Source organism: Hylobates moloch, unplaced genomic scaffold (genome assembly GCF_009828535.3).
Source record: "Hylobates moloch isolate HMO894 unplaced genomic scaffold, HMol_V3 SCAFFOLD_1, whole genome shotgun sequence".
Taxonomy (NCBI): Eukaryota; Metazoa; Chordata; class Mammalia; order Primates; family Hylobatidae; genus Hylobates; species Hylobates moloch.
In genome coordinates, this window is record NW_026652276.1 from 4584565 (window position 1) to 4872922 (window position 288358).

The window sequence follows — 288358 nt, forward strand, 5'->3', positions numbered from 1 at the left end:
CGCACACACACACATATCCATATATATCCATCCATCCTGTTGATTCTGTTTCTCTGGAGAACCCTGACTGATACAGCCATATAATTGGAATAATACAGTATGTAGTATTTTCAGGCTGGCTTCTTTTAATTAGCAATATGCATTTAAGGTTCCTCCATGTTTTTTCATGGCTTAACAGCTTGATTCTTTTCACCATTGAATAATATTTTATGTGTGCTGCACAATGTTTATAGATGCACCATTTTTAGTAATCAGAATTCTTTGGAATGTTCTATGTAGGCCACCACATCATCTGTGGATAAACTAGAAAACTGAAGATGTTTTTATACCTTCCTTTTTGACCAGATGCATTTTGTTTCTTTTACCTGTCTTATTACACTGGCTAGAACCTCTAGAATGATGTTGATTCCAGAGTGGAAGACTTGATAGAAAATTACAGGATATAACTGTGGCCATGATGTAGGCTGTTTCCCATGTTATGACACCTCCTCTTCAATTAATGACCTTCAGTTTTAGAACTGGTGAGAAGCGAGGACTTCCCATTAGATAACTCAGTCATATTTTTCTCACTGGTGCAGAATTTTTCTAGTTACAGATACCATCTATTTTATCCACAGGGAACACTTTATAACTTAGCCATGACTGCTAATTCTCTACTGTACAAAACATATCACCATACTGATCCTACAGCCTATTATGGTAATTATTATGGTAACTGCTGCCCTTGATCTTGAGGGTTTAGTGTTGCTATCTGGCCTCAGTCACACTGGGATTCTCTCATTCCTATAGAAATCAGGTCAGGGAGTCTATTATGTCAATGGAAGGCTCACCTTTCATCCTCTCTTGCAGAGGATGCTGTGACAGAGGCTTCAAGGATGCTGATGCTCAATTCCTTGTTAAGTGTCCTTTGAGTCCAAGAGGAAATAGTCAATATGGGTGGCTTCTACATAACAACACCTACTTCTTTATCCCCATCTCTCTAAGCATTTGGATCCCTTCACACTAAGCTGCAGAAGTTCTGACATTCTGACCTCATTGAATGTAGGTCACCATTAAAACCAAGTTTCAGTCAATGAACAAAGCCAACTAGTAAAGCCATTCCAGCTGTGAAAGCTAGAATATTAAATTCTGAATCTTGTAAAAGTGTTCCCATATTGGCAAGTTCAGCTTGATCCAGTCATATTTCATCCTTGTTCTGATACCCTTTAAATCTTCATGTTCCTTGGGGTTCTGCCAATACAAATGATTGCAATGATTTTGGTGCCCAAGTCATTTTCTTCTACTGAAGACCTTGTAATTGTCCCTGGGCTATGCTGGTTATGAGTCATAGGCCTGAAGGCAATGAGAGGTAATGAGGACGGGCCCTGAGGAGCGTGGGTGTTTCAATAACCTCCACAAGTGACATGATCACAGATTCTTTAAATAAGGGAAGGATAATCTTCTCAGACATGAGGAAAGGTCTCATTCTCGTGAGAAGGAAAACTCAAGGGCATTTGGGTGTTCAAGGCCCCATATTAATCTAAGTCTATCCAGTAGCCCCATTCCAAGTCTCCATGCCCAACTTCTTTCAAATATTAGTAAGTGCCTTTTCCTTAATACAGGAAACTTACCACTTCTGTGCTACCAGCTTGGTTGGAATTCTGCAACTGGATTAGATTTTACAACTAAATTTCAGCTCTGTCTGTCATATGGACACATAAGAATAAGTACCTCTCTTAAGTCTACCAGAGAATACTGACTCTCTGTACATGCTTGAGCTGAGAGTTGAAAGCCCTGAGCATATCATTTTCGTCTTCAAAGATCTTTAGCTCAGTGAGAAGCACCATTCTATTTCCTCATTGAAGGCTGCAAGTAACTGGAGAACCTAGAGGCCTCTAGGTTTCTAGAATTGGAAATATGTCCTCTGGCATTTCAGGGAGTTAGTAATCCATGCCTTACACCCAACTATGGCAGGCATCAGGGCGACCACTTAAATGGAGAGGCAACCTCATTATCCCCTCAGCATATTGTCAAGGCAATGCTGATAGATTAGCTGGTAAATATCAGGGAAACCCACCCCCAATATTTCAACATAGGTTCTTCTATTTTCCAAAAGTGTCAGCCAGCTGAGAAATAAAGAGGAAGAGTACAAAGAGAGGAATTTTACAGTTGGGCCGCCGGGGGTGACATCACATATCAGTAGGACTGTGATGCCCACCTGAGCCTCAAACCAGCAAGTATTTTATTAAGGGTTTCAAAAGGGGAGGGGGTGTAAGAACAGGGAGTAGATCATAGGCTTCAAAGGACCAAAAGGAGAACTACTGATAAGGGTCTATGTTCAGCGGTGCACTTATTGTCTTGATAAACATCTTAAACAGAAAACAAGGTTCAAGAGCAGAGAACTGGTCTGACCACAAATTTACCAGGGAGGAGTTTTTCCCCACCCTAATATGCCTGAGGGTACTGCAGGAAACCAGGGCATATCTCAGTCCTTATCTCAACCGCATAAGATAGACACTCCCAGAGCAGCCATTTATAGACCTTCCCCCAGGAATACATTCCTTTCCCAGGGTATTAATATTAATATTCCTTGCTAGGAAAAGAATTTAGTGATATCTTCCCTACTTGCATGTCCGTTTATAGGCTCTCTGCAAGAAGAAAAATATGGCTCTTTTTGCCCAACCCCACAGGCAGTCGGACCTTATGGTTGTCTTCCCTTGTTCCCTAAAAATCGCTGTTATTCTGTTCTTTTTCAAGGTGCACTGATGTCATATTGTTCAAACGCACATGTTTTACAATCAATTTGTACAGTTACAAGTGGTCCTGAGGTGACATACATCCTCAGCTTGCAAAGAAAACAGGATTAAGAGATTAAAATAAAGACAGCCATAAGAAATTATAAAAGTATTATTTGGGAACTGATAAACGTCCATATTAAAATGAAATCTTCACAATTTATGTTCCTCTGCCACGGCTCCAGCCAGTCCCTCCATTCGGGGTCTCTGACTTCCCGTAACAGGTAAAGAAACAATGAGACATTTTAGGTTCAGATAATTTATTGCTTACATAGACAGAAAAAAAAAAAAAGTCCAGAGTAGCAAAAACTAGCCACCTTTCTGGTCTCACAGGATGACATCAAAGCGTTGGAGAGTCATTGGTGCCTTGTTGCTGAGGGCCTTATTCCACACTGCAGCTAAGTGTTTTATAGGCTACGACTGTTCCCTAAAGGTGGGGGTTGGGAATGGAGTGGGGTGGGGGTACAGGCAGAGAGCCTCAAACTTCATCAGAACAAGGGAGACAATGAGAGGCTGTGTCATGAGTCAGGAATGGTCTGGTAGCAGCTCCTTCCCAGCCTCCCATAGTTGTGCTCTAGTAGGATCACAGGATGCTCTGCCAAGCCTCATGTCAACTCTGAAGCCTTGCCTTCATGGCTGATGTGGAGATGCCCAAGGTCACCAGGACCACACTGGAGCCATTGCCCTGTACATATTTGTCAATCCATTTCTGCTGAAAGCTTTTCTACTGATTGCCCTTTGGAACCAAATATGTCCATTCGTATAATTCTACAGTCTTCTGCCTTCTAGCCCAGCAACAGGCTCCTTTATCGCTGCATCCAGGCCAATTTGAAGCAACCAAACCCAGGACACTGAGTGCATGGTGGAAGAACTGCTGGGCTCCTCTTGCTATGAGAAATACTTGTATGCTTTTCCAGTCAGGCTTCTTTTATTACAGAAACTCATACTTAATCATCTAGGTGGCTACTTTTAGAGCTAAGCTTGCCTGTTATGAACAAGCTTTCTTGCTAAGAATGTAGAACCCCTCCTGAACTCTCTCATTCATCCTTGGCTACTGGCTTGGTAGGGGCCTTACCCGTGGGGGCGTTTTGCTAAACTATGAGTTCCCATATAGCTACCCCATCTTTTAGGTAGGGAAGCTTCCCACACAGTTCCCCCATCTTTTCAGAGAATAGTGGCAAGGAGTGCTATAAATTATCTGTATGACATTACCAATTCACCCACAGTACACACTCATGGCAGCTCATGGAAGTGAGTAGTGAGCATGAAAGTTATTATAGGCTATTGCCTTGACTTCTGCTGCATGTGATGTTTCATCCTGGTCCTAGGCTCCTGACTCTACACTTGAAAGCTGATGCCAATTCTTGAAGATTCCCTGTGTCTTTCCAGATCTCCTGTTTCCTGCATAATTATTCTTGATCCATTCATTTTGAGGCCTTTCCTTCCATCAGTGAGTATTAACCGACAGAGTCCCCAACCCCTGGGACCATCACGCCTGTTGGGCATGGCTTTGTTCCAGGCAGGCAAGGAAAAAGTTATATAAAAAGTAGCTCTGATGGAGAAGTAGTGGAAAGCAGGTGGAAAATTAAGCAGAATCCCTAATCCTGATGAAAATGTTTAGGCAGATGACCCCTTACTCTAGTTCACATTGGTCTTCTGCAGAACCAGCAGTTAACCAGCCCATTTTTGAGGAGGGGAGTAGGATGGAGGTCCTCTTTTAGCATCAATTTTACCCTCAGTTATTTGACAGTCACTTTTTACACTTGATATCCTCATTACCTTGTTGGCCATTAATTTCTCAAACACTGAAAACTAGATTCACTCCACCAAAACTGTTCCTTTCAAGACTACTGAAGATTCACTTAGGCAAGTTCAATGGACTTCTCCATCTTCATCCTATCAGAACTTTTCACTATATTTGACTCTGTTGCTATTCCTTCCTCTGGGAACTTTTCTCAGACCTAAGTATCCAGCATATCATACTTTTTTGTCATCTGATTCTTTTCTCCTTATGAACAATGCTAAGTAAGATGCAGGGTTGGCCCACATACATAAAAAAGAGTGCTGGCGTGGGGAAGCCCAATCTATTATCTTGATGCTTGGAGTAGAGAATGAAGTGTGGGAGCCATGATTCAGAGGAGGAGCTGAATGAAGGAGGAAAAATAGTTATCAAACTAGAAGTATACAGCTAGGAGGAGGTGGTAAGGCATGAGATAAAGTGAATGGGGATGGCTGGGTGTGGTCAGTGAGATGTGCTCTCTGGGTAGTTCCAGTGATATCATACCATGTGCCTCTAATTCTACATCCCCTGACCACTCCTCTTACACTGCTTTGGGCAGAAAGGGACAACCCCGTCCTTGCTATATCATTTTGTGCTTGGATGGGAGAGGTATATGTTCATCTTCCTGGTCTTAGGGGTGTCGATATCTTTGTAAAAATCTAGGTTATTATAACCTCTCAGATTCTGGGCTGCTTTGGTCTCATATATCCTGCTCCCTACCTGAACTAAAGCCCTATAATCTGGGAAACTGGGGTACACAGAGCACGTCCTGGGCCACCAGCACAGGCAGCAGAGCCATTTTATGTACCAGGTGGGGTGTGGGTGACCTGAAAGGCCAGATGCTCAATTTCTATAGAAGGATGTTTCCCTTCCTCCTAGAGTAGGAATTCCTCAGGCAATTCATCCTGCAGCTTCCTTCTGATAACTTCTGAGCACAGAAGGCAAGGTATTTCCTTCTAGGTTCTGCATGAAGAAGCCAAGTCCATGGGTGTGATGGGCTGCCAAATTCTTCCCCTGCCCATCATCCACACTGCAGTTTTGTTGTTGTTGTTGTTGTTGTTGTTTGAGATAGAGTCTTGCTCTGTCACCCAGGCTGGAGTGCAGTGGTGCAATCTCGGTTCACTGCAAGCTCTGCCTCCTGGGTTCATGCCATTCTCCTGCCTCAGCCTCCTGAGTAGCTGGGACTACAGGCGCCCACCACCACACCCGGCTAATTTTTTTTTTTGTTTTTAGTAGAGAGGGGGTTTTACCATGTTAGCCAAGATGGTCTCGACCTCCTGACCTCGTGATCCGCCTGCCTCCGTCTCCCAAAGTGCTAGGATTACAGGCGTGAGCCACCACGCCCGGCCCACACTTCTGTTTTTAAGTGTTTGGCAACCTCTGGGAGGAAGGCACAGGCAAACAAGCTACTAAGTCAGCAATCTTGTGGGGAGTATAAGAACGAGGTTACTGGCTTGCAGGAAGGGGGTCCTGCCACATTGCTTCTCTATCAGCCTTGAAACCAAAAATGCTGCTCATCTGGGTTGCTCAAAGACCTACTATAACTTAGCATCTCCATGAAAAGCCGTAAGAGTAGGAGTTAGGACTGTTCTTTTCCCTGCCAGGGCTATAGTGGTGGCAACTGGGGAAAATTGTTTCCTGATATTTGGAGGAAGAGATGCTGGTGTCGGGGCAGTGGAAGACCTGCCTAGGCTTCCAAAGGACTCAGCACCATGGTGGGCCACACCCTGCAAGGTTCACAGCTTGATCCTCATGCAATAAGAGTTCAGCTTCGGAACTCTGGTTGATATTTTTAGACAATGCAAAAAGCTTGTTTCTCTTCAAACTTTGAAATACTAATTTCAGCATTCATCAGTGGATCTTGCCTGCAACACATCCTATCATGTTGTTCTAATGGTGATTATATATTTCCTTCATTCCTTATACATTTACCAACTGGAAATCTTTAAGACTGGTCCCCAATTAATTAATTAATTTATTTATTAATTTATTAAATTATTTATATCAGCATAGACCCATGGATATAATTATTGCTATTACTCTTAATATTTGCTCAAATTGTTCCAGTTTCGCCCATTGGGGGTTCTTTCAGGTTGGCGTCTGTGCCCAGTGGACCTGCCCCTGTCCCTTTTTGATCCATTTCTTACGTCTGTCATCTTATCAGCTCTAGGTTCATCAACCAGTCCTGGAATCAACCACTTTCCCGGGATCATTTTGTTGGAGAACGGTATTTAGAACTCAAGATCTGGGTGCTAGATATGCTCATTGGCCCTGTTGTGCCACTGCTTTTAGTCTCTTCCCATTCAGTTCAAAGTTAGGGAATGTATGTTTGTGCACACATTCATGCATAAACACACATCTATATTTATTTTGCCTATCTATCTTCATCAGCACCATTGTCCCTCTATACTTATCTATCCATTAAAAATCCATGAGTTCATACTGATGCCTCCAATTCCAATAGAATAGCCGAAAGATGATTCTAGCTGTCACCTCTTTGTATTCGTAACTAATTTCTCTGACAGTAAGACATGTGGCTCCCTTTTTCTGTACTATATTTACATATTTATTCCTTACACATAAGATGGTTTCAGAGTGGTGACCCATTCTCTTGTGAAAAACAAATGTACTAACTACTCTATTTGTGTGTAGTTTTTTGTTCTTAGTCTTAATAAATTTTTTTGGCATTATCTAGGTTAGTTCTTTTCTTCCTCATCCCTTCCAGTGTGGTTATACTATTTATTTATAATAAAGTTAGGTACATTTACTTTTTCTCTGTGTGTATTCCATTTTTGGGTCCCCGAACATTGTAGCTGATTTTAGAAAAATGTATATACGTTAAAATTCACTTTGTGGTGTCCATTTTTATAGGTTTTGACAAATGCGTGGAGTCATGTATTCACCATGCTAGCCCTTTATCCCAGGGCTATATTAACTCTCCTGCTTTCTGTGACAAAAAAGTAAGCAGGGGCTTTGATCATCTTGTCAACCCATAGTATGATACACTAGTCCCTTATATGAGTCATAATGTTAATTCCAGTTGGTGGGCAGAAAATGACAAGTACTCTGGATGCCTTCATAAGACACATTTGTACCAGATAGTGGAAGATAAAACCTACAAAGATTCAGGAGTCTGTCACATTGATGACATTTTAAGGGGGTCACTAGTCTAGGACATGCTGTCATCTCTTCCCAATAAAAAATTATTGTATTGTATCTACCACCATCAAAGAGGCAAAAAGCTGTGTTGTTCTCTTTGGAATTGAAAGCCATTTACACTGTACTGAACACTGCCTTGACCTATGTACTGAGTGACCTGCAAGGCTGCCAGTTTGGAGTAAAGCCCAGAACTAGAGTGGGCTCTGCCGCATGTTCACAGGTCAGGCTGCCCTACCCTTCAGGCTGTCTGACCCGGCAGATCCAAAGCTTGTGGTGGAAAAGAATGTGGAATTGTGGTTGTTACAAGCCCAATCGGTGAGTTGCAGTGTCGACCACTTGGAGTCCTGGAACAAAGCTGTGCCTTCTGTGGCTCACAGGTATTCCCCATTTGAAGAGAAGTTCCTGGCATGCTACTGGGCCTTAGTAGGGCCAGAGCATCTGGTCTTCGGGTATTAAGTGACTGTGGACAAACCACCCATTATGAAGTGGGAAGTGTTAGACTCACCAAGTCATCAGATTCAGTGAATGCTGTAGCAATCCATTGGATGATGGCAAGGGTACATATGGGAGCAGGTCCAGAAGGCACCAAAATGTAAGAAGAAGTGGTCCAGATGTTTCTCAGTTAACTTTCATCCATCTCCCTGTGCCGGGACCTAACTTTCATCAGGTCCTAATCACCTGATGCATAAAAAAAAAAAAATAACTCAGGCTTGCTTCTAAGATGGGTTGACTAGAAATGTTGGGGGAGCCACAGATGGACTGTTTTCACATGGTGGCCACAATCAGGGTGCCCCTAAAGAATAACAGTTGAAGGAAATCATCCCAGTGGGTGAACTGCAGTAGACTTGGTCTGTCACTTGTCCTCTGACAACTCTGCCATTCTAGACTTTACTGAATGCCTGTTTACTGACATGCAATCCTACAAACCATGGCTTTGGACCAGAAGATCTATTTTATGAATCTGCTGGTCTTACCATATATCACATCACCAGGGAACATCTGGCATACCAGAATTATGCACCTATTAAAGGACCAAGTCTTCTACTTATCTAGGGGTGTTGTACCCTGGAATGCAACATATGGAGTAAGCTCACAGCTGATGCATGGGTTCCCCATTTGCTACAATATTTAGGCTTGTGCAACAAGGAGTTGAAGTAGAATTGCCTCTGGTCCTGTAGCTTCCAGTAATCCACTGTGGAATTTATGCTTCTCATTCTTATAACATCAGACACTGCTGAAACACAGGCCCCAGTTCCCTGGGATAGAACTTCCTCCAGGGACATGGTGTTCACTGATTCAGAGCCTACAAGTACAGCTTGTTCATTTCGGTCTTGCCATGCCTACAGATTCACAGTCAAGTAAGGAGGGGTAACTGAGTCTGTCATCAGGATCTAGAGGTGTTCCTGGGGTGGAGCCTACAGAATTCCCTGGAACATCTCTTAGTGATTCTAAACCAGTGGTGACAGTAACAGGCAACTGCAGCAATCATGGCCTGAATAAAGAAAGACAGCCAAGCACTGAGACCCATCAAGGGGGAAGGTTTAGGTCTTCTAAGGTTTAGGTCTAGGCAAGCAACCTAGGCCAGCTGAAATGTTAGCTGAAATAGAGGGGTGGATCTGGAAAGGATGGTGAAGGAATGAGGTGAAGAGGAACAACAGAGGCCTCTGGGTCCTCTGGTTGTAGCAGTGGGGACTGTGCCTTCTTCCACTAACCCAGTGTGTCGAGTCTTTGGAAGACTTTGGCTCAGCTACCACCTTGAAGCTTTTGTCTTGGTGGAATCGGATGTAGTGTGAGGCAGGAGTGGATCTGAGGAGTGCAAAGGGTCCATGTATCATATACCTCCAGGCCCCCTCCCCGCACCTTCCTGGCTTCCCTTAGATTGTAGTTCTGATGATGGGAAGCTCTGTGGGGGCTTCCAGTTACATTTGCTGACATCTCTGGCCTCAGGCATGAGCTTGCCTCCTTCACTTTCTGCCCCGGAGCCTCTCTGTTGCTGTGGACCTGGCAGGTCCCCACTTGACAAACATATAGGGGCATCTAGAAGTGTGGGGGTGGTAATGCCCCCGGGGGCACCCAATGTAGTATGGGGGCTCATAGTAAATGTGTTTCCTTTGGGTTCTCAGGAGGCCAATTCTGGGGGCATTCTGCAGGCTCCTCCTAGGTCCGGGTGGGACTGAGCTCCTGTTGCCCACAACAACTTTATAGTGCACTTTTCATAATGGACTATTGGTCCATTATGGGCTTTTCCTCCTTCCTTTACTCTCCCTGATCCCGTACTTCTATTCTCTGGGATTACATTTTAAATAAAATACCTGCACACAAGTCCTTGGCTAAAACTCTGCTTTCATGGCAGTGGAGTGGAAAGAAATCCAGGCTCAGACAACCTCTTTTCCAAGATAGGTTAATAAGCCACCCATGTAATGTTGCCAGAAAGGACAGTAGCAATGGTGCCGCCAAGGTTGCATTGGAGATGGATTAATAGGACCAGGCACTGGGAATGCTTTCTTGAATCTCTTGCTCACTTCTATTCAATGTGTCCCCTGGTGAACATATTAGTCCCACAACTAGTATCAATCAAGTGACTCCTGGCACACTAGACTCAATCTCTCTCTTGATCTCCAGCATGCACCTCCCGCCTACCTGACATATGCATTTAGGCATGTTCATGGCCAAAACTAATGTGTTGCCCTCCACACTTGTCTCTCCCTACATGTCTCCATTGCTGTTGGTGTTGCCACACTTAGCCTCATGATGTGGGGAGATCCTTGATTTCTTCTTCTCCTTCCTGACGACAATAATCAATTCTAGCTCTTAAAGTTCTCTACAACCCATTCCCGTCTTTAATTCCACTTGTGCTTGTCCCAGTCCAGACCTGCCCCATCTTTCTTTCTTTCTTTTTTTTTTGGAAATGGAATCTCACTCTGTCACCCAGGTTGGAGTGCAGTGGTGCAATCTCAGCTCACTGAAACCTCCACCTCCTGAGTTCTAGCAATTCTCCTGCCTCAGCCTCCTGAGTAACTGGGATTACAGGTGCACACCATCATGCCTGGATAATTTTTGTATTTTTAGTAGAGATGGGGTTTCACCATGTTGATCAGGATGGTCTCAAACTCCTGACCTCATGATCCCCCCTCCTCGGCCCATCTTTCTTAGTGCGTAACAGTTATTTCCACAATGTGCCTGCCTGGGGCATCCTCTCCTTCCTTCTCTTGTCACACTCACTCTCCATTATTACCCAAATTATTGTTCTAAAACATTTCATTCATTCATTCATTCATTCATTCATTCATTCAACAAATATGTGTTGGTTTTCCATCTCCTCCAACAGCAGCAAAAAGAGATAAAATCTAAACTCTTTGGCTTAGTTTTCCAGAAGGTTCCAAAGCTGACTCATGTCTGTTCCTTTGGCACTTGTTTCCAACCTTCCATGCTGTGACTCCCTTGAGCCATGTGGTGACAACTGGGCCTTTCTGTTTTCCAAGTGCCAGTATTTGGGTCAGTAACCCCAAGTGAGAGAGAAGGAAGATGTTTCCTGACCCAGTGCTATTCTTAGACATAGAATGAAAGGCTTCAGTGGCACTGAAACTTGGTAGACACTTGAAAAAAAAAAAAAAAAAACTTTGACTCGGATGGAGAGTTGGGACTGAGCCTTGCAACTTAAAATAGAAGTATCTGGAGAGGCAGAGGGGAGCGAGGTGTCCTCCAGCTCTCCGGGACAGTTTGTAATGGTATTATCCTGTGGCCGGCAGAAAGCATCTGGGCTGTCACAAGACCCCAAGCCCACAACCCTCTGGCAAGGGAGGCATATTCTGGAAGACTCACATCATGGTCCTTCCTCCATCTGTTGACTTCTTCGGGATTTGAACCCTGGAGCACTCGGCGGTCTGTCCCATCATCTTGTTCCAACATTGCCTTTGTGTTTCCTGTCCTGGAGTCAGGACTCTGGCCGCCTTCCTGGCTGTGCTCCTCACTTGGTTGGAGTTTCAGTCATTTGCTCATCTGTGCTGCTCTGGTGTCTGGCTCTGCATCTGCTCCCTGCTCTTGCTCTCAGTTTTCCCAGCGTATGTGTTGATAGCCCAGATAGACCCACCCTGTAACAGGGCCAGAAATGGCAGCCTTGGCAACCCATAGTATGATACATTAGTCCCTTATAAGAGTCATAACGTTAATTCCAATTGGTGGGCAGAAAACGACAAGTGCTCTGGATGCCTTCATAAGACACATTCGTACCAGATAGTGGAAGATAAAACCTACAGAGTCAGGAGTCTGTCGAACTGATGACATTTTAAGGGGGTCACTAGTCTAGGGCATGCTGTAATCTCTTCCCAGTAAAAAATTGTTGTATCTCACACCCCCTACCACCATCAAAGAGGCAAAAGCTGTGTTGTTCTCTTTGGAATTTGAAAGCCATTTACACTGTGCTGAACACTGTCTTGATCTATGTACTGAGTGGCGGCACTACGGACAAGAGAAGTCTCTTCCCAGCTGAGACAGCCTGAGCAGGGGAAGAGCTGGGAAGGGCTGGGGGTATGGAGTGGGGGTTGGGGCACCCACAGGAAGATGACAACATGAACCTGAGTGAAGGGCAGAGAAGGGTCAAGGCTGTAGAAGACCCAAGAGCAGGTCACATGGCCAAGGTCAGAGCTGAAAGCTCCATGGGTCTTGGCCAGGACAGCTTGTGACACCTGACTGCTAAATGACCTGAATGTTACCCATGAGACTGCAACACTGTGGGGGCAGACAGCAGTGGACTGGGGACAAAAAGCTGGGGTTTTATTGTGATCATGTTAGCAGTAAGTCCAGCAACTTCCCTCTCCCAAACACTAGGGCATCCTATAGTGGACAGCTGGTATTTGGTCACCTAAGAACCTTTGGGGTTTCATTTTGGGGCATCACTTCTTCCACATAGGACCTGATTCATCTCTGAGTGGACCCCTAGGTGACTCTACTGATTATCTCCTACTATCTAAGCCATTGGAACTTCCCTGATTACTCCTCTAAGCCTGATTTTTCAGCTATCTTCCAATTCCGTGAGCCACCTCTATTTTTCCAATAAACTCCTTTTAGGGTTGAGGTAGTCAGAGTCTATTTCTGTTGCTTGTAACCAAATAATCCAAAATGATGAAGACTCCTCTGCCTCTGATCCTTTGGAATCACAATTATCAGGGTGGCATGAGTTTGGAAGGGAGACGGGACAGAAAGGTTCTTTGCCTGGAAGATGCTCCTGGAGATAGAGGCTGATGAGGCTGAGCTCCACCTTCCCTGTGTCCCATCCCGCACTACACCTGGCTGTCACCTGTCTCTAGTTAGGCTCATGTTTCCATGTCTTTTAGGGAGACTGCTGTATCTCCAGAATGATGGTTTTAGGTGTTCTTGGGCCATTTGATTCCTTGGTGGTACCTCTGGGGTTATTTGGGGACAGTGGCTGGGGACTGATTAGGTCACCATGCCTCTCTGCCACTTAATCAAAATTGTTCCTCCTCTATCTGTTTTATATATTTTCTTTATAAAATTTTATTTGAAAAATTATATTTTCTCACTGAAAGTTTAAAAGTCACTACTTTGAAGAACTCTTGAGAGTCTTCCCAGATGGAAACTCACAGGATGTCTAGTTCTACTTTGTCACCATCACTGGCTCTCCATGGCTGACAACTCTCCATAGGCATCTTCTGTGGGCATGGATATTATTTTCTGAAAAATTGGATCCAAGATCTCAATTATATTGGCCATGTACCACCATATGTTCAAGCATGACTCAACTAATGGATAAAGTTAATAAAGTTAAAATGTTTGCAAAGTTATTGCCAAGGGAGTCAAGGAAAAGGAATCACTTCTGGAAGGATATGCAGAGCAAGCTCGGGGAAGTCCAGCACCCAAAGCTGCTGGGTGGTGCGTGTCACCCAGAACAACTCACATGAGCCCAGGGTGCCTGAACTCCCACCAATGACAGCAGCACAGTGGGGCTGCCCTAGCCTCTGCAGTTGCAGCAGCAGGCACAAAAATGGCAGTGATTCTGGAGAGGCCAAGATAGGGTGGCAGAGAGAGGAGATGAACAGGCTTTTCAGGCATGTTGAGGCTGCGGGGATCGAGAACCTCAATGATAACCAGAGGAAGTGGGGAGTGGAGAAGTTGATTTTGGAATTGCCAGTGCAAGGCGAGATGAGAAGAGGTGAGCCATGTAGGACCAACAAATGCAAAAAATGAGAAAGAAGATTAAACCATAGTTTAATGGCTTTGGGATAGTGATTAAGCAAGGTTCCAGATTAGTGATCTGTAAATACTACAAATAATAGATGTCTTTTTTTTTTTTCACTTATCTTTTTGTACCAGGCACTACATCTGACACCTTACAGCCGTGATCTTATTCCATTCTTGAAAAAATAACAACTGCCACACACACAAAATACAGGTGACATTAACTCTACCTACAGATTTATTTAAAAAAAAAAAATACAGGCCGGGTGGCGTGGCTCACACCGGTAATCCCAGCACTTTGGGAGGCCAAGGTGGGTGGATCACGAGGCCAGGAGATCGAGACCATCCTAGCTAACACGGTGCAACACTGTCTCTACTAAAAAATACAAAAAAAAATTAGCCAGGTGTGGTGGCAGGCACCTGTAGTTCCAGCTACTCGGGAGGCTGAGGCAGGAGAACGGCGTGAACCCAGGAGGCGGAGCTTGCAGTGAGCCGAGATCACACCATTGCACTCCGGCCTGGGCAACAGAGCGAGACTCCATCTCAAAAAAAAAAAAAAAAAAAAAAACACAACCTGGCAACATTCAGTGACTTGCCGAAGGTCACCTTGCTAGTAAGTGGCAAAATCTGATTAGATTCTGATCTTGCTGATTCAAAGGATCTTACATTTTTACCTTCATGATGAAAATGAAAATTTTAACATTATATAGTGTATTAAAAATTGTTTTTAAGTACTTTTAAAATGTATTAAAAATCCTTCTCATCTAAAGAAAATTACAAATAGCTGTAAATACTAGGCAAGCAAGTGAAGTTTCTGCACAAATTATACAAACGATATGTAAAACTTCCAACAAATTGCATTCATCTCATATATTAACTTCCAAAAAATTGAAAAAATCCCTATTTTAACAGCTCTCAAATCTTTTACCTTCTCTTCCTCCTACCTGCCACCACTATATTGGGTACCATCTTCATCTTTGGCCTAGATCACTTGAATGGCCCTCTAATTAGCCTTCCTGCATGATCCTGACCCCAATACTCCTTGCATCCATAGACAAAGTCATCTTTGAGGAATACTCTACTTAGAGCCCTCCAGAGGTTTCCCCTCGCTCACCAAATAAGTGCTCAAGGTTCTTCACACTTGGGTTCTTGTTCACTTCACCAAAGTCTTTTTCCTCATACTCCTCTCCAATCTCTCTCTTCTCTCCGCTTAGCCATTAGCCCACTAGGGCTGGGCTACTTTGAATTCTTAAAAACACCTACCTTCACTTGCCTCTAGCCCTTGGAATCTGCTGTCTCACTTCCCACCATACTCCCTCCTTTTCTCCTGCCTCTTCCCAGGAGTGGTCCTATTCATCCTTCAGGTCTCAGTGGAGAAGCCCCTTTTCAGTTCCCTAGATTAGGATATTACAAAACCTGAAAGCACTCTGTGCTTCTCCTTCATAGCATTTATACTTGTAATGATTTATTTGATTATTTTCCCAGCTGTCTCCAAGCCTACCATGATGCTTTGCACATAGGAGGACTTAATAAATATTTGGAAGGAATGCATACTCGCTGGTTACAACACTGTATTGACCTGTCTTAGCCTAAGTTCTTTAGAAAAGAAAACCTGAGACAAACACTATTGATCAACGCTTTCATTGGGAATTATGATCCCAAGAGCAAAGCTAAGGAATAGGGAAAGCATTTCAGCAAAGAAGGGCGAGTCAACGCAAGCTATGCTGGCTGCTGTGATGGGAGGTTGTGTGTTTAACACCACGATGTCTTCTGAGAAGCCACAGAAAGTGTGACTCAGAGTCAGTGCTGTGGCGTGGGGTGGTAGGAAACGTTTATTAATTGGTTCCTTTCTCCCATTGTTTAAAGAGCTTTCAAGTGGAGCATTAACTATCCTGCACAGCTGAGTCATGTATATGTGGGCACCAAGGGGTTTCTGTGGCATCCCATGCCCTGGCATTATCAGAAGCCACAGGCTGGTAGCCAAGAGATGTGTGAGCAGATCTGAACAAGGCACTGTCAGGGTGCACTCAGATGAAGGCTGCACTTGGATGAAGCTGATTAGCCCCACACAAAGCTGCCATCACTTGGTTTCTGGAATCGGAGATGGGTGTGTAAGTGGTGTCTGACAGTCCACCATCTAGATCACTCATACCATCTGATGCCCAATATTATATCTGGTTCCAGTTCTAAACATGTTATCTCATTGATTATGAGAATAATATGTCCTCACTCCTCCTTGGAGATGGGGAGAACTAGTGCAATCTGAGACATAGTGCACTCAAATATGCTGGCCACACCCAATCTCTGTTGACTTAACCCAAGAGGGTTACTGGTATAATGTGTGGTGAGTGAAGCTGCAGATGAGTAAGACCGAACTGATATTCATATCTCCTTTTTCTTTTCCTCAGTTTACATTTTCCTACCTTTCAAACACACTTTGATGGGTCTGGGTTGCTTGCCTGGTCGAGGGACTTAAACTTGTAACCCTGAGGGGTCTGAGCCCTTGTCAAGCAATGGTAGCTGCAATGATCCTTTCACAGTGATTTCTAAGGAATCCTGGAAGCATCAAGGTACACGCAAGTATAGTGCCCAGTTTCCAGACACATCAACCCCTGCCTCCGTTGCATGGAATGGTGCTTCTCTAAGTATGGTCTACAGACTTCTGGGGGTTTTCCCGAACAGCCTTTCATGGTTCTGCAAGGTCAAAATTATTTTCACAATAACATTAAGAAAATATCCCATGCAAAAGAATTTCAAATAATTTATGTAGATAGTTCATCCTCCAGGAGGTGGGGCATAACTCTCCACCCATTAAATGTTGGCTGCACATGGTGACTTCTTTTCAAAGGGTGCAGCATGGAAAAGGGAGAAGATAAGTTTTCACTGTAGAAACCTGACAAACACATTGATCACCTGGCAAACATCTGTCAGTTGACCAAAGTCAACATCAACAATAACAAGTCAGGGTGAGGCCAGGCACAGTGGCTTATGCCTATAATCCTAGCACTTTGGGAGGCCGAGCAGGTGGATCACCTGAGGTCAGGAGTTTGTGGCCAGCCTGGCCAACATGGTGAAACCTCGTCTCTAATAAACATACAAAAATTAGCCGGCTGTGGTTGTGCACGCCTATAATCCCAGCTACTCGTGAGGCTGAGACAGGAGAATCACGTGAACCCAGGAGGTGAGGTTGCAGTGAGCCAAAATCACGCCACTGCACCCCAGCTAGGGCAACAAGAGCAAAACTCCACGTCAAAAAAAAAAAAAAAAAGAAGTTAGGTTGATAGTGTGTACCCTTAATATGATGCAGTGAGAACGGCACTTCTCTTCTGTGGTGTTTCTTCCCCAAAACCCACAAACCCAGTCTAATTCAGAGAAAACATCAACAAGCCCCGATGAAAGAACATTCTACAAGATACCTGACCAATGTTCCTCCACATTGTCAAGGTCACCAAAATCAAGGAAGGTCTGAGAAATGGACAGCCAAGATAACCCTAAGGAAACGTGACAAGGAAGTATCATATGATATCCTTGATGGGATCCTGAAACAGAAAAAGGACATTGGGTGAAACTAAGCAAATCTGAATAAAGCATGGACTTCAGCTAATGCTAATGGTTGTGACCAAAGTACCATACTAATAGAAGATGTTAATCATCAGGGAAATGGAGTGTGGGGTTCATGAAAACTCTGTATGATCTTTGCAATGTTTCTGTAAATCTAGGCTGCAGTTAATACTACTGTAATGCACACTTGAAATTTGTTAAGAAAAGGGTGGGTGGTGGCGAGGGATAAAAGACTACACATTGGGTACAGCGTACATTGTACACTTCGTACAATGCTTGGGTGATGGGTGCACCAAAATCTCAGAAATCACCACTAAAGAACTTATCCATGTAACCAAACACCACCTGTTCTCCAAAAACCTATTGAAATAAAAAAATTAAAAAGTGATTTAAAAAGTGGATCTTGGCCGGGCACGGTGGCTCACGCTTGTAATCCCAGCACTTTGGGAGGCCGAGGCGGGCGGATCACGAGGTCAGGAGATTGAGACCACGGTGAAACTCCGTCTCTACTAAAAATACAAAAAATTAGCCGGGCATGGTGGCGGGCGCCTGTAGTCCCAGCTACTCCGAGAGGCTGAGGCAGGAGAATGGCGTGAACCCGGGAGGCGGAGCTTGCAGTGAGCCGAGATTGAGCCACTGCACTCCAGCCTGGGCGACAGAGCGAGACTCCGTCTCAAAAAAAAAAAAAAAAAAAAAGTGGATCTTAAATGTACTCAGCAAGCACACGCAAATGGTAGCTACGTGAGGTGATGTGTGTGTCAATTAGCTTGATTGTAGTCATTGTATCACAAAGTGTACACATATCAAATCATCACATTATACATCCACCTTAAATTTATATAATTTTTTGTCAATTATACATCAAAAATTAACAAATATTCCAGAATAAAAAACTTACTTAAAAACTCCACTAAGACATTTTTGCCTTCTCTACTGTGTTGACATTTTCCCTAAGGGTGCAAAAACCACGGTTCCAGCACCTTGGCGGGAACCCAGGCAGTGACATCAAATTCTGCCAGGACACCTGAGCTCTCCATTGCCACAGCAGTATTTATAAAATCAATAAAATAAATGATTTTATTAAATTTTAACTTTTAAGGACCTGTCCTTTTAATATTCTGGGTGCCAAGATGGGGAGAACACATATGAGACCTCCGTACACCAACTACAAGGGTTATCCCAAAGAAGAGCTCTCATGCATTGTTTGTGTTGTGAGCTGAGCTAGTCTCTTTTTTCATAGAACACCAATACCAATTTTCCTTTTTTTTTTTTTTAGATGGAGTCTCCCTCTGTCGCCCAGGCTGGAATGCATTGGTGTGATCTTGACTCACTGCAACCTCCGCCTCCTGGGTTCAAGCGATTCTCCTGCCTCAGCCTCCCAAGTAGCTGGGATTACAGGCATGTGCCACCATGCCTGGCTACCTTTTGTGTTTTTAGTAGAGATAGGTTTTCGCTGTGTTGGCCAGGCTGGTCTTGAACTCCTGACCTCAAATGATCGCCTGACTCTGCTTCCCAAAGTGCTGGGATTACATGTATGAGCCACCGTGCCAGGCCTAGAACACCATTTTTACTTGAAAGAATAACTGAAAGACAAATTATGGTTGTTCAGACTTAGGTATTTGGCAGAGTTGCTAAAAGAATTAATGGTGTGGGCCTGTCACTTCAAGGAAGACAACTGACCATGAAAATTCGAACTTTCAAGCACAAATTAGAACTTTATACAATGGTCACTAACTCAAGTGGCACCCTGGAGCCCTGAATGAATCTTTGTTGACTGGCACATTTACTTGTAGGACTTATTTTCAACGTCTTAATGTTCCATGTTTTCCTAACTAATAATTATCATATTATTCACATCTAAGTGAATTTTTAAAACCACAATTTATGTACATTTTCTATTCCTAGTCTCCAGGTCTAGTGGAGTCTGTTTGCCTGGGTTTGGTGAAAGCAGAAAATAATTTTGTTGTAGGGCAGGGTGAAAAAAACAGAGTCTGTCCTCATAGCCTGGAGGGTGTGGAGACTGTCACCGTCCTTCCTGACTGAGGGGAGTTTGATGCATAAATGAAAGATGCCATGAACATGAACACACGCATGCATGTACCTTTGTAACTGAATGATTTATTTTCCTTTGGGTGTATACCCAGTAACGGGATTGCTGGGTCAAATGGTATTTCTGGTTCCAGATAAGTGGGAGCTGAGCAATGAGAACATATGGACACAGGGAGGGGAACAACACAGTGGGCCTGCTGGTGGGTGGTGGCAGGGAGGGAGAGCATTAGGAAAAATAGCTAATGCATGCTGGGCTTAATACCTAGGTGATGGGTTAACAGGTGCAGCAAACCACCTTGGCACACGTTTACCTATGTAACAAACCTGCACATCCTGCACATGTACCCAGGAACTTAAAATAAAAATACAAATTTTTTATAAAAGAAAGATGCTAGATGGGCTCAGTGATTAAGATGAGGGATTTCTTAGGCAGAGTCTGAGATGGGGGGTCTTGTGGAAATGATCTATTTTTTTAAATTATACTTTAAGTTTTAGGGTACATGTGCACAACGTGCAGGTTAGTTACATATGTAAACATGTGCCATGCTGGTGTGCTGCACCCATTAACTCGTCATTTAGCATTAGGTATGTCTCCTAATGCTGTCCCTCCCCCCTCGCCCCACCCCACAACAGGCCCTGGTGTGTGATGTTCCCCTTCCTGTGTCCATGTGTTCTCATTGTTCAATTCCCACCTATGAGTGAGAACATGCGGTGTTTGGTTTTTTGTCCTTGTGATAGTCGACTATTGTAGGACCTGTGGGCAGAAAGGGAGTGAAGGAAGCCAGGAAGGCTGGAGAAGGGTGGAGCCAGGCAGGTTCTTGGCTGGGGTCCAGCTTCTGCCTGATCCCAGGGGAAGCTGGGGAGTGTGAATTGCACCACGAAGTTGGTCCCACTGTGAGGGAGGGGGCCTGGGCTTTTGTCCTAGTCAGGCTTGGCCCTTGGCTGCCTGGTGTGTGGGAGAGTAATCTTCTGGGCCCAGAAGCTGTTACTGTCCCAGGGGAACTTCTCTGGAAACAGGCAGCTGTGAGCCCTCAGCAGCCAAGGCTCACAGACCTAGAGGATGGGGCACCAGCCCAGAGATCTGGGCAGGGAACAGAGAGTATCCACCACAAGGTTTCAGCAGTCCCTGTTTTCTCTGAACAAAAGCCCACAACCCCAGAAGCCAGGATGACTTGGGGCCACCCATGACACATAAGACCAACACATTCTTCTTAGGGGAATTCCTGCAGGGACTAGTTGAGGTCCTGGCTGCAATTCAAGAATGACTTGCATCTTGGAGCTCCTTCATGAGGCCAGCCCTTGGGACCAAGAGTTCCTTTCTACCCTTGCCACTTCAAAGCCATCCTGGAAGAGTGCATGTGCATGTGTGTGTGCATGCGAGGTGCGTGGATGCAGGTGTGCACATGCATCAGATAGGCACATGGATGGCTTCTAGTCAAATAAAAAAATCCACACGACTGCATGGAGCTTCTCTGCTCCCTTTTGGCTGGCTAGACGTGATCATGGATTTTTATGTAAAATACAATTAGTTTTATATATTGTTGCACAGTTTGGACCTATTAGAAAAGACCATTAAGACTAAAAATGGAACCAGAGGAAAAAGGGGACTGACAGCAGACAAATCTCCTAACATAATTCCCTCCGCATAAGGTAATCTAGAAGGGTATGGAGGGAAATGTTAGGCAGGGGCCACTAGAAGGCAAAGGGATTTGTCTGCCTGGACATCTAAGTTTAAGAAAGCATTGCTTAAGGGTGCGCTGGTGACAGCAGCTGCTGTACAAATGCAGCCATCCACCCCGGGTCAGTTTGCTTTTTGATTGATAACTTGAGAGCAGACTCAACACATCTGGACCATACACATCTGGAAAGAGAGTTGCCAAATTAAACATGCACTAACTTCACACTGTCTCCCAGATTGTTTAGTTTTGGGGAAACTGAGGAAGCAGTGGGAAATGGAGGCCCCAGCAGCTTTGTCTGAGCAGTTTGTTTTCCACTGAAAATCCAGGTCCCCAAAGAGGTTTCCAGGTATTTCAGTTTTGAGAACCGTAATATTGGAATACGATTGTTTTGGTGAAACCAACCTGACCGTAAATGAACTTTGCTTTCAAAGTTATTTCATGCCAAGATTCTTATTGTCTAGAGGGTAACGGCATGTAGAATGTTTAATCAATATGTAGTCAAGCCAATCGGTTTCTCATCAGACAAAAATGCTGTGGTAATATTCTGTCTCTGTGATCTATTATTTTTCTTTACCCAATAAGATAAAAAATCTTTTTTCTTCATGAGCAAAGTGGTCATTTCCCCAAGCACGTTATAAACAGGAAATGCACCATCTGCAGTCACTTTTTCTCCCTTCAGTCCGCAAACCACCTGCATTCTAAACTCACCAGGCTGCACTCTGAGACACTGCCACGCTTGCTAAGGGAAAGTTTGGCTTTCCACGGGGATGTTTTGTGAAGAGATGACAGCGAGCTCCCAAAGATGCCAATTTCAATACTGAAGAGAAAAAGAAACCATGATCTTTTAAAAGAAACAATATAAATTTCACTAGGTACCAACCTTTCAACTGAATAAAATTAGTAAAATTGATCTCCATAGCTAACATTTACAAACACTGTGCTAAGCAAGTTACTCAAGTTAACTGAGTTCACCTTTACAAGCTCCTATGAGTTAAGTCTGCTTGTTATTCTCCTTTTTGAGATGAGAACCAGAGGCACAGAAGAGGTCATTCAAGCCAGAAGTGGCAGAGCTGAGATTTGAACCCAGACAGGCCGAGTCCAGCAATGACCTATGTTTCTATTAGGCTCCTAGAGTCAGGGGCACTGGCCCTTACATGCAGAGAAGGGTGTGGGTCCTGGGTTCTCCAGGTAGGCAGACCATCTCCCCAGCCACTCTCTGGCTGTGTGTTGTGTAGGGCAGCACATTTGGAGGCTCACGGGACACAGAGACTCACAGAACAGAGCCTGGGAAGTGGAACAGCCTTCAGACACGAGAGAGCGCGACCGCCTGCGGGAGGGTCGCCACTTCCCCGTCTGAGCAGAGCTTGGGTGGATCAGGTGGGGAAAGGGAGGGTCGTTATTCCCCATGTACTAGGAAGCCTGGTTGAGAGGACATGTAGCTTAGGGAGAGCCTGTGCTAGAGGAACAGGGGTGGCCGAGGGCCCCAACCCAGGTTCCGCCCCGCTACCAGCTGTGTGACCTGGGACAAAGCAGTTATCTTCTTTGGTCTTTGTTTTCTTCCTCTATAACAGGAGAGGTTTGGTGGACAGAATCAGATGTAGACATAAGTACAGGTGAAGATAGGCCAACATGCAAAGACTCATCTAGTCTAGATGATAAAACCCACTTTGTTACGGATTTGAGAAGGAAGGATTGCACCATGTATAGTGCTGGCAACTACTGAAGTATCTGGAAATGAGTTAATTCGGTCCTCGCCTTATATCAAACACTATAGTCAACTCTAAATGTGTTAAAGAGCTACATGCTAAACAAAGAAAGAAAATAAATCCCTAAGAAACAACAAGAATTATAAGTAAATGTTAATTTCAGAATGGGAAAGGACTTTATTCATAAAAGCAAAAAAAAAAAGAAATTACAAAAGGGAACGATTTAAGTAATGCCTAAATGAAAAATTTAACCCAATAGAAATTTAGGGGAAATATTTATTGAAAAGGTTTTTAATGTCTCTTGACTATCTTTTAAATGGTTGCTAAGTTGACAGTAGCTTCAGCTGTCTTCTTATTAATTCTATTTGTAGCTCTTTGCTAAAGCATGAGGTTAAACCTCTTCAAGTGTTTGTTCATGCCCTTTACCTATTTTTTAATTGGTATATTTATCTTTTTTTAATTTAAAAATTCTTTGTATATTAAGGAAATTAATCATTTATCTATTATATACTGCAAAGAATTTTCCGTTAGTATATTGCTGTTGATTTAAAGTGTGAAAGTGTAGTTTAAAAAAATGTTCTTTTTTGCTAAATAATATGTATTTGAATCCACCTTTTTTCCTTTATACTTTTTGGTTTTGAAATCACTCTACTTCAGTATTATTAAAGGTTTCACCAGAAATGATTCCTCATAATTTTATGATTTTGTATTTTGCTTTTAAATATTTTACCCATCTGGAATTAATTTTGATTCTAAGAGTGAGCCAAAGATCTGGCTTTATTTTTTTTTACAAAAGTCCCCAAAATATTTATTGAATAATTTTTCTCTCCTCATTTGAAAAGATACTTTTTATCATAAATTACGTCGTGACATACATATTTCTATTTCTTGACTCTCATTCTATTACGTTGATCTGCCCATCTATTTCAGGGTCAGTTTTATACTACTTAACTATCATTTGATAATGCACTTGAGTATTTGATAGGATAAATCTGATTTAAATGAGTCTCCTTTTTCCCCACCCCAGAGTTTTCTTAACTCTTCTATGTCTCTTCTTGTCATTCTAACATGCTAAATTCCTACTGGAATTTTTATTGCATTACTTGGAACTTGTGGATATATTTAGAGATTGCTAATATTAATAATAGAGACTTCTCTGCAAAAACAAGGGACACATTTTATTTTACACTTTACAGAATTAAAAAAAATTAAAATGGTAAACGCACACGAGTTAAAAAGTCAAACACCACTACAATATTTAGCAGTCCTTGAATGTACTTACATATTTTATAATGGTATTCATACTACCATGTCTATTGTCTTCTTACTTGTGGTAAGTGAGTGAGGAGTGAATTATTTCAATAGATTCAGGGAAAACTTTTTTTTTTTTTTTTTTGAGATGGAGTCGTGCTCTGTCGCCCAGGCTGGAGTGCAGTGGCGTGATCTCCGCTCACTGCAAGCTCCACCTCCCGGGTTCACGCCATTCTCCTGCCTCTGCTTCCCGAGTAGCTGGGACTACAGGCGCCCACCACAACGCCTGGCTAATTTTTTGTATTTTTAGTAGAGGCGGGGTTTCACCGTGTTAGCCAGGATGGTCTTGATCTCCTGACCTCGTGATGCCCCCACCTCTGCCTCCCAAAGTGCTGGGATTACAGGCGTGAGCCACCGCACCCGGCCTGGGAAAACTTTTAATAAAATTCAGCACTCACTTATGATAAAACTCATCAAGTGAGCAACAGAAGGAGACTTTTGCAATTTCTTAAAGGGCATCTAAGAGAAATCTAGTTTAGCTAGACTGACCCTCTATCATCCAAAAACGAGAGACAGAGGACTCAAATTACTAAAATCCGTGCTGAAGTGGGGAACATTACTACTGACCTCAGAGAAATTTAAAAAGTGTATAAGGGAATCCTATACAAAATAGTATGCCAACACGTTAAATGACCTAGATGAAATGAACTGATTCCTCAAAAGATACAAACTGCCAAAACTAAATGGAGAAGAAATTTTAAAAACCTGAATATATCTATAACAAGTAAAGAGATTGAATTGGCAATCCAAAATTTTCCCACAAAGAAAGTCCCAAGACGAGGTGGCCTCACTAGTGAATCCTCTCAAACGTTTAAAAAATTAACACCAATTCTTCACAAACTCTTCCAAAAAAATAGAATGTAATGGGTCATTACCCAATTCCTTCTATAAAGTCTGTGTTAATTGAAACCAGATGCAAATATCACAAGAAAGGAAAACTACAGACCAAAATTCCTTAAAAATATTGATGCTAATGTCCTAAAATCTAAAGCCAACACATATACAAAGTGTTCTACGCCATGACCAAGTGGGATTTATTCCAGAAATAGAATGCTGGCTTAACATGTAACATGTCCACATGGGCCAGCTTTACATCTCTATTTCTTTGCTGAGACTTTGAGTTTCTTTGGTGAGACCTTGGAGTTTCACATTTGTTTCACATATGTTTGTAATCTCTCTTTGAGACATTTTACTGATGGCTGCTTTAAAATCTTTGTCAGATAATTCTAGTCTCTGCTATTTTGGTGTTGGAACCTATTGTTGCTTTTTAATCGGTTTAAGATCTTCCTGGTTCTCTGAGAAATTTTTGATTGAAACCTAAACATTTTGGGCATTTTCTTTGAGACGGTAAATCTTCTTTAAATTTTCTGTTTGAGCAAGTTCCTCTGACACTGCTCTGGCAGAGGCAGTGGGTGAGGCCGCCTCATTCCTGCCAGGTGAGGGGTAGGACAGGTTCCCCACTGAGCCTCTTTTCATTCCTGAGGGCGGGGGTCCTCTTTTCTGATAGGCGGAGGTGGGAGTTCTAGCTTCCTGTTGTATCTCCACTAAAACCTCCCTGACTGGGAGAAGAGGTAATGGGGCCACCCCTCACCTCCCTTTGTCAGTGGAGGCCATGTGCACTCAAGCAGTAACCAGCAGAAGTCAGCATTACCTCTGGGTGGGGTTGAAAGTTCTGCCTCTCCACCAGGTCTCCCTGGACACCACTCCAGCAGGGGAGGGAATGGGCACTGCGTTATTGCCAGTGGTGGCGGGAAACCCAGTTCCCCGTTTGGGCTTCTCTGCCACCACTGCATGGGAGACCAAGGTCCTCCTTACAGCCTGGCAAGCCAGGGCAGAAGCCTAGGTTCCTGACTCAGATTTTGCTGGCACCATCCGGAGAAGGACCACAGGTCTTTGTTCCTGATATTTGGCTACTGAAGAGCAGTTATTTACTACAAGCTTTCAGTTTTCCCCCCTTTCCTTTGGCTAGAGAAAGCAGGCTGTTTGGAGGGCTCTTTCTGCCTGTGTCCATTAGAGTTTCTAGCTTGCAGCTTCTCTGGCACCAAGTTGGATATGTGAAACAAAAAGAAAACCCAGGGAAATCAGTGCCACACAGCTCTAAAGTCCCCGGCCAATCTGCAGCCTTCTGTCCACTGTTTGAAGTCTTCTTATATTCAGTTTACATCCAACACCCAGGGATTTAGTTGGACTTAGAGGAACAGAGAGAAGCACGAAGGGAGAAAAGGCTTCCCCCCTTGGGTTTTAATTGAGCATTTCATATGATTGCATTTTATCTCCTCTTGTGATTAATCATTTATACTTCTTTTTACAACTTTTTAGTAGTTGCCCTTGGGTTTACTATATATATATTTAAATAATCCATGGCCACCTTTAAGTAACACCATACCACTTCATGTGAATGCAGTAACTTGTAGCCAAGCATCTCCAATTTTGACTATTGTTGTCTCTTACCCACTGACATGGTTTGGCTGTGCCCCGACCCAAATCTCACCTTGAATTTTAATAATCCCCACACGGACCTGGTGGGAGGTAATTGAATAATGGGGGTGGGTCTTTCCTGTGCTGTTCTCATGATAGTGAATAAGTCTCATGAGATCTGAGGGTTTTATAAAGGGAAGTTCCCCTATGCAAGCTCTCTTGCCTGCCACCATGTAAAACATGACTTTGTTCCTCCTTCACCTTCTGCCATGATTGCGAGGTCTTCCCAGCCATGTGGAACTGTGAGTCAATTAAAGGGCTTTCCTTTATAAATTACCCAGTCTCGGGTATGTGTTTATTAGCAGCATGAGAACAGACTAATACCCCCACATTATAAAAACCAGATACATTGCTATGATTATAACTTTAAACAAATAATTATCTTTTTAATCAATTAAGAATAAGAATAGGAAAGCTCAAGATTTTATTTTAGATTCATTTATTTTTTTCTCCAACACTCTTCCTTTCCTTATATAGTTCCAACTTTCTGATCAAGGTTTAACATTTCTTGCAGGGCAGGTCTGCAGGCCACTAATTTTCTCAGTTTTTGTTTGTCTGAGAAAGTCTTTATTTTCCCTTAATTTTTGAAGGATAATTTTGCTGGGCATAAAGTTCTAGGTTGGGCTATTTCTTTCTTTCAGTACTTTCAAGATTTCCTAAGTATAGCGTCCCAGATGGGCCAGAAGTAGAATTGCCAAGTCATAGGGTCTGCCCATCAACGCTGACCTGCATTGCCAAATTGCACACGAAAAGGTTTTATCAATCTGCACTTCAGCCAACAATATGCAGTCATGCCTCACTCAAGGATGACAATATGTTCTGCAAAACGTGTTGTTAGGCGATTTTGTCATTGGGTGAACATCATAGAGTGTACTTACACAAACCTAGATGGTACAGTCTATTACACACCTCGGCTCTATGGTATAGCCTCTTGCTCCTAGGCTACAAAAGTGCATGGCATGTTAGTGTGCTGAACACGGCAGGCAACTGTGGTACAATGATGAGTATGTGTGTATCTAAACATAACTAAATGTAGAAAATGTACAGTAAAAATATGGTATAAAAGATTTAAAAAAATGGTACACCTGTATAGGGCACTTACCATGAATGAAGCTTGTAGGATTGGAGGTTGCTCTGGGTAAGTCAGTGAGTCCTAGGACATAAATGTATCTATACTACTGTAGACTTTGTAGGCACTGTACCCTTAGGCTACGCTCAGTTTATTACAATTTTTTTTCTTTCTTCAATAATAAATTAACCTTAGCTTTCTGTAACTTTTGGCTTCATAAACATTTTTGTTTTTTGTTTTTGTTTTTGAGACGGAGTCTTGCTATGTTACCCAGGTTAGACTGGCACAATCTTGGCTCACTGCAACCTCCGTCTCCCAGGTTCAAGTGATTCTCTTGCCTCAGCCTCCCAAGTAGCTGGGATTATAAGCATCTGCCACCACACCCTGCTAATTTTTTTATTTTTAGTAGAGATGGGGTTTCACCATGTTGGCCAGGCCAGTCTCGAACTCCTGACCTCGTGATCTGCCCACCTTGGCCTCCCAAAGTTCTGGATTACACGCATGAGCCGCCACACCTGGCATTCACGAACTTTTTAACTTTGTTTTAAGATTTTTGGCTCTTTTCTAATAACACCTAGTTTAAAACGTAAACACGTTTATAGCTATGTAAAAGTATTTTTTCTTTATGCTCCTATTCTATAACTTTTTCTCTATTTAAACATTTTTATTTTATTTTTACTTTTAAAACGGTTTTTTGTCAAAAACGAAGCCACAAACACACACATTAGCCTAGGCTTACACAGGATCAGGGTCATCCATATCACTGTCTTCCACCTCCACCTCTTGTTCCATTGGAAGGTCTTCAGGGCAGTAACATGCATGGAGCTGTCATCTCCTATGATGACAATGCCTTCTTCTGGATACCTCCTGAAGGGCCCATTGAGGCTGTTTTACAGTAACTTTTTTTATAAGTAGAAAAAGAACACTCTAAAACAACAATAAAACATACAATATAGTAAATACTGGGCTGTAGGATTTTTGAGCTCCATTATAATCCTGTAAGACCACTATTGTATATGTGGCCTTTTGTTCAGCAAAATTGTGTCATTTGGTGCAAGACTGCGCATAAGTTCTACTCCCGCACACATCACAAAACCTTGTTCAGGACTATTAGTTTCTGCCATCTGATGGGGTGCAATTGTGCCTCATGGACGTCATTAGCATTTCCTCAATTAATAGGAAGTTTATCCAAATTTCCTTTTCTCATGAATTGCCTACTCACCTCCTGAGGTCATTTTGGATTGCTTAACTTTTTCTGGTTGATATGTAAGAATTTTTATACGTTTTTGCATATCAACCTTTTGTCAGTTATTTACACTACAAATACCTTTTTCCAATCTGTAACTTGCCTTTTCTCTTCACTTTGGTACAATGTTGTACCAATTGCATATTGTACTATTGTTATACAATGTTTTGCATTTTCATGAAGTCTAATTTTTCAGTTTTTCCCTAATGGTTTGTGTTTTAGATCTCATTTAAGAAATTATTTTCTTTTTCATGTTATTCATTATGTCTTTCTGTCATTACTAATTTAATCAGCTTTGGGGTGGTAATTTAGTTATCATTTTGCTAAATCTTGAGTTTAATGCTTAATTTATTTTATTTTATTTTTTTACTTTTAGCAAAAGTTGTTTAGGATAATTTTATTTTTTGTTTCCATGTAACAGGGCTTTCTTTCTTCTCCTACTTAGATTACTACATTGATTTTATTGCTTTATAGTCAGAAAATCTGGTCTGTGTTTTTCATATCTTTCTCTAAGCCCTCACCTAAATCATGGGATCACAGCATTTTCTACCGCCCACATGGTAGAAGAGGCAAAGTTATAACAGCACATGTGTGTGTGCTTGCATGGAGAGAGAGAATGGTGGATGCCAGACCCTAAGAGGAGTCACATGCAACTTACAGTGTCTGCTGTGTGGTGCAGAAGAGGCTCACGTAGGCGTTCACAGTGACCCTGCCCACTCCAGAAGCAACTCAATCTGTGCCTGGAATTCAGCTGACTGGTTAGCAAGTCACCCCTCAACATTCTCTCCCCATGTATTTATTTTCTGTTTTCCTAGCGCAGTACAATCCAGCTTTGCCCCTGAGAGGCTCTGCACGGGAGAAAACAGGGCACTAATTGATGGCCATGTCTACTCTCTTCAGCAGGGAGCTCACTCTCAATTTCCCTCCACAGCTGGTTTGTTGGTCAGTCTCGCTGACCTATGGTAAAGTCAAAATAACCATAAGGCCTGAAATAGAAAATGGCCCACATTTCCATCATGCGGACCTTCCTTAATTATTAAAGTTCCCTAGAGACATTATAGTCTCAATCTTCCCTCCCCACTGGGAAATGAATGTCCTCCCAGAAAATCTCAGAGGAATTAACGTCCCCCCGCCCCAACCAATGGCCTCTCCTGGATCACAACCCGCTGTGGCCTGTGCAGTGTCTCTTGCTCCTCCACAGGCCAGGAGGCTCCGAGTCAGCCGTGCAGAGCGGGAGGGGTGGAGATGACAGGAGCGGCATAGATGACAGGAGCGGCCTTGAGTCATGCGTTGTGTTAATGCTGTCTCTAGGATACTGTATTTTCCCAAGGTCCTGAACCTCACAGAGTGATCTATATCCTGTTGCTTAATACATATTTATTGAAAATTAATGATGATAAGCAGCTGCTTCCTATGTCTGCCAAGTGATACATTTTCATAAATCTCTTCTATTTTGAAAAGCTGTTGATTCATCCGTGAGACCTCCAAGTGTAAGATAATGGAGCTAAGGTTTCTTGGTGCTGTAAAACCCTTATGTTCAAACCTCCCCTGCTCCTCCGGTGTCACTCTGCCATGGCACAGCCCCAGGCTGCACTTCCAGCTCACACAGACCCTTGGTCAACAGTGAAGCCTCTCTGAAGACTTTATTTTCTTGAAAGAAGACAGGAGAGGATTACACTGCAGCCCTCAAAGCAAAAATATCAGCAAATATCTCCCTGCAGCATCGCTGTCCTTTCCCCAAGTGCCACATTGCACTCTTCTTTACTCCTCTTCCAAACACACATACACCATACATACCTTACACACACATATCACACACACATCACACACAAACCTTACGCACATGCCACACACGTATCACACATACATCACACATACCACACATACCTTACACACACGCCACACAATATTACACACACATCACACACACCACCCATACACACATGCCACATATGTTACACATCACACCCACATACCTAATACATATCACACACACATGACACATACCTTACACACATGCCACATACACATTACGCACACATGCCAGACACACAGCACACAGACTACACATACCACACATAACATACACACACACCACACACATGCCACACACGCAGCACACAACGCACAGGCACACGTGCATATGCACACAGGTTCTCCTAGCATTTGAGGTATCTAGTCCAAGATTCTTCCCCCAGCTCCCGAACCCCATCCTCTCTGCTTCAACCTCACTCAGGAGAACAAAATGTTGGTAGCCATTAGGTCTGTGATCAATGCAATGGAATCACATCTTCGTTGAGGACCAGGTCCTAATTATCTCACAAAAATCCATGAGTAGAGTATATTGTATCTGTAAGCCTCGATGTGTCATTAAACATGGAAATCACACACAGTGCAGTGAGATGTCACATGGGGATTGAGCCCGAATGAGGGAACAACGGCTTGGTGGCTCCTGTTCCACTCTTGGGAGCATAAAACAAAACCGTGCTCTGACCACCTTGGGCACATGTTGTCAGGACCTCCTAAGGCTGTGTCACAGGCACGTGTCCTCAACCTTGGCAAAATAAACTTTCAAAATTAACCGAGACCTGTCTCAGATTTTCGGGGTTCACAGTAGCAAGGAAGTGGGGTCTGAGAGATGCCCCCATTAGACATAAAGACCTAAGGATTTGTCCTGGGAAGGGGTGTTGCCCAGAGCTGGCAGCCCCATGTCCCTGCTGCTGCATCACAATGGCAGTGCTCCCATGCCCAAAGCTGAATGCGAGTGTGAATGACAAAAAACAATCCCCATGACCTCCCTGGCTCCCTGACAAGCCCTGCTCCTCTTCTTGGATGCAGCCAGGCTCGCTCCAGCTCAGCGGCTTTGTACTGTCTGTTCTCTCAGCCAACAGTGCTCTTCCCTCAGCTGTACTTGCAGGACGAGCTCCCTCCCTTCCTCCGTGTCCTTACCCTTCCCCTCCAGCCTTTTGTATCTCCCTTCCCTACCTTACTATCCTTCCTTTACACTTAGGATGTAATTAAAAGTAAATTAATGACTTCTTCCATTCCTTGTCTGTCTCAACCCCTAGAATGGGGAAGCAAGAGTTTTTGTCTGTTTTGTTCACAGCTATAACCCCAGAACCAAGAACAGTGCCTGACACACAGTCAGCACTCGGTAAATGCTGAATGAATGAATGAGTACCAACTCTGGAGCCTAATCATGGACGGAGTGTGAACCAGAGAAAGGGTCATGCTGGTGGCAGTGGACACTCAATTGGAGCTGTCAGTGGATAGCATCTTCTCACAGTGATCATACTTGCATGATGATGGATGACTAGATGCCATGTATCTTTCCCACTGGGTGTTGGGGCTCACGCTTGAAGCCTCTTTGACTGTGTTCCAGGATAATTAGAGGAGGGACGGGCATGGCAAGTATGCAGTAGGAAAGATAATGTTCTAAGCAATTACCTGGACACATAAAGGAAATAAGATCATGTGTGTGTTTTGAGAAAGTGGAGTGGGTTATGCTAGTTTATTACTCTCTCCTTATGTAGTATTATGCTCAGCTCAATACCTTATACATGGAACTCTTTCCTAATGGAGAATGACTGATTCAGAATGTTCAGTGTGGAAATAATTCCTTGCTTTTACCATGCGTGAAAACGAATAGCCTTGTATTTCCTTTACTCATCAGCATTTGGATCTGATTTCACTGACATGCTACAGATTTTAATCAGCACGCGATTCAAATTGCATCTTCTGTGCCCACAGATCAAGATTCCTGACTTGGGGCTGTTGTTGACTAACTCCCCCAGTTGACCCTGAACCGGGTGTCAATGTTTCCTAGAATGTAGGTCATCGTTCTTTCTTAACTTGGTCTTAGGTGCTATCCCTGCAAAGAATCTCTCTTTTCACTGCTCTTCTGTGTCCAGGTCAGGACTGCCTGCCTTTTTATTGTTATCCTATTCTATACATATGTTCTCCCCTACCCAGAGGTTATAGTTGTATTGCTTCTTCTAAAAGAAAATGGACTGTTTTTAACGACATAGTCTAGGTCAGAGGAAAGAGGGTCAGAAGTGGTGGTGAGGATGATTTACCTTTTTCTGGAAGGAATTATCTTAAAAACCTTCCTGGCATTAGGAAAAAGAGCTAATGAATGCTGGGCTAAATACCTAGGTGATGGGTTGATTGGTGCAGCAAACCACCACGGCACACGTTTACCTTTGTAACAAACCTGCACATCCTGCACATGTACCCCAGAACTTAAAACAAAAATTAAAAAAAAAAACATTCCTGGGGCTTACTCTCCTGTGCGCCCCATCAAAGAGCGCCCCCACCCAGCTCTGTATTTCTCCTGAGGGGGTGCACTGAGAAATTCCCTCCAGGTCAGCACCAACCTTGGGGCAAACGATTCTGGCCTCTATGATCCGTCTTTGGGAATTCCTTCCTTTGCCTGGAGTGTTTCGCCCACATGAGGCCCAGTCCCTCCTGGGCTGTCTATGCTTTGAGTACACTGATTCCTCAATTGCTCCCACGGGAGGTGTCCGTGAGTTTCCTGCATGAAGGGCACAGAACACTCTGGAGGAGGCAGGTGAGGGCCTTCTCTAGGGAAGATGGGGACACGAGAGAGGCTGGGGCTGGGGCCAGCCCACCGTCCTGAGAACCTGAAGGCGGAAGACTCTGCTCGCTTCCCTCCTCGCCAGCTCAGCCACGGGGCCTCCAGAAAAACGAGAGACAGACCATCCCCAGGCTGAAGACTAAGATTTTTCCAGTCCCATAAAGGGGAAAATACAATCAAAAGCCGCAGATGACATTAGGTTTGGCGCATGTGTGTGACCACTAATCAAAGCCATGTGCAGTGCGAATACGACTTAAAAAAGCAAAACAATCTCCAATTTGTTTGCAAAGATGCAAGGCAATGTTGATGCTTACTGAGATGGCTAAGGGGACCAGGGACCTTCAGAGTCTGTGGTGGGGAGAACCCTGCTGCGTGCATACACGTATTTTATTGGCCTTGTCGGCATATGTTTGCAATTTTCAGAGATCATTTCCTCTTTCTTTCAGGGGGATATTTTTTTTTCGTAAGAACTGCCTGTGATGTTTCTCTGCCATGAATCATGTCTATATCCTAGCAAAGGATAAAAACCAAAGCCACTAGAGCAGAGTCTTTGGATTTTTCTGAATATGGAAAGCAGCCATGCATTACATTGAAGCATATTCCAACGTCAGGGAACAGAGCACTGCTTCCTGTCCATGTCACCGCAAATTCCGTGCTGAGTGTTACTGTGCCAAAGGACATGTTAGGATGCCACAATGGTTCTCATCTGGTCCATGATACTCATAGGCTGATGTAGTACACTAGAAAAGGAGGGCTCTTTCCAAGTTACAGAACTTATTTTGCAATATTTCCTGGGAAAGAATTCTGCTGCAAGTTTTAATCAATGTCAGAAATGCTGTAACTACATTAAAGCAAACTGTACATGAAGCAGTGTGTGTCTGTGTGGTAGGGAAGAATTCTGTCAAAAATAAGATATGTTCCATATAGTACTGTGAAAATCCAAAATGCACCAGCAGCCCCTGAACCAGATGTTTCCTGGGAATGTCAGTGCAGTGGGGGAAACCCTGCTGTCCAAATCTCTGCTTCTTCCTGCCTCCTCTTCCACAGTCTCATCAAGAGTGTCTCTAACTGAGCGTGCACATGGTCCCTCATGTGACAATACATTATTAGAATGGTTAGTGGAATAATACATATCGGTTGCATGCAATGGGGTAGATGAAACATCTCCTATTGTGTCAAAAAAGAGTCCAGAGAAGAGGGATTATTTGCAGCTTTATAAGGAGCAGTTTCACAATCAATTTGCATGGATTTTTATGTCACTTTTATCTGGACTGAGGGGCTGGTCACTCCAGCCACATGGTGAGCACTGGTCTGGTTCATGCATCATAATCACAACACCACGAAGCTAATCGGTGAAAGTGACACTGTTTGGCAGTGACCCTGCCCATTTCACAACCTCGTTCCTCCGCTTCAGTTCCCAGGCTCAGAGGAAACCATCCCATTGTACTCTTGGACTATAAAGAGCACACTCTAATATGAGTGTGCATACAACTCTTGACAAAAAAGAAACAGGATTTGACATGCTGCTTTGTAGCCCTTTCTATTCAGTGGAATATTCTGCAGACAGCTCTCCAGGTGCAAGGTGTGCCTCCACATCAGCATGTGTGTCGCCTGCCTGCCCTCCCATCGCCCAGCTGCACTGCTCATTTGGTCAAAGCTGAAGGTTCAGGAACCCCGCTCCATGGACCTCCCAAGGCTCTCTTGCTACTTTGTATTCCTAATTTTATGTTGTTTCCTTAAATAGGGCTTCCTAACATGTATCTGCCTCATGCCCCACAAAAGATGTTTTCAGAGCCATTTTCCATTTGTTTATCTGCACCATGTAATTCCCTTCCATTCCTTATCCTTTTCTTCTTCCCTGTTTTCAGGAAGTAACACACCAGGTCCTGTCACCTGTCAATCACACTGGGAGAGTGCAACTTTTCTCTTTCAGTGTGGGGAAACAAGCAGTGCCCACCCACATGCAACAGGGGGGTCCCTGGATGGGTTCAGCTGTGCTGACGATGTGGCTCCCAGGATGACATGGAGATCCTGTGTGCCCTCATTGGGGTAGGTAAAATAAAACAACATCTCTAACAGGAAAAACCCCTACTTGGAGGCTATATAGGTAGAGTCCCAGAATCAATGGTTCTTGACCCTGGCTCCACTGAAGCATGGGAAGCTTTTAAAAACACCATACCCAGGTCATGCCCCAGAGCAAGCAAATCAGAATCCCCAGGCAGGGCCCAGGCATCAGCATTTTTAAACTCTCCAAGTAACTCCAATGGGGAACCCAAAGTGAGAACTGTTTCTACACAGAGACTCCACCTGCTGCAGAGGAGCTGGTGGTGTTCATAGCAGCCATGAGACACTGTCGCAGGATAGTGGAAGAAGGGACAAAGGTCAGTGCAGAAGGCTCCCAGACCTGGTTCTCCACCCGCCGACTGAAGGTCCCCTTCTGAGCCTTCCCCAAGTTTTCTAGAAGGAAACCAAGAAAGAGGCTTTGCTGCTGGGAAGAAGAGAATGGACTGAAGATTTCTCATTTGGATATTCATGTACATGGACCACAGCCTCCTGCGTGTAGTTACAAAGCTTATGATTTTCTTAGGTGTTCTCTCTAGTTCTTAATAATGAGGACACCTGCGTTCCAGCCTTTGGAGTTGGGAAGTCTAGCCAACCTCAGAAAGGTCAGCCAATTCAAACAGATTTCATTCTAAAGTAGCATGGAACATTCTTCCTCTCCACCCAGAATTAGGGGTGTCTTCCCTTCGGTACAACCAATTATCAAAACAGCTTCTGATTTGTTTCAATCACCAGTGGGTTTGAAGCTTATTAATCAGTCACTACTCTAGGCCTTTCTCCTGAGGACGATCCTGAAACCATCAAGCTGGGCAAATCCAGGGCCCATCCCCTTCCTTTTCCAATTACCTCCTCTGTGCAATTGCCTGTGTGAACACTAACTGGCACTGGCTGGTGGAGAATCTGTTCTCTAGACATTTGCTATGTTACTCAACCCTTTGATTCATCTTGATTTTTTAGGATCATTAATAAAATAAAATAAAATTCCCCCAGAAAGAATGGAAACCCTCCCGGTGTGCTCTTTGATTTTTTAAAGTAGGACGCAGAATCACATTTCCAGTCCATGGGGAACAGCCTTGGGTCTCCGGGCAACGCTGCTAAGCAGAGAAAAAGCTTTGAATTACAAGGGTTTTAGTGCTGGTTTCAGAAAAATGTGGAAGCAGAGAGGCCAACTTGAGAACAGGCATGTTTCACTCAAAGCCCCATCTGAATCAAAAGCGTATGTGATAATGACTCCTTTTCAGCACTGTGGGTTTGGTGACTTTTCCAGTGAGGAGCTAGCTAGTTCATGGTGGGTTCTGTTCACAATGAATTAGGATTTAGAAACCAAGAGGAGGTGAGGTTTGACAGCAAACATTTGGTCACATTCATGCAAAATTACAGAGTAATCAAAACGAGGCTTCATGGTGAGAATTTTCCATTTTCCTTAGAGGCAACATTAGATTCTTGCTAAAGAAAAGAGAAAGCACCCTTAATGACACCAATGGGGTAATATGTGGCTTCTTTTGCCTTCCTTTCATCATAGAAACTCGGATAATTTCCTAACGCTATCCAAGACAGCTGCAGTTTCCTACTGCACAGCTCCCAGAAGCCACAAAGAATGGCAAGTCTTACAATGCACGACTTTCTCTGCAGCTCAAGGATCTCTCCCACGTCCTTTGCACAGGTGCAAACCCCTTCCTTGCAGGAATACTTCATTTCCTGGCACGTGGCTGAGCCAACAGAGCCAAAAGTCCAGATGTCACCCAACACTTACAAAAGCCGACCCGCATTGACAGCACCTGTGCTGGGTGCCGCGGGCCAGGGCCCTGCCACTCCAGAGAGATGCATCTTCACCATGTGCATGAAAGTCCAGGCTGGCTAGGGAATGGGGCAAATGACTCCTTCATGCTTCCCTCCTGACACACCGACTCCATGCTGGGAATGAATTACTTTTTATTGCTGTCTGGGATCTTTTGCTTCCCCTCTGCCTTTTGTTGTTTCTTATATCAAGAGTGTCATGCATGGTGAGAGGGCCTCCCTTCCTCCAGTTTTGGTGAGAGCAAGAAAATTATTATGCATGAGATGCCCAGGACACAATAGAGTCTGCAGACAGTTCCAGCCCCTGAGGACGTCTGTGATACAAATGAAAGAACAAAGCAAGGAAACAGACTCTGCAGATCAAGCCAAGAAGCTGAATGCCCCATACACCTGCGATCCTGACTTCCCGGGGGGATGTCAGTGCCTCCTCAAGGAGTAGCACCTTGCACCTGTCCTCCAGTGTCACTGTGACATCTAGGCTCAGGGTTATATATGAAGTCCAACCAAATGCAGAGGGTGTGGACTGTGGCAGGTCCAGACCTTCCCTCCTGACCCGGGGTAGCTTGTGCGCTGAGAGAGTTCAGCTCTCCAGTGTGAAGGCCAACAGTGAAGCTATAGATTTGGGGATTGAGGTAGACTCAAAAAATGCTCCCCACGGCCAGGTGTGGTGGCTCACACCTCTAATCCCAGCACTTTGGGAGGCTGAGACAGCGGGCAGATCACCTGAGGTCAGGAGTTCGAGACCAGCCTGGCCAGCATGGTTAAACACTGTCTCTACTAAAAATACAAAAATTAGCTGGGCGTGGTGGCACGTACCTGTAGTCCCAGCTACTCGGGAGGCTGAGATAGGAGAATCGCTTGAACCCGGGAGGTAGGGGTTGCAGTGAGCCGAGATTGCACCACTACACTCCAGCCTGGGACACAGAGTGAGACTCAGTAAAAAAAAAAAATATATATATATATATATACACACACACACACACACACACACACACATATATACACACAAACACACACACATATATATACACACACATATATACACACATACACACACACATACACACACACACACACACATATATATATAGTTCCTCCCAAAATTCCACATCCTAATCCCTGGAACCTGTGAATGTTACTTTGTGTGCTTCCTCTCACCCCCAAAATAAGTCTCTTTGCAGATGTGATTAAATTAGGAATCTTGAGATGGGGGGATTATCCTGGATTCACCAGGTAGGGTCTGAATGCAAACACAAAGATCCTTACAAGAGGGAGACACAGGGATACTTGACACAAGAGAGAGGAGGCCACGTGAGCATGGAGGCAGAGGTTGGAGTGATGCAGGCGTGAACCAAGGAGCACTTGAAGTCACCGGAAGCTGACAGAGGCAGAGAGGAATCCTTCCCATGACCCTCCTGGGGAGAACAATTCTAACACCTTGGGTTTAGCCCGCTGATCCTCATCACAGGCTTCTGGCCTCCACTATGATAGGAGAATAAACGTGTGTCATTTTAAGCCACCAAGCGGGTGGAAATTTGTTATGGAAGCTGCAGGACTCTAAGGAGGATCACACAGGATAGGTACCAGCATGGAGCATGGGGAGCTCACTTGCATTTGAGCGGATGATGGTGAGGGTGCTATGGGAAAAAGCCAGTGTCAGAAACTGAGAGGTCATAGAAAGACAGAAAACAGGAGCAGGATTACAATCTCCCTCCTCAAGGGATCCAGCCCAATCCAGGTCTCCCCCGATATTCTCAGGAGCCTGGTGATGGGCTCTGCATCCGACTGCCATGGCCCAAATCCTGGTTTCATCTCAACCCAGATGGGGGCACTCTAGGAAGCTGCATGGCCTCCTGGCCTCAGTCCGCCCTCGAGAGGAAGCTGGTGATACTAACAGCTCTGTGAGCGCTTACGCAGCTGCTGAATGGCTAATCGCCGAAGGGAAAAGCGGCTCTTGTGAGATGGGAGCAGTAAAGTGATTTGCAGATGATAGAAGCAGCTGGTAGTGCCGAGGGATTGACTCTCAAGGAGCAGGAGTGACGGCTGGGAGGTGGCCTTGTGGAGAGAAGAAGCTACCGGTGCCACTTCATTCACAGCTCTGTCAGAAAATTCTCTCCCTTCTCTCTCATGTCTCATGCCTTGGAGTCAGGAATTGGAGACTTCCACTGACCCCTCAAGGACTTCTATGGACCTGCTTCCCCAAGATTCCACCTGGCTGGGCAAGCATTCCCCCCCGCAGGCTGCTAAACATGCCCCTGCCTGGTGCTGCCCACAAGAGGAACAGTTCTAGGGCTGGCCTCTGCTTTCCGAACTCCCAGGCTTCCTACAGTGAGAGGCAGTTAGCCACGCTGCCTCGCTTCAACAGCACGTAAGGGTTAAGACCCAGCTGAGTTCAGACAACCCATGGAAAGGGCATTCCTGACCTTTGGGTATCTTAGATGTGGGCAAGGTGTGGACCCTGAGAAATGGAATGGGACAGGGCTGATGGGTCCGTAAGTGTGAGCTTCCTGTCTGAGGCTTGCAAGCCACAGGTCACCACTCCACGTCCCCTGTCTGGGGAATGCTGTCATCGCAGACTCATGGAAGATTGCTTTTCCTTGCCTGAAAGCAAAGCCATCTGAGCTCACTGCCCGTTCGCTTTCCCCCTTCCTTGGAACCTGGACAACTGCTCTTTGTCCCTTCGTTCTCTGGTGTTGAATTGCCTGGAAGCCTTTGGCAAAGGAGCTGAGGAAATATCATTTGCTTCTCAGAGATAATGGAATACCCATAATGTCCGCAGAAGGCTGCTCAGCTCTTAATTCAAATGCCAACAACATAAACACTTCCATTCTCTATGTTGAAGTCTTCAAAAGCAAAAATAGTTCTTCCTTAGGTCAGCAGTCCTTAGCTTGTGGTTGCACCCCCAGTGGGAAGTTCTAGTCACTTACAGAGTGGGAGGTGGGTGAAAGATTAGGAACAAATGTCCGGACCCTGTGGACTGGGAGAAATTCAGCTCCACAGAGCCCCAGAGGCACTAAGGCTCAGTGTGACTCATCCCAGGGGCAGTGACAATAGCCAAAGGTCTGTGACCGCAAGGCAGCAAACCGGGTGACTCACCCTCGGGGCCTCCTGCTATCCACCCACAGCTTCTTGGTTATGGAGTCTCCCCCACCCCACCCCACCCCCAGAAGGGCCGGCCAGACAGGGGACCACCACATGCTATTTCCCACAGTTCCAAGACAGTACCCACGGTTCAGAGCCAGTGCCGGGCACGTGCATGAATGTTTTCAGATGACTTTTTTTTTTTTCCACTGAAGAGTTAAATGCTTGAAAGTAGAGCTCAGGTTTGGCCAATTCAGTTTAGAGCAGCAAGAAATGGAAATGTTGTGGTTGTATTTAAAGGGTAATTTTATTTCCCCCTCAGTGAAATAAACCTGAGTATACCAGCCTTGGGAGGCCTGTGCAAGCCATAGAACTTTCTAGAAACTTTAACAATCACCCTTGAAGGGCATTATTTCCTCTCCAGCCAGCTGGACTGGTCCTCCTAGGGCACTCCCAGGGCCCAGCTGCCTCACTGGTGGTGCGTGTCCTCCCGGAGGGAGGGAGACCGAGGCCCAGATCCTCTGTAAAGATGCCTGGGGGATGCCTCAGGGTCCCTGTGGAGTCAGCTCAGTTCTCTGAGTTTTCTCACCCTGAGTCCTACCCGCACATTTGTATTTGTGAAAAGAGAAAAAAGGAAAGTTACTAACAAGGAGGAAGGCAGGTTCAATCCCTGCTTCCCTTCCCCCTCCCCTCTTATTATGTCTCCGGGCCCCACAACAGCTTGGAGGTGAAGCTTCCCAACAACCACTGAGCAGAAGCCAGCGCTAACGAGGGAGGCAAGACTGGGACCAGGACCCTGGAAACATCACCTGGAAAAAGGGGCTTCTGAAGGGACCTGGGTGAGGCGCACACGGTGTCTGCCTCAGATTCTGAAGCTGCTCTGGGCTCAGGTGAAAGACAGCGTGGATGATGGAGCGGGCAGTGGGATGCAGAGAGCCAGGTGTTCAGCATCCTAGCTCCAGGGTGACTCTTGCTCCAGTAGCACAGGCCTCCCGGCCAGCAGTATTTGGTTGGTGAATGCTCTCGGACTTCCCTCTAAATCCTTGGAGACTTAAGACAGTGGGGGGTTTTGGTATTTGTGACTTTTTTCCAATGTCCCCCAACATTTGTGAAATACCTATTATATGCCAGGTGTCGTTCTAGACGCTGGGGAAACAATGGCCACAACCAGAGTTCTACCATTATTGAGCTTATGTTCTAGTCAGAAAAACCCATAGTAAAAGACAGCATGGTGGGTCAGTACATTTCAGCATGTCTTTGTCAAAAGTCACACAGCTCCTTCGGAACTCTCTCGTCTTGCTCTCAGGGGCCCAGGAAGCCCTCCTCTCATAGGCTCAGAAGTGCCCGCTCTCACTGCCTGGCCTGTCACCACTCTCGGCACCTGGCAAGCAAAGTTGCGGCCAAGCCAGGGCATTGTCACAACCTGGCCAGGTGTGCACATGCTCAGGGCAGTGCCGACACGCCGGACCCCTGCCACCTTGGCCCCCTCCGGACTTGGGGCACCGATGAGCATGGGAGAGAGGCCTAGGGGGCATCAAGGTGGCTAGACATGGGTCTGCAGGTGCCCTTGGCATGAACACCCTGGGCGCTGTGAATAACATGATTGATGGCGGCAAGAGGCAGACAGGCTCCTGGGTGGAAAGGGGCTGGTTCCTGGTGAAGCCCCACCTTCAAACCAGGGATGGCCTTGAAGCATGGGGGCCGGGCTGTCAGTTCCAGGCAGAGTCCGCAGACAGGAGTGAGAACTGATGGTGCTTTTTCTGGGCCTACCCCTAGCCACCCATGGACCAATCAGCATGCACTTCCTCCCTTCTGAGCCTGTAAAAACCATGAACTCAGCCAGACTAGAACAGAGGTCAGGACTACCAGCTGTGGAAAGGAGCTAACTACTGTGAGTCTCCTCTCCATTGAGAGCTGGGCACTCATTGCTAGGACCTGCCTGCAGAAAAGAGCTACCCACTTCGGGTCTCCTGAGAGCTGTTCTGTCACACAATGAAGCTCCTCTCCACCTTGCTCATGCTCCAGTTGTCCATGTACCTTATTCTTCCTGGACATGGGGCAAGAACTTGGAACTCACCAGATGGCAGGACTGAAAGAGCTGTAACACAAACAGGGCTGAAACACACCCCACCCCCCTGCTTGCCACATTGAGCAGGTGATGAGGAGAGAAGAGCTGTAACCCTTCAGGGATCCCAGACCTAGGGGCTCCCCAAGCCAGGGCTGTGACACCCTCTTTGGGGCTCTGCAGTTCCCGGCATCTCCAAGCTTCCAGGCACCACCATGTTCCCCTTGTCTAGATGCAGGTGCTCACAGCAGAAGCCATGTACAGTACATCTGGTCCAGCTGCAGCCTCACACAGAGCTGACACCTGTGCTGTCACTTCGCGCTCCGTCACAGCAGCCAGTGTGCCCGGCTGTGTGCAGTGGCTGGACCCCTCGTTTGCTCACACACCCCTTGCCACTCTGTGCCCGGCTTGCCCTAGGCAGGTGTGGAATCTGGGCCAGTAGCTTGGGCCGAGAGCAGCCTGCCAGGCTGAGTGGGCAGAACAAGCTCAGTGGGCATGAGCAATACTCAGGCAGAAGGTGCCGCCGGCCACAGAGGTTTCTGGCTGGCAAAGCAACACCCTAAGGATCCTGTGACAACATCAAGGATAGAGAGAAAAGAATAACCAAGAAGAATTCCCAGGTTTTTGGCTTGAGCAACTGTAAATTACAATTACATGAATAACAAGAAGTGGTGCCTGAAGTTGTCAGAGAAAATGTTAATTTCCCCTATGTTAACTTTTAGGTTTGATTGTTAGTTTTTACCAAGTCATTGATGACTCAGCATAGCTGCCATTGACACTGGGATCCTGTCGGGAAAAATGTGTTCTAAGAAAGATCAGATTCCCTCCTCTAAGTCAAAGCAGTTAAGGCTAATTTGTAAAACACATCTCTGTGATAATGCAGCTAAATTATGAGTAACTCTTAATGAAAGCAAACCTGGATGGAACAGATCCATCCTCCAACCTCCAGGAGGTGTTGCTTAACTTCTTTACCCATCTGCTTTCCCTCTCTAAAACCAAAGGTTTAGCTTGATTTCTAACTAAAAGGCAAATTGAGTTAGTGTCTCACACACCCCTCCACTAGATAAGCTAATAAATAGTAAAAAAGCCCTAATTTAAAAACAGAGAGGACAGAGACAAGCTGGATAAAGTCCAGAATGAGTGATGTAGAGTTGACCCAAGTGCTGACATCCTTCTTATCCTTATAAACCTGTCCCCAACCCAGTGAACAAGGCCCTTCTTCTTGTTGGAGGGTTAGAAATATTTCTGCTGACTCCTGGACCTGATGAGGAGGAAATAGCATGGGAGCAGGCAGTCTGCAGTTGTGGAAAATGCATGGAATTTGGAGCCAGACATAATTGGGTTCAATCCTGAGCTCTGCCTCTTATCAGTGATATTTTTGAGAAAGTAACTCAACTTCTCTGAGCCTCATCTGCAAATCCAGATTATACAACAGACCTTATGGGCTGTTGTCAAGACTCATGGGTGTGTATACAAAGTACTTAGCATAGTGCCTGTCATGTTTGAATATCTAATAAATACTCCAATTCCACTCCAGACTCCCTGAAGAAAGAGCAAATTAATGACAGAAATCTAGAGATTGTGGAACACAGGAGTAATTTTAAATTTCTTTTTCAGATGGGAAAACCTCTTTGTAAAAATTCATGAGATGTCTAAAAATATGTACACATAACATTTATTGTCCAATGGAATTTTAAAAATCAAAGTAGAGATCAAGAGACATCTGTTTTTCTACCATGGAAATACCATAAATATTTCCTTAATGTATGTCATGAGCATAAGAAAGAGAAGTTCACAGCAAATGGATGGAAATGTAGATACAAGCAAATTAACCCTGAACCTCAGCTTAATAAGTGCTCTAGTTCTCAGCAGTCCTTCTATTTGTCCTAAATTCCTCCTCCACACCATTTTCTCCACATGGTGAGATGAAAAGGGTATGGGTCAAACAGGACTCCTAGTAGGAAAATGGATAGTTTTTATGTGAGAACCACCTTTTGTAATTTTCTTATTTCTGTAAAATATTACCATTTTTACACTGAGGCATGTGGATTTTATCTTCAATGTTGAAAACAGAAATTTCAGCCAAGTTTAAATACAAAGATAACTGCCTATCAAAATGTTTTAGGTTCACGAATAAAACACATCAATTAGCATAGGTGTGATTTTTTAACTGGGCAGAAGGAGCCAAAAAGTTCATGTGGAACATCCTCTGGAACCCTAAATCTAGGGAGATTCATCAACAAAGCCTTCTACTGCATCATCTCCTGTACAATGTTCCCCTTTTGCCTTAGACCAGCTGTACACTTCAGTACCCAGCTGCATGGCACAGATGACTGTTCCCCAAACTTGTAACCTCCAGCCTGTTTGTTCTACGTGGGAAAATTAAAAGAGCATGGGATTTGGAGCTAGGCAAATCTGAATGCTCAGAATCAGACTTCTCCTTGACTTTGGTTAATTATATAACCTTTCTGTAACGACTGCTACTGCTGTGTAAGATGACATGTTAAACTTCCATGGTTTGTTACAAGTATCATTTCCCTCATGCTTATGAATCTACATGTTGACTGCAGCTTAGCTGATAGCCTGGGACTCAGTGGGCAGCCCTGCTTCACGCTGTGGTTCAGCTGGGCATGGCTCCGGGCTTTGATCAGACTCAGGTCTGCGACGCGTGTTTTATTCTAAGGTCCAGGCTTCAGGGCAGTGGCCACTCAGGGGAAGCTCTTCTAATGGCAGGTCTCAGTGCATAAGAGCCAAGCAGACTGCCCAAGCATTGAAGACTCATTTCACACCTGCCCACGTTCCCGTGGCCAAAGCATATCCCATGGCCAAGCCCAACATCAATGTGGTGAGGAAATATACTCTTCCCAAGGAGCTGGATGGGGGCAAAGTAAGTAAATATTTGAGAACAATAATGCAAACTATCAGACTGCTTAAAGCCCTTCTGTGAAAATCAGAGACAGCACTTCCCACCTGCTGGGGCTGCTGTGTGACCCTTGGATAGATATGGTGTCTGTCCAGTGGGTGAGGTCAGCATTGTACTGGTCTAGTTGTCCAAACACAGGAATAATGAATCAGCTGCACCTACACACAGGGCTTTCTTTTTTTTCTTTTTTTTTTTTTGAGACAGAGTCTTGCTCTGTCACCCAGGCTGGAGTGCAGTGGTGCAATCTCAGCTCACTGCAAGCTCCGCCTCCCGGGTCCATGCCATTCTCCTGCCTCAGCCTCCCAAGTAGCTGGGACTACAGGTGCCAGCCACCACGCCCGGCTAATTTTTTGTATTTTTAGTAGAGACGGGGTTTCACCGTGTTAACCAGGATGGTTTCTATCTCCTGACCTTGTGATCCCCCTGCCTCGGCCTCCCAAAGTGCTGGGATCACAGGCGTGAGCCACCGCACCCGGCCAAAGCTGTCTTGATCTAACTTCCCTAGGGCCTTTTAAAGACATGCATCTGCTGCAGCGCCTGGGGGTGCTCATCGGGCTGAGGTCCACCCTTCCCCTACCAGCTCTTTCACTTTATTTATATCTCCTTACCTCCCCAGCTGACCCTCTGTTATTAGAGGGATTTGATAGCTGAAGTTGCTTTTTTACTTTTACTTCCTAAGAGCTAAAAAAAGGCCGGGGTAGATATTGCTTCCTTTGGTCACTTTCTTTCTTCTCTGAAATCTACCCCAAGAACAATGTTCATCCAAAGCACATCTTTGATAATTTGATGTAAATTTGGCACCCAAATGGGTTTCTTAGAGAATTTATATTATTGTTTTAATAATGGAACATTCCACAGTGACCTCTTTAAAACTTGTCTTATTTAATTCAGAGTGGTTTAGAAATCAAGCTGCTTTAGAAATAGACCAGCCTGTAGTTAGCAGCCATGAACATGACTATGAGCTCTTTAGCTGGGGACCATGTGAAGCCTGGTTTGTGAGGATGACTGGCTCATTTAAGGGGTAGCAAACAAATGGTTGTAGAATTGCTGGTGAGGCAGTGCTCTGTGATTGTCGGCAGTTCTGGTGCAATGAGGCAGAGACTGTGCTTTTGACGCTGCTCCTGTTACACCAGAGTCCATAGCTTTCAATCTATCCTGATATGGAGGCACTGAGGTCTTTAGCTTGAAGCTGTGGTTGGACAACTGTTTGGAAAGCCTAAAATCAGGAATAGACGCAGCCCGTGAAGAGCACGGTCACAGTGGAGATTCTCCTCTACCCAAGCCTGGAAGAAGGAAGGGGGCTGCCCGCCCCAGCGAGGAGTGAAGGTTTGGATGCTGCAATGGTAATATGGAAAAGAATGAGGCTCCTGAACCTTTGGGGGTCAAATCTTGCTCTCCCAGGTAATGTTGTGCAGTCTCAGATATGCCACTTACTTGCTCCGAACTTCAATTTCCTCCTCTCTAAATGAACATACGAAACTTGTGGGAATTTGAGGTTATGCAGTGAAGCAACCACACAAGCCGCCATCCCAAGAGGCCATAAATCAAAGGTGTAAAGGCCCAGCTGGATCCATCTCTTACCAACTGTGTGGCCTCAGGAATGCGGCTTCGCCTGTCTGAGCCTCGGCCCCTGAGTCTGTAGAATGGAGATAATTACATCATCCGCCTTACAGGTGTTTGTGGAGGTCAGCTAAGATGATGAGGGACAGAAGGTGCATGGCAGGTGCACAGCACGTAGTCAGTAAAGGGGAATCTTACAACATGGAATGCTGCCTGGAGGAGGAAGGGCACAGACAACATACCAGAACTTGGACCAGGGCTTGGACCAGACTTCACTGAGAACCATGGGGTCCCAGGGGGAAGGCAGGCTTGACTCAGGTGGCCAAACAGCTGTCTCAAGAAAGGCCTCTCCAGGTTGCACTGCTGACAGAAGATAGCTAGACAGTTTGCTCTACCCCCTAAAGTAGGCTCGTCTCCAGCACAGTCTTTTCATATGCCTCAGGGCCATGTGACATTGAAGACGGTCCCTGAGTGCAACGTCGTTAGGACATCTGCACAAAGCTGCCCTGAACATGCACCTCAAAGACCACCTGGGAGCCTGCCAGAGCTTGGGCAAAAACCTGTAGAGAGTGCTCCTGTGCTAGTAAGGCAGAGGAACTGTTTTTCCATGGAGATGGAGTCCGGCTGTGTCTCACTAAACCCTGAGGCCTTGTTCTGGAAAAGCATCCCCGGCCTTTTGTTTCTCCACTTTCCTTGCAGGGAGGTTGCTGTCATTTTCCCTCTATTTTTTTCCCCAACATTTATCCTCAAGCAGAACATAGTCACATGCCAGTGGCTGCAGCCTCACACCGGAGATTTCAGTTTCAGGGGGGAGGTGGGGAGCATGCCAAGAAATGCCAGCCCCAGGGCGAACGAGGGAGGGCTAGCTGGGGAACACCCCCTCCCCACCCGTTGCCACAGCTGGAGCCCCTGAAGCCCATCCCCAGGGCTAGAGCAGGGGCCTTTCCAGGCAGCCAAACCCTACAGGCATTTCCTTTCTTTTTTTTTTTTTTTTTTTTTGAGACAGAGTCTCGCTCTGGCTCTATTGCCCAGACTGGAGTGCAGTGGCGCAATCTCGGCTCACTGCAAGCTCCGCCTCCCAGGTTCATGCCATTCTCCTGTCTCAGCCTCCCGAGTAGCTGGGACTACAGGCACCCGCCACCACACCTGGCTAATTTTTTGTATTTTTAGTAGAGACAGGGTTTCACCGGGTTAGCCAGGATGGTCTCGATCTCCTGATCTTGTGACCTGCTCGCCTCAGCCTCCCAAAGCCTACAGGCATTTTCATACTGTGACCTGACACCTTTCAAGTGTTGTGCTCCTGGGTGACTCTAGCTCAGCTACACCTAGACTATCTGTCACTGGCAGACTCACTCCTTCAACTGATACTTTCTAAATTTCTATCAGGTGCCAGGCAAGACCCACCTAGTCCCTGCCCTCATGGAACACATGGGCTGGGGGAAACAGACATTAGTAAAAAGTCATACAAATAACAGAGCAATCGGTGCTGGGAAGAAAAGTACAGGGAGCCACGAAACCATCTAACAGGGGCCCAGGTTTATTGCAGGGAGACAGATAAAACTTTTCTAAGAAGGTGGAATTTTAGCTGAGGCCTGGAGCATTCGTGTATTCATTCATACAGTGTGTGTGCTTGGGTTTTCTGGAACAGAACCGAAGGTGCAAAGCTGCCTGAAGAAGGTTTACTGAGAAGTGAGCCCAGGAGACCCCCATGTAGGGGAAGGGGGAGGCAGGAATGGACACAGTGGGAGCTGGCCCATGATGAGGCTGCAAATAAAACCCAACAAAACCTGCAGGTAGCTCTGCAGTTGGGAGGGTCTCTCAAGGTTGTCCCAGCTGGGGCCAGGGATTATGCCTCCATGTCCTGTGTCCCCAGGCTGCCAGGCATTGGCTATGGAACACCTTTGGGAGCAGGAGAACCCTGAGTCGGGCAGCTCCTCAGGGCAGTCCCCGGCAGGGGATGCAGCCAGGAGCCATCAGCAGCCCATGCTCCCAGCAGCCCATGCTCCCAGCAGCTGGGGCAGGTGAGTCCCTCCAGGCGACTAGCCCCATGGCACCACTGCGTCAAACAAACCCTCACTGAGACCTGCCACGGGCGGGATGCTCTTCTTCGTGTCTTACACCAGCTGTGAATAGAGAGAAGATTTTCTGTCTTCACACCACCCACATTCTGGGGGCTGAGCTGGAGTGAAGCGGGCCAGGAGAAAGCACCCCGTGAGGTAAAGCACATGTGTGCAGGCGGAGCTGGGCAGCCGGTGGAACCGGGCAGCCGGCAGAGCCAGTCATGACCCCTGTAGGCCTGGCACATGTCCCTGGTCTATGATCGCTGGAGTGGCCCAGAGCAGGGTCCTGAGACTGCTTCTCTGTCCCCTCTCCCCTAAAACCCAGATGATCTCATCCAGCCTCAGCACTTGGAATATCCTCAAGGGCTGATGGTTCTCAAGTCTTAGCCCCCTGCTCCTCTCCCCTGAACCCTGCCTGTGTCTGCACCTACCTGTGTCCGCACCTGCCTGTGCCTGCACCTGCCTATGTAATGCCCCCTCTCTGATGGGCTTACACACACAGCACACTTAACACGTGTAAAACTGAGCTCCTCATCACCTGTCCCTGCAAACTTGCTCATCCCGCAGCCTTCTGCTTCTCAGCTGAGGGAAAATCCATTCTTCCAGGGTATCTGGCCAGAAAGCCTCACTTCCACCCTGTCATCTCTGCCCTCACATCAAATCCAGACTCTGACCACCTTGCCATCCCCACCACCTCCACCACAGCCCAAGCCTCCATCAGCGTTGGCTCTGGCCTGGATTCTTACAACAAGCTTCTTACTGAGTTCCCTGCTTCTGCCTCTGCCTCCATCAGTCTGTTCTCAACCAGCTCTCACTGCGATTCTGCTACACACATTTCAGGCGATGCCATTTTTCTCCTCAAAACCCAGCAATGTCTTCCATTGCATTCAGGAAATAGCCAAAGCCCCTGCAGTGCCCCCACACCATCCTGCTGCCAACACCGATGATGCTCACCTTGCCTCCTGCAACCTTCCCTCACGCACCCACTCAGGCCGGGAGCTCACCATGCAGCTGCTCACAGATGACAGGCGCAGTCCTACCTCAGGGCCCTTGCACGGGCGGCTCCCCCAGCACATCCTTTCCCAGCCGGCAGCAAGGCTCCTTCCTCACCCTGGCAGGATATGCTTAGAATTACTCCTGGGTGAGGGCTCCCTCTGCTTTCTTGCTGGAGTTTAAACATCACCCCCTGCCTGGCTCTTCACACCCACTTTTCCTGCTTGTTGTACTCAGTTATTTTATTTATTGTCTATCTTTCCTATTAAAATATAAGCTCCGTTGAGAGAAGAGGGATTTTTAAAAAATGATTTGATTCCTATTCTATTCCCAGTACCTGGGAAACCCCTCAGTGGGCTTTTTTTTGGTTGTTGTTTGTTTGTTTTTTGAGATGGAGTTTCACTCTTGTCACCCAGGCTGGAGTGCAATGGCGTGATCTTGCTCACTGCAACCTCCACCTCCCGGGTTCAAGCAATTCTCCTGCCTCAGCCTCCCGAGTAGCTGGGATTACAGGCATGTGCCACCATGCCCTCCTAATTTTTTTTTTTTTTTTTCAGTAGAGATGGGGTTTCATCATACTGATCAAGCTGGTCTCGAACTCCTGACCTCAGGTGATCTACCTGCCTCAGCCTCCCAAAGTGCTGGGATTACAGGCGTGAGCCACCACGCCCAGCCAGATAGTGGGTTTTCAATACGTAGTTAGTATCTAAAAGAATGACTTGATTGCCTAAATCTCTTTGGGGGAAATGACAACTGGAGCTCAATACCTCACATGAGCAGAGGGATGTGCTCTACAGCAGCCCCTCCTGAGACAGAGCTCAGAATCTGTAGGCATCCAGGATGCACTGCCTTCTTTTTGATATTTGGTGACTGACATGGGGGAGATTTGGGCTGCCTGGAATACTTCTGCATTGTTTCATTGAATGGACTTCATGCTGAGCTTGGACAGCGGAGGCCCAAGTTTTGCTTGAGTTAAATCACAGACAGAACTTAAAGATGCCTTCCAGACCCTCACTGCCGAGCTGCTGTGTTGAAGGGGAAGGTGAGGCAGGGAAGGGTATTTCCCAGCCCCGGTCTGGTCATGGGAAATCTCAGCCCTGGGGGCGGTGGGAGTAAGAAAGAGGAGCCAGCTTCCGAGGAGGGGCTGAGTTCCTCCTTCCCCACATCCCACAGGCCGGTCTTAATCACAGAGAACTTGAAAGGAAGAACAGTCAGTCCTGTGAGCGGATGGGGCAGCCCAGCCTACAGTGGCAGTGGAGCCACCATGAGGGCTGTGACTGCTCCAGCCCTCGGCATAGATTGAGGCCAGACACTGCCTTCACTCTAAGTTTTATACAGTCAGAAAAACAGATTCCATTTTTACAGCAGAATATATATAAATTTCTAGTTATGAGTATTCTGAAAAATAGACTATTTCCTCTGGTGAAATAAAAAAGTGGAATTTGTCAGCCTTTAGCTGAACTTCTCTGAAAACAGCTTGGTTTGTGAGCTTGGATATACGTCCAAGAACAGATATCTATGAGGTCCAGCCAGCTGGCCTTGAAAGAAATCCTCGGGGCTAGATTTACAGAAGCTTCCTTCTCCTCCTGTTAACAAGATAAGTCAGCAACTGGACTTTTGTGTTTCCTGAAGATGGAGAGCGACTTCCAAACTATTTATTTTCTGGGATTCTGTCGTAACACACATTTTATTCCCAAAACCTATGAAATTAATTTTTCCAACTTGTCTGACACCCTGAAAAACAGAACTGAAATTAGATATTGAGGCAATACCAAAGGCACTTGGAGAGCGGTAAGGGTGCTGCTGTCTCTGCCTGGCTGAGAGCAGAGAAGATCGTTTGCTGGGGAAGGCCCTCACGTGGATGGGCCCTGCGGGCGCAGAGCACAGCCTGCTGTTCAGGGGTTGGGCTGCCTCTCCCACTGGTCTTCTAGCCTGGAATATTCGCTCCAATTCTCAGGAAGCAAGGCTCCATCAACCTGATCCAAGAACACAAGAGTCTCCCTAGCCAGGGCAACACCCCACTGACTTACAATCTGGTCCTGCTATTAAGGGATGAGATGTTATCCTTATGATCCCAGAATCTTGGCCATTTCTCCCATTAAGTGCCAAGAGCTGAGAAGACTTTCTATTCAGATGTTGAGAAAAGTAAAAGCACAGGACTCTGGCCTGGGCATGTGGCTCACACCTGTAATTCCAGAAATTTGGAAGGCTGAGGTGGGAGGACTGCTTGAGCCCAGGAATTTGAGACCAGCCTGGGCAACATAGCAAGACCCCATCTCTACCAAAAACTAGAAAAATTAGCTGAGTGTGGTGGTGCCAGCCTGTGATCCCAGCTACTTGGGAGGCTGAGGCTGGTGGACTTCTAGAGCCCAGGAGGTCAAGGCTGCAGTGAGCTGTGATGGTGCCACTGCACTGCAGCCCAAGTGACAGAGCAAGACCCTGTCTCAAAAAAAAAGAAAACAAACAAAAAAAATCCCATGGGACTCCATACCTACAGGAAGAAGGCCCTGGACATGGCTGAGGACACAAATCCTTCAGTCCACCCTGATGAGGTGGTTTCAGGCAGATAATTAAGGGGCTTCAGCCTCTAGCCATGCTTGGGAGGCCCAGGAGAGCTGCCTGTGGCTTTTCTCCATCACCCTCACTCCAACCGTCCATGCTCACAAATTATTGCAAATAACATCTCGATATTCCAGGACCGAGGACTGTTGTCAGTAGGTGCTTACAGAGAAGCAAATGCACCTCCCTGACCTCAGAGATGATTTTTCTCCACTCAGGGAGAGCCTTTCCATCCACCAGGCTCCAGGATGCAGCCAACAGTAAGGGGAAAATTTGTACCCTCCCTCAGTCACCTTGGGGAGCTACAGGGGACTCCATGACAGAATTCCAGCCCTCTGGGCATTCAAGACCTGATTTCCAATGGGAGGAAAAGCTCAGGCCTAAAGTTCATCTTCTGTATTCATAAGCATGACTGCTAGATTTTCTCAACCTCTGTGGGGAGATGATCCTTAAAAGTGCGATTTGACTTCTTTAAAAAGGCGAGATAGTGAAGCCCCAGACGGTGCAACTTGCCTAAAATAATACGGTGAATCGCAGAGGGAATAAGAAGGAAAACATCATCCCCAGACTTGCCACCCAGTTTTTAGCCCAAGAGAATATTTTTCTTTTCTTATTGAGAGGCAGGAATTAAAAGCAATCCACATAATCCTATGAAATGTACTTCCCTGAGAATATTGCTCTATTTAAAAAGCATGAAGTGGTGGCTCTAGGAGACAACTTGCCCATCTTAAATGCATTTATATGGAATAAAATTAGATGGATTTTACAGGTGGAAAAAGATTTTGTGCACTTACAGACTAGTTAATTTTTTGTTTATTCAGATAGAAATATTTCAACTTCTTATCATACACAAAACATCATATGTGTAAATAATTTCTTTACCAAATTGTTAACATTGTCCATATAAAAGGTACTCAGATATGTTAGCCAAAAAGGAAGAGAGAATACACACAAACAAAACTGGAAATAAAAGAGAAAAATCATTAAGTAAAACTTTTGGGTCAGAAGATCATTTTGCACAACTCCCTGCAAATAAATTAGGGTTAATATGAGGTTTTTGACTTGAGGAATTTTTTTAACCTGATGATATTTTGAATAGAAACATTTAAATCATAGTCACAAGAGCACTGATGGATTTATTGTGAAATAGTTATTTCCTAGAGTGAATTCTGTTAGAAATATAATTCTTTGTTCAATTTCCTACACATCAAAATTAAATGCTTTTCCTTTTTTTCTATTCTCATCTTACGGAAACAGTTTTTCTCAGGGCCAATTTTCTTCATTTATGTGGAAGGGTTTATCATGAAGATCACTATCTGAATCCTCAACTAATGTTAAGTTCACCTGTCATTGTTTCTGATATCATACATTTGCCTTTTGTGGCCATTATCCATTGTTTCCATCCAGTCTTATTTTTTTACCAAATTTTGAATGTCTAAATTTAGGAAGGAAGATTTGTTTTCTGCAAATCTTAAAATTAAAAAAAAAAAAAAAGCATAAAGTGGTGCCTCCAGGAGAGAACTTGCCAATTTTAAATGCATTTATATGGATTCACCGTACTATTTTAGGTAAGTTGCACTGTCTAGGTCTTTACTGTCTCACCTTTTTAAAGAAGCCAAATCATACTTTTTTTTTAAGGATCATCTCCCACAGAATGAGATGATACTTTAAATGTTTCTATTCAATGTTTCAGTCAATAACAACTTTTACACTGTATGGTTTTAGTAGTCAGTTTAATTTTGTATTAATTTTTCTGCAAATGTTATGACTATGAATTAGATAAAGGACTTCTGTGAATTTGAAGATCTATAACAACATTTCAAGCTAGGTTTTTTTTGAGAGAAAATATTAAGATTAAAGGATGAAAATAGAAGAGAAAGGGAGGGAGCTGGAGAAAAATCAGAGACATACATAGAATTTGGCTCAAAAGAGACAGAAAGTCTGCACATAGAGTGAAAAATCTCTAGGGCTAAAAGTATAGTCAAGGGGCAGGTTTGCATGTTGGGGTGAAAAGATGGAATCAAAAGAATGCTTTCTGCTTCACTTTTGTCCACTCCATGATGCAGGAAGCACGTTATTTCCTTAATGCTTGTGATAACATATTCTCCTGGCCTCTGCCTGACTTTACTGACATTTCTCACTGTCTTGTAGGCTCATCTTCTTCTGCCTAGATATTTAATATTGATTGCTGAATGCTTCATCCTAGTTTCTCTCCTACTTAGAATATACAGTTCACCGTGGCTGAGCTCATTCACATCCATGACTACAAAAGCCATGAGTTTGCCTTACAAATATCGCTCAGATCAGTTGAATTCTCTTCATCTCTATTGGCATCGCCCTGGTCAGTGTCACCCTGCTCATTGCTCACCTAAACTCCTGCAACAGTGTTCTAATGTATAATACCCACCCGCATCTATTTGACTCCCTGCTTACCCATGGCTGCCAATTCTTCACCATAGGGAAGCAAAATGAGCTTTCAAAACCCCCTTTGGAGATCCCAATTACACATATATTGGAAGAATATTTGAAGAAATATATTTGAAGAATAATATTGAAGAAATGAACAGAAATTATCAAGACCAATGAAAATTGAGACCCAAGAAGCTCAACAAATTCAAGAACAAAAGCCGTAAAAAGTACTACTCCCCAAAATAAGCTCAAATTGTTTTAAACCAGGGATTTAAAATGTTGAAAGGCAGCCAGCTTTTCTCATCAGCCAGAATGATCTTATTTGATTTTTACCACTTTCCCAGGACCTCAGTGAAAATTTACCCAACATAAAGGCACCTTTGTCCCTAACATTACTTATAATTGCTCCTTAAATAGATAACAATATGTCTTGGAAAATTGGAAAGTAAGTGTTGGCTTTCAAACAACTCTCTCTAAAGATGTTCCCAGAGGGGATTAAGGGTGAAAGAGAGAAGTAACAGTGAAATACTGAGGGTGTGAGTCCTGTGAGACAAACAGGAACCATCCAACTATTGTGCTTATTCGCCCATCTCAACATGAGAAACAATAGATAGTTCCTTTTCTTTCCTCATTTCTTCATAGTCAAAGAAGATACACATAAGAGATGCTGAGTTTCATCAATAGCATGGTTTGAAATTGAGTGTCTTAAGTATCAGGGGATGTGTCAGGCTCCATACATGAATTATCAGATAAATTTCAAAAATAACTCTTTGGGAAGGACACAGTTACCACCTCCGTTTGCAGGTGAAAAAAATAAAATCTTAGGAAACTCACACAACTGGTTAAAGATAACACATCTGAAAGTGTCAGCATTTGCATGAAAACCCTGGTCTGTCTGACATCAGAGCCTCAACTCTGTGCTCCGGATGCAGTCGGCTTTGAGATCTGTGGCTACAGGTGTGCTATCCGGTGCTCTCGTGTCTTGTATTTATAGACTTTTCTAGGATATATGAAAATACAAAGTACTACTCTGGAATATTTGGTTAAATTCCACTTGGGTAACAAAATTTTAAAAGCAAATATCCAAGTTCAGCTCCTAAGAAGGAATGCTGAACACCCCTCAAATTAACCTGTGTAACTCCCTTTTCAAATCCATACTCCTCCTTCCCTACATTCAAGACGGATCTCAAATGTGGAAGATGGAACTGAAGCCCTGCTCACTGCTGGGCTGAGCATCGGGCTGCATTCTTGAGGAGTGGCCAATTTATTTCCTGACCTGAAGCAAGGATATCTTTTAATTTTTTTTCTCTTCATTTCCTCAGTTTGAATACTCCCAAGAAGAAGAGTGAATCCACGTGTGGTACAATCTCTTCTGGCACAAAGGAACTGGAGCAGATGGGAAGTGTTTGATAGCAAGTTGTTTATCCTTGCCGAATAGCCCCAAAACAAATCGTTAATGGTGGGAGTTTTTCTCTGGCATGTTCAATAATGACTCCACATCCCAAGTGATCTGTGCCGCTCTCTCATCCACGCCGCGGGTGTCACACCCTTCTGTAGCTGAGGGTTTCGTGCCCTCTCCCTCCTTGCTTCTGCCTTATCAAAACCTGGTCTCAGAAAAAGAAAGTCTGTTCCCAGCCAATTAGTATAAATTTTTTTTAATGTCATTGCCCCTTTTCCTCTTTGAATTAGGCAATTCAATTTCCTTTTTGAGTTAGGTTTGGTAAAAAGTTTTGTCTCCTGTGTAAATAATTTAGCTGTATGCTAACTGGAGGAGCTACCGAGTGTACCAATGGTGGCCACTTACTGCATTCAATAAGGGCCTCCTCTTTCCACTCCCTTCGTGACTAAGAGTTGAGGGAATCAGAGGTGACTCACATTAGGCCTTTACTGTATATCTCAGTATACTTAAGAATGTTGACCTTAACCTCGGCAAGGGCGGAGAGATGCATGGTCCACAGCAGTGCATCTCCAGAGCCTGGACAGAGCTGAGAGCACACAGAGCCTCCATAACTGGTCAGAGGAACTGAACTCCTGGCCCCAAAAAACCCTATGCACAGCAAAGGAGAGGCACGGATGGGAAGTAACCTCTTCTTAGAAACAGCAAAATGATGTGCAAAGGAGACAGAGACATCCTACAAAATTCTATTTACTTTTCTCATATTTGAGGGGAAAAAAACATTCAGAAACCATTCCCTGAAAATTAAGGCCTGGACTCAAGTGGAGATGGAAACCTTTGATTCCAACTGACCCTACTGCTGTGTTCACAAGGAAAGGACCACATGATTTCTCCGGGATCCCCACACAGGTGGGGAAGTTGGAGAATTTGGGGGAAAGGAGGTGGAAGGTTATGAGGGGAATGGGATGGACTTCTTTGGAGGCTATTAACTCTGTGTCATTGGCAGCAGATGGGCTCAGTGCACACTGAGAAGTGGCTAGGGGATGGTGCTTGCACCCCAAACTGTGGAGGACCAGTCAAGTTATACTTACTAATTTATTTCTTTAGATATTATTTGGCCTCTTGGTTAGATTGCTAAGGGGGAAAGGTCGTGTACTGTAAGGGAAATCGGGGAAATGTCTGTCAGCTCACACAGGTTTCTCCTGAAGTTTTTCCTAAGGGCTGGACAAACACCTGGGTCCAAAATTTCTGGACTTCTTGGGAAGCGGTGCATTCTTAGAGTCTCTCTCTTTGTTTGTTTGGATAATAAGCATTTAACCACAAGACACTACTCTAAATGCTTTCAAATATTAATTGACCTTCAGAACCTACTAGTATCACCTGCATTTTACTGATGAGGAAATCAAAGTCTAGAGACAAAAGCGGACTTCACAAGAACACAGCACTAGTAAGTGGAGAGCCGGGATTCAAACCTGAGTCCACACTTGTAGCCACCATGCTGTGCTGCCGTTCTCAGAATTGGATCGTAGATGCCCCTGCCCACCAGGTGAAACTTCTACCCACTTTGTTCACCTCCACCAAGAAAAACTTTTGTTCTTTTGTGCCCAGTGGCAGAGAGATAGTCCATTTGAATTTATTTCCACACAGATCAGTCAGAATAGGCTAGGTTATTCTACAGCTACGACCCCAAACTCCAGTGACTTACAACTCACTAGGTAGCCAACAAGCTAACCTAAGTAAGCAATAAGACAGAAAAGTCCCTACCTGGGGCATTGCTGGTCTTGGGCAGGATGTGGCGGAAGCAGTCAGTCCCTCACCTCTGTTCCCTCAGCCCTCACTGTTCCCTTCCACGCAGACAGCCTTCTGTTGCAGGGGCTCACAACCTTCCACCTGCGGAGAGTCATCAGCCAGAAGCGTGTCCATCCATGGCACGAGGCAGGCCAGGACTTCATGTAGGGAGTTAACACCCTGGAAGCCACCCCTAAGCCAGTGGCAGGTAGGAGGTGGGGGTCCAGTCCCCAGGCTCTTTGCCCCCTCAGGCGAGCTGCATACAGCTTCCCCATGGGGCTGAGTTTCCATTGCCCATCATGGAAACTTGCTCACTAACATGCCCTGTAGCTGCTTCTGCCGTGTCCATGTGGGCTGTGAAGTCCCACAGTCCCATGATGTGCGCCTCTCTCCTGTGCCAGACTTCCCTGCCTGGTTGGTAGAGCTGAGGGATGTTGCTGAGGCACAGTCATTCCCATGTAGATCATCCTGGACATTCCAGCTGCTCATGCAGCACACATGCGGCTATGATTATGACACAGAGGGGGACATCCCCAACACGACTGACCTCAGAGCATGCTCTCCCTGAACCTGTAAACCTATGAGTTTGGATCTGGATGTTTTGTTCTGCAACGTTGCAGATCATTTCCCAGAAACTGGGAGACTTTTTTACGTAACTCAAACTTCACTTCTGTGCTGGGGAGAGCTTAGTGATAAATAAATAGCACATGCCACAGTTTTCCTCATACTCTACCTTTATCTGGCCTAGACCCGGTGGCTGTGGGGTGGCCACGTTTCCCCAGGTGGAGGTGACAAGTTTTCCTAGCATTTGCTGTGGGCAGAGCTGGCGGTCAACTCACCATCTCTGTCCAGGACTGGGGGGTTTCTCGTATGAGCAGCACCAAGGTTTGGGCTTTTTCTCTCTTGGAAAAAATCATGATTAAAAACCTATTAACTCCAGGAATGATTGTAGATTTTTTTTCCCACAGTCCTTGGCCTGAGGAATGATCCAGTTGTAGCTTCCCTGACCTGACCTCAAGAAAGAAGCAATCCTCCTGTATGACACCAAAGCTTCGTTTGCTCCCACAGCTCTCACCCGCGACTTCCCTAACTCCCAAGGCTTCCCCTAAGCTGTGGAGGACTCCAGCAGTGAGTCATCAGTGATCTGAACTCTCTGATCTCTTGCTATGTTTGGGGCCCTCCCTCTGTCTCTGAAGACTTTTAGTGACAACCCAGAAATTAAGAACTTTCCCCTATGCTTTATGTTTTCTAATATCACATAGCAAAGGGCTACACGGCAGCATTTGAGTCCAAATGCTACTTAATCTTAATGATCACTTGCCAATCCCTAAGTATTATTTGGAGCATCACATAGAGCAACAACAACAAGTGCTCATTCTTTTCCAGTAAGAGGGTCCCTTGCATAAGGACCCCTTTTCCTCAGTGTTCATTATGAAGGGTGTTCAGAACAGTGTTTTTCAGAAGTCCGTAAATGTTCTATGAAAATTTTTATTTGTGCATTTTTTTATTTTTATTTTTTTAGAGAGGTCTTGCTATATTGTCCAGGATGGTCTTGAACTCCTGACCTCAAGCAATCCTTCTTCCTCTGCCTCCCAAAGTGCTGGGATTACAGGCACTAACCACCATGCCTACCCTGAATTTTTTTTTTTTAATTTGAAGATTTTACTTTTACAACTTTGGCATACTGAAAAAATAATATGGTTGTAAGGTTTTGTTCTTTCTCCCATTGAGAGACAGAGTCTATTTCTCCCTGGAAGCTAAACTTGGTCACACCACTTGTTTTGGCCAATAAGTCACTAGCAAATATGGTATGAGCAGTAGCTTGAGAAAGGTTGTCCCCTTAGAGTTTGTCTTCTCTTGCTGACTTTGGAACCTAGCAGCCATGGGAAGAAGGCAGGCCTGGTCAGCTAGAAGCTGGACTTATGCCATCCCAGCCAACTGCCAAACACATGAGTGAGGCCATCTAGGATCCAGTGACCACAGCCGCATAAGAGGGCTATGGCAAGTCGAGTAGAAGAATTGCCCAACTGTGCTCAGCTTGAATCGCCAATCCACAGAATTACAAGCTAATGAATAAGTGTTGCTTTAAATCACTAAGTTTTTTGGGGTAGTTTCCTACTTAGTGAAACCTGAGATGATGATAACATAACGAAATGAACATAAGCATCTCCTGGAGCATGTGTATAACCACCTTATGCTGACGCTGTCACACGTTTCCTATGTACATGTTTGAGATTGTGTCTGTGATCTTATTAATTGCATTCAATTTGCTTATAAACTAATGAGATAAGAGCAGTGCATGTAACACATTTGTTCCAAGTGAGGTAAATGAAGTCCCAGCCCTTTATACCAACGGGGTAAGAAGTGAAATGGGGAAACTGGGAGAATTGGTGAAGAAGTCAGTCATAATGAGGCACACAATTTTTCCACAAATCATAATTTTGTCCATGTGGTTTTGAGCCATTAAGTATAAGGAATTTGTACCTATGCTTTTGTTTTTACATGTTCATGTGCTTAAATAACATGATAATAAATGCATATTTAAATAACATTAAAATGCAAGTAATTTAATACATTTTGGGAGTCGGGAAGCATTTTTCCTTTGAGAACAGTTCATGCACGAGCCAAGATTGAAGAACACTACTATATTGTGTAAGATTTAACTCAGGAAGAGACAGTGGCCAAGAGGCTCCCAGGGAAGGGAATAGGACCTGGGCTCGGGCAGCTGGGTTTCATGTTTATGTTGGGTCTTTCTTGGTTTTCTCAGTGGCTTGTAAAGTTTCAGATGCAAAATCTGTTACATATACCCTTCATTATCATCTACTGATGAACACATCTATTATAACTTTTAATATGACCAGTTATCCAATCTCTATTAAATAGTCCCCACAAATCCAGCATCTGCTCCCTTCGCCTCACAGCTTAAAACTGGATTTCCTCGTGTGTGCACCTTGGCCTGCAAGTTCCCACCTTCAAAGCTTCCATGACGCACCAGTCCCTCAGCCATCCCTGGAGCCTTCCCCACTGACTTGGCCCAGTTCACCCGGCCTCCAGCAGGCTTCCCTACTTCCTCCTGTAGTCAGCCTCTTGTCCTAGTCTCAGAAGCAGTAGGGTCTTCTCCGTTTGCGAAGGTTCTGCCTGTGCTTGAGGATGTGGTGTCCCCTCTGACAATCCTAGGTCCGTTTTGAGATCGCTCCCTGATCCCATGCCCTTCTCTCTGATTAGCGGCTGCCTGTGGTTCATGTCTTCCTGACAGCTCACTTAGTTGGGCCCTCCCCGGAGAGCACAGGCCTCCTCTCCTTCCTTGGGCCCCTTCTAGTTTTCCATCTTCCATTGCTCACCACCCTGGACGTGGGGCCATGTTGCTTGTGTGCCAATTTTACATCTCATTTTGGGCTAATACATTATTTTTTTTAAGACATGCTTTAGATTTTTTTTGAGTGAGGGCCCCAAAGTCATGGATATGAAACCAATGAGATCTGGGTCTCCCAATGTTAATCACTGTTGAAACAAAGTCGAGCCCACCTTCTCTCCCAGAGTAGTCACATCAAATGTCCAAATTGGACCTAGACTTGACCTCTCCTGCTTCCAACGGGCACTGGAAGCGTCTTACCTCCTCTGGGCCCTACTTAGTAACCAACTCATCAGAGACAGAGTGAACATAGGTTTATTGCATAAATCAAGACACTTTCGGGTATGAAAGGGAATATAAAAAATTATTCTGTAACAACAGGTACAAATGAAGACGTAAGGTCAAACAGGTTATTTGTCAGTGTCTTGGTCAGCAAGAGCTCTAGAAGATGCCTCAGTTATTTTTGTAATCGAGGTGAAATTTATGCACAGTAAAATGCACATAACTTTAGTGTATACTTCATTGACTTTTGACAGACACATATACCTGCAGAGCCGATACCCCATCAAGACAAACCATCTCCATCCTCCAGAGGGTCCCTTTATGTCCCTTCCATTTAATCTCTCACCATGGCAACCACAGTTCTGAATTCTATCAGCCTCTTCTTGAGATACGCTAAGGCTTTCTAGATCTTCTATTTTCACTGACTTTTAATTCAGTGAAAATAGAATTAAATGTTTTATGTCGTGACCATAAAACAGGCTCTATAACATTTCACTCAAAATTTTTATTTGACTTAGTTCATGGCCCAGCATAGGTACCTTCTTGGAAAAAAAAAAAAAACAACCCACATGCATTCAAAAGCAATGTGTTCTGCAGTGAATAGATGGAGTTTTCTATAAATGCCAACTGATTCAAGTGGTTTGAAAGTGTTGTTCAAAGAATCTATATCTTTTCTGATATGATGTCTATTTTTTCCAAACTGTCACACCTTGCTCACACGAAGAGCAGCTGTTTTGAAGTTTCGGGTTCCTAAGTGAGTCAACCAACAACCTTTCCATTCCCTGTCCTTATATTTATTTACCTTAGGCTGTAGAATCGTGCCAGATGTTAGTCATGTCTCCGTCTGGAATGTATACGGAGAGACATGCAGCACTCAGAACTCCTAAATTCTAGACTACCTGTTTACACAGGCAGTCCTGTAAAATGAGCGGTGATGCCCAAATCCCGCTGTTTACTCCTTCTCCCCACTGTGGCCCTTCCAAGGGAATGATCCACATGAGGATCCACAGCCAATGGGAACAGCACGGGGTCAGGAGAGCCAGAGATAGCAATCTTCCCCAGCCCCATGAGATGCCAGGATGCCCCCATCGACACCGAGTTAGAGGATGTGGCTTAGGAAAGGTGCCCCCACCTCACACCCATTGTCTGTAGAGGAGACTTGAAGTCCACTTGGCCAGCTGGGAGGCAGAACTGAGCAAGGGACCCTGATCTAAGCTGCCTGATGTTCTTGACTCCCAAGGCAGGAAGGCAGAGGAGGAGTGAGGCGAGGGGAGCCTGCCCACCTCTACTGACCCATATTGTCTGACTCAGTGTGGACTTCTGTAACAAATACCATAGGCTAGGTGGCTTAAACAACAGAAATTTGCTTATCATGGTTCTGGAAGCTGGGTCAAGGTGCCAATAGTCAGTTCCTGGTGAGGGCCCTATTCCTGGCATGCAGATAGATGCCCTCTTTCTGTATGATCACAGGGCAGAGACAGGACACATGCTCTCTCTTCCCATACGAGCACTAATCCCGTCATGAAAATTTCACCCTCATGACCTAATTAACCCCCAAAGACCCCATGTCCAAACACAATCATATTGAAGATGAGGTGTTCAACATGGAAATCTGGGGGGACACAAACATGCTATCCACAATACCTCATCATATGACAAATGTGTTCAAAGACAGTTGGGATCTGACCCAGTAGGTGATCCCTCTCCAGTTAAAGAGGAGCTAGCAAGGGAACAGAGAGGGAGAATACTTCCTTTCTCCCACTCCCAGCCCTCGACATTTCCAATGAGGAGACAGAGCCAGAACTTACTGCCTCCATGGATGAAGAGAGAAATGTGGGGAAAGGAAGAGAGAGGTTAACCTTTCCTGGTGCCCCCTATACTCCTCTGATTCTGGTCTCTTGCCACTCACTGGGCTCAACAACAGCTGGTCAGAAGGCTACTACTGAACTTCCTTACAGGTGAGTCCACATCACTGTATCAGACCAGACCTGCTCCCACCTGAGGGGTAACTGTTTCACTGTCCTCAGAACCTTTTGAAATAAGTCAAAACAAGATATTAATTAAGTCTATGGCCAAATCATACCCCAAGTCAAAAGTTTATTCATTTTCTCTTTCTTTGCCATGTCCTTCAGCATACATTGGGCTAGGCAGTATACTGGATGCACTGTGCCCTGCTTCACACCCTCTCAGCCCACCTCTTAGTCACCCACTGTGGCATCTCTCTCCCTCCACAGCTACATCACATTTTTTTTTTTTTTTTTGCCACAGGGCAAAGGTGTGGGTGCCTAGCATTCACCTTTCCTTCAACCTGGAAGTGCAGATGAGTTAACATCCCCAGGAGGAAATCTTGACCCATAGGGAATGAGAGCTGATGCATAATACCCGCTATCCATCGTATTCAGCACACAATCCTGAGGCCCATTCTAACGGCTTCTCAGGAGAATCTGGTTAGATCAAATCCTAATTACCCATAATGGTGACCAACTTAGTAATCTCACCTGTATTGGTTTTCCCTCCTTCTCTGGTTCACTCTACTCTATTATCTATTATTGCTACCTGGGATCACATCTCTGATCTAACTATTTGCATACAAGCCTTGTCTTAGCTCTGTTTTCTGAGAGGGACTCAGGTTAAGATGTACAGTGATGTCAAATAATCATAATACAATAAAGAGTGTTCCAAATTTGAGTAATATGAATCTTCTCTTATTATTCTCCTCTGGGAAACAAAATCCAAATAAAATATTCTTCACTTTATAAATTAAAAAGCAAAGAAATGTCTGAAATTCTCTTTTCCCTGTTGTTGCATAGAAGACTCACTTAGGGAAGTGTGAATTTCCTCTTTAGCAAGTTTATTCTAAACCATCATCCTGTAGAATGGGTATGATTTTGTTAACAACTCCAGAGTTGAATTAATCCAACATTCTGCTTTAGTTACTTCATATTTCCTTTAAGTAGAAAAATAAAATATAACAGATATAGCCAGAGGACACTCGTTCTTTCCTCTGCATTCCCTCCCTCTCCACAAGTAACCAGTTTCTGAAGTTGTTGTGAATTCTACCCATAAGTAAACAGTTTATATGTAAATGATAAGAAGAATATCAGTGAAAGGTTTTTGCAGGAAACAGGATGATGAGACATTATTATGTGTTTGCTTTTTCTAAGTTTCAAAGAGTCCAAAATAACAAATATGAAAACAACACTATGAATGTTGACTATTTCATTACTACAAATATTAAAATTCAGTATGAATACTGAATATTTCAAAATGTGAAGCCATGGGAAAAATACTAAACCCTCATGATTTATAACTAAATTTGTACTGTGCAGCAACACCATTTCTCCCAAGAAATGATAGTCCTTTATTGTTTTGCCAGCTATGAATACTAGCAGAGACCTATGATTATTAGAAGAAACAGGATAGACGTGAAATGAAAGAATAAAAAGAATCCTGATTTGAGCATCCCTTGGAGGTCAGTTGTTCACAATCAAACTCAGAGGGAAGAAATATACCATCAAGAGGTTGGTTTTGGATACTATGCCCCCTAGATCCTTCCAGAACAAAAAATTATGCCCTCTCTTTCAGATAGTGCCATGTGGAACAGAATTCGAGGCTATTTTCTACCAACTTTTTGACGTAGCCAAAATCTCATACATTAGCATTCTGTAGCTCTTTCAGAACTGAGGTTTGTTTTTGTTTTTGTTATTTAACACTGACTCTCTATTTTGGTAAAGAAATACTACAAATCAACCAACCAACCAACCAAGATAAAACATGTCAGCAAGAACTATGTCAATCCAACAATGTCATATGAACTGTATATAAACTCTAACTTTTGTGAAATGAATCTTAACTAGAATGAAAAGTCTGCCTTCCTAAGACTCTCATACCAAGCTTGGCCAAGAGGATATAACTGTGATACACATTTACATACTTAATGATAGACCACTAAAACATATGAAGCAAAAACTGACGGAATTGAAGGAAGAAATAGACAGTTCTACAGTAATAGTTGGAAACTTCAAAATCACACTCTCAATAATGGATAGAATGACAAAAAAGATAAATAAGGAAATAGAAGACTTGAATAACACACTCAACTAGCTGTAACAGATATACACAGAACAATCTATTCAACAACAGTAGCATACACATTCTTCCCAAGTGCACATGGAACATTTTCCGGGATATGCCATATGTTAGGCCACAGATTAAGTATCAATAAATTTAAAAATGGACAGTTTGATCCACTTACATTTAAAGTAATTACCGTTAAGTGAGGACTTCTGTCATTTTGAGATTTATTTGAGATATCATGCAAAATATATTCTCTGATGGCAAAAGGATGAAGTTAGAAATAATATAAGTAAATTGGAAAATTCATAAATTTGTGAAAATTAAATGCCACACTCTTAAACAATAAATAGATCAAAAAGAAATCACAAAAGAAATTGGAAAATACTTAAGCTAATAAATATATCCATCACGTCTCATACTTATTTCTTTGTGGTGACAACATTTAAAATCCACTATTTTCAAAATTTTGAAATATATGATACATTATTACTAAAGTATGGTTACCATCTTGTGCAGTAGATCACCAGAATGTGTTTCTCCTATCTATTATCATTTGTTAATTAAAAATAAACTTTTAAAGAAGAAAATAGAGACAAATAGAAACAAAAATACAACATAACAAAACTTATGCAATGTAGTGAAACTAGTGCTAAGATAAATTTGTAGAATACCACCCTGCTCTCTTTTGATTACTATTTACATACAATATCTTTTTCCATCCTCCACTTTCAAACAATCTGTGTCTGTGGATCTGAAGTGAGTCTCTTATAGATCGTGTATAGTTGAGTCATGTTTTTTTTCCCCTAATTTTGCCAATCTGTCTTTTGATTGGGCAGTTTAATCCATTTACATTTAAAGTAATTACTGTAAAGTGGGGACTTCTGTCATTTTGAGATTTATTTTCTATATGCCTTTTTTGTCTATCATTTACTAGATTATAATCTTATTTTGTGTTTGATTGTTGTAGTGAAAATGTTTAATTTCCTTTCTCATTTCCTTTTGTATATACTCTATAGCTATTTTTTATGGTTACCAAGGGGATTACAGATAACATCCTAAGGTTATATCCTAAATTTTAGCATTCTAATTTAAACTTATACCAGCTTAAAATCAGTTGCATTTCTATATATTAATAATGAATGATCTGAAAAAAAGGAAAATAATTTTCATCAAAGAGAATAAAATACTTAGGAATTAGCAAGGGAGGCAAAAAAATTGTACACTTAAAACTACAAGGCTTTAATTTAAAAAATGAAAGAAGACATAAGTATACCCATGGGATATCCTTAAGTATATTCATGGATTAAAAGACTTAATGTTGTTAAGATGTCAATAATGTTGTTAAGATGGCCATACTACCTGAAGTGATCTACACAGTCAATGTATTCCCTATCAAAATCTCAATGACATTTCTGAGTAAGTAGAAAAAACCATCCTAAAAGTTGTATGAAATCTCAGGGGAACTTTAATATCCAAAACAATCTTGAAAAAGCAGAACAAAGCTGGAGGACTCACAGTTCCTGATTTCAAAACTTGCTACAAAGCTATAATACTCAAAACAGTGTGGTACTGGCATAAAGACCAATGGAATTGAATAGATAGCCCTGAAATAAACCCTGTATGTATGGTCAAATGATTTTTGACAAGGGTGCCAAGATGATTCAATGGGGAAAGGATGGTCTTTTCAACAAATGTTGCTGTGAAACTGGGAATCCACATGAAAATGAATAAAGTTAGACCCTCACCTAACACCATATACAAAAATTAGCTCAGAATGGATCAAAGACCTAAATGTAAGACCAAAACTACAAAAATCTTAGAATAAAACATCAGGAAATCTTTATAATATTGAATTTTGTAATGATTTCTTAGATATGACACCGAAGGCACAGGCAGCAAAAGTGAAAGAAACAAATTGAACTTCATGAAAGTTAGAAGTTTGTGCATCAAAAGACAATATCAACAGAGTAAAAAGGCAACCAACAGAGTGGAAGAAAATAATTGCAAATATATCTGATAAGGGATTATTACCCAGAATATATAGAGAACTCCTAAAATTCACCAATAAAAAGCAAATAGATTTTAAAATGAGCAAAGGACTTAAGTAGACATATCAGCAAATAAGATACGCAAATAGCAGTAAGCACATAGAAAGACGTTCAATATCATAAATCATAAGGGAAATGGAAATCAAAACTACAATAGGTTACCACCTCACACCCATTAGGATGGCTACCATTAAAACAACAACAACAAAAAATAACAAGTGTCAACAAGGATGTGGAGAAATCGGAACCCTTGTGAATTGTTGATGGGAATGTGAAATGATACAGCTGTTGAAAAGAGTGAGACAGTTCCTTAAAAATTAAAAATATAATTACCATATGGTTTAGCAATTCCACTTCTGGGGATACACCCAAAATAATTGAAAGCAGGGTATTTAAGAGGTATTTGTACACCCATGTTCATAGTAGCGTTATTCACAATAACTGAAACAAGGAAGCAACCCAAGTGTCCAATTATGGATGAATGAATAAGCAAAATGCAGTATATGCATATGATGGATTATTATTTAGCCTTAAAGAGGAGGGGAATTATGACACATGCTACAAAATGGATGAGCAACATGTCCATGGTGGACATTCTGCTAAGTTAACTAAGCCAATCACAGAACAACAAATACTGTATAACTCCACTTATACGAGATACTTAGCTGAAATTAGACACAGAAAGTAGAATGGTTGTTTTCAGGGGTTGAGGGGATAAGAGAATGGAGAGTTATTGTTTAATGGGAATAGAGCTTTAGTTTTACAAGATGAAAAGAGTTATGATGATGGAAGGTGGTGATGATTGCACAGTGTTATTAATATATTTAATACCACTGAACTGTGAACTTAAAAATTTTTAAGATGCTAAATCTTATGTGTATTTTACCACAAAAACATGAAAAAAGGTAGACATGCTAAGGAAAAAGAAAAAAATAGTACAGTTATTTTGGAAAACAGCTTGGCAACTCTTAAAGTTAAAACACACTTACCAGATGACCCAGTAGTGAATAGCTATTCATCAAAGTTATATTCATAATTGCCCCAAACTGGAATCAATCAAAGTGTCCCTCAACTGGTAAATAAATTCTGATACATCCATATGACTGAACACTGGGTAACAATCAAAGGAATGAATTCTTGATACAAGCAGAAGAATCTCAAAGGCATTATGCTAAGTGCAAGAAGCCAGAATTGAAAGGCTATGAATCTGATTCCATTTATATGATATTCAGGAAAAGGCAAAGCCATAAGAACAAAACAGATCAGCAGTTGCTAGCCCTGGGGATGGGGAGAGGGGATTGAGCAGAAATGGGCTTGAGAGAAATTGAAATATTTCTATGGGGGAATATTCCTATGGCAATAGAAATATTCTATATCTTGACCATTGGTAGTGGTTAGTCAACTGTACACGTTTGTCAAAACACATAGATTTACTGTGTTTTTTTAAAGTAGAAAAAAGTACAAAAAAAGAGTAGTGATGAAAACAGTAACATAAATACTACAGTTCAGAAGAAAGTCATAAATGTAAAACTGTAGGCAGAACTTCATTGCTGGCTGCAAAATATGAAGCTGTATATGGGCTGGATGAAGATAATTTAAATTGTGATAATGCTCTACAAGTGTAAACAAGAATACAAATGCTCAGTATGATTTTTATTAGACTTTCCAGAAAGTGGCTTATTGTAAAATATTTTCAACTACTGGCGTGAAGCCATTCAAGTTTGAGGTTGTTTTCCAACAAAGCACAGTGACTTTTCTTAAAAATTAATGACTTTTGAGGTTCTAGGAAACAAATAGTAAACAATTCTTTGGGGTGTAAAATACATTTTGAAGTTAAAAGACAAAGAAGAAACTAAAAGCAGAGGGGTATTATCCAAAGCTGCAGTCTTGTAGCAACACAGATGCTGTTTTCTCAATTCCTGAGATTCTTGCACAATCAGTCACAAAGTCAACGCATTTTGCTTAGAGAGAAATCTGAGATTTCTGTTAGCAAAATTCTTTGATCAAATGACACCATCTGGTGTTGCATGATATCAGTGGTGGATACCAGTTAGAGTTTTGTTTTACAACTCAACAAAGCCTGTGATAACGCAGAGGATCAGTTGGCTCCTGGTTGCTGTGTAGAAGGGAGAAGTCCAGGAAGACTGCTGGTTCTGTTCCCACTGAAAGCCAGAGGCTGTGCAAGTCTTGATGTGGCCTGAAAATTGTGCATGGCCACAGTACTGAGAGTAGAGTCTATATTGGTCTGCAGCAAGGGAGGCACAGATTTATTAATAGAGGAGGGGAACCCTGGATGGCCAACCCATATGCTCCTGAGTTCATTCAGCCTCTGGCTCCTAATTCAGTGTTGGATAAACAAGGGTGAAAATGGAAAAAAAATCAAAGTCCAGCTACTGAATGTAATATCAGCACAACTGTCTGAAGAAATAAGCATAGAGTGTCAGAATCTGCTTTCTTATGCTAAATTACAATGATCTTTCAAGAAGAAAATTGTCAACAGGAATTTTTGAAATGAGAGATATTTAAAACCCCATTTGCATTACCCTAGTTGTGCCAGCTCACATCATCCTAGGATTTCAAGCGGCTTGATCAGATAAAATGGTGTATTTAAGCAATTTCTAATGTCTTGGATATCCAGAATCTAAAACTGTGGGTAGGGCCTTTTTTTTTTTTTTTTTTTTTTTTTGAGATGGAGTTTCACTCTTGTTGCCCAGGCTGGAGAGCAATGGCGCGATCTTGGTTCACTGCAACTTCTGCCTCTTGGGTTCAAGTGATTCTCCTGCCTCAGCCTCCTGAGTAGCTGAGATTACAGGTGCACGCCATCATGCCTGGCTACTTTTTTATATTTTTAGTAGAAACAGGGTTTCACCATGCTAGCCAGGCTGGTCTCAATCCCCTGACCTTCTCTGTTCACCTTAGCCTCCCAAAGTGCTGGGATTACAGGTGTGAACCACCATGCCTGGCCAGGGTAGGGCTATTTTTAAGATAAGATACCAAAGTTTGTTAAGGAAAGCCACCTGTGGGCAGATGGTTGGAATGCTGATAGTTTGACTTTTCTTTGCTTGGGTGCTTTACTGGTCAGGCAGCAAAATTAATGAATAATCATTAAACACTCAAAACGACATCCAAATGCTGCAACCAAAATGAAGAACTACTTCCCAGAAATGAATGTATCCATTGAGTGGATGTAAAATTATTGCAAAAGTAATACATGTTCTTTGGAAGTGTTTTAAGCAGAATATAAAACATAAATTAAATCCCTTCCCCAACCCCCCACCACTCTCCTGAGATAACCATTCTTAATAGTTTCAAATGTTCCATTCATGCTTCTCTTCCGTGCATATGCAGATACTCACATACGCAAACTCTCACACACAGGCATGAAAACCAGATGTCAGATGAGGAAATTTTCCTTTGGGATTCAAATAAAATTGGCTGGGGCCTCTTCCCACATGTGTTGGGAAGTCCATGTTCCTCCCAGCCAGTCTGGGAGTTTGGTGAGAAAGGGGGATGGACACCATGTTTCCTTCTGCTTCTAGGCTTCAGTTTTCACCTAATTAGTTCAGGGAATGACTGCTTTGTTATCCCAAATATTTTAATACTTCTCTTAATCCTCAGGTGCAGAAGTTTGAGTTAATTACTCTTTAGTTTATGGACCACCATTATAAGTGGTCTATACTGGGTCCTCAGTCTTTCTGTCTGTCTATCTGTCTGTCTATCTATCTATCTATCTATCTATCTATCTATCCATCCACTTACTTAATCTGTCTACCTGTCTACCCATTTTTTTTCCTGTCTATCCATTTGTCCATCCATCCACCCATCCCTTTTGCCTCACTAAAAAATTTATCTTATTCTCCTGCCCTGTTTGTTAAACTATTCTGTTTTCCCTAATCTGCATCCTCTAGTTTATGTATGTTATTATACAATGTGTAATTTTGCATTGCAAGTGCATTTTTAATTTACACAAATGTTATTGTGTTAAATATCTCACAGCTCTTTCCCCTTGGTCTCCACTCACCCTTGTCACTGAAACAGCACCCAGATTAGCAGATGTGCTAATTATCAGACAATTGAGGAACTGCATATCCTGTTGCTTAGCCCTCTCTCTTCTTCAAAGACTTTAACATCTACTATTTTGAGGTCCCTTTCCCCTGAGTTCCCTACAAAAGTTCTGTACCCTCTTCTGCACTTGGACTCACATGTACTGCATAGTTTATAGTATATATTTAAAGTCTCATTCATGCTGTGCTAAACAATGGCCTACACAGGCCCCTTTTTGACATTGGTAAGAAGTAGTGATGGGTGTCTGGAAGGTTTCCTGTCTACTTACTCTCTGTCCCAATCTCTGCAAGTGGAAGGGGCACTGTCCGAATAACCAAGGCAATCCTAAGCAAAAAGAACAAAGCTGGAGGCATCATGTTACCTGACTTCAAACTATACTACAGGGCTACAGTAAATAAAACAGCATGGCACTGGTACAAAAACAGACACACAGATCAATGGAACAGAGTAGAGAGTCCAGAAATAAGGCCACACACCTATGACTAACGGATCTTTGACAAAACTGACAAAAACAAACAATGGGTAAAGGACTCCCTATTCAATAAATGGTGTGGGGATAGCTGGCCATATGCGGAAGACTGAAGCTGGACCCCTTCCTTATACCATATGCAAAAATCAGCTCAAGGGGATTAAAGACTTAAACATAAAATCCAAAACTATAAAAGCCCTCAAAGACAAACAGGGTAATAACATTCTGGACTTAGGAACAGGCAAAGATTTCATGATGAAAAACCATCAAAAGCAATTGCAACAAAAGCAAAAATGGACAAATGGGATCTAATTAAACTTAACAGCTTCTACACAGCAAAAGAAACTATTAACAGAGTAAACAGAAAACCTAACGAATGAGAGAAAATATATGCAAGCAACACATCTGACAAATGTCTAATATCCAGCACCTATAAGGAACTTAAACAAATTTACAAGAAAACAAACAACCCTATAAAAAAGTAAGCAAAGGACATGAACAGACACTTTCAAAAGAAGACATACATGTGGCCAACAAGTACATTAAAAAAAGCTCAATATCACTGATCATTAGAGAAATACAAATCAAAACCATAATAAGATACCAACTCACATCACTCAGAATGGCTATTATTAAAAAGTCAAAAAAATAACAGATGCTTGTGAGGTTGCAGAGAAAACGTTAACACTTACACGTTGTTAGTAGGAGTGTAAATTAGTTCAACCATTGTGAAAGGCAGTGCAATGATTCCTCAAAGAGTTAAAACAGAATCCCCAATTGACCCAGCAATCCCATTACTAAGTACATACCCAGAGGAATATAAATCATTTTACCATAAAAATACATGCATGTGGATATTCATTGCAGCACTATTCACAATAGCAAATACATGGAATCAACTGAAATGCCCATCAATGACAGACTGGATAAAGAAAATGTAGTATGTATGCACCATGGAATACTATGCAGCCATGAAAAAGAATGAAATCATGTCTTTTGTGGGTACATGGATGGATAAAGAGGCCATTATCCTTAGCAAACTAACACAGGAAGAGAAAACTAAATACTGGATGTTCTCACTTATAAGTGGAAGCTAAATGATGAGAACTCGTGGACACAAAGAGGAGAACAACAGACACTGGAGCCTACTGGAGGGTGGAGGGTGGGAGGAAGAAGAGGAGCAGAAAATATAACTACCGGGTACTAGGCTTAGTACTTGGGTGATGAAATAATCTGCACAGCAAACCCATGTGATGTGAGTTTACCTACATAACAAACCTGTACATGCACTCCTAAACCTAAAATAAAAGTTTTTTTAAAAAACGAAATTTATCTGCCTACAGATTTGGATGTTGTTGCTGTTACTAAAAGGAATGAGTGGCTACAGACAAGTTTTCACATTAAATAACAATGTCTCTCTCTGTTCCATCTACATATAGACATATATATTTTTTCACAAAAATGAAATCATATAGTTTATGTGCATTCTGTTTCTGAATATATTTAGAATTACAAAACCTTCAAACCCAGTAGGGAGTACTGATGGGAAGTAGGGAGCAGTTAAGTGCTGAAAGTATCCTCTCATGGAAATAATATCAATTACCAATAGCGCATCCTTAGATGAAATGAAGAAGTAATCAGCAGACACCTGTGCAAAGATATTTATGACACCATTACAGTGGATATTTGTTACTGAGGCTATTCAACATCTAAACACCACATATTTTGGGGGAAATCTTAAGATAGGTGGCAGGCAGGACTTCACCTTACACCCAAACAGCAAATGAATGCAGCGAATCAGGTGGCTTCACTTGGAACTTTGCATTGTGAGCCGTTCTGGCTGCAACAACAAAAGGTCGCTGCAGCAATGCCAAGCCAAACATGGTGGTGCCCACTGCCCCCAGCCCCATGCAACTACATATCTCCTATTGAGATGCTGGCCATGGTAAACCTCTCCTGGTTTCTGCCTGAGTCTGGTTCTGCAGATCTTTATAGGATATCAGAGCTGCCTGAAAGCCTTTCATTTTGCCAGAGTGGCTTTCTAATGTAACTCCTCCAAGCACAAACTTTGGAAAATTGGATTAAAAGAGCAAAAGGCATCTGATTATCCAGGAGATAAAATGATGAGAAGAGAATAAAAACAGGAGTTAAAAGTCTGTAAAATCGAGATTCTGGTGCCCAGACCATGAGCAATCACTTGGTGAACGTCAGGACTTGACTTAAGGAGGTAAAGACGAGACTGTAATCAGAAAGTGGCAACAGCAGGACACATCCAAGTCAGAAGAAAGAGGCCTTCTGAGAGCGTAAGAGCAGATGGTGTGAAGAGTGTGTGCCTCCAAGGAGGTCAGAGCTCAGGAGAGAGCTTGGGCTGTGGGCAGAGAAAGGAGAGAGTCCTTAAAATGCCATGTAGATATCCCCATGGCACAAGATATAGGGCGTGGATGATTCAACTATCACATCAACCTCCAAACATCCAGAACGAGAGATAAACATCCAGAGAGAGGCTGTAAGGGAGTGGAAATAGTACCTACCAGACATTTGCTGGAGCCTTGGAGATTATGTCAGGGAACCGCAGCTCTGCCTGAATTCTGACCAAAAAGTCCATTAAACGGGTTTACAAAACTTAGAGAAAGAACAAAATGAAAAATTATTGACCCATATACTCAACTTAACCTTTTGTTTTCTTTTATCTTTTTTGTTAGGATGTAATTCTACGAGCCATGTCTTTTTGCAGAGTTTATGTATCTGTAGATAGCTTCACAAGGAAAATATTTCTTACAATTATTGGAAATATTTAGGTAGCTCTTGACTATTTTTGCGCCATTTAGAAAAGAAAAGGAATCACTGGACTCTCTGATACTGTCAAGAGGTCAGGTATTAGACAACCGGTAGAGACGAGTGAGCTCTTAAAGAAAACTAAGCAAGATCAGCCAGCAGGACTAGAGGAAAATGAGGGTGTGTGGTGGAAGTCCTGAGAAAAGGGTACTCAGAAGAATGGGAGCCACCGTCTGGAATGGTGCTGAAAGGCCGGCCACCAGGAGGCTTAGCACAGGGCTGAGGAATTTAGTGGCTGGGAGTCATTGGTGTTTTGGGTCTGCAGCCACTTTGATAGAATGGTGCAGATGGATACAGGTTCTAGGATGTTAAGGAGTGAATGGAAGGACGTCTGGAAGCAAGGTAGCTCAGCCTGACGTGTTCTCCTCCACTATTGCACACAAGGATTTTGGATCAGGAGAAGAAAATGCTCATAATAAATGCACAGCCATGCTTAAAAGCAAGAAGGGGCAGCGTCCGATGCCCCAAATGTAAAGAGGGCTCAAAGCTAAGATGACACTCTACAGCCAATGCTGGGGCAGCGTGACTAAGTGGCTTGAGCACTGTGCTTGAGTTTTCATGCCCATACAGGGCAGGAGACAGGACTGTGGGTGCATTCCAGCTGGGGAGACAGGAGTGATATACCTGCATGAAGCAAGGGCCCTTGAATGGCTGTTCTTCTGTAAGAAGGGACCTAGAAAAACTTAGCTCCCTATGGAGAGGGAAAGGAAGACTGTTCTCCAGTGGAGGAAAAGCTGTCCGCCTGGGAAATCACCTCAAATCCTGAGCCTAGAAATGAACAGAATAATGGGTCTGGGTCCAGTGAATCCTCTTAGACCCCAAAGCAAATAACATCCTGCGCCAGGAAAGCTTCCTAGCTGGGGACTCAGAGATGCAGCCACATCCACAGACCATGAACTCAGAATTAAAAATACGAAATACATAAGGAAATGCACCACCGAGGATGGATCAGTACCTGTGATGAATGGTTAAGACATAAAAATCACAGGACAACCTATTAAAGATGACCCAAAATGGCATATTTATAAACATTACAGAGATAAAAGAAGACCACAAATCATAAAGGAAAAGCTGGTAGTTTATAAAAGAAGTCAAATAATAAACCTGCTGAAGTTGAAAAATATAGTCATTCAAGAGAAAATTCAATGAGATTAAGCTATAGATTAGAAAAAAGCGGAGCAAACAAAGATTTAAGGAAATCATTCTGAATGTAGCACAGAGAGAGGGGGAGGTGGAGTCGATGAAAGTGTGAAAGTATAAGAGAAGCGAAGACTTAAATGAGAATAACCACACGCACACGTGCTATGCTTGATAAAGGCACGAAGGGAAGCATAAATGTGGAGGCGGAAAGGGGAAAGGCAGATCCCATCCGTCCCACAGCAGTCAGGAAAGGGATGAGCGGAAGAGGGAAGTTAGGAACCCACAAACCAGACGGTAGGATTAAACGGGATCAGTGTCCATAAACATGGATCAAATTCGCTTTTAAAAGAGGCTCATACTGATTTCGACATTAAAACACAGCATGAGAAAAGAAATATACGGGCCAATCTCACTTTCAACAATTTTACGGGAAGTTATCTCAGACACAAAGAGAACAGACTATCCCTGTCTTCTGAACCGTTCCAGAAACCAGACGGAGTGGGAACATGTTCTAACTCATTTTATAAGTTAGGTCACTGAAATCAGATGAGGATGATACAAAAGAAATTATCTCACTTATGAACTTGAAAACAAAAACTCTAAATGACACATTAGTAAACCAAATCCAGCAATGTGTTTAAAAGATTTTTTAAAGTATAATTAAGTGATATGTATACCAATAATACAAGGATAGTGAAACATTACAAAATTATTAATATAATTCACTACATTATCAGATGAAATGAGAGGATCATATGATCACCTCAATATATATAGAAAATACATTTAGTAAAACTTATCACCAGGAATACAAGAAAATTTCCTTAACCTGGTCAAGACTTGAGGAGATCACAAGAAACCCCACATTAAATGGTGAGGCTATGGAAATATTCTCTTCAATTTCCTTAAATGTCAGAGACAAAAAAAATTTATCCTACTGTCTCAGTTTCTATTTATTATTTTACTGGAAGTTCCAGACATTGAAATAGCAAAAGAAAAATTAAATAAGAAGTAAAGAAATTGAAAAAGAAGAAACCAAATTGTCATTATTGGCAGAAGAAATAATCACTGACATATGAAATTAAAAGATTCTATGTACTATTATTCTTAAAAGATGAATTCAGCAAGCTCTGGGATAGCAGATCAATATCCAAAAAGCAACAGCATTCCTGCACACCAGAAAAGACAAATCACAAAATGTAACAAAGTTAAATACTGATTGCACTCATGGTAACATAAAGTTCAAAAGCTTCGAGGAATAAGTAAAAATAAAAGCTGTTTGGCGAGAAAATAATAAAACTGCATTGGAAGATATAAAACGTGCCTTAAATAAATGGAGAGAGGGAGAGAAAACCAGAGAAGGAGAAAAACTATATTCACGGATAGGAAGATTCAAATTATCTCCCAGATTGGTGTGTAAATTTAATGCTAGGGCAATACAACTCTTAACAGGGTTTTTAATAAATGTGACAAGTTGATTCTAAAGTTTGCATGAAAAAGTAAATAGGCCGGGCATGGTGGCTCACGCCTGTAATCCCATCACTTTGGGAGGCCAAGGCAGGTGGATCACCTGAGGTCAGGAGTTCAAGACCAGCCTGGCCAACATGGTGAAACCCATCTTTACTAAAAATATAAAAAATTACCTGGGCATGGTGGCAGGTGCCCATAATCCTAGCTACTTGGGAGACTGGGGCAGGAGAACCGCTTGAACCTGGGAGGCAGAGGTTGTAGTGAGCCGAGGTCATGCCATTGCACTCCAGCCTGGGCAACAAGATTGAAATTCCGTCTCCCCTCGACTGAAAAAAAAAAAGTGAATAGCCCCAAATGGCCAAGCTATTTAGAAAAGAACACGAAGAAAGGACTCACTCAAATATTGAGACCTAGTACAAAGCTCTAACATTTAAAACAGTGAGTTTCTGACTTCGGTAAATATAAATATTGCTGATGGAGCAGAACCAAGACCCAAGAAAGATACCCACACACATACAGGAACTTAGTTATGACCACGATGGTATTTGAAGATCAGTGAGAGAGGAACGGAAAGTTTAGAAAATAGAGCAAGAACAATTAGATCAAAGACTTAAATGTAAAACGTGTAACTTGAAAACTTTTAGAAGACACTAAAAGAAAATATTGTAACTTTAGAGCAAAAGAACACTTCTTAAAGAAAACACACATGGAGAAAAATAAAGAAAAATCTGACTAACTAGAAATGGAAAACTTCTTCACAACAAGGAAATGCCAAAGTGAAGTCACTGTTTAAGGGAAGCTACATAAAACATTTATGATCTGATCAAAGATTAGTGTTTGGATTCTACAAAGAAATCCTTCAGGCCAGGTGCAGTGGCTCACGCCTGTAATCCCAGCACTTTGGGAGGCCGAGGTGGGCAGATCACGAGCTGAGGAGACTGAGACCATCCTGGCTAACACAGTGAAACCCCATCTCTACTAAAAATACAAAAAATCAGCCAGGCGTGGTGGCAGGCACCCGCAGTCCCAGCTACTCTGGAGGCTGAGGCAGGAGAATGGCATGAACCTGGGAGGCAGAGCTTGCAGTGAGCTGAGATCACACCATTGCACTCCAGCCTGGGCAACAGAGGGAGACTCCGTCAAAAAAAAAAAAAAAGAAATCCTTCAAAACAGGTATAGATGGATGGATGGACAGATAGAAATAGATATACTGAAAGATAAACACCCTAATAGAAAAACAGACAAAAAGCATCAGTAGTCAGTTGATAGCAGAATATACCAACATGGCTAACAATCTTTTGAAAAGGTATGCAGCCTCACAAGTTGTCAATTAAAACAAGATGAGATACTACTTCTCATCTTTCCAGATGGCCAAATTTTAAGATAAGGCACTAAAAAAAACCAGAACAATCAAACAAAACTAGTTTTGCAAAGGTTTTCAACTAGTTCTCAAACATCATCAGACCCACAAATACTGTATGTGGCCTTAGTGTACCCGCTGCTGAAATTGTTGAATAAGATGCCTGGATCTGCCACTGCTCCTGTTTTTACTCCTTTCCTGACATGCCGTCCCTCCCTGAAGCCCCACAACTACCAGCCTAGGTTCTCAAAACTAAGCTTTTTAAAAAAATATCATGCCCTGTTGGTGGCAGGTACTAACTTGTTCCGTTCTGGGACAACCACCCTTCTCCAGATGAGGACAGATGACCTTCCAGGCGGCATGGTCACAGGTGGAAGGGCTCTCCAGTAACCTCATTCAAAGGAGTGTCTAGAGTGGGGGTTTCAGACCCTAGCACCACCGGTGAAGCAGATCTTTGGAAGACAGGAGATTCTTTGGGAAAACCTCTTAAATTGAACACCTAAGCTGAGGGCCGTCATGGAGCCTGGCCTCCCTCCTCTGGCAGCTGTGGTCTATGTCACAGAGCCACAGAAGGTCCAGGCATCACCAGGCTCCCATCCCAGCCCCCACTGTTCGTTTGTAAGGGACTCCTGGGTGTCCTGCCCACCTTCCTTCCTAAAGCTCCCATTACAGAGGGAGAACACGTTTTTGGCTTTTCAATCTAACTTTGCCTCTTTCCTGCTCCTGCCCTGCCAGATGCTCTCATCCCTCTGGACACATCACGCCTCTCCTCCAGATCCTAGCCTTTTGGGGGAGGTCCTTCATCATTTGGACACACCGAGGAGGCTCCAGAGGGAAACAGCGTGCAGCATTTGGACCCTGCGGTGAAGTTGCTGGGTCAAAGCTGGATCTGCAGTTTCCTGATTCCTCCTGATGACTTCTCATGTGATGTTGGCTGGCTATTCATGGTTTATTTGTTCCAAGTTTCTGTACTAAACTATATGGGCCAGTTCTCAATTAAAATGAGCCGTCATGTGGCATGTCTTTTTCCAGTTTCCACAGAACCTAGGGATGGGCTACCACAGGGGTGTGGGAAAGTGGTACAAAGGTGTCTGTGATTAGTCTCCATCGGGAACCTCCCCCAGGAGCCCACGTCCTTTCCTCCAAACCTCTCTCTTCACTCAACAAATGACTCTAACTTAGTCCTCATTTTGGTTGTTTACAAAACAGTCTGATAGAAGAGAATATAAAATGAAGGAACTAATGATCATCCATAATTCAAAATAATCAAAGGAAAACGTTTGAAATCTTTTGGAGCATTTTTCTTTCTCTGTGGGAACTGTCCCACGGTGTGTATGAGAACTGCACCTCCCATTTCTCTTTATGAGCCTGAAGTTCTCCTCTGCACCCCTAGGCTCCCCACACCACAGCCCCCTCCACATCAAAGCTACTGGCTCAGCCTCTGGGCCTCACTGCTGGCCTTGGCCCGTGATGGCACCGGTCAGGACCTTGGATCTAGGCCCCACTATGGCTTGACCAGGGGCCTCCCGCCAGCCTCAGCAACCCGCAGCAGCCTTTCCCTGGTGAGCATGGAGTTCTTTATTTTGTCTCCCGAAGGGGAAACCATGTCTCTGCATGTCCTTCCAGCCCACACTCTGAGGGAACCTTGCCAAGGCCGCACAGAAGTGGTCTGGAGGATCTTGAGGGCCTGTGGATAATCAGGATTGGGCCCAAACACCTGGACTCTGCTCTCAGGAGGAGTTCTCTAGCCACTCCCAAGGAGCCCAGGTGGCCAGGCCTGGCTGCTTGTATCTACTTCCTGTTCCAGCCATCTTTGCCTTGCCCCACCCTGGTCTTGGCCGTACCCCCTGAGTGCATGCAGACAGCATTATCCTCCTCCCTCGCTCCCCCAGGACTCCCCGGCACCTTGTAAGGCCTCTGTGACTTTCTTACACAGGTCAGGTTATCAAGAAACACCTGAGAATTTAGAATGAGGCTTTGTTAAATTTGGGCTTTTCTGAACAGGCACAGTGGCTCATGCCTGTAATCCCAGCACCTTGGGAAGCCAAGGCAGGACTGCTTATGCCCGGGAATTCGAGACCAGCCTGGGCAATATGGTAAGACCCTGTCTCTACAAAAAACACAAAAATATTGAGTGTAGTGGTGCACACCTCTAGTTCTAGCTACTTGGGAGGCTGGGGCAGGAGGATCACTTGAGCCTTAGAGGCCTTAGAGGTCGAGGCTGCAGTGAGCTTTAATGGGGCCACTGCACTCCAGCCTGGGCAACACAGTGAGATCCTGTCTCAAAAACAAAACAAAACAAATTGGGCTTTTCTCAAAACAACAAAAGCTGTAAAGAAGGGCAACTTGAAAGAACTCCAGTCCTATTATCTAGCATTTTTCTCTTTAAAAAATAATAAAAAAAAAAATAGGCAGCCGTGTTGTACTCAGAAAGCCCTGGGGGCCTGGCCTCACTTCCTGCTCCCAGCTGCAAGCGCTACTCTGTCCTCATTTATCTCTTTGCTCTTGCATTAAAGAGAATTGTCTTCATCGCCTTTTCCAAGTTGGCCACATACTTCTGTGTGCCCAGTTTCCACCAACTGGGTGAGTCTTATGACTAAAGCCCAGTGATGTCCAGAGTGGAGGCAGGAAGCTCTTCAGGGTGGCCCCACAGAAAAATAATTTGTAATTTCCTCTGGAGTCTTTCAAAGGGACAACCCCAGAACCCGGTCCACTTTCTTGCTAATGAACACAATGTACCTCTGGTCTGATTCATCTGCGCTGAGGAAGTCTGAGCCTCTGAGAGGATGCTGCCACCATACCCAATTTGGGGCTCACTCAACAGCCCTTTGAGAGGGTAGATCTTGTTGACCTAAAAGGAAGAGGTCGAGGTATAAAATGTCATTAAGAGTTGACTTGAGCCAAAGCGGGGACAGCTGCCCGGGAAACTCAATCACAAATGACCCTGGATGTGAGCTTCACGAGGCCTTTGTTACAAGCAGGTTTCTAAAGACAAAAAAAAAAGGAGGCGGGACAGGAAGTGGCCTGATGCAAAGTCATTTGTCTGGCATTATCATTGGCTTACAGAAATCACATCGATGAGTTGATTGGCTATCCACTGTTCAGGTATAGCGTGTGGGTTATAGTGTCTGGTGCAGCATTATTAGGTTAACTTATAGCCACCTGTGGCAGTACCAAGCAGTTTCAAGAGGGAAAGACATAGCTCCAAGTGGGGAGTAGGACATGATTGCTGTCTCATCTTAATGTCTCTCTGGGTCTGATAATTTAAGAGGACTCTCACTCCTCAGATAAAAGTTCTTTTCTTTTCTCATTTACTTCCCAAGGTTAATTGTAGGAATGCTGTGAGGATTATTTATTTTCCCAGTCTTCAATTATAATTCTATAATCTTCAGTTAGACTTCCCAAAAGTCTAGATTTCTAGATTTAAGAGTCATCTTTCTATCCATGTTTACTTACATGGATGATATTGTAAATGCTGTTTTGAATACAATAGATACTGCGTGCATGTTATGTCCATTGGGGTGCTAATAAATGTTTAATAACCAGCTCTCCAGGAAAAATGGAAAAAAAACCCACCTGATTTGTAGTGTTTGCCAATTTCCATGGTGTAAATACTTCCACCACAGCTGATTTTAAGCTACCAATGTGTGTCATTGACACAGAGTTGGGAAGAGACACACCATATCACACCATTATATAGTATTTCACCGTTCAGATTTAATACATAAATAATAGACAGGGATGTGTCCTGAGAAATGCATTTTAGGTAACTTCATCATTGTGTGAACACTAGAGGGTACTTACACAAACCTAGGTGGAATAGCCCAGGGTCTGCAACCCTGGGGTTGGTACCAGTCTGTGGCCTGTTAAGAACTGGGCCGCACAGCAGGAGGTGAGCAGGGGGTGAGCAGCATTACCTCTTGAGCTCTACCACCTATCAGATCAGCGGCAGCATTAGATTCTCATAGGAGGATGAACCCTATTGTGAACTGCGCATACAATGGATCTAGGTTGTGCACTCCTTATGGGAATCTAATGCCTGATGATCTGAGGTGAAACAGTTTCATCCCAAAAGCATTCCCCCACACCTGCCCTGGGCCTTGGAAAAATTGTTTTTCACAAAACTGGTCCCTGGTGCCAAAAAGTGGTGTAGCCTACAGCATACCCAGGCTATCTATTGCTCCTATGCTGCAAAGTCCTACAGCATGTTACTGTACTGAATACTGTAGGCAACTGTAGCTCAATGCTGTCTGTGTGCATCTAAACATATCCAAATGTGGAAAAAGTACTATAAAAATATGGTATAGAAGATAAAAAATGGTATACACTTACCATGAGTGGAGCTTGCAGAACTGGACATTGCCCTGGGTGAGTGAGTGAGTGAGGGGCTGGTGAATGGGAGGGCCTTGGGGATGACTGTACACTACTGTAGATTTTAACCCAACCACTGTGCACTTAGGTTAAATTAATTTTAAAAATACAGTAATTTTGCTACAATGTTACAATAGCTCTGATTAAAAAAAATATAGGCAGCCTTCTTATACCAGAAAGCCCGGGGGGGCCTGGCAATAGAAATGTTTTCGTTCCACTATAATCTATGGGGCTACCTCCGTATATGTGGTCTGTCATTGTGTGGCACGTGACTATGAATTGTGCCAAGTCAAGCAAGGAACAGCCCCGTGGAAAAGCAGAGCGTGGTGTGAGAGCGCATTTATGCAAAGGCAGCTCAGTGTTCTCTGCCACAGGTGCAGGCAGCCTTGGAGGATCAGAGGAGGGAGGAACGCCAGAATTCAGCAAGGACTGCAGATCCTGGAGCCACCAGCCCTCTGTTCAGATCCTGGCCCTGCCACTCAGCAACTGAGTGATCATGGCCCGCTCACTAGCTCACTAATCCTTTCTGATCTCCAGTCTCCTCACTTGTAAGTGGGGATAGCGAGCTTGCCCATCGCCGAGGGCTGTTGTAGGACCAGAGGTGACAATATGTGCAAAGTACAGGCACAGACCTGGCAGTGGCTCCTGAGGGAGGTGGCATCCTTCCCTCTCTAAGGAGGGCACGGGGAAGGGAACGCTATGAAGCCTGTTCGAGGTTGGAGGAACCTTGTGCTCCTCTGCCCTAGGCTGAGTGGGCACTTAGCCCTTCTGCTGCATTCAGCAGTGACAACACTCGCATCTCTGTGGCCATCGCCACCGGAAGAAGCTGGGACGTGTGCGGCATACGGCCGTTTGGGAACTGTGGTCGGTGAGCTGGGGATGCGATGCCTGATGCGATCCTGCTTAAGAGCGTGGACTCCGAGGGCAGAGCCCTGGAAGCTGGTGAGCGGCGGAGCCAGAGATTTGACCTTGCTTCCTTCATGTGTGAAATGGGTCTCCAAGGCGCCCTCTTCTAGGGGCTGTGCTGAGGATCAGGAGTTACTCTGTGACCCTGATTTGCAGGGATCTTGTCCCCTAAGCTGTGCTCAATCAGCCTTCTTCAGTGTCATCGGCAGCAGGAAAGCTGTCATCTCACTGCGGGCACAGGGAGCCCTTGGACACAGCCTGAGCAACGTCCTGGGGGAAGAGAGGAATGAAGAAACTGAACGTCCAGTGAGAAACTGTTCCCTGGACAGAAATGTGAAAAACAGCGCTGGCAGCACAGCCTGTGACTCACCGGCGTGTGCCCCCACATTGCAGCTGGGCCAGCGCGGGGCCGTCCTGATTCATGTTTTCCATGGTTATCCGGGGAAATGGAAACCGTCTGGACGCGGCGCCCACTCGCACGCTGGCGCTCACGCTGCGCTGATCAGCTTGGAAGTGCGGAAGGGCCTCCTCCCAGCCTCCTCCCCTACCTGCAGCCGCAGACGCTGGAGTGGGGAGGTGGCTGTCTTCACACCCCAGACCCACTGCCCAGGGCATGCTTCCCCCCCATAGGAAGCAAAACAAAGACCCGGTTCCCTGTCTGTGTGGGCAGGGGCAGGGGCCACTTTTAGGTCTTTTCTTATTTTTTGTTCCCTTGGATAGTTCCCTCTGCACACAAACCACCACGTGGTCTTGATGATTGACTGCATCCCCTCAGTGAGGCATCCTATGGCTGATGTGGTTAAGGACGGCTGGGAGCCTTCTCTAGTGACATCTGAATTCCATGAAAGGGGGAGGGAGGGGACATCACAGGGTCGTGCTTGTGAAGTCACTGAGTGTCTTTTATCTTTGGAAAATTGTTCTTTGGGACATGCAGCTGGTTGCTAAAGTTTTTATTTTTCTGTGTCTGCAGGTGTGCACAGAACTTTCCAGTTAAGTTCCAGTTAAGCCCTAACCTGCATTGGGGGGGGGGGGGGGGGAAATTGTTTGCATGGCCTACAGAAGTGCTCAGTATGACCTGAAGCCGAGTCAGAGGCACTTTTCTCATTAGCTCCTGGGGCTGCACCCCCTGGGCTTGTGTTCTGATCCTCTGGGCCAGCTGTGTGGCCTTAGGGAACTTCCTTGCTTCTCTGAGCCTCGGTTTCCTTCATGGTAAAATGGGAGGGTAATGATGCCTCCTGAGGTTGCTGGAAAGACTGACTGAGACAGTCCTCAGAAAGCACTTCACAGGGGCCATCCCAGGGTAAAGGCAGAGGAAACGCCACCCACTGCTGCAAACTCATTGCTGTTGAGTCCTGGGGGGCTTTCTCGCCTGTGCTGGCTGTGAGGCAGCCTGTGTGCTACCCCTCCAACAGCCACACAGTGAGTTTTATTTTTGAATTGCATTGCTAATCCCTGAGGGGAAACACAAAAGCTAAGCAATAAGGCAGGTGTGTGAAACTCTCATCGCTATAAGAAACCTCCAGCATTCTTCCCGTCTTTGTGCACAGCCTGAACTATTCATGTCACACTTCCTGGCTGCAGCCCCAGGATAGAGGTCCTCATACCTCCCCGCTCTTCTGACTCCTTCAGGCTGGCCCATCCCGAGGAAGGCGACCCTTCTCTTTTGCTTGCCACTTTCTCCTGACCTTGAGCAGACAGCCCCTCTTGCCAGGATCCCGGTGTCCGGGTACATGGAGATGCTGTGATCTTAGCCAGGGTCCCTGTCTCTCAAAAGGCAGATGAGGACTCTGATGGGCATGTCAAGAGGCTGGGGCAGAGTGTGGGTCTGCAAGTCCCATTGCCTGGGGCACCTGTGTGGGGAACAGAACCCAGGGACACATGATTTGCAGCTACTGGAGGGAGGATGGAGCTGAGGGACTGATGGGGAGAGGCCAGATGTGAGCGGATATAGGGAGGAGCCAGGACCTGAGGCCGAATGAAGCTGAGAAGACCCAGAGTTTCTGAGAAAGTGGTCAACACCACGCACAGCAGAGAAGTTACAGGAAGAAATTGGAATGAAAATGTGGAATTTGCAATTTGGAGGCTATGAAGAAAAGGAGCTTCAGTGTGTGGAACTGCGGGTTGAAAGTCAGAGTCAATAAATAGCAGAAGCAGAGCCAAGAGTGCCCTGCTCCTTCTAGAAATCTGGTGGCAGAGGGAAGGAAGAGAGGTAGCGATTTTAAAGTAAGGTGCAGTAGTGGGTGCCTGTAATCCACACTATTTGGGAGGCTGAGGCTGGAGGATTGCTTGAGCCCAAGTGTTCGAGTCCAGCTTGGGAAACATAGTGAGACCCCATCTCTTAAAAAAAAAAGGTAGTAACTCTGAGTGCAGGGACCAGGGTTTTCTTTGTTTGTTTTGGGTGGTGGGAGACTGAATGTTTTGGAAATTTGGTGGAAAGAACCAGGTGAGAAAGGGGCTAATTGACCCAATAGGGTCCACGGCCAATCCTTTACTTAGGGACTGTTTATAATGATGTGCAGCTGCTCTGAGGACTAGAAAACGCCTCTTTGGCAAAGAGCTTGCATGTCAGGAGGGCATTTGCCACTGGAAGGGAAAAGGAAATCAGATTAATATAGTCTTTTCATGAGAGGACCCTTCATGCGGAGACCCTGGCCCTTTAAAGTTTGAACTACATGTCCCCACATCCTCAGCACCTTTTTCTAGCTGCCACAACAGGCCACCTCCAGCCACCTCCCTGTGTTTCAAGGATGCCATCATGTGGAAGGCGAAGGGAACAGCAAATATAAAACCCCTTTCATTCAAGGCAATTCACTTCTTCTCGAAGACTAACCACACTAACCACCTTGCCTGACATTAGTATGTCTCCAAAGAACTTTCACAATTTTTTTTCCATTTGATCATTACAATAACCCTGTTTTACAGTCCAGTAAACAAACTCAGAGAGGTTAATTGACTTACTGAAGGTCACACAGCAGAGGGAAGGCATGGTCAATTGCCTCACTCCAAGTTCTCTCTATCTTCACTGGGTCACTCTAGGCAATGTGATTCAACAGATATTCTACAGCCATGTTTTTCCAACTTTTGCCCAACCTTTAGCTCTGGAACCCTGTAGACACATGTGCTTGGGTATGTAGACCTATAGATGAGTACTCCTGAGATAAATTTCACAAGGCAGCACTTACCTGTATCAAATGTGGTGCCTCTGATTATTCTATTATTCTATTCTATCACATTTTTAAAAAAATGCTATTTATGGTCCATTAAATTGTTCTCATGACCCATTAGCAGTCAAGACCCATGGTTTGAAAGGCTGAATAATGACCCCCCCCAGCCAGTGATGTCTACATCCTAATCCCAGAATCTGAATGTCACCTTACATGGAAGAAAGACTTTGCTGATGTGATTAAGTTAAGGCTCTTGAAATGAAGAGATTGTCCTAGAATATCTAAATGGGCCCTATGTCATCACAGGGTCCTTATAAAGGGGGAAGCCAGAGGGTCAGAGTCAGAGGGGAAATGGGACCACTGGAGCAGACACTGGAGCGATGCACTTTGAAGAGGAAGAAGGGGCCACAAGCCAAGGAACACAGGTGGCCCCCAGAAGCTGGAAAAGGCAAGGAAATGAATCCTCCCTAGAGCCCCCAGAAGAAATCAATCCTGTTGACGCCTGGACTTCAGTCCAGTCAAACTGTTACTGGAAAGGGGTCTGGATCCAGACCCCCAGAGAGGGTTCTTGGATCTCACTCAAGAAAGAATTCAGGGAGAGTCCACAAAGTAAAATGAAAGCAAGTTTATTAAGAAAGTAAAGGAATAAAAGAATATCTACTACCTAGACAGAGCAGGGCATTCCTGAAAGCAACAGGAGGAAGGCACCCACCTTAGGTACAGTGCTTGTTTATACACAAGACAACAAAGCCAAGGAAATTATGGGGCGACGTGGTCTACTGCAAGAGCTTGTGACAAAGGATTGTTCATCTTTGTGTAACTATTGTTGTCTGCAAGAATCTATATTAATATCTTTAAAGTAAACTTAAACTAAGAATGCTTTTGTACTTAAGATATTGGGCCACTGGGGCAGTTCGTGGGTCTGTGAAGTCCTGGGTCTGCTGAGTAAACATTACTAACTTGTTCCCTTAACCATAAACATCCTGTGGCTAAGAATCCCTAACTTCCTGGGAGTGCGGCAGAATGGATCTCAGCCTCATTTCACCCAGCCCCTCTTCAAGATGGAGTCGTTCTGGTTCAATGCCTCTCACAAAACTGGTTTTGGACTTTGGGCCAGCAGAACAAGTGATTCAATCTGTGTTATTTTCGGCCACCAAGTTTGTGCTAATTTGTTGCAGCAGCCCCAGGAAACTAATGTGGATGTTGTCTCAGCATGACTATTAGAGGCGTTACCCTGGCACCCTGAGGGGCATATGGCCCGCAGACCTGGAGTGTTTGTTTGTGGCCTTCACATTCTTTTAAAGTCTCTGTTGAATTATTGGCCACCATTTAAAAATCATGATGTTTCATGTGTAAATCAGAATTTTTGGCTTGTCTTTGTCTATCCAAGGCCCATGTTTCCACATGGCAGCGTCTGGCTTTGGCCGGCCAGAACCTTCTTCTAAATCCTCTTCTCTTCCAATTCACTTCAAGAATTAACTTGAATTCTGGTCAATATGGTACATGCACAGAACTTAGAGAGGCCGGGCAGTTCTACAAGGTCTGAATGAAAACTAAGTATCCAATCACCCAGACCTTTGAACACTTGAATTTCCAAATAACATGCTCACTTTGGTATCTCTTGGGTAATAACACTAGACATCATCTTTCCACCGACTGTGTAGAATGAAAGATAAGGGATTAGCTCTCTGAGCCCCACCCCAACTCCATTTCCTTTCTCATCTTCCCAATGGGATTCAATCGCAAGATTTGGACTTCAGAAAGTCTTTGAAGGGTAGTCAGAAAGGAGGGAATGGAGGCACACAAAGGTCAGGACCAAGGTCTCAGAGTCTGTGGGCGATGGGGAGTCTCTGGCCCTGGGGCTGGGGACTAATTCACAAGGCCACATTGCATCTGACTGAGAAAAGGGATAGACCAGGAAAAGGTAGAGAAAAACTGGGTAGACATTTAAGGTAGGACCAATAAGGAGGAGCCAGCGAAGGGAGTATTTTCAGGAGGGTGAGCTATGGAAAGGTGGGGCGGGCAGGCTGTGAGCAGAGAACTGGGGAGATTCAAAGGATCTGTGAGCCTGGGGAGAAGGTTCTTAGGAGGGTGGAATCCTCTGGGAGCCTAGAGGTTGCTGGCACAGAATATGAGCAATCTCAGTGCTCCCAAATAAGTTGCGTAGGGTCCTGAAATGAGCCACATCTGGGAGTGATGGTGGGGTGGAAAGGAAAAAGAGAAGAGCTAGTGATTCCAGCCTGGAAGCCCTCTCAGTTCTTGAGAATCCCTGGGAGTCCAGCCAGGTCTCCCAGCTCTTCCCTGAGAGAAGGCACCCACCCACCATGGAGGGTGGCGGTTGCAGCCTCTCTGCCCTGCCCTGTCCACCCTACTCTGAAGCTCAGACTCCTCATAGCACCAGGCTGGAGCACTCAGGGACAGCCACTCTCCCTGGCAGCTGCTGCTGCATGGCTTTTGTGGCCTGAGAGCAGGTTAAGTACCTGTAACAAAAGCATGTGCTCTGAAGCTCACAGCAACAAGCTTTCTGGGCAACTTTCTGCCTGTCATTGTAATTAAAGATGCAAGAGTCACTGGGCTACATGTCCAAACTGGAACTGGGGACAGAAGAGCAAGGCAAACCCTGTAGAATCCAAGAGTGTCTAATTGCACTCCCCACCCCCACCAGTTGAGTTTCAGTGGAAGAGAGGTGATTATGGAAGGTGGAATGGAGAGATGAGAATGGGCCTTATGCTACAAGGTTGGCCAGACACAGAGTCAGTTCCTGGTGGTGCCGTCCACTGGCTCTGTGGCCTCCCGCAAGTACCTTCCCCTCTCCTGGACTCAGCTTACTCGTGTATAAAATGGGAGTCATAAGCGCTGCCTACCAGGCGGTTGTGAGAATAAAAGAAAAATACTGTGCTATTGGACGAGGGCTCCTTAGGTTGCAAGCTAACTCAGGAACCTGGGGGCATCTCCCCAACATGCACGGATACAGCCCAAGACTGCTGGGTGCCTGGCGCATGGATCTGGAGTTACCTGTCCATTTGTCCATCTGGTTCTCACGCAACAGGGTCATGGCCTCTTTTCCCCAGCCTCTCTTCCATTCTCCTCTCTTTCCCAGACGGCCCTTGTACCCTCATATCCCTGGTTTTCTCAGGATCATACGTACCTGGCCTGGGCCTCCAGGCCTGGACTCACAGCCCTTTCCTGAGGTGCCCATGATCCAGTCTCACACCCCAGGCTTCTCTAATTCACATTTGAAAGGAAGCATTTGTTGGCCAGCTCAGGCCTAGAAGCCAGGACGGACAGGCTCAGGTCACTGGCCTGTCCATGGATGGGCTGCCCTTGCCCCAGTGTTTACCCTGTGTCCAGTCATTTGCGGGAGCCCTAGTGGGGTCTCTAACCCTGGTTGGAGAGGCTATGGACAAGTGAGGCACCCTTGGCAGGGGCCACATGCAGGTTGGATAGTGACCACAGCACTGGGACATGGATATGTGAAAGTGTTACTCCTCTTCCTCCCAGCCGGTCGCAGGACTCCCAGGAAGGGAGAAGGATTTCCTTTCCAAGTGGCTCAGCTTTCCTGGGAAGGTTTTCAGTCTGTCCCCTGTGTTTCCTGCCCCAACACACATTTCCTAAATACATTTTCTAAAGTTCCTCTTAGAGAACTAGTCTGGGAAATACAGGGCATGCAGTGGTGGTGAAGATGTTTGCTCTGAAATTATGAAGAGCTCTGGAAACAATACCAAATAAAACCAAACAGAAACATCTTTCTGCATAGACCTGCACTGACAGCCTGCCTGAATGGGCTCTCAGGAGAAGGTGAGCGCTGCCTTGAAGGAGTCATTCTTGGGGTGGGGGGTATTTATCTTGCTCCCTCCCCCCCCACAGTGAGGAGCAGCCGGGTAAGGCATGGGCACACACACACACACACACAAACATGGCCCTCTTAGGGTTGCCAGCAAAGGGTGGGGCCCAGTACCTAGCCCCACTGCTCACTGCAGAAGCCATGCTGTGGCTCAGTCTGATTCAGACATTCTAACCCACTGTCCCCAGACACCTCAGATTCTTACCCACACCAGCCACACACTCTCTCTCTTCTCAAGAATTTCCACATCCACCTCAGCAAACACTCAGAACAAATCTGCCTACTTTCCAGTGCTCTTATAAATCAACTTGTTCTTTCAAAACGGTGAGGACAAGGAGAGGAGCTAAATGCATGTATTTATGTTGAGAGAAGAGGAGTGAAACTTGCTACCTTCTTGCTCCTGAATTCTGTTTGTTTGTTTAAGTCAGACTTGCCCAGAAGTCAGTGTCAGCTACTAAGGAACACTCTTTCCCATTTCTCTTACCCTGTCAGACACTGGAGGCCTAGTAATAAGCTCAAATGCTTCTACCTGAGTCTCCCCATGCAGTCTGAGAAGGCTCTTCTGTTCCCATAGAGTCATGGTGGGCTGGTGACCAGCCCATGGAAGTTGCTGTGGAGGATGGGGAACACATGGAAGCAGCTCAAGAAAGATGAAATTTGCAGAGTCCCTTCCTCCACAAGTCAGTGAACTCAATGATTTATTCCACTTGTATTTATTCTGAAACTTTCCTACAATGCCAACTACTATTAAATAGCCATTCAGCTTATATGATTAACAAATAATAATAATATTAATAGAAATATGAAAAGTGGCCTCAACAGGAGCCAGGGCACAGACTTACAGGTGCTGCTGTCAGAGAAGTGAGCTCCCCACCCTGACTCTGTGCCTCTGCTCAATGTCAAACCCTCAGAAAGGATAATGTGATTGGACCCTGGGTGTGGCAGGAAGTGCAGGTGGCACACAAGGACAGTCCCTTCAGGAGCACATGGCATAGGAGAGCTTCCCAAATGAAAAGTAGGGAGCTGTTAACAAAAGAAAGAGTATGGGTTGCAGGAAGCGCATGTGTGCTCCCAGGAAGGCCTCCCTGTGTGTGATGGAGGAGTACATGCTGGATGGCCTGGCTGAACCCACCCATCTGCACAAAGGAACATCTGATTAGGGAGACTGAGATCTTGCTTCACTACACATGGGGTTAAGGTAATGGCTGGTAGAGCTGGGCTGCCCCATGAGCTGAGACACCTCCCTGCCCCTCACATACCTCACAGCAGAACTGCAGATGTCATAACCCATGGGGCTTAGCACTGTGCCAGGTTCACAGTAAATGCTTCACTGACATCAGCTGTTGGTGACAATAAAGCCTTAGTACAAAGTAGAATTTTGTTCATTTCTCTTTAGTGGATAGGGAGTCTGCTTTCCTTTCTGCAGTCAGTTTGGTGGAGCAAAGTGGTTTCCAGAGATGGACTATAAAGGAGACAAGATCTGTAAGGAGATAGGAGGCTCAGCCTGCTCCTTGGGACCACCCAGAGGGTCCTGATTAGTGGTCTTGTGGGAAGAATAGCCAGAAGCCCTATACTGAGGTGGGAGAGGAGAATCTGCAGGAATAGAGTTTAGGGCCTTGGGCTTTGGAGCCAGGCTACTGCACTTAGTGGTGAGAATGAGCAAATCCCTAATCTCTAGAAGACTCAGCTCCCTCTTCATCAATTAGAGATAACAACAGTGGCTTCCTCTTAAGGTTGTACAGTTTTAATGTAAGAATGATCCAGAGGGCAACATGGTGCAGTGTTTCTTGGGCTGAAATTTCATGGAGCACTGATTTATCATCCCTCTCCTCTGTGGCCCTGTAATCAGCTGATAATATAGGCCCCTCTCTAATATTTCCAATGTTCTAACATGTACATTAATGAGGCTGAGAAGAAGGACAGTAAAGAGTCTTTTAAGTTATATTTAACCCAGTATTCCCCATAGTTCCTTAGGACCCCATAGGTCCATAACCAAGGACCTCTTGAACTCTTAGAGAAAAACATAGGGAAAAAGCTTCATGATATAGGATTTGGCAATGATTACTTGAATATGACATCAAAAACACAGACCAAAAAATAAAAATAAAAATAATTTGGATTTTATCAAAATTAAAATGTTTAGTGTAACAAAGGACAATTGCAACAAAGTGAAAAGGATAGTTTTGCTGGATACAGAATTCTTAGTTGACAGGCTTTATTTGTGTGTCAATCTTTGGGACGTGTCATCCCATTACCCTATGGTCTCCATTGTTTCAAATGAGAAATCTGCTGATAATCTTATAATTTTTCTACACATGATGAGTCAGTTTTCTCTTTCTGTTTTCAAGATTTTCTCTTTGACACTGGCATTCAAAAGTTTGACTATATGTCTAGTTGGGGAACTTTGTGTTTATCCTACTTGAAGTTCATTGAGCCTCTCTAGGTAGATTAAGGTTTTTCATCAAATTAGAAAGCTTTAGACCATTATTTATTCAAATATTTTTCTGTACCTTTCTCTCTCTGCTTTTCTTGTAGAATTCCCATTATGTGTATGTTAGTACACTTGATGGTGTCCCACAGGTCACTGAGACTCTGTTCATTTTTCTTTATTTTTTATTGGATAATTTCTATTGATCCATCTTCAAGTTTGGTGATTCTTTCTTCTTATATTATCTCATCTCTGCTGTTGAGCTCCCCAGTATATTTTTAATATTAGATACTGACCTTTCCAACTCTATAATTTCTATGTATCTCTTTTTAAAAATTTCTGTCTATTGATAATCTGTATTTGATGAGTCATTGTCATCATACTTTCCTTTAATTCTTCAAATATGGTTTACTTTAAATTACTTGAACATATGTATAATAGCTGTTTTGAGGTCCTTATCTGCTAACTCCAACACCTGGGCACCTCAAGAGATAGTTTCTACTGACTGCTTTTTATCTTATATGTGCATCGCATTTTTCTGTTTCTTTGCAACTCTCATATTTTTGTGGAAAACTGGGTATTTTAAATAATATATTGTAGTAACTTTGGATTCTGGTTTTCCCACAATCTTGGGTATTGTTCTTGGTACTGTCTTTGTTTTTTGTTTAGTGGTTTTCCTGGACTAATCCTTTAGTTTGTCTCCCTATCAGTGTGTGGCTGCTAATGTCTCTGCTCAATTTTTAAAAAATTATTGTTGTTGTTTTTATTTTGAAGCCTGACTTCCTCAGAGTCATCCCTTGTTCAGCAGAGCACAGTGATCATGTAATTATTGGTCAGAGTTTGTGCTCAAACGTCTTGATCCAGTTAGCTTTCCAACCTTTGCTGACAGATCTGTTTATGGGTTTAAGATGCACTCAAAGTTCAGGCAGTTTACATGTTTTCTTGGTTGTTACTTTCCTCAGGACCATCTCATGTTCTGTCTGTATGTGTTCAAGCTTCTTGTTCAACCAAGGATATGTAGATAGCTAGGGCCCTCTCTGTTCTTTCCTGAACATGCTCATACCTTTGCACATGTGCACAACCTTCCATACTTTCAGGTATATGAAAAGCTTATCAAAGTCCACTATGAATATCTCATGACTTGGACCTCCCTGTTAAATTTCTGGCTAGTCTGCCAGTCTTGCTTGCTTCAAGCAGTATCTAAACTTTGAGCTAGCCATGATATTTCCTTTCTTGTTCATCTGCCACTGAGATTTCTACTTATTTTCAGCAACACATCTGAGCATGGGTTTTTTCTGTGCACAGCTTTTAACCAAATAAGCCACCTCTAGCAGGTGAGGTGCTGGTTTTTAAGGTATGCTCTCCCTGGTAGAATTACTGCATTTACTAAGCTGGGGGATGGGAAAATGAAGTAGCCCCAGGCTTAAAAATACCACACACTATTTTTTCTTACCTGAGGTTCAGTAGTTTATCCTGACTAAATGCTTCTCAATTTGTTGTATGGCTTTGGTCAATTTTCAGTCCTGAGATGGTTGTTTTTGATAATTTTGTCCAGTTTTATTATTACTTTGTGGGGAGAGGATTTGACAATCTCCTCATTCTGCCATTCTGGAAATGAAGGAGCTGACAAATCTGAAAATTACTGAGCACACTGGCAAATCTCTTAATTGTACATTTATTTTAAAACATTTCATATAGATTCAATTGTATACCCAAGTTGTATAACAATTATTGAAACACCAGGACTTAGAAAAATTGTTATTAATTTTAGAAAAACTTCTCTTTACATCCTGGAAAATTTATTAGTTCAATGACTCTCAATCTCCATTGTTTAATCTCTCTCAGACTTTAATCCTTAACTTTAAAAGTGGGTCTGGGGAAGATGGGAGTGCAGAATACTATCATGGTAAAAATTACATGCAATATTTATGCAAATGTGTTTTGAAAATTGAAATATTCTATACAAGTGTTGCTGCCTTAAATGTGTTGGGGGCTATTCTGGGTGCTGAGGAATCAGAGTGGACAATACAGAGATAGTCTCTGACCTCATGGAGTTGATTGCCTGGCAGGGCAACCAGACAGTAATTACATATGTTGGAATTTTAATACAACCATAAACAATAACTCTTCTCCTTTAAAGTTTAAGAGATAAGGCACAGGTGTCAAGTGGAAATAAAAAACTATGTTTTATTATTGATAAAACTGGAAAGACTGACTCAATCTGTGCCCACAATAGAGATCCCTAATATGTATTCCTACTATTCCCCTCAAATGCTCCCATTCAGCCAACTCAGGAAGAGCTGGTGAAGGGTGAGTAGAAGAGGAGAATGTCCATAGAAGGAGATGCCCCAAAGAGAGGAATACTGTTGGGGTCTGAACTTCTTGGATTCATTTTTTTTCAATCCATCTCTCCTCAGACTATTCGAAGTGAGAGGAGAAGTTTCTGTTAAGAGGGTGCCTGAGAAACTGCAAAACTTAATGGTTAAGCAGAGGAGGGAGGAGTCTGTCTAAAAGGCAAGCCAAGAGTGTTTTAGTTCCAGAAGCCTAGATAAGAGATGGTTTCTACACACAAGAGTGTAGTCAGTAGCACAGACTGCCACAGAGAGACCCAGCATGATAGGAAGGACCACAGGTGTCCACTGGATTGACTGAGGACAACAGTGGGAGCAATTCCAGTGAAGTTATGTAGGCAAATACTAGATTGAAGTGAACTGAGGAAGGAGTGAGATATGAGAATAGGGGACTGTAAATGAAGACAATTGTTTGGGGCAAGTTTATCTGTGAAGGGAGCAGGAAGACAGGACAATACCTGCAGGGAATGAGATGGGAGTGGTGGGGGGTACAGCCTGTGTAGAGGATTGTTTGTACTGGTGTTGGTGGTAGTTTTGATTGGTGTTGCTGATGGGGATTTCATGAGTGCTTTTAAATATGGGAATGGCATGAACTGTTGAAAAGGGGAAAATAGAAGCAAAATGTCAAAGACACACAGGGGTGGGGGTCAACATGTTAATGGTCCTTGGAATGAAGAGGGATGGGATCCAGAGCAGGCGAAGAGGAGCTAGCCACAGTCAGAGAAGGGACCACTGTTTCACTGTAATGGGGAAAAGGAAGATGAGATTTTAAAAAAGACACAAGGGGGAGTGCAGATTTGGTGGTGCAAAGGTGAGAGTGCTCCACGTGACGGTTCCTATTTTCTCTGAGAAGGATGCAGGGTCATACGTTGAGAGTAAGGGGTTGAATAGGGTCAGAGGATGGAGTAGACTGGAGACCATAAAGCCAAGTGAGGTAGATTCCCTCCAGACACTCTAAAGTCTGTGCTTCCACCTCTGTTCTCCTTTAAAACCACATATCATGGGTAACTATGACATTGATTTTCACAGCCAGTTTTTTTAAGTGCAAGAATTTTGCAATATGATATAAATTTGATGAATCATTGAATAGTGTTCTGTTTCTCATGCTCCGTCACTAACCCAGCCAAGATTTTCATTAAAAAAAAATTTCCAGACGTTGTTTATCAATCCAGGAGCTTGGCAAGAAAGGTCCACCTCTGTTCACACATGGGACAGACAAGACCAGTTTCTGACCTGCCAGTAACTTTTACAAAAGATGGGTATGAAGCTTCTCTCTCAATTTCTAATAATAAGAGGAACAATAATGTGTCAGATTTTATGTTCAAGGACACATATTTGTACTCACATGTATTTATCCCATTTCATCCCTCCCAATGGGATGTGGGGTCTAGTTTCCCCCACTCAAATCTGGGCAGGGACTGTGATTGCCTGACCAATGGAGTATGGCAGAAGTTTGATGTTCCTGCTGGTTCTCTCTCTCTTTCTCTCTCTGGGTGTCAGGATGCTCACCTTTGGAACCGAGACACTATTATGTGAGGAAGCCCAAGCCACAGGGAGAGACCCACATGGAGGAACAAGGCCTTTGCCAACAGACAGCACCAATTAGCTAACTACACAAATGAGCCACCTTGAAGGTGACTCCTCCAGCCCCACTCCAGCCTTTGATGACTGCAATCCTGGCTGACATTTTACTGAACCTTCCTCAGAAAGCTCAGGCCAGAGCCACCCAGCCAAGGTGCCCAGGATTCCTGATCCACAAGAAACCATTTGTGGTCATAAATATATTTTGTTGTTCTAAGCCCCTACGTTTTGGGGTAAGGCACTAGGATTTGTTTTATAGCATCAGATAACTGAAATGAATAATAACAAATTTAACAAATACTATTTAAACGTCTACCTCTGCCTAGGTTCTCAGTGCCTAGCACTCAATCTAGGGGAACTAGTTTGAAGTAGTAATCCTGAAATCACTAAGTTATGGTGCCTTACACACACCACATGTAATCCTCACAAAAATCTTATGCAGTAGGTGCTGAGATTAGACCTATTTTAACACATGAGGAAACCGAGGTCCAAAAGTCACACAGCTGGTAAGTGGCTGGCCTGGCACAAGAACGGATGCATTGCTATCTCTGAGTCACATCTAAGATGATCTTCAGGATCTAAAGATATCCTTTCCCATTCCTCAGTCTTCTTACCACAATCTGTCCCAGCTCAGGATACACACAGGTGAAGGATGGCATGTCACCAACTAACAGGGATTATCCTATGAGCTTCTGGATAACTTGCCACCTTTGCCCTTGCCCTGTCAACTAACTGCCCCACTGCCAGTCCACCTCTATGTTGCTGTACCTTTGAGGGTGTTGTCTGTGTCTGAATTAAGAAGGTAGAATGTGGGAAGAAGAAGACAGCTTCTACAGGGAGCATCATGCAGTAGGAAACAGAACACAGCTCTCAGGGTCCCCCATTGGTGATTTGTGCTTTAGCTAATGTAAGCTGAGCCACTCAGAGCACCCATGGCTTCCACCCACCCATGTGCTAAACCCCACTGCCCTTTCCAAAATTGTTCCACAGTCCCATGCCCTTAGGAGCCTAGCATTCCAAGCTCAAGGCTCTTTGGGGCCTCCACTTTCTTCCCAGGAGGGGTTTTCCAATACATGCCCAATATGCACGAGTTGGTACATCCTTCCTTCCATCCAATCCATCTATGCAGTATGTTGAAGACACTTTCTGAAGTTTCTTGCCTGTGGAGATCAACCTTCTCTGTTTCCCTGCACTAATTCACTTTTCAGCACTCTTCCTACATCTGTTCATTTTCCACGGAAATTTTGGAGAGAGAAAGTTTGACTTACGGGCTTGCCATCTTGAACCATGAATTGGAGATTTTTAATGGTAAAAGTATCTCCTCTGATGAGTAAGTTAATTTGGGATGGAGACCAGGGTTTTGGGCAGCCTGGCACAGAGAAGAGAAGCTGGGGAGCGGCCCTGCCCAGGGCCTTTCTGACTTCACACCAATTTTCCACTTGGCTGCAATGTAGCAGCTCTCCCAAGAGAACATGAGGACCTGGGGGCAAAGACTTGGGGTGTGGCCATGGTTGGAAACTCTAGCTCTCTAGATGGTTTTGCCTTTCACTGTGGTTAGAAAGGATGCATAAATAAAGAGTACTAAGTATTCTATGTCCTGAAGATGCAATTTTCCCACCCACAGCTAAGGGCTACTAGCCAACAGCAGTTCCCTGAAACCAAGGAAAAGATGGCCTGTGGGAACATGAGTCAGTGGCCTTGGCCTTGGAGAGGGCTCTAGTTAAGATCACTCAGTCTGTTTTCCCTCACACCTCAATCTACTGGAACCTGTGTGTCAGGAAACCCACAATGATACAGCATTTATGGAAGAGCACGTAGGTCTCTAAGGAACCAGAGTGACATTCTGGGAGTCATGGTCTGCTCTGGGAAGTTTCAGTGTGAATGAGGCCAGTCTCAGGCTCAATCCCTACACCAGCCAGTTCACTCTTCCCTGATCTGTGACTGGAGGCTGTACTGTATCCCCACCCCAACGGCCATGTGCTACTGGCCTAATCATCTGTTGCCTCCCCCAGCCCATGGTCTTCTCAACCATGCAAGGAGACCCCATCACCACCAGGGCCAGCTCAAAGAGGCAGACTAGGTCTGGCCTCCATAGCCCTCTGGCTTAAAGAGGAGTAGGATCACTGGAGGTCTTGCTAATGACCATTTTGGACAAATGACTAGTTTGTAGGCCTTGAAGCTGAGCCCATACTTTCTGGCCCTTCTCTCAGAACTAGGAATTCCAGAGCCTGTCCAAGGAGTCCTGGAGGCCTCTATTGGGGACCATCCCTTACAAGTCAGGCTTCTCCCAGGTCCAGTTGGATTGGTGGGCTGGACGTGGGACCTGCTCTGGCCTTGCCTGTGGCCCCAACCCAGCCCTGTCCTCTTACACTCTCAGCTCCCAGTCTGAGACACACTTCTCAACCAGTATCTCCACTGTTGCTCCCTCAGCTAATAGCATCCTTGGCTGTCCACACTCAGCACTAACTTGACATTGTGCAGCTGCCTGACCTTCTGGACTAGACCTTCCCTGGTTTTTACAAATCGAAGAGCATCTTTTGGTAAAGGGATGATGGTGAACATTTATAAACGTCCCACAGACACAGGGCCATCAATAGCAATGATGGCAGTGGGAGGGCCGTGCATCTCTGCAGGACACAGCAGCAGCCCAGCTCCTGCCAGTTTCCACCAAACAGGAAAACAGGCTCAGGATCATCAGATGCTCACAGTATTTCAAGAGCCATGAGAAATCTGGAATTTTCTGTGAAGTCTCCTGCTTTTTAGTTGTTAATTCATTAATATTTTAAAACACGGCGAGAGGCCCAGGCATGGTGGCTCACGCCTGTAATCCCAACACTTTGGGAGGCCAAGGCCGGTGGATTACCTGAGGCCAGGAGTTCAAGATCAGCCTGACCAACATGGTGAAATCCTGTCTCTACTAAAAATACAAAAAAATTAGCTGAGCATGGTGGTGCACACCTGTCATCCTAGCTACTCAGGAGGCTGAGGCAGGAGAATCGCTTGAATCCGGGAGGCCGAGGTTGCAGTGTGCCGAGATCACACCACTGCACTCCAGCCTGGGAGACAGAGCAAGACTCAAAAAACAAAACAAAACAAAACATGGTGAGAGCCAACCAAAACATATCTGCAAACCTAACCCAGGACCACCATTTGTGACCTCTACTAGGAGTACAGCCATTTGTTTAGTAATAATGAAAGGGATGATGTTAATAATAAAAGGTATTGAGTGTTCACCATGGGCCAGACATTATTCTAAGTGTCTTACATGGGTATCTGTTTTCAACCTCACTACAATATTATGAGGTCTATAGAAACTATTATCATCATATATTATTCCAAAAAAATAGTGACAAGTAACCTGAAGAAGGCTAAGGAATGTGTCCAAATTCACACACCCAAAAAATGTCAGGATTGGACCCAGCCCCAGCAGCGCGTGGGGCCACAACCAAAGCACCATACCACATTCCTCACAAGCACAGGAAGGAATGGGGAGGGGGTTTAAGGGCTAGGATATATTTTTTTCAAAAACACTGCTATAAAATACACAAAAATGCAAACTGGCCCCTCTAGACAGGTAGGATTCTAAGTAACTTATTTCTTTTCTTTTGTTTCCAAATATTCCTTTATTTTTTTAAACAAATGTGGTAGGATTATTAGTAAAGGCCTGCATAAGCCCTGGTCTGTCTCTGTGTTCCCCTACCCTGGGAGGAAGGTCACCCTCTCAGCTGAGTTCCCCAACTCCTTGGTGATACAACCTTGCAGCGAGGAACAAGCACTGTGGGTCTTAGTCCCAGTGACTGTGTGTGTGCGTGTGCATGTGCCTTTGTGTGTGTGTGCATGTGCCTTTGTGTGTGCATATGTGCACATGCGTGTGTGTGCATGTGCGTGCATATGTGCACGTGTATGTGTGTGCATGTGCATGTGTGTGTAATCATATGTGCATGTGTGCATGTTTTTGCGTGCATACATGTGCACATGTGTGCATATATGTGCGTGTGTGTGCATGTGTGCATGTGTGTGCATATGTGTGCATGAGTGTGCATATGTGCGTGTGCGTGTGTGTGTGCATGCATACGTGTGTGCATGCATATGTCTGCATGTGTGTGTATGTGCATGTGCACGTGCATGTGTATTGGGTGCGCATGGGGGCTGGATATGCAGATCTGTATTTTGGAAAGGTTTTCCAGATAATTCTGCTAGCCAAATGGCATTTTGGCTGAGAACAATTATTTTAAAATTAAATATTAAATCTAATCTTTAATACCCCTAAGACATCTATTCTTACAAGAAATGAAAAACCTTATTTTATTCACTCTGTTATCAAAGTAGTTTGGGCTCCTTCAAGAAGATTTACAAGATACAAAATGTAGAAGGAAAAGAAAAATACACAGAACACTATAACATAACTACTATTTACACTTTGGTTCTTTCCCCCTTGGTTTTTTATGTATTCATAAATAACTGTGCATGTGTGTGTGTGTGTGTGTGTGTGTGTGTGTGTTGTTCAAATGTACAACTAACCTAGTATCTTCCTTTTTAAATTTAATATACTATATCATAAGTGCTCTTCCATGTTACTAATATTATTTATTGGGAAAACTGTTTAATGACTCTATAATATTCTATCAAGTGCATTTGTAATAATTTTTCACCTTTCCTATGATTGACTATTTCGGGGTTTTTCTACTCAAGTTGATTATTATAAAAATGGTGAAATAAATCTTTGCCTATTTTTTCATATTTTTGGTTTAGTTTTCAGAACAGATTCCAAGAGAAGAAATTAATGAGTGAAAGCATATGAACATTTTTAATCTCATAAAACATGCTGCAAAATGTGTTTCCAAAAATGTTGAAGAGATTTCTTTTCCCTCCAACAATATATGAAGGTGCCTATTGTATACACCCTCACTAGCTTTTGGCAATCTCACCTAAGCATAGCGGGGAGAAAAGAAAAAACAAGCTGCTATTTTAAAACAATTCCACACAACAAGATGCACTGTGCGATGGGACTATCTATCCACATATTTCAACAAGACATCTCCTTCCCAAGCCCAAGGTTTATAGTTGTTTAATCATGTGAACTGAAGCAAATCAAGAGAAACAAAAAACCTAAGGTTCACTGATAGTTGAGCCATCCTAAATCCTATGGATTAGGACAGCTTTCCCTCAGCATGACGAATCCTTTCCCTTCCTTAGAACTGTGTCTGAGGCCGGCACTGAGCCGCAGGCACAGGGGCAGGTGGCCATCTGCTGGGCTCTCAGGCCACGGCCTACGGTCATCAGGCAACCTCAGCCTGGAGGCAGCCTGTCACTGGGACCATGGCCCCACTCAGCTCCCATGAGCTGCATGAGATTTGTCAAGTGTACTTTGTACTCTGGACCTAGAGTTGCAGGAACGCAAGAAAGTGGGGAAGAGGGGCGGGAGGGGTGGCACTACTGGACTCTGACTACAGTGGATGGAGGTAAAACACAGCTTCGGTAAAGGGACTGGAGCGTGTCTCGCCTTTTCCACACAGGCAGAATGTTGAGGGGTCCAAGGCAGAACACACAGTGACAAATGGACCTCGGGGACAAAGGGGAGAGCCGAGGAGCAGTGACGCCCTGGCAGCAGTGAACGCACCTAATGCCCAGGCCTTGGATTCTAAATAACGGTCTCCAGTTAAAGGAACCAGGGATCCTGGGAGAAATGGCTGACACCAGGGCTGACACTGGGAATGTGCAAGATTAGCCAGGAGCATTTTGTGGTGCTAGAGAGTAAGAAAGGGATCCAAAAATGACAGGGCCATGCCAGAACAGGGGCGAACCGGATGGCTCCCCCAGTGACTGAGCCTGGGATACACAGAGCAACAAAATATATAATGATGGCAACAGATGACAATTCCTAGAATCTAGAAAACACTCCTGAGTCCACATGGATACAAAGAATAACTGAATAAATAAACAGGAGGGGAAGTTCAGCTCTAACTTCCAGTAGAATTCTAGTAGAAAGAATGATGGAAATAGAAAAATCATTACTTGGCAAACACCATAGTACTCATTATTGCAGGCAAAGGTCGTTTGATGGATGCTAAAATTAGTGAGTGAAAGACTGATGAAGAACAGGGTATTTATATAGCCTCTAAGTATCCCCCAACCAGATACTTACTGATTACAAAGGGAAGAACAGAAACTTTACAATGGAGAAACCTATTGGACACCACTTGAACCAAATCAAGTTACCATTACTGAGAATAAGACATATTGACTTCATGTACCCACCAAGCACAATGCATTGTAAAAAGAATTAACTATCTCCTTTTTTTTTTTTTTTTTTTTTTTTCAGAAATTTCTTCATTTGTTTGGTTTTGTGTCAATCAATTAACGTTCTATCTGTCTATACATATGGTCCTTTTTCTTCCTCAAAAATGTCATTGGAGCAAACAATATTCACTGTATAATGTTTCAAAAACACAGAAAAGCACAAAGAAGAAAATTAAAACCCCCTGTACTGTTTCCCCTGGAGACATCCATAGCAATACTTAATTGAAAATGTATTCCCACGTCATTAACCTAAAACGTGACTTTAGTGGCTGCATATTGTTCCATTTTACGGATTGACAATTTGACTTACTCAAACTTCTATTGCTGAACATTTAAATTGTTAGAAATCTTCTCCTACTACAGATAATATTCTAAAATGACTGTTTCTGGTTTGTAGGTATTTTCATATCTCTATTTAGATGGAGTCTTACAGTTGTAATTATAGTATTAATAAATATTTACTTGTTTAGGATATCAACACCCTTCAGAAAGATGGTCTTTTTTGAGTCTTTATTATTGGTACCTTCACCAAATTAATTACTATTTTAAGTCCTTGTCAAATTTATTTGCTATGGTTATGTTATTTAACAATTTACCAAGCACCCTTTATTGAATAGTATTTCTTTTCTCCACTAATTTAAACTATTATTTCTGTCTTGTCCTAAATACATATGTGTACTTGATTTTAGAGTTTTCTCTTCTTTTTCTTTTTTTTTTGCATCAGTATCACTATATTTTAATCAGTATACCTTTGATATATATGGTTCAGTATTTGACAATGCCAATATCCCCTCATTATAATTTGATAAAATATCACTTTCTTGACTATTTTTATCTTTTCTTTCCTAAAGATAAATACTGACATGATTTTGTAGTTTCAATTTTTTTCACTGGGAATCTGTTTTTGTTAATCACTTTGAGAAAATTGATATGTTAACAATACTTTGTCCTTCCTCAGGTCACGTGGGTTGGTCTCTTCCTTAAAAACTAACAAAATGGAGTTTATTTTAAAATCTCGGGAGTAAACTTAGCTTGGAGGGACTACATTTTTCTCAAGGTAAACTTAGCTTGAAGAGACTACATTTCTCTCGGGGTAAACTTAGCTTGGAGGGACTACATTTTAGTGGTGAGCCTTAGAACTAATAGTCATCTAAAGTCAACAGGATTAACTAGAGAAAGGTCAAACTGAGCTAATTATATAAATCTTGACATGCTGTCTTGATTAAAAAAGAACTTAAGCTAGCATTTATAGGCACACTTAGGAAAGTTAGTCTAGAATCTCACAAGAGTGTGCAATCAAGACATTTTCAGAGATTTGTCTTTGAGTTCCTACAGCTGAATTAGGAGCTGGTCAATTAGTTCTCCCAGCTGAAGGTCAGCTTCAGTGTCATGAACAATTAAGCCAGGGCTGTTGGATCACTTGAGTAAAATATGAAGTACAGACAATTTGAGAATGAGCTAATAGGGGAGAAGCTCCAACTGGCTACAGGTTTTATCATAAGATGAAGCAATGAGCAAAAGTCTGGATGTCAAGTTGGATTTTAATTGCATTTAGTCCCTAATCTCTGAATTTACTGTTTGGCATACACTTAAAACTACAGATGATTTCTATCACTGAGTTTCCACTTAATTTTCTTGCTCAAGATGACATCCTTACCTTTTGTAGTTTTGATATTCATTATTCTATCAAATTCCCACTAACATGACCTAACAGAGTAACAGGGAAAATACTCTGTGACCACTGAGAAGTAGGGGAAAAAAGTCATCCACATTCCTAATTCGTGACAATTTGCAGTAAGAAATGGTGCCAGAAAAAAAAAGGGGGGATGAGAGAAAGGTGGATTCTCCCACCATTTACACTCTCTAGGGGTGCTGCAGATTACTGTGGTTCAGTTAATGGGGATGAATTATTGTTCAACTGCAGCCCCAGGCCGGAGGCAACCTCAGCCTACAATAACCACCTGTAGAGAAAGGTGGGGAGGGTGCCTCAAGTGGAGCACAGCAAATCTGTTGTGTCAGCTGTGGCTGAAGTCGGCCCCGACCAGGTCAGCTGGCAATGGGAGATAAAGGCTCATCACCCCAGCTGGCTACAGAAGTCCAGGGCCAATGGCAACCAGACAGGAAACTGCTCTGGCACAAGACTTCCAAGTCCTTGCTCCTGCTGACTAATTGCGGTTCCCACCTTGCACATCAAATTGCATTAAATATACCAAAAAGAGAGGTCAAGAATTTTTGAAGCTTCTTATTCTTTTACCTGAGATGAATTTCCCTTTGTAAGGCTAAAAGAAGCATTGAAAACTCATCAGTTTTGGCAGATGGAACGATGGCAAACAGCCCATTCGGGAAATTTGAACCTGTGTGAAACAGCTCTTTCAAGAAACGAAAGAAAACTTACAGACAAGAAATCAAGGTTAAGAAATTTGAACTATATATTCTACATGAGATTTGAGGAGATACTATTCTTTCTTCATGACTGTTGCACTGATGCAATCTGAAAAAAAAATAATTCCTAAAGTATTACATACCCAACTAAACTACCAATAAAGGATGAAGGCAAAATAAAGACCTGTTAACAGTCAAAAAATCAGAATATTGTCTTCTATATGTAAATCATGAGAAGAGAAAAATGTGGTTAGCAAAAATTCTTGCAAAAAAAAAGAGGAAGCTAGGGAAAAGGAAGACATCAAATTCAAGAATCAATGGAGATAAATCAGAAATGCAATGAAAAGAAACTCCAGCATATAAGCATTAAGATGAATGACATGAAGAGTAAAAAAGCAACCCACAGGGTGGGAAAGGATACTTGCATTACATGTATCTGACAAAAAATATTATCTAGAACTTATGTAGAGCTCTGAAGAATCAATAATAATAAAATGCTAAAAACCAATCCAACAGTAAAATGGGCAAGAGATTTTACAAAAGAGAGTGTCCAATGGCAATAAACATTTGAAAAGATGCTCCAATTTATTAGTTGTTAGAGTGGTGCAAATGACAATCATTGTGATGTTACACTGTACATCCATCAGAATGAATAAAATTTAAAAAACAAAATAGACAATACTAAATGTTGACAAGGATGTAGACCAAGTGTAACTTTCATTCACTGCTCATAAGAATGTAGACTGGTAAAACCACTTTGGAAAACTTCCATAGTGGGATGGTAACCCTTACATCAAGGATTTGGAATCCCAGATCTGGCCTCTTCCTGCTGTTTAACAGAAATGTATTCTGGTGCTCTGTGCCTTGGGAACAGCTCTGTGAGAAGTTTGGCTTAGTGTCAGTCGGGTTCTTGGGAGGAAAAAGATGGCACACGCAGGCTCTGCCTCCCTGGCAGCCCCATATGGGCCAAGCCTACAGCTGAAATCCCATGCCATGTCCTTGGCCTTTGTCCTTCTCGCCACCACTCAGAGAATTTGCATTTCCTGTACAGTTGCAATGTCAGTCTCTACTGGACTGGAGGTTCTGCTTCCACTAGAGGGCACTGTAAGAGTTCCACCCAAGTTGAGGCTCCCATCATTTTGGGTTCCTCATGCCAGCCAACCAACAGACAAAGAAAGGAACTGCCCTAGTGATATTTTGAGCCAGATAATTCTTTGTGGCAGGGTCTGTCCTGTACACTCAGCAGCATCCCTGGCCTCTACCCTCTAGATGCCAATAGCACCCTCCACCTCCAACTGGGACAACCTAAAATGTCTCCAGAAATTGCTAAATGTCCCTTGGAGGACAAAATTCCTTCTAGTTGAGAACCACTGATTTAAAGGCATTGTCCCCAATGGTAGAGAGATCACAAGGCTTTGGACAAATAAACTTTAGTTATGATATTACAGAATTTCATTGGATCTGTTCTACAATAAAGGGCTGAGCAACAGTGAGGGCAGGCAAAATGAGGATTTCAGGTCGACCTTCCCATAACTGCTTCCATAGCCCAAGGCTATTTCACCAGATAAGCTTCGGGTCATGCCTTAGTGCTAAAGGTAGTTTTTCCTGTAAAATTTATGAAAAAGATAAAGCTATATATTTTCTTAATTGGTATTGGGGAAAGAGAATGTACTAGAGTCTGACAGGGGGAGTTTAGAATCCTGGCTGCACAGTTCTCCAGCTGTGTGAGGTCGAGTTCCTGACTTCTAGGGGTGGGGACAGGGGTGGAGGCAGCTTCCTCCGCCTGTAAAAGAATACGTAAGCCATGGGCTTCTTGGAGGACTCAATGACAGAACACTCGGAAGCATTAAGTAATGCCTTCACTAAACACCTTTTCCTAGTTTAGGGTGTGGGGTTTCTTCTTGCCCTCTGTTCTTCATTTTGTGTGTCCATCTCTCCGCCTTACCATCGTAGATGAGCAACGTCACGTTGTGGGCAATGAAATCGTTAGTCCTCCTGACCAAGGCAGAAATGACAGCTTCACCCAAATGGAAAATAGAACTTGAGACTTTTATAAACATCTCCGGAATTAACAAGGAATAACCCCTGACAAACAAGTAGGTGTGGTCCCCTGAAAAAAAAGACGGTTTTGTGGAGTCTCACAACCCACTCGGACCAGGCTGGCAGAGGAGGCAGGGCTGAGGGTGGGGAGGGGAGCAGGGCCAAGGTGACCACTGATTCTGTAGAACTGATGGAAATTGGGGGCCGGGTGAAATAGTCTTGTTTCAAAGCCTCTCCCTGAGAAAGCAGTTTGGGGGAAGGTAGAGGAAACAGAAGGAACCATGTGTGTGTACATACACAAATGTACACATGCACACAGACATACATGCACACAGACTCTCACAAAGACACACACGCTAACACATCTGTTCATACTCTCACATGTGCACACAGGCGCACATACTCTTACACTCATGTACATAGGCTCTTACACATAAATTCCCACTGATTTTCACACGCACTTGCTCACACAGACCCTTTCACACACATATACATGCATACATATCTGCACACACAAATGCACATATGCACACACAGACATACTCATATGCACACGTACACCCATCACTCTCTCACAAACTCTTCCATGCACTATCACGCATGTTCGCTCACACTCACACACATCACACACAGATTCACATGTACTCACATAGTTGCTCACATCACACGTGGACATGAATTCACACACATCACATGCTAACTCAGAATCATACACTCACAGACTCACACTCGTGCATTTGTTCACACATCACATGCACACTTAGACTCACACACTCACACATGCACTCACAAATATCACATGCACAGACTTACAAGCACACACTGACTCGCACATCATATGCACTCATGCACTCACACTTGCATATCACATGCACACGCACTCACATTCATTCACTTGTTCACCTATCATGTGCACACTCACACATGCACACAATTACCCTCATGCACATCATATGCACACTCAGACTCACATGCACTCACACTCGCCCACACACATCACATGCTCAAACTCATGTGTCTTCACACACTTGCTTACACTCACAAACATCACATGCACACTCAGACGAACTCACACACATCACATGCAGACTCACATGCACTCACAAACTAGCTTACACACAAACATTGCATGCACACTCAGACTCATAGGCACTCAAACACTGACACTTGCACATCACATGCACACTCAGACTCACATGGGCTCCCACACACTTGCACATCATAGGCACATACAGACTCACGTGCACACACATTCACACAAATCACACAGACAAATGTGCTCAATCACACATATCACATGCACACTCAGACTCGCATTCACAATCACTGACAGATCACATGTACACTCATATGCACTCACACAGTTGCTTACATTCACAAACCACTCATGCTCATGAATGTGCACTCAGAAACTTGCTTATACTTACAAACATCACACTCAGACTCACATGCACTCATTTAAACTCAAACAGATGCACACTCAGATGTACATGGTCACTTACACAAACATCACATACACACGAACACTCATGCACTCACACACTTGCTCACACACTGAAATGTGCTTACACACACATCAAACACACACACATACATTTGCTCACACACATCACATGCACACTCTCATGTACTCATACTTGGTTACACTCACATACCTGCAGACTCATGTGCACTCATGTTCTTACACACGCACCACACACACAATTCACACTTGCTCACACTTATGCAGTCACAGACTCACATGCAGTCACAGAATTACGCACATTACATGCACAGACTCACATGCACTCACACACTCACTAAAACACATCACACAGGCATGCACTCACACACACATCACATGCACACACAGACTCATGCACTCACACTGCATGCACACTCAGACACATGCACTCACTGTCGCTTACACTCACACCACAGACTCATACACTCACACACACATCACATGCACACCCGCATGCACTCACTCGTTTACATATATCACATGCACACACACACTCACACTCAGATGCACATGCACTCAGTCATACACACATCACATGCACACTGACATGCACTCACCCAATCATACACATCACACACAGACTCATGTGCTCATGAACTTGCTTATATACACATCACACCCACACTCAGACACATGCACTCACTAGCTCACACACATCACAGACCCACATGCACTCACACACACAGATCACACTGACACTCTGACTCACATTCACATGCTTGCTCGCACACTCAGATGCACACTCACACACTTGTTTACACTCACACACATCACATCCTGACTCACATGCACTCCCAATCACATGCACTCACACAGATTACTTGCACACTCAGACACATGCACTCCCAGACATCACATGCATTCAGACATGCATGCACTCACAAGTCACAAACACATCACACACACTCAGACTCATGCACTCACACTTGCACATCACACGCAGACTCATGCGCTTACATCACACACACACAGTCACATCACAGACATGCACTCAAAAACTTGCTTACACACATCACATGCACACTAACAGACTCGTGTACTCATGCTTGCTTACACTTACAAACCACATGCATTCACACATGCTCTCGCTCAGACACATGCACTCACAAATTTGCTTACACTCACAAAAATCACACACACACTCAGACTCCCATGCACTCACACACACATGCACAGACACATGCACTCACACACGCATCACATGCAGACACATGCACTCATGCTCACACATCACCTGCACACTCATACTCATGCACTCACAAACTCACACATGCACTCACAAACTTCCTCACACACATGCACACAGACTCACATGCACTCACACACTTGCTTACACACAATCACCCACTCAGATTCACATATACTCACAGATTTGTTCACACATGCCATGCACACTCACATGCACTCACACTTATACACAGGCTCACATATATTCACACTCACCTCACATGCACCCTCACGCTCACTCACAAACATCACACTCACATGCACACTTGCTCACAGAGACATGAACTCACAAACTTGCTTACACTCACAAATGTCACACACATGCACTCACACTCACACACATGTGCCCACAAACTTGCTTATACCCACACACGCATACTCACAAGCACTCACACATTTGTTCACACAAATCACAGACTCATGCACTCACACTTGCTCACACACATCACACTCAGACTCACATGCACTCACACACACATCACACGCACACTCACAGACTCACATGCACTCACTCGCTCACAGCCTCCTCAGCTTTCATCCCTGAGGATGCCACCCCTGCTGCCCTGTGACTCAGAAGCTCAGAAGGAAGAGGCACCATATGACGGATCTGGCAAGGTCCCTCCCCCTCCCGCCACCCCATGCTGAATGAATCACAGCCTCCTGTTTATTTAACCACTTCAAGCAGCTGGGTTTCTTCCAGGGGCTTTCTCAGGCAGCAAGGGGCATGCAGGGGAAAGAGGTGGAAAGAAAGCAGGGTCCTCTCTACTAGTGATGTAGAGAGGGGAATGCAGGGAAGGTGTGCAAGAAGCATCCGTGGGGAGCTGGTGTCCCCGTGTTGTGCGTGGGCCTTGGGCATACAGGGCCCATGTTGCAGCCCTCAGGTTCCCGATGGGGCCTCCTACATCCAGGACTGGAGAGGGGCTGCCACTCACACAGGAGTGTGAGGCTGCACTAAACAGGGGAACTGGCCCCAAAGAAAACAAGAAGCTCGTTCAAGCCTGGTGCCCACACAAACCCTTTATCTGCCCTAAAAGTTAAGCTGAGGCCACGAGGCTTTCAGGTGGGCTTCAGCAGCCCCCAATGCTGATTCACACCTGCACCAGGCCTGCTGAGGGGGCTGCTGTCCCAGACAGGGTGCAGCTTTGGGTTGTGCCTTAGTGCACAGACAGCAAGGGTACAACAGGAAGAAAAGACCCTGTAGGGAGAGAAAGAAGACGGGAGGGAAAGAAGATTTGATTCATGATTTCTGCCATGCAGTCAGTGCTTCCATACACAGATGTGTGAACACGTATATCTAAGTAGGTCTTGATTGATTTGAATATGAGCACATTTAGAATTTGGATGACACCAGAGTGGCTCAAGGCTTGCACTCCAAACTTGAAAGAAACAAATCTTTTTTTGTGCTAGAAAAATTTAACCAATTAAACAAGAACACCAGTTCTATCTTTTTTTCTTGTAATGCTGAAGAAATCCATTTTGAGACTTGGGCATTTTTAATTTTCAATTTTCCAAAGTGCAGCAAATTTCTTTTCAGGGATTGACATTAAGGATATGTGGAGTGTCAAAATTCACATATGCAATGGTTCTTCAATTCTATTATGAAGTTAGAAAACAGATGAAGTACTTAGTGCCCCTCCCAATATTTGTCTAGACCAAACTAGACACAAAAAATGACAACAAAATGATTCAACTAACCAATACTTTTGAACAATGGAAAAACCTTCAGTTATTTGTGTTTTTAATTACAGGATGGGTTTGTAAATGCCAAAGGTTCTGAATGTATTTTGAAGTTAATTCAATAATTAGTTTCTCCAATAAAACTTTTGCTCCCCTGGCAGAAAGGAGCACAGGGAGAAAGAGGACCCTCGCCTTAGGGGTGACAAATGCTGGCATCTACGCACAGCCCTTTGCTCTCATTGTCCCTGAGTTCTGGTTTCTCTTACCAATGTTTGCACATCTGAGTTACGGAGAGAAAGAAAGGAAAGCGCTGTAGCAGGAGCCGGGCTGTGATTTAAGCAGATCATATTCAGGTTGGTGTTAGCCAAATTCCATAAAATGCAGACCCCTGGAGATAGGAAAAGGAGCATGGATTCCCTGAACAACTGATTCAACACACCAGCTCTGTTTGCAAAGCATTTCTATGCCCATAAACAGACCTGTGGATCCAGCATCCCAGCACTTTTACTTAGATGGAAAAAGTCTATGCTCTCATTCCGAGCAGGCACCTCCCTCCTTTCCTGCCCTCTGGGAAGACACACAGACAAGGGTGCTGGGGTGACAGCATAGGAGAGGTCAGAGTGTGCGTGGCTGGCACGTAACTGTCAGTGACTCTGAAAGGATATCTCCTGTCCGAGCCTTCAGCCTTGCCAATGTGCATGGGGCAAGCCCAGGGACTCTGCCAGCCCCTGGTGAGGGTCTGTGGAGATAGGGCCAACAAAGGGCTAGAACAGCCTCTCAGCCTGGCTGCCAGCCTTGGTAGGAGCAAATGTAAGGGGCATGGGGCCAGCAGCCGGGGGACTCCAGGGGCCTTCCACAGCCAGGCCAAGCACCTGCCTGAAGTAGAAGACACAGAATAGCCTGCAAGACTCCTCCGCAGGCAGAAAAGTTGCTCATGGGCTTCTTAGCAAAAGAAAAGATGCTCACCAAATGTGCTGTTTTGGCTGAAGACATGAAAGCAAACCCAGTGTACCTTTGGAGGGAGAATATAGCTTCATGTAAATAGCCAGTAGCTTTCTAAATGTGCTCTCCACAGCTCTGGGTTTCCTGAAAGCCCACGTGGGAATGAGGCAGGAGCTTGGAGGAAATGTTCTTTGGTTTTCTATGCATGCATTGGTCTCTGAAGGGGCAGAGCAGCTCTGTGGCACTGGACCCAAGACTTTCGGACCGTGGGTGGGGAGAGCCTGAAAAGCAATAGCACGGAGCTGGGCAGAGCTCCCCTGGCCCAGCCGCTGTCTCAGGTTGAACGTCTGAGACCTTGTGAAATGTTTGTAGGTGGCCAGATGGCCTTTGAAAGGATCGGAGAAAAGGTCCCTTACATCAGCTTAAGGTAAACTCTGGGTTGTATTTTTCTACCATTACCCTGAACTCTCAACAAAATTGTATTAAAATATGTAGACTGGTTTCTGCTGTATTATGTTGGATTTGGGAAACAGGAGATGAGGTAGATCAATGTATCTGCCAAGGTCAGGGTGACGGCAGGACCAATGTCACTGAGAGAGCACAGCTTCACGGAGGAGCACGGTTTCATGTCAGGATAGCAGGGCAGCAGGTGGTGCTCCAGACACCACTGGGAGACCTCTGTCAGGGGTGCTGTGCTTACAGCAGGCTGGCTTAGTTAGAGCAGTTCAAGGTAGCTCTGGAGGCAAGAGTGATCTGTTACATATAAAATGCGTAGAGATGGAAGGGCAATTAAGATTAAGATGATGGCGGGCAAGATAGTTCAGGTAGCGATCGTTTTGCTTTAAAGACATTTAAAACAATGGGTTTCCTTTCTAGATATCTTTCTTCCTACCTGAAGTTAAAAACCAAAGAACAAATTCAACTGGAGAAGTGCGCCATCAAAGCATGCCTGTCTCTTTTCAGACGTCTGGAACTGGATGGGGAATCAGGGCTCTGGGGGAGGGAGTATGGATGGAAAATCATGCGAGGAGTCATCGGGTGTCTGAGGCTGTTTTTCTAAAACCATAAAGACTTGGGTTCCCAAAGATGGTTTTGGAAGTTGAAGTATAAACCAGCCAAGGCTGTGAGAAGCCATGCTTCAGAGACTAGAAGACACTGTAATTTTTCTGCATCATTTTATAAACACATGCACATTGATTTTTAGGTCTGTCATACACACAGCGGGAGTCAGGGGACCTGACATCCCCACACCAGAAAGCCAACTCTTCCCACTCTGAATGTCCCTGCATTCTCAGGAACAAACCTGCAGCAACAACCCCAAATGGTTTATCTCAGAAGTTTCTTTTGGAACCTGAAGACCAGTAACTAGTTCAGTCCCTGCTCATCTTTCTCGCCCCAAAACCCTCTCCAGAGGAAGAAGAGCCCCCACTCATGTCCCTGCACACTGAGGGAGGCTGGGTCGGGCCCATCCCTCCAAGATCCACTCCACCTGTGTCGACTCCTCCGGGAATACTTTTCACAAGAGGAGCAGCTGCTCCAGGGAGTGCATTTTCTCTCAGATGTTCCAGTGAGGGTCACCTGCATGAGTGGAAGCAAGACTATGAGATGCAGAGGAGGCAACCAAAGGGCTGCCCTTTTTCTGCACTGGCTCCCTGGGCAACCTGTGGTGCAACCCTGCCCTCAGGGGCAGCTCCTGAGACATCGGACATTGACTCTGTCACTTTCCAGAGTCCAGGCTGATTATAGTTCAGGACTTCTCCCTTCTCTCCAATGCAAACAACACACAGAAAAAAGGAACTGGCTTGCTATTAAGTAAGAAGGAGAGGCACAGATGTAGCTCCCAGAATCAAAGAAAGGGCTCTGCATGAGCTTCCAGTGCTGCTGTAACAGCTACTACAAATGCAGCAGCTTGACAATATCACATTTATTCGCTTACAGTTCTAAAGGGCAGAATTCAAAATCAGTCTCACTGGGCTCAAGTCAAGGTGTCAGCAGGGACATTTCCTTCTGGAGGCTTCAGGGGAGAATCAGCTTCCTTATCTGCCATGGTTTCAAGAGGATGCCTGCATTCCTTCGCCTATGGCCTCTTTTCTGTCTTTGAAGTGCATTGCTTTGACCTCTACTCTGCTCCCATCATTACATGGCATCCTTATTTCTCTGTACCTCCTCCTGCCACCTCTCATAAAGAACTCTGTGATTATGCAGATGACCCATCTGGATAGCCCAGGCTCTTCCTTATTTTAAGACCCTATCCTAGTCCATTTGTGCTGCTATAACAAAATACCACAAACTAGGTAATTTATAAATAATAGAAATGTATTTCTCACAGTTCTGAAGACTGGGAAGTCCAAGATCAAGGTGCTGGCAGATTCGGTGTCTGGTGAGAACTCCCTCTTTGCTTCCAAGATGGCATCTTGCTTCTGTGTTCTCACTTGGCAGATGGTGGAAGGGAAAGAGAGACAAACGCTGTGTCCTCAAGTGGCAGAAGAGATGGAAAGGCACTTTTGTAAGGGCATTGACCCATTCATGAGGGGCTATGCTCCATGACTTAATCACCTCCTAAAGACTCCATCTCTTAATGTTGTCACATTGGTGATTAAGTTTCAACATATGACTGTTGAGGGGGCACATTCAGACCATGGTAGATCCTTAATCACATCTGTAAAGTCTGTTTTGCCGTATAAGGTCTCATAGTTACAGGTTCCAGGATTAGGATGGGGACATCTTGGTGGGCCACTGTTCAGTTAACCATAGGCTCCAAGGTCAGAGATTTCAGGGACTGGACTCAGACACAGATCTCAGAGTCCCTGTTGGCAGGGGTCCCTCTCTTTGTCCTCAGTTTGCCGTTTCTCTGTGCGCGTTCATGATTTACACAGTTCTTGTACCCATTTCAGATTCTCCTGGCCTCATCTGTCCCTGCCGCCAAGATGGATTATCTGCAGGAACTTGGACCAACTTCACAGAACCTTCCTTATATTGTGCTCATACTGCCCAGACCTGCCCTGGCTTCCCTGTTGCTCCTGAGGCAGAAAAGGCCTTTGGACTCACTCGGCCCCACATCTGTACAGTCCAGAGATGCTGGGGGAATTAACGCCACAAAGGGTTGACTTTAGATCAATGTGAGACAAGTATTTCAACTATGATTGCGTATTTGTCAGTGCCTCTTTGTAATTCTGTGAGTTTCTTCCTTCATTTATTTGATAATATACTGTCTAATAATGCACATTTTAAATTCTCATGTCTTCCTGGTTAACATTTTTATTTTGTCCTAATGTCGTGGGCTTCTTTGCTGGGGATTATGGTGTCAGCATCGTTTTAGGGATCATTATTCTGTCTACCACAACTATGATTAACTTTTTGCCAACAATTTTGACAACATGGGTGAAGTGTGTATTTTCTTGGGAAAAATCTGGTTGCTTATTTTAATTGGTAATACAGTAACACTTCCTTTTTGTTGATTCTTGATCTGGGATGTATACATTTCTTCTTTTAATGTTCAAATTTTCTTGTCATTTCATGTGTTTCTGTTGTAAAGTATATATATACATATATATATATATATTTGAATTTTGTTTTGTCATCCAATATGAGAGTCTGTTTTGTGAGTTTAGTTTCTTTACATTTATTGAGTGCTCATTAGCTTTGACTACTTGATACTTCCTTAAGTTGTGATTTCTAATGGCCATGTTTCTTTTTCCACATTTTTTGTTTCCTTCTTTTTTCCTTTTACTCCCTTAATGGTTTCAGAGTCACACACATTCTCTTGTCTACTGTATTATGTTCAGTATATTTGGTTCCTCTCTCTGCAGAGCTTCTGCTTCAGGAGATTAGACTTCCTGGCTCTGTTGAGACAGCCATGGCTGACTTTCTCTGGCCAATGAAACATATGTGAAAGTGACGGTGTCACTCCCAAAGAGAAGCATCTAGAGCCAGCACATGGCTCCCCAGGTCTCTTCTCCCTCTGCTGAGTGGCACAGAGAGGCTGCTGGGTGGCCGGCATCCTAGAGTGATGCTGACAGAAAAGACGGCCTCTGCTGCCCCCCAGTGGACAGGCAGCAGAAGCGTAAAAGAAGCATTTGCTAGTGTAAAGCACCAAGATCTGCAGGCCATTTGTTAGCACAGCGTGGCTTAGCTTATCCTGACTGGTATGGTAGTTCCCATAAGCAAGTAGGAGGGTTTTAAATGCCTTTATTTCACAATCATCTTAGATTGCTAGTTTAGACCACTAAACTTTTAAATATAATTCAAGTGCTCTACAATGACTTTTCTGCTTCTAATAAATGTTTGACTACATTAAAATTGTTTATCAAAAATAAATTTGAAACCATTCAATAAAAAGAGATTGATAGTTTAGATAAGGGTAGGGTTCGAGATTTACAGTGATTTTCATTCATCCCTGTATCTCAAATATCTTTCCAATAGCTACCACTAATATTAACTGTTAATGATTACTTATTGGCTGCTTCCTAAGAACCCATCACTTTGCTAAGAGCACCACATGTTTTCTCATTTAATCCTCACAACAACCCAATTTAGCAACTGAGGAAACTATAACTTAGTGACAGTTAAGGAACATACATATGAGCACAGCTAGTCAATATTAATAGCAGAGCAAGAACTCAAAGTCAGGGTTGCTTGATTTCAAAATCGTGTGCCATGCTGTTGTACCAATAAGCCCCTTCCATGGTACTCCACTGAAGAACAGTGTGTGCCAATGCAAAGCAAATCTAGATCACAGTTGTTATTTCTATGACCACTCATCAAATACATACTTGCCTCTCTCTCCCATTATGAGTGGAGTCTACTACCCTGCCCTGTGGGTTTTTCCCTTGTTCCTGTGTTTGCACAGAGCATGGGATGTCAGCAGTCTTGTGAGGGGAGGATTGGCACAGGGCTGTGAGGTTTAGCTTGCCCTCCAGTGCATGGCTGATCCACTGGGAGAAGAATGTGGCCAGACAGCTGTGGAGCAAAACTGAACCCAGAATTGAGCTCAGAGTCAAGTCCAGCTGAAGGTTAGGCTGAAGTTGAGCCATCCACATCCTGCCCCATCAGCCAAGCCGTGGCTCTTGTGCTCACCCACGAGCATGAGAATAAAGCCTTTTGTTGTAAGCCATTGAGTTTTGCCTCCTTTACAAATGTTATTTTTTTTAAGTAGCACAGTAATGATTATTCCTGTTCCCAAAATCTTTTGTCACATCTTAGATTACTTCTTTGGAAAGATGACTAACAGAAAAATTACTGGGCCCAGTAAATGGGATTCTTGAGGCATTTAATATGCTCCTTTCATCTGAACGTTTGATACTAAGGATTTCAAGATGTCTCTGTTTTCTTTCTGAAACTGCATGTCCAATTGATCATTATTATCCATGGCCTCAGGCTCAAGGAAGCTCTCTGATCTCTTTCCTCTGTGTCAGTTCGGTGAGAGAACTAAGATCACTAAGGTCACTGGCTTTGCCTTGATGCCTCCACCATGCCACTGTGGGAACCCGGGCAAGCAAACGCCTCACTTCCGCCATTTACAAAATGGAGACACACAGCCCCATAGTTTTGCGAGGATGAAGTCACATATATTGAGAATACAGCGGTGTACTAAACTTAAATAAAGAACTTAATTCAAGCAATACATACACAGGCAAAAAATCACCAGCTTTCAGAGTTGGAGTCTCTCTTCCCCTTCTGATGACAAAAGGACAAATGACCACAACCTACTGGTGCACCTGGCATGTTCACACCTGACTCCCAGCAGCTGCTGTCAGGGTGGACATGAAGGCCAAAGGCTGGGGCTGAGAAATTTAGCATGTGGTTCTTTGAGAAATCTCACAAAAGCTTGCTTCTTTTATCACTTGGACACATCACCATCATCACCATCAGAGATGACCATTAGTTTTCATTAATGGCACTAATATATTAATATATTTCCCCACTTGCTTTACAAAAAATATGGAAGGTAGTTACTGAAAAACATTCAGGAGAAAGAGAATTAAGTACAAGAGCTGGGTGTGTGGGCAGTAAATAGAGGGAAAGGGGAGCTGGCAAGTTGAACAAGACGGAAAATGAACGCCATGTGCCTGTGAACAGCTGCGGGGCTCTGTATTCAGTTTGAGCTCTCTACAAGCCAAGGCAAAATGATGGAAGTAACCAATTGTAAGATACACAGTATCCACAAGGCCCTCTTGACACCCACATCAGAGAGCAATTTCTCACTTAAAACATTACTTGGTGATACAGGGCACAGCCCTTTCCATATTTCAACGCAATACACGAGTCGTTTTCCCCGCCTCCTTCTCATACTGCCTCCCCAGAGGCACAGGTCCCAAGCAAGCGCACAGTGAGGGTTGAAATGGAGACGGTAAATCCTCAGAGCTGCTGCCCCAAGCATCAGGGTGCTCAAGAATCACTGGGGTCTTGTTAAATGCAGATTTGATTCAGTGTGTCTGGACTGGGGCTTCCAGGCAATGCCCAACTTGTGGTCCAGGAAGCACACTTTGAGAATATTTTTCACAACTGAACCTTTCATAAAACCTGGATACCAGAGTGCTTGGGGTTAATTTTCTGATAGAGCTGGGTGCTCTCATATAACTATGTGGCAGTCAAAGGCGGGGCCACATGGTTTGAATGTGCAGGGCCAACCTAATGGTCTCTGATGATATTAACAGGCTGGACCAGGGCTGGAGCTTGCAGCTAAAGCCACTGCACTTCTCCAAGGAGAGGGACGACGGCACCACTCACCCCCTAGCCATTCCCTTATGCCAACACTGCAGGTGACCAGCTTTTATTCTTAGTCAATGTCCAGAATAATTTTGGTAGGTTTTATATATTTTAATTTCTGCTTAAATTTAGCATACATGTGGATTTGATCATCTAAACTGGTGAGTGACAAGTGTGTGACAAGCCCCTAAAATAACGCCTTGGCTGGGTCTTTTAAATAATTTTTGTTCTCTTCATCCTCACAAAATAACTAATGGGTACTACGCTTAATACCTGGATGATGAAATAATCTGTACAAGAAACCTACATGACACAAGCTTACCTATGTAACAAACCTGTACATGTACCCCTAAACTTAAAATAAAGGTTAAAAATTGTTCTTAATTATTAGGAATTCAGCCTCTAATTCCCCACAGATTTTCTTCCTTGCCAAGTCTTAGTAAACTTATCCATTCCACTCATATGACAAAAGAACTGACGACTCAAGGGCCAAACAAACTATTTAAAAAGCAAGAACATGAAGAAAACCTCTCTTCAAACATATCTAATAACTCAAGAGCGCTTCTTCAGCCCTTAGAAAAGACTTATTTAAGCCTTTGCAGGGACTGTGTTTCAGCCAGCAGTGATCGGACATTCAAGAATGAAGTGTAGGAATGACCCTACACACCAAGTGAGTTATGGCAGCACATTGTAAACAACAAGACACCGGGTGACAGCGAGGAGTGAGAATCAAGCAGATGTTTGGCTCTGGCTAAGCACATGCTTTACACATCTCAACTCAAGAGGGCTTTCAAACACGGCGTCAACCCCACGTGTTTGGTTTTCCTTGTCAGAGCCCTTCTGCTATCTTGAGGGAGGGATGAGTGGAAACACAGAAAAGCTGCCCTGCACAGATTCCTGCATCTACATCCACAGCTCCAGTCACATGAAAGACACCAGACGCAGCATCAAAACATTTAGCCAAGATAATGTTGACAATGTAAGATAATGTTGAAAACTAAAGCCTCCTAATCTTTTGAAGTTGGTCCATATTAAATTGCCTCAAAGTTAAAGCAGTTGAGGCCACACTCCCATATTTCCACTTACATTCTTTGTGTTTTATGACAGAAATACATTGAAAATCTTGTTCACCAGTCTGCTAAAAATCAGGGTTATAAGGGAAGGCATCCAACAGGCTTAAGGCTCCCAAACGGATTTGGAATTTTTTGGACCTTACTCGATTGACCTCATTTGCTGCCCAACCTCACAAACAACCTAATTCAGTTTTCAAACCATGTTATTTAACTGACACAGGATAGCCATGAAGAGGTTCTTATTACCTTATGCATTATTACGCATTGGGCATTTTGCACTTTGTCCTGAATTGCTCTTCTTAGAGATCAGGTGCAGGTGCACAATTAGGAGAACATTATTCAATCAAAACTGTTTTTGGCAATTCCTCCCATCATGTGACTCAAAAGTTAAAAATGGTCTAGTTCCTCTTTCATTTAGAATGAAATCTTTTCCTGCAGCTCCACCCAGGAGAAAAAAATCATGATTCACATTCAGGATGCACATATGCTTGTCAGGTGGGTGCACACAACACGCTCATTCAAGTCCACTCATTTCTTAAAAAGATGTCCAAACACTCCTGGCTTCCCACTATCTCAATTGACCCAGGAGAATGTCATCAATCATTTACATGAAATAAAATGTCCACCCTGGTTTTAGCTTGTCTTTAGATATTTGGATAAAACTACACAATCTTTTCCACTAATTTTGAAAACTTCCTTTACTTAGAGAAGCAACAAATTCAGAGGAAAGTTACTACTTTGCTCAACCACAAACGTGATGCAGATTACTCAAAGTTATTGACTCTAGCAAAAGGGCAAACCCTTACCTTTCTCCAACTGCAGTGATAGCAAGGTTCTCAGGTGAGAGGAAATCCAGGCATGGCATTTGTTAACAAGGAGGTACTTACTCCACTTCATAGGCTGCTCCGCTAAGAGGCAATATATGCCTTTCTTCCCCCTGCTTTTCAATGCAGAGTTTAATTGTGGGTTGTTGTAAAAATCCCCCAGACACACTAAAAGCTAGAAGACTCCTGGAAAACTGCTAATCTCTCCAGGAGGTGTATTCGCCCTTGCTACTATCATTTGGGTGGATGGGGGCAGAGGGGATGGATGCTATCAGGTGGAATTCTGTTCTTCCTGCTTTTGCTATAAAAGGTGGAGATGGGTAAGGGGAGGGGAGTCCTGGTAACTGTCCTAACATAACCAGTGCCTGAACATTCCTTCAAAACAGCCTTGATCAGTGGTTATTGAACTTGGCTTCAACAGTATCTGACTGATGGGATCCTCATGCTATCTGAGACCATCTAGACCACCACCAACTGATACGCACGAGTTGTGTGGCTACTGAGCACTTGGAATGTGGAAGTCCAAATTGGGCTGTGCCACAAATGTAAAATACACATGGGATTTCAAAGATGTAGTATAAAGAAAAGAATGTAAAATATCTCATTAACATTTTTGTATTGATGACATGTTGAACTAATAATATTTTTGACTGGCTAAATAAGATTGTTGTTAAAATTAATTTTATCTGTTTTTCTTTTTCACCTTTTTACTGTGGCTACCAGAAAATTTAAAGTTACATATGTGGTGTGTCTTCTAACTCTATTAGACAGTGCTGGTCTAGGCAGTTAAATAGCTCTTCTTTGTGTTGAGTCAAAACTGGCCTTTCTAACCTTCTTGATTTTGCCTTCTGAAGCAATAAACAAAATTCTTCCACATGATGGTTCTTCCAATATCTGAAGACAATCATCATCCCCACCCATCTTTTCTTCTCATGCTGAATAGCCTTTCCTTTTTCAAACATTCCTTCTATGACATGTGTTAAAAATTATTTATCCCAAACTTGGAAAATGTCAAAATGATTGTTGTTATCTTTCTGAACAATTTCTTTAATAAGCCCAGTTGACCTTCATCGAGCTCTCTCAGGGAGTGTAACTTTGATTTTACAGGGCTGTAAAACATCTGGTTCCTTATCAGTTACGGATAGTTGCTCCGAGTTTAACTTGCAGAAAATAGAGAGTGAGAAATGTTCTTATAACCTGAGATGAAAGGCAAAAATTCTGCAAATCGATTTCTGGGAATTATGGTGAGGACATTAAACTGAGCCTCTTCTCATGCCCCTGCATCTAGCTGTTGGGGACCTAACTTCATATTGGTTGTGGCTCAGTTTAGTGCATATTCTACCCCTTGGAAGAAAGCATCCCAGCCCGTCACGCTAGTACAATTGCTGAGCCTTGAATAGGCCATTCCACCATTCTATTAAGCTAGATACTTCTGTGTAAGGAGAACTTATAACCAATGAAATGGTCATGCACCCATTGTCCCATCTCCCTGTTCATAAAATGGGTCTCTTGGACTGAGGTGATGCTCTGCAGGATTTATTGTTAATAGATGAGACTTTTGTATGTTCTTAGAAGGTGGTGCTGGAGAAGGCACTCACAGTGCCTGTAAGGCAAACCCATACTTGGAGTAGGTGCCATTTCCAGTAAGGATGTGATGCTGTTCTTCCCATGGTAGAAGGGGCCAATATAACCAACTAATGGTATCTTCAGTGCTGCCAAGTGGTATCTAGTTTCTTTCTGGAACAGTCATAGTTGACGGCTTCACATCACTCTGCACCGACTCCAGGTCCACAGAGGAAGAAGCAAGATCAGCCTTGGTGATGGAGAACTCACGCTGCCTGGCCCATGTGTAAACCCCATTCCTGCTACTATTATGACTCTATTTATGGACACATTATGCCAACACAGGGATGAGCAAAGACAGCCTGGCCCACAGGCAAAAGACAAGTTAACTTGTCCACTTGATAGATGACTTTTTCCTGTCTGGTGAGTGTTCTCTGGTGGGCATTAATGTGAAACACATAGATTTACTGTGTGCCCACTCCTACAAGTCCATTCATGATCTCTTTCCCAGACCTCTTTGTCTCCAATTTCCTGATCTTTCTCCTTTCAGGCCTCTGATCCACTAGCCTAGCCACTTGCCACTGTCTTAAAGTCCATTCTGCTGGCTGCTACTATCTGTTTGAAGTGAATGGCCAAATGCATGGCTCAAAAATCTGTCCACTTGGAGTATTTCCCCTCACTGCTATCCTTTATGTCCACCACTGAGTGGGCTTGAAATATGGCAGCAGTGCATTTTTAGGCTTGTATCAATGAGTCAAGCTGACCTATTTGTGAATCAGGCCTGGGTTTTTGCTTCCTCCATCAGCAAGTCAGAAGAAACCTCCGATAAAACTATACATGTGAGTTGAGAGAGAGGTGTTGGTACAACAGAGGTAAGAGCTATGAAAGTCTAGGTCACCTGATTAGCTGTTTGTAACTGTACCTGCTTGGATCTGCTATCAAATTTACCATTTTCACTGACCAATAAATTTCTGCTGTACCCACAAACTTTTAAATCTGAAAATAGCCAGTTATAGCCCACCCATTGAAATCCTAATTTTGTTTCTCTTTTGGAGAAATTCTAGTTAATTCTTTTTCATATATGCCAGGTATGTTTTGATGTCTCTTGCTCACTCTTCATATTTTAATGCCTTGACTTTTAAAAATATTTTAAAAAATTATTTAAACATACATTTAAATAGTTTCATAAAATAAACATGTTGTTAAACATGTTTTGACATACTTAAACATACAAAACATTTTCATTTTATAATTATAATTTCACACCCAATGTCTTTGAGGCTTTAATTCTATGGCTTTTAATTTATGCTGATTCCTATTCATAATGGCTTATTTATTATGCACTGTTTAGTTCTGGATTGTGAACTCATCTTTCTTGGAACCCTATCTATGGCAATTCATTCAGGCATTGAGCTAAATATATTGCCAGATATTTGCTTTTGTTTCTGGCCAACCTTCTGAAGACAGACTTGTGTACTCATATCCCCTTCCCATTACTTCTTACTTGCTCCCCTACTGCAGAATCTTCTGGAGGGGAAGGATTTTTCTCTAGTTCATCTTTCCAGGGTGTTATCTTTAAGATGTCCTACTGTATGTGAGTTGAGTGATCTTACTTGCCTCATCAAACATAAGGTTTTGTCTCCTGCTCCCTTCATATCAGTGGCCCCAAATAACAGAGGTTCTAGGCCATCAAGATTGGTGGCTCCAGTGCTAGAGTATAGTTGTTTCTGGCCTTTGAGAATGTCCCTATTTTACTGTCAGCTCATCGATGTATATTTAAAAATAACCTTAATACTTTAAATAGCATTTTAGTTGCTCTAGACTGGGAGGTTTTCTCCAGACATTTAATTAACTATATTAGCAGAAACAGATGTTAACCTTACATTTTAGCATGCACATTTAACTTAAAGTCTAAAATTAATTTGTATCTTTTCCCCTGCATGAACATTTCAAAGATTTAGGATTAACATACTGGACAATAATAGTTACAAGTTTGGAGGCATCTTGTTTTTAAATGGTTCTAATTTAATAATTCTCAATCAAGGGTAGGGACGATGTAAATCTTCAGAAGACTTTTTCAAGTGTTACTACATGTAATGAATGTGTCATATATGTTAATAATATGAAGGCCAAACAATGTTAAGAGTTCAGCGTTCTCATTGATGAAATCGTCTTCTTATAAAATTGCCTCTAATATTTATTACTGACCTATACATCCAACAAAAATATATATAAATATATATACAAAACTATATATATGTATATAATCTAAATTTAGTTTATGTTCTTAAAAGGAAATTTTCTTTTATAACCACAGTAAAATCAACAAAATCAGGAAAATCAGTGTACTATAAAATGATCTCATCCAAAGGCTGGAAAACTTTCTACATAGGGTCAAATAGTAAATATTTTAGCCTTTAAAGAACATACAGTTTGTGTTACAACTACTGAATTCTACTGTTATAGTGTGAAAGTAGCCACAGATGATGCATAAATCAATGGGTGTGGCTGTGTTCCAAAAAAAAACATTTGCTAAAACAAGCATTGACCTGGTTTGGTCCCACAAGCTATAGTTTGCCAACTCTTGATCTAAGACTACAGAGTTAATTCTGATTTTGCTAATTTCCCAATCATGTGCGTTATAGCATTGTGTTGAGTTGTGCCTCCTTAGTTTCCTTTGATCTGGATAGTTTTTCAATCTTTCTTTGTCTTTCATGAAACTGACATTCCTGAAGAATGCAAGATAGTTGTTTTGTAAATTATCCCTCATTTTGGGTTTGTGTGATGCTTCTTCATTATCAGATTCAGGATTTACATTTTGGACATGGATACCACAGAATTGATGTGTTCTCTTCAGTGGTTTGTAGTGGAAAGCACATGATGCTGAAGTGACTCATTACTGGTAAAGTTAACTTGGTTAAAAGGGTCATCCACTAAAATTTTGGTATATTCTTCTTTAGAAAATACTTGTGGGAAGGGAGTTTGGGTCTGTAAATATTCTTAATTCCCAAGCTTTAACCCACTAGTTTAACGTCCATTGATGAACCTTTCCTGTATTATTATCATGATGGTTTCCCAGTGTTGATATTACAAGTCCATTCATTCTACATCTGTTAGTTGGAACTGTCCTTCAGCCCTATTTATTTGTTTATATCCATATGGAATAATGAATTCTTATGTAATTGAACAGGTTATAATCCTTAACTATCATTTATTTTGATGCTCAATCTGTCCCTAATTTGGCCAGACGGATCCCCTTTCAAGCTGGCTCTAGTGTCCTGTTAGTATGTCTTCCAATTCCTTAAGTTCCTCCTTGCTTTCTGGCACAAGCTGTTTTAAGCAGTTCTCTACTTACAGACCTGAAACCAACTATTTCTCCAAGGAGTCCTGTGTCCTTTTAAAGAAATAGCCTTGGTTTCATTGATTTTCTTTATTAATTGTAAGGTTTTTATGTTGCTTATTTCTGTTCTCTTCATTTATCTGGGGCTTAATTTGCTCTTCTTTTTCTAAGTTCTTAAGATAGAAGTTTAGATAACTGATTTTAGATTTTATTTTAATAAAATAAGCATTTTAAAACATGAATTTCACTCCAAGTAGGGCTTTAATCCCAAAAATTTTGTTGTGGCTGTTTTGATTTTCATTCATTTCAAAATATTTCCTAGTTATCCTTGTAATTTCTTCTTTCACCCATGGGTTATTAGAAGCACATTTTAAAATTATTGAATATTTGGGGATTTTAAATATATCTTCTGCTATTGATTTCTAATTTAATCCTGTTACAATCAGAGAACACATAATGCATGATTTCTAACCTTTTAAATGTATTGACACTTGCTCTGTGGCCCAACATATGGTTTATCTTTGTGAATATGTATTCTGCTGTTGTTGGGTGGAGTGTCAATTAGGTTTGCATGGTAATAGTGTTGATCATGTCCTCTACATCCTTATACATTTTCTAATGTTCTGTTAATTACTGAAAAAGAAGTATTAAAATATCCAACTAATTGTGGCTTTGTTGGTTTCTCTTTTCAGTTCTATCAGCTTTAGATTCATGTATATTTGAAGCTCTGTTATTGGGGGCTTATACATTCCAGATTATTATGTCTTCCTGATAAACAGTCCACTTTATCATTTTGAAAGGTCTCTCTTTATCCTTTGTAACATTCCTTGTCCCAATATTGACTTCACCTGATATCAACATAGCCACTCCATACTTCTTCTGTTTAGTGTTTCTATGACATAAAATTTCATTTATTTTACTTTCAACCTCTTTTTAAGTATAATAGGTCTCTTGTACACAGAATATAATTGGGTCTTGCATTTTTAGTCAGTATGACAACCCCTTTTTGGTTAGAGTGCTTGTAATTATTCATATGATAGTTTTAAATCTCTCATCATGCTATTTGTTTTCTGTTTGTTTCATCTTAGTTCCTTTTCTCCTCACTTATTGCCTTATTTTGAATGGAATGTTTTTAAATTATTATTTCATCTATATCCACTATTGGACTTATTTGTTATATCTATGTTTTCTTTATTGGTAGTTATTCAAGAGCAGTGAGGTCCAGTAGAATTTTCAGTAATGATGGAAATGTTCTATATTTATGCTCTCAGAATGGTAGCCACATGTGACTACTGAGCATTTGATATGTAGTTGGTGCAACTGAAAAAGTGAATAATTAATTTTATTTCATTTTCATTAATTAAAATTTAGTCAGTTGTGGCTAGTGGCCACCATATTGGACATTTCACGCTAGGCTTCAATATCTTTACCTTATTATAATTTAACTTTACTGTATTTTACCAATTACTATATAAGACTATTACAAAAGTATATATCCATTTCCCTCTTCAATTCTTTGCACTATTGTTGTCATATATTTTACCTTCACATATTAAAAATCCTACATTATTTTTGCTTCAAATAGCTATCTTTTAAAGCAATGAAAAAATAAAGACATTTTACCCACATATTTACTATTTCTGATGTTCTTTACACCTTCATATAGATCTAAATGTATCTGATCTGATATGATTTTATTTCAGTTGGAAGAACTTCCTTTAACATGTATTTCAGTGCAGATCTCTTGTTGATGAACTCTAAGTTTTTGTTTGTCAAAAAAAAAAAAAGTTGTTTTTTTCCTTTGACCTTAATTTTTCAGGACATTTTTACTGGCTTTAGAACTCTAGTTTGACAGTTGTTTTCTTTTAGGCCTTTAAAGATGTCATTCCATTATCTCATTGCTGTAAATTCTTATCTTTCTTTTTATGTAATGTGTCTCTGCCTACTCTTAAGATACAGCAACTGCTTTAAAATTTAAAAAAATTTTTTTATCAGCTGTCCAGCAATTTTATGACATACTTTTGTACAACATATGTGTGTGTTTATTCTAGTTAGGGTTGATTGAACTTCTTGGATCTATGAGATTACGTACTATTCATCAAATTTGAGAAATTTTTGGCTAATTCTTCAAAAAGCTTTACTTCATCTTAGCTTGTGGGGACTCTAATCACACTTGTATTAGACCTCTTGATATTAATCTACAAACCCACTCATTTTTAATTATTTCTTTTCCTCTAAACTTCATTTTAGATATATCCTGTTCCCTATAATTCATTGATATTTTCTTCTGTAGGGTCTATTCTGACATTAAAACAATCCAGAGAAATTTTCATTTCAGATCTTGTATTTTTTTAATCTGTAAAAGTTTCACCTTGGTCTTTTATATCTCTTCTATTTCTCTACTCATTGTGTTTATGTTTTCCTTTATATCCTTAAACACTTAAAGTATATTTATCATATCTGTTTTATCATCTCTGTTTGCTATTTCCATCATTCCTTTCATTTCTGTGTCTGTTTCTAGTAAGTGATTTTTCTCCTAGTTACAACATTTTTCTTATTCACATAATGTCTAATAATTTTTTATTTGTTGTTGAGCATTGTGAGGTTAGGTTGTAGAGTGCTGAATTTTGAAGTATGTCTTCAAAGAGTGTTGTACTTTTTCTGGTAACCAATTATGTAACTTGTGGATTTAGCTGTTTTTAAGCTCTTTTAAACTTTTGTACAGAAGATCTATATTTACCTTTAATTTAGGGCTAATTTAGCCCCACTACTAAGGTGTGGCCCTTCTGGAGTCTCTAGTGAACACTCCATTTAGTCAATGAGGTCTTCTTACTATAGATGAAGGGATCTTGAATGATTTCTAGCTCTTTGTTAATTTTTTTCTCATAGTTTTCCAGTAATTGTTCTTTCCTTGGAAGCTATTCTTTCCCACCTCATGGGATTCCACCCTACACATGAGCAGACTGGTACTCAACCAAAGACTCAAGCAGACGTCTATGCAAATATATACAACTATTTCTCTGACTAGTCCCCCACCCTTTATCAAACTCCATCCTACAAATTTTAGCTCCCTCAGCCTTTTGAATCTATGCTCTTCAACTAGTAAGATTGCCAGGCTCTATTTGAGCTCCACTTTGCTGAGCTGCAGTGTTATTTGCCCCCAGGCAGAAAGCATAGTAGACTGTAAGGCTTACCTTCTTTGTTCTTCCTCTCTCCAGAATTACATCTAGTATTTCCAGTTGTCTAATGTCGGAAAATAATCATTTCCTATATTGCATGAATTTTTTAAATTTACGATGGGAGGATAATTCTGAATCCTATTAGTCCATCAGAGCCAAAGTGGAAGTCCCTAATTCCTTTTAGTGGAAAATGCTTCTAGAAGCAAGGATCTGAGGGTTAGGTGTGCTTTTTGCTATACAGTCATCATTTTTGTGGTGACAGCACATAACACTGCTCTCTTTACATTTTTCAAGAATATAATATACCTTGCTGTACAACAGAGCTCTTGATATTTATTCCTTCTATCTAATGGTAATTATGTATCCTTTGACCAACATGTCCCCAGACTACCTTAACCTAACTTCCCCAGGCTCTGGTAACTGCCATTTTACTCTCTACTTCTATGAGATCACCATTTTTAGATTCCACATATGAACAAAATTATGAGGTATTTGTCTTCCTGGGCTTGTTATTTCACTTAACTTGATGTCTACCAGGTTCATCCATGTTGTCATAAATTTCAGTTTTTATGGCTGAATAGTATTCCATTCCACATATATACCACATTTTCTTTATCCATGCATCCACCACTGGACACTTAGGTTGATTCCATACCTTGGCTATTGTGAACAATGTTGTGATGAACATAGAAGGGTAGATTTTTTTAACATACTGATTTCATCTCCTTTGGATATGAACACACATACTATTTTACATAAAGCTGTACCATTTTACACTCCCACTAACTGTTTTTAAGCATTCACTTTTCTCCTCATCCTCATCAACACTTGTTATCTTTTGTCTTTTTGATAATGGTCATTTGAATTGGGGTGAGGTGATATCACTTTGTGGTTTTGATTTGCATTTCCCTGATAATTTGATAATTAGTGATGCTATTTTTTCATACATCTGTTGGACCTTGTATGTCTTGAGAAATGTTTATTCAGATCCTTTGCCCATTTTTTAAATGGGCTATTTGTTTTTTTGCTGTTGAGATCTTTGTGTATTTTGAATATTAGCCACTTGTTATATGTATAGTTTATAAGTATTTTCTCCCATTTCTACAGGTTGTCTCTGAACTGTTGATTGTATCCTTTGCTATACAGAAGCTTTTTAGTTTGATGTAAGCCCATTTTTCTATTTCTGCTTTCATTGCCTGTTTTCATTTTAAGGTCTTATCCGAAACATCCTTGCACAGACCAATGTCATAAGGAATTTCCCCTGTGTTTTCTTCTAATAGTTTCATAATTTTAGATCTGACATGTAAGTCTTTAATCCATTTTTTATTTTTTATACGGTGGAGATAAGGGTCTCATTTCATCTTCCACATGTGAATATCCAGTTTTCCCAACACCATTTATTGAAGAGAATGTCCATTCTCCAAGGTGTGTTCTTAGAATCTTTGCCAAAAATCAGTTGGCTGTAAATGAGTGGATATATTTCTGGGCTCTCTGTTCTGTGTGTCTGTTTTTATGCCAGTACCATGAGTTTTTGGCTATTATAGCTTTGTAATATACTTTGAAGTCAGATAGTGTGATGCCTCCAGCTTTTTTTTTCTGTCAAGATTGCTTTGGCTATTTAAGGTCTATTGGGGTTCCACATCAATTTTCGGATTGATTTTTCTATTTCTGTGAAGAATGTCATTGGTATTTTGACAGGGATTGCACTGAGTCTGTAGGTCACTTTGGGTAGTATGAACAATTCAACAATATTAGTTATTCCAATTCATTAAACACAGTATATCTTTCACGTATTTGTGTCTTCTTCAATTTCTTTAATCAATGTTCTGTAGTTTTTATTGTAGAGGTCTTTCACTTCCTTGGTTAAATTTATTCCTAAGCATTTTCGTAGCTATTATAAATGAGATTTTCTTGATTTCTTTTTCAGATGGCTCACTAATAATGTACAGAAATACTACTGACTTTTGTATGTTGATTTTGCATCATGTGACTTTACTGAATTTGTTAGTTCTAACAGTTTTTTTAAGTGATATGAGATCATGTCATCTGCAAACAGGGACAACTTAATTTCCTTCTTTCCGATTTTGGTGCTTTTATTGCTTTCTCTTGCCTAATTATTCTGGCTAGGATTTCCAGTATTATGATGAATAGAAGTAGTGAAAGTAGGTATCTTTGTCTTCTTCTAGATCTTAGAGGAAACATTTTCAACTTTTCCCATTCAGTATGCTGTTAGCTGTAGGTTTGTGGTATATGACCTTTATTGTGATGAGGTACATTCTTCTATACCTAATGTGTTGAGAGTTTTTATCATGAAGGAATGTTAAATTTTGTCATGCTTTTTCTGCATCTATTGAAATGATCATATAGCTTTTGACCTTCATTCTTTTAATGTGATGTATCATATTTATTGATTTGCATATGTTAAACCATCTTTGCATCTCTCTTGCATGAATCTTACTTGATCATGATCTTTTTAATGTGCTTTTGAATTTGGTTTGCTAGTATTTTGTTGGGAATTTTTGCGTCAGTGTTCATCAGGATATTGACCTGTAGTTTTCTTTTTTTATTGTATCCTTGTCTGATTTTGGCATCAGGGCAATGCTGGCCTTAATAGAATGAGTTTGAAAGAAGTTTTTCCTCTTCAATTGTGTGAAATAGTTTGAGTACAATTGGTACTAATTTTTGTTTAAATGTTTGGTAGAATTTAGCAGCAAATGCTTTTCTTTGATGGGAGACTTTTTATGCAATCTCTTTACTCGTTATTGGTCTGTTCAGATTTTGTTTCTTCATGGTCAATCTTAGTAGGTTGCTATGTGTCCAGGAAATTATCCATTTCTTCTGGGCTTTCCAGTTGGTTGATACCTAATTGTTCATACCAGTCTCTTATAATTCTTTGTATTTCTGTGATATCAGTTGTTATGCCACCTTTTTGTAATCTCTGATTTTCTTTAGTTGGGTATTCTCTCTTTCTTAGTCTAGTTAAAGTTTTTTCAGTTTTATCTTTTAAAAAAACTCTTCATTTTGTTGCTTTTGTATTTTTTAACCTCTACTTTATTTCTGCTCTGATCTTTGTTATTCCTTTTTTCTGCTACTTTTTGGGCTTAGTTTGTTCTTGTTTTTCTAGTTCCTTGAGGTGCAATGTTAGATTGTTTACTTGAGACCTCGCTTCTTTTTTGGTGTAGGTATTTACTGCTATAAACTTCCCACTTAGAACTGCTTTTGCAGAGTCCCATAGGCTTTGGTATGTTCTATTTTCATTTTCATTTGCATTTAGACATTTTTAAATTTCTCTTTTAGTGGCAGAGGTTGCACCGAGCCAAGATCGCACCACTGCACTCCAGCCTGGGTGACAGAGCGAGACTCCCTCTCAAAAAAAAAAAAAAAAAAAAAAGTAATAATAAAATAAATAAATAAATAAATAATTTCCCTTTTAATTTCTTCATTGACCCATTGGCTGTTCAGGAGCATGCTGTTTAATCTCCATGTATTTGTAAAATTTCTGAGGATTCTCCTGTTATTGATTTCTAGTTATAAACCACTGTGGTCAGAAAAGACATTTGCCATTTCGATTTTCCTAAGTTTGTTAAGACTTTTGGCATACCCCATGATCTTTCCCAGAGAATCTTTCATGTGCAGTTAAAAGAATGTGTATTCTGTAGCTGCTGAATGGAATGCTCTGTAAATGTCTATTTGGTCCATTTGCTTGAGAGTGCAATTTAAATCTAATGTTTGTTGATTTTCTGTCTGAATGGCCTGTCCATTGTGAAAAGAGGAGTGGTGAAATCCCCTACTGTTAAAGTATTACAGTCTATCTATCTCTTTGGATCTATTTATATTTGCTTTATATATTTTTGTGCTCCCATGTTGGGTGCATGCATGTTTACAATTGTTACAGCCTCTTCTATCCATCCCTTTTTATAGTTTTTGACATAAAGTCTATTTTATCTGATATAAGTGTAGCTACTTCTTCTCTCTTCTGGTTTCTGTTTGCATGGAATATCTTTTTTCATCCCTTCATTTTCACTTTATGTGTGTCCTTACAGGTGAAGTGAGTCATGTGTAGGCAGCATATAGTTGGGTCTTTTTTTCTTATCCATTCAGCCACTTTGTCTTTTAATTGGTGAATAATCTATCTACATCCAAGGAAATTTTAATAGTTAAGAACTTAGTACTGACATTTTGTTAATTGTCATCTATTGTTTTGTAGCTACTATCTTCCTTTCTTTTTCTCTTACTGTTTCCCTTTGTGGCTAAGTGATTTTTTTCTAGTAGTATGTTTTGATTCCTTGGTTTTTATTTTTAACGCATCTATTATAGGTTTCTGCTCTGTGGTTATCATGTGGCTTACAAAAAACATCTTATAACAAGTTTTTCAAATAAATAACAACATAACTTTGATCACTAAAAAGAAAAAAACTCTACACTTTTAACTCCACTGCCCTCATATTTTGAATTTTTGATGTTAATATGTATCTTTTTATATTGCATATTCCTTAACAAATTATTGTAGTTATTAATAGATTTGTCTTTTAACCTTCATACTAAAGATAAATGATTTACACACTGCCATTATCAGAGTATTCAGAATTTGACTGTGTATTTACTTTTATCAGTGAGTTATATAATTTCAGTTATGTTTCTGTGATACTCATTAATGTCCTTTTCTTTCAGCTTGATGAACTCTTTTTAGCATTTCTTGTAAGATAGGTCTAATGGTGATAAACTTCCTCAGCTATTGTTTGTCTGAAAAAGTCTTCATTTCTCCCTCATTTCTGAAGGACAGCTTTTACTTAAGTTTTCTACCCCTTTCTCCTTTTCAAGGTTTGAGGAAGTACCTCTTGAACATTGATACATTTGCTCTTTTGATGTTACTCCATAAGCGTTCTTCATTCTTTCTTCTTTCTCTCCTCTGACTATATATATTCAAATAATCTCTTTGAATTCAGATTCTGTCTTCTACTTGATCAATCCTCTAGATGTTCTTTATTGCATCAAAGGTGTTGATGCTCTCTATTGCCTTTTTCATTTTTTTCATTATATTTTTACTCCAAGATTGCTGTTTGATTATGTTATTCCAATCCCTCTGTAAAGATTTTCTGATACATTTCTGATTTGTTTCTCTGTATTCTCTATAAGTTTGCTGAGCTTCCTTGAAACAACTATTTTAAATTATCAGGCAATTCTTCCATTTCCATCTCTTAAAGGTCAGTCAATGGCATCTTATTTTGTCCACTTAATGACATCATGTTTCCTTGATTATTCTTCTTCCTTGTGGCTGTGCACTCATGTTTTCACACTGAAGTGGATACCTAATACAGTGCTTGCAACTGGACTTGTTTTTGAGTGTCCTTCAGCAGTTAGCTTATCCAGAGATAGAAGGCAGGTCTATTAATGAGGTCCTTAAGCCCATGATTGCTTCAGCTGTCGAAGTGCTAGGGGGCTTCCTAAGACCAGGACTACCATGGCTGTAATCCCATGGCTGCCAAGGTTGATGCAGAGCTGGACGGCACCAGAAGCCCTCAACAGCTGAGCTGACTGCATTACCAGGGTACACTCAAGGTCCACAGCTTCTAAAGTCTGCATACAACTAACCCTGAAGTCTGAGGGTTATTCAGAGCCTGAGGCCCCTGTAGTCAGCCAGTGATGGTACTGGCTAGAACTTGATTCTATCTTATTGGGGACATGGGTTCCCAACTGGCACCAGGCAGGGTCTAGAGGCTCTGTCCATGAGCACCAACATGGAGTCAGGGGCTATGAGGTTCTCCCTCATGGGGGTGTTTTCCTGTGGCAGTCCTGGTACTGAGTTCCAAGGCAAAGTCTTATACTTCCCTCTCTTCTTCCCTCAAGTAGACAGTGTCTCTCCATGTCATGCTTCTGGGACTGTGGTAGGAGAATGCAGACAATGTGAAACTGCCCTTTCTACCCTCTTCAATATATCTTTTATTATTATTATGTCAAAACCAGATACTATGATCTCTCGCCTGTTTTCCTTAGCTCTTGTGAAGTCATTTTTGTGCTTGAATAGTTGAATAGTTTGTTCAGATTGATGTCTTTGTTGGGGGTGGGGAATAAATGAAGAGTCTTACTCCACTATCTTGCTTTACTTTTCAGACGTTCTTATAGATAAACATTTAAGTTGTTTCCAATATTTTACAACTGCAAACAGCAGTGAAATAAATAACCTAGTGCATGTGTATATTAATATTGTGGGAGTGCATTTTCAGGATCAATTCCTGAAAGTTGTATTGCTGGGATAAAAAGTAAACACATATGTAATTCTATAATACTGCCAAATTCCCTTTTAGAGGGATTGTTACAACTTGCATTCCCACCAGTAAAGTGTAAGAGAACCAATTTCCCCAGAGTTTGGCATAAGAATTTATTGTTACACTCCTTAGTTTTGCCAGTTGACAGGATCACAAATATTAACTCAGTGTATTTTTCATTTGCATTTATCTTATTTTATTGTAAATGAAGTTGAACATCGTTTTCTATGTTTAAGGACCACTTCTGTAGTGTGTGTGTGTGTGTGTGTGTGTGTGTGTGTGTGTGTGAATCATCTGTTAAAATCTTTTGTCATTTTTTCCCATTGGTTTTTGTTTTTTAATTCCCTCAGTTTTTGACTTCTTTTTATATTAGAAATATTACTAGCCCTTTATGTTGTAAACATTTTCAGTCAGTTGCTAGATTTCTATTTAAATTGCTTGTATTTTTGGCCATGCAAAACTTATTTTTATTTAGTCAAATGCATTCTTCTTCTTTTAAAATTTATTTTATTTTTTGACAGATAATAATTATACATATTCATGAGGTACATAGTGATGTTTTAATACATATAATGTATGATAATCAGATCAGGGTAATTAGTATCTCCATCATCACACACAGTTATCATTTCTTTGTATTGGGAACATTTAATAAACTCCTTCTAGCTACCTGAAACTATACAATATGTTTTGTTAACTATAGTCATCCTACAGTGATATAGAACACTAGAATTTATTCCTTCTACCTACCTGTAATTTTCTGTCCTTTTATAAATATCTCCTTATATCTCCCTTTCCCTTACCCTTCCCAGCCTCTAGTATCCTCTGTTATTTTTTTACTTTTATAAGATCAACTTTTTTTTTTTTTTTTTTAGCTTCCACAGAGGAGTGAGAACATAGAGTGATTAACTTTCTGTTCCTGGTTTATTTCACATAACATAGCGTCCTTCAGTTCCATCCATGTTGCTGTGAATAACAGGATTTCATTCTTTGTTGTGGCTGAATAATATTTCATAGTACATCTATACCACATTTTCTGTTGTTGAACACCTAGGTTGATTCCATATATTTGCTATTATGAACAGTGCTGCAATAAACATGGGGGTGCAGATGTCTCTCCAATGTAATAATTTCCTTTCCTTTGGATAAATATCCAGTAGTAGAATTGCTGAATCATATGGTAGTTCTATTTTAGTTTTTTGAGGGACCTCTATACTGTTCTCCACAGTGGTTGTACTAGTTTGCATTCCTACCAACAGTGTTTAAGAGTTCCCTTTTCTTTGCATTCTCACCAGCATTTTTATTTTTTACCTTTTTGATATGAGCCATCCTAACTGGGGTGAGATGATAACTCCCTGTGGTTTTGATATGCATTCCTTAAAGATTATTGATGGCCAACATTTTGTTTCATTTATCTGTTGGACATATTTAAATCTCTTCTTGAGAAATGCCTGTTCAGATTATTTGACCATTTTAAAATCAGATTGTTTTCTTGATGTTGAGATGTTTCAGTTTCCTGTATATTCTGGATATTAATCTCCTGTCAGATGACTAGTTTGCAAATATTTTTCCCATTCTGTGGGTTGTCTTTTCACTCCACTGATTGCTTTCTTTGCTGTATAGCAGCATTTTAGTTAGATATAATCCCATTTGTTTTTGCTTTTGATGCCTGTGCTTTTGAGGTGCTATTCATTTTTCCCAGACTTATATCCTAGGTTTTACTCTCCTAGACCAATATCCTGAAGTGTTTTCCTATGTTTTCTTTGCCTAGCTTTGTCATTTTGGGTCTTACATTTAGGTTCTTAATCCATTTTGAGTTGATTTTTACATAGGGTGAGAGGTGCGGGTCTAGTTTCAGCCTTTTGCATATGGATATCTAGTTTACACAGCACCATTTTTTAAAGAGACTATCCTTTTCCTAAAGAGTATTGTTGGCATATTTGTCAAAAATCAGTTGGTTATAGATATTTGGATTAATTTCTGTGTTCGCTATTCTGTTCCATTGCTCTGTATGTCTATTTTTATGCCAGTATAATGCTGTTTTGGTTACTACAGCTTTGCAGGATATTTTGACATCTGGTAGTGTGATACCTCCAGCTTTGTTCTCTTTGCTCAGGATTGTTTTGGCTATTTGAGGTATTTTGTGATTCCATACAAACTTTAGGATTAATTAAATCCAGACTGGGAGCCAGAGAAGCCTTTCCTTTTCCTAGGTTAAAGAGGAATTCACCCATTTTTCTTCTAGTACTGGTATGGTTTCATTTTTGTTTAACATTTTCTTCAAATTTTATTTTTTATTTTCTTCATCTTTTGTTTTAGGTTAATCGGTATATGTGCAATAAATAGTTATTATGACTAATATAGGCTAATTTAATCTTTGCTTGTATGGTCAATGTTTTTAGCATTTATCCTAAGTTTAGAAGAATAGTCTATGTTTTCCTTAAAGTGTTAATAATTTTATGTCTATAATGCATTGGAGTTAAAAAAACCCTGTATTATTCTAAGAGACATCTAATTAAATAGCACAACTTATTAAAATAAATAATCTTGTCCCTCCCTGCTCCCTGTATTGCAATGTTACCTTTGACAACAAAGGTCAATTCTGGTATGACTTTATTTGGGGTCTGTTTGGATCTTTCTATATTCCACTGGTCCTTTTGTTTATCCTACACGTCTTCACTAATGTAGCTTTAAAAGTCTTGATCTCTGGTGATGTAAGTCATCTAACGTCCTTTGTAAAGATTGCCTTGACTATTTGTGGTCTCTTACAGTCATCAACAAATTTTAAATTTAGCTTGTCAGCCTCCCAAGTAGCTGGGACTACAGGCGCACGCCAGCATGCCTGGCTAATTTTGTATTTTTTCTTTTATTAGAGATGGGGTTTCGCCATGTTGGCGGGGCTGGTCTTGAACTCCAGGCCTCAGATGATCCACCCACTTCGGCCTCCCAAAGTGCTGGGATTACAGGCGTGAGCCACCACACCCAGCCCTATTACGAACTTTTTTGCTTTTTCACTACTGCTGTGTATAATTTGTGTTTTCTCATTATTCTTGCTAGAGACTTAACAATTTTGTCTTTTCAAAGCCCCAATATGTGGTTTTGTTGACTTATTTCTATTGTATTTTTATTTACTATTTCATTGATTTTTGGTCTTAGTGTTTCCCTCCAACTTTATTTGTATTTGATTTGTGATTATTGGTTTTCAGCCTCTTTTCTAGTAATTGCTTTTAAGTCTATACATTATCTCCAATCTTAGCCTTGGATGAATTCCTTAAATATTTCTAATCTGTGGTTTCTTTTGTGTCTCATAGATCATTGAGAAGTATACTACATAATTTCTTTCTTTGAGACAGGGTCTTACTCTATTGTCCAGGCTGGAGTGCAGTGGCATAATCACGGCCCACTGCAGCTTTGACCTCCCAAGCTCAAGCGATCCACCTGCCTCAGCCTCTCAAGTAGCAAGGACCACAGGCATGCACCACCATGCCCAGCTGACTTTTTAAAATTACACTTTTGTAGAGACAGGGGTCTATGTTGCCCAGGATGGTCTTGAATTCCTGGGCTCAAGCGATCTTCCTGCCTCAGCCTGACAAAGTGCTGGGACTACAGGTGTGAGCCACTATGCCCAGACAACTACATAATTTCTAAGCAGTTAAGAGATTTCCTAGTAATCTCTATGGCTTTATTGATTTCTAGCTCAATCCCACTGTTTTCAGAGAATTCACTCATTTTGATTTCTACTCTTTGTAATGTATTAGGGCTTTATGGTCTTTTATGTGTTCAATTTTGGTAAATGGTTTATACAGCATAAAATGAAATTATATTTTGTCCGTTGGTTAGTGTTTTATGTATCCCAATTAGATAAAGTCTGTCACCTTTGCTATGTTCTTCGTGATATTGTCTGTTCATGCCATCAGCTAATATGAAAGGTGTATTATATCTTCCAGTATTATAGATGACTCTTTTCTCCTTTTAGTTCTGTCAACTTCCACTTGATTATATTTTGAATATAAAATTAGAATTGCTACATATTCCTGTTGCCTTTTGGACTGATCTCTGTAGAATGGACATCCAAAAATGTCTATATTTGAATCTGTAGAATCTCAGGTTATATGGGAAAAGGAAATTAAGATAGCAGACAGAACTAGATTGCTAATCAGCTCACCTCAAAATAGACTGATTAGCCTGAGTTTCCAGGTGGGCCCAATATAATCGCAAGGGTCCTTCAAAGTGGAAAAAAGCAGGCAGAAGAGAGAACCAGAGAGCGAGCGGTGTGAAAATAACTCTAGCCAATGTTGCTGACTTTGAAGGTAAAGAGGGGCATGAGCCAAGAAATGAGTCAAAGATGCACCAACTTTCTTTTGGTTAGTATTTGCAGTGGTATATCTTTTTCCAACTTTTAAATGCAAGAACACAGGAATATTAAAAGAGGGTCTTTTGTATATAGCAGTTAGGATTTTATTTTTCTTTCAACATGTTAAAAATGCCATTTCACTGTCTGGCTTTACCACTACTTCTTTGAAGGTAATGTCCCCCCGGTCCTCCCTCTGTGCTTTTAATATATTCTCTTTGTCTCTGGTTTTCAGTAGTTTTACTACTGTTGTCTGGGTGTGGTTTTCTTTGCATTTATCCTCTGTGGGGGTTTTCTGAGCTTTTTCAAATCTGTGGATTGATTTCTTTCATCATTTTCAGAAAATTCTGGGCTGGTACTTCTATTTTTCCACTCTATATTCTCGCTCTTCCTTGGATTCCAATTAGATAAATGGTAGATTGCTATGCTGTGTACCACGTCTCTAACACAATTGCCAGTTAAGTTCCACTGTTTCATTTCTGTACTTCAGCTTAATAGTTTATATTGACCTGTCTTCCAGGAGCAGTTTTACTAATATTCTACTTCTGGTTTATATTTATAAGCAAACACCTTCCCCCACCCAACAACCTTGTTTAATGGAGCACTGACATAGCAAAACTCCAGGAAAACAGAACTGTTTCTCAAAGGTTTTTGACTTGCTTTTTGGTCTCCTACCCTAGGCAGCTTAAAAGTTCACCAAATGTTTTGAAGGGTGAACAGTGTGGTTTAGCCCTCTCAAGTCTCCATTGTTATCACCCCAGCCCTTTGAAAGTGCCCAAATTCCACAGGTTGTTAGGTTATTCAGCAGCAGACCCCTCACCAGGCAAAGCTTGAATCTTGCTGTGCCCAGTGGAATCAGCAAACACCTGCCACCGACCCCGCAAAGAGCTGCTGCAGATGACCTCATTGCAGTACTCTCAAATCTTAGCTCCACATTCCTCATTGATTTAGGGGCTGATGCCTCTCAAGGGATAAATGTGGGTATTCACCTATTACAGTTATTGACACAATTCTGAGTTGGCCTCAAGGTACTTCAACCCAGGAACAGAAATTTTCATACTTACCACCACCCCCTGACTTTTTGTCATTTATTTTTCAAGCAAACTCACTAATCCTCTTAAATTTCCCACATTCTGGAACTGGCTGATTGTTTCTTAGTGGGATGTTTAACTTGTTCCATTAATCCTCACATTGTATGTAAAGTAGCAGATCTAAAGCTTTAAATATATATCTATATATACACATGTATATATATACGTATATATGTATATACGTATTATATATGTTATATATGCGTATATATATAAAAAAATTAAATTCAGGTGCTTTCAGTCTGATTCATGTGTTATACACTTCCCTTTGATTTGACTAGGTCCCCGATTCCCGCCCCAAGGCAGAATAGCATAGGTATGTAAAGATATGTAGACAGATCACTTCTGTTGATCTCTGGGAACAAAAGACAGGGAACCAGGAAAAGTAAAACAAGGAAGGAGGAAAAAACAATTGAAGGCTGCATTAGAGCTTATGACCATGGGACACTACAGCTCAATTTTTTGGGGGTTCTTTTTGAGGATCTAGGTATAGAACACATTGGAAATAGTCTGCCCTGAGACAAGGAAGAGAGTGTTTATTCACCATGTCATGTTCACAACTGCTGAAGGGCTGCCCAATCAGGTTTGTGTGGGCATCCTGATAGTAGTGCCAGGGTAAGTCCCAGAGCAAATTTGAGAGATATCCAATGGATCTGAAGCAGGGTGGTGTCAGGCTACACTTGTACGCAGATGGCTGGCTGAAAAACAGCCAGATCACAAAGACAGGCTCATGGATGTACTGGACATATTTCATGCTCAATCTCATTTTCTTACCCTGTGGTCTCAACAGCATTGATATATATTTCCATGATCCCTTCTTTGTTTCATTAAGGGCTGCAAGTACTGTTTTTCTAATTTTTATCTTCATTAGGTGGAATTTTCCAGCATGAGCTTTTTGACTACCCTACAGGTTCAATTTTTGTTGCTTTAGAGATTGGAAGCATATCAATTTGTCCTGAAAACTGATAATAAAGGGAAGTGAAATCAAGCACTTATCCTGCCTTTCTTGTACAGTGATGAAGTTATTAAGAGTTAAAAATAGACACATATACAAATATTTCATGCTCAAACTGTCTCATTTTTACATGGCCTGTAGAAATCCCTTCAAGTTGGCTTGTATAACTCTTTGACAGAATCTCAAGTCTTTAAGAGCCTCCCTGAATCGTGGACATCTTGTACAAGATATGAACTTGTACACTTACTGCCCTGGACCTATTAGCTGTTTTGCAAATAAGTTCTTATTCCTTTTAATTGCAAATGAAAATGAAAGAACACAATCTAGGTACTAGTGGTGCTCATTGTTACTGAACTGTAATTACTCTAGACCTTTTCATGTAGACAGGAGTAGGAAATATTTACTGTTTACAAAGAAAAATAAAGCATATAATGAGGTTTCCATGTCAAATTTAAGATTACTGGGGTCTAATGTTACATGATTATTAATTTAATCTATAATATACTTTTAATAATAAAGATATCAAGATTTTGTGAAATTAATCATGAAAAACCACATTCATTAGTCTAAGATTTTTTCTGTCCTTAGTGTATATCCTACTGACAACGTAAAATTGAAATACTGTGTTTGATCACTTGAGATTATTTTTTCTCTACGTAGTAGTTCACTGTCCTCTCCTTCCTCTTTAGGGAACTATTTTATTCATTTTGTATATATCCCCCAATTGCTTAGTTTTGAAATATAAGGAAATATGTACATATATATAATTGTAATCATTCTCCTTTTGTTACCCTCAAAATAACCATATAAACTACATGTGCTTTCTATGTTCTCACTCTGGAGATCATTCCAGTTTAGTATAGAGATCTTCACTCCTTTTACACCTGCATAGTCTACACTGTTGTTTATTCAAACAATCCCCTATTAATGAACATTTGGATTGACTCTAATCTGCTTTTAAAAAATAACCATGGATACAATTTGTACTAAATACCTGGAAGTTAAAAAAACTGGCACTGTCATTCTCTTGATCACTCTCCTGATCCTCTGACTTCTTGAATTCCCATTTCCTCAACTGTAAAACAAGGAATTTTAATATGACTTACCTATCCAGGTTAAATAAAATTGCAATTCAAAAAGTATTCCCATATATGTTAAGAAAAACTGAAATAGCCACTAAAATGCATTCAAAATAAATAAATTATATAATTATCACTACATAGATTCACCATACAGCTCATTTCTACTTAAGAGATTCATATTGAGACAATGACAAAATAGATTGTGTCCACAGCAAGATCAAGAGAAATTTCCAGAAACTATCTTAGATGAAATAATTGAAGAATTCAGTTAAATATTTATTGAACAAATGCAGAATAAATGAACTAAGGGCTGTTATAACCTTAAGTTACAACAGACAACTTCGAGTATTCAGAGGGCTGTCACACAGAGAATGAAAGACTTGCTCAGTATTCCTTCAAAGGGCAGAACTTGAGCCAAGGGATAAATATAAGCAACCAATGGGCTGCAGGATAGTTGTACAAAGTGTATCATGTATCTTCATAGCTTCTTTGCCCATATAATGCATTCCACACTTAAGTTTCCCCTTCTAAAAGGAGACAGCACAAGTTAATATGTCTCACGAATGTCTTAAATAAGTGGCATTTTCATGGCAAGCCCTCCACTGCCAGCAATGGATATACTCACACTATTGGAAAAAATCTAAAGTTAACAAACTGATTTAGTATGGAAATGGTCTATTTGTTCCTCAGCTATGTTTCTGTATTTTACATTAATGGCTCTCAGGAGGTGGGGGGTGAAAAGAGAGCACGTTCTCCAAAGAGGGTGAATCATAATCCCCAGTGATTCAGATACTGTGCCTGGGGACAATCTTTCTTCAAGTCCAAATGAATCATTATAATTATCAACCAATGGTACATATAAGAGTATGGCATGTGCTGTGACAGAGAAAAGACAGTTGACAAATACTATTCTACATGAAACAGGAAATCTTATTTTATGAGTCACGAGAAAACAAACTAACTGTAATACTGACGGGCTCCATCCAGATTATTAAATATTACAAAATGAGAACTGTTTCAACAACTGTTCAGCATAATGTTTAAGGACAAAATGTATATAGTAAATTTTATATTCTATATGTATTTTATCACATACTCAGTAAGGAATGCTGAGGTGCTTAAGCCATCCAATAAATTGAAAATACAAACTTTACATTTCTCTATTTGTCAGTATACAGGATTCTGAAGATGAATCTTGAACTCAGAGTGATAAATCAGTTTTCAAGGAAAGCCACATAATCCGTCAGTCTGGCTAACTGCTGTTCATTGGGTATTGGGGGAACTGGAGCAGGCTCTGTATGTTAAAGAAACAAACACACTTCAAGTTACATACCACAGTAACAAAGCTTTGGCCCCAACACCTACCTCCCCTAATGCCTTTAATTTTTAACAGTAAGTTAACTTTCTTAGATTTGTCCTGGTTTTAGACAAAATCTTACATCATAGAGACTTGGACATTTTTGAAAAGCAAGCCAAGCAGTCTCAACTTTTATGAGTATGGTTTTACCTAACTGCTAGTAAAGGCATATCTGATGTTGTTGTTATTGAAGTATTCTATGTAAAGGTTAAACACACTTTTATCCTGCAACATCTCTTTTAAAAGATCACAGCTCTTCCTGAAAACATCCTTAGCCATGCAACATTAAATTCAAGAAATAATTAGAGTGCTTCCCATGCCCCAGGCATCACTGAAGAGTATTAAATTGTCAATGAACCAAAAAAAGAAAAAAGAAAACCCACAAAGAACCTCAAGGAATTTACATTCCAACATTTAAGTTACTACACGTCAGCCTGGGGACGCCTTCTGAATAATGGTACTGGTGAACAGCTCTGGCAGGCCTCCCTGACATGAGAATAAGAAGGCTCTGCAGCTGGCCCAGAGGAGGCCACCGCCTCAAGGCAAGCTCTGGGGGAGCCCAGTTTCACTCTTGTAACCAGATGTATTACTACACATTTATGAAGTTTAACCTCTGTTTACAAGGTAAGAAATAGATACACACACTCACACACACATATACATATATACTACAAAAAAGAAATTAGGAACAATGAGACATTAAAAACTGTGCATATGAAAATACATACCTGATAAGGGAATAAACTTGTTAAAGGAAACATCCAGGGCCCCTGCAATTAAATTAAAAAAAAAAATGTACAGCTCAATTTACAGAAGGCATTGTAAAGATCTTTCATAGAACATGCTATTTTCAGCACAACATGCATTTATGGCCATTTATTTCTCAAACAGGGATAATAACTGTGCTCTATTATAAATCTTTATTATATTACTCTTCCCCCACTCTCTCACTTGACTGGGATCATGTCTTCCCACTTTTTGTAACTCAAAGGGCTGAGCACATTGAGAATCCTTTACTGTATGTTCAGCAATGTCTAAACGTAGGCATTCCGAGCAGGTGGAAGGAAATTTGGGTTGACGTGGATGAAGGCAGATTTATGGAAGTGGGCATTAAGCTTGGCTCTAAAGACCTGGCAGAAAAAGACACTCCTGGTCAGCAGGACGAGGAGAAACTATCAGGTGGGAATGAGTGTGGCTCACTTCCAACAGCAAGACTGAGGGGCTGGGAATTCAGATAAAGACAATGAGGGCAGGTCATAGAAATTAAGGCCTTAAAAGGAGGGCTAGAGAAGTTAACTCTGTGAAAGTGGAAGCCACAGGAAAAGTGCCCGTATGACTTGAGTGCGAACAGAAAAGGGGGGCAGTTGAATATTTAAACTTTTTTTTTAATACAGACAACAGTTTGGATATGAAGGATAAGCTCAGTTACAAATGGCTCCATAAAAGGATGGAGATTAATATTTAGTAAAAACTAAGGTGTAAGGACCATGAAACACCTACACAAAATCATTTATATACAGGAAATACATTTTTAAGAGTTTAAACTAGGTGATCCTTTCTACCCTGTCTACTACGCTTTATTTAAAATGAGTTATTTCCATTGTGTTAGTATAGCAGAATTTTACATCCAATTATCAAAAACCAAAGCCTGAAAACCTGAAGCAGTCTTAGAAGAGTCCAACGCTGCATAAATGGGTGCAAGCTCCACCTACCTGGCTTTCTGGGCAGAACCATTCTTGTGGTGGAATCAGCTTGCCATCCTTGTTCTAATATGCCTAAAGAAGTATATTACACATAAACATCCAGAAAGAATAAAACACCCCACAAAATCCACAACTTGTCCATGACATTAGTTGTACAGAAGACCTGATGTGTTTAGTATAACCCGTCATATGCATTTTTACTAGAAAGATGTATTACAAAGAGCATGGAAACTTATTATTGAAATATTTCTGAAACAGGTATCAAAACCTCATTTTACTCTATTACGCTGCTATAATCATTAAAAGATGGTTAGTTTTCTGTCAAGAATATATTATAGTATTAATCTAATCAGTATTATTTAAAACAAACATAAGGAAAACTAATATGGTGCCTTTTGTGACCATCATATCAGTAATAACAAAGATAGCAATAATAAAAACAGCTTCCATATACAGAAGGTTTATCTGTAGGTACCAGACTACGTGCTTTTATGGGGATGATTTTATGTAATCATCACAACTCTATGAAGTGGGATATAGGGCCATCATTTGACAGGTATGGAAAATAAAGTCTAGGGAAATTCAAGTGATTTGTCCTAAGTCACATAGCCACTAGCATCAGGGATGGGTGGTACCAGCATTCACATCCAGGTGGTCAGCTGAGAATATGAGCTCTGAAGTATGTTATATATAGAAAATAAATGACGGACCAATTTTAAGAGCCAAAAGAAATAAATGTTTGTATTAGCAAATAAAAGTAATAACAGAACTTTCATTAACCTATCTTCATGTATCTACAACTATGCTAGGCCCTGGAAATTTAGGATGTAGTGCTTGATGGTACTCATATTTTAGCTGGAGAATCAAAAATGTCAATCATGGTAAAACAATGCAAGGTGTATACAATATATATATATTTTTTGATATGGAATCTCACTCTGTTGCCCAGGCTGGAGTGCAGTGGCACAGTCTCTGCTCACTGCAACCTCCACCTCCTGGGTTCATGCGATTCTCCTGCCTCAGGCTCCTGAGTAGCTGGGATTACAGGTGCCTGCCACCGTGCCTGCCACCATGCCTGGCTAATTTTTTGTATTTTTAGTAGAGACGGGGTTTCACTATGTTGGCCAGGCTGGTCTCGAACTCCTGACCTCATCATGATCCACCCGCCTCGGCCTCCCAAAGTGCTAGGATTACAGGTGTGAGCCACCGCACCTGCCCAGGTGTATACAATATTCTATAACAATGAGCAAGAGGAAGGATTAGTCTGGGCATCAGCTGAGAAATGAAAATGCGAAGTTACATTTGGAGAGACCAGCAGGTATGAGTGGGGAGCAAGCAAGCGCCTAGAGTATGGGTCAGAAATGTCAGGAAAAATGGGCTGAAAAGGGACGTGGGGATGATGCTGCCTTTACCAAATAAGGGCGAAATAAGGATTTCCAAATGTAAGTAAAGAGGCCAATTAAGACATATTTTTGTAACCAACTGTGTGGATATTCACGCATTTGCTTGCTACAGAACTATTAATATGCGTGATTGCAGGGTGCCTGCTGGGTGTTCCACAACACCTCTTTCATATCACCTCTCAAAAAACACAGCCTGGACTCCAAAAGCATATTCTGTTCCAAGTGTTTCAGAGGAGACTGTGAACCTACAATTCACACCTCTATTTTCCATTTTCCTTGTAAGTAAAAAGTAAGCCAAAAATACCTTTCACAGCCTCTTCTACAGGAAGTCCAACAAAGGCTGCAAAATCATCGGCGATGATTGAAGTATACGCTTGAGAGACCAGGGCAAAGGCGCGTCTCCTTGTTGCATCTATCGTGGGAGTGGAGGGTTGGCAAAGAGTGAACCAGGGGAACAGCATTTTCAAAGCACGTCATTAAATCACACCACTGTCCTTGTCCAGTTTTCATAAGCAAGGCCAGATGAACCCAAAGAGTTCTGTGCTTACAGATACAACTATATATGCCCAGTATGTAAGGGGGGTTCAAATATTGCTGAAAAAAAATACATTTCTTACACTTCCTCTTGGATGAAAAATCTCAGATAATGAAAATTACTAAGATGGAAAAAGGTTACTAAACACAGGGCTCTAACCCTAAGAAAATGCAGTATGTTTATGCAATGGGGATATAAATTTTACTTATTTCATTTACAAATGCTGGAATCAAAGGAGCAGAAAACTGATTTGCGTAATCAGCTGTCCTTTTCAAAAACGTCTCTAATACAGGACCACACCTGGGAGTTACAGAACAACTCTTGTAACTGGAGCATTCTTCCAAGTCTGCATCAAACCCTTGACTGAATTACAGTTCAAAATCCTAAATTCCCACCTTGAAAGAATAACTCTAAGAAGGGACTGCCAAACAATATCAGCAACGAAAACCTTCCTGAAAATGGCATTTAGGATTGTCCCCAGGCTTACATACGCAATGAAATAACCTCAGGAGTACGGCAGAGTTAAGCACTGTGAAACCAGCTGGACTTTCTCCCTGGGCAGTCTCTTTGGTAAGGTAAGAGCTCCTCCACCTGGTGGTCAACATGCTTAGGAAATATTCTGGATTTTACTTTCCATATTTAATAGGCCAGTGTACATATGTAAAACAAACACCCTAACATATTTTAAATCTTCTCTCCATTCCTGGGACATTGTCAAACTACACCAATTCCCCCAGATACCCTTTGTGTCAAACTAGTCCACTGGCTCTCGGACAAGTCTTACACTTTCTCCCCTGGGGCTTTTGGTTTATGCTGTCCCGTGGCCTGAAATGCCCTCCTGTCTGCTCTCTACCATTCCTAAGTCTGTTTATAATTCATTATGATCTCTGCCCTTCTCTAAACTCAGCAGTATTGTTTACACTTCTACTTTAACAAGCAACTTTCCACTACGGCAGACACTGTTCCACCTACCCCCTTCTTTTCAATTATATTCCAAACTTCTTGACAGGAAGGGGTATCTCTTATCTTTATAGTCCCCCAAACACCTAGCATCTCCAGCGAAATATATGCCAAATACATGCTTGTCGATGGCATCACGAGAACCAAAATGGGGCACGACTCCAACACTTAGGCTTTGTTTTCTCAGGTTCCTCAAAAACTGCCGACACTCCCATCCCTTCCCTTCATCTGAGCCCGACATCCTCTCCAGCTTTCACTCAGCCACTGTCTGCTCTTCCTTCTGTGGCTTTACACTTATTATTGTAGGTTCCTTCCTTCCTTCAACCAGCCTGTAACCTAACAGACTTTACAACACCAAGAAACGTTTTCTATTAAGGCTGCATACATTCAATGGAAAAGAACTGAGCCAACAATGGAAAAGAAATATACTTTTTTTTTTTTAGAGAAGTAAAAGTATACACCATAAAACTATATTCATTTAGTAAGTCAACTGTATTTCAAAAACATTTACTTCAGTTCAAATATTCTGGTCATATTTTCAGAGTGGGGAATAAAACAGGAATACAGTGAGAATGGAGGAGATAAACAAAAGGGAGAGAAAAGTAAAAAGATATCACTGGAAAAGGAAAGAAAAACATGTGATGGGAGGAGAAGTGAGCTGATGAAGCAAAAATAAAGGCTAAGTGTTCTCTGTCTCAGAAGCTGCAATATCCACTTGGCACGAATCACATCTACATTCCGACTAGTCACTCTGTGATCCTCAAGTTGTGAAATCTGTAACCTCAGGCCCTAGAATGACACGCTGGAAGGTGGAATAAATTGAGCCAGCACCTAGTATCTGTGGCAGTAGTTGATGGAACACATTTTTGGTGAAAACAGAAACGCTAACAGAACGCAAACGCAGTTGTTCAACAAATACTCAAGTGCCGCTCATCCATCACTGCCAGTGCTGGAGACAGAAGGGAAGAGGAGCTAGTCACTCCCATCCTTTTGAATCCTCTTGTCTTTCCCAGCCATGCTGTATGCCAGGGAGGTTGGCCACCAATGCCTGTTGCACCTGAGCTCTCTTGCTTTGGCGAATTGGGGCTCTATCAGGTCAGAGGCTGGGAAGGAAGGTCAGGGAATTTACTTCCTATGCCCTTTCCCTGCCTTGCTCCAGCTGAACTTCTGTATCCATCCTGTGGGGCACCCCAGTAACACTGGCCCCTCACCTTGCCCTTTCAAGCCTCAGATGAGAAGGGCTACTGTCTACCTAGTTCCTAGGTACTTCCTCAGCCCTTGTTTCCTGAAAAAATAGTTTTCACTAGCTTCTCTTCAGTTAAGTCATTTTCAGTTTTCTAATCGGACTGTGCCTAATTTAGAATAGAATGGAAAGAGATCTAAGAAAGTGATTGTTCTTAACTAGAAAATAAGTTTCTAACATGTTAAGAAGCAAAATGTTAAATTCATCAGTAAGACCAATCTGTTAAGAGACCATCCTGACCTGGCTGCATTTTACAAAGGAAACCACAGTACAATTCATGAATCTGGAGATTTGTCTCAGGATATGTTCAGGAATACTGTAGTGCTTTAGAATAAGGTACATGTTTATATATTAACTCATTTATAACCTGAAAAAGTACTATTTCTAATCACATTTCACAAATGAGGAAAATAAGACACTGAGGAGTCACCCTAGTAAGTGGCAGAATCAGAATTTAAGCTCCGGAAGCATGGACCCAGAGTTTAAACTCCCACATGGTACGCTATATAGCCTTTCCTGGGTCTACTGAACTGCTTGCCAGGAATTCTCAATCTCATGGAATTCAGTGAAAGGAGGCTCTGGGAAGTAATAAAACTACGGACCTGACGGTGCACAACAGAATTCGCTTGCTGAACGAGTAAGGAGTCCCCAAACCCAGTCCTGCCAATGAACCCGCTGTAAAACACTGGGAAAAGGCACATGGCCTGTGACCACCCCACCACAATCACAAGGCTGTATCACAAGGATACTATGAAAGTCCACTATAACACCAATTCCTCAGGGCTTATATGAAGAGGTTTCCGGTGCTACTTTCTGAAACTGCCCCTGCTATACCTGTGCAATCTTCTTCCACACTCCTCCTTTCCCATCTATCTGCCTGCCTTAGGATTCTGCTCATTTCATTCACATTTAAAGTAGCTGCCTCCTGTTTTGTCACTTACATTGTTATGTTTTATGCTGCTAAGAATTTTACCATTCCAAGGGAATTATGTGCATTTCAGAAACAATCTCTGCTGTCTGCTGCCCTGTAAAGCTGATATCCCTTAGCAGAGTGATGAACAGTTATTAAAAAATTCCTGCTCACTGACTTCCTCCACAGCAGGAAGGCATACAGTGACAGTGGATATTAACTATGGAAGTAAGGGTAACAATAAGAAATAAGAGTACATAACAACATAAAACAAGATTATATCATTTTATAAAGAGTGAACCAGGAGGACTGGAAGCAAATGCTAGGGGTGGGAGACCGTAGAGAGGCAGGGAATGAGATTTTATTGAGGGATCAGTGCTCTGTCACACCAGGCTTGTAATCTTTCAAAGCAATTAAAAACACATTTGAGCATCTATGTATTAAATTGATTAGTTATAAAATCCAGAAGCTTAAAACAACACCTATCAAAGGCTGAGGCTGACAAAATTCAAAGAGCAGTCTCTATTTTCACATCTCTACAAACCCATACCTTAAACGTATTAGAATATTACAAGATCTCATTTTAATAGCAAAAAAAACTCTTAAAACTGACGAGCAATTTCTATCTAGAATTAAGAAACAAGAAAAGCACAGCAGCCAGTGTAATCTCAAGCAACAAAAAATGAAGAAGCATGATTAGGGCAAATCTAAAAAATTCTGAAAACTGCTCTTTTCACCTATCAAAAATATCTACTTAAACACACACCACTGATTTATTACTTCAACACTGCAGCACTTAGGGACTAAGTCTCATCTAATTTCATTTTTAACCACAAAGAAACACTACCTCTAAGTGCTTCCATAATTGGCTGGACCGTCTCAGACCACTGGTGAGCGTTGATGGTTGTATAGATCCCAGGGAAATCTCTCTGCCAGATTCTTTGTCCTACAGACCAAATTCCCCCAAGTTCAGAATTTGCCTGCAATAAATATTATTGCCTTAGAGGGTATTCACTCTGTAAATGCACCAATGATTGTATCTTAAAACAAAATATCAGAAATGATAATAAAAACTTGCTAGCTACATCATTAAAACCTAATTCAACATTTATTTTAAAAGATGCAATTACGTTTTCAGCCCAATCACTATCAAAAGGTTTTTAAACGCTATGAGCAGTAAGGTAAAATTTATTTGTATGGCTGATATAAATTTATTACAATAGCAAATTAAGGCATGAGAAAGTAGTCAAAAAACATTTCAGAATTAAGCCTGGGGACTAATTAGCTTAAGCATTGTTTTTAAAGATGTTGTATTTGTATTTCATAGATACATTATGTATATATATTTAGGTCAAAAGTAATAGCAAAATGGTTAACAATAGAGACCCTCAATCTAAGATGTCATACATTGTAGCCTCTCTAAGGATAGAGTTTCCACTAATATCATTGAAACTTATGTGCATAATTTATAGTACTTCTTTATTTAGCCAAAGAAGTTGAGGAATATTCCAATGTTAACAGAATGTATGAGGAAAAAAAAAAGTAAAAATACTAATCTCATCTCTTGATGAATATCGACAATAAACAAAAGTTTAGATGAATTCTTGGTAATATCTCAAGAATGTTAAAAATTTCACTTGACACTCATGTTAGACACATGGAATCATTTGACATTAAAATTTTACTTCATTCCACTTTGGAAGAACCTTTTCACAGGCTATTTCTTCTAATCTCCCAACCAAAATAAGAAATTTAAAATCCTAATTAACAAAAATAATCTTATTGCTGTCAATCATTCTTAAAGTATTCTTGTAAACAATGGCAGTTTCAAAATAAGTACCATTATAGGAAGCAACATAAACCGGATGAAAATCACCTCAGCTGCCTCCGCCACCTCCAGGACCTTCCTTCATCTAAACTGGCTCAGCTGTTTAACTAGGGAAGCTGCACATAAAAGTGTCTCAAGAAATCTAATCAGCAGGAACTGAGCACAAATTCTACACCACCCCAGCAAAATTCAAATTTCTGATTAGAGGACTCTGAAGATTTATTTCGAATCCTTAATACCAGTCTGATGCCTATTTCTAGGACGGCAGATAGAAAACATAAACTTATAAAAGGTTGCCGTTTAAGGGAATGTCATTAAATTAAAGTAGTAAGATAGGTTTAAAGGATACTTACAGATTTTATAGCAGGTGGTATTCTTTTCCAAAGATATCTTGCATTATTCCTAATTTACGCCACCACAAAGAATAATAATCAATTAAAAACATACTCATCTCAGTAAATGTTAAAAACTACCAGGTCCCAAACCAAACATACAGAAGTATACTTTACATAACACAAAGTAAAATTTAGTTTTATATGAATTTGTTTTGGTGAAGCAATAGTGGTTTTCCAGATAAAAAGGACATGAAATATTTTTACCAAAGTAATATTTTGCCATTTCTAGTGAATTTTTTAAAAATAATAATCCATATCCTAAATTAAGGCAACAGCACACTAAAAACATGAGGACTTATAGATGGCCCAAATGATTTATTAGGATATAAAAGTAAACAAATTTATGTACTATCAAGGCTCTAGCATTCCCTGACAATAAGCATGGTACACAACACTTCTCTCCCGATTACAGCCCCTCCTACCAGTGGGTACACAGCTTCTGAGGCAGGAGTTTTTATGGGTTTGGAGGTTTGAACTACAACAAACATATAACGACAGTTTTAAAAAAAAAAAAAAAAAAAAAAACCTTACATATGCGTAATAAAAATTTCAATTTAGTTTTTAAAAAGATATAAAAGAAAGGTTTTGGAAGAATTTAAAATAAAATGTTATCAGGAATCATCAGTGAGTCACAGAACTATAGGAGACTTTTTTTTTTTTTTTTGCAGTTATGCTTTCCTTTTGAGGCAGGGTCTCACTTTGGTTGCCCAGGCTGGAGTGCAGTGGCGCAATCTTGGCTCACTGCAGCCTCGACTTTCTGGGCTCAGGTGATTCTCCCCACCTCAGCTTCCCGGGTAGCTGGGATTAGAGGCACACACAACCACGCCCAGCTAATTTTTTGTATTTTTAGGACAGACGGGGTTTCACTATATTTCCCAGGCTGGTCTCAAACTCCTGGACTCAAGCCATCCACTTGCCTCGGCCTCCCAGAGTGCTGGGATTACAGGCGTGTGCCACCACGCCCGGCCTAGCATAGTTATGCTGACTTTTCCATGCGAATGTGAAATAGAAATAATTAAAAAAAAAAAAAAAACTTAAGAAATCTCATACATGTTTGTAATGAATTCCTCTTGGCTGCAATCTTCTCTTTCCACTTCTTTTGTTTTATTGATGATATATTAAGTAAATAGAGATCATAAAAGTTTTTTAAAAAGACAAAGAAAAAGTTAAATGAATTTACTGACGTAATTTGTCATAATAAATTGAAATGTTTTCTGGAAAGTATATGTAAGACAATGACGACCTAATCATAATTCATTAACCTATGATTCAATAGGAAATAAATGTTAACAATTACTGTAATAAAAAAAGGTAGCTCGTTGTGCCTATGTTTGGTGGTGCTACTTCAGTGCAGAAATATTTCCATATAACTTTGAGAAACCTGTTGCTCTTGGCTTTAGGTTAAACGTACTTACATGTCATTATGGAGCAAATATAAAGCTAGAAGCTGACCATACACTGGGGGTGTAGCAATTCCTCCAGGGGCCTAGAAGGCCAAAAATGAAAACAAAACAACACAAAATTTTAAAAACCTCATTTACTCTTTAACTTTCATTTTTAAGATAATATTTTAAAAAGTCTTTTTAGTCTAAGATTATAAGTAATCTTATAGTCCTATTATAAATTTAGAAACAGCTTAAAGAAGTATCAAACACGAAAATTCTAAGTTTATATTCGTCATCAGCTTTGATTTATCTCCCTTTGGGCTTCAGTTTCTTTATACATTCAAGAATATGTAAATGGATCCCCTTCCCCAGTTCTCAAATTCCCATTTAAATGATCTTACTATTATAAGAAACAAATTCGACAGATTCCTGAAGCATTCTGATTCTGCCCATTACATCAAGCGTCCTGAATAAGAGACAGAAAATCACCACAGCTGCGTTGCAAAGACAATTCTTTCAATTTTAACTCAATAGGAAAGTATCTATTATCTATTAGTGAGCTGCTGCTTCTGGATGTTGTCTCCTTTAATTTTAAAACTAATGATATAAACCCTTTTTAAGTGTCTAAGAAAAACATTAACTTTAACAGCTGCATAACTTTCATCTGTCTTACTAAAGACAAAATGGCAAGCTTACTGGACAACATTACGAGAAAGGCTTTGTGAGTTAAAAAAAAAAAAAGATTACAATGGTCACACCTTTCTTGGTGTGTGTAAGCTGGGGTGTGTGTTAGTGTGTGTATACCAAGGTCTTTAATAAAACCCACATTACTACTCTCTCCCAACCCGATACTGGGAAGGAAAGATGGCTAATTAATATGAGCTTAACCGTAGGTGCTGGAGCAAAGATGCACAGGGTTTTCGGGCTCACAAGCTGAAGACACATAACAAAAAGGTCCCGGCGAGTTCGGGGAGACCGGGCCCGGTCGGAGCAGGCCGCGGCGGACAACGATCCACACGTCCACCTCCCGCGCCCGCCCCGTGAGCTCCCAAAGCCCGCGAGCCTCAGACCCCGTTACCCTGGAAACTGGTGCCGCCCCGGGGCCTAAGACTACTCCGCAGTTTCTCCCAGCGCGACGCAAAGGGTTACCTCGAGCTCCTGGTTCTCGCACTGATCCAGCAACTTTTTGAAACTAAAGGCGCTTTCCGCCATCACCGCCACTGGCATCTTCGCGGCCTATCTCGCCGCTGCACCTTCCGGACAGCCAGACCCCCAGACTGTCCCTCGGGCGTCGCGCCCGCGATGACGTTTAAAGCCGCCGTTGCCGCCGAGCGCCCCTGCGTACCAGACCGTCAGTTCCGGGGCGCCGTCAGACATCGCCGCGGCCGGGATAGGGCGCCGCCGTTCTGGCCGGCTCTCTCGGTGCCCTGGAGGACCTTGCCGGCTTTGCGGGAAGCTGTGTTCAGAGCGCGCGGCCGCCCTCTGTCAGGGAGGAGTTCGCTGCACTTTTGAGGGTTCTTCACGAAGACATCCAATACTTAGGAAACAAGTAACAGCAACAGTAACGAATTTTTAAATATTAAAATTGCTGGGGAACACGACGGATCCTGTAGCTGCTCGGCTGTCCTGGTCAAGTCAGTGACCCTAGGGCTCCGCACCGTGCCCTCCATACCGTAGGTACTCACGAAACGTTTGTGAGTTCCCTGCTTTGAGGAGACAAGATTAAAAACTCAGAATCTAAGGTTTGAGTCTCCCCAAACCTGCTTGTTGGGCAGCGTCCCCCGCCCGGGCTCGCCCTGCACGCCCCCTCGGAGCCACGCTTCTCCAGCCGGGACCCCTGCCTCCTTCCAGGCTATTCTCGGAACCGCAGCCAGAGGGAATTTTTTTTTTCTTTCCTGAAACGTAGAGCAAATCTGGTTACTCTTCTGCACAACGCCCTAAAATCTAGGGCCCTTCCCATCGCTCAGAATTTACGTCTAATTCTCAGCTCCCCTCCGGCTTGCTGTAGCCCATCCTGGCTTTTGTTTAGCACAGCACTGATTGTTAGCGAACATTATATTGTGTATTATTTATTAACATATTTGTTTTTTACATCCCTCACTAGACCCCCAGGAAAGAGGCTTTGATTTGTTGCCTGCTGCAAGGCTGGCTGCATAATTTGTGGGGCTCAGAGAGAAGTGCAGAGCTTCCTTGTTCAAAAAAACAGAACGGAAGTGCCTTTAAGGTCATAAAATATAAAACTTTCTCTTTCATCTCAGGTTCTCTCTTTTCATAGTGTTTTTATGTGTTATTTGATATCATTCCAAGAAAAATTTAGATTTAAATTGTTAGCATGACGTTTACCATCCATCTTTACGTTGTGCAATGCCAGTTTTAAATACTAATATAAGTGCACTGAACTCATATGTGGAATCACAGAAATGATACAATTAGTACTTCATAGCTTATACACGCATATGTATTTTGTTTTTACCAGAACCACACTGGTAAAAACAAATGCTGCACAAAGTGAACTTGCCTGTTTTCATCGCACTTTATGTGCACGAATTCTACCTCCACTCTCGACCTGGGACTCACCGATGAGTAAGGAAGGACTAAAAAGCAGAAGAACTATGGACTGGCCTTTTGGCATAATCAAGTGTCTAATATAAAGAAGTGCGTGAATAAGAAAATATGTGATATGTGTGATGGTTAATACTGAGTGTCAACTTGATTGGATTGAAGGATGCAAAGTATTGATCCTGGGTGTGTCTGTGAGGGTGTTGCCAAAGGAGATTAACATTTGAGTCAGTGGGCTGGGAAAGGCACACCCACTGTTAATCTGGATGGACACCATCTAATCAGATGCCAGCCCAGCTAGAAATATAAAGCAGACAGAAAAATGTGAGAAGAGAGACTGGCCTAGCCTCCCAGCCTACATCTTTCTCCCACGCTGGGTGCTTCCTGCCCTCGAACATCGGACTCCAGGTTCTTCGGTTTGGGACTTGGACTGGCTCTCCTTGCTCCTCAGCTTGAAGACTGCCTATTGTGGGACTTGTGATCATGTGAGTTAATACTTAATAAACTCCTTTCTCTCTCTCTCTCTCTCTCTCTCTCTCTCTCTATATATATATACACACACGTATATATATACACATACGTGTATATGTGTATATATATACGTGTGTGTATATATATATATCCTATTAGTTCTGTTCTTCTAGAGAACTGTGACTCATACAATATGGTTTCTTCATGTTTCTTAAGACACCATTGCCTTCTTTCTGCCTTCGAAACAAGTTTAGGCTCTAAGGAGAAAAGTGTGGCCTTTCATGGGTGTTAGCACCCATCTCCCTCAGTACTTTGTGCTCACTTTGAGTCTTGCTGGCCTCGCGACATCAGGGGTCCACAGGGAATTCAGTGTGCATGGTGCATTGTGAATGCTGTATGAAACATCAGTGGCCACATACAGAGGCCTGTTTCCCTGGCTCATGCTCCATTGTCTTAATGGACCTCACTTACAAACCACAAGTTTACAGATAAAATTATTAAGCATTTCAAGACAGAAACAGCCATCCTTGATTTTTTTTTTTTTTTTTTTTTTTTGCGTAATCCACAACATCTCTGTGTGGAAATGATTGCTTAGTAATTCCCTGAATGAAATGTAAAGAAAAAAAAAACACTACATGTTCCTCAAGGAACTGCCAACATTAAATAGAAGGGCACATAAGTAGTTAGCAGAACTAGAGAGATCTTGGAGGAATAAAGCAACAGAGTTTCATCCACAGCTGCAAGGAAGAGAAGGACTGAGGGCAGTATGATTCTAAGATCACTTGACAGAACTATGAGGAGCAGGATTTTGAAGCTTGTAATAATGGTCTCTAACCCTTTTGGGGAAAGAAATATTCAATAGAAGCCCTGCTTGGCAATTTGATCATTTAAAGGGAAAACTATAACGTGAAAGCTTTGGCAGGTGCTTTGGGCCTCTAAGAGGTGGAAACCTACAAAGCTGGCCCTTTGCTGAATAGGAAATCCCGGTGAGGCTTTCGATACATATCACAGGTTAGAGGTGGAGATGGGGTGTCACTTAAAGGACCAAGCTGTTCTTTAGAAGACCAGTACAGGAATTTGGGAGTTGGAGCCTGGGTGCCAGAGAGGGTAGGAAGAGAGTCCTTGGGGGGCAGAGAGGAGTCTCTGGGAGAAATTGGGTGTCTAAGGTGAGACCCTGGCCTGGACACTGGGAACTCCAAGTGGCAGTGAAGCACTGAAGCGTCTTTAGGGCTGTGATGGTTGACATTCAGTTTTAAGTTGTCACTGTACTATGCTGGAGCCACCTTTCCCCCCAGACTTTTGATAGTAAATGAGAGAAGTCAAGGGGTACAGGAAAGGGCAGTGTGGCGTAAAAGGCTGTCATCTCCGGAGGTGCAACTCAGAAGAGGGATCGAGACTGGGAAGAAGCAAGAAAGTCAATGAGAGGCACCCACAAGGACCCTCTGTTCCTGGAGATGCTGGCGTTGGAGTGGGAAGGACTGCGTTTCTCTCTGCTCTTGCAGTGAGGCATGGGGTCAGCATGCCGAAGGGAAGCATGCGCTCCAGAGGCTGTAGGATGGGGGTCTCAGACCCATTACCACACCTAGTCTTCCCCTTGTGCAAGCTAGCCCTTTTTCCATAACTCTTCTCTGGGAGAAGCACAGTGATTGAGGAGGTTGGAAATTGCACTAGGATGGCTGATGCAGTTTGGATGTTTGTCCCCTCCAAATCTCTTGTTGAAATGTGATCGCCAGTGTTGGAGGAGGGCCTCGTGGGAGGTGATTGGATCATGGAGATGGATCTTTCACGAATGGCTTAATGCCATCCACTTGGTAATGAGTGAGTTTTCACTCTGAAGCTCTGGGATGTGGATGAGTCGGCCAGTGTGGGACAAAGAGTGGGAGAGGAGAACGGACCGATGAGCCCTGGTCACCTCTGTGCTCACAACACTCCCATTGTGTCGATCTGGATTGTAGCAAGAAACATATGGAATACTCAGTGTATTCATCTGGTTTCACACTGCTATAAAGAAATACCCAAGACTGGGTAATTTAAAAAGGAAAGATGTTTGATTGACTCACAGTTCTACATGGCTGAGGAGGCCTCAGGAAACTTACAATCATGGCAGAAGGGGAATCAGGTACATCTTACATGGAGGCAGGTGAGAGACGAGCAAAGGAGGAATTCTGAAACACTTATAAAACCGTCAGATCTCGGCCGGGTGCGGTGGCTCACGCCTGTAATCCTAGCACTTTGGGAGGCCAAGGTGGGCAGATCATGAGCTCAGGAGATGGAGACCATCCTGGCTAACACGATGAAATCCAATCTCTACTAAAAATACAAAAAATTGGCTGAGTGTTGTGGCACACACCTGTAGTCCCAGCTACTTGGGAGGCTGAGGCAGGAAAATCCCTGGAACCTGGGAGGTGGAGGTTGCAGTGAGCCGAGATCGTGCCACTGCACTCCAGCCTGGGCGACAGAGTGAGACTGCATCTCAAAAACAAACAAACACACACACAGAAAAACACCAAAACCGTCAGATCTCATAAGAACTCACTATCATGAGAATAGCATGGGAGGAACTGCCCCCATGATCCAATCACTCCCTCCCTTGACACATGGGGATTACAATTCAAGATGAGATTTGGGTGGGGACACAGAGCCAAACCATATCTCAGATTGGGCAATTTGAGGAAAATTTAATAAAATGGCTATTTACAAAGGTACTGGCAAGATACTGGAAAACTACAAAGGATAGTACCCCAGGGCTCACAATAGTGTGACATCATTACCACCCCTAGAGTTTAAAAAGTGCATGAAGGGGAGTTCCACTTCTGTGGACACACTTCCCGCTGAAACAACCATAGTTGGAGAAAATAATTTCTAAGAAAACTTAAAAGTTTCTGGAAATTATCTTAAAGGTATATAAAAAATGAAAAAAAGATTTATTCAATAAAATCTATTACAACTTGGAAAGAACAGAGAGAATGTGTGGCATTTGAGCCATAATCTGCTCTTTCCCGCCCCGCACTTAGCTCAGCTTCACAGAAGCTCCACTGTGGGTGGGTGTGGTCAAGATGATGGGGCTCACTCTCCCTCTGTCAAACAAGGGATAAGGTGTCTCACAAGAAGGCGAAGGTTGCAAGCATTTCTCATCCACTCCAACTCCAAGTTTAAGGCTAAATTCCAGCTAACTGTGGCCAAGAGGCAGGAGGCTCCCTTCCTCCACCAAGCTCCCACTCATGGATGGAGACTACACACTAGGTATAACAGGTCTGGAATACAGGGGTCCTAATTGCTCTCACTCCGGCTTGCTTTCTGGGGTAAACATATATTCTGTGTCCAGTAGAAAAGCTGAGAAGATCAGAGGCTACCATTCCTGCCATGTGCCAGAGTAATGGCTCTGGCATCCAAAAACCAATCAGTGTAATAAGCCATATCAACAGAATAATGGATCAAAACACATGTTCATCTCAATAGATGCAGAATACATATATAAAACAAAATCCAACCTCCTTTTATAGTAAAAACACTTAATGAGCTAGGGAGAGAAGGGAATGTCTTCAAACTGATAAAAAACACCTGTGTAAAACCTGCAGTTAACATTACATTTAATGGTCAATGACTGATGGCTTTTCTCTGTGATCAGGAGGAAGACAAGAATGTCTGCTTTTGCCATTTTTATTCGACAGTGTACTACAGGTTCTAGCCAGTGCAATTAGGGAAGAAAAATAAATGAAAAGCATCCAAATTGGAAAGGAAGTAGTAAAGCTATATCTATTAAAGATGACATGATCTTGTATATAAGAAATTCACCAAAAAAAAAAAAAAAAAAAAAAACCAAACAAAAAAAACAGGTAGGAAAGGAAAATAAATCTTGGTATCCCAAACTTACTAAGCCAAAGGGAAAAGTCAAGCTGGGAAGTGGGTCATGCAAGCCTGCCTCCCATTTTGGTTCCTAAATAAGATGGCTACACACGTGAAAAGCTACACACCTCCCCTGTGGGCCCCAAGATCTTTACCCTAAAGCATTTCTGTTAAAGTTCACCATGGCAATGTAAATTGATAGCTTATCTTCACAGGTGCGGGGACATAGGGCATAACTCAAAGCTATCCCTCTGCCCACCTGAAACAAATGTATATCTGATTTTTTCCTCTCCCCTATCCTCTACGTTATCTTAAGTAAAAATGCATATTCACAGAGCCAAAGACATGAATGACTCTTTTCTTCCCCCTCAACATGAAAATTGTGCATTTCTCAATATCCCACTCTTTCCCCTTTGAACATTGAAGCTCTCAAAATCATCTCTCGAAAAAGGCATAGACCTGTCCCCCAGGCACACCCTTAACTTTGGCAAATACACCTCCTTAAAATGATTGAGACTTGCTTTGGTCATTTTCCTTGATTGACATAGTATTGGGTCTAGCGAGGTTGCAGGATACAAAATCAACATGCAAATATCAATTTTATTTCTGTATATTAGCAATGAATAAACCAAATACGAAATTAAGAAAACAATTTCACCTGTTGTATTAGTCCGTTCTCACACTACTATTAATATAAAGAACTGCCTGAAACTGGGTAATTTATAAAGGAAAGAGGTTTAAGTGACTTAGTTCTGCACACCTGGGGAGACCTCAGGAAACTTACAATCATGGTGGAAGGTGAAAAGGAAGCGCAGACCTTCACACGGCAGCAGGAAAGAGACAGCAAGAGTAAGAGCAGGGAAAACAGCCTTTAAAACCATCAGATGGCTGGGCACAGTGGCTCACACCTGTAATCCCAGCACTTTGGGAGGCTGAGGCGGGCAGATCACCTGAGGTCAGGAGTTCGAGAACATCCTGGCCAACATGGCGAAACCCCTGTCTGTACTAAAAATACAAAAAAATTAGCTGGGCTTGGTGGCACGCGCCTGTATTCCCAGCTACTCGGGAGGCTGAAGCACCAGAATCGTTTGAACCCGAGAGGCAGAGGTTGCAGTGAGCCAAGATCATGCCACTGCACTCCAGCCTGGGCAACAGAGTGAGACTCCGTCTCAAGAAACAAATAAAACAACAACAGCAAAAGAAAAACGATCAGATACCTTGAGAACTCACTCACTATCACAAGAACAGCATGGAGGTAACTGCCCCCATGATTCAGTTACTTCCCCCCAGGTCCCTCCCATGACACATGGGGATAATGGGAACTACAACTCAAAATGAGATTTGGGTGGGGAACACAGCCAAACCATATCACCTGCAATAGCATGAAAAAGAATAAAATACTTAGAAATAAATATAATAAAAGAAGTGTAAAACTTAAACTCTGAAAATTACTCAACAATGTTGAAGGAAATTAAAGACCTAGGTAAATGGAAGACATCCCTTGTTCATGGATTGGAAGACTTTATATTATGATTGCAGTATTAAAATTGACAAGCTGATCCTAAAATTCATATACAAACTTAAGGAATGCAGAATACCCCCAAACAATCTTGAAAACAAAGAACTATGAGGACTCATACTTTCTGATATCAAAACCTACTGTTAAGCTACAATAACAAACATTAGATAGACATTTCTTTAAATGGATAATAAGAGTAGACATAAAGATCAATGAAATAGAATTGAGGATCCAGAAATGAGCCCTTGCATTGACAGTCAATTGATTTTCAACCGGGATATCAAGACCATTCAGTGGGGGAAAGAACAGTCTTCTCAACAAATGATGGTTGAACAACTGTATAGCCACACGCAAAAAAATGAAGTTGGACCTCTATCTCAGACCACCTACAAAAATTAAAATAGATCTAAGACGTAAGTGTGAGAGCTAAGACTATAGAAAAAAAATAGGATAAATCTTTATGTCCAGGCATTAGGTACTGATTTCTTAGATATGACACCAAAAGCACAAGGAACAAAAGAAAAAAATCGATAAATTGGACATTATCAAAATTAAACTTTTGTTCTTCGAAAGACACCATCAAAAAGTGAAAAGAACCAAGAATTGAAGAATATTTTTACAAGTCACATGCCAAAGACTTGAATTTAAAATATATTGATAATTCTTAAAACTCAAAAATAAAAAGGCAAATAACCTGATGTTAAGATGGAGTAAGGATTTGCTCAGACGTCTCTCCAAAGAAGACAGATGTCCAAAACACACGTGAAAAGATGTTCTACATCATTAGTCATCAGGCAAATGCAAATCAAAATCACAGTGTGATAGCACTTCATACCTACTCGGGTGGTTATAATAAAAAGGCAGTAGCGAGTGTTGGTGAGGATTTGGAGAAACTAGAGCCCTTATGCCCTGCTGAAGGACTATACCATGGTGCTGCTTTGGAAAACAGTCTGGTAACTCCTCAAAAGCTTTCATAGAGTTGCCATATGATGTAGCAGTCCACTCGTAGGTATATTATATAGGTATATTCCACTTTCATTCCAAGAGAAAGGAAAACGTATATCCCCACAAACACTTGTAAGTGAATGTTCATAGCAAGCTTAATTCATAATAGCCAAAAAGAAGAAAAAAACCAAATGTTCATCAACTGGCGAATGAGTAAATAAAATGTGGTATATCCATTCAACAAAATATTATTCACCCATAATGAGGAATGCTGTGCTGATACATTCTACAATATGGTTAAACCTTGAAAACATATATTAAGTGAAAGAAGACAGATGCACAAAGCCCATATTGTATGATTTTACATGAAGTGTCCAGAGTAGCAAGTCCGTAGAGAGAAGCAGACTGGTGGTTGCCATGGGCTGGGATGTTTGGGGGAAATAGGAAATTACTGCTAATGGATCTGGGGTTTCTTTTGGGGGTGATGAAAATATTATTATTATTTTACAGTCTCACTCTGTTGCCCAGGCTAGAGTGCAGTGGCACTATCTTGGCTCACTGCAACCTCCACCTCCCAGGTTCAAATGATTCTCGTGGCTCAGCCTCCCAAGTAGCTGGGATTATAGGCATGCACCACCACGCCTGGCTAATTTTTTGTATTTTTTAGTAGAGACAGGGTTTCTCCACGTTGCCCAGGCTGATCTGTAACTCCTGAGCTCAGGCAATCCGCCCACCTCAGCCTCCCAAAATGATGAAAATATTTTAAACTTCTATTGTGGTGATGTTTGTACAATTGTAAGCTTTCAGTGGGTGAATTTTTGTAAGACAAATGGAGGGAATATTTAGTAGAGCCCAGCAAAGACTGCTTGGCTGGGACTCTGATCTTTCATTGAAGGGCCAGCCAGGCAGTGAGGGAGTGAGGAATCAATACTCAGAGGACCTTCCTCCCCTCTCTCCCTCTAATCTCCTGTTGGGGCTCCCCACTGGCTGAGCCCAGCCGGAAGCCGAGGGCAGGAAGTCTGCAGCAGTTGCTTATACAGCTGGCCTTCTGAGGCATAATGGGGAGGAGACCATGGAGAGTGAATGGGAGGGACAAATGGAGGACACTCAATGCACCTAGTCTGGTGACTGTGTGATTGGGGCCCCAGCGATGGTAGAGTGGCCTCTGTGCTGCAGGGCATGTGTCACCAACCCCCGGAATCCCCAGGCAGGAAGGTCACCTACAGAAGAGAGGAATGTGACATTAGCCCCTGACAAACCGGCAAGAAGAAAAGTCAACACAGATCATTTGCAGCCATGAAGTGTATCAGGTTTAGAGTCCAGCCAGGCAGGCAGGCAAGAGGTGGAGAGTTCATGGATATCAGTGAGAAAGATTTCCAGATGGTTCACCTGGCTGGAGGCAGCAGGACCTGAGGCTAGAAGATGGGCCCCAGGTGATGACGATGGTTCTGCCATCAAGGGTCTGTGTCAGAGTTGCTGGAAAGCAGCTGCAGAAATAGGCCGGCCCTGAGCCAGCCCTCCATGTGGCCAGGAGTCCTGGGCTTTCTGCTTAGGGTGGAAACCAACCCTGCCCCACAGCATGGGTGGCTGCCTCTTGGAGCAGGGGTCACTGGGGTGAGAAGAACAGATAGGGAAAAATGGGATACATTTATTATTATTATTATTCCTGAGGCATTGAACATTCAGCAGACTAGAGGAGATTGCTAATTCTGATGAGTTGTCCTCTGGAGGAACTGGAGTTTGGGGGGTGCTGCCATTGGACCATTGCCATTGGACATTGATGTCCATGACCAGCGAATTTTCCAATGGATCTCTTGGCAACGTCATCCCCAGTGGCAGTAGATGCCACCTGTTTGGAAAGCCAGGTAGCAATACACAATGAGGGCAATGAAACAGTCTTAGCCTTGGACTTAGTGTTCTGGCTCTGGGAAGTTATCCTGAGGAAGTTACTAAAAAGAGGAAATAAGCTACAGCTAAAAATGGGACAGCAGCATAAAGTACAATAGCTATTAAATTCATAAATATCAAGTCTATGTAAAAGTAGTGTTTCTGAAATAACTTTGAAAAACCATGAAAAATGATATTGTGTATACCTCTTGGTTATTATATATCATAACCCAGACTAGATTTATGGGGAAATGTTGAAAGGAAACATGCAAATGAACATTACGATAAGCTTAAAGAGCTAGATTATGGGTGAAAAGTATCTCCTTACAATATTATAAAATCAATGAAGATTTTGTTCTTCTAATCTTAGACAACTTTAACAATTCAAACTTTAAAAGTAGGACACTTTTCTTTCTTTTTTTTCTCCTTTTTACTAATGCTTGTGTTGGCAAGTGAATAATAAAAGAGAACATTTTTGCAAAACTTCAGAAGGGCCCTGGAGCTAAGGGCAGATGCATGTTAGGGGAAATTTGGAGGAATAAAGAAAAGCCGCGAAAAATGATGGCAGTGGTAGAGGCAAAGGCAAAGGGGTTATAAATAAAGCATGGAGGAAGAACACAGGCAGGCAGTGACCCGAGAGCAGAGCGATGGTGCTTCTAGAGCAGGGTGGCTTCCAGGCACATGACATCACTGAAGGCCGCTCTCACACTCATTAGCTGTTTCCTGAGTCAGGACATGTGTCATTGCTAACGGCATGAGTGGAAATAGAGAACAGGTCATTGTGCTTTTGATTTCTAGTTTTATTTTAATTCTGTGATCTCAATGAAGCTTGTTGTATTATGAGCACTGCACATAGCAGGCGTTCCATAAATGTTTGTTGAATGAATGCTAAGTGTGCTCACTTTTCTTTATTCCCTGAGAACAGGATCTCACCTTGCTTTTACCTTCCTTGTTTTCCATCCACCCTCGTTCTTTTCCTTTTGCCTTCTATGCCTCAAGCAGTAGGATCCTGTATGATTCTGTTCTCGCACTGCTATAAGTACCTGAGACTGGATGGTTTATTTTACAAAAGAGGTTTAATTGGCTCACGGTTCCACAGGCTGTAGAGGAAGCATGATTCTGGCATCAGCTTGGCTTCTGGGGAAGCCTCAGGAAACTTACAATCATGGCGGAAGGCAAAGGGGGAACAGGAGCAAGAGAGAGTGAAGAGATGCCACACACTTTTAAACACCCAGATCTCAGGAGAATTCACTCACTATCGTGAGAACACCACCAAGGCAATGGTGCTAAACCATTAATGAGAAATCCGCCCCTGTGATCCAACCACCTCCCACCAGGCCCCACTTCTAACACTGGGGATTACAATCAGACATGAGATTTGGCGGGACACAGATCCAAAGCATATCAGATGGGGTGATGCTTTCAGCTCCCATGGCAGTTCTGACAAAGAGGACAAAAGCATGTCCAGATGCTGCTCTCCCCTCATAACTTGCTCTCCCAGATCTCGGTTCATGGGCCGGGCCAGGAGAGCAAGGGACAGGACAGCCATGTTGACCTCCAAGGAGTCCCCTTCTCTCTTTATAGTTGCCCTCCTCAGTATCATCTGATATGTCTGCCTGAGACATCTGTTTTCTGTCTGCAATACTTCCTACTTGTTTATGCCGATTACTTCTATCTTCTGCATTCTTCCATGCCTACAGAATCACTCAGAACCCTATCCATTCCCACTGGGTTCAGGCTCTAGTACTCTTATCTCGTTCTCTTGGAGTTTCTCCTGTAGTGTTAGGTCATTTCCTCCATGCCCAGCCTTTTGGCATAGTTTTCTTGTGTGCAGGCAGCTCTCTTCTAGTCAATCACAGCTGACTTTCCCATGGAGCCTGGGCATGGCTTCAGAGTCCTCCCAACAAATAACTTCAGCCTGCTTCTACCAAAAGCTCAGAGTGGGCGTGCAAGAAGAAACTTGTCGGCATTTCTGTGCTAAAATGAAGGCTGCTACCAAACTATTTGCCCCAGATTTCTTGTGGTTGCCACATCCCGTGTGCTTGATCAGGTGCCCTAATCCTGAGCATTGCCTGTCCCTCCCCTCCCCTGGCTTCTGCTTACTCAGAGCTCTCCAGCTCCCAGTACACTTTGCACCCAAGCCCGTCTGTATCACAGTGACCCCCCAAGCCTAATCCAGTTCTTATACTAGCGACACACATTGATTTCAAAGCTCGGAGCATCTCAGCGTAGCCTTCTGTCAGAGTCACCAAAGTCACCTTAGGTTGATGCGAGCCTCCTGCCAGTGGACTCTTCCCACAGTGCCTAGCCCAGCCACCTTGAAAATAGTATGTGATCAGTAAGCTTTCTCAAAGGGATGACTTAGACTTTCCTAGAAAAACTAGGCTTTGGAGTTGCTTAATGGAAAGTCAATATTCAGTGAGAAAAGAAACATAACAATGTTGGGAATCAAAAAGAATTAATCATGTATTTTGAGGGAACCAAGCAGAGACAGTCATGTTTTTCCTAGGCAGTTTATAGTGGTGCATTTGAGAGCCCAGGCTTGAGAATCCCGGCACTTACCGTGTGACGTTGAACAAGGCCATAGCCCCTTTCTGAGTCTATGCCTGCACCTGTAAAACTATGGTTAACAGCCAGGCTGCAAGGTAAGGCTGTCTTAAGCATTGCATTAGATTATTCTTGGCTCAGGACATGGGCAAATAAATGGTGATTTTTGTTAATTATAAGAATGCTAGGTTGGGATGTCCCACAGCCTTATTCACACAGGGTTTTAAGACATGTCTTTTTTACCTTTGATAGTGGAAATCAAGCATTATACTTAACTTGAGGGAATGCAGTCTTGGGAAATAATTTCCAATGTTCTTCCCTCCAAAGTAGAGGTGAGAGGGTAAAGCCAGACAAGGACATCTGGAGACCTTCAGTGCAATCTCAGTCTTTCCCACCAGGGGGCGCTGTGGCACCATGCAGGATCCTTAATTTCCCACTGCCTGAGGGGAACGCGGACAAGCCTTGGGTTGGGCATAATTTTCCTCCTCTCTTTATTTTTCCTTTTCCCAAAAATTACTGTTTAAGTGGCAGTCCCTTTAAGTGTGCTTTCGGGGAGTCCCTTTCCAGGTGCTGTATGTTTGTCTAAGTCTTGACAGGCTTCCTCGGGCTGCATCCCCTTCTTGGCTCCATCCTGAATCAGGTGGTCCAAGCCGAGTGGACCTCGTCCTTGTCCGTGAGGCTGGGGGAAAGGTCGTGATCAGCCCGAAGCATCCATGGAAAAACTGGATGAAGTTCCTGGGAGAGCAGGAGGGGAAGGTATCAGGAAGGCTTTCCTCTGGGCACCCCTAGGTCTTTGCGCTGGGAAGGGCATTCTGCAGGGAGCATAGTCCAGTCCCTACAGAAATGCCAGGCGCTTCTACTGCAGGTTCCCGGGGAAACAGACTTTTTGTTCATCATAACCTTCCACAGCGTTCATGGCCTTCTCAAAGGGGTGTGTGAGCCCCAGGGGTACTGAGTCCCCGGCCTCTATAGAAAACCTCCATGGCCATAGGAGGGGCCAACAGGAACCAGCTTGAGGCTGTTGCATGTCCTGGAGGTACCTGTCTGATAAGAGTTGAGGATGCTTTTTAAACTGGATTTGGCTGGATTTGAATGACCATTTATTAAGCTACCTCATTTGATTCATCTGCAATACTCAGGACACCAAATGAAGAACCGAGGTTCAGAGAAGTCAGATAACTATCCCAAGGTCACACAACTCTCAGGGATTTAAACTCAGGGCTCTCTGACTCCAAAGCCCATGTTCTCATCAGCACTGCACAGATTGAGGAGGCCTCCCACAGCACCAATGAGTGTTCACCCCAGTTATGTCCAAACTCCTGGGGATCAGTGCCAGAGACAGCCTGGAAATCACTTTATACCCAGTCACAGCAGAATATCTGAGGCCACACTGTGAATCCATGTTCTTCCTGATAACCCTTTCAATTTCAAATGGCCTCCACACTGGGATCCACTCTGCCTACTTCTCCATTCCAAGTTCTACTCATTCCCACCCATGTCTGTTCTTCTCTTTCCAGGAGCCATTTTCTTATTAGGCACCTACTGAGTTCCAGACACTTCACTAAGTGCTGGCATACAGTGGCAAATACACTCAGCCCTCACACTGGAGTGAACCATATTGCCTTGAGGAATTCCTTTAGTTCTCTTGGGGTTTTCTAGAATTTACTAGTCTATTTCTTTATCAATTAAGATTGCATATCAATCCCAAAACTTAGCAGATTAATACAACAGACATGGGTTATCTCATGCTTTTTGTGGTTCAGGAATCCTTGTGTAGCTTAGTTGTGTTCTCTCTATCAGGGTCACTCATGAGGCTGTGATTAAGGTGTTGTCTGGGACTGTGGTCTCATCTCAAGGCTCAACTGGGGAAGGATCCCTTACCAAGATCACTTACATGGTTGTTGGTAGGATTCATTGTACCCCTCCCAGCAGGATTTCTGCTGATATTCTGGGGGAAGGGTACACAAAATGTTGCTGATGAAAAAGAGTCAAACTCTGTAAAATATTTGAAGAGATTTATTCTGAGCCAAATGTGAGGAATCATGACCTGTGACACAGCCCCAGGAGGTCCTGAGAACATGGGCCCAAAGTGGTTGGGTTTTATACATTTTAGAAAAACATAAGCCATCAATCAATACAGGTAAGATACGCATTTGTTTGGCCTGGAAAGGTGGGACAACTCAAAGCACGGTGCGGGTGTGCTTATAGGTCATAGATAGATGAAAAGATGTTCTGATTGGCAATTGATTATTATATTATCTAAAGACCTGGAATCAATAGAAAGCAGTATCCAGGTTAAGATAAGGAGCTGTGGAGATCAAGGTTCTTATTATGGAGAATAGATGGTATATGTCTCTTATTGGGCCTTAAAAGGTGCAAACTCTTAGTTAATTCTCTCCTGGATCGGGAAAAGATCTGAAAAGGCGAGATGATTCTGTATAGAATGTAGATTTTCCCAACATGAAACAGCTTTCCAGGGCTATTAAAAATATGTCAAAGGAATATATTTTGGGGTAAAATGCTTTGATTTCTTTCAGTGCCTGCTATCTGTCATGTGATGGTATACTAGAGTCAGGTTATCTTATTGCTACAAAGAGTCTGTTTTGTCCATCTTTTTTTTTGAGATAGAGTCCTGATTTGTTGCCCATGCTGGAGTGCAGTGGCGCAATCTCAGCTCACTACAAGCTCCGCCTCCCGGGTTCACGCCATCTCTTGCCTCAGCCTCCCGAGTAGCTGGGACTACAGGCACCTGCCATCATGCCCAGCTAATTTTGTTTTTGTATTTTTAGTAGAGACGGGGTTTCACCATGTTAGCCAGGATGGTCTCGATCTCCTGACCTCATGATCCACCCGCCTCAGCCTCCCAAAGTGCTGGGATTACAGGCATGAGCCACCACACCGGGCCCCTGTTTTGTCCATCTTAACATTCCTGTTTTAATGTTAAGGCTGGCTTGTTGTGCCTGAATTCCAAAGGGAGGAGAACATAATTTAGCATGTCTGAACCCCCCTTCCCATTATGACCTGAACCAGTTATTCAGGTTTACTTTGGTATGCCCTTAGCTGAGAGGGGGGTTCGATTCAGTCAGCTGGGGGGCTTAGAATTTTAGTTTTGGTTTAGCAAGGTTTCAGCTGTGGTACATGGGTCATCATTGTCTTACTCTTTGAACTTTTTTGTGTGTCTTTTAATATTTCATAATGAATGTCTTAAAATGAAAGTATTTTAAAAATAAACCTTATGGTATTTGTGCATGACTAGACAGACACATCAGTGGAATAGAATAGAAAGTCTAGAAATAACTCAAGGACATATAGAAATTTAATATATGATAAAGATGACATTTCAAGTACTGGAAAAGTGATTGGCTTTTTGATAAATGACGCAGAGAAAATTAAATAAACATATCTCACATGATGCACAATAAACTCTAAATGAATTAGAAATGTAAATGTAAAAGATGACATCAAACAAGCACTCGGAGGCAACATGGGTGAATTCACCTATGGGGAAAAGCTTTTTCATTATGACTCAAAATCCAGATGAGATGCCAAGAAAGAAGAAACGAACAAAACTGGACATATAAACATTGCAAAGAAATTTATTGTCTTAGTTCATTTTCTGTTGTCTATAACGGAATACCTGAAACTGGGTAGTTTTTAAAGAAAAGAAATTTATTTCTGACGGTTATGGAGGCTGAGACGTCGAAGGTCAAGGGGCTGCATCTTGTGAGGGCCTTCTTACCGTTGGGGACTCTCTGCAGAGGCCCAAGTTGAGGCAGAACATCACATAGTGATGGGGCTGAGTGTGCTAGCTCAGGTTTTTCCTCTTCTTCTTGTAAAGTCACCATTTACCCATTAATCCATGAATGGATCAATCTATTTAAGAGAGAAGAGCCTTAATGACCCAATCATCTTTTAAAGGCCCCACTTCTCAATACTGCCGTATTAGGGATTAAGTTTCAATATGAGTTTGGAAAGGACAAATATTCAAACCATAGCACCTATGTATACAAAAAAAAGATGCCATAACTACTGTTTTTGAAAACATAGTGGAAAGTAGCTGCGATGTATATCAGAGACACTGGGTTAATTTCACTAATAAATAAAGAATTCTTAAAGATTGAGGAAAGACAAGTGAGGAACTGCCATGCCGATGATAGTATAGTTTTTGAAACTCTCTGAATTCCCCCATAAGAATAGACAGAAGACTAGATAAAGAATCAGAAAGCCATGGATGACATAAACAATAAAGCTAGGTCACAAGGCATTCTTAGGAACATCAAAATATAAGCAGATGGGAATAAACCATTAACAGCCTGAAGACTTGTAAGTTTGTGTGTCTGTGCAAGAAATAATGTAAGAAAGCAACAGGACTGAGAAGGGGAGAACCCCAAGATAGCCAAAAGGTTTTCACCGTAAAACATGGAAAGATGATTTGAGCACAGCAGCTGAAGCTGAGAGGGACATTGCCAACTTTAGCAGCAATGATTGCAGTTGTCGCTGCTAAAGTTTGAAGGGACCAGAGCTGTCTAGACCCTATTGACCCTCAAAATTACCTACCAGGGCTTTCTTCCAGGACAGGGCCCCATGCCCAGAAGAAACATCTAGGGGTGGAATAAACAGTTTGCAGAAAAGGGGCAGTTGAGAAACAGGAAAGAGAAGGTTCAGATACAGCTGGAAGAAGGAAACAGCCAGGAAATTTCTAAAGCCAAGCTGCCATGTTTTTAAAACACACCACAAAAATACACAGCAGAGGGAGCTCTGTGGAGTCAGAAAAGCTGGTAAGCCATGATTCTTTCTAAATGGTCAAGGAAACAACATCACATAAAAATGAACAACACAAACAGATTAATAGAAAATCCCATACAGATTCTATATAAAAAATTGAGGAAAATAGACCAAAAACCCACTAGAAAGATGGGCAAACACATGAACAGATTATCCCCCACCAGTGTACAAATGAATGCCTAAGAAAAAATGTTCATCTTTATCCATAACATAAAAGACTGAGATATTGGTGTTCACACATCAGATTAGCAAAAATTCAAAAGCTTCACCACAAGCTGCATTACTGTGGCTGTGGGGACAAAGCTGCTCCCTTTCATCCTTGGGGGAGAGCAACATGGTACTATTCCATGAAGGGGAACTTGACACCATATAACCACCATATGCATGCCTTTCCTGTAAGAGGTTGAAGAGTGTTTCCCAAATTCGTGCTCACCTGGAACCTGTGAATGTAACCTCATTTAGTTATAGGGTCTTTGCAGAAGTAATCAAGTTAAGATGAGGTCATACTGAATTAGGGTGGATATTAAGCCCAATATGACTGGTGTTGTAAGAATTGAAGAACAGACACAGACACACAGGGAGATGTTCATGTGATGACAGGGGCAGAGGATGGAGTGATGTGTCTACAAGCCAAGGAATGCCAGGGATTGCTAGCAACACCAGAAGCTGGAACAGGCAAGGAAGGATTCTTCCCTGTAAACCTTCTGGAGAGTACAACCTGGCTGACTCCTTGATTTTGGAATTCTAGCCTCCAGAGCTGTGAGAGAATAAGTTTATGTTATTTTTAACCACAAAGCTTGTGGCACTCTGTTCCAGCAGCCTCAGGTAACAACTATATTTACCCTTTGGCCCAACAAACCTCTTCTAAAAAATAGCATTCACAATTTTATTCACTAAGGCATTGTATGTAATTTAAAACAGCCTAAATGCTGAGACATAGAAGATTGGTTGAACTATGGCACATTCCCTCAATAGAGTGCTATATAGCTTTAAAAAGGAGTGAACAATATCATCGTCAGCTGTGAAAAATTGACTCCAAAGATAGTGCCCTATGCACGTGCAGCTAATCACATCAAGAGCCTGAGCTGACCTTGCATTTTACTTTGCCGAGTAGAACGTAGAAGTGAATTCAGTTCTTTAAGAAAACTAGTCTCTAAAAGGACTGACAACTTCTACCTTCTCTCTCAGATATTATATGAAAGATGAGGAAAGATATGGAATATGGCCAGTGCATCTGTAGGGGTGGAGAGAAAGCGTTCCTTCCACCGTCTCTGAAGTTTCACTGAAATGACTGACAGTAGACAGATTCGTAGGAGAAAAATGGCTTACACATTTATTAAGGTGCATATGGCCGTGGGAGTCCTACAAATAGGAGACTCAAAGAAAGGCCAGATGGTTGAGGCTTATATATCCTCTTCATAGGAGACAGGGAAGTGGGGGACTGTAGGAAATTTTAGAGGGGTAGTAAATGATTTCTAAGGAAAAATGAGTGAGCCCAAAGAATAGATAATAGCCTGGGACAAAGTTCCTCTGAGTTCTGGGGCAGTTGGCAGGAGGGTGAGGGGCAGAACTGTGCTGTGATCAAAGGTTGTCTTCTTATGCAGATAAAGTCTCCCAGGTAATCTCTTGGAGCTGCCCTCAGACGAATAGGTGAAAAGCCTGTCTGGCACGGTGATGGCTCCCAGTCTCTTCTCTTCTGCAGTAGTTAATCTTTCCTGGTTATTTGATGAGATTCCTAGGAAGGGTGTCTTAAGACCATTACATCTCTAGCCAGGCACAGTGGCGAAACTTAGATAGAGAAATTCCAGAAAGAGTCCTTGCTGGTGCTTCAGGAAAGAAAGAGGATCAGATAGACTGGACAGGGGTTTGAAAGGAGACTGGAGAGAGACCTTAGTTCTAAAGCTTATTTTTGATGCCTTTTAATTTCCTTTAACTCAAAAACCCTCAGCATACCAAAGTGCCATATTTTGGGGTACTGTTTTCTGAGCCTCAACTCATCCAAGAATGTCTTGAGGTATCATGGTCAAGGACATTGAAATCATGGTCTCTTTGGCAAGTGTAACCCTGTGGGAAGACAGAAAAGCCCCTGACTCTCCTGGCCAGGGGTAAGGAATGTGGTGGGGGCCTTTAATATCATGTAAGTCCTGGCAGGACATGGTGGCTCATGCCTGTAATCCCAGCACTTTGGGAGGCCGAGGTGGGAGGATCATGAGGTCAGGAGACCAAGACCATCCTGGCCAACATGGTGAAACCCTGTCTCTACTAAAAATACAAAAATTAGCTGGGCGTGTTGGTGCGTGTCTGTAGTCCCACCTACTTAGGAGGCTGAGGCAGGAGAATCGCTTGAACCCAGGAGGCAGAAGCTGCAGTGAGCTGAGATCACGCCACTGCACTCCAGCCTGGGCGACAGAGCGAGACTCCGTCTCAAAAAAAAAAACAAAACAAAAAACATCATGTAAGTCCTTCATTCCCACTCTGTACCACCCAAAATGACCTTCTGGTTGGAAGTTGGTTCTCAGGAGGCCATCCACAGGCAGGAATGGACAGGTGGGAGGTGTCTGGTTAATCTGAGAACTAACCTGGGTCTTCGGCTGCCACTGTCTGCTGAAGTTCTGTCCCGAGGCTCTCTGGAGGGCCCTGTCACACCCAGCCCTCCAGCCTGTGAAGTCAAGGTGCATTTAGTTTTCCTTCCCAGAAGGCTCTGGGCACATTCCACATGATTTGAATTCTTTGAAGAGTTCAATCATTGGTGACATAATTTGGGTGGATAGTAAAACATTGTACCACTTGCCCAAAGGAAGAGGAAAGTGCTCATGTTTTTACAAACATAATAATTTCCTTTTAGAGCTACTTATTTTGCAATAGTCTATGAGCAGAACTTTGTGGTAAATGACTTTTCTGATATCCACCAGCAAATCCTGTGACCCACTCACACACATGCCAGCTTAGATGACTGTTGATACAATGTTTTCACTTCCCTATCAAGGGGACAAACCAGGGTGAAGTTCTGAAATTTGAGATGATTGATAACAAAGCTCTGGTAAAACAGATGATCTTCAATGGAATATGATACTGCTATTAATTATGGGATTGGAAAATAAAGTTCTTTGCAGAAAGTGAGTAGGCCAAAGTGGCGTTATGCATACAATTATAGGATTTTGATGATTTTGCTGTTTTGTTAAATAGCAATCTCATTGCAGAATTTAAATGTAATTGCTCCTATCCTAGAGCCCTGTTCTCCTAAAGGGAGGTCAGTAGCTGGTTGTGTAGTAAGGATTCTGGTTGGCCTTTGTGGCAGGTTCCTCAAAAGAATCTCTAAACCTTAGGATTACCTCGCCCGGTAATCTAATCTGCTTTCTTTCTGTCAGTGGAGCTGGAAGGAGCCCAGAGGCCGGTGAGACCGGCCTTAAAGACATCGGCTCCACCGAGCAGCAAGCAGGCCCCAGTGGTCTCTGCTCTGCCTGGAGGGGGAAAAGGGTGGGGATGCATTTTGGGGCTGAAGCTTACACCCCAGTGCTTCCCTGAGAAGCCCCGATGCTATGGGCCAAGATAGGGTCCCGGCTGCAGGCGGGCTTCCTGTGTGGGCTCACGTGACGTCACAGAGCTGGTGTCTCCTTGTCCATTGTTGACCCAGTTTCCTCGAGGTTGGCTCCCTCTCAGACAGGCCCTCCGCCCAGTACTGTGGCAGCGACAGCCTGGCATCTTCTCAGGCTAGTCCAGCAGGAAGGAGGGTGAGGCTCTTTCTGGGGAGTCCAAGCCCCGACAGTGTCATGTGCCCACGTGGACCAATCACTGCGGTGACAGTAGTGAGATGCTCTGATTGGCTTAGACCCAGGTCACGTAATCCACCCTGCCCAGAGTCCTCGGGCTTAGAGGCAGGGCGGAGTGCTTTCCCAACTGAAGTGTGGATGGAGTTACCAGGCGAATGCGTCGTAGGCGTCAAGATCAGCAGATGACAACCAACATTTGTAGAGTGGTCACTGCCTGCAATAGGGATAATGATGTCCAACCTCCGAGTTGTTGAGTGAGTTCAATGAATTAATACATGTAAAGTACTTAGAACAGTGCCTGGTGCACAGCAAGCTCTCAGCAAATGTCCACTGTTTGCCAAGCAGCAGTCTCAGCTCCTCTTGCACCATATTACTTCATCCTTACAGCAGCCCCATCAAGTGAGTGCTATTTTCTCCACTTTACAAATGAGGAAACCAAGGCTCAGGGGGGTTAGGTAACTTACCTGAGGTCACACAGCTAGTGAGAGATGCAGTCAAGATTTCAACCAGGACAGTTTGACCTCAGAGTGTGGGTGCTTAATCCTTCCACAGTGCTACTGCAAGAGGGATGCCCGTTCTGTATACATGCCCATTCTATATATTAGAGCCAATGGCAGTAGGCTGGACAGAAGTGTATTTAAAGCACCCCGTAATATAATAGTATAAATAGGATTCTCCCAGTGGTCAATTTTCACCCTGGTTTTAATTTGGAAACCCTTTAAAACTACATTAATGCTTTTCAGATACAATTCTGAAACATGAGGACTAGCAATACCTTCCTGTCATCCCAGCAGCCAAAAAGAGTTAATGTAGCTTCCAACGCTTTGTAACTTACAATGAGGGAGGAACTTACATGCTGGGAAAGTGTAATTCAGTGAATAATGGGAATCTGGATTAATTCCCAAATAAAGTTGTTATTATAAGAATTTATGAAGAGGGAAAAAAGACATTTAGCAGAATCTCCAGGGGCAGATACTAGACATGAAAATCAAACTTTGCAGTGCTTTAAATGTTATTTATCACATCTTTTTCTTTTCTGCGTCCGGCGTCTGGAGCCCCAGGCCTGTGATCATATTGTTTTAAATGGACAGGATCACAAGTGGCTGCTCTCACGTGGAAGTAAGGGCAGAGAAAGACAAATGAGGCACAGATGAGACACGAATGTGTTCTGTGTTTGTGAAGGAACACAGGATGTAGGTGGTATGCCCAGCTCAAGTTCAGCACTGAAAACCCTTTTCTGGGAGCTTAACATCAGGATTTTTTCATTAAGTCAATCAGAGGATACTGGGAAGTTAAACAAAGTAGTCCTTTCCCTGCTTTATCTACTTGTATCCCAGGATCAGTGGGGCTTAACTGTGTGTGAATTGGGGTGATGAGGTGTCAGCTTTTGTTCATCCCCTGCAGGGGTCCTGGTCAACTTCCAGGACAAACCTTCAGCCAAGGGATGTGGGGAGCTGCTTCCCGTCTAAACAGAAGCCAAACCAAAACAACTGCCATTGTGAGCTCAGCCGGGGTCAGCGTGTGCCATGCTGTCATTGCGTGGGGTTTCAGGGAGGCCCCTAATGACACCAGTAATTCCTTCCCGCAGGTTGCAAATCCTGAGATTCCTTCAAAACTAGTCCATTGGAGGCCAGGCGTGGTGACTCATGCCTGTAATCCCAACACTTTGGTAGGCTGAGGTGGGTGGGTCACATGAGGCCAGGAGCTCGAGACCAGCCTCACCAACAAGGCAAAACCAGGTCTCTACTAAAAGTACAAAAATTAGTGGGACATGGTGGTGCACAGGGTGATTACACTCTGGCGTAATCCCAGGGAACCCAGGGAACTGAGTTCAGCCAGTAACCTAGCGGAGCAGGGACGGGCCTTCCCCAGAGCTCCAGGAATGGATGCAACTTGCCGATACTTAGATTTTAGTCCAGCGAGATCTGTACAGAACTACTGACCTGCAGAACAGATCACAAACTTGTGCTGTTTTAATCCACAACATTTATGGCAATTAGTTACAGCAATCAAAGATTCACACAGGGGTACGGAGGAAAGCTGTGCCTGCCTCAAAGTGGCCCCATAGCCTGAGCCCTGTGGCAAGGGGGCTATGGGCAGAGCGTGATGGAGCAGTTTTTGGGTGTGACCAGGTTCCCAGGTATGATGCCCAGTAGGTGACAAGGCGTTTTGCCTACCTTGGTACGGAGCACAGCCTGGCCACAGCAAGGACAGGTGCTCAACACCGTGGGGTCCTCAGGAGTCTGCCCCGAATGTTCTCCCAGAGGGCATCTGCAGCCATGGTGGAAGGGGGTGCAGCCCTCCTCGGCTCTGTGACCAGCAGGTGGTAACAAAGACAGCTCAAGAAAAGATGCTCAGAGATGCACAAATCTAACTGCGAGCCTTGGCAGGGCAGTGTCGCTGATGCTTTACGTGGAAGGAGTTAGAAGCTAGTAGAACTTGAGATCTACAGCAAGCTGATCATGTTAGGGAAATTCAAGATAAACGAGCACATTTTCAACCTCTGTGAGCCTCGGTATCCTCATCTGTACAATGGGAAAAATAACAGTTCCCCAAGAGTTATTATGATACTGAATTAAACACCATGAGCCCAAGTGCCTGCCTATACCCGGTGCATGGAGCCACCTTGTTCCGTTTCCTTCCTCCATCTCCCTGTCTTGTCTCTCTGCTTTATTCTGGGATGACACCCCAGCTCTACCCGTTTGCTTCAGGCCTTGGCAGAGCTTATCATGGTGCTTCACGAGGCGCCTTTGTTTGTCCAACGTGGAGCTATGCCAGCATCTGCAGTCGCCTTGGCTGAGACGCCTCCACTGCCCCCGGGTGCAGGATGGGTCCTCATGTGGAGGGATGCGGAGTTTCCCTGTGTGTGGGGCAGCGCTTTCCTTGTTCCAGGTGTTTGTGGTTAAAGTCGTCTGTGATTATAGACTAGGGGTGGCGGGCTGCTGGGAGGGTTCCTGTTCTGGGGATTGGCCAGACCCACTGCGTTATGCCGAAAAAATCCCAGCAAGTTGCTGAAGGGGGATGTAGGAGTGAGGAGAGAGAGATTTTGAGCAAAATGGGCATATAGAGGGACTGCGTGTGTGGGCGCCGTGTAGGGCAATGGTCCCCCGGGGGTGGCCCCAGAGAGACCGTGTGGGTGGCACAGCAGCCGTAATGAGACACCTGGGCCTTGGGCTCAGGCCAGCAACTTAATGTTCAGTCTTAATTCCAGAAAGTGGGACAAGCCTACTGAGGCAAGCCTGAGATGGGTCTGAGCCCTCAAGTGGGAAGGGTCTGGTAGGGTGGGAAGGAGGCACGATGGGCTGGGGAGGAGAGGCCAGCCGGAGTGTGAGAACCAGGTTTCAGCAAGCATGGGGACCCTGACGTTGTGTTCTTGGGAGATGGAAAAGGCAGACCACAAGGTGGTGCTCACCACAAAAGAATTCCAGGACCAGTCAAAACCCGGAGAGTGCCAGCTTTTTATTCACCCCAGATTTACGAAAACAGCAATATGGACAAAAGACATTCGAGGCTCTCCCAGGCATGCTTTCCCTTTTCTTCTTTTATGGTGTTTTTCTAGTTTGTTTCAGGCAATCTCGCCCTGCATTATTGGGAAGTCTTGTTCAGAACAGTTGGTATCTTCACAGTGACCGCAAGCACTAATGAATATACACACACACACACACACACACACACCCCCTGCGATAGGTGGCTTTCTAGATCAATACCCCCACCCCAAGGCACTGAGTGGGGTAAAGTCAGAGCCGGGCAGGGTGTCTTTCAGGATGAGACCCTGTGATTTTGTCCTCGTCCTGAAATTCTCAGGGTAGGGAGGATTTCAGTTTCATGCAAATACTCTATTTCTATAACCCATATTTTTGCTTTTTTGTACCACACGATCCTCCATCGTCTCTCACTTTCCCCACACACCATTACATGCGTCATTAACTCTCAAGGTCCTGCCAAGATAAGCAGCTCCCCCTCAGCTGTTGAGAGCGATATGGGACTCACCCCGCCCAGCACACTGCCATAAGGACACGAGGTGAAGCCCTGGGGGTGGGGGTGGTGCGGGGGTGGGCAGAGGTGCTCTGGGAAGGAGCCCAGACCTTGTGAACTTTGCATGCGAGAGTGTTTTGTATCCGTGTGGAAACTCACATAAACAGCAAATTATCATAGTTTTTTCCCTCATATCTCTTGGTGTATTGTATATGTGTGAATGTGTGTAAATAAAATGTTAATTTCAGTGCAGTCTGAGATACCCTCGCTGAATCCTGCCCACCTCTCCCGGCCAGGCTGATTCAAGGGGGCTCTGCCCAGCATCCTTCCTGCTCCACCAGCCATCGCGACGCCACCATCCATGAGCTCCATTTCCAGGACTGGCCCATCTGGGCATCACAGTCCCAACCGAAATGCATGTTTGGTCCCTGGGGCTTCCTGGATAACTTGGAGCTTTGTGAGAACTCCAAAAGGATTTCTTCTGAAGAACCAAACCCATGTTTTGTAGGCAACACACGGTTTGCTCCATTCAACATGCACACAAAACACACATGCATGAAACAGCAAACGAGAGCAGCCTCGGCATGATCTGAGAGTCTGCCAATCCCTTCCTCACCAGAGCAGGGCTCAAAACCATACTCTACATCCTCGGATTCCGGGCTGCAGCCCTCAGGGACAGCTTGGGGTTGAGGCCAGAACACGGCTGGAAGGGCCCAGAGCTTCTACCCTGACCCCACCTGGCACATGGCTCAGAGCCGGTGGGGCTGGCCAAGGGTTGCTTTTCCAGTATGGTTTGCTCGTTTTCTTTTGTGCTCTTGTTCTCGCTCTCACCTGCACTCTCTGCTCTGTCCCTGCTCCTCAAGGGTTTCAAGATCAAGATGCGTATTGTCGAGAACTGTCTTCCTTCCAAAACTGGCTTGCAGTTCTGGCCTCCAAATGCAGGATTTTAGCTACACTGCCACATCATTCAACATTTAAAAAACAAAACAAAAATAGTTCACATTATTATTAGTTTTCCATTTGCTAATGGGCAAATGAGGAGAGTTGAAAGTGCAACTGCCTGCCAAACACCTTGACAAAATCTGCAGAGAAAAGGTTTCTTTTCTGTTTTTAGGCAGGAACTAGAAAATGCTGTGCCTCATGACTCCTGTAGACGCTCCTCCACCACTGAGCTGGGCTTCGCTTTATAGTGGGCTCATGGGTTCCGTTTAAAATATTAACCCTCAGCAGAAACTAAAATTTCAGATGGATTTAGAGTTTCCTACGGCTGTTGCTTCACATGTCATCTGGAGAAGGCCCCTGTGCAGTCTTTCCAACTTTCCACAGATAAAGGTGAAAATAATGCAAGAGGAAAACAGATGACGGCCTTTCCCTAAGGCAGAAACTGGAAAGAAGGGACGCCTGAGAGGAGCAAAAGGACCAGATGCCATTAATGGCCTCAGTGTGAAACGCAGAGGGCCTCAGTTTGTGTCCCAGCACAGAGACTGCCTACACAAAGTTTTATTCTTGTTTGTGTTTTTAACTTTTCTCCCGTCCCCTGACGGAGACACCTGTGCCTGAGCTCCAGGGGAACTCGGCAGCGCCCACGCTCCATTCCTTGGATGCTTCTGTGAATTGAGCAGAACGCCTTTCTTCTCATTTCTATCAATCACCTCTCTTTGCTCTCAGCCCACTCACTTCCCCATCTTCTACACCTCAACCAAGATGCGCCATCACGGAAACAGGAAGGAGGGGCTGCTGAGGACCCCAGGAATGCGGCCTCAGGAGTCACCATACAGATGAAGAAGGGAGGAGCCCTCACATTCGGGCAGCCTGGGAACTGGGATGTGTTCCATGCAGTGACGGCTCCCAGTGCCCTGAAGCCATGACAGCGGAGGAGGCAAGGCGAGACCCCTCCTGCAGAACAGCCATCCACGGGGGAGATCTGGCGAGGAGTAGGAATCAGGTAGTTTTACCCCAGGTCCCCTAAGAAGCGGTGCAAAGAACTGGATCAAATAGGCAAGCATTTCATCAGGGAAAATGCCTAAGAGAAATGGGGGGGAAGCTGGGTGGAACTGGAATAGCCTTCAGACTGTGGTGTGAGTCTGACCCCAGTGAAGGAGAGAGGAGGGATGGCTGCGAGGAGGTGGCCCCAGGAAAGTTCTGCAAAGCCACCGGGCATCCTCAACCCTGAACCAGAGGACTCAGCCCAACCTCTCCCCAGAGTGGACCTGCCCTGCCTTGCTCAGACACTGGCTGGGAGCAGCCTGTGGGAAACATGGCTCCATGCAAATATTTAACAGTCAGTAAGCCACAGCTGAGGAAACATGGCCACACAATCGTATTAGTCCGTTCTCGCACTGTTACAAAAAAATACCTGAGACTGGGTAATATATAAAGGAAAGAGGTTGAATTGGCTCACAGTTCCACAGGCTGTACAGGAAGCATGGCAACATCTACTTCTGGGGTGGCCTCCAAGAGTTTTTACTCATGGTGGAGGCAAGGAGGGAGCAGGCATCTCACCTGGCAGGAGCAGAAGGAAGAGAGAGAGAGGGGAGGTGCCACACATTTTTTCTTTTTTTTGAAAAGGAGACTTGCTCTGTCGCCCAGGCTGGAGTGCAGTGGCATGATCTCAGCTCACTGCAACCATTGCCTCCTGGATTCAAGCGATTCTCCTGCCTCAGCCTCCCAAGTAGCTGGGATTACAGGCACGTGCCACTACGCTTGACTAATTCTTTTATTTTTACTAGAGATGGGGTTTCACCATGTTGGCTAGGCTGGTTTTGAACTCCTGACCGCAAGTGATCCACCTGCCTCGGCCTCCCAAAGTGTTGGGATTACAGGCGTGAGCCACTGCTCCCAGCCTACACACCAGATCTTGTGAAAATTCTGTCACTATATAGTACCAAGGGGAGATGGTGGTAAACCATTCATGAGAACTCTGCCTCCGTGATCCAGTCATCTCCCCCAGGTCCTCCCCGACACTGGGGATTACAATTCAACATGAGATTTGGGAAGGGACACAGAGGCAAATCATAACAGCCATTTGGAAAGTCATATGCAATGGGAGAGAGAAATCATGGGAAATAATATAAAATGAATTCTTTTCAGCAATGAAATCTGCTGACATCAAGATAAATACATATATACATGCATATATATACACATATATATATTTAATATGAAGTTTGCTTCAAACCCAAACAATAGACAGATAGATTTATACATATCTAAAAATAAGCACTATACCTCTATTAAATAGGTGATATTGAAAAATATCCAATGGCATAGAATAATGTTCTGAAGTGAAAATAACAGGTGAAAAACAGTAAATACAAAGTAAAATGTCATGTTTCATAAAACTTCTTACCAGTGGTTCTCTCTGTGTGATGGGATTACAGATGATTTTTGTTTTTTACTATTTTCTTAAAAAAAGATTATATGTTGTTTTGTACCTTTAAGAGATTTTAAGAGCACCATCGCATGGGTCTGGCTGTCCTAGTATGTCAAGGTGCCTGCCTCTCATCCGTGGGGTCATAGGTCAGCACTGCTGGGGGAGTGGAGGGTCTGTGCTCCTTCTCTACGCTGCTGCCTCTGCTGCAATGAAGTTTATAAGGGAGCCCCCAGCCACTGGGGACTGGGGTCTTATTGTCCCAGTGCTCTTCCTCTAGGCAGAACTGTGAGTGCCCCTGGAATTGGCATCTCCTGGGGATGGGATTGAGAGTGCCGGGAGGCAGGATATGCCAGTCTACCTGAGCTCACAGCCCTTGCCGGCCCCTCTGGGTAGGGGCTGAGCTGGGCTTCATGTTACCCACCTCGAGGTCAACCAGTGCTGCCCCCAGCATGATTTGCAGCAATCCCCTTCTGCCTGTCAAATCTCCAATAGCCCCCTCCCTCTGCAGGCTGCCCAGTGCCAGAAAACACGCTGGGCAGGTTCTCCCAGGTTGTACTCCAGGCTGAGCACAGATGCATGTGGCATCCGTACAGCCAGCACTGTTAATTAAGCCATGTCCAAGGACCCACAACATCACACAACACCTAGGTATTAAGCAGACCCATTGGAATGCAAGTCCAGTGAATGCATTCCTGTCCCGTCACATGACTCCGTGAGGTTCTATAAACAAAGACCCTAATCTGTTAGCTACTCTTTTGGGTTATAATGTAATCTCCCTGCTAGTGATCTGGATTTTTAAAAAATGGATTATTTCATCTCTAAGGTTTTTGGCCCGTGTCATTTCTGACCATAGGGGAAAAAGGCAGAAGCAAGCCTTGGCTGGCCATGTGCACCTCATTCCATGCCATTCCAACTGTCGCTGTGCTCCCAGGCTTATATAATAAGAACCAGTTTCCCCACTTCGTGATTTTGCAGCTTAATGGGATGGATATGGTATGGCTTGCTTAGAGGCCTAGTCTCATTTTGACAGTCTTTTGTGCACGTTACATATTCCAGGCGCTATCATTATTACTGGAAAGTGAAAGTGGACATTGGCAATGGGTTGGCCTTCACAAAAAGCCATGAGAATCAAACTGTATAAACCACACTAGGAACGCCTAGCCAAGTTTATTCTAAAGCATTACCTCATATTGTTGGACAGCTGTCTTTTGGCTAAAACTGGGGGAAATGTCAATTAAATTCCTATTTTAGGGGTCAGAGTTATAGAACATTAATGAAAGCACTGAGCTGTACTTACTGTATCCATCACCAGGAAGAGAATAATTTAGCTTCTAGATAGGCACAATCGCAGACGTACACAGAGGCTGGAAGACGGCGTACCATCTCGTCCAGTCTGCCACATGCAGCCAGAACCAGGCCACTGCCTGGGTGTCCCTTCTGTCCTGTCCTCCTCCCTCTTCCCTCTGGTCCCCACATTCCTTCCAGAGTTTCCCATACATGGATCCCTCCCAGGATCCCTTCCATTGGGGGCCAGAGGTTCTCACAGAGCACAAAGGAGGAGACCATTGGCCCCTGGGACCATCAGGGGAATGATCTAGAAGTCAAGCAAATGTTCTAGCCCTTCAGGGTCTTCAAGATGAGTCACTTGGGGTGAACCAAACATTTCTCATGCACACAGTGGCTCTCTCATAATGACGATGCTGCAATCTGCTTGCCAAGTCTCCCTTTCTTTACTCTATGTTACTGAAGATCTTCTTCCTACCAGGAATGAGAGAGTGAAGGGAACAAAAGGTTAGCTGAGAAAACAAGTCCATTCATCCACCTCTTATCCCCACTGTGATTGCACGCACCACCCCCATCTCCAGCCTCACTTTTTCTCAGCCGACTTGTACCCGACTGTTCTAGGGAGATTACAGGGGAAGAAGGCTGAGGTAGAGAGCAGGGCCTCTATACATTTAAGCTCATAGAGATACAGAGCATATGAAGATATGGGAATTCAGAAAAGTTCCGTCCAGCAGAAATGTACTGTAAGTCACATAGTAACTTTGAGTTTTCCATTAGCTGTATTAAAAACAGAAAACATAAAACAGGCAAAATTAATTTAAATACTCTAACTTATTTAACCCAATATATCCAAAATGTTATCATTTTGTCATGTTACCAATTACATGATGAGCTTATTAATGATATCTTTTATAGTTTTTGTACAAAATCTTTAGAGTCTCGTGTGTATTTTCTACTTACTGATGGTAGATCTCAAGGCAGATGCTAAATTTTCATCAGAACTACCTGATCTGTATTTAAATTTCATAAGATTTGCAGTAAAAAACTTAGATTCACACACCCAAGTGTTTCCAAAGATACTTCCAAGTTTCCCAATAACAATCAAGTACCAGTTTTAATTTACAATTTATTAAAGTAAAATAAAAATTAAAAATTTAGTTTCTCAGTCGCACTAGTCACATTTTAAATAATAGTCACGGGTGGCTAGTGGCTGCCACATTGAGCATGTGGATGCAGAATCTGCGTGTATTTTGTTTCCAAGGATTGTAAAGTAACAGCAGCAGCAGCAGCAGCACTTGAGAATGATACCAACAAATAGGAAGCCTCAGGAAGACGCCTCGCAGAACTGTCAACCTGTGGAGTTGTTTCCCCAAGAGAGTTTGGAGTTAGAAAGAGGTATCCAAATCTGAGAGGTTCAATTCCTAAAGTTCTTTGTCCCAGAACTGCTACCTTAAATTGCATAGATCCTACGACAAGCTCAGCTTTCCCACTCATTGCTCCATCAGCTCCTAACTCACTTTACTGAAGACCTATCTCACTTTAGATTGCATGACCTCTGAGGGCAGCAACCATTTTTAACCTCTGATGCTATGGGTAACTTGCCCATATTGCTTTCGGGTCATTAAACTTCTTGCACAATTTGAATTTTTATATGAAAATTGGGGTAGACAAGAAAGCTTTCTGGCAGAGCAGATAACTCTCTTGGAGTTAACCATGCCTGCTCTTGTTCATTGAACATGTATGTGTCTGTAACTGAAAACCAAGAGGTACTAGAAGTACCTCTTTCATGCAGAAATAGTTCACTCCTGAATACTGATACAACAGTTTTCCCATCTGTCCTGTCTCAGTTGCTGTCAAAACGAATCAGTCCTCAATAACTGTTATAAGTGTGTTCAAGGCCTTCTTTGCTTTAAGGTGTTGGTTATTGGTGGTAGAGAGAGGTTTGAGAATTGAGGTGCTACAACTGCTCCCTAATGAGAGGTATACTATCTGCTTAGGTTGGGCAGACAGTGTGAGTCATTTCCAAGTTACCTTTTCTGCCTCCAGTGTGTGTGTGTGTGTGTGTGTGTGTGTGTGTGTGTGTGTGTGTGTGTGTGTGTTTAAGGAGGGTATGATATGCCCAAAGGAAGCCCCACATGCCAGCAGTTCCATTGATAATCAAATACCCCCAAGTTAGCGACTATCTCCCCACAATCTCCTTCCCCGAGAGCAGATGACAGCACTCGTCACTCATCCAAACTCCTGAGAATCTCCCGGGATCCAGAGGGTGATGGTTTTTTCTCCAATTCCTTCCTGTTTTATGTGCCAATTCCCACCACAGCACAGCAAGGTGATGAGAGACCCCAATAAAAGCTTATGCTTTCTCATCCTTCAAAAATCATGCCTTATATTTTTAATTTTGAGGCCAAGCGTAATTTTGACTCTAATTGGTTTCAGGCTTCAATCAGTGACATGACTCATTACCAGGATCCTTGAGTGCAAACTCACAATCCCATCCCCTAGCCCCAGGCTTCCTTTTCCAGCATTCGTGGGAATCCTTTTGTCCTTGATCTTTCCTGTAAGGTATTTTGAAGACTTTGATCTATTAACTCCTCAGCAATCTCCCTCCCCTAATTTTCATTTGTTTCCTGGAATGAACCTTTAGTCTTTTGCAAAATTCCCTTTCCTTCATGGGTGTAACCCTCTGGGCTGGAGAGAGTCCTGGGGCCCCTTTAGCATTTGTTGCCATAGATGCCAGCTATCTCTCCGTTTGCGCTCAGATTTTTAAATAAACACACAGGGTGCTCAGGTCGATTTGAATTTCAGATAAATAATGAATAAATGTTTGTATAACTGAGTACCAAATATCGCATGAATCATAGTTATGCTAAAAATTTTTCATTGTTTATCTGATATTCAAATGTAACTGGGCATTTGTGTTTGATCTGGCAACCTCACTCTTCGAATTGATCCCTGCCCTTCCCTACTCTGATCACCATCACATAAGATGTCCCCTCTCAGCTCCCTTGCCCTTCAGATCCTGGAATGAATTTGGTTGGGACTGGTGGGCCAGAGGCCAGGAAGAGCCAGGCTGCGTCTCCTCTCTGTTCTTCTTGTGGAGTCCCCAGCCACAGCTGAGTATCTCCATGGCTCTGATCCTGTCTGTATTTTCCTGCCTCTGTTGCAGGTTCCACTGGGTGGTCTGGATCCCCGGGTGCTGCCAGGATGCTCCTCCCTGTACGTGCCCAGCACTGAGATGGTGGCAGCAGCTGCCCACTTTGCTAGTCTTCCCATTGTCTGCCATCCCCTGTTTAGAGACTCCACTCGCCCAGTACCTGTTTAAGCAGTTTCCTGTATTAGATTTCATCTGTTTGAAATACATAGTGTGGCTGCTATTTCCCTGAATAGCCCTTGATTGAGAATGGCTTTGCTATTTATTTCTCCAGTTCTCAGAGCCCCCTCATCCTCCTTCCTTCAGCCTGTCAAACACTGTCTTTGCCTATTTCCTCTCTTGTTTTCTCCTCAACTGTCTTTGCCTGTAAAGACGGATCTGTCGTAGGCCATACACAAATAATGTGTTATCACTATTAAAGTGCCAAAAGTTCCTTCTTTGCAAATATCTAAGGTGCAAGCCTGTGAAACAATGACACCGTCCCTCACCTGCAGTCCAATATTGTCATCAGAAAAGTTTAGTCACGGTTCTTCAGGAGAAAAGGAAGAGTTGGGATGGGAGTGAATCCACCCGGCTCTGTTTTTACCATGGAGCGTGCATCCGATCAGCTTGTGTGAAACAGAAGAAAGGCTGCACTGTCCTGCTGCAGCGCAAGAAGCGGGGCTAATGTTCAGTCTTGGACTCCTGTTCCTTCCCAGACAGGGGCATCCACATATGTGCTCTTCACCAATCCACGACTATAAAATGAAACCACATTTTCAGTTAATAATGAGATGTTAATGTCCTGAGAGATATAATTGCCCAAAAAGCCCTTCTCAAATTATTTCCAAGTAGCATTGACAAGTATCGGAGACAGCTGCCCCGTGTGTTCAGGAGTGGGCCCCGTGATCACCTGGCGAGTCTCCTGGTCATGCCATTCTGCTGCCTCTGCCTCAGTGACTCTCTCGAGGACGTGGCTCCACAGAGCCCAGCTGGGATCTGCCTTGGGTGCACAGTGTCCTCCATGGCCCGCTTTGACTGTGGAATGCACTTGCCCTTAATTCTCCAAAGCATAGCAATGATCAGCCTGTAGCTTTAAAATTGTATGGAAATTTGTGAGTTAATGGAAGGGAAAAATATTACAAGAAATGCATATGTTACCTTCAGAGCCCACTGGCCGAAGGCTTCCTCTCCCTGTTCCACATGGCAGGAGCCTGTGGACTCCATTGGTGAATTTTCAAAACATCCGTTTACCTCTGAGTCCAAACCAGACTGGCAAAAGCTCCCACAAACAAATTATGCAATTCCTTACTTTTTGTCCCTAGATTGGCCTCTTCCTGTGACATGTGACACTGGGACCACTCACTCTCGTCAATAGAAACATGACACTTCTCACAGGGGTGTAGACTAGCCCCCCACAATAATCATGCAATAGCCCTAACATCAATTCATGCACTGGGGTGTTCGTGAATTAATATTAAATAATATTACAGAATGGACAGCAATGGAATTCAATTCCTTCTTATATCACCCTGAGAGTGGAGCCTACAAATCCTCCTGAGTCTTTGAGGCTCTCTATTCCTGTTATCCTTGAACAAGAAAATGTGCACATGTACACACACACACACACACACACACACACACACACACACACCCTAATTTCCCTGAAGGCACAAGAATGAGCAATAATAGATATGCACAGGTCAGTCTAAATGAGTATTTATCAAAACAGATTTTTCTGTTTTGCAGATGAGAATTTAGAACTCTGCCTACATTTTTAAAAAACATCTCCAATAACCACCCACAACAATTTACCTCCTTAGAATTATATTATTGGATATGGATATTTCCTTCTTAGAAGAGGGTTCTCTTTTTCCCGAGGAAGACACCTCTGTGAACTGCTTAATTATGCAAATATGAGCAAGGATGGTAAGCAGGGCGGTGAGCCCGAAAGGCAAATTCAAATATCTATTCTCCACAGTAGAAGCTGCTAATAACCTAAATAACAGATATTTTAAATTAAGAAATAATTGGGAGACATAAAAATATATCGTGAGTATTCTTTTAGCCAACCGTTAGCTCTAAGTAATACTAATATGCTAACATTTTTACACGTTTGTTAGATGTTTTTATTTTAAATAAGACCTTATAGATAAAGTTCAAACCCCATTTTATTATCCCCTGGTCCTCTCCTCCAATTTTCTCTTTCCTGATGCATCACCTCCCTTATATTGGCTTAGGTGTTTCTCATACATAATGTTTATGTTTCTCTATATAAAACTGATATACAGGATACCTTTGCATGTTTTGAAATTATGTAAATGGTTTCAGACAGAATACACTTTTCTTCAAATTGGATTATTTTTACTCAATATTTAATGTCAAGATCTGTGTTACTGCATATAATCCTAATTATTAATCTAGTTCATTTATGAAAGCTGCAATATTCTATCAAATGCACTTGCTTTTCCAGTGATGGGGATTTTATTTACCTTCCTCCCTGAAACAATCAAAACACAGACAAAATATGTGATATAATGTTTTCAAGTTATAATGTTTTCAAGTCACTGGACATCAAACAATGAAGGGCAATGAACCCTCTGAGATAGCAAATGAACAATAATGAGGCCTCCAGTTGCTCAGCCTGTCTTCCTTGATAGTGTTTCCAGGCTCCTGTTCAGAGAAGGGGGAATCCAGGCAGAGCTCAGTGGAGTCCCTGAGTTGGGGAGACAGAACTGAGAGTATAGAAAAATCCCAGAGGCAGGAGCTCACAGGACAGAATGCCAGCAAGGAGAGTGCTGCACAGGAAGAATGACCGGGAGGCATACAGAGGGTGTGGAGGGTCACCACTGAGGGTTCCAGTGAGTACTTATGATCACATGAAAACCTCCCAAGTTTGGGGAAGGAACTACCCAAAAAGACTGGAAGTAACTGGAGCTGACCAAGGTGGGAGAACAGTGCCTGTTTCTATTAGCCAGACTGAAGAACTTCATGATTCACAGGACATTTGGTTTGAATACACAGAGAGCCTTCCCTTAATCAGTGGAGAATAAGTAGAAATAGACTTAGCATTGCTATGGTCCTACCTAGAAAATCTTAAAAGCCATACTTAAAAGGATCAGTCTATTTCCAATAACTTAATTGCATCCCAGAATAAAGCTCAATTCCCAACACCAGGCATTCAGGGAAGCAGAAGAATATAACCCTTAATGGAGAGGTCAGTCCACCAAAATTGACCCAGAACTGGCACCAATGTTAAAATCAGCAGACAAGGACATTAAAATATCAGTATGATAACTGTATTCTACATGTTCAAAAAGTTAAATAGAAGCATGGGAGATATAAAAATGACACAAGACAAACTCCTAGAGATGAAAAAAATACAATGTATAAGACAAAAAATAAATTATAGGATTAGAAACATATTAGACACTGCAGAAGAAAAGCTTGGTAAATTTTAAGATCTAGTAATAGAAACTATCTAAAATGAAACAAAGAGGGAAAAGTACAGAAAAAAAACTCTAGAACATCAATAAGCTGTGAAATCATGTCAGGTGTTTAATATATATGTAATTGCAATCACCAAAGGGAAGGGGACAGAAAAAATATTTATATAGATAATGGCCAAAATTTTCCAAATTTGATGAGCATTATAAACCCATAGATCCAATAAGCTCAGAGAACCTTAAGTATAAGAAGATGTGAAGAAAATTACATCAAAGCACATACTAACCGAATTGGCTAAAACCAATGACTAAGAGAACATCTTAAAAGCAGCCATACAAAAAAGACAAAAGGAAAACACAGACAAAATAAAGAGGAGGGAAGATAAGGGTGACAACAGATTTCTCAGAAGAAACAATGCAAGTGAGAACCCATTGGAGCTGAATTTTAAAAGTACTGAAAGAAACAAATTGCCAATCTTGAATTCTGTACCCAGTGAAAATATTTTTCAAAAACAAAGGTGAATAAAGACTTTTTTCAGATTGGAAAAGCAACTCCATCAAGTGAATATATTATAATTTGCTCATCCATTTTTCTGCTGATGGGCATTTAGGTGGTTTTTGTTGTTGTTGTTTGTTGGACAGCACTGAAATGAGCATCATATACACATTACCTTTTGTTCACATGAGAGTTTTTCTAGAATGTGCATCCAAAGGGAGAATTGTTGGGTAACAAGGGATGCGCATCTTCCGTTTTTGCCAAGGTACATACCAAGTGCCTGGAGAGTATGAGCACTGGTATTGTCAGATTAAAATGTTTACTTTTCTAATGGGCCTGTTTCTGGATGTTCTATTCTGTTGCACTGGTCTGTCTGTCTATCATGGGGCTAATATTAGGCTGTTTAAATTGTATAGTTTCACAATAGCAATTGCACAAGACCTTCTGCATCAGTTTGCTAGGGCTGCTATTATAAACCCTATTGTAGTAGGGCTGCCATAAATAACAGAAATTTTTAAACAGCAGACATCTATTTTCTCACAGTTTTAGAGGCTAGAGATTCAAGATCAAGGTGTTGGCTGGGTTGGCTTTTTTCTGAGGGCCATGAGGGTAGGATCTGTTCCAGGCCTCTCTTCTTAGCTTGTAGATGGCCTTCTCCCTGTGTCTTTACATCATCTCGTCTCTGTATGTGTCTGTTTGTGAATTCCTCTTCTTATAATATTCATTAATATTGGATTAGCCCCACCCCATCATGACCACAATTTTAACTTAACTTCTGCAAAGACCCTATCTCCAAATGCAGTTACAATCTGAGGTACTAGGGGTTAGAACTTGAACACAGGAAATGCAAGGGAATGCAATTCAGCCCATAACACCCTCTCTCTTAGTTTTTCATCAAAAGTGAATTTTAGAATCAATTTCTCAAGTTTCACAAAGAAAAGCCCACCAGGACTGTAAGTGAGAATTGCATTGGATTGATTAGGGGAGAAATGACATATTTGTGACACTGTGCCTTCCCTTTCATAAACATGCAAGTCTGTCATTTGTTCAGGGATTACTTTATGTTTTTCAGTTAAGTTTAAATTTTACTCCTAATGGCCATGCATTAATTAATTCCCCCTGGCTTACTACCATAGAGCCTCTATCCCTGGGGGGTTCACACAGCCTTTTTGAGAAGCTCTTGCATTCAAACTTCTGGCTCCTGTATAAATTTTTCTATCCTTATTTCTCACGACTCACTGCCTCAAACTCTTCACTTCAGCAACACCAAAATTCTTGAGGTTTCTCAAACATACCATGTTAAATCACACCTCTATGCTCTTTCATGTTCGCTCTGCCATTCATCTATGTATTACCTATTAAAAGATGAGGTACATTAAAGACTCAGCCTAGACAAAACCTCCTCTAGGAATCCAACCTCAGCCCAGACCACCACCCAACCAACAGAGTTAGGTAGCTTTCTTCTCTGCTCTTCTAGCATATGACTGCAGTGCCACAGCATTTTCTAAATGTCTTTATAATGCTAGAGACATTTAAAAATGGGGTTGTATCTTATTCAAATTTGGATACCATCAAATAGTAGCACAGTGCCTGGAATATAAGAAATGATTCCAAATATTGCTGGAATAAGTGGATAAAATAAACCAGAATAGCAATTGGTTAATTTTTTCGTAAGTGATATTTCCTTGTTAGAGATTTCTAGCTGGAACCTCCTTCTCAGGATTAGTGATATGGAAGTTGGGAAGTGAACATGGATTCAGGAAAAATCTCGGTGGACATGATGAACACCGAAAACCCGTTTCCACTTCTTAATAGAAAGCAGCTAATGAGTAGCCCCAGTGATGGTGTCTGCCTTATTTAACATCTCTCGTTCTTGGAAAGTCTTGGATAAAGGCCGTCGGGTCCGTCGACTTCTCCATTGCCTCACAGTTTCTTTCAGACTCAAGAGCAGCCTTCGTAACTGTGGTCACGATCTCTGTTGCTGTGTTGCTGAGATGACAAACAGCCCGTGAGGAACGACACCATGGACGTTCCCAGGAGGACCCAGGCCTGATTTCTAGACCCTCTCTTTCCCCAAGCCTCAGGATGTTCTCTCCATCCGAATTCTTGGGGGGAAGGAAGCACCTCCCTCTTGTCCTCAGGTACTGACTCCACTTAACAAGAAATATGCAGTGTATTCCCAGGCCTTTTTCTCTGAAATTAGTGAGCTGACTGAGGGTTTCAAAACACCCCCAAGAGGCCACATGGTAAAGGTGACTCTTCAAACATGTTTTAAGTTCCTGGCTTTTGATGGCTTTTATCTCCTCAAAAGTAAGTGAGAGCTTTAGACAGAGCTGCGAGGACTATTCAGTAAGTGTGAGCATATGAGCTGGGGACAGGCTTCTTGCGGAGAGCTTTTCTGTCTCATATTATCTGTGCTGTGGCCTTGCTTCCTCTACAGGTGGAGGAATTTGGAGGGGATGTTGACCTCCAATAACGTCTCCTAGACATTCTTGTGTAAACCAAATGCTCCGGGCGCTCTCCCCTTGAGTTCAATCTTGCAGAACACTGGACCCTGGTGATTTGCCATGCTTGCTGTTGGGACAGTGATGCTATGGAGATAGCCTCCCTTTGCCCTGTCCTCTGCATAACTGAGACATCTCCCTTTCTCCCTGCTCGAAAGGCTGTGGGACTCAGGTATAGCACTCAGAGGAGAGTCTTCCAGGAGGGGAAAGGATGTTCTAGAAAATGCACCATCTTTGTGGGGAGCATCCGCTCTCCCCTTGCTTCCCGTCTCCTGTTGGTAACAGTCTTCCTGTTTTCCTTAGGGAACTACCCTTGGCCTGCCCTTTGCAGCAGGCTGTTTTTGTGACATCCTAATCAATCCCCCTCCTCCTAAATAGCTCCTCCCAGGTCATGCTTGAAATGCTCCTCATGGAGGTCCCTTCTGGGGATGGTGAAAGGCTACTCGCCTGTTCCAAAGAACTTCTCCTAGCCCCACCATCTAGGGAGGATTTAGTCTCTGTTTGTGGTTTTCATGAGTCAATGCAAGTATTCTAGGAATGGGTGGCAGCACCTCGTCCTTAACTTCTTGGGATAGACTTCCATAATGCCTCTGTCATCTGACATCCTTGGGGGCGTATTGCTTCACATGAGAAAAACTACAAGATCACTGCACCGAATTTTTCAGAGAAAAATGACACATTATAATCTTCTAGGGAACTTTGAAATGGAACATAGTAGAAACAAGGCCTGATCTAGCTTGTTCTTAGGAGTCATGATGGTCCTTCTGCAAATCAGGTCTCTGCTCAGTGTTGTAATGTTATATACCAAAGTTCTTTGGCCCAGGAAACTTCAATGGGAATTCTTTTGAATGTTTTCCTTTGTGCTTTTGAAACTTCTTTTTCTGCCGGACACATTTGGCATTTCTTGCCAATGTGAGTATTTCCCTTCTCAGAGGCTGTTGCCTGCTGCCAGGTAAGCAAAGATGTCTAAGTCACCCTGAAGGCAGAGGGGGTAACAGTGGCATGAGGAGAGCCAAGGCGGCTCTAGGAGGTTTGAGAGAGAGGGCAGGAGATCCACAAAACATCATCTTCAGCCAGGATAACCTATTTTCCTGAATGTTAGTTCAATAATTGAACGCAAGAATGAAAGAGAACACAGTACAGTTTTCTAAGAGGAAGCAGATCTTCCTGGAGTTCTCAAGTCACATTAGCACAGATTTCCTTTGTGCAAGTTATATAAATTGGTGTGTTTCCTTGGTCGGCTTCTTAACAGCATCATTCGAATAATGAACATTGAAAAAAATGCCAAGAAAACTGTGTAAGCATCATATTGTCAGATTTCTTTGGGAAAATGTATTGAACCAAAAATGTTACTTTGATTATTTCTTTGAAAGGGCAGGTTGTTAGGTTTTCAGATTTTTTTCCTATAAAAGTTGGTTCACTTTCATCTTCTTGTAAAGGAGCTAAACATATCGCAGGAAAAAGAAAGTACACAATTGTAGGGTGTCTGATATCAGGGATGCTTATTTGACATTATTATAAAGTAAACATTGAGTTCTGGCATGCCAGGTGAGGCCAGGCTTCCTTTCCACCCCTATGTCCTAGTTTATGTCACTCTGTCTTTTCTGAGAAACCGATACCCATTATCTCCCTCCCTGCCATTCAAGTCGCTTTTCTTTGACATCAAAGATTCCTCTGTGATTTCCTTTCTTGGCTGTGCTGCTGACAGTGGAGAATGTGGACTCAGCAGCAGGGAAATCTGAAGTCATTAAACATTATAAATTCCCCTTTGGATGTACGCAGTGATTTTTTGGCAAGCGCTGCATTTCCTGTGCCTTTGTAAAAGAAAGGAAAATTAAAAAATAAATGACAAATGTCAAAGTAATTAGGTCATCCAATCACAATCCAAATGTTTACATTTGCATGATTACGGCAGCAACATGGGAGCATCCAGGTGATGCTTTGAAGTACAATTGAATAAATGATATGTCATGGTAAAAGTAAATATTTTAAATCACTATTATGTTATCAGATTAATCACCCTACAACCGCAGCGAGATAAATGGAGATGGAAACATGTAATGTGCATTCATTTGGAATATCTCCAGCAACCTCCACAGTGTTCCATGGGGCAGTTGATGAGGCACTCTAGGTTTTGATGAGAATGTGTCATCTGTTGCTACATGACCTAAATCCTCTATTGGGGTCAGTCCTCACTGAGCATTACTGTAGTGACTTAATCATCTGTACCGTCTGCACTGTCCAGTCATTCTTGTATAGACCATAGCACAAAGTGGTTCTTTCACTGAAAAAGTAGAAATAAAGACAATAATTAAAATAAATTTCAACTGTACTGTATGTGGCCACGTACATGGAGTGATTTAATGAACAAGTAACTTCAAATTGAGATGACTGATCATGTGTGCAGATAGACTGAGTGGGGTTCTTCCTTGGACCACTGGCAACGCCTCCAGCCTAGCCTGGATCAGACACTGGGAATTCCAAATCTCGTTTCAGTTTTATCATCATTGCCAGCTTAACATGGACAATGGTTTATTTCACAGTACTTTATATACATTATCTCATTGATTTCTTAACCCCGGTTGGGACTCTTTGTGTTACATTCTTCAATGCCATCTCTATTCCTGGGACTCTCCCCACTTTGTAATTTTACATGCACTTTTGAAATTAGTTAATTGATGTCTCTTTTCCCCTAGTAGGCGGGAAGCTCCATGCAGGCAGGAATCAGTCTGCATTACAGTTAGCATCTGATCATGAGTAGGATCCATGCATGCCCAGGTATTCTGCAGTTCTTTAATTTGAAAATGAGAAATAAGGACATTGATTGAAAGTAACTACATTGCATATGGATGACAGTGTATATACAGAGATTTACTAAACAAGTAACTTAGAGGTGATTGCTGAAACACGCATATGGCAGGGACTGGGTTTCTTGCTTGGAACTAGGACCCAAGCACAGTTCCTGGTACCCCGTAAAAGGCATTCAATAAATGTCTGTGAGTGAGTGAATGTCAATATTCACAATAACACAGTGAGTTAGGAGATAGTATTCCAAATGTGTATAAAAGGAAACTGAGGCTTAAACAAGATAGGCTGTATGTTCAGTAATGAAGCTGGAACCAAAGCCAGGTCTGCAGGGCTGCAGAGTTCTGTGTGTTTGGCCGCCACACTAACTGCCTTTGGCATCCTCCTCTCCTATGACCACATTCTCTTCCTGTTGGGTCCAGCGTCATCACTACTCATTGCGGGAACTCATCGCTGTTCAGCTTACATTAAATCAGTATTTCTCATGTGCAGCCGCATCCCACGGGTGCTAGTTGGGAGGATTTTATATGACAGATGGATGAATTTTTTTTATTTTTTAGTTATATATTTAATTTGAATTTGAGAAATATAAATGGAGCATTAAATCAGTTTTTTCCCATAGATATTACTGCCCAGGATGGGAAAAAGTATTTAAATTTTCAAATGAGTCAACTTAAAGAAAAACATTAAGTGATTAATATGATAGAGGAGACACATGGACAAGGCACACCTCATAAATTGTGGGAATGTTATGTAAGTTTCACCCGGAGTGGAAAACATTCTCTTTGATCTATTTCTCCCTCTTGTCAAAATTTCGTCTCACCTGCTTCAGACAATGTTGACAGTCCTCTGATGGCAAAGGAGGGACACTCCTTTTTGAGAAGGAAAACCCACTGCCTTATCTGTCTGACAATAGGAAGGCATATTTTTCTGTCCCATGGAGAAATCCTAGACTTTCCAGGGGAAGAGTTTGCTTTGAGAGGTTCTATTTGCAAACCGATCCCAAAGACAAAGCAGCTCTCTGCTTGCTATCTTTCCTGCTTTCTTTGCAAAAGTTCCTGCTGCCCTGGAGTGGGAGGATGAAAGGGAATTTCTTCTCCTGGAGTAGGAATGGGCTATTGCTGTTTTGTAGGAGAGATGAAGGCCAGGTCTGGGACAGGACTGAATTCATCAGTGGTTTAAGAGCCAGCAACCTTGTCTTAGGTATACTTAAATCTTTCCCCACAAAATACATGCAAAGCATGTATCTTAGTATTGAAAAATGCTAATTGAATGAGAAATGAGTGAATAGTTCTTCTATTTTTCCCTCAAAGTAGCATGCTTTTAGAGTGATAACATATTCTTTAATAATTTGAGAACAGAGCTGACCTTCATGCCCAGATAGTACGAGTATGTGTCCTTGAACTTTCACATTGGAATATGAAATTTGGGAAACCAAGAGACATACAATTGTTTCTTATATGTTAAGCAGGTGCTCAGGAAGTATGTGTGGACTTTTGTCCTGGATTGAATAGTGTCCCTCGCAAAGTTCACGTCCACATGGAACCCGTGAATGTGACCCCTGTGGTTTCAATGCTTCTGTCGAAACTTAATCCCCAATGCAACAATACAAAGAAATAGGGTCTTTAGGAGGTGAGTGGAAGTAGATGGTCTCATAAAAGGCTTGACTGAGGGAGCTCACCCCTTTTTGCCCCTCCTGCCCCTTCCACCATGTGAGGACGCCGAGGCTGCATTATCGGTGAGGAATGGACTCTCACCAGCCACTGGACCCGCCAGCATCTTCACCTTGGACTTTCCAGCAAAGACTAGAAGAAATAAATTTCTGGTTTTTATACATTACCCAGTTTCAGATATTTTTTAGAGCAGCACGACCAGACTAACACAGTGACCTTAGTTGGAAATAGGGTCATTGCAGATGTGACCAAGTTAAAGACACACAGGAAGGCCACCATGTGAAGATGGAGGCGGAGACTGAAGTGACCTGGCCACCAGCCAGGCAACACCGACTGGACTGTGTCACTCAAAAAATTAATTCTGTGGAAATGTCACATCCATCGGCAAGTTCTCCAGGAGAATTTTGTATTGTGTTTTCCGTTCTGATGAAAACTTAAAAAATGATCATAGGCCTTCTTGGAATTATCAGGACAACGACTTTTGTCATGTTATTTCAAGGCCACACTTACATTTGCCTCCACTTCAGTGCCCTGTGGTTTCAAAAAATGTATCAGGTCCTAACAGCAGCATCCTTCCCTGTTTCACATTGTGTCAAGTTGAATTCTTTAACCAGCTGTGAGGGCAGAATTTCTCCCAGATCATTGGCAGAGCATTTTTATAGACTAAGACTTCACTTTCTTAAGTTACTTAGTGAGCAAAGACTTTGATTTGACAGAATTGAAAAGACCTAGTATTGCAAACTGATGCTTTCTTTAATTGTCCTGGATTAATAGGAGCAGAGGCATACTTAATGTTAAAGTGTTACCAGTGCATCAACAAGGCCAAATGAAGTCATGTTTTACCTAAGCAATAAAGGTAGCAGAGGTTAGACAGAAAAGCATGCTGGGTGAACTGGGGACCTCCTCCCACACTGGCGGTGGAGCCAAGAGGACCTGGGCCTCCTCTGTCAGCCCAACACACTCCCCTCCCAGGCATGGGTCTGCCGGGTCCCAACGTCATATACTTCCTCAGAAGCAATCGCAACAGTCCGTTCGCAGTCAAATGTAGCAGGAGATGGCCCACAAGGAAGTTTTCATTCAATGACATATTTTTATTTTTCATGATTGCATTTTGGAATATATTTTAAAATGATTGGCCTGTCAACATAATGGATTGGCAGTTAAAAATAACTAGGAGAATATGTAAAAAATAAAAAGGGTAAATTATGACAATGATAATATTGGTGATGCAAACAGTGGTCCACCAAGCTGAACATAAAAACACGTTCAAGGCAGTGACAAGTCAACAGAAAGCCGCCAACACATCGTTTTCTAATATTCAACTCAGAACTAGCAATTTTGTTTTAGCAAAATAATGCAATCTGTCATATCAAATGAGTATCGTTTATTTAAATTCTATTAGTTTTTAAGTTAGGGCCTTTCTTTTGTTCCCCCTGTAAATGCACATTGCTAGTGAATAAGGGCTTTATAACTAGTTTTATATTTGTACATATTTAAATAACATTATGATGAAAGAATTTGTCAACCATGGGAATTCATGAGAATCATTTTCCTTTCAAAGGAAATCACTCAAGGTGGAGTAGTGTAGCCTTAACAGCATTGTAGCCTTTTCTACGTTTTATTTTCATGTCTTGAAAAACCACATTTTCAGTGTCTGTATGTCATTCTAAAGGTGTCCGTTGTGAAAAAAAATTGTCACATACAGAGAAATCACTCATAACTCCACTACCCACACCATTTTAACCTCTTTTTTAGGGGATTTCTATAAATATTTAATTATGCAAAAACGATGTGAAACTATAAACCTTCTTTTACCATCTGCTCTTAACACTTAGTCAATATCCATGCCAATCATAGGGTGTTAAAATGAGAATTTTCTGTCTCAGCGTTTTAGCTGAGAACACCACAACAACCCCGAGAATACATTTCCTAAGGTAGAGGAGAGAACAGATCACTGAAGTGACATGATGTGACGTGAAGGGTCTTTTCCCAGCATTATCCTGGGCCGGAACCTGGGTAATCTGAGGCCAGGTCAGGGGGCAAAGAGGGTGACTTGGCTCCTGGCGGGAGAGTTGTCAGCGTGCTGTCTGCCCCTCCCTCCTGCCTGGGACAGAGGGGATGCTTCCTGCACGCCTGGAGCCTGGTGAGTGAGGCTTCCATGGGGCCTGCCCGGAAACTTGACCCCCTCCTCCAGAATCTGGGGTGCAGGAGGCGTGGCTCACACTGGAGAGGCCTCAAGGCCTGACGCTGCATTAGGTGCCTCTGAAGAGGCGGAGCTCAGAAGCTGTGGGCAAAGGTAGATGTGCCTGGAACTTCATCAGTACCTGAAAGGGTTTGAGCCAACTCCGAAAGATGACACTTCCTACCTGTATGTAGATAGATTAAACATATGCACACACACCACGAAGTTGATAAAGAAGGAGGGATGGTTACAGAGGAAAGGAGGGTACTAGGGGGAGGTGTCTGAAGGAAATTAAAATTTGCCCCTCTCCTCTGAGGTCATAAATAGAAAGTCTGTTGATCCAAGGAAATGCCTGAGATATCAGGTATAAGTGATGGGCTGAACACCATCTTAGTAGGCATGATTAGTAGAATCATCTTCACAGGGTCAGCCTTTCATGGGTCAGTCTTCTATGTCAAAAAATAGCATTGAGACCAGGCACAGTGGCTCACGCCTGTAATCCCAGCACTCTGGGAGGCCAAGGTGGGCGGGTCACCTGAGGTCAGCCTGGCCAACATTATGAATCCCTGTCTCTACTAAAAATACAAAAGTTAGCCGGGTGTGGTATGACATGCCTGTAATCCCAGCTACTTGGTAGGCTGAGGCAGGAGAATCACTTGAACTCAGGGGGCGGAGGTTGCAGTGAGCCGAGATCTCAGCCCTGCACTCCAGCCTGGGCGACAGAGCGAGACTCCGTCTCAAAAAAAAAAATAAAAAGTACTGAGAAAGCAGTCATATGAGAAGGCTCTGATCAGTTGTCCCAGGAAGAAATTCTCTTGGGCTCTGGCCACACAGTGATTTCCTATCAATAAACACAAGCGTGTCTAAACAATTTTACCTCAAATTTAAAAACATAACCTTACCACTGTCAGAGGTATATAATAAAATTTCAACTTGTTGCTACTTCTAAATGCCCCTTGCCTTCTCATTTTTCTATGAACCTATGTCTATTGCAAGGCTGTTCTTTTTTTTCTTAGAGAAAGAGAAGTGTCTAGCTACAAAATACAGAAATGCAGGTTGTTGTTTTCCTTATGTTAGTATTCTTCAGATGGATTAATAAGAGGAGCAGTTTTGGAACCTGGCATGCATAATTTTTCACCTGTTTGAGCATCGTGGCTTCGGGAGCTTGGCGCTGCTTGACGCTGGGTCAGCCAGTATCCTAGGGGTTGATGGGGTGGACTCCCCAGTCTTTGACACAGGCGAAATTATGTATTTGGAGGTGTTGACATGCCATCAGGTGAATGCTTTAAACTTCATCAGTAATTTTTAAAGACATGATTAAAAACGGGGGTATAAATAGCATCCAGCACCCCCCCAAGGCGACAAAGCATTCCATGAAGGGAGTTCTTACTTCTTGCAGGTCTGCTGTTTTGTTCTGTTTTGTCTTTTCCATTAATTAAAAATCAAGGTAGTCTCTGGAGCTCAGAATTGAGCGAAAGATTGGAATTTAGAAGGTCAGACGCCCTGGGGTGGATAAGTCAGCCTTTCTGGGTTTGGGAGATGATTCTCTGAATTCTTGCTTAGAACTCTGCTCTCAGATTTCTCAAGGGCCTTGCAGAGGGGAGGTCCATGGGGCTCCTACCAGGAGGAGGGGCTCTGGGCCTAGGTGAACCCCCTCAAACGGGTGCCCATGAGGCTGCAAGAATTAGCTTTGCAAACTTCAAGAAACCTTTGCTAGTACTAATGGACAAAGTGAGGAGCTCATGTCAGACTTAATTTGCTTCCCAAGAGTCTACAAAGTCAGTTCCATGTGGTTGAAAGAGGAGACTCGTACATGTACAGTGCAGTGACTGGGTTCGAATTCAGACCCACAGAAGTCTAAATCCTGGCTTCATTGCTCTCACTATGTGACTCTGGACCGTCAGTTCCCTTATCTGTAGAATGTAAATAGCAGCCCTCCTAGGGCTGTCCTGCACATCAAATGCAGTGCAGCTGCTAGCACGAAGCACACCCTCCACTGTGACAAGCAGCTGCTGAAAGTCATTGCTGCAGACACTAGCTGAAATAAAGAACAGGGTCAGACCCAGCAGGGGACACCACTGCTGTTGTGGAATCATTCTAGGACCTGGCACAGGATGTAGGGGGTTTTTTTTGTTTTGTTTTTTGTTTTTGAGACAGAGTCTTACCCTGTCGCCCAGGCGGGAATGCAGTGGCACGGTCTCGGCTCACTGCAACCTCCGCCTCCTGGGTTCAAGCAATTCTCCTGCCTTAGCCTCCCAAGTAGCTGGGATTACAGGCATGCACCACCACGTCCGGCTAATTTTTGTATTTTTCGTAGAGATGGGGTTTCACCATGTTGGTCAGGCTGGTCTCAAACCCCTTACCTCAGGTGATCCGCCCACCTCGGCTTCCCAAAGTGCTGGGACTACAGATGTGAGCCACTGCACTCGGCCAGGATGTAGGTTTTGATAAGTGCTATACTGCGAAATTGTTCAACATATTGGATTTGGAAGAGAAATGATTCATGCAGTAAAATGGATCTAAAATATCTTTTATGAGAAAAAAAGCTAAGGAATGCAAAGTCTGGATGTCACATTTCCAATCATAGATAGTTAGTGACAGAAGCTTTAGTGTAAAAAGTACCTTCCATAGGGTGGAGGAAAAAAGACATAATGATGTTAAATAAAACTGAAAAAAGAAAAAAATGAATATTCTAAGGAAACAATGAGAAAAAATAACGTTAAGGGATTAAAAGGCTTGTAGGGAGGATACAATACAGTTACGTAAGTTAACCTTATCCAAGTGTCTCAAAGGCCATGGTCTTAGAATCTCATTACTCAACAAAGGGCATTACTAAAAAATTATTGACAGAAACATCTTAGCAAGCCAGTGCAGTTAGAGAAAAAACCAATTTACTGTATACTGAACACATCCAAACTGTAAATGAGCCATTACTTAGAGTTTGGATTGAACTCAAGTTCATTAGGCTTAAATGACCTTGGCAAACTTATAAAAATTACCATCAACTTTGAACAATTATTAGATGCCTAATTGCACAAGGCGGTGGATTCCTGATTTAAATAGGTCCAATTAGGAAACATACGAAGAGGAGCCGCTCATGTGGAAAGTGAGACCCTCCCGAGGGTGGAGTCCGTGGCACTTTGCAGAAAGAGCTGTGGGGGCAGCAGGGCAGGGCGGAGGTGTCAGGAAAAGTTGAGAGCAAGCTCGGAGGGCCGGCTGGGAAGCCAACTGTGGGTCTCTCTGGAGTCTGTCTCCCTTTGCTTATTCTAAATTATTTTGGAATTCTGGGCTTTCCTCTCTTTATATTTTGTTTATTTATTTAAAAGAACAAAGGAATCACAGAGCTAGAGATGTCAAGCAGAAGTTCATTCTTTCTCAGGGTGACAAATTGCCTTCACTTTCCTCCTCTCCTAGCAACATAACCCCATGACCATTTCTTTTTGATTTCCTTAGGAAAACAACCTTTCACTTTTTATACTTCTGGGTTTTTTTTTCAAGACAGAGTCTTACTCTGTCGTCCAGGCTGGAGTGTAGTGGCACCATCTCGGCTCACTGCAGCCTCCGCTTCCCGGGTACAAGTGATTCCCGTGCCTCAGCCTCCTGAGTGGCTGGGATTACAGACATGCACCACCACGCCCAGCTAATTTTTGTATTTTTAGTAGAGTTGGGATTTCACCAGTTTGCCCAGGCTGGTTTCAAACTCCTGGCCTCAAATCATCCACCTGCCTTGGCCTCCCAAAGTATTGGGATTACAGGCGTGAGCCACCGTGCCCGTCTGGAAACAATCTTTAGCTTGCTAGAATTTTATTCTGTTTTAGACCCCATATGAAGCCCCTCTTGTGATAATCGTAATGTTCTCGTTACGTATTTCTCATTAAACAGGTATATCCTATGCTTTGGCTTGAATGCTTTTCCCCTCCCAAACTTATATTTGAAAATATTAATTGAAAACAAGCTTGTGGATGAGGATGGTCCTCTCCACCATCCTTTGGCATTGGGAGTACTGACAATATCATTCCCATTTCCTCCACCCCCAGCACAACAGACATGATGGCAGTGATCAAATGCTTGCTCAAGACCACTGGAATAGTGTGCTAGGGTGAGGACTTGGGTGGGGCCAGGTCCCTGGATTCTACCGCCTGTGCTTCTTCTCCTCTGACCCACTCCATCTTCTCCAGGGCACCAAGGAATTTGTGTTGCTGCTTTAATTGCTATATATATATAAAAAAAAAAAAACCTGGACGGCTGCAACATGTATAGGTCCCCATTAGTTCATTCTTAAAAATAGGCTCTAGAATTAATTGCAATATAGTTGGCCTTTTAATCACTCACAAAATAAATGCATTTTGACTCAAATAAAGCAATTTATTTATGCATCATTGAAAATTTAGATTAGAGCAGTGGATTTCAAACTTCTTTAGCAGCAGAACTTTTGTGCACACCTAAATACATGGATAAAGGAATAAACAAATTAGATAGACACATGAAAATGGCCTGTGTTGAGAAAAGGGGAGGGGCTGGGTCCATACTTCTACCTGTCTGTTTGGTTCTCCACTGTCACACCCTGGTGGAGAAGCCACTGCCTCACTCTAGTTGAGTTTTCCCACCAGGGTTATATAGGGCTGAAACCAAGCTCGACAGAGTTGCAGCAATGCACAAATGATGAAATGGTGAGGTCTGTAACACACACACATGCACATAGACACACGCATGCGTGCACACACGCACATGTCTTGATATTTATAGGTCTTGAATATCAGAGGTTGCTATGAATTTAGCAATGCTCTTAAATGAGTTGATATAAAATGTCAGTGCTGATTCCTTCTTTCAGATGTGTTCGATCTTGTCATACTTGTATAGAGATAGCCAAAATTAGGCACTAAAGTCACTTCCATGTGTTTTCCCTCTTCCTGCCTGTGTTTGGAATTCCCACATATGTCATCTCTGTGCCTTCTAGAACTAAGACCCCCATGTGGAGTACTTGACTGTCCACTCATTTGAGGGCAGCTTTATTCAGAGGCCAACACAGAGAGTTAGAAGACAGATAAAGTAGTCCCTCAGAGTGACTACAATGCCTGCAGAAGTCGTTTTTCCCACAACCCTTGTGCTTTAATTAAAAGTGAGCAGCAAAGTTGCCAGTGCAGCATTAGGAACATAGTATAAGTGAATGCAGAGAGTGAACTTACTGTATTGTTGCTGGATTTTTAGAAGAGGGGGAAGCTAAACATGAAGTGAGTTTCATATCAGGGAAGAAACTTGACCAAAGAAAATTCCTAGTTAGTTGCTTGCCATTTACACTGTCTCTTAATGTCTTGCAACTGAGCTTTTGTTTCATATGTCTTTGTAAACTTCTGATGATAAATATCTCCATTAGAATATATTGTATTCTCCTAAAGACTCTAAATTATGGAGAAGTTGTTCTAAATTTTATAGAGCACACAGATCCCTTTGAGGTTAGCCATTTGGGAGCCTTCTGCATGATAATAGGTGCAGTTTGATTGAAAAATACCTGCTGTGCAAAGCATATGAGAGGTCATAACTTGTTGATCTCAAAGTCCTGTGAGGACACATTTACATGACAGTCAAGCCTTGGTGCACAAGACTGTTAGTATGCAGGAGGCACTTGGTGCCTACAATGACTGCGAGACTCCTTTAAGAAGGATGGGGCTTGGAGTGTCCGCCAGGGGTCTGCTGCTCACAAATCAGGAACCATTGCTCCAGGAAACAGAAATTCTAGAATGTCTGGTTTCAGAGTTAATTTTCCATTAAGAGAGAGAATTTAATCTTCTGATGTTACCATACCCATTTATTCATCATCATAACAATATGACCAAAGAAGTAAATATTGCTGCCAATCTCTTCTGCTAGATTGATATGATGCAGTTAAAATATGTTACCATTAAAAATGGCAATTACACAGTAGGTAGGCCAGATAGGAAGCTTGGGAAAGCTGATGCATTTTAAGCCTATAGCAGTTTACTAAGAACAAAAAGTGCACATAATTATTCTAAAAGTGGACATAATTTTGTTTCTTGCTTTGAACTTCCATAGGAGCCATAGCTAGGATGTTGACTCAGGGTTCTATGAAGTGTTTTGGAGAAAAGTTAACAAAGTAGGAACAGGGTACCTGTATCTGATGATCTGAATCAATTTTGGTACAGAGCTTAAAAAAGAGGGGGAATAGGCAACCAAAACCTCCACTGGGCTTTGTCAGGAGCCTCATCAGCCGTGTATGGTTGGCATCCACAGAGAGAACCTCAGTACAGGCACCCCAGGGGCCAACTGAGAGGGGCTCCTCCTGCTCTAGATGTGCAGCTGGGGAGGACGCTTTGTGTTCATTCATTCCATTCATTCAGCAGTCATTTGGGGATACAGCAGTGAACACATCCAAGTTCCTGCCCTCATGCCACCCAAGTTCTAGTGATGTGTGGGGGGATGCGGACATACAGCAAGCAAATAAACAAGTTAGTGTAGATTCCACATCGTGCTGTGTGTAGACTTTATGTGGTGTCATGTGCAGACCCCACATGGTGGTGTGTGGAGACCCCACACGGTGTTGTGTGTAGATTCCATATGGTGTTGTGTGTACACTTCACATGGCATCATGCGTAGACCCCACATGATATTGTGGATAGACTCCACATGGTATTGTGTGTAGACCCCATATGGTGTTGTGTGTATACCCCATATAGTGTTGTGTGTAGACCCCACATGGTGTTCTGTGTATACCCTATATAGTGTTGTGTATAGACTCCACATGGTATTGTGTGTATACTCCATATAGTGTTGTGTGTGGACTCCACATGGTGTTGTGTGTAGACCCCATATAGTGTTGTGTATAGACTCTACCTGGTGTTGTGTGTAGACTCCACCTGGTGTTGTGTGTATACCCGACAGTGTTGTGTGTGGACCCCTCACGGTGTTGTATGTAGTGTGTGCACTCCACATGGCATTGGTGCATGGAGAAAGGAAGCAGAGCAAGGAGAAGGTGACTTGGCACAAGCTGGTCCTAGGCACCTCCTGAGAAGGTGGCATTTGAGGAGAGACCCGTGTTGAGTAAAGGAGTAAGCCATGCAGCTCTGCAAGGGAGGAGAGTTTCAGGAAGGGGCTGTGCCATGTGCAAAGGCCCTGAGCTGGGAGCTAGGGGGCCTGCAGGATGGAGCAGAGTGAGGGGAGTGGAGGGAGGTGAGTTAGAATGTGGGGTCAGAGAGGTCTCTGGGCCATGGTAAGGAGCTTTCTGAGTGACATGGGGAGCCAGGAGAGGCTTTTAAATAGGACACGATCTGACCTTTGTTTCAATAACATCACTTGGGCTCGAGAGATGCACATGCTCTGTCCATGGCACTCACACAGCGAGACTTTCACTCTGTCTGGGAGGGAGTTCAGACCATCCCTTTATAGAGTCATAGACACACCTCCAGCAACTCCTGCATCTCCCTTTCCCAGCCCAGAATCCATCCACTGGACTGCTGCCCTGGGGTCAGGACATGGAACAAGAGCCACCTAACCTGCTGGTGGTATGTGTGTGAGGGGGCCCCACCAGTGAATTAAACCCAGGCTCAGCTGACATGCCCATCTCTGGCTTTTGACTCCCTCCCTCCTTCCTCTTTCCCCATACCATGAGAAAATACTGCATAGGGGTTAAGAGAATGAGCCCAGGAGGCACGCTGCTGAAGTTTAAATCCAAACTTCACCAACACTAGCCTGGCAAGTTACTTCATCTCTCACTGCCACAGTCTCCTCATCTGTGTGAGGGGTTTGATGCTATTTGCACTTCCCTCACAGGATTGTTAGGAGTTCAATGTGTCATCACATGCCCATCATGGAGAAGATTACCTGGCTCACAAGAGTGCCACGCCACAGGAATGAGTGCCACAGGAATGAGTGCCACAGGAATGAGTGCCACAGGAGTGGAGTGAGTGCCACAGGAGTGAGTGCCACAGGAATGAGTGCCACAGGAGTGAGTGCCACCTGGGTCTCAGTTCCTGCCTTTGTTGTTAATGTCAGCATCTCTGCCACAGGAATGGCTTTGCTTGGGTCTCCCTGCAACGCGCTAGCCATCTCTATGTGCCTAGGGTGAGGAGCCGGCCTTCTCTGTGGGCCCAGGGTGAGGGCCGGCCTTCTCTGTGGACCTAGGGTGAGGGCTGGCCTTCTCTTGGGGCCTGGGACCCTGCCCAGCTCCTGCAGCCACTTCCTTGGGAGCCCCACTTGGGGCCATGGGCTGCTGCCGGCCTCTATCACCTCGAAGCGGACCTTGAAGAAAGTGCTGAGCCAGCCCAGCCCTGCTTCTTGGGTGTCTGACTGCCCCTGGGGAGCCCTGTGGCAACACCCTCCTGGCTGGGTACCTGGCACCGCCTGCTCCGCTGAGGAGTCAGCCACTCCGGACCCCAAGCCTCGTGCCCTCCTGCACCGGCTTGACTTTTGTGATTGTTGTATTGTTTTGACCAGGACAGCCCCCCAAGGCCCCTCCCTGGACTGGTCCAGATGGGGACCCGAATGTCCCCACGCCTTTTCAGCACACCCCAAATGCCACTTTGTTTTCCTCCATGCTGAAGGCTGGCATGCCTCCTTTTCCTGGGTTTCAAGATACCTGATGAAGTCTTCAGAAAACTTGGTTATTGAACAGCATATCTACTTCTTAGATGTTATTACCTTTTTGACCACCTGCGAAACACATTTACCTGATAATGGCTAGTCTAAATTCTGCACCTTAAACTACAGACTCTGGGCTCACCATGCACCCCGCGCCCCCCAGCTCCCTCCCTCACCCTCAAATCCCCTAGGTCCTCTCAGGGCCTCCTGTTCTCCCAGCCTTTCCTGTTCCCTCCTCCCTCCCAGCACATCCCAGCGCCCCTGCCTCCATTAACCCCAGGCCCTGCCTGTATGAGAAATACCTATTTAAAAAACAGCTTTACTGAGCTGTTTTTAAAACTGATATACAAGCCTGCACTTATTTAATGTACACAGTTTGAGGAGTTTGCTATGTTCATATCCATTGAGACCATCACCACAATCAAGATAATAAATGTACCTATTGCCTCCACAAATTTCTTTGTGTCTCCCCATTGTTTACTGTGTTAAGAGCACTAAGCATGTGATCTATTCTCTTAACACATTTTTAAGTGCACAAAGGAGATATAACCTTAAACCAGGGGGCTTACATCTTGGCTCGGGTCCCATAGGATGGAATTACCTTGTGCCAAAGGCCACTGTAAAACTTTACCATGAGAAGCGGACACAGTTGGCTTTCAGAAGAAGAGCTTTAGCAAGCTTTCAGAGCATTGGGGTGCTTCACATTCCAGAGGAAATTTCATAAAAGGACTCATTAGACCATGCACCACTGTGTCATTTTAACAGGCCTTTGTAAAATAACTTTCGCTCTGAGTTTTGAAGCAGCAAATGACTTTTAATCACATTGGAGAATTATGAAACAATCAAAATTGGTGCCTGAACCATTTAAGCATCCATTGGCACAAGTGGTATTTACTGAGCATCTCTGGGCTGCCAGGCAGTGGGAAGTGCAAGGGACAAGGTGTTGTTCCTGTGCTGTCGAGGGACTCACAGTTTCCTAAGGGAGAGACCCAGGTAGACAAGGAAGCAAGGCTTTAACCGGAGTGTCAACAAAATGCCATGAGGGCCCAGAGGATGGCTGAGCGCTGGAGTTTGGCTTGGACAGGGAGGAGGGTTTACTTCAGGGAAAGGAGTGGGGTAGGGTGAAGTGGGGGTGAGACTGATGTTACAAGCCGCCGTCATGGCCTTCCTTCAAAGGCTGCAGAAACAGGTATAGAACTCTGTGATATACAGCTGAAATTTGCCATGTATCTGCTTTGTCCTTGAGTTTGTTCAGAAGATCAGGGTTTCGGCCAGGCACGGCGGCTCATGCCTGTAATCCCAGCAGTTTGGGATGCTGAAGTGGGCGGATCACTTGAGGCCAGGAGTTCAAGACCAGCCTGGTCAACACGGTGAAACCCCATCTCTACCAAAAATACACAAATTATCCAGATGTGGTGGTGCACACCTATAATTCTAGCTACTCAAGAGGCTGAGGCAGGAAAATCACTTGAACCCAGGAGGCAGGAGTTGCAGTGAGCCAAGGTCATGTGACTGCACTCCACTGTGGAGGTACAGGGAATACTTCTGACTGTCATAAAACTCCACAAATTATATGTAGAACTTTTCATGCATGTACATTTTCCTGGAGATTCCATACTTGCCTTCAGTTTTTAAAGAGTGTGTGTCCCTAAAAGAGCATAACTATTGTGTCTGTGCCAGGCTGCTCCCCTCTGCCTGGGAAGCCATCTGTGGTGGTGCTGGTTGTCCCTGGACTGCTACCCAGAGACCTGGGCATTCTTGTTTGACCTTGGAAATGTTAAATCCCCATGCGCCATTTTGTCCAAACAGCTCCCATTCTAGGTGCCTAGAAAATATTGGTTGAAATGAACTGAATGCTTATCTAGGTTGTATTTTCATTTCTCCAACATACCCTATATGGCCAGTAAAAGCATCTTTACCCAACTCAATAACTCCACTGGCATGAACGAGAAGGCGGGAGGCCTCCATGTGAAACCAGCAGGAAGTCTCCATGTTCCTGGTTGAGGTGCACCTCCCAGCTCAACTAGAAAATGAACTTTTCTGGTAATCTTTGGGGAGTGACTAGTTCCCTCACACCTCGCCAATAGTGGAGAGCTGGAAAAGACTCATTGGAATAGAAGCTTCCAAAAGACATCAGCAAAGTTTCTGAAAAGGCAGTAAAAGGGAAAGAAACAAAGAAATGAACATCGTTGATTGCAAGGAAATTATTCTTGACCATTTTACATAGCATAAAAAAAGAGGACCATGCACAACAAATTAAACAATCTTAATGCTCCCACTGCAAAGGGTCACTTGCAAATAACTTTCATTCCAGCTGTGTGTCTTTCGGTGAGTTCGTTAAATCTTCTTTTAGCCCCAACTTTCCCATCTTTGAGAGGTCAAGTCTCACATGGCTATGGTGAAAATCAAATGAGGTGAAGGATGTTGAAAGGACTTAGTAAATATCCAGTCTACACAAATCGAAGCTTCCATGGCCGTCAATACTGACCGTCTTTGATAACTTTGCTGCAACCTATCTTGAAATCACTTGAGATGATAGTACTGCCTTCATGTCACCCACCGGCCACCAGGTGGACTCAGCTGCCCTGGCTTGGTGGCTGCATATCCAATTTCCACTGCTTCCTAAGTGTCCTCCCGTCTCTAAGCCACACCTTCAGAAGGGGAGAATGCCTTTCCTTTAGAGGAAGACTGTTCCTCAGTCAGGTGGTCAGACGCAGTCCCCTTACCCTGTAACCTCTCTCCTCCCCTATGTTTCAGGGCTCACTCATGGAGCTCATGGAAGTGGGCAGATGGCAGGTAGGGTAGAGATTGGGGTCGGGAGCTTTCCTCCTTCCCTAGGGCTGTGGCACAACTTCTCCTGTTCACCCCTTTCACGGAAGAGACATTTCCCCTGAAGTTCTACCCTTGAGTCTCCTGTCTCTTAACTCATGGTCTCCTGGGCAGTCTCATCTACTCTGTGACTCCGGCTCTTGCCCCCTAGGCCACTCTAAATGCCACCTCCTAATGTGCCTAGGGCTCCAAGGGAGTGCACAGCGCATAGCAGTCTCTCAGCAAATACCCCTGAAATGAATGCACCCTGGGCTTCCCATGCCTCCTTCTTGTCCCTGGACACACTGCACTCCCTGGTGAGCTCCCTCAGATCGTCCCTCCCTTCCTCGCCCTCCCCAACTCCATGTCTCCCACCAGGGTTAACTCTGTCCTTGCCAAGCCCGATCCTGTGGGCTGTCACCCCATCCTCTTTCATGTTCCTCCCTTCAGTTTCTTTTTCCTCTGGTGACTTCTTGGCACTGATACTCTGCTCACCCATTCCTAGGGCCCCTGCTCTCAGGCCGCTCAGCACTTCTGATAGACACAGCCCACCTGGTCTCCATTCCCAATGGGGCCATCTGTGGCTGCTCAGTATCTCTCATACTCTGTTCATCTCTCTCCTCCAAACGACCTGGCCTCCTGGCCTCCTTCTTAGTAAGTTAATAAAATTTCTCTTGCCACTCTTCCCTTCCTCCTTTGGGTACGGAGCGTGCATCTCCTTCTTCACTCAGGTGAGTCCCTCTGTCTGGCTCTGAATTCTATCCAATAGATCCAGGCTCTGGGGCTCCCGGTCATCCCCTCCTCCCAGTGTCTGTTGCTTCTTCTGTCACTGCCTCCTTCCCTTCAGCCTGTCCACATGCTCTGTGGTTTCAGGTATTTGCACACACACCACAGCCAAAGGCACACACCTTTCTGGGACCCAGTTTAGTGTCAGGAAACCACCTTATCTCTTTGTGCTGCTTTCTATTGATTCAATGCATGTAAAGTGTTTAGAATAGATGATAGATATTAGTGAGCGACCGTCATCATCATCACTATGGTCATCATCATTGTAATTTTTGTAGCAAACATTCTTAAATGTTTGTCCAAGTTCACCACCTCAATTTCCTCCTCCTCCAAAAGCCCCTGAAATCTCAGAAGCCACAGGCTGGCTTTGATTCTGCCACACCCTGAAAGTATTCTGACTAAGATCATCACTGGCATCCCAGTCACCAAATCTAAAGGAGGATTTTGGCCCTTGTCATACTTTACCTCCCCATCAGCTTCAGATCCAGTTGGAGCCTCTCTTCGTTTTTCCCTGAAATGCTCTCCAGCTTCCTCAGATTGGGCAGCCCCTACCTCCAGCTGACACCACCCCCAAGCGCAGCTGAGGCTCCTCCTCATCTCTCTGACCTTGAAAGTCAAGGTAATCCTTGGTCATCGTTGGAGTCATCAGGGCTCAGTCCTCTGAGCCCCTCTCTTTTCTGTCCTCACTCATCCCTAGGGGACCTCATGCTGTTTCCTGGCTTTAGATATCATCTATATCCTGACCACTGGCAAATATACTCGCTGGTCCTGGCCTTCCCCTTGAATTCCAGACTGGTACACCTGAGCTTCTCCTTGACATCTGCTGCTCTCGGACATTCAGTGGGCATCTGAAGCTCAGCATGTTTGAATCAGAGCTTCTCATGTTTCCACCAAACCTGTTCTTCAATTCTGTCTCCAGTTTCAGTGAATTCTTCCAATTGCTTAAGATTGGAGCGAACGTTCATTCGTCTCTACTTCTTACACCCCATATGAAACTCCCTAGCAGATTATGTTGGCTTGAGAATCAGGTCACATTCTCCCCACTATACTAACCCACCCTGCTCCAAGCCCCTATCAGCTTCTCCCAGCTTCCCACAATAGCCTTTTAATGATCCTCCTGCATCAGATCTGGCTCCCCTGCCCTCTCCCCTCTGCACTGCTATAGCCTTCTGTCAACATCTGTAAAATTAATATCAGTTTTGTCATTTAAGTCAGCCACAGGGATCCTGTTACAATCAGATCATGTCATTCCTCTGAGCAAAATTCCCCCCGGCCACCAACTCACTCCATCCAGGCCAAAGTCCTCATGACATGTGAGGCTGTGAGTGGTCCTGTCATCCTGACTCATCTCTTACTTCTCTTCCCCATTCCTTCTGTTCAAGCCGACTGTCCTATGCACTATGCCCCAAACTCGCGACACACCCCTGCTTCGTGTCTGTGCACATTCTGTTCCTTCTGTTCCCGAAGGTATTTGCATGGCTCCCTCCCTGACTTCCTTCGACCCTTCATTCACACCTTCTTAGTGCATCCTTCTCTGGCCAGGGACACTACGATTTCACCCCCTCCTCCCATCACTACATACCCACTTCTCTTCTTTGCTTTAAATATTCTTTTGCTAACACTTAATAGCTAATATTCTACATGTTTTATTATTTATCTTGTATATTGTTGGTCTCCCCAGTGTCTTACTAGAACAGAAGCCTCATGATGCAGGGGCTTTTTTGACAGCTTTCCCACCCCAGAAATAGAAACAGAGCCCAACCCATAGTTGGCACTCAATAAATAGCTATACAATCAATAAGTGAAGATTCTTTTTAAAACCTTTTTCATGTGCCCGTCTTCTGCTCCATAGCCATTGGTGTCCCCTTATCTCATTGATATTTTCTTCAGGGTATTTTATCCATGCCCTGGGCTTCACCTGGAGTGACACCATGTGATGGAGAGCAATACTGTTCCATAGCTTTTATTTCTTCCTGAAACCACACCCTTTTCAATACAACTTTGAAGCAGAAGCAGAATATATGTTCTCCAGCCAACTGAAGATGGACTCAACTATGTGATTTGCTTTGGGAGTCTTAACAAACATGTGGAGCCTGAGTCCAGCCAAGCTTGGCAGCAATGAGCAGAGCCCCCACAGCTGACCATCTCACATGCTTCTGAGTTTGGGGAGGTAGTTTGTTATGCAGCAGTAGCTGACTGACACATATTTTAGTAACTCCCAAATTCATTCCTGAGTCTAAGTCTCTATCCTGAGTTCAAGGTCCAAGTTCCACTTTTTAACTGCCTCCTGGACATGGCCCCTGAATATCTTGCAGGGATTTAGCAGCTGTCTTTCTCATCTTCCACTCCATTGCCAGCCAGCTCTGAATTAGCAAGGACACTTTAAATTATCAGGCAATTAATTGGCTCATTAAACTGGAAAGCCCAGTGGCAGGATAGACTTTGGGTCAGCAAATCCAGTGGCTCCATGCTGCCATCAGGGATCCAATTTGTTCCTGTCTGGCTGCTTGGCCTTCTATTGTGTTGGTTTCATTCCAAGCCTGGCTGCCTTCTTGGCCTTAGGATGGCTGCCATTGCAGCCTGGGCTTCTTTAAACACACACAATAGCCGGGAGGAGGTCTTCCCACAACTCTCAAGCTCAAATCTAGAGCTTTATGCTGGTTGGATCACCCTTGAAGTGAGCAGTGTGGCCAGGGGAATATCATTTGCTGAATGGCTCAGAACTGTGCTGTTTGAACCACATCAGGTGGATGGGGTCTGGCTGCTTGACGGAGACCTGTGGTGGGGTGGGGACCTGTAGAACTGGCATGGAATCCATTGCCCCAAAGAACTCAGTTACTGAGCAGTAGGAGAGGAAGAAAGGTTGTCGAGGAGACCCTGGCATCTGCCACATGTCCCTTCTGTATTTCCAATATTTATATGCTGTCTAGTGGTTGTTTTGGTGTTTTCCTAGCTCCCGGTCACTCTCTTGGTCACCAGGTCTAGCACTCTCCAGATACTCTCATATCTTTTTCTTTATCTCTCCATTCTCACTGCCAGTGCCTGTATCAGTCCCCATATCTCAATTAAAATGAATAACTTATTGCAAAATGCTAATATGATATTATAGGAAAGTCAAGCAATACTGCTAAGTAAAAAGGAAAAGAGTGAATATCACCCACACTACCCAGAAATCACAGTTCACATTTCGATATTTGTCCATTTGAATTATATTCTTCAAAGATTTTAGTCAAACCGTATGACTGGGTTCAGAACAGCAGCCTGGTCTGGACTGTGCACGGAGTTAGGTGATTCCTCACTTTCTAGAGCCCTTTCTGGGTTTTGACCTGGCAAATCCATCCATGTGCTTGTGAGTATTTGGGGACATTGAAGCCGATGCACAGCCATTTTTTTTTTTTTAATTTAAAGGAGGCCCAGGAGCTCAATAGGAAGTGCTGAAGCTCGGCCACAGAGATGTAGAGATGTGTCTGACCTGGAAGAGTTGGGGGGAAGGGGATAGAAGACAAACTGCAGAGGGACAGAGTGATTCCTGAGAGAAAAATCACATGAGTGAGAAGGCTGGTTGTGGGAGGTGTGAGGAAGCAGGGACATTTCAGGAATAGTGTGGGGATACACTGGAACCTTTTCTGACCCAGTTTTCAGTTTCCTAGAGGAAACAACTTCATGTCCTGAAAGTGCAAAACTGAAAGAGTTATTTTGGTAAGGTCCCCAACTCCCAACCCCTTCTCGCAGAGGAGATCCAATTGAGGAAAGAAATCAAACGAAAACATGTAACGATGAAAGCATTATCTGACGGATGGAGAGAAAGATGAGAACCCAAGGTCGCCAGCAGCCACTGAGATGCCACTACTTTACGGTGGCAGTAGAGGGTGGCAGAGGTACTACTATTACCATGAGCACTAGCGGGCAGATGGGGAGAAGGTAGGAAGTGCCGCAGATGGGCCGTCAAAGGTGGGCTTCTCCAGCTCTAGGGTGGACAGCTCTCTTCGACTGTGTCACCTCAAGTGGGAAGATAGTCCAGAGGGCCTAGTGATAAACAGCTAACATGAGCCTTTCTTTCTTTCTCTTTCTTTCTTTCTTTCTTTTTCTTTCTTTCCTTTCTCCTTCCTTCCTTCTTTCTTTTCTTTTCCTTTCTTTCTTCCTTTCTTTCTTCTTTCCTTCTTTATTTTTCTTTCTTTCTTTCTTTCTCTTTCTTTCTTTTTCTTTCTTTCTATCCTTTCTCCTTCCTTCCTTCTTTCTTTTCTTTTCCTTTCTTTTTTCCTTTCTTTCTTTCTTTATTTTTCTTTTCCTTTCTTTCTTCCTTTCTTTCTTTCTTTCTTTCTCCTTCCTTCTTTTCTTTCTTTCTTTCTTTTCTTTCTTTCTTTCATTTTTTCTTTCTCCTTCCTTCCTTCCTTCCTTCCTTCCTCCCTCCCTTCCCTTCCCTTCCCTTCCCTTCCCCTCCTTCCTTCCTTCCTTCCTTCCTTCCTTCCTTCCTTCTTTCGAGACAAAACCTCACTCTCTTGCCCAGGCTGGAGTACAGTGGCATGATCTCGGCTCACTGCAACCTCTGCCTCCTGAGTTCAAGTGATTCTCCTGCCTCAGCCTCCTGAGTAGCTGGGATTACAGGCATGCACCACCACACCTGTCTAATTTTTGTACTTTTAGTAGAGATGGGTTTCACTATGTTGGTCAGGCTGGTCTCGAACTCCTGACCTCAGGCGATCCATACACCTCGGCCTCCCAAAGTGCTGGGATTACAGGTGTGAGCCACCATGTCTGGCCCTAACACGAGCATTTCTAACAAAAATAAAACAAAGATATTCAACCCCCCAAATTCATACTCAATATACAGTCATACAAATTGAATCTTTTCAATTTAAAAGTGTTGAGAATATTTTATAGTCAATTTGAAATTTGAATAGAGAAGTTAGTGACCACGCGGTTCATATAATTTCGTATTTCTCGGTCCTTTCCTGTTGTAAAGAGCCATGACCCTTTATGCCAGCTCCACGCTGGTGATATATAGCACTCAATGAAACCAACACCTTATTGAACCATCAAATATGTCAAAAGGAAATTTAGAACAAGTGGCAGGAAAAGCTTCATAGCAGGAAAGTCTTATGGGAACATAAAATTATTTCCCAAGGAAGTTGTTAAAAATCCATTATGCGAGCCATTTATAAATGTGTTATTTATCAACATCTTCCAAAAAAAAAAAGTGAGACAGCACATTACCAGCGAAATTCATATACTGGCAAGCTAGACCACATGCCTCAATAGCACCTTTTTTCAAGTCCACTGATGATTTAATTTATAGCACTCCTTTTTTTCACATGATAGAGAATGTTATTTGCTTGCAATATGATATGTAATACCAAAATGAAACAGTTGCTTTCCGAGAATGAATATGGAAAGATATTTTTTGTTATCCCTCATAGCTCTCATTCGTAAATCAGTGCAAAATACTGTGAAAAATCTGTGCAACTTCAAATAAATGTAATTTTTTAATAGTCAGATTAGTTATGCGAATATGTCCTTAGATGACACAAAATTGATTTATTGCTGATTAACATGATGTATTAATATTAACGTGGTTATTAGTACATATTAATTTAAAATGACCCAAGGGAAAGTTGGTTGGGAAGGAAGGCATCATAGGGAAAGCCTCTGGTTGGGGAGGACAATGGAGAAGGATGAGGTGGAAGAAGTGGTGAGCAGAGGGCAAGTACAGTCTAGGATTGGGAGGGAGTGGGTTTAGGGCATTTCATATAATAAAGATTTGTATTCAAAGCTGAATCAAGATGGGACCACTGAAGACCACTGGCAGAGATCTTTTAAAAATCTAAAATATGGCTGGATGCAGTGGCTCACGCCTATAATCCCAGCACTTTGAGAGGTGGGTGGATCACAAGGTCAGGAGTTCAAGACCAGCCTGGCCAAGATGGTGAAACCTCGTCTCTACTAAAAAATACAAAAATTAGCTGGGCATGGTAGTGGGCACCTGTAATCCCAGCTACTCGGGAGCCTGAGGCAGAGAATTACTTGAACCCGGGAGATGGAGTTTGCAGTGAGCCGAGATCACACCACTGCTCTCCAGCCTGGGAGACAGAGTGAGACTCCATCTCGAAAAAAAAAAAGAAAAAACTACAATATGATTTCTAATGTGAGATCCCACCATAGAGGAGAAATTAATTGGAAAATATTCATTCATATGAGCCACCCTGATCTATGCTTCTGGGATATCTCTATATGTGCCTGAGGCCTAAATAACGCAATGCACTTTTAGACTTCAAAGTCTGAGAAAAAAAACAAAAATGGTGTGTGGAGCCCACAAGATATCAACTACCAAGTTTCTAATTTACAGAGCAGCCTGAAAGGATCAGAGAACATTCTGTAACCATGTCTGAAGTGACCACTGTAAAGTTCTTCAAGCTATGGAAAATATTGAAGTCAAATATTTACAGTACTGAAGGGCCCACATGCAATGGAAAATAACCCCCAAATTAAGAACATCTGGGGGAAAAGTCTAACAAGAGCCAAGCAATGAAAGCAGCAATAAAGATGCAGAATGCATTTGTGGAAGGCTCATGAAGAAGGGAGCCTTTTTTTCTTTTTCTTTTTTGTTCTCTTTTTTAGGTAATGAGGCTACCTTCCTGTGGTGAGGTTAAGGGAAGTGATTTGATTCTGTCTGACTGAGTTTACAAGCTGCCAAATGAAAAAATTGCTACTTCCCATTTCATGAAATAAAATAATTACTGATGTATAGAACTTGTAGACGATCTTAGATGTTAAAACACTGGAGAAGTAAAACATATGCGTATATAATTATCTAGGATCAATCAATTGAGGAATGTCTTATCTGGGTTGTAGAAAAACAAGAAAGGGAGACAATTTAAAGAGAAGAAGAAAAATATTGGCTTTCTTGTAGTCAAGATCTGGATCCATGTGTTACTTATCATTATTTTAGGCCGGTTGCCCAAACCTCTCCCAGCCTCAGTTTGCACATCTTTAAAATGGGACTCTGATAAAGATTCATTGACAGAATTGCCAGACATGGTGGCTTATGCCTGTAATCCCAGTACTTTGGGAGGTCGAGGCGGGTGGATCACTTGAGGCCAGGGGTTTGAGACCAGCCTTGTCAACATGGTGAAATCTCGTCTCTACTAATATTCAAAAATCAGCCAGGCTTGGTGGCTCATGCCTGTAATCCCAGTACTTTGGGAGGCCAAGGCAGGTGGATCACTTGAGTCCAGGGGTTTGAAACCAGCCTGGTCAACATGGGTGAAATCTCATCTCTACTAATATACAAAGATTAGCTAGGCTTGTTGGAACATGCCTGTAATCCCAGCTACTCTGGAGGCTGAGGCACAAGAATCGCTTGAACTTGGGAGGTGGAGGTTTCAGTGAGCAGATTCATTGGCAGAATGCAGATGAGGCACACAGCCTTACACCTGGCCTATAGAAAGTGCAGACCACCTGGTGTTTGCCATTACTATTATTGTTGTGTTGTTGTTATTGCTGTAAGTGTTGTTATTACATTTTTACTTAGGGAAGCAAGGTGTCAGAAGGAGGTTAAGATTCTATCAAACAATAGTGTCCTAATGAAAAGTACTTATAAACTTTTAAGGGTTGAAACTCTCTTGGAAGCCACATAAAATAATGGGGTGAAGTATTTTTTTTTTCCTTTGGTGAGAACAGTTGCCTGAATGCACAGGAATGCCCCTGGGGTATGTTAAGATGCTCTCATGTTGAATGTACTGGTGAGGAAAAATTAATAAAACCCAATATGAATGAACAAGGCCTCACTCCCCAAGTTTCCTCTAATCTGATATTTATAATAGGACATCATACAAGGGTAGATTCTCACAGCTGCCGTCTAGCTTAATACAAATGGTTTTGAAGTCTTGGATGCCCTTGGACGTGTGTTATTTATACTGTGCATGGTATACTCATTTAGCATTTCCACCTTGAAAACCTCCTGCTACTTAGGCATGGAGAAAACTTTGAAGTTAAGAAAGTTATAAACTTCAAAAGATTGCTATTGGTTGAGTGTACAGGATTATAGTAGGGAATCAGAAGAGGACAAAAGAATCCAGTGGTATTCAAATCATGTTAAAGACCATTTGATGTCTGCCTGCTGTTTAGGGACTGAATAGCAAATTGCAAAGAACTCCTAATCATAGGTATGGTCTAAGTGCCTATTAGAATACCTTGAGCAGTTAACAGTAGCAGCAAAAGTCTATTAAAAAAAAAAAGTCAGAAACATCCAAATTTGTTATTGGTCAAACAGGTCGACTTAGTTACTGGCATTGTCAATGACGCCAGTGGCTAAAAAACCATGATATATAATGATACGATAGAATACATATAATCATCCTTTCAGAACTGCAAGGGATGGAAGGAGATACCATGTCTGTTCAATGCCTGATGCAAAGCTAATGACTAATTCAAGTTCTTTTTGTTTTTCCTCTTCTTCCCTTCCCAGAAAACCAAATAAGGGTCCCAATGACATTTTGCCATGGATGTTCCCACTGCTGGAATTACTGTCAATGATATGTGTTTAGTGGATGAGGACCCAGTTTTCTTCCTGACCTGTAGGAGGGGTGGAGGAAGATGACTCTGGGTGTGGGCAGACATGCTGATGGTCAAACCCTGAGGAGGAGGAACATCCTATGCCTAGGACTGCATCAAAGCCCCTGAGTTACCAGTGATTGTGCATTCCTCTGGAATCCCTCTTTTTCTGAACCCCAGGTCTTAGAATGGCTGCTCATAATCTGGAACAGGGTGGGACAATCAATAACACATCTGCACCTCATAGGCCTGAAGATGTAAGTTCAGGGCCCTGTGTTGAGAAGAATTGTAAAGCTCAGTTGGAAAGCAAGCCATGATCAATTAGTGATGCCATTTAGAACTGGGTTTTCATCCACTAAACAAGTAACATTGACAGCAATTCAAACAGTGGGAACATCCATGGCAAAATGTCATTGGGACCCTTATTTGGTTTTCTGGGAAAGGAAGAAGAGGAAGAACAAAAGGAACTTGAATTACTCACCTGCTTTGCATCAGACATTGAACAGGCACTTTCAGACATGGTATCTCCTTCCCTGCCTTGCAGTAATCAATTATCATGGAGAAATCAATTAGTGATGTCTGCCACTGGCTAGGGCTAAAGGAAGGCAGCACACACCAGCTTGTGAGAATTCCTTTCCATAGTGCAAGATTTGGCTCAAATACCATCTTACAACCATATCCCAAGATTTAGAATTAAAGCAATGTATGAGCTAAAGGGTAATGAGATCATCCCTATCATTGTTTCTATAATTTAGGCAGTCAATTTATTAGACTACCTTATATTATAATTTTTTCTTATTCTTACCACCAGATTATAAGCTCCTTGAAGGCAGGCACTTCTTCTAAATCATCCTTACATAACCATGATTCCCCCTCCCTCTCTCTCATTTCCAACTCTAATGCCTGCATTCAGGCTTTCTTCTGGTGACACATTCAAAAAATGTTTGCTGAACCCCTATTAGGGACTAGAAGTGACAACAAGAGGACAAGGCTCAGCTCCGTGGAGCTTGCGGCTCGGCATAAGGCAGGTGCCCAGAAGCTCTGCCGCTAAATCTGCCTGCTGGACTCATTGCATCCTACTCCTAAGGCCTGGCCAGTGGTGACCTAGGCTGTGGCTGAAGCGGAGTGAGCATTAGGGACCAGCACTGGGTGTAGAGCAGCCTTCTGTGGCAGGGCCTTAGTGAGAGGAACTCAGAAGAGATGCTAGCAGAAGGTGGGAGGTGATTGAAATGCTGGACTCTCAGGGGGTCCCAGGGACTAGTTTGCTAGCAGAGGTGGTTGCATTTTCTCAAATCTCTACAGGTTTCTGGAGTAAGCTTGGAAAGCCAGGCAGCTTCTGATGAGTAAGCAGAGGCTGCCACCACTCAATGTGGGGACTGTAACTGCCCGCAGGTCAGCGCACAGGGAATGCCCGTCTGTCCTAGGGTGCAATGATCAAAGGCTTCTTTCATGGAATTCTCCCCCTGCATTCCTGCTTTCTTGTGAGAATTAGTTAGATATTTCACCTTAACTTCACTTATCAGAAAAATTGAAAGGATAAGACTAAATTATTTTGTATCTATTGAACTAATGTTTGCATTTCTAACTTCCTAAATCATCTTACCTAGGCTGCATGAAAGAAGTGTGTCCTAGACTTAGAATAATGTTTAATTTTTTAAAAGATGCCATTCTCTTTCCATGGAAGGTTAGTAATTCCAAAGAAGTCAATATAACATTATCCAGTCCTTCTGTTAACATTTTGATTGCTTTCTTTGTCAGAGTCTTCTTGTCTCAATGGTGAAGTAGGTATAAACGTTTCAACAGCTGTGGAAGAAATGTTTATTACCCTCCAGTTAGGCAAAGAGATCCGTCTTCCCCAAAACAATGCTTGGGGTTAAAGACTTGCCTCCCCTTTGCAATTTAGTTTGCACCTTTATTTCTGAGAATGACTTCAATGCAGGCAGTTGATAAATCAAGGATCTGACTACAAGAAAACCCCCTCCTTCTTGTCCTCTGTGGACAAAAAGGATGTTGTTCTGGTTTGTGGTGGTTGTTTTGGGAGTGAGTGTTGTTTGATTTTCCTGTAGAGGTTTCTCAAAGAAGCTGACTTGATTTTTCCAGGTGCCCCAGTCTGGTACATCACTCCTAGGCATCAAGAACAGCTCAAAACCTCTATGCTGCTGGAGATGGCAAGTTAGGGTAGAAATCCCCCTGGTAGAAAGTCCAATAGGTTCAGGTTCCTTGAGGTTCTCACCTTTTGCCTCAATCTTCTTTACCTGTTAGTTCCTTCCAGTATGGGAAAATCCCTGGAGACACTGCAATGCCGGTGGCACCAGGAGACCCCATGTGAGGGCCATTCTCATTAGCAGCAGTCAGACCCCCATGGCAGTGCCACTTTCATCCCACATCCCATGCTTGGAATCCTTCCAGGCTCCCCAGTGTCAGTGGGACAAAGTGGAAACACTAGAGTCCTCCCTGGGAAGGCCCAGGTGCCTCCAGCCAAGTGCTTTCTCTCTCACCTTCCAGCCCCTCTGGTAGACACGTCCTGTTCCTGGCGACCTCGGGCATCTGGGCTTTCCATGTTCTGTGCTGGCAATGGCCTCCAGTGGCCTCCCCGGCCCTGCCCTGTGAACATCTCCGACTATGACCCACACTGCAGAGCCCAGCCTCTGTCACACACTGAATGGCCCAACCACCTGTGCACACACTTTTTCTCCACCTCCCTAAGGATTATGACCCACACAGCAGAGCCCAGCCTCTGTCACACACTGAATGGCCCAACCACCTGGGCACACTTTTTCTCCACCTCCCTAAGTTAATTATTATGTACTCCATAAAGGGATCTTGGAGATCATGTAGTCCAATGCCCCATTTAGTAGGCAAGAATATCAAGGCCTAACAGGCAAAAGGAGAGTTAGTTCACATAGAACCCAAGGGTCCTGGTGTATGCTTGAGCAGCACATACACTAAAATTGGAACAACGCAGAGAAGATGAGCACGGCCCCTGCACAGGATAACATACAAATTCATGAAGCATTCCATCTTTTTATGTTTATTCCAACAATGTTCACGATAGCAAAGTCAGGAAATCAACCTAAGTGTCCATTAATAGATGAATGGATAAAGAATACATGGAACTGGGAGCAGTGGCTCACGCCTGTAATCCCAGCACTTTGAGAGGCCGAGGCAGGTGGATCACCTGAGGTCAGGAGTTTGAGATCAGCCTGGCCAACATGGCGAAACTCCCTCTAAAAATACAAAGAAAATTAGCTGGGTGTGGTGGTGCACACCTGTAGTCCCAGCTACTCAGGAAGCCAAGGCATGAGAATGGCATGAACCTGGAAACAGAGGTTGCAGTAAGCTGAGATTGCACCACTGCACTCCAGCCTCGGTGACAGAGCGAGACTACATCTCAAAAAAAAAAAAAAAAAAAAAAATGGAAAAAGAAAAAGAATATGTGGTGTATATATTTAGCCATAAAAGAGAATGGAATCATGTATTTTGCAGCAACATGGATGGAACTGGAGGCCATTCTCCTAAGTGAAATAACTCAGAAACAGAAAGTCAAATATCATATGTTCTCACTTAGAAGTGGGAAGTAAACAGTGGGTCCACATGGACATACAGGGGAATCCTTGGAGACTTCAGAAGGTGGGGAGGGTGGGAAGTCGGTAAGGGCTGAAAAATTACCTGTTGGGTCCAGTGTTCATTATTTGGGCAGTGGGTACACTAAAAGCCTAGACGTCACCACTATGCAACACAGGCATGTAACAGAACTACCTTCCTACCCCCGAGATCTATAAGAATAAAAAAAAAAAACAGTGGGGAAAAAAAGAGTAGTGCCAGGGTCATTTCTACTACACTGCGTTGTCTTTTGTTGTCTTATCAGCCTTTTTTTTTTTTTTTTGAGACGAAATCTCACTCTGTTGCCCAGGCTGGAGTGCAGTAGTGTGATCTTGGCTCACTGCAACCTCCGCCTCCCAGGCTCAAGCGATTCTCCTGCCTCAGCCTCCTGAGTACCTGGGATTATGGGCACATGCCACTACCCTCCCACTAATTTTTATATTTTTAGTGGAGACGGAGTTTCACTGTGTTGACCAGGCTGGCCTTGAACTCCTGACTTCAAATGACCCACCCACCTCAGCCTCCCAAAGTGCTGGGATTACCTGCCTGAGCCACCACACCCGGCCCTCTTACCAGCTTTTGTTGCCCATCTGTGAATCTGTCTGATTTCTCCAACCAGATTCTCAGCCCTTTGAGAATAACTATGTCTTGTTTCCTTTGTGCTACTACTTATTTCCTTTGTAACAGTCAGCAGAGCCTGCAAAGAAGGATCCTCTGGCTGAATTGATGGATAACAGCTGTGTGCTTTATAAAACAGCAAATCACCAGGACACCCATCTTGGAGACTGTCGTGACACTCAGAACAGGGGCTGTTGAGCTGCTGATACCGGAAAGCAAATCGTGCCTTGTCATAGAGCAGACCTGCTGGACAGAGATGGAGCGGTCACTTGGTCCAGTGTTGTAATTGTTCAGTGCAGACGCCGAAGCCCAGCATGCTGAGGTCACACAGTTATCTGGCACCGAAACCGGAATTGGAACAATGTCCTGCCCTGCGTTTGTCACTTCAATGCCCCCCAGTTTTCCCGGACAAAGGTTTGCATGAATAGTAGCTGACGGAGATAAGGAGGAAGGAAGAGAAGCTGCTGCACTGAACAGAAGTCAGGGTGCTGTGGCTCTGCGTGTGTTACTGCAGCAGGACCCGGCAACGGAGGCCGAGGAGGCTCCCAAACTTCTCCAGTGTCTTTCCCAAGCTTCTGCTCTTCTTCCTCTTTTCAGCTAACCTCCAGGCTCTCTATCTTTTTGTCCTTAGGCTATAGTCTCTGATTAAGATGTACTCGCTTCCCGCTTAATGGAACTCATTACATCAGGTCCTACCTGTCCCCAGAACTCCCTATTTAATTACAGAAAATGGCCCGCTGATCTTGGAAAGGGCTGTCAGGCGAGGGACCCTCCTCAGACTCACGATTCTTTTGGGCCTGCTTTTCCAAAACTGCTCCCATTTCTGTCTCTGCCTCTGTCTCTGTCAAACAACCACTGTCAACAGTTCTTTAAACCAAAAATTGTTGCTCAGGAAGCAAATTTGTTTGCGGGAAGAATGACAGTCTGTCGCCATGCAGAGGGCGGCGTTCATAACGGTGCTTGAAGGAATTCACAGGTCAGGCCAAACAACGCCCAGCGCGTTCATCAGGCAGCTTGAGCACAGGTTGTCTTCCGCCTTCTTGCTGGTTTGACATCGTGGGTAAAACCTGGTCATTTTTCCAGGATTCTGAAGAGGTTGTGTAAATTGAAGAAATGGCTTGCTCTTGTTAGGAAAGCAAAGCCAACCTTTGAGATATTCAGGGAATGTGAGGTCTAGTGGACTCTTTTACTGCCAAGTTTCTTATCATGAGAAACCGCTCTCAGCTCCTTAGTGGAAGGAAACGAAATGTATGCAAGGCATTATCAGCTTACTCAGATAACTGCACCAGCGTAAACCAGGTTGTGACTAATTTGCAAACTTAGTGCAGGGAAGGGCCTTAGACGTGATTCTGGAATTGCCAACCCTATGAGCTTCCACAGATGCCGTGGGCCACTTTTAGAGCCCACGGATTCAGCATGTGGCTGTTGGGAACAGGCTTTGCTATGAAAATCAGTGATGGCTTATAATGCCTCCAGCTGCCATATATGTTTTCATAGGATTATTATTTATGATCTCAAATAATATTTCCATCTGATTAGCAGTGAAACAAACCAGGATGTGAGGAAATGGGAACTTAATTAAAGGTTGCTGCCCGGTCAGGGTGGCATTCCAGACCATGGATCCTGTTATGTTGGAGGGACGCCCAGATTCACCCTGAGCATGCCTCCCTTCCTCTTCTCATGCAGACTCTAACTCGGAGTGTCTCTTGCAATGCCACTTAGAATAGTTTCGCTGAAGATGTAGGTGATTAATCAAGGCCCCGGGTGTCACAATGGCCCATTGTCCCAGAAGGCATTCCTTTGGCCAGCTTCTGACCTTTTCTCTTGGGGCAAGTGTGCATTTTCCCAAACTCTTAATGGACAAGAACTCACAGACAATGGCCCTGCGTGTAACTTTCATTTGCGGGGTGGAACAGAGACTGTTCGGGTTGCTGGAAGGAGGGAAAAGGGCATGCATTAACTCAATCTTTGTATTCTCATCAAAAAGCAGACACATATTTTGAAGAGGACAGCTTTCCACTCGGATTTTTATATTTAAAAGAATCCATTGTACATAAGCCCATCCTGATAATATTAAAGGAAATTAAAATAAAAGACTCACTCCCAGTCCTACCACTCTGACACTCTGGAAATTTAATTATTTCCGTTTACCGTGTTTCCCTCTAATCTTGTCTATATACAAAGTTTTTACTGAGTTGTCATCAAAGCTCCCCTGGCTTTTAAAAGAATTACATTGTGATGGAGATATCTCTTTTAGAGAGTTATGTGCCATTATTAAAGATTCAAAATATCATTAATTTCCGTCAAGCTCTATTATGTTTATCATCTATCACTGTGTCAGCACACTAATCACTTCCTCAGCTGCCTCAGGACTGCGGCTTAACTATTTACTTTTAATAGAAATCGGACCACTGCGGCCTTTCTCTGCACCAACAAAGACATGCCGTTTCATGAGCTGTTGATCCCCTGAAGCAAGTAAAGTCCTTTAACGGTCTCCTACATGGTTGAGATTTTTTTTAGATGATGAAAATGAAAGGTCAGAGAAGTCTGTGGAAACAAAGAGACTCATCCCTATTCTCCTGTAGTCCCTGGATGATGAGCAATTGTGGACAGCAGCCAGCCTTTACACAGTAGTGTGGAGAATTCTACAGGAGGGATGCTTCCTCCAACCCTGTGTCCCCAGGCAGCTGAGATGAGGGAATTGGCTCAGGTTACCCTGAAGGTGCAAGCTTGGACCCTGGCTCTTTCTACATGCATGGTCCTATCCCTGTAAGAAAGCATGAGAATAGGGGCTTTGGAATCAGATACTCTGGGTTCAAGTTCAGACTTTCACATTTACTTAATATGTGATATCAGATAAGTTATGTGACCTTCCTCATTCTTGTTTCTTCATATTTGAAATAGAAATTATATCGCTCATTCATTCAATAGATATTGATTGAGCACAGTTCTAGATACTGGGAATATAATGGAGTTTACAGATGAGGAATGGGGAGGGAATACAGATACTGATCTAATTGTTATCCTGTGAACTGCAAGTGCATTCATTAAGGAACAGAGTACCACGCTGTGAGAGCCCGTTAAGAGGGAACTTGAACTTGTTAGGCGTGTCAGAGAATGAGTTCACCAGCTGGGGACTGGAGGGAACAGCATTCCCACTACAGGGAGCAGAAAGTAGATAGTCTCTATACTAAGAGGAAGCATTGTCACCAAAGGTTCCACAGAAGTAGGGGGGCCAAGAAGCACAGGGGCCAACGGAGATGTGGCGAAGGGGTAGGAACCATGGTCTGTGTTAAGAATTCCCTCCTGTGGTGGTGAATTTTAGGTGTCAACTGCGTTAAGGGATGCCCAGCTAGCTGGTTAAGTGTCATTTCTGATATGCCTGTGAAGGTGTTTGCAGAAGAGGTTGGTGTTTGAATCAGTAACTGAGTAAGGAAGATCCACCTTCACCCAATGTAGGCGGTCACCATCCAATGGGTTGAGGGTTCAGATAGAGCAAAACACACTCTCACACACACACACACACACAACGCAAAGGAAAGAAGAATCTATTCTCTGTCTTTTGGAGCTGGGACAACCTTCTTCTCCTGCTCTCCTGCTATTGGACATCAGAACTCCAGGCTCTCCAGCCTTCAGACTTCGGGATTTTCACCAGTGGCCCTGGCTCTAAGGTGGTTGGCCTCAGACTGAGAGTTACCCTTACCCCAACAGCCGACTGGTTCTCAGACCTTCAGACTTAGATTGAGCTATGCTCCTGGCTTTCCTGGTTCCCAAGCTGGCAGAAGGCCTATTGTGGAACCTCTCAGCCTCCATAATTGTGTGAGCCAAGTCCCCTATTAAATACCTTCTCATATATCTATTTTTGTATCTGTCTATGTATAATCAGTCTATCTACCCATCTATCTATTTGTCCATCTATTTATCTTTTCTGCCCTAACACATCCCTTAAGAGCAAACAGAAGACATGGAGGGTGTAGCAGTGCCTGCTATAATGAGACACGGGCACTGAAGTGTCTCTCTCACTGCAGCGTGAAGCTGGTATTCCCGGTGAGTTGGAGCAGATGCAGGAAGACAAGTGGGTCTCCGGGGAATTCACCTGGTTTCCTCTCTATGCGAATCTGGCAGCTGGCTTAGTGCTTGGGATAGCGTTGGTGCTGAATAAATATTTGTTTCAGTGAATGAATGATCTAAACTGATGATTGCGGAGATGGGGAGACTTAGATGGATTTTAGGGATATTTAGAGAGAAGGTTGACATTTGTTGCTGCCTAGTCTGGGGAGGTCACCATCCAGGCACCCTTGCTGGTTGTGGTTGGGACTCCATGTCTGGGTTCAACTTCACAGTGACCTCAGCCAGGACGACTGGGGCCCGTTGGCTCTGCCCATGGTTTCCATACAGAAGGTTAAATTTTCTCTCATATTTCCCTCCTGGCCTTTTATTTCTGCCTCCCCCATTCCCCAGTGTTCCCCGGTTGTATCCTAGTCAATTTAGAATTAACACCCAGTGATGAAAAAAAAAAAACCACCCAGAAGTGGCATGTTGTTTAAATTCCATATCCCTCTGCCTGATATGTTTACCCTTAATATTGTATAAGTTCATTCCTAAGACCATGAACTCTTTCATATTGAATTGTCATGTATTTCATGGACAATGTAAACCGTGCAGTAGGTATTCATTGCTCAATAATGATATATTCAGCCTTGCAGTTTCATCCTCAGTCAATATCTTGGACCATTCTGTAAGCATCATTGTCTCCAGAATATTCAGTTTGAGCCTTTGCTGAGTCTCCAAAACGTTCTCTGTTGTTGGCTACATTCCAGAAAACACATTTGCCCCACATAATAACAATAATAATAACAATAACAATAATAACATCAGCAGCAGCTGGAAACTATGTAGTGCTTCCCATATGCCAGGCACTGTTCTGAGTGCTTATTTCACAGAAGCATACCTTCTACACTAATCCTCCTGCAAGGTTACTCAGTTGTAAGAAAGAATTATCTCAAGAGATCTTTGCAAAACACATCCATACTGTGAACAAACACTATATATTTGATAAGACACTATCAACAGAAAATGAGCCTAAACACTGTTTACTTAAATATATGTTTAAAGTCCTTCTGTTTGGTTTGTAATATTAAAGTGTTTTTTCTATAAATGGTACATTCCTTCATTTAAAAAATAAAACATTTAGGGCCGGGCGTGGTGGCTCACGCCTGTAATCCCAGCACTTTGGGAGGCCGAGGTGGGCGGATCACGAGGTCAAGAGATCGAGACCATCCTGGCCAACATGGTGAAACCCCATCTTTACTAAAAATACAAAAAATTAGCCGGGCGTGGTGGCAGGTGCCTGTAATCCCAGCTACTTGTGAGGCTGAGGCAGAAGAATCGCTTGAACCCGGGAGGTGGAAGTTGCAGTGAGCTGAGATCGTGCCATTGCACTCCAACCTGGGCAAAAATAGCAAAACTCCATCTCAAATAATAATAAATAAATAAATAAATAAATAAATAAATAAATAAATAAATAAAAAAACATTTACAGTAAAGGATTCTATAATATTTTCTGTTTTGAGGAGCCTGAACTCAGGTGGAGATGCACAGGCAATGGACCTAGCCCCGAAGCCTGGTGGCATCTCGGGGCTGTCCCATCTGACCGACAAAGATGAAGGAATGTGTGATAAAGCTGAAGACTGTTAAGGATTTCACAGTGTTTCCACTCTTTACTTTTAACTGCGCTGTAAAAATTCATTTCCCTACTGGAACTTGGCTCTGCAGGTTTAAGTTTGAAAGGCTAAAGTCACATCAAGCCATATTTCTCCCCAAGTGGAAAATAATAGACTATTTGATGTAGAGTGGATCTATGATGAAGAATGAGAGTGTGAGAAGAAAAGAGACTCTTTTAAGCAAATGAAAGTAAGACTTTGGTTTTTATTTGGAATTCCTAGAGCACTCTTTTGATGTTTAAAAATTGCCTGCCAAAATCTCGTGGTTTATATGCAGGTAATGGACATCTTCACTCTGGTTTTGACATTTAAGAGGGTCTCGTCCTAAAAGGCAGAATCTTAATAGAAACACACTATGGGTTAAAAAAATAAAATATGGGAATCCACTGTTTTCTTACTTAAAGTAGTTATGATATCTGGCAATTCCCATTAGTTCTGAGCACCAACCGCTACACCCCCTCTCCACCCCAGCCACACACACATCCCAAGGGCCAAAGATGTTGAATCTAACTTCTTCTCTACTCTAATGGGTGGGTGGATCGGGTAGGCATTTGTTTACCTTGGGTCTGTGTTCACATACTTGATTCATTTTATATCATAGTGTACACTTGCCTGAGTTTCTACATGGTCTTTTAACTGTTTTGTTCAGTGAGTTCAACGTGATTCAAACACATTGAAGTACCAGAATTTGCTCATCTATTTCTTTGTTATGCAACATTTGAGTTGTTCCTATTTTTTTCTCTAACAGATATCATGGCAACAATTAATTTTTAAATATAAATTATAGCTTCTTTTTTTTTTTTTAAGATGGAGTCTCACACTGTCTCCCAGGCTGGAGTGCAGTGGCACTGTCTTGGCTCACTGCAACCTCTGCCTCCCAGGATCAAGCAACTCTCCTGCCTCAGCCTCTCCGAGTAGTTGAGACTACAGACGCATGCCACCACGTCCAGCTAGTTTTTGTATTTTTAGTAGAGACGGGGTTTCACCATGTTGGCCAGGCCGGTCTCTAACTCCTGACCTCAGATGACCCACCTACCTTGGCCTCCCAAAGTGCTGGGATTACAGGCGTGACCACCGTGCCCGGCCAATTATAGCTTCTATTTAATTATTTCTTTAATCATTCCTGCTAGATAAATTTCAAAATGTGGGAAAACAAGGTTAAAAAATTTAGTTGCCAAAGCACAGTGATCTAAAAAGGTTTGTACTAATGTACAATGCTATCAACTGTGTATTATGTACACACAGATGCACACACACGTCTATGTATATATTAGTTTTATCCCAACTTCACCAGCAACAGATGTTATTATTTAAACTATTTTCTGATTTAAGTTTTAAAAGTTCACATATGCTGTTACGTTAATTTTTATCTTATGTTATTTTATATTTTATTTTACGTTATTTTTATCTTACTTTATGTTTATTCAAGTGCTGGTTTATTATTTTTATCTGCTTATATGTGTATATTTTTTGTAGTTGGCCTTGACTCATTTTTTTATGAAGGTCTTAAGTCTTTCCAAATATGCATGAGTATTTTCAAAGGTCATTATCAATATTAATCATATTTGTTAACATAATTCATGTAAATATTTTATCTTACATGTCTCCTCCTACATTTTAGTCTAGTTCTTTTTATTTTAATCAGTGCAGTCAAAAATTTCAACATTGCATTGCCCATCAGTCTGCTTTACATTTCCTTGAATTTTGAAAAAAAATTATTTATTATTTCTTCAAAGGTAGGATATTTTCTGCTGATTTTTCTCTACAAATATATTTGTAATGATGAAACAACCTCCTTTATTCAGGGATTATGGTGTAAAGTATGGATATAAATTAGGTTTTCTCCAAATTCCTCCCTGATTATCCCAACATTATTTATATTACAATTCCTTATCCTTTTGTTTTGAGAAGATTGCATAATAATATATTATTCTGGGTCTATTCTGCTGTGCCTATTCTATCCTTTCATCTTTATTTTCATTTCTTTGCAATTCTACTTGGCATTTTATTGCCATGGGAGCTAATATTATGTTTTTTAAAAAAATACTTGGAATATTTGTTAACATACCCACACAAGGAAGACTATGTGTTTTGTGGAACATAAAACTTACACCGTTTGGGTGCCCTCTTAAGAAAAACAAGACAAAATAATTAATACAAAACATCCAAGCTCCCTCTGTTAAAGATAGAGAGTAAATGAGGGGCCCTGAAACCTCTGTGTCCTTAGCTTCGTGGCAAATTCACCTCTATTTTATTTTTGCTAAATGAATTTAACAATATTTGGCTGTTATTTAAAAAAAGAACTTTATATCTCAGTTGGAATCCCATTATATCTGTGAAATAGAACACGATGTTTCTCTACTTTATTTGTCTTCTTTTTATACTCCTGATAAGACGTTCTGATTTCGCTCATTCATCCAGCAGCGAGTTACTGAGTACCTCTTCAATAACTTCGCAAGGATTTTTTTTGTTTTGTTTTGTTTTTTTTGAGACAAAGTCTCACTCTGTTGCCCAAGCTGGAGTGCGGTGGTGCGGTCTTGGCTCACTGCAACCTCCACCTCCTGGGTTCAAGCAACTCTCCTGCCTCAGCCCTGCCGAGTAGCTGGGACTACAGGCACACGCCACCATGCCCGGCTAATTTTTGTATTTTTAGTAGAGACGGGGTTTCACTATGTTGGCCAGACTGCTCACAAACTCCTGACCTTGTGATCCACCCGCCTCGGCCTCCCAAAGTGCTGGGATTACAGACATGAGCCACGGCGCCCGGCCGCAAGGTTTTGAATAATGATGATATGCAATTCTGCTTATTATGATTTCAGATTCTTGAATGTTTTATAAATGGGATCTTGAATTTCACAATGGTTTTGTTTATTTGTTTCCTATAATTAATGACTTTGCTACTTTTTTGTATATTTTTCTTATATACAGAGGGGTCTTCTTCAGAGGGTTTTTTTTTTAATTATGTTTATGTTTTCAGTAAGTTTGTCTTTTAGACTTTTGGGGGTGGAGTCCAGTCATCTTAAATGAATCGTATTTTTAAAAATCTAAGTGTCTCTGCTTTTCCACAGTTCCCCATTTCCCTTTTTGAAATTTTTTAAAAACTATATTTTTCATTGTTATAGTAACATAAAATTTACCGTCTTACCATTTTTAAGCGTATGCTTCAGTAGCATTAAGCATTTCTGTGATATTGTTGTGCAACAGATCTCCAGAACTTGTGCATCTTGCAAAACTGAAACTCTGTCCCCATTAACCAACCCCTCCCCATCCCTTCAGCCTCTGGTAGCCACCACTCTGCTCCTGTCTTCATGAACTGGACTGCTCTGGGGACCCCGCGTAAGTGGAATCATACAGCACTTGTGTTTTGTGACTGGCTTATTTCACTGAGTGGGATGGCCTCAGGGTTTATCCACATTGTAGCAGGGGTCTGGATCTTCTTCCTTTTTAAGGCTGGATAATATTCCCCTCCATGTGTGTATATTGTATTTTGTTTATCAGCCTGTTGCTGCATCCCCATTGCCCTTTGATGGACCCTGACTCCTCTCCCTGCACAGCCCAGTCTCCTGTCTCCTGGCTTCATCCTGGTTTGTCCTCTCCTGTCTAGCGCTGCATCCTCATTGCTTTCTTCCTGTCCCTCAGAAGATGCCAAGTGTGTTCCTGCTCCAGGAATTTTGCTCGCACTTTCCCTCCACCCTCGATGTTCTTCCCCCAACTTTCAAAGGGCTGGCTCCTCTCAGCATTCAGGTCTCATTTCCAATATCACTTCCTCACAGAGGCCTGTTTACTACTTCAATAGAGGCTTGATCTCTGCCGCTTTCTGCCATGCTACCTTTAAAACCCGTATTCATTACATTTACCATGACCTGCCATTCACCTGCTTATTTATTCCTGCAAACCTTGTTTCTGTCCCTCCACAGGTGTATTAGTCTGTTCTCACATTGCTGTAAAGAACTACCTGACACTGGGTAATTTGTGAAGAAAAGAGGTTTAACTGACTCACAGTCCCATAGGTTGTGCAGGAAGCATGGCCGGAAGGCCTCAGGAAACTTAAAATCATGGCCAAAGGCAAAGGGGAAGCCATCAAGTCTTCACATGTTGGAGCTGGAGGAAGAGAGCGAAGGGGGGAATGCTACACACTTTTGTTAAGCTTGTTCTCGTGAGCACTCACTCACTATCATGAGAATAGCAAGGGGGAAATCCGACCCCAGGATCACCTTCCACCAGGTCCCTCCCTCAACATTGGGAATTACAATTCAACATGAAATTTGGGTGGGGACACAGAGCAAAGCCATATTAGAAGATAAACTCCATATGGGTCAGAAGATTACCTAACTAACCACTGCCTCCCCATGCTGAGAGCATCTGGCAGCAACTTATTAAGTATCTCTCCATTGAATTCATTCACCATTATTTATTTTTCTCTTGTGTTATTGCATTGCAGGGTACTTAAAAATATAGAAAAGTAATGGGATTGGTGGTTATCTAGTTTCATTTTTGAACTCGAGGAAGTCTTTAGATTGCTTCACTCTTATTATGTACATGAGTATTATTATTATGAATTGTTATGCATATTATGAATTATATTATGAATCTTATTATGAATGAATGAAGAGCATTTAAACATTTTAAGGAGGGTTTCTTAAAATAATTTTGCTAGAAATCTATGATGAATGATATTAATTCTGCCTCAGCATCTATTTGAAATGTTATTCTTTGTTTGTCTATCCAAGCCTAAGACAAACCAGCCCCCACAGGAAGGCCCGGATTAGAGATCTTCACTCTGAAATAATGGCATGCTGGAGTGTTCTCAGTGGGATCAGTTGTCCGGCGCTGTGTTAGACAAATTAATTGCTTTGTTTAAAATAGTCACCCTTGCATTAAATGACTCTCTAAAATTATTTTGATATTGATTGGAACAATTAAAACTGACAATATCTCTTTGACTGCAAAACAGGGGTGCATAAAGCCTGGACCATTTGGAAATGCTGAAATACGGCACTTCATGCATCTGGCCTCTTTGTTTACAACTGTTTGCCACTGACAGCAGTTAAATGATCTCAGCAATGTCTTTCCCAGACATATGCAGACATCCTGTGTGGCAGGTACCTGCCCCATCAGAACAAGAAGGCCTGCATTGGAAATCATCACTTTATAATACCAAGGCCTGGGGCCGTGCTCAGCTCTGCCCACTGCCTAGGGCTTCCTGGGTCTCCTTTCCGAAATCCTGCCTGTTTGGAGGAGACGGCACACCATGATGGGAGCAGTGTCTGCCTCTAAGTCAGTTTAGAGTAGTTGGGCATCCTACTAGCTGTACGGCCCTGGGCAACTCATTTACCATCTTCGTACCGCCGTCATGGTATATAGGTCTTGACAGTGCTAACACATGCTTATCAGGGAGGAGAGCATCCAACATGGGAGTAGAGTACCTGAGCCAGAGGAGGTGTTCCGCAAACAAGAGCTATTCTTATCATCATCAGAATCCTTGCTTGCCACTCTTCCAGTTTTTACCAATTAATTACCCTGGTAAAAATACACCTCTCTCTCTCATTTTCTTTCTCTCCTCTGTCTGTTTTTTGTTTTGTTTTGTTTTGTTTTTTATGTTCTTGCAGCTGAACAGGATTTTTTATTTTTCAGTCTAATCATTGCAGCACCCATTTGAATCCATATTGAAGCTATTGTTTCAAAACATTAGCCTGGCCCACAGATTGAATTTCAGATTTGGAACCCTTCTGTCACACAATGCTTTTGATGAAATCAGTTGACTCCTTCTGAAATTATTCTGAAACAGACTGAAAAATGAACATGAAATGTCAAGTCGTTGGACTGAAACTGAAATCTCATTTTAGTCAATGAAATCAGATGTCATGGCTATCCTGGAAAACCTTGATAAGCTGAACACATAGCGGAGGCTTTGTTACATCTCAAAGAAGGAACCCATGATGAGAAAAGCCAGTCTAAGTGATGGCACACTCCAGCAGCAGCCTGTGCAGGGGACAACCATGGTGCTTAATCATGGGAATTCACACTTGGTGATGAGCCCGGAGGATGTCTAACCCAGAGCCATGGTGTATGAGATTGCCAGGGCTACCATAACTCAGTTGCATCGACTGGGTAGCTTAAACCACAGGTATTTGTTGTCTCTCAGTTCTGGAGGCCGGAAGTCTGAGATCACTGTGTCTGTAGGCTTGGTTCCTTCTGAGACCTCTCTCCTTGGCTTGTAGACAGTCATCTCCATGTACCTTCGTGTGATCTTCTTTCTGTTGAGTCTCTGTCCTAATCACCTCTTCTTATAAAGAGACTGGTCATGTAAATTAAGACTCACATGAATGACCTCATTTTAACCTAATTGCCTTTTTAAATAATCTATCTCCAAATACGGTCACATTCTGAGGTACTGAGGATTAAGACTTCAGCAGATGAATTTGGGGAGGGCACAGTTCTGCCTAGACAGATGGATTTCCTTGTCTCTCCTGGTGCTCCATGGCCTATTTTGTTTCTTGCAAGTTCTCTAACCTACAGAGTTAAGTGACCTCTGGCTCATGATGTGTTACTCAAATGGCCAATTGCCCTGGTATTATGGTGGGGATGATTCAGTACTTTCCCCAAACTTTGAATCATTAGTGCATGAAGCTTCACATTCTTAAGTTCTTTTCCTTTTTTTTTTTTTTTGAGACAGAGGCTTGCTCTTTTGCCCAGGCTGGAGTGCAGTGGTACTATTTCAGCTCATTGCAACCTCCACCTCCCAGATTCAAGCGATTCTCATGCTTCAGCTTCCCCAGCAGCTGGGATTACAAGCATGCACCACCACACCTGGCTAATTTTTGTATTTTTTAGTAGAGATGGGTTTCATTATGTTGGCCAGGCTGGTCTCGAACTCTTGGCCTCGAGTGATCCACCTGCTTCAGCCTCCCAAAGTGCTGGGATTATAGGTGTGAGCCACCACACCCATCCAGTTCTTTTCCTTTTCTTTCGTTAATAATTACTTTAGGTAGTCTGTAATTTGAATTTACTTATTTTTTCAAGGGAGTGTTTCTGAAACACAAGGTTGAAACTAAATGTTTCTATATTTTGTAGAATGTTTTATGGTTTATTAACACATTTTAAATACATATGTTTTGGACTCTGAAAAATATTGTAAACCTTGCCACTTCTATATCTGTATTGATTTCAGTTTCCTGTGTTGAAGTGACAGTAACATGGAGAGAGTTTTTATTTTTTGTTTTTTTTTTTTTCATTTTTTACATAGACCCAAATGATGTTGAGCAGGTGGCCCAATTTAACCTTTTGTTTTTTGAATGAAGCTAATAAGATTAAATGTTGGAAAACAAAAGATATTACATTTATTTAATAACAATGCAGGTCTAAAAATCCAGGCCAGTATTAAAAGCTGAGCAAAGAAAAACAACAGGAAAGTCAGATGGATAAAATTGGCCAACACAGCTATAGACTCCAGAAGAGAGGACCTTGGAGAAACTAGAAAATGCCACCCTCTGAAAGACAAGCTCATAGTGACCAATAGAAAATTAATGAGCTCAGGCACCTGTATATATACACCAGGAACTGGGTCATTTGTCAGCGTGCTCAGAGGTTCAGCAGTGTTTCCGGCGGTGTGTGCTGGAGAAGGTCACTTCTGTAATACCTTACAGGGATTGAGGGTGCCTGGGTATGCAGACCTCTGTATATTGTTCCCCTTTCTTAGAGAACTGAAATGCTCAATAATGCTTTAAATGCCCTGAGAGGACCTACAAGGAAAACAAGCAAATCCAGGTTAATTTCACTTAACCTAGAGTTTTCTACAAGGGGTTTCACTCTAGGCCTCTCTTTGTAGGACCACATTCACAGGAGGTTAGCATAAGCCTCTCACATGCATTATCTCATTGAATTCCCTTACAGCCCTACACAATTTGCCACCATTAGTACCCACATGTGATGAATAATGAAGCAGAATCTAACAGAGATGAAATAAACTAACCTCAGGGGACAGTGAGTGCTGGAACCTGGGCTGACTCCCCGCAGCCTGCAGAGAGGCTATGTCCCACACGCTTCCCACCCAGGTGCACCAGCAGCCTCTTCTGAGCTGCCACAGGAGCTGCCCAGTTCCCACGAGAGGTCCATCCCCTGGGTGGAGATAGAGAAACTGGGCGTTCAGAGCCCAACAGCTCTCAAATACCGCTTCTCTTAAGGCCACCCCGCCACCCCTCATCCTCTGGTTGGTGCTCACCAATGGGTCATTGGTAGAAATTTTGTTTCCAGATAGGTTTATCGACTTTGAGAGAAGAGTGTGCTTTGTGGACTGGCCTCTGTGAATGCATCATCCTCCTCACAATCCGAGCAGGGCTTCACAAGGTCACAAGGGCAGCACTAACTGTGGACATTTGGGAAGGGTCGTACATCATCGTGGGGGCTGTCTTGTGCAGTGGGAATGCTTGCGAGCATCCCTGGCGTCCACCTACCACAGGCCAGTAGCACCCCTCACCCTCCCCAACAGGTTGTGGTGACCAAAAATGTCTCCAGCCATTGCCAATGTCCCCTGGGGGGCAGAATTGCCTGGTGAGAATGACTTGAGTTAGAGCATTATGTTAATTCACACCCCCCATCCATTTGCATGTCTGTGAGCATGAATCAGGCCGCAGGAGCACTCCCCAGTCTTGGGTAAATAGAGAAACTTGGGATTCTGAAATTGCACAGTATTAGGCTGTTCTTGCATTGCTATAAAAAATACCTGAGACTGGATAATTTATAGAGAAAGGAGGTTTAATTGGCTCGTGGTTCCTCACGCTGTACAGGAACCATGATACTGGCATCTGCTCAGTTTCCGGGGAAGCCTCAGGAAACTTACAATCGTGGTGGAAGGTGAAGGGTGAGTAGGCATGTCACACATCACATGGCAAAAGCAGGAGCACTTTTAAATGACCAGATTTTGCAAGAACTCACTCACTATCATGAGGATAGCACCAACGGAATGGCACTACACCATTCGTGAGAAATCCACCCCCTGATCCAATCACCTCTCACCAGGCCCCACCTCCAACATTGGGGATTACAATTCAATATGAGATTTGGACAAGGACAGATCCAAACCCCATCACATAGGAAGCTGAAACTTAGCGACTGAATCCCAGGGCACCTGGATCAGTCAGTACCCCAGGAGGAACCAGAAGGCCCACTAGGACTGGCGAACTGAGGTAAGCCTGAGGATGATCAAGATAGTGCCAGCGGAGTTGAGGGACATCAACAAAGAATGATGCAGCACGCTGGGCCCAGCCCAGCTGGAAGTGATTGTCATCCCTGCACCTGCAGAAGCAGGTGAGTAAGCAGTTTCCCGAACCTGGAGAGTTGTATGGAAAGGCTGCCCAAGCCAAGCTGTAGCCCTTAGGACAGAGACACAGCCTTCTGGAACAACCTGGCATGGAGTGCCAGGGAGAAATGACTCCCTTCATACTCTTCCGCCCTCCTTCCTATTTTTTGCTGTCTTCCTCCATTGGCCAAGGTAATGGAAAGCCAAAAGACAAGAGAGTGGTGAATGTGGAATATTGGCTCTCATTCTAGATCAGTTTTCTCCAAATTACTCACAAGCCATCCCAGCATCATTTATTATATGATCCTTCTCCCCAAATGGAGTGCTTATTTATTTTATATTGAATTGTTATATAAAACAGTCTTATTTTTGTTGATTCTGTTATGCTACTCTATATATCTTTTTAAAAACTAGCTCATTATTTCAATTATTTGCTTTATGACATGGTTTAATATCTAATGGAGCTAGCTGGACTAATTTTGCTGCCAAACTACAGTTTGCCATTCCCCCTTCCTCCTTCTTTGTTTATTTCCCCATTGTGTGTCTTAAATGACTGACAGCCAAAACCTTTCTGATTGCAGTGGGCAGATTGCCTGAACCTTACTATAAATTTAGTACTCTTTAACACTTATCCAGGTTTTCTTTGATTTGCTTTCCTTTTCATTAAAAACAAAAAATTATTGAAAATTATTCCTCAGCATGTTTGCTAGAATGGTTTATTTCAGCTTGGATGTATGCATTTATTTCCTTTCCAAATGGAAAATTCTATAAAACTAAAAAACAAGCATACCACACCCTTCCTTTTTTTAGACTAGTATTTCCAACAGTCACTTCAGCTTTGTTTTGGTCTCCAGTTATGTCCTAAGTCTTGTTTGAGCAGTGTTGCCTTCTTGAGACCTGATGCTTCACTCAGACACACACCATTTGTTCAGTGTAAATGTTTTGTTTTTAATGAGAAAAATTTAGACTCAATATCTGCAGGGAAAAGTAAGATTTTGATATCCGACATTACTACTAATCCTTTGGGATGTGTAAAATGCACAACATCTGGGTACAATAAACAATAATACGGTCTAATAATGTTTTCATTGCTCAGCATTCTTTTAATAAGCTGTCCACAGGTTTTTTTAAAAATGTCTTAAACAAATAATAACAAGGAAATTTCAGAACCACAAACATCATTAGCTTGTATTTCCTGAGAGTGATTCCACAGAGTGAAATAGGGACATACACAGGTGAGATAAAATTTCTGGTTGAGAGAGACATTTATCATAGCACACGGGGAAATGCCTAATGAGTTACACGAAAGCAAAACATCCAGACTCTTGCAATTTTGATTTGTGCTGCATCTTGAAGCAGGCGCTGTGCACTGAAGGGTCGTGATGATTAAGCTCCAACTGGAGCCAGTGGAACAATGTAAAAAATTTACCCTTCAATTTGGCTAACTTTCCTTTTTTTTTTTTTTTTAAGTACCTTTTGGTTTCACACGGCTTTAAAATGTACTAAATAACACTAGCAAGAATTCCACCAATGCAGCAATAAGACAAGACCATAATTTATTTGGGAAATTGACCAAAACAAAAATACATTACTGAAAAAGGTGAAGAATGGCTTCCCCTTTCTCTTTCTCCGTTGGCGGAGTGATTCTGTGTACTTGGCTCCAGCAGGGAAAACAAGCATTGATAAATTAGGTGTTGCAAGCACCCTCCTGCCAGGTTAGCAGGCGGGACCTGTGGCATGCTTTCCCTCACTGGCTGTCACGCTCTCTGTCTCCTTGGGGACATCAGGCAGCTGTCCAGAAAAATAATTGCTTGACACGGTGGGTGGGTCAGGACCCTTTCCAAGCGACCTAGAAGAAAGAATAAAATATTACATTCAAATATGTGTCTAGCAAACATGCCTATATTTTGTATTTTCCATAATTCCACCATGCAAACAAGTCAGTTGATATATTACCTTCGAACAGGGTAAGTGTTAAGGGGAATAAAAAGTGGAAATGTGTGGTCTCTTCCTTAAAGAGGTACAAGTAACAGAACATTTCTAATTTAAAATTAGCCAGTAATATGAGATATTGTTCGTGTTTATATGTGAATTAAAGACTACAAAGAATGTGACCTATTGGGATACATCCCCCAAGCAGATCAGAGAACAGGCTGTGTGGCAACTCTGAAAGGAACCTGCCTCCAGGGGTCAGGAGCCTCTCAAGATCTTCAGCTGAGGGCTCAGGAACTAACACAGCTCTCCACTGGAACACCCAGCAAACTGGAAATTGTGAGATATCTGAACAGCATCCGTGGTTTTAAAGAAGGGACCAACCTGTACAAATACCTCCCCATGCTGACAGCCTGCCTCAGGAGCACAAGATAACTCTGAAATAACCAATTCACATTCTCAAAGAGATTTGAGGACATTCTTTAGAGAGAAAAGGGAGTAGTATAAACTGGGAAGGGTGCTTCATAAGTTTTGTTTTGTTTCTAATCAAGTAGTCAATGGTAGATTGGCTTCTCCAGAAAACTGAGCATTTATTACTTTTATAGTCAGAAAAAAGTGAAACTATTTGCATTTTGGATTTTAAGAAGAAAAGCATACAATTAGATACATCTCTGTGAAGATTTCAAAATTCCGGAAATACAGGCAACCTGCTGAAACAAAACAAAACAAAACAGGCATTTCACTTCTTTGCAGCAAGATTTATCAGTCACAGTGGACCAGCAGCTTCCGAGTGTTGAGGGGACATCTGTGGCCCCAGCATCCAATCTTGCCAAGTATCGTCCCTTCCTGTGGCCACAATCACAACGATCTCAGGAAGGGCCCCTTCCCCCACTGTGAAAGTTGCCAGGAAAGATCTCCTGAGAACTGAGCAATGATCAAAATGTGGACGGTAATAATAGGGAAGATTGGTATAAAATAAACCACATGAAATGGACATGAAGGAGTAAGTAAACATTGATAACAAGTTTATAAAACTCAATGCCTCAATGCAAAAGTAAAAAAAAAAAATGCGGTGGCTCATGCCTGTAATCCTAGCACTTTCGGAGGCCAAGGCGGGCAGATCACCTGAGATCAGGAGTTCAAGACCAGCCTGGCCAATAAGGCAAATCCCCGTGTCTACTAAAAGTACAAGAATTAGCCGGGCGTGGTGGCACGTGCCTGTAATCCCAGCTACTCAGAAGGCTGAGGCAGGAGAATCGCTTAAACGTGGGAGGTGGAGGTTGCAGTGAGCCGAGATAGCGCCACTGCACTCCAGCCTGGGCGACAAAGGCGAGGCTCCGTCTCAAAAAATAATAATAATAATAATACTAAAAAGAAATGATCTGTAATGTAAAAATAGTTTAACGATAATCATCTGCATTTTAAATTCCCACTGACTTTACCAACAGCTTGGAAGGGAGATAGAGCAAAAGAAAAAAAACCAATATAACATGCTATGTGCTTTCATCTTATGTGAGAAAGGTAAAAGACCAATAACATGCTACATGTTAGCATCTCATCCTACATGAGAAAGCGAAAAGATGCAGTTTATACAAATGTTGATTTAAATATATATGTTTATATATACAAATCAAACTTAAGCATTACCGTTGTTAGTGAAGTAAACAGAAAATGCACAAATTATCAAGAAAAAAGAGAACAAGTACTGCCTGGCAATATGGCAAAAGGTAGGGAAGGAAATACATTGGAAGCATGAGGGAAACATAAATAAACATCATAAATTAAGATGACAGAATTAAGACCAAGCAAATCAGTTAATATGGCAAAGTAAATGTTTAAACTCTTCTGTTAAAAGACAAACTCTTAGACTGAATAAAAGCAAATATAAACTTTTATGTTCCTCTGAACGATCCTTTTAAAATGTAAGCATCCCCATAAAGGCAGGTTCTTGGAAAAAGAATTTCCTGGAAGTGCATGTTTTCTGACACCTAAAGGACAGAGAGAAAATAAGCAAAAGGCCATGAATTCATCCACCTGCATTCACTCAGCCAGCATGTCCTGAATGACCCTGGACACTGCGTGGGTTGTGGAGAATACGACGGTGAGCAAGACACTACGTCTGCTCCTGGGAGGTGCCATTCTGGAGAGGAGCGCAGACATGGGAAGAGGTGGTGACCCCACGAAGGACACATGCCGTGAGGGGAAGAATGGCAAGCACAGGGCCAGCCTCCCCCACCTCAAGCCAGGAAATCAGTTTGAAGCAGGATACGGTCATTATATAATTGGTCTTTTGTGTCTGTAACTCACATAGAAAAACTCAGATTAAATAACTAATACATGCCCATATGCTCAAAATGTACCCCACTTTGTGTACATTTCAGTTGTTAATATTTTTTTTCAGCCAGGGTTGCTTCCCTGTGTAGATGCACAGAGCCTGATTCTCCTGCACAGCTCTCCCGGGTAGGTGATGCTTGCAAGCTGGTTGAACAGAAAAAGGCTCTGAGCTGCACAAGGGAACTTTTCCTACAGCAGCAGAGAAGTCAGAAGATGAAAATAAGGATCCAGGAAATCACTGCACAGAGCAGGGAATTGATGCATTATCCTGTCTCGGGTGGAGGTGGTCGTTCGAAGCGTGCAATTACTTTCAACTATTTTTATAACTGGTTAGCCGTCGTGCCAGATCTGAGGCTTTCTTTAGTGAAGGGCTAGGTTTTTAATAATTCTGTACATTTTCAGAGCCGTCAGAGACAATGTGAGACGATTGCAGCTTCTAACATGTCTCACATCTGTGCAAGTGACTTAGCTTATTCTAGTTGGGGACTGGCTTAGGTTGGGCTCCCCCAGAAGCAGACCCCCAAACCAAGATGTGAGTGCAAGTCATGTATTTTAGAGGTGATCCTAGAGAGCCATGGCAAGTGAGTCGGGAAAGGGGCGGGGGAAGGTGGGAAACCAAGGCAGTGAGTTCTTGTAAGCAGGTCCCCCCACCCGCCCAGGGCATTTGGGCTCATCCACTACATTCTGCTGGGGGAAGAGGAAGCTGGGTATTCACCCACTCACTCCCTTCCATCATAGTTGAGAGCAGCCCTGGAATATTAACTCCCCAGCTTGGTCAGCCATGCCTGGCCCTGCAGACATTGAACTCTTTCATGCAGCAGGCACAGGGGTTTGAAGGTCATAAACCGTGGGCATGTGTATGAATGGAGAGTACCTAGGTGATGCTGGTGGGGTGCTGGCAGCATCCATTAAACAGCTGTGCCTCCACTCTTCTTGCTATCCTCTGCTACTGCTTTTCTTTTCACATCTTTGTTAAATTAATGCTTGTATATATTTTTTAATTTTTAAAGATACTTTTATGTTGCTCAGGCTGGTCTCAAACTCCTGACTTCAAGTGATCCTCCTGTCTCAGCCTCCCAAAATGCTAGAATTACAGGCATGAGCCACTGCACCCAGCTGGTGCCTTGTGTCTTATTTCTGATAAACTGCTGTGGCTTCACTCTGTTACACTTTCCCTCCCTCCTTCCTTCCCCCTACTTCCTTCTTTCCTGCCTGCAAACATTTAATGAATGACCACTCATTTCAGGCCCTGGTGATGAAAGATGACTGGACCTTTATGTGCACAGATTCTTCATGACACTGTATTGGCAAGGCTAGGAGACAGGCATGCATGAAATACTGTGGAACATGGAGCTAGTGTCTTCTAGCTCGAAAGTAACTGCCGGGGAACTGGATGAAGTGACTCCTGAAAAGGCAGTGCAAAAACATGCGTCAAGCTCAGAGCATGCAAGGTGCTGGTTGAATGTGACATTTGATTATGACAGCAGGTGACAGGTGGGCTGATGTGTTATGAGGAGTCTCTGCTGCTCCAAGTTCCCATCACTTTCCCAGCAAAGAAGTGAGGAGACGAATGACCTCCGCTGTTGAGGATGGAGGAGGCCACAGTACATGCTCTATTGATGCATTTTCCAGGTGGAATTCGGGTCATAGCATAAACAGTTTGTGAAAGCTTGAAGGAAGACATATGACAGACGACATGCCCTTCAAATAAAGTAAGGCCACTGTCACCTGTCCTTAAATCCCGTCCTTCCCAGAGAATGTTCCCTGAGTGTCTAATGTGTACATATCATTCAGCCAGATGTTCAAGCCAACCTTTTGTGGACCTCTCTGTCATCCCTTGAACTCAAACTTCACTGTATATAATGAACCCTGGGGAGCCTATTATAATGATATTCCTAGGCCCTGTTCCAAACCTACTGAATCAGAATCTCCACTGGTGGTCCCAGTACTCTCGAGTTCAGGCACTTCTTATGCAGCCAACTGTGCTTTCTCTGGGTTAGAGGAATGATACACTCATTCATCCATCTATTTATGTATCTGCCCATCCATCCACCCATCCATTTATCCACCCATCCACCCATCCGTCCATTTATCCATCCATCTGTCCATCCATCCATCCATTCGTCCATTTATCTGTCCATTATCCATCCCCATCTGTCCATAAATTCATCCATTCATCTATCCATTTATTAATTTAAAAATATTCATTGACGACCTACTATGTGCAACGCACAGTGCTAGGCAGTGGAGCTACTGAACAAAACAGACAATAACTCCTGCCATCAGAAATGTCACTTTCTTGGGAGGGAGGCAGACAAGAAAGTGCCAGATAGGTGAGGTATGTGGTATGTCAAGAATAGTAAGTGTTATGGGAAACCGAAAGCAGGGGAGAGGGATGTGGAATGTAAAGGGGCAGCTGAAATTTTAACAACAGTGGTTGGAAAAAGTTCCTCTGAGAAGGTGACATTTGCATTGAAGACTTAAGGCAAGACAGCCCACCATCAATATGCTCATTGGGGAGAGAATTCCCCACAGAGGGACCAGCTACATCTGGAAAGGCTCTAGAAATAGAAAGCCAGCACAGCTGAGCTGGGTGAGTGAGAGGTGAGGGTTGGGTGTGAGGTCAGAGAGGTAGGGAGAAGCTGAGGGACTTTGGGTTTTTCCCTGGTTGAGATGAGAAGCTCTTGGAGGAACTGGAGCCATGGAGTCCCATGATCTGATTCGTGCTTTAACAGGATCTCTCGGGCTGCTGTGTTTAGAATAAACAGAAAGGTAGGGAGGTAGATTCAGGTAGCCTGGTTGGGAGGCAACCACAATGAAGTTCTAAGACCAGAAGAGAGTGTTCAATTTTTTTTTTTTTTTTTGCTTTAACAAAAGGATTTTCTTCCAAAATGGATGGGACAAATAAATAATAAAACATACGAAAAATACAAAACATACTCCAGGTAGAAGATGCTGGGTCTATTAGTCCATTCTCATGCTGCTATGAAGAAATACCCAAGACTGGGTAATTTATAAAAGAAAGAGGTTTAATTGACTCACATTTCTGCAGGGCCGGGGAGGCCTCAGGAAGCTTAAAATCATGGTGGAAGGAGAAGTGAACATCCTTCTTCACATGGCGGCAGCAAGGAGAAGTGCAGAGTGAAGTGGGAGAAAAGCTCCTGATAAAACCATCAGATCTCTTGAGAACTCACTAACTATCACGAGGAGAGCATGGCAGTTACCACCCCCATGATTCAGTTACCTCCCACCAGGTCCCTCCCATGACACATGGGGTTTATGGGAACTACAACTCAAGATGAGATTTGGGTAGGGACACAGCCAAACCATACCACTGGGTATCACAAGGCCACCCCAGGCTGACTGTGCCCCCCACAATCCTAGGGGCACCGTTGCACACACATTGGAGCTGTGCATGCAGTGGCCCTGCTTGGGCTGGGGAATTAGCAGGAAATGAGGGGAAAGGGCTGGGACTCTGAATGTGTTTGGAAGGTAAAACCAACAGGCTATCTAGCAAGATCCCTTTCACCGTGGAAATGGAATCATCTTTTGTCATTTTCCTCATGTGGGTCCCCTCTGCAGAGCAGGTTCAGGGTAGGACTTTCATTTGGATTCTCAAGAACCAGCAGAAAGTCACCAAGTGCTGCCCTGTTTTGTCATCGGTCATCAATCTCCCAAAAGCCTAGGGAAGAAAACGTGGAGAATGAGCCCAGATGTATCTTTGGAGAAAACGTGCCCATTAATAGAATATCATATTTTGTCAATGACATTGCAGGAATTTGTAAGTGTTTTCTGAAGGGAAAAACATTTTGTCTTTGATGGATTTTCTGTTTTACAGACATAATTAATCACACGTCTTAAGAAATCAATTTCTCTAATAGCAAAAATAATCTGTTTTGCCAACTGGAAACACCACTTTCATTTAAGAAACATTCTCCATCAGTTGATTGTACTTCTTGGCGCCAGAAGCAAGGATGCCGTCCGTGTGCTCAGATTATAATGATTTACTGAAGAAATATGAAGTTCTCAGACCAGCAGAGAGTGTTCAAATGCTTTTGATTTAACAAAAGGATTCTCATTCATAAATAGATGTCACAAGTAACAAAATACAAATATACAATGCGCAAAATATACAATTGTATATTTTGTACAAAACAACTGTTTTCAAACTTCTGAGGAATAGACATTTTCTGAAGAGTGTTGTGTGATAATCTAGAGTCAAAGAATTTGAACTCACAGGCAGATGTTAACCTAGTCCCCTTCCCCTGCCCCCGCGTTAGGACCCCTCTTCAATGTCCTCAGGAGATGGGCTTCTACGCCCTCTCCTAGCATGTCAGGGGAGGAAGAGGCTGACACGCTGCCCGCTGCTTCCTATCTGAATAGTGCTGGCTGTGGGAAAGCTCTGCTTATTGCAGATCTACCCTCTTGCCATTTCCCCATTGGCGCTGGTTAGGTCTTCTGGAATTAGAGTTCTTTTCTCAAAAAGGTGAAGCTGGCTATCAAGTCAGTACTAAAACTTCACTTTTCTGAGTCCCCACTTTCCTCATTCCGTCAGCTGCAACAGGAATCCAGTCTTGGGGATTTTTTTTTCGTTGTTGTTGTCGTTGTTGTTGTTGAGACGGAGTCTCACTCTGTCACCCAGGCTGGGGTGCAGTGGTGCGATCTCGGCTCACTGCAACTTCCGCCTCCAGGGTTCAAGCGATTCTCCTGCCTCAGCCTCCCGAGTAGCTGGGATTACAGATGTGTGTCACCACATCCAGCTAATTTTTGTATTTTTTTTTAGTAGAGATGGTGTTTCACCATGTTGGCCAGGCTGGTCTCAAACTCCCGACCTCAGTTGATCCACCCACCTCGGTCTCCCAAAGTGCTGGGATTACAGGTGTGAGGCACCATGCCCGGCCTCAAAAAGGTGGAGGTGGCTATCGAGTCAGTACTAAGAATTCACTTTTCTGAGCCCTCACTTTCCCCATTCCGTCAGCTGCAACAGGAATCTAGTTTTGGTGATTTCTTAAAGAAGGCATTTGAACCAAGTCACAGCATCCTAAAGTCGCGTGGCCCCCACTGAGCTCACCACGTGCTTTCCACATCTACCCCAGGTTTCCAGAAGGAATGAGGGCTGGCACTTACTGAGAGTCACCTCCTTCTTGCCCTGGAGTTGGAGTGGGGTCACCTTAGGGGAAGAAGTCCTACTTCTCTGAAAACAGCGAAGGAACTAACACTTGGCTCACCCCGACTCAGCTGTGCAGGCTCTGTTGGAAGAGAAAACCCAGCATCCCTAATCCATCAGGGTCTGGAAGAAATCTCGCAAGAGAGAATGACTTGATTTTAAAATTCTGACTGCCTTTGTCATCCTCCTGCCAGGCCTGACCTTTTGCAGATATGCTTTTAATTAAGCAAGGGTTTTGCTTAGCCTCCTCCCACCTTCTTCAGTTTCCAGCGACTGTGCCAGATTGTTCAGTCAACTTCTTAAATTAACACGAGGGCTGCCGGTGCGCTGGGGGCTTCTACAGGAGGCACCAGTGCCTGCCTTTCTGTGCTTATCACAGCTGCTTCTCTGCAGACTGAGGTCCAGGGTGTTGGGGTGACAGAGAGCACGCAGCCACACCGGCCGGTCACAGGGAGGACCTTGCCGTGTGCTGCACATATTTGTGACCTGACCAATGACTGGCAGGCTGCATCCTGGACTGAACCTAGGAGACACGCCTCTGGGGTGAAGAGGGGTCAACAAAGCAGCTCGTGTTCCCTGCTCCAAAGGACACAGCTGCAAAGTGTTTTGGTCATGGAGAATTGCTACCGTCCCCATCTCAGAACTTGGAACAGGCTGGCTCGTCTCCAAAATAAAAAATAAAAAAAAAAAAGATCAACAGGAACCCAAAGTGAGGTGACGAAAATTGCAGTTGTGCAACAAGCCCGCTGTTCTTGCCATGAGGAAATGCTGAAGTCACTTAGAACTGATGACTGAAATGATCGTGGCAAGTGCTTTCTTGCCACACTGGGTAAGGTGGCACTTCCCTATTAAAGTCCCTTACCATTTTCCAAGGGGTGCAGTTTAAGGACGTCCTTCCGTAAAATACCCAACTGTACTAACTAAGCTTCCTTTTGGAGAGAACTGACCCTGCTTTTCTCCAAAGGTAAATATTGAATGTGACAGTGGGAGAAAATCATTCATTTCAAATTGTTATTGACACGCTCTGATAAACATTCGGCAAGCAAGAATCTGGTTTGAAATCCAGACACCCAAAGTCCTAGGCTGATCACTGTGTTCATCTCTAACATGGGTACCTGCAAACAGCAATCTGTTACATGGGTTTCCTTGGAACTAGGAAGGCTGGCATCCTTCCAAAGGGCCACTGGCTCTAAGGTCCAGCTGCCCACTTGGTTCCAAAACCTTCTCTTGTGTCTAGAATGTTGGGAGATATCATGGCCTTCTTATGCCCGTTGGCCAGCCCATTGGTTTTGAATGCACTTAACAAACAGAAATACAGACACGTTTGCTTCTAAGGTTTTAGGAATGAAATTCCCTTTAGAGCTCACCTGAAATGGAGCGTTAAGTGCCTCCTCGCAGAAGGGTTGGTCCTACCTTTGTCCTGTTGTGATGCATGCCTTTGACACACAGCAAATGCCTAGGATCCTAGAATGTCACACCAACAAGGCCCTAAGACATCACGCTTCTTCTGATGACAAACCTACAGCCCAGGGTGCTATGTGACTGGCTCAAGGCCCCACAATAAGTTGACCTCAAAACTGCGCCCAGGCTCCTGGGCTGATAAGCCCGCACTCCCCATCCTGCCCTCCCAGGATCCTCCAGACCCTTTAAGAGGAGGAGATGCTGACCTGGGCATTTGGTGAGACACAGTCTTCCTGGACTCGGGGGTGGGAGGGGTAAGGGCAGTCACCAGGTTGCTGACCCTCTTTACAGTCTCAGGAATTGTACCTGTTTAGGGTCCCTCAGTTTTGCAGCCAATGCCAAGGCAGGTGAGGAAAACAGTCCCTGCCTGCTATGTGTTGCTGGGACACTTTGCAGCAGATGTCACCTTTGCTCTCCTTACTCACCTAATGCTGACAATGGCGCCCGTGGACCAGGCCTTCTTCCCACACCTCCTGAAATGCCCATTTATCAGTGGAAACTCCCTTTGAAGCACCTCAAGGAATTTCCCCCTTCAAGGGCCGGTGAATGGCAGCCAGAGCAGCCTATTGTATACGGTATTGTCAGATTGAAATACAAAGAACTATAGCCCAATGAGTGGTATTAGACCTGCGTGAGGTAGTGGCAATGGGAATTGGAATTCCAGCCCGTTATCTTCCAGAAGAATTCCTCGGACTGCATGGAAGGCCATCGTGCCACAAAGCAGTTCACTGCTGCTGCTTCCCTTGGAGGGCTGTGTCTCAGTGCAAGATGCAAAGAAGTCAAGTGGACCGGGAAGCATGTTGTCCAGCGTTGGTCACCTCACCTGTCCAGGTGGGTACTCCCTTCTGCAGCTGTCCCCATGGCTTCTCCCCATAAGGGTGGACACCCAGGCAGTGTTCCAGTGTTCACAGAGGCCACTGGCTCAGGAACGGTGCTCCAATTCATCTCCACCAAGCAGGAAGGACAAAGATCTACTTGCATGCTAAAATAGCATACTTTCAGATTTTAGGAGCACTTTTCTATGGGAAATACTGAAAATGGACTTTTGAACCTCTAGGAGAGGAAGAGAGAGAACAAATCAGGCTGAGAAACATGGTTCCCAGCAAGTAGCAGCCTGCCTGAATGCCTGTGCCTACACATGGGGTGGGCTTCTGGTGGAAGACTGTGGGAACCAAGACTAAATAAATGCTAAGTGCCCTCAATGCTTCTAAAACACAAGGCTGGCAACAATACAAAATACAAGCTGAAAAGAAAAACAAACAGGTAGCCCTGCCAGCTGGGCATTGCCCCAGGTGTCTGAATAATTTTGTGATTGAATCAGGCACCTGGCTATAGCATTGTAGTTTATTCCTCCTCAGCTAAAGTGACATGAGAATGTCGCCTTAGTGTCTGGGCTTCTTCAAAAACAAAGGTAAATAGAAGGGGCAAGAATGGAACAGGGCGTGCAGGATTTGCTCAGGACTGTTTGCTTTTGCCCATGGAAACTACAGTGGCCTCGAGAAGCAGTTGAGTGTGTTGTACCACCCTCAGCTGCCTCGGTGTCAACAGGGAAAATACTGACCTGGGTAAGCACACCTTGGGTTTTTTTTTTTTTTTTAACTGAATCAATTTCTTAGAAAAATGAAGTCTCCATAGCATTTGTTTTCCATTTTTAAGTTGTTGTAAGAGCAATGGAGTGAAATGGAGATGGAACTGCCTCCCAGTGCCTGCGACCTTCCCCCACCTGCATCCTTCATCTGTCTCCGTATCATTCCCCCTTTATCACAGTCTGACCCCCTCTCTGATCACAATCTTTAGTTATACTATTATTACTCACCTCCCAGACAGACTCTGTAGATTTTAAATGTCAAAATCAAGGAATTCCCCACACGATCATTTAATCAGGAAAAGAGAGAAATGTAAATGAAGTACAGCTCACATTTTCCACACCCTCTGCACCCTCTGTGGATGCTAGACTTCAGCCAAGTCTCCTTCCTAAACATGTGTGCTGCTTGTTGAACTATAAACTAAAAGGTTTGTTTCCAGGGTTATGTTACTGTTGGCTGATAGCATATCATTTCAAGGGGGTCCATTTTTCTCAGCTCAGCTCAAATCACTTTGGCAAGTTTAATCTGGTCTAACAGCTTTGCTATTTACTGCTGGAATTTCTGTATCTTAAGAGCACCCTGGGAATTTAGCTTAGTGGCTAAAAGATTGACTTATAGCTCCAAACCAGGTGGAAGTCGGGATGCACTGAAAATATACACAAGGATATGTTGCAGAATTATCTCTGCTCTGAGAGCATTCCCATGGGCGTGGAATTAATTTCTGGTTTTTAAACTGTGCAAAAGTGACTGTATGAATCTAGAGATTTAGAGCATTCCTCACATTGAAAGTGGAGAGCTAGGCTGGGGAAGGAGCGGGGGCTGGGACGCACACAGACCTGGAATCTGTGATTTACTAGTCCTGTGATCTTGGGTGTGTTCCTTGATCTCTTTGAGCTTTCTTCTCCTCATTTGCGCAAGGGGTTAATAAATCCCCCGTGGAGAGTTGTCCTGGGGATCTAGTGAAGCAATGCTCTGGGGATACATATTCGTAAGTCTCTATCTCTATTTAGAGGACTCGCCATCCCCTCCTCTATCTAAATCACTCTCGCCTTCTCTCCATTTATAAAATCTGTTTTAAATGTCAGAGAGCTTGAGACTTATGAGGACCATTAGAGTAATAGTGACCCAGTCTTTGTAGATGGGACCAATGTTGATCAAGCTTTTTCACAAATTTGTTTCATCCCATTCTTCCAAGCGTCCTAGGAAGAGATCATTCTTACTTCTCTTATCTAGATGAAGAAGCCATGCTACATAACTGAAGATTAGCAAAGCAGGGACCTAATAATCATAAGATAACAACAATGGCAACGATGACAAGGATGATGATGATGATGATGACAGCTAACGTTCACTGAGGGCTTCCTTGTACCTGATATTCTATTAAGTGGCCCAATGTAGAGTTACTCATTTAATACTCACGACACCTTATTTGATAGGACTATTATGATCCCTATTTTATGGATGAGATTATCATGTTTCAGAGATATCCAAGGTCACCAAACAAGTGAAAAGCAGAACAGGATTCAAATCCCGTCTTTTTACTCTATCTCCATATCAAACCATGGTCTAATTATCTTTCTACTGTCTCAAGTGATAGACGACATTAGAGAAGAAAGGTTACCTTTGTGGAAAATAAAATCATTAGCAAGATTTTTAAAGGAAGAAACAGTAAGATCATTCAGCAAATACTCTGGGTGTCTATTAAGATTAGGTGCTGCATTGGACATTGGGAAGCCCTTGAAATCACCCAGGTGAGAGATGGCAATAGCCAGGTGTATCAGATACTTTCAGTTGTTCCTCTTCTATTTCCTGCTTTCAGCTACTTGGTCTGTATCAGCCACTGCTCTGACCAACTTTCCATGGAGTACAATGAATCACACAGGCACAACAAAAAATTCATCTGGAATATATACAGAATCCATACAAAATAAAGACAAAATAATCAGATTTCAAAATGGACAAAATATTTGAAAAGTCATTAAGCAAAAGAGGAAATCCAAATGTCCAATAACCTTATATAAAGATGCTCAACTTCGTTAGTTATTTTGGAAATTCTCATTAAAACCAAAATGCAATGCTCCTAAATACCCATCAAAAGGGCTACAATGAAAAGAGTGGAAGGAGTTTGGAGCTACAAAAACATTCATACACTACTAACAGAAGGATAAACTCACACAATCACTTTGGAAAATTGTTTGGCTATATCCACCAAAAACACATGTGTGCCTTATGATTCAGCAATTCTGCTCCTGGCTGTATACCAACAGTAATACATGGATATGTTCACCAAGAGGAATGTTCATTGTGACACTATTTGTAATAGTCCCAAATTGGAAGCTTGACAAAAGCCCATGAATAGAAGAATAGATAAATAAAATATGTTAGCATCATACAATTGATTATCACACAGCAATGAAAATGAACATTATACACAGCAGTATGGAGAAACTCACAAACATAATGTTGGCCAAAAGAAACCATCAATAGAAGCCATTCATTCCAGCACTACAAAGTTTTAAAATATCTTTAAAAATTAATGAATGTTATTAGCAGTCAGGACAGTGGGTCTTCTGGGTTGGGGAGAAGTAGGGAGTGCCTGAAAAAGGGTCTAAGTGGTGCTTCTGGGGTGTTGGTAATGCTTTGTTTCTTGATCTAAATGCTGAGTACCTGGTTGTATTCAGGTGAAATGTAGTCCATTTTCACACTGCTGATAAAGACATACCTGAAACTGGGCAATTTACAAAAGAAAGAGACTTAATGGACTCACAGTTCCACATGGCTGGGGAGGCCTCACAATCATGGTGGAATGTTAACAACACATCTCACATGGTGGCAGACAAGAGAAGAGAGCTTGTGCAGGGAAACTCCCCTTTTGAAAACCATCAGATCTCGTGAGATTTATTCACTATCAAGAGAAAAGCATGGGAAAGACTTGCCACCATGATTCAATTATCTCCCACTGGGTCCCTCCTACAACACATGGAAATTCAAGATAGGATTTAACAATTTTTTTAATCAATAAAATGCTAATGTGACTGACATTGATTAGTGTGGTTGCATTTGGCCACTCTTTGTGATACACTTACGCAAGTAGCCCAAAAGTACAATAGCTCCTGGCATTCTTGCTCATATGTAACCCCCTCCTACACTGTCTCCAGACTTGGCCATGTGACCAGCTTCAACAAATGGGACACCAGCAAGTGTGATGTAAGTGGAGGTTTAATAAGTTTTTGCACGCTGAGTTTGTTTTCTTGGAATGCCCCTTCTTGGAACCTGGCCACCATGCTGTGAGGAAGCCCAAGCAGCCATCTGGAGATGCCCATGTAAAGTTCCCACCTCTTATGTGCAGATAAGCATGCCAACCTTGTGAACTGTAGAGGTGATTAAGTGAATTAATATATATAGGTGGACACACAGTGAAAGGCAGGCCCTAGCTGCTGACCTTGACCAAAAAGATTTCCTTTCATTTCTACAAACTCATACATTTCCTTCTTCCACACTGCTCAAAGTTCGCCTTTTCTAGGAAGCTATTTGGTACTTCTTAGTCCTGCTCTATCAGTCTGCACAGCCTGCACAATTCAACACAGGAGTATTTGGTCTGTGCTCTGGGGCTGAGCAATACTTTAACTAGTGGGTCATTGCATTGTATGGTGCCGAGAAGCAGTTGTGCCCTTCATCTCATCTGGGCTTCATCACAATGCTATATGAATTGGGCAGAGTAGATACTATCACGTCCATTTCAAAGATGAGAGAACTGACGCATGGAGGGCTGCCGTTCCCTGGCTGGCCCTGTGAGAGGAGTGGTGGGATCCGGAGGTGGGCCTTCCCCTTCTCCAGCTGTCTTGAACCCCAAGGAAAGATCTGGTGCTTCATCTCCTTGGTATCTCCTCTCAGGCATCTGCTCTTCCTGGACCCACCAAGACACTCCAGTGCTCTCACCAGTGCTGAACCCAGGACTTTGCTCAATAAAGCTTCTCGATTATGATATTAATAATGCAGCATTGATAACGGATAGATAGGACACTCTGCTGAGAATCAGAGGGATGGGTTGTCTCCACATTCACTGAAGAAGGTGCTTCATCATCCGCGCAGGTGTCAGTCCTTAAGCACAGCCTGAATGCCACCTGCTGATGCTGCTTCCGCTGACTGCTGCTTACTGACCGCTGGTTCTGTGGGCTCTGGGTACACAGATGGAAGTGTCCTTTCTCCACTGGGGCATCTCATTGTGACCAGGACTAAGACAGGGAAACAACAAAGGATAGTGGGATCAGAGCTGTTGACGGCATACACAGGGTGCTGTGCAAATCCACAGATGAGAAGAAGCTGGGTGAACTATGTGATGACATTCATCTTCATTTTGCCTCCCAGGATCCCCCAGGAGAAGGAAGCAAGGATACACCTAGCAAGATCCATAGATGCTCTCCAAAACATGTTTATCTCACCTACTTTTCCATTCCCATTGACGTGGTCCAGGCCCAAGGCCTGTAACCCCCAGCCAGAGTGCGGTGCCCTCCCCAGCCTGGCTGCCTCCTCCAGCCCTGCACTTCCCCTGCACTGGCACATGGCTGCCAGCCTGGCCTCCGGCACAGTCTACTCTTCCCACAGCCTCCTCCACGGCCTGTCACAGCTCTTGCAGCCTTCAGCAACATTTCCCTACTTTTTTCTCACTGCAAAGCTACATTTGGCCCCAAAGTGTCTTGGCAACATGGCCTCGCAGGGAACAGAGGCAGCTGATACAGATTTGTTTATTTGATCAGGCTTTAGCCTAAGCATGATGTAGTCAGGAAAACCCTCTCTGGGCTGGTGGCCGGGGGCCACATTGGCACTGCACTGTCTTCCTTCAAACTATGGGTGCTCACATGGGGCAACATTCCAGGCATTTGCTTCCCATGTTAAATGGGACCCTCTACAAAGGCAATGGTGGTGTCCATCCCGTTCACCATGACAGGCTGCACTGAGCAGAGGATGGGGCCCGTGGCTGGTGTTTCCTAGGGGGCAGCTATCCAGCTACTGTTTCCAAGACCATTCTTTGCATTTGGAGGTCTCTGTTCAGGACATTCAGGCTCCCCTGTGTCAGGTTTTATGCTAGAAGCAAAAGGAAATTCCGACAGGTTTGAAATGACAGATTGGTGGCTTATAGGTTGGTGGAGGAGACAGACTTTATTAACAAGGGCTTCAAGTCTGGGCTCCTGTGTGCCCCTGCAGAGCACGAGGCCATCTCTCATGCCGGGGTGCCTCTCTACCACCATTGCCCCAGGCAGCAACTCCTTCACTGGCATTTTCTGTGACTATTCTGAGTAAGTTCGTTGAAGCTGGTATTTGTTGAACACTCGTCTGAGTCAGACACTGTACAGGCAGTTTCATACCCAATCCATACAAGAGCTCCATGTCAGAGGAAAGAAGGTGAGAGTTGGAGATGTGAAGTCACTTGTCTAACTAATGTCCAGCAGAGAGAAAATGGGAGAGGCTGCAATGGAGAGAGATCTGTGTGATGCTGCGAACCAAATATGCTTCAGTTACAGAGAACAGAGTCACGCTTGCCAGTTTAGAAAGGGATTTACCTCTGTTACAAAATTGATAACAGAATCATTGAGGAGCTGAAGAATGATCCTAGGTGAGCCTCCAGGACCAACTATGATGCCACAGAAGTAGGCTGTTAAGGAAGCTGCCTGTTGAGTGGGGCCCCCAAGATGTCATCGCTGCCTCCAGAATGCTGCCCTCCACCCACTGAACTCAGTTCTGAATGCAAGTCTTGAACAGTGTTTCTAATTGGCATGAGATCAATTGCAACGAGAATCTTGGCTATAAGGACATCTGGGAAATAGTGGTTTTAGCTCTCTAGCCTCTGTAGAGCAAAAAAGCACATTCAATAGAGTTGGAGAAAATAAATCTTGGGCAAGGTAAGTCAGAGGTAGCCTCAAATATCAGTCCAACATTAAATGGTGATTGTGTGTGTGTGTGTGTATGTGTGTGTGTGTGTGTGTGTGTGTCTGGTGTGGTGTGATCTGGGGTGGGGTGGGGGTGATTGTATGTGTGCATTCTCTCTACCCTCCTTCCATGCATGTGCATCCAGGAGAGAGGGGTCCACCTTCTCTCCTTCTGGCACATGCCCCCATATTTCATCTTATCTAAAGATCTTTGTATCCTGCCAACCTTCTGACTTTGGGGGCCACTGCTAACTGCCTATCCTGAAGGCATTCTCTACTTCCTTACTTCAAACACCCAATATACGCTCCTCCCTTTTTCCATGTGACAGAAGGCCTGTGTATCTCAGAATGTGTCCAGGACCTCTTGCGGCTCAGGGTAGACTTACAAAATAGTTCTGGCCAAGAAGATTTAAGTAGAAGTTTAAAAGGTGAATCTTATAGAAAAGCTATTGCTTTCCTAATTAAAAGGGACTGTTAGCTTGCATTTCCTTTTGATTTTTGTCCTTTCCTATTCGTTCTTACTACCTGGAAATGTAACATGTTGCCTAGAGGTGGAGCACCCATCCAGTGAGCCTGTGAGGAAGGCCATATACCAAGAATAGGAGAAAGCTAGAAGGAGCCCATATCTCAACTGCCCTCGACTGCCCACACAAGAACTCATGCTGGAAAAAGAAAGCCCTGTTTAGGTAAGCTCGTGTGTGTTTAATTTTCTGTTTTTCTGATACTGATGAACCCCAAAGAGTCTTCCCTGAACTCAATGTTTGTATACTCAGTTCCATGGCCTAATGGAATTTTAGGGTCAAAAGAGGGTTTAGAGATTACTTAGCTACAGTCATATCTTGCCTTGTAGATTATTAGCATTCATGTATATGTGTCTAGTCTACATGGTTAGTATCGAGCTCTCTGAGGATGGAAATTATACATAAATTTAAATGTTTGTGTTGAAAATGTTTCTCAAAACCTTGCTAAGTGAATGAATCCACAGAACCTTTGGCAATGTTTCTGGAGAACTTATTTTTGAAAGTACACAGATGATATGAAAAATTGGGGGAGGATAGAAAGAAAAAGAAAAACCCTATGGAAAAGTTAAATTTTGAAACTCTTTCTTGAATTGTTAAAATAAAATCCTTAGCCAAATTAAATTTAACAGAGTTTATTTTATTTTATTTTATTTTTGAGACAGAGTTTTGCTCTTGTCACCCAGGCTGGAGTGCAGTGGCATGATCTCGGCTCACTGCAACCTCTGCCTTCCAAGTTCAAGGATTCTCCTGGCCCAGCCTCCCAATTAGTTGGGATTACAAGCATGCACCATCACGTATGGCTAATACTTTGTATTTTTAGTACAGATGGGGTTTCAGGTGGTCTCGAACTCCTGGCCTCAAGTGATCCTCCCACCTCAGCCTCCCAAAGTGCTGGGGTTACAGGCATGAGCTACAGCGCCCGGCCTAAATTTAACAGAGTTTAATTGAGCAAAGAATGATTCACAAATCAGGTAGCCTCCAGAGCCAGAGTAGGCTCAGAGAGTCCAGCACAGCCATGTGGTGGAAGATGATTTATAGACAGAACAAAAGGAAAGTGACGTATAGAAGATGGAAGTGAGGTACAGAACTGGCTGGATTGGTTACAGCTCAGCATTTGCCTTATTTGAACACAGTCCAAACAGTTGACCACCATAGATCGGGCAAAACTCAGTGATTGGCACAAGAGTAGGTTACAGTCTGTCTGCACTTCCATTTAGGTTATAGCTCACGATGTACAGAGAAACCTTAGGCCAAACTTAAAATATTGGCTGGTGACATTACTTTTAATGGCAAAAATTGCAATTACTTTTGCACCAACTTTTGCACCAATACGTAAGAAGGCAGTTTTAGGCTAAAGTCGATTTAACAGATTTATTCTGAAAACTTGCTTTATCTGTTGCCACATAAAAAACAACCTCCAGGCTGGACATGGTGGCTCACGCCTGTAATCCCAGCACTTTGGGAGGCCGAGGCGGGTGGATCACCTGGGGCCAGGAGTTCGAGACTAGCCTGACCAACATGGAGAAACCCAGTCGCTACTAAAAAATACAAAATTAGCCAGGTGCGGTGGCGCATGCCTGTAATCCTAGCTACTCAGGCTGAGGCAGGAGAATCGCTTGAACCTGGGGGGGCGGAGGTTGTGGTGAGCCAAGATCACTCCATTGCACTCCAGCCTAGGTAACAAGAGCGAAACTCCATCTCAAAAACAAAACAAAACAAAAACTCAACCTCAAAATGTAGCAGATTCAAACAACCATGGTTTTATTTGTTCTTGATTTTCTGGGGCTGGAATTTGGGATGATGTTTCTTCTGCTTCACGCAGGTTGGCTGGGATAATTCACTCGGCTGCATTCAGCTGGTGCCTGGGCTGGGAGGCCAAGAAGGCTTCACTCACAAGCCTGCCCATAGGTGCTCCTGCTTCTGCCAACTTCTATTGGTCAAAAAGGTTGCAGGACCTGCCTGAATTCAAGGGAAGGGGAAATAGACTCTTCTTAAGGAGAAACAGCAAAGCCACAATACAAAAGAACATGTGAGATGGCAGAGAGTGCTGTCACCATCTCTGGAGACAAATCTACCACTCTAACTTTCACTTCTTTACAAGCTGAGATTACCCTGCAAATTGGAATTTTTATATGTGAGGAAAAATTAATATTTATAGGATCCCTACCATATGCTGAGCGCTGTGCTAACTACTTTCACGTAGAATTTCTCCTTTGCTGTGACCTATATTTTCTGTAGATCTAATCTCTGGGTTCATTTGAACCATCTGCTGATGGAAAGGCAGTAGCTCATAGCTGGTCCATCCATAAAGGAGGATGCATGACAATTCCGACAGGTGGAACCTCTCTAGCTTCCTTCCACACGCAAGAACAACCCTAAACTTGTTCTCTTTGTCCCTGGGGATCACGGGATACCGACTTGCATTCCTAAAAGAGCTCATATCACACTGTTGTTCATTTGGCCTCCCGGGGGATGGAGGCTTATCTCTTTAGCGATTCTTTTATCATTGAAAAGAAATCATTTCTATGACTCTGGGTATCCAACTACAACTTGTACAAACAGAAGATACTGGATGGGCAGCTCCCTGGCAACTCCCTCCTATTCAACTGTGAAACGCCCTCCTCCAGCTATTCGGAAGCTACAAACTAGGGCGGTAGCCCCATGATGTCTGTACAAGAACTGATGACAGGCACACCCAGAGGCTTACAGGGTGTTTGTGCTGAACATCAGCCCTGAGGGACCTTCCTGTTTTATCCCTTTTCAAACTCTTGACTGTGCTTCAAAAGTAAAGAATAAAACAATAACCTGCCTGTGTACCACGGGGCGACTCTACTGCCGTAAAAACAGCAGATGCAGGGATATTTCATCCACCAGAAATTAACCTGCAGTCAGAGGAGAGCTGTGACAGCAGCAGAGTTGGTGTCTCTGGAGTCAAGAGGTCGTGGAAAAGGCAGGAGCGGCCCCAGATTTCTAATAGGGGCAATTTGCTTTTAAATGTTGTAGACACTTTAGGAGTAGTGTAGGGATTTCAAGCGTTTATTAGGCAAATGAGGAAAGAGAGGCCCAAGTGGGCGAGGCGACTTGACCAGGGTCAGTGAGCTGGGATGTGGCAGAGCAGCTTCTGGACCCCAAGTTTCCTCACCTCCAGCCCAGCCCTCTTTCCAAATACACCCTTCCTCCAACCCTGACTTTTCTGCCCAACTCATCTTTACCAAGTGACCCTGAAGTGGTGAAGAGGAAACTTCCACTTGGTCAGAGCATGGAGAACAAGGAGGAGGGGGAAGGGAAGGGACAAGGGCAGGGGGTTCTGAAGGGTCTTTAGGCAGCCTCAAGCTGGGAGGTGTGTGTGGTGGGCAGGGGAGGTCTCTCTAACACCTCCTACCTCTCCTGATAGCAATAGAGGAGGGAAGGAGTCATTCCTTGCCAGATCGAGGGAGGCCTGCAGCAGCCGGGTCTTCAGGGACGCAGCCGTGTCTAGTGGTTGGAATCTGGTCTCCCTTCAAACTCACACAGAAAGACAAAAAAGCCTCCTTGACTGTGAGGTCCTGGTGAGGACACATCTGTGTGAACTTGAGCAACCCAGGGAAGAGGAAGTCAGTGGAAAATAGTGCCTGGAAGACAAAGAGAAGAGAATAGAGGTCAGTCGTTAGTCACAATTATTGCAAAATATCATGGTTCATCTGAAATCACCTCCTTCTTAAATGCAGGTTGGGGCATTTATGAGTGAATTCGTATGCGTGAATATTGCAAAAATAGACAGCTGAGGGCAGAATTCCCCTTGGCCTTGTCTTTGGGACTGTGCGTTAGCACAAGACAAAAGAAACAAAAGAGAGCCACCACTGGTTCGTAACTCAAAGGATAAAGGCTAGAGGGGATGGATCCCTCATTCTCCATGGTGTGCTTGTTTCACACTGCATGGCTGTATCAAAACATTCACATACCCCATAAATATATACGCGCACTATGTACCCACAAAAATTAAAAACTAAAAATAAAAAGGAGAACAACAACAAAACCCCAAAGAGAGCTACTTCCTCTGCATTAGAAATACATAGGAAACTCAGTGTCAAGAGAGAGTGAGGAGAGGGAAAGCGGAGGAGGAAAGAACAGGAAGGAGATACCGAGACACACACTCAAGCTTTAGGGTTAGCTGAAGGGCTTTTTAACTAAAGGAAGATCTGACATTAAGATGCCAGGAATGCTGGCACAGACCCCCTTCTGGCTCCTAAATATTCAGTAGGAACTGTGCTGCCCCTACCAGCCTCGAGGATTTTTTTAAAGGGTAGGTTAGGTGGGGTGGACAGAAGGGAAAGAGGGAGAGTCTCACTCTGGCTAAACTTGGTGAGAGGGAGAGAGGGTCTGCTGGACGGTAAGACACTTCTTCAACTGGATTGATTCAATGGATGCAGGGCGTGGCTTGGGAGCTCCCAGGAATGACCCATCGTTTGAGGAGCTCACTTGTAGGGGAAGGAAGGTCAAGTCAATATCATCTCCATCCTAAGAGCTGAGGAACCCCAAATGATGTATTGTTTTATAGATTGATATGGTTCATTTAGTAATGATAGTTCTAGAACTTTCTACCCATCTTTTGGTGGTCCTGAGGTCCAGGGCTGTGCTTACAGAGACCTTAGCCTGGACAAGTCTTGGCTGGATAGACACTCCTTGCACCAAGAGGCAGGAATTCTATATTAATTCTGTTCTAAACAGCCTTGTGCCTGGAGTGCCTTTGTAACCACCCAACAGGTTCTTCCTGCCTGCTGTACAGAGAAGATCTATTCACTGAGATTGGTACAGATCCCATGAGTGGAGGAACACCAGGGTTCTTCATCTCACGTTGAATTAGATAAAATGACATGGACACACGTGGAGTGGTTTTAAGGAGCAGAGAGTTTAATAGGCACGAATGAAGGAAGAAGCTCCCCATACAGAGACAGAGGGAGGGGGGCTCCAAAGCCGAGAGAGGAAACCCTGTGTGCAGCGGAAATGTGTCTGCTTATGTGAGGAAGCTGGAGGAGGTGGTGCCTGATTTGCATAGGGCTCAGGGGATTGGTTTGACCAGGTATGTCACTCACGTAGCCTGTGAAAAAACTGGTCCTCCTGCTCTAGCCTTTTAATATGCAAATACAGGGTGCCATGATGTTCTACACATGTGGGCATAAAAGGGGGCGGCCATGCTGTCAGGCACATGTGGGGGCAAGGGCAAGAAGAAGAGGGGGGGAATCTCCATGTTTGGGGGAACCCAGTCGCTAATGGCCTGCATTTGCATATCAAAGGTTGCCGGCCCAGCTCTAAGACAAGGGGCTTTCCTGCCAGACAAGAAAACATTTCTGGAACTGCTTTAAAAGAAACAAAAACTTTCCAAGGACCCCTTTTCCTCTCTATCTGCCTAAAATAATTTCTTAATAAATCCTATAACAAGATCACAGCATTGCAGTAAAGAAAGACTTTGATCGATGTGAGGCTAGCCTGGCCACCCCACGTGGGAGATGGAGTTATTACTCAAATCAGTCTCCATGAAGGCTTGGAGGCTAGGGATTTTTCAAAGATAGTTTGGTGGGCAGGGGGCTGGAGTAGGGGGCAGGCTGATTAGTTGGGTTGGAGATGAAGTCATAGGGAATAGAAGCTGTCCTCTTGTGCTGAGTCAGTTCCTGGGTGAGGGCCACAGGATTGGTTGGCAGGTCCAGGTGGCGGCCATCAGGGTGTCAGAAATGCAAAAACCTAAAAAGACATCTCAAAAGGCCAATCATAGGTTCTGCAATGGTGATGTTATCTGCAAGAGTAATTGGGGAAGTTGCAAGCCTTATGACCTTCAGAATAATGGCTGGTAATTATGTAAAATTCAAGCCCTTTTCATCCTCCTAACTTGGTGGCCTTTCATTAGTTTTACAAGAACTGATGAGACCTAGAACGAATGAAACGAAGAACCCTAACCCTAAGTTGAGTTTAGGGGAAGGGCTATGACTATTTAAACAAGAAACCAAATTTCTCCCAAATTAGTCTGGCCCACGCCCAAGAATGAGCAAAGACAGCCAGCCGGTGAGGCTAGAGGCAAGATGGAGTCAGGCATGTCAGATTTCTCTCACTGGCATAATTTTGCAAAGGTGGTTTCACCTTCCCCACTCCCAGCATTCTCTCTGTCTCTCCCCTCCCTCCCCACAGACCCTTATGTAATTTGTGTTGTAAAGTTTCCGAAATCCTACCATCAGCTGAAGAATGACAAGGTTCATGCATTTGGAAAGGAGAGCTTTATTTCTCATAAAGGGTTGTATCCTGCAGGGTGGCCATTCTAATAGGCTGGGAAGCAGAGCCTCCTGCCAGACGCTGGAAACAGGCACTTCAAGGGTGGAGAAAATAAGACAGGAATTTATGCTGAAGCAGGTGGCCAAACATACATATTCAGTAAGTATAAGGGGAGTCATGAATATTTACTAAATACTTATCCCCTGGCTGCCCCTTGCTGAAAAGACTGGCAGAGTGATCATTTAGCTCTTTCAGTCTCCTCTTGGAGTCAGGAAAGAGAGAAATGATTTGGGAATGGACGTTAGGTTTGCCAAACCAGAGTCCACTATCCCTTCCCAGATCAATCCCAAGGCACTGTGGCCATATGGCCAACATCAGAAAGAAACAGATACAGATTCAAATGCATACATGCACAGGCTCACACACATGTGACAACACAACCTCCCAACCATGAAGCAAGTTTAGAAGAAAAAGGGTTCTTTTCCTTTACCACCCTCAGCTTGCTTTCTGATTTGGGAAAAAGCCACAACCTCTCAACTCTGAGGTTTTTCCAGCCTGTTACCCAAATAGAAAAGAATAATGCTATGAAGATAAAGCCAGCTGGACATGGCAAGGTGGGCACCAGGGGCCAAACCTATGATCTTCTATTGATTCGGAAACAAACCTCAGAGTGCGGCATGAAGAATAATCATGGTAATGAAATAATAGCTGTGTTGTAAGAATGCAAAGTTGGATACTAACATTTGTCTGAGATCATGAAGAAGAGGAATGGGAAGTTCATGACATCTGTGAAGTTAGTGACTAAGGCTGTATGGTAAGGAAAGACCTTGGGGATTTCAGTGAAATTCTGAACTCAAAGAGCATGATGAATGTGGGGTGGGGCTGTGTGAGGCAGACAGCAGAGAAACCTGAGAGCAGATGCGGCTGGGAGGAGGAGCTGCCCCCGGTCAGGAGGAGGGAGGGGCCGGCTCGGGGAATTCTGTGGGCAGAGTCCGGGGATCTGCTGGTTACAGTCGTGATGGATATGCCGTGACCTTCGTACCAGGAGGGGCTGAGCTGGGTCAGTGCACAGGCAGCGGCTTCCTCAGTGACCCCAGAACTTGGAAGAAAGGCAGTGGTCTCCAGGGGAGGTTGGTGGTGAAGCCAAACTAGGAGAAGTGCTGGGAGAGCGAGAAAAGCCAGGTCTGTCTCCAAAGATACAGCACCCCCAATGCACAGAGATGTTGCCCCCAAAGACCCTTGTCCTGCTGTGAAATGCCTGGCACCCTCCAGGGCTGCTGGCTGAGTGCTGAGGGAAGCATTCCAAGGAAGGGAAATGTCAAGAAAACAGGGTCCGGGGGAGCCTCCATTGTCCTTTGGCAAATGGCCCATCCTTTGGGGGACAAAGGGATGAAATAAGGGAAGCAGCAACAGGTCAGGCCCGCAGTCTCCTGCTCGGCTCACCCTGAGCCAGCCTTGGTGATAAGAAGGCAGAGGTGGCAATGGTGTCTGATGCATCTGACCCCACAGACATGCGGTCGAGGCGGTCCTGAGGCCCCTCGAGGCACCATCACATGGAGTTGGGAAAGAAAACGGGCAGGAGGCAGATGTTTTCGACTCAGGCCTGGCTTTTGTCAGCCTCGGTGTGAGCCCTTCCTGGGCTGGTGGGCTGGCAACAAATAAACCGGGTTTTGAGGCAAGAGCTAACTCCAGGACCTCAATGTTGGAACACAAAAAACCCCTTCCTAGCTGGTAACGCTCAGCCCTCAATTCCTGCCACCACACACATTCTGCCCCAAGAAACTCACATTATAGGAAAGAATGCTTTCAGCAGTATGGGGGCGGGGGGAGGGGGCGCGGATCAGCTGAAACGTGAGCATGAGTTGAAATCACAGGTGCAGGGTTTGTGCCCCTTCCTCCTGGGAATGCCTCCGTCCCTGGACTCAGCCCCCTGCCCTGGCTCCTGGTTGCTCGGGGCTCCGTCCAGAATCTAACACATAATAATGGGCTCTTCTAAATGGCCTTATCCATATGTTTATTTTACAAGATACTTTCTGAGCAAAACTTAGCTGTACAGCTTTTATATGAAGTTGACCTCCTCCACTTCTCACTCGAGGGCACCAAAGTGAAGTAACTGCGTGGTGACTGATGCAAGACGCTGCTCAGACGCGGGCTGCTTCCTTAAGGAATAGCCCATGCGGGGAGCGAGGAGATTTTGTTACATCTGCCCAAATGAAAACGTTCATCGTCACCCAATTCTGGGCCTCTTCTGCCAGATGTGCTGATCTGTCTCCCACATTATCCATCTGCTTAGCTGAGGGCAGCCCACACTCGCTCCAGAGCACAGAGCTTTGTGTCCTAAATGATGGGGAGCAGGCGTGGAGGTGAGCCGGTCCATCATCAAACACACCGCCACACTTCCAGTCCTGTGATAGTCAGCCCTGGGGCTTGGCAGATAAAAGGTTTGTAAGTGTAAGAACTTTTAGCAGCAACAACAACAAAATGAGGAAAAAGTTGTAAATAGAAAACGGAGTTCTGATCGGAGCCCAGGCAGCCAGGAAGGAGCTGCAGCCTCCCAGATTAGATCCTATGAGCAGCTGCCCCGGGGTTTGGAAGTCAGTCTCCCCTTCCAGAAAGAGAGTATAAGAACATACATGTGGAAACTCTCCTTTTGCTAACTCAGGTTTGAATTTTAAGTCAGCAGGGTGTAAAGGTGATGGTATACTTTCGTGAGATTTCAGAACCTGGTGGGTCATCGGAGATGCTGATTGATCTTTCTTCTAAGTGCCAAATGACCTTCTGGGAGTGTGTGCTGGTCAGTCTGATGAGCACCGACGTGGGTAGACCTGTCCAGGATGGGTTTGCTCTCAGGCTAGAATGACTGCTCCAGCCCTAGCATTTGCATCCTACTCAGTCCTGCGCCAGGTGCTAGGAATACACAGAAAAGTAAGAAAAAGTTTCTGTCTTCCAGAAGCTCAGTTTGGAGGAGTGCTTTGCAATCTTTTGTGCACACTGGAATCCCCTGGGGATCTTGTTCAAATGCAGAATCTGATTCATGAGGCCTCTTAGGTCTGAGATTGTGAATTTCGAACAAGCTCCCAGGTGATGCTGATGATGCTGGTCCGTGGACCACAATTTGAGTAGCCACGGTTACAGCAATGGTTCTGAAGGGTGGTCCCCAAGAAGCAGCTGCAGCCAAGAGCTCCATATTAGAAATACAAATTCTCAGGCGTCTCCCAAGACCTATAAAATCAGAATCTCTGGGAGTGTGGCCCACCAATCTGTGCTTTAATCACCCCTTTGGTGATTCAGATGTGCGAGCTCACCACCTGGTTTCAGTAGTGGTTAGCTTAGTTGGACTAAAAAGGGAGGTGGCCTGAACTAGTATCTGAGCTGGCTCTTAAGGATACATAGGAGAAACCAGGCAGACAGAGAAGGCTGTGCAAAGGCCCAGAGAGGAAGTTGGAGGTGTCTGGAGACAGACAGCCCAGGAAAGAGGCTGAGAATCACCCAGAAAACTCTTGAAGGCCACTGTTTGCAGACGCAGAGCTTTGCTCAGCCATTGGCCCTGCGAGGTTGAGCCTCGCAGGGAGTCCGCCTCCCACCTGCCCACGCTCAGCTGTAGTTAAGCTGGTTCACCTTCCTGAAGGGAAAGGCTGCTGATACTGAAAACGATTTCCAGTCTGATAAAATTGAGATGGCGCCCAGAACTCACTTTTCACACCAGGAGAGTCAAGGCTGTGGAGACGTAGTAATGATTGATTCCTATAGGAGCCAAGGCAGGAAAGAACGAAATGGGAGAGAGTGACGGGGAGAAAGGTGAGTGGTGGGGAAGCGCGCCTGAGGACCTCGTCTGTGGTTAGCCTCCTAAGTGTAGTTGTAAAGAACGGAGGTTGGTTCCTGTTGACATTTGTGGTTTCTGTCGGCCTGCATCTTTCAGACATTTTTCACCAAATTATCCCCAACGGTGATGAATGTGTGTGCGTGATCCCAGGAGCTGGAGGAGTGGCTGGGGGGCAGCCAGTGAGAAGCTGAAGTTGTCTCAATTTTGTCTTTAAAAATGTGTGTGCCTGTATTTTTGTTTTAATATAATCAATGGCTCAATGCTTAGTGAAATAAATAATTCTGTGATCCTAGGGTTTCATCCCAGGCAGTGTGCATCTCGTCCTCTGAAAAGCAGAGGGGCAGGCTTTAGAAATGCATTGTCTTCTAGGGAGGTGGAATTTCCATGGAGGGGACATTTTAGAGGAAGAACTATTAATAAATCAACCATCTGTGTGGTGAGCACACAGGGGTTGGGGTGAAGGGAGGGTGCTTGGGGTGTCCTTTGACATGAGGCTGTAGCAAGCACCTGTTTTTAGTTAGTGTCCCAACAAGCCCCAACTCAGTCTCACCCAGGAAGGGTGGGCGGGAGGCCCAAGGCAGGTGGAAAGCAGGTAAGGCAGGCAGGCACAGCTACAGGAGCCACAGCTGGTGCTCAGACACACGCTGAAACCCACGCTAGCCTAAGAGCATGCTCAGGGCCTCTGGAGGGGCTGCGGTGCTGGAAGGAGGCTCTGTTTCTTGAGAAGTGAGCAGTAGATGAACTCTCTGCATTCAGTCCGCAGGGCATGTCTCCTCTGCCCGAGCCCGGAGCCAAATCGGGGAGGGTGGGCTCCTGGGGAATGCACTAGGTTAACTCATTAGAAGGCCCCAGAAGACACATCCAACTCAAGCCCAGTATTTTGCAAATGTGCACATTTGGTCAGAAGGATCAGGCAGGAAGAGTGGGCAACTCTGCTCCAATCTGTAAGAAAATGGCATTCATCCAGGGGTTTCCACTGGCAGAGCCACCTCGTGTTTGTACTCTGTTGTCAGCATCTCCTGCTTCCTAAACCCTTCCCCCAGTCAGGTTCTGCAGCGACACAGCAGCGCCAGATGCACCTTATTTCTAAAGCCCCATAAATGTCTAAAAGGTGGGGCATAGAAACTGATTTTCAAAACGTTCTTCTCTGCAAGCAGAATTGTAGGTAAGCACCAATACCTGGGAGAGATAAGAGGAACTTTCTGATGCTGCAGGGCAGGGGGCCCCTTCCACCATGCAGAGTCAGACACAGCGGCAGCCCTAGTCTGTCTTCACCAGGACAAATGGGCACTGTGGGATGGGAAGGCCCATAGGAGTGGGGAGGTGGTTCAGGACATGCAGCTGACATGGGTGAGGCTGACTCAGCCGGAGGGGTCCCAGCTCCAGGAAGGATGCCCAGCCCGGGAATGGAGGCACTGGAGCTCTCCGGAACCAGCTCTGGATCCCTGACCTCCAGGCCAGCCTTGCTGCCGGTGGACAGATGCCCTTCAGGAGCTGCCCAAATGCTGACAGCCAGGCTTTGGAAGGACACAGATTTCCACAGCAAACGTTCCTCCTTCTGACCCTCTCACCCCTGGGCTCAAGGAGAGGCCTTCTGTCACTAAAAGCGTATGTTCATTTAAAACAGATGGGGACTTTGGACTTTCTGGAAATGGATTTATAGGTTTCCGTTTGGCCCCACCTCTCTGAACGCCAGGCTCCACTGGGGTCACCCATCTTCCTTCCTGGGAGGGGCCTGAGGCCCTGGGGCGGTTACATTTAAACAGACACAGGGTGAGCATTTAACAGTATACTTCCTGACCTCGGTGACCTTCAGCAGAGCACAGGGAGCAGAAAAGTGTTTGATCAAAACGTGTCTTATTGCTGCATAGTTACAGAAACTGACGGAACACAGGTTCTGAACCAAAAAAAAAAAAAAAAAAAAAAAAATCAGAGGCAAAGTCACTCACCACAAGTTCCTGTGTTCCCAGTTCATTACTACCGAAGAAGGCTGACTGTGGTTCCCACACTTTAGCCTGTGTTAGAATCCTCTGTGGGACTTGTTAACACAAGGCCCCACCCTCAGAGTTTCTGATTCAGAGGGTCTGGGGTGGGCCTGAGAATCTGCATTGCTAACAGATTTCCAGATGATGCTGAGTGATGCTCCAGGGACCACAATGAGAACCACAACTCTACAGCCAACGCTCCAGCACACCATGCCCCATGCCGCCATTTTCTTACTAGATCATTTGTACATCACTCTTTCCCAAGACAACATTTCTCTCACGCAGCGCAGGCAGCCTGGGAGGCGGGGGCTGGTTCTGCAGGCCAGCGTTGTTCCTGAGCCCACATCCTAAAATGGGAATCGGCATCCCAGACGGGCTCCAGCTCTGCCCAAATGCTCCAAGATGCCTCATGAGAGCATTGTCCAACACTGGCCAACCAGGCTGTGCCATTCACGCCTCCTATGTCGGTTGGAAATGCCATTGAGATGAGTATCAGCCAGGAGGAGACAGGCCATCATCCAGCCATCAGAAGCGTGTGAAACAGAGGAACTCCATCTTGAATAGGAGCTGGTACAATGAGGCTGAAACCTATTGGGCTGCATTCCCAGATGCCTACGGCATTCTAAGTCACAGATGAGATAGGAGGTCAGCACAAAATATAGGTCATAAAGACCTTGCTGATAAAACAGTTTGCAGTAAAGAAGCCGGCCAAATCCCACCAAAACTAAGATGGTGATAAGAGTGACCTCTGGTCGGCTCACTGCTACGCTCCCAGCAGCGCATGACAGTTAACAAATGTCGTGGCAATGATAGGAAGTTATCCTATATGGTCTAAAAAGGGGAGGCATGAATAATCCACCCCTTGTTAGGCATATCATCAAGAAATCACCATAAAAATGGGCAACCAGCAGCCCTCGGGGCTGCTCTGTGTATGGAGTAGCCATTCTTTTATTCCTTTACTTTCTCAATAAACTTGCTCTCACTTTATGGACTCGCCCTGAATTCTTTCTTGTGCAAGATCCGAGAACCCTCTCTTGGGGTCTGGATCGAGACCGCCTTTCCTGTAACACAGCCACCAAAACTTCCAAGCTCAGGGCCATCAGCCCCACGCCTCCAAGCACAGGCCCACACAAGCAACATCACTCCTCTTACACATGGGAGGAGCATCTTGGAACAAACTCCAGGCAGAGAGGGCGTGCATCTCAGAAATAGTGTTTTGATTTTCTCCAATAAAGAGGCAAAACATTTTTTTGAAATTATCAGATGGAATTGATCATTAAGATGGAATTGATCATTAAAATAGAATGAACATTGAGTTATTTTTCCCCAAAACCAGTGAATGGTGATTTGAAGGGTAGGTTAGTAGTAATTGTTTTCCCTACTTACAAGTCATAGTATGAGTTGAATTTCTTTATGTCACTGCCTTTGCTTTAATTGGTGGCCATCTCTCCAGGGGCCTGACCAACCATTAACCAATCTTCCTGATGTCCTGTGATAGCAAATGTTGATGGGAATTTGAAGGATGGTCAATCATCATCTGCTGTCTAGTTTTTTTTTTTTTTTAACAGTTTGTTAATTGTTTTTTTAACAGTCTCAGAGAGAGCATTTTATACTAAAAAATGGGGAGCAGGTATCACATGTGACCAGCCTCAGCTCTGGAGGAACCCCAGAGAAAGAGCTGGATGCCTATCTGTAGGAACAGACCCCCAAAGTCCCTCAGGATCTGCTGGGAGGGGTTAGTTGTGAGATGTAGCCCCAAGACTGCACAACTTAACCTGTGAAAGCATTTATTTAGAATTGAGCATTTGCATTTTGGGAGATGATTGCAAACACAGCTGTTTTCTTTTTTATGCAATGAAGATTGAGGCATCCTTAGTGACAGTGGGTACCAGAGTGGATGCCTACTTGAAGCCACCTCTCCAATTGTAACAAGGTATCCTCAGTGAGGCGGTGGTGCTCACCTTCCTCTTGACTGCAAGCATTGACCTAAAAGTTCTGTCGGATCACAAAGGCCCAAGTTATGGGGAAACAGTAAGATACAATGGCCTCTGAACAGTGAAAGACTTTTCTTTCTAGCCTCTTTTTAGAGATGCATTTAAAGGCAGCTTTGTGGGATCCAGCATTCATTCATTCAAAAGCAATGTTTATTGAGTTGCTGCTGTATGCAGACCCTCACTGGGATCTGTGCTGAGTTTTAGCAGTGGGGTGGTTTCACATTCCAAGATCTCCCTTCATAATCCCCACAGAAAATACGAATATTCCACATTTGGGGTCTTTTCTTTCTCTGAGAGTGCTGGGATCATGGTGGCAGTGTGTCTCCCATCTAGGTGGCTGCATCTCAAACTTCTGTGATCCTTTTGTAAGATGTGAGAACAGGTGTTGTTTGTACAGCATTTGTGCCTGCTGGCAATTAGTCCTCATCAGCAGGTTACCTTGGGAAGGGGAGGATGCCAGGTCAAAAACATGGCCTCAGGAGCAGCCCTCCCTGCAAGACAGTTCTCTCCAACCAGCATGGCTAACCGATGAGCCAGAGACACAGGGGTTGGAGGGGTCCAGCCTCTCCTACACTCCTAACAATGCTCTCTTCTTCCTAAGAACTTGAAGGTGGCGCAAGAGATGCACAGGTGGCAGGGAAGGGACTGGAATGAACCGTACACCCACTGCCTGTGCAGTTTTTCTTAAATTAAACGTTTCATTTTGAGATAATGGAAGATTCCCATGCAATTGTAAGAAGTGCTGTAGAGAGAGCCCAGGTACTCTTCGCCTAGTTTCCCCCCATGATATCATCTTGCATACCTATCCTACAGTGTCACAGCCAGGCAATTCCCCCAGGCAGTTTTGTCTAGCAGAAGTGATGAGCTTTCCTGAAGGCCCTTGTCCTGCCATACTTCTGGTTCCTATGGGCCTAACCCCTTCCTGTTCCTGGGTTTTCCTGCCAAGCTCAGATCTTTAATTCTTTTCTGTTTCCCTACTTTTCCACTATGGATCCATTTTGGAAATTATAATGCTTAGTGACCACAAAAAAAGTTAAGCCAGTGAGCCAGAAAACCTTCAGTTGCCTTATACTTTTAATATAAGACATAGTTCTGAAATTTTAGTGGTCTTTTGCAGGTCATACTATCTTGCATTTGATAGGAACAATTTTATGGATAATTTCAGAGCTTATAGTCCAATAAAGATAGGCCAAACATTTCAAGTTGCTTTTCAAATCTGTGATAAAGTAACAGTCAAGAAGAGCTGCACTGATGGTATTGTATTGAGCTTCTTGGGGTGGCCCTAGAGGAAGTCAAATAATATTACCCTGAGCCATCTGCTCAGTTCAATTCTCAGAGGATCTTCTTCAGTCTTGCTCAGACTGTGCTAAGAACAAACAGGGTGACTTTATTTTCTATCATACATATGCTGTCCAGAAGGATAGATGCCTTGTCCTGCCCCGTGATACCGACAGGCAGAGAAAGCCGTGCTGCTTGCCACGTGTTTTGGAATCTCTTCCCCCAGCTGCAAGTGTTTCATAACATCTATTGACCTCTTCTGAGAATAAACACCCACTAGAGTTGGCTACGTCTCCTCTGAAAGAGGCATCCACCCCACGGTGTAATCCCACTTTGACAATAGGCTGTGCACAAACTCTACAGGGTGCTTGAGGCATTTGTTGCCTGAGCCACATTAAGGCCCAATGGGTTTTAATAGATCAGTATACACTGATGTGTCCCAAATAGAGGTGTGCCAGCCTCACACCCTGAAGGGGAGGAAGGTGCTGGACGTCAAAAGAACCTACACGTGGCTGTCAAAGTGCACAATCCCTTCTATTTGTTCCAGAGATAGCTGAACAGATTTCTCCTACCGTACCTTGCATTTCAAACCAGCTCTTGAAATGGCTGAAAGATACAGTGCATGAAAGCAAAGACAATGAATCTGAACTCTCACTCTGCTGTCATGAATGATGTCACGCTAGCCTAAGAGCATGCTCAGGGCCCCTGGAAGTGGGGGAGCTCAGGAAGGCAAGCCCAGAGAGGAGCAGCCTGGGTCCATCCCGCATGTCCCAGAGGCACAGGAGGATACTGGCTGTGCAGGGGTCAGAGGCCAGGGAGCCCATCAGAGTGAGGTGGTGTGCTGGGGGCCTTAGCTGAGAATGCAGATGGGAATTAAGATGCGTTGTGGCAATATAAAGAAAACATAAACGTGGCCCTGGACCCAGGGAAGATGTCTCTCACAGCCCCCTCTGCAGGTCGAATACAGGTGGCATTGGGCTTCCAAACCTGGCCCCAAGGAAGGCAGAGAGAAAAGTCATCACCCAGCGTCCCTGGGGGTGCTGAAACAAGGAGACTTCACCCTGGCCCTCGTGGGTCAAAGGCCCTCAAGATGGAGATGTGCTTGTGGGCACTGAGCCGGGCTAACATCAGAGGCCTGCGTGTGCTGGGGTTTTCCTTCCCAAGGGGCATTCTCAGGTTTGAACTGAAAATCTCAGGAATCCTAAGATAAAATAGTGCTGCTCCCAGACTACCCAGACAGTTTAGTCAGGATCTTCCAGGATCTTCTAGAACATTTGTCTTGGGGGTTGGTGTAAGGTTTGATGACTCTCTTGCTTACAGGACAAGTTAGGATCTTGTCTATATATATATTATATATATATATAAAATATATGTATTTTATATATATATAATATATGTATTATATATATATATCCTGTAAATATATATATATATATATATCCATATATATATATATTCCTATGCAGCTTTGTGGCCAATAAGGGAGAAGTTCTCTTCTGACCTCAGGAATTGTTATGGACTGAATTGTGTCCCCTCCAAAATTCACATGTTGAAGTCCTAACCCTCAATACATTGGAATGTGGCTGTGTTTGGGGATAGGGTCTTTACAGGAATAACTAAGTTAAAATGAGGCTGTTAGGATGGGCCCCAATCCAATGTGACTGGTGTGCTTATAAGAAGAGATGAGGACATGAACACACAAAGGAAAGGCCACATGAAGCCACAGGGAGAAGGCGGCATCTACAAGCCAAGGAGAGAGGCCTCAGGAGAAACCAGGCCTGCTAATGCCTTGCTCTCAGACTTCCAGCCTCCAGAATTGTGAGAAAATCAATGTCTGTTGTGTAAGCCACCCAGTCTGTGGAATCTGGTGATGACAGCCGAGCAAACTGATACAGGAGTGGTCTCTTGTTCCCAAGTTTGGGGTGGGAGAAGCTTTGTGAACCTCAGAAAACCCAACCCAACGGTTTTTGATATTGACCTCAATTCTTCATATTTAAAACCCCTCTCTCCCAGCATTCATAGTGTCCACTGGACTGACCCGTGATGAAATGTCCTTATCCTGTGAGCAGTGCCATCTGTTCTGGAACCAGCACCCAGACACTTCAGGGGCAACCGAGCAGACCACCTCCTGCTCCTCGTAGGTGCTGGAAAATGGTATAGTGACAGCGAAGAGTTATTACCCCCAATCACGCAAAGGCTGTTACCACAATAGTTTATTCAGGTTTTGGCTTTCGGTTAGTAGACGACAGTGTGAAGAGTGAGTGCAAGACATTAATATTCCAGGTTAAAAAAAACTATAAAATAAAAATTACTACATTGGCTGGGCATGGTGGCTCACACCTGTAATCCCAGCACTTTGGGAGGCTGAGGCAGGCGGATCACGAGGTCAGGAGTTTTTGAGACCAGCCTGACCAACATGGTGAAACCTTGTCTCTACTAAAACTACAAAAATTAGCCAGGCATGGTGGCATGTGCCTGTAATCCCAGCTACTCAGGGGCTGAGGCAGGTTCTCGCTTGAACCTGGGAGGTTGATGTTGTAGTGAGCCGAGATCACATCACTGCACTCCAGCCTGGGCAACAGAGCGAGACTCTGTCTCAAAAAACAAAAAAAATTACTGTCTCATTGAATGGAAATATCCTACAGTGCATTGGACCTTTGGCCAGAGAAAGTCTTTAGGGCTTTTGAGTACTTGTTTAAAAGGCCTGGATAGCCAGTAAAGCTTTGGACCTACAGACTCTGATGCCAAGTAGAAAAGAAGGCTCAGGGAATTATTCCCTGAACTGGTCTAAGAGTCTCCGATGGCCAACCCTCCCACCATCCCCAGGTCACGAGCCAGGGGGAATTCTGACAGGGCACACCTTAGTCAATAGTCTTTGTGAGCAAAAAAGAAACTGCTTTTTTACTTTAATGTTCGGTAATTATAAAATAAAAATATACTAATGACCCAAGGAAATCTTAAAGAGAAGAATATATTCACAACAAATGCATTTGTGTGTGTGTATTTCTTTCCAGTTATTGTTCAAGTGTATTCATAATTGTATAGTCAGTGTAATAGAATAATACACTATTTCTTATCCTTTTTCCTGTCTTTATTTTAAATCGTTACTCTTAGGACAAAACCCAGGAATTATTTTATTGGGTCAACAAGTATGAGCATATTGCTAAATTTCCACTAAGAAATTCCACTTAGCATATTGCTAAGTTTCCACCACCAGAAGGGTCATCTTATCAGTGGAACCACATTCTCATTCTCACTAAATAATTTAAATTTTTAAGTCCTATTTTTTAAAAGTGAAAGTTTATTCTTAATTTTTTAAGAATTTGCATGTAAAAATTCTTAAAAGGACAAAAATACTCTTCCAAATTTGTTTGGTAATTGTAGGTCTTTCTGTACAAATTATTTATCACATCCTTTCCCTATTTGCCTACTGAGATTTTGATATTTTTCTTACCAGCTGAAATGAGTATTCTATATTCATACCGGCTTTTTCAGATTGGTAAAATGGTTCTCCCAGTCTGTTATTTTTTCTTTTTTCTTTTAATGTTAGTTATAAAATGTTGATGTTGTTAAATCTGTTGAACATTCCATTGACTTTTGTCTTTTACTTCTGTCTTCAGAAAGTCCTCTCCCTTAGGTGGTTCTAGTGAACACCCCAGTCCCCGCCCGGGTCAGGGCTCCCCAGCTATCTTCCTCTTCACTTCCTTGCTACACCTGCTGGGCTGGGCCCCTTTCCTTATCCTTTGGCCAAGGTTGTCCAATTTAGCGAATAAAATGATAAGATAGTCAGTTATATTTGGATGTCAGATAAATAGCAAATAACTTTTAGAACAAGCATGCCCCCTGCAATATTTGAGACATACACTAAAAAAAAAAAAAAAAAAAAAAAAAAAATGTTGCTTATTGGCATTCAAACATAACTGGGTGTCTGGCAACTCTATCATTGGGTCCCATCTTCCATCGAGTCGAGTGGAGTCTTTCCAGACGCGGATTCAACATGACTTCCCAATCCCCCAGTGGGCAAGTGGTTTGCGCAGGAAACAGCAGGTGAGGCTCCTGAGTGCTTTGCCCACCCCAGCAGCATGGCTGTTCCTTTTCCGCATACCAGGCCTGGGTCTACCGTGGCGTTGTGGGGATGAGGGCCTCACTGGTGCAATCTGCAGTTTCAGCATCTGTAGAGTCAGCTCAGGCTGCCGTAATGAAGCACTGTAGACTGGGTGGCTCCAACAACAGACATTTATTCTCTCCAGGATTCTGCAGGCTGGAAGTCTGAGATCAAGATGGCGACAGGGTGGGTTTCTCTCGAGGCCTCTCTCCTGCGTTTGTAGATGGCTGACTTCCCCCTGTGTCTTCAGATGATCTTCCCTCTCCACCTGTGTCCAAATTTCCTCTTAGTTGATCCACCCCAATGGCCTAATTTAACTTTAGTTCCCTCTTTGAATGCCTTGTCTACAAATACAGTCACATGGGAGGTATTGAGCTTACGACTTCAACATGTGAATTTTGAGGGGACACTCTTCAGCCCATGGCAGCGTCTTCCACTCCTGCAGTTATTGGTCCCCTTGTTCTCCCACTTGACAGCACTGTGTGTCTGCGGCCTCTGAGATCTCACTTTCCCTCTGTGATTGGAGCTGCACACACGCCCCTGATGGTTCTTTGGACATCCTGACTTCACCAAGACCTTCTCCCCCAGGCTCGACTCCAGCCGTCCTTGGTGGAGCTTCCATGGGTGGGGAACTGTCCACTGTGGATAGATTACCCAACAGTGGCCAACACCCTGTTGCTCTTCCAAATTGGACCAGTGCCTGGAAACTTCTGCTCCACTGCCTCAGCCTACCAGCCCTGCCTGATCCCGCCTGCTGTCTGAATCACTCTAGAACTGGCCTCTGGGCCTTTGGTTCCTGGGTCCTGGAGCCCTGGCCGTCTTCCCCAGGCTCTGCCCACACACAGGCCACTCACCTCCACAGTGTCTGATGCCCCCACCTTCTCCTCCTTCTCCGCAGGCCCGTTTTTCCTGGAACCAGCAGGACTCCCATCCAGGTCCACTCAAGTTGTGACACTGCTTGGCTTACTGTAAGCTTTTCGGTTTTTTAGTTTTTAAAATAGTTTGATTTACTCCATCTAGATCTTACTTTGTCAGATGACCTGTGGTGTAGTTTTAACTCATCGTGATATGCTTCTGCATTTTACAAATCATTATAAGGACATATGTCATTTATTAAATATCTATTTCCTTCTCCATGGCTTTCCTGATGCCTGTTCAATAACATGTAGCATTCCCTACCTGTAATCTATGCTATAAGGAAGTCATAGCCTCTAGCCACATGTGGCTATTAAATATGTGGATAGCACAAATTTCCAAACTTGGTACAAAAAAAGAATGTAAAGTATTGTGTGAATATCAAATAATTTTTTCAAGGCCTGGAGCCATGGCTTACAACTGTAAATCCCAGCACTTTGGGAGGCCAAGGTGGAAAGATTGCTTGAGCTCAGGAGTTTGCGACCAGCCTGGGTCTGGCAAAACCTTATCTCTACCAAAAATACAAAAATTAGCTGGGTGTGGTGCTGTGTGCCTGTGGACCCAGCTACTCAGGAGGCCGAAGTGGGAGGATCACTTGAGCTCGAGAAGTCAAGGCTGCAGTGAGCCGTGATCGCGCCACTGCACTCCAGCGTGGGTGAGAGTGAGACCTTGTCTCAAAAAATAAAATAAATAATTTTTTCAATTGATCACATGTTAAAATGACGTCATTTTTATATATTAGGTTAAATCAAATGTATTATTAACATCATTTATTTTTACTGTTGTTAAATGCAGCTACTAGAAAATGTCAAGTTCCACATGTGACTGTCTGTATTTCTGTATATGATTGTCTTTAGCTCAAGGTTTCTGCATTGCATTGCCTTAGTCTCTCTCTCTGTCATATTTTAAGCCAATATTCTAAGGTTTTAATGAATGTTCTTCTTAAAATATATTTTAATATCTGCTGGGACTGCACACTTCTTCCCTCTTACTCTTATTTTTCAAGCAGTCTCTTTGGAAGTCTATGTCAATTGTTCTTTCAGGTAAATTTCAAAATTATTTTTGCCAAATTCACAAAAAGTCTATTTGGGTTATTCGTCTGTACATCTGGAAACAGTTTTCCTTTCTCAAATGGATGTCTTTTATGACTTCCTATAGACCTTGGAGGTTTTATTTACATTCTGCACATTTTCTCAAAATCACTTCTATGTTTATAATATTTTTGATACTATTGTGAATAAGATCAATACTCAAGTGCTGTTGGTTTTTCCATATTTGTTTTTTAAAGTCACTTAAGCTGCTTTGAAATAATTATATATTTTCAACTGTTATTATCTGTAAAGAGTATTTTTCTCCTTTTACCGTATGCATTCATTTTATCTGGTTTCCTCTATAGTTACAATGTTACAATGACCAAGGCCCCCCAACCTTAATAAATAATTATGGTGGTAGTGGGCATTGTTCCTGAAAATAATTTGCTAATATTACTTTTTGGAATATTTACTCTTAAACTTGGCAATGCTTTTTCTTGGCTTTGACTGCCTTCAAGGACACCCATTAGAGAGGTATTTTCCCTTTCCAAGTAAAATAAGCAGTCTAGAAAACAAAATTTCCTTCTGGCCTTTTGCAACCCACCCACTATAAAAATAAAACAAAACCATTATGTTTTTGGTTTTGAAGCATATTTTCGTAGGGTGACATGCCAGATTACAAACAATCCATAATGCTTTGCAAAAATGTCAGTGGCTAGAAGAGCAGTTAGGTCTTCTTTTCTCTGGAATCAAGCTCAAGAAATGTGAGTTAGGGTCAAGCTTTGTGTTAGGGTTAGATTCAGAGGTAGGGTTAAGCCTAGAAAAACCTGGTTTCAAAGTATTCTTGTATTGCATTTCAATTTTAAAACTCTCTTGAAAACAAAACCACAAACACACTTTTAAATAATTCTTGAATTAAAGATGAAGTTAAATTGATATTATGAATGCCTTAGAAATTAAGGATGATGAGAGACATATATATCCAAGTCCATTAGATGCAGATTTAGAGAATACATGGCCTTAAATTCATGTATTAGAAATTATAAACAAATGGAAAATAAACGAACTAAGCTACCAAAAATATTAAATACAATCCCATGTAACAAATGTTTTAAGTTACTAAGCCCTCAAAACATCATTTGGAGGTGTCTTATGTTTTGCATCAACAGGTAAAGAAGCTACTAGGATACTTTTTAGAGAAAATGACAGGCTTAGCATTTTCATAGGATAAGCTACAGGAGCAAGCAGATATCTCTAGCTCTTATACAAAGACAACAGATGGGGATATTGTTGAGTTTGCCATTAGCCAGGACTAACGTGACTCCTGGCTCCTCTAGACAGAGGGACTGCTGACCCTGCACATGCAGGGCTGGGGGTAGCTGGATACTGTCCCATTCCTGGGCCTTGGGAAAGTTCGTCCTGGTTATGTCTGGAGCTGGAGCAGACAAAACTAGGTGATGAGAAGCATCTTCGTTGTTCTTCAAGGCTTTGTCTGATGAAGATCCAGTGTGGAATCTTTGGCTTAGTCTGGGATTTCTCGGCTGTGAAAGTTCTGGATATGTTTCCGTCCTGAGAAGCATGCTCAGCGTGGCTTGTCATAGATACCGTACACTCTGAAACTGACAAGCCATTTTCAGATGCAGCCTCCCTTAAGGGAATGTCCCTGGGACAGCATTCTGTTCAATAAATAGACACTATACACTCTGAAACTGACAAGCCATTTTCAGATGCAGCCTCCCTTAAGGGAGTGTCCCTGGGACGGCATTCTGTTCAATAAAATAGTGCCCCTCTTCCTTGGCTAACGGTCTCTAGGAATTGATATAGTGGAAGGGACATCTTGGTAGGGACCGATTCCGGGAAGATTCTTCTTCTCCCAGCACTCCACATCATTCTTACCATTCCTTAAACTGCCCTCCAAGATCCAGCCCCCACCCCAAGTGGATCTCTGTTTTTTACATAGTAGCTCCAGCAGGGCCACGATGCAGCCCCTCAGGGACTGGTGGATGGACGCATGGGAGCTTTGTGAATGGGGATCTGGGCATGTGAAATGCTGAAATTGAGTTAGGAGAGATTGGTTTGCTGGAGATAATGGCTGTGAAAGGAAAAGGGGGGAGGGAGGATGGGCTGGGAGGGGCCATCACACAGTGGTGGACCTGACAGAGCCCCCACCTCCCCAACAGTAAGCTTGGAGCGAAGCTTCCTTGTTCAAAGACTCCCGTGTCAGGTGGAGGTGGCCAGGAAGTCTTGCTCAGTCACCAGCTGAAGCCACCCCAACAACAATATGATCTTAGCTTCAAAGCTGAGGCTGATTTATGAGCTGTCATCTTCATTTGGAGGCTGTTGGCTAACCACACTCCTCACAGCGTGAAGGGGAATCCGAGCTCCCCACACACCTCTGTGCCTGCCACACCCAGTGTGGACTATTGATTACCTCTCTGTGGTCTTGTCAGACACAGATAATATCTTGCTTCTACCATCGTCAAGCCGAGTTAATCCACAGTTTTAGTAGGAAGGTTCCTAACCTCTTAGCACATTATCTAATGGATCCAGTTCCATTTTGAAACAAGCCCTATCACTTGCCCCTTTTTGACTCACCACTTAGTGGGGTGATGCTGTGGGAAGACCCCTCTTTCTGACCTCCGGGGCATCCCAGCTGTGTGGGGCCCTCAAGCAGGGTAAAAGGTGTTTCACGGAAGTCTGGGTTTCCTCACCCATTGGGAGTTAAGATTTAATTATCTTTAGAGTAAACCTCCTTCCACCACACTAGGCTGGGAAGAAGTGATAATGCGTTATCTCTTCTGCTAAGCCCTTTTTAAACAGGGGCATCATTCAGCTGATCTGAGACAAGATAAAAGAGGGACACTTTGAAAATGGTAATGAATCCAAACAAGAATTCTTGGATGAATCATTTCTGCTCTGGTTTGTATTAGCTACGCAATTAAAGGGTTTACACAAGGGGACCCTCAAAGGGGAATTCTTTAACCACATGAAAGGCGGAAAGGTCGACTCCTAAGAGAAGGCATTCCTGAGCTTTTCTTGGCTGTTTTTCCCAGACCTTGGAAAAAGCCTGTGCTTTTCAAAGAAGAGGTCACTTGGAGGGAAGACAATCAGAGGCAGGCTGCAGGGGACGGTCCTTCCCAAAGCAAACGGCTTCCTCCCTTTCCCAGTCCTTGAAGCTCAAATCTGCCTTTCACAGAGCAGAGGGAATGGAGAGTCAGATGGTCATTTTGAGAGGACTACAGTGAGAAAGGATGACCCAGGGTGTTACTGGTGGTGAATCCACGTTGTCTGCAGCAACCGCAATTCTTGCCTCCTCAGAAGAAATAATTTGACTGAAGGGGCATAAGGCAGAAGGAGAGACTGAGGCAAGTTTTAGAGCAGGAGTGAAAGTTTATTAGAAAGCTTTAGAGCAGCAAGGAAAGGGAGGAAAGTACTCTTGGAAGAGGGACAAGTGGGTGACTTGAGAGATCAAGTGCACTGTTGATCTTTGACTTGGGGTTTTATACGTTGGCATGCTTCTGGGGTCTTGCGTCCCTTCTCCCCTGATTCTTCCCTTGGGGTGGGCTGTCCGCATGCACAGTGGCCTGCCAGCACTTGGGAGGGAGCATGCGCAGTGTGTTCACTGGAGTTGTGCGCATGCTCACTTGAGACGCTCTTCCCTTACCAGTCGAATGTCCCTGGAAGGTCATAGACCAGTTAAATTCCATCATTTTGCCTCTTAAGGCGCATGGTTGAGCCCACTTGCCCAACTCTTGAGATATTATCAAGAAGCTGCTGATCACCAGTTTCTGGTGTTTTTATCTGTTAGGAGACTGTCTTTCCCTGGCATTGGCTGTGATAAATTATTATTTTAGAGAGACAGCATAACAACCGCCTGTCCATCACCTGATGGTTGCCTGACATTCCTGGTGTGTGTGTGTGGGGCAGCCATCTCCTGCCCTGCTCATGCCCAACTCCCCACTGCAGCAGGGAAACTCCTCAGGTCTCCCTGTTCTCTGGGACCAGGTAAGACTGCCAATTCCGAACATGGTGGCAGGAGCTTGCTTACTCCATCCAGGTTCTAGGCACAGCCTCAGAAGAAGGAGGGAAAGATGTCCCCCACCACCCAAGCTGGGGGCACTCCAAGACAGTCCTTCTGCACCCCAGCCCTGCCACTAAGCTCCTGCACCTGCTGCTTCCACCTCTAAGATGTTCTCATCTCACATGAACCCTGAGGGGTTAGGGTAGGACCAAGGAGAGGAGCAAGCTCCAGAGCCCCTCAAGGTCAAGTCTACCCTTTTCATGTTTCTCCTCCAGGATTTCATACAGTGCCCAGCACAAAGTAGGTGTCCAGTTTGAGTATCTTAAAAGGACACTTAGAAGGTTCTCGGAGAAGAAAAAGGTCCTTTTGTGATCCTCCTCTTCTTAAGGTGACAAACTCCAAATTCATGCTGTAAAAAGCCTGAAATCAAACAACCACGTCTCCTTTTTCCTTTGCATACTGAAGAGGTGAAATGAACTGCAGGGTGGCCTCCCAGGACCCGCCATCCCAACCTCCTTGTGTCAATTCAGCAGCCATGGAGTTTGGGGGAGAGCAACTGCATCCCCAGTTCCTTGACTGGACAAGCCTATTCCCAGTACAG

The 288358-nt window shown here is 43.3% G+C and overlaps 1 protein-coding gene and 1 non-coding gene across 7 annotated transcripts; one reads left to right on the forward strand and one right to left on the reverse strand.

The window, feature by feature from the left end:
* Positions 1 to 21946: 21946 nt before the first annotated feature.
* Positions 21947 to 157555, reverse strand: COPS8 (COP9 signalosome subunit 8). Of its 6 annotated transcripts, XR_009212977.1 has the most exons (11): positions 157412 to 157555; positions 156293 to 156363; positions 154836 to 154884; positions 153502 to 153634; positions 149311 to 149418; positions 147613 to 147675; positions 146629 to 146670; positions 145698 to 145837; positions 144456 to 144536; positions 122699 to 122832; positions 21947 to 22014 (listed from the first exon to the last, which is right to left on the reverse strand). XR_009212977.1 is itself a non-coding variant. In XM_032753586.2 (9 exons), coding segments are annotated over exons 3-9 (477 nt in total). In that variant the 5' UTR covers positions 156295 to 156363; positions 156664 to 156728; positions 157412 to 157555; the 3' UTR covers positions 144644 to 145757. The 6 variants fall into 6 exon arrangements, 3 of the variants coding, with proteins under 3 accessions (XP_032609477.1, XP_032609467.1, XP_058292969.1); XR_009212972.1 differs by lacking the exons at positions 21947 to 22014; positions 122699 to 122832 and adding an exon at positions 136611 to 136678; XR_009212974.1 differs by lacking the exons at positions 21947 to 22014; positions 122699 to 122832 and having other exon boundaries at positions 141427 to 144536.
* Positions 157556 to 227120: 69565 nt separating this feature from the next.
* LOC116809808 (U6 spliceosomal RNA) lies at positions 227121 to 227222 on the forward strand. Its single transcript, XR_004369993.1, has one exon. It is a non-coding gene; the product is annotated as a U6 spliceosomal RNA (small nuclear RNA).
* The last annotated feature ends 61136 nt before the right edge of the window (positions 227223 to 288358 follow it).

Coding starts and splice junctions, on each gene's coding strand:
- COPS8 (XM_032753576.2), bottom strand. CDS start 157,489: ATGCCAGTGGCGGTGATGGCGGAAAGCGCCTTTAGTTTCAAAAAGTTG. Junction 149,419..153,501: donor AATTATGGAAGCACTTAGAG/GTAGTGTTTCTT, acceptor CTCCCACGATAG/ATGCAACAAGGAGACGCGCC. Junction 146,671..147,612: donor GGTTCTGCCCAGAAAGCCAG/GTAGGTGGAGCT, acceptor ATTTAATTGCAG/GGGCCCTGGATGTTTCCTTT.